At 42.6% G+C, this 202,079-nt stretch overlaps 7 protein-coding genes across 14 annotated transcripts; 3 read left to right on the plus strand and 4 right to left on the minus strand.

Annotated features, from left to right (window-relative positions):
- The first annotated feature begins 12,623 nt into the window (after positions 1-12,623).
- BACH1 (BTB domain and CNC homolog 1) lies at positions 12,624-42,173 on the plus strand. 2 transcript variants are annotated; one of them, XM_050332631.1, is made up of 5 exons: positions 12,624-12,754; positions 26,658-26,955; positions 29,780-31,171; positions 32,861-33,067; positions 38,864-42,173. In XM_050332631.1, exons 2-5 carry the CDS (start codon positions 26,716-26,718, stop codon positions 39,323-39,325), a joined length of 2,301 nt encoding a protein of 766 aa, XP_050188588.1. In that variant the 5' UTR covers positions 12,624-12,754; positions 26,658-26,715; the 3' UTR covers positions 39,326-42,173. The 2 variants fall into 2 exon arrangements, with proteins under 2 accessions (XP_050188588.1, XP_050188587.1); XM_050332630.1 differs by lacking the exon at positions 12,624-12,754 and adding an exon at positions 13,990-14,129.
- A 1,827-nt stretch (positions 42,174-44,000) lies between these two features.
- MIS18A (MIS18 kinetochore protein A) lies at positions 44,001-52,086 on the minus strand. Of its 2 annotated transcripts, XR_007630931.1 has the most exons (6): positions 51,813-52,086; positions 51,660-51,726; positions 50,426-50,548; positions 49,265-49,358; positions 48,267-48,546; positions 44,001-44,181 (listed from the first exon to the last, which is right to left on the minus strand). XR_007630931.1 is itself a non-coding variant. In XM_050332632.1 (5 exons), exons 1-5 carry the CDS (start codon positions 52,084-52,086, stop codon positions 48,466-48,468), a joined length of 639 nt encoding a protein of 212 aa, XP_050188589.1. In that variant the 3' UTR covers positions 44,654-48,465. The 2 variants fall into 2 exon arrangements, 1 of the variants encoding a protein (XP_050188589.1); XM_050332632.1 differs by lacking the exon at positions 44,001-44,181 and having other exon boundaries at positions 44,654-48,546.
- Positions 52,087-53,194: 1,108 nt separating this feature from the next.
- On the plus strand, positions 53,195-69,671 carry MRAP (melanocortin 2 receptor accessory protein). 5 transcript variants are annotated; one of them, XR_007630888.1, is made up of 5 exons: positions 53,195-53,361; positions 57,660-57,759; positions 62,189-62,406; positions 64,577-64,672; positions 64,775-64,862. XR_007630888.1 is itself a non-coding variant. In XM_050332133.1 (3 exons), exons 1-3 carry the CDS (start codon positions 53,256-53,258, stop codon positions 62,289-62,291), a joined length of 309 nt encoding a protein of 102 aa, XP_050188090.1. In that variant the 5' UTR covers positions 53,195-53,255; the 3' UTR covers positions 62,292-62,429. The 5 variants fall into 5 exon arrangements, 1 of the variants encoding a protein (XP_050188090.1); XR_007630886.1 differs by lacking the exons at positions 64,577-64,672; positions 64,775-64,862 and adding an exon at positions 69,065-69,671; XR_007630887.1 differs by having other exon boundaries at positions 63,901-64,848.
- URB1 (URB1 ribosome biogenesis homolog) lies at positions 64,924-103,833 on the minus strand. The gene is made up of 39 exons (XM_050332132.1): positions 103,703-103,833; positions 103,373-103,512; positions 102,019-102,170; positions 100,305-100,437; positions 99,042-99,138; positions 97,934-98,019; positions 96,359-96,484; positions 95,820-95,950; positions 95,317-95,512; positions 94,697-94,834; positions 94,157-94,330; positions 93,399-93,549; positions 91,623-91,745; positions 88,853-88,965; positions 87,905-88,024; positions 86,249-86,365; positions 85,450-85,588; positions 85,148-85,318; positions 84,013-84,209; positions 83,250-83,474; positions 82,526-82,705; positions 81,222-82,083; positions 80,193-80,394; positions 79,835-80,012; positions 78,963-79,021; positions 78,627-78,817; positions 77,355-77,465; positions 77,200-77,263; positions 76,211-76,382; positions 75,575-75,677; positions 72,620-72,780; positions 72,152-72,263; positions 71,150-71,256; positions 70,470-70,613; positions 69,667-69,776; positions 68,892-69,068; positions 68,313-68,554; positions 66,704-67,285; positions 64,924-66,101 (listed from the first exon to the last, which is right to left on the minus strand). The coding sequence occupies exons 1-39, from the start codon at positions 103,824-103,826 to the stop codon at positions 65,896-65,898; spliced, it is 6,816 nt and encodes a 2,271-aa protein (XP_050188089.1). The 5' UTR covers positions 103,827-103,833; the 3' UTR covers positions 64,924-65,895.
- A 5,761-nt stretch (positions 103,834-109,594) lies between these two features.
- Positions 109,595-140,314, plus strand: EVA1C (eva-1 homolog C). 2 transcript variants are annotated; one of them, XM_050331742.1, is made up of 8 exons: positions 109,595-109,722; positions 122,122-122,318; positions 125,617-125,740; positions 128,639-128,791; positions 135,626-135,769; positions 138,453-138,524; positions 139,216-139,308; positions 139,783-140,314. In XM_050331742.1, exons 2-8 carry the CDS (start codon positions 122,247-122,249, stop codon positions 140,163-140,165), a joined length of 1,041 nt encoding a protein of 346 aa, XP_050187699.1. In that variant the 5' UTR covers positions 109,595-109,722; positions 122,122-122,246; the 3' UTR covers positions 140,166-140,314. The 2 variants fall into 2 exon arrangements, with proteins under 2 accessions (XP_050187699.1, XP_050187698.1); XM_050331741.1 differs by lacking the exon at positions 109,595-109,722 and adding an exon at positions 110,107-110,496.
- A 4,704-nt stretch (positions 140,315-145,018) lies between these two features.
- CFAP298 (cilia and flagella associated protein 298) lies at positions 145,019-152,134 on the minus strand. Its single transcript, XM_050331743.1, has 7 exons — positions 151,890-152,134; positions 150,681-150,848; positions 149,455-149,522; positions 147,498-147,656; positions 146,933-147,064; positions 145,482-145,577; positions 145,019-145,401 (listed from the first exon to the last, which is right to left on the minus strand). Exons 1-7 carry the CDS (start codon positions 152,026-152,028, stop codon positions 145,291-145,293), a joined length of 873 nt encoding a protein of 290 aa, XP_050187700.1. The 5' UTR covers positions 152,029-152,134; the 3' UTR covers positions 145,019-145,290.
- A 590-nt stretch (positions 152,135-152,724) lies between these two features.
- SYNJ1 (synaptojanin 1) lies at positions 152,725-199,669 on the minus strand. The gene is given in 31 exon segments (XM_050331416.1): positions 152,725-154,841; positions 158,204-158,415; positions 159,364-159,402; positions 159,405-159,471; positions 160,853-160,893; positions 160,988-161,026; positions 162,545-162,592; positions 167,221-167,259; positions 167,809-167,937; positions 168,315-168,521; positions 169,133-169,295; positions 170,033-170,111; positions 170,776-170,991; positions 171,101-171,218; positions 171,551-171,707; positions 173,390-173,548; positions 174,760-174,952; positions 175,298-175,438; positions 176,650-176,734; positions 177,127-177,318; positions 181,633-181,798; positions 184,518-184,670; positions 185,722-185,803; positions 187,684-187,853; positions 188,820-188,916; positions 189,204-189,265; positions 189,832-189,915; positions 190,538-190,763; positions 192,175-192,442; positions 192,847-192,933; positions 199,524-199,669. Coding segments are annotated over 31 exon segments (4,692 nt in total). The 5' UTR covers positions 199,648-199,669; the 3' UTR covers positions 152,725-153,992.
- Between the last annotated feature and the right edge of the window lie 2,410 nt (positions 199,670-202,079).

Raw genomic sequence — 202,079 nt, forward strand, 5'->3', positions numbered from 1 at the left:
ATGCTGCCCTGGGAACAGGGTCAAGAGCAGGGAATAGGTGTCTATTCAAACTGTACATGCCTGCTAAAGAGGTCTTTTACTTCTCCAGTGACTGTTTAGGGACTTTGGGGTCTAGTCACCCACCAGCTGGGTCTCCAGTTCTGAGATTCTATGATTCACTTAAAACTTGGCTCTCTGCACTCAAATAAGGGAATGCTGTTAAGCCTGAGACTCTTGGTATTCTGAGTCATGTTATGCAGACATGAAAGTACCTAAAACTCAGATTCTGGGTAGCATATTGTTCTGCCTTCCCTTGAAAAACCCCTCCCAGAAACCAACTACTTATCAACAAACTATTCTGCCGACCACACATGCCCGTGGCATGGGCACAAGCTGAGCACACGTGACAGGGAACTTGAACTCCTTACCGTACATGTGTGAAGTCATTGCTCTCTTGAAGTTGGACACAGCTCAGCAGGTTTGTGTGACTTCTGCTTCTTATTGAGTGACCTCCAACTTCTGCAGGCTGAGGCAGAGCAAAAGGAACTGCTGCACAGCTTGCCTGGCTGATTCTGCCTGTTGCTCTTCATGTAACTGGTGAAAGGCAGCGAGGGCTTCAGAGAGCAGAAAACGTGGCCCTTTGTCACCAGGGCTCCAGAGGCACCATCAGGTGGCAAAGAAGCCAAAGAGACTTCAAACCTGCAGGGCAAATGCTCCTGCAGCTCCACAGAACTCCACAGAGCTCTAGAGCACTCAACATTAAAAGGAGATCAGATGGAAAATGAGAGGGAAAATGCAATGGAAACATTCCTGTTTAAAACACCCCTATTTTTAAAAAATATTATTGTGGTGCTTGCAATGAAGATGTATGAGACACAAACTGACAGTTGTTTGAACTATATGGACAACTATATTCAAGAAAAACTTGAGCTTTTTTAGAGTTCAACCTGAGGCTTCTTCCAATAAATGGAAATCCTGGAGAAAGACATCTGATCAGTGGTAGGACACCGCTTTTATATCATGCCCAAAGATGTTATTGCTTGGTGGTCTGACTAAGAAACTCAGGAAATCATACCCTAGGAACAAGTTTGCTCATCTACACTCTTTGACCTTCAGAGGGCTTTGATGATGTCTCAGCTTAAGAATAAACTTTTTATTCTATCTTAGCTTAGCTTGCTCTCTTGAAGTTAGGGGTCTGATGTGCCACACACAGCTCAGCAGAAAGATCTGGAAAGAAGATAGATGTGCACTGTAAACTTTGTGACAGTGTATGTGGGTCTTTTGGGACTTCCTGGGAAAACCGTTTGAGACCATTTTGTTCATATGCGGAGAACAGAAGAAAAGCATGCAGTGATTTTGTACCAACCCTCCTCCCTAGAGCTGGTCTGTAGGACCAAAAACCCCAGGACACATCTGCTGACTCCCCTGAGGGCTCCAAGGAGGAGAAGACCCTCAAAGGAGGGAGGAAGGGAGAGCAGCAGGCAGGCAGGCATAGACCCTGGGCTCCCTGGCATCCTTGGCTGTGCCCTCTTTGCCCACTGTAGCCCACTTTGTCCGTTCAGTCTGAACAGATAACAAGCTGATAGGAGTTGCAGTTCCAGGTGATTCCTTCCTGGACCTTGTTACTCATTTTCTTTAAAGCTGGGCTATGCACTCTGTGAAGTCAGCTCCAGCTTCATCCAGCTGCCTAATTATTTCTGGAAAATCTGTGTGCAGTGTAACCATGCATCACTGGTCTGAGCCAACAGTCCTTTTAATGAAGCAGAAAGAACCGTTTCATTTTAATGCTGTTTATTAACACTCTCAGAGCTGAACTTTTCTGTTACCTGTTCTTTCTGCTAGAACTTTTCTTCCTCGTGTCCTTTTGTGAATTGAACCATTTCACTGTGTTTCGCATTGGAACTGCTCCAACCTTCTGTCAGATGGCTCTTTCTATAGAAAAATTGATTTAATACCCACACCAAATTAATTTAATACCCACACCAAAGCTTTATTGAAAGGAAAAAAATGAATTTATTGGTAGCAACATAACTGTCTTAATTTATTAACACTCAGTTAACTTTCTTGATTGGCATCTTTTCCCTGATTGTAAGAGTCTGTTGCAACAAACTACTTGTTTTAAAAATACTCTGCTTCCCAATCTCCTACTGACCAGCTGATTTATTTTTTTCTCAATGCTGTTGTGAACTCCTTCCCTTTTTTTTTTTTTTTTTTTTTTAACCACCAGCGACAACTTCTCTCCCCAGCAGCAACAATGTTTTTCCCTAGTATAATCTTATTTCTCTGTCACTGCCTGTAGGGTAGGGAGAGGACTCTGTCTCTAGTGTGCTAGTCTGGAGGCACATTTCCTCTCTGGAACTCATTATCCTAAAAGTTTGTTTTCTGCTTTTATCTGATAATGCAAACATATTTTGTACTTCAACAGCTTCACTAAGCAGGATGACTTTAAATTCAACAAACAACATAAGCATTTCTCATTTGTTTTCCAGAGAAGTTTTTTGGTTAACTAATTCTTCTTCAGTCCATCAGTGGTTAAACTTTATGTTTTCACTGTAAAGATCTTCCAGGGCATTATCTACCTAAATACCATTTTTTTCCTTTGGATGAAGCTTCATTATTAACATATATATCCCATAATACTTGCTCTGCTATGATGGCCTTATGAATTAAGTAACCCTTGGACCTGGAAGTTAGCTAGCATTGTTGACAGTATGTTGTATTTTGCTGTTTGAAACTCTGGCAGTATCTGAACAAGCTCAGCTTAATCCAAGCTAATTGTCACATTTTTAATGGCCTGCTGCCTGTTCTTGTAACCCATCGATTTGAAGCTGAAAATAATGCACATGGATTAAAATAAAATCCAGGTGATGTGTTCAGAAAATCAGCTGTGTGATCAACTAGAGAATTAGTGATCAGATGGAGATAAGAAGAACTAAGGAAAACTGGGGATGGCAGTTGTTATTCATGACCTTTTAGTAATTTCTACCAAAATAATTCAAAGAGTGCTCAGAGGAAAGAAATGGAAAGCCTTGTCATCTTTGAAGACAGCGTCCCCACCACCAGAAAATAGGCTAAAGAGGTCAAAACACACGTGTAGATCCTCTCCCCATGTTGCAAATGTGGCATACTGTGATTTCACCAAATTCTGCAGCAACTTTTGCAAAAATCTCTGAGCTGTGGGAGAACAAACAAGAAACAGGGCCCTAATGTTTGGGTAGTGGGACTCCACACCCAAATTTTATACTTGTATTTCTTAATATATAGTTCACAGCCCTGAGGTGAACTGGGGGACTGGAAATGCTACCTGGGACTCTCTCACCCCAAAACTCAAGCCCATCAGCCAACAAGGGATGAGGCACCAACTTTCTCGGGCTTTGGCTAACCTGTGCATGTCGAGAAGCACAAGCAGACACACTGAGAAGATGCTCAGATCAAACAGAGAAGGACAGAGTAAATCGAGCCACGTTTGGGAGAAGAAACAAGGAACACACTGATCGGTTTTACATTTGGGATGTAAGTGGAGCTCAGTTTTACAAGACCAGGTATATTTGTATACCTAGATATACCTAGGCATATTTCCAAACTCCTCCCACAGTCCAGTATTTGCAGTTGTGCTGCTCTGTCACAAGCACACAACTGGTGTTTGAACTGCTGTATCAAAGGCAGTATGTTTCAAACACAACAGCCATTGGATTTGTGAAGTTGCCACCCTCCCCTTTCAGTGTGGTTAATATTTTACTTCTTCTAGCTCCCCAGTAGAACCACTGGAGAGCAATGCTTGAAAATAAAATGTCTGCTCTTTCATTTTTCAGCACAAGCTTTTGCTACTTATTTAGGCACAAGCTAAAGGCCCTACCTAACCTTAGTGTAGAAGTGACCCTTCCATGGACAGACACTGAGCACAGTCAGTTCCTCTTAGGCTGAGCTGTGCAAAGCACTGTAAAGTTCTTGGGGTGTGGGTGTGCTCTGCTCTGCCTGGGGGCACTTGCTTTCAGATTAAGATTAAGGGCCTGGAGGAACAGACTCACCAGGTAAGCACCAAGCCAGCCCCAGAGAAGATTCTACCGATTTTTGAGTGGTTATCTAAACTATTTCTCACCTTATGCAACAGCAAGTATTGATATCAATGACAGCCAACTTTATATTAATAGAAAGGTGAAGCTTAGTCGTCATGCCCTTACAAATACAACTGCCAGCAACATGAAAGCAGTTACAAGTTTCTTGTCGGTAGAAGAACAGCCACTAATCCAAATAAACATAGCTGTGATGACACATGACCTCTCTCAGTCAAAGGGACAAGATTTGCACAATGAGAGACAGAATGGATAGAACCTCAAACTGTGTTTTATTCATATATCCGTTTATGTTTAAGCTATTCTGAGTGAACTTTGACAGACAGGTTTAGAAGCCTTGTATAGGGAAGAACAGCTGTGAAAAACAGTGAAATTTGTTATTAATTATTATTACACAAGAGCATTTTCTCAAAACTGGTTTTACACATAGTATCTGCTATTCCTTGTTTTTTAAGGTCAGTCTTTGGAAGTTCCCTTCCCATTCTGCTATATCATTTCAGTTTTTGAAACCACATTGTGCCACCAGTGAAACTGCCAAGCGCTATTAAAATAGCACAGGTCAGAAGGATGGAGAAAAATATCTCTGGTATTTCTTGATATGCAACAGGACAGGGTATGTTTCAAATAGATTGTGGAGTTTCTGCTACTTTTCTCTGCTTGAAAGGTATGTGAGTATGATATATCTTCTGGTACGCAACAACCACTGTGCAACACAGTCCCTTGCTGTACATCATCTCTGCTTTCTGAGACTGTATGTGAGGTACTACAGTTGGGGGTATTTTTACCAGGTAGTGATTCATAAGCATAAAACTAGAACATTGGTATTTTGTTCTTTCTTGGAGGGACTTCATTGGAGATAATTACCACAATTTCAGATTTACAGCATTTGTCAAAAAGCACAAGGCGAAAGAAAATGCATGTTCTTGCTTTCACACAGTGGGAGGGCACGCAAGTGAGCACTCAGGGCTGAAGGCTTTTATCTTATCAGGTCCAAACCAACTGTGCTCTGCCAAGGCTGTGAGGAGAGATGTAAACACATTTACCATGACTTGCAAAACTCCTCCTGCACTCCAGAATCCCAAATTTTCCAAGTCAGTCTGAGGTGGAGTGACACGAGGAGAAGTCGGTAACATGCACAGGTACAACACACAGTGGGGAACGTTGCTCCTGTGAGCAACTCAGAACACCTAAACTGACCCTGGGCATTCTGAGAGGTTGGTCAGCAGCAGACTGCTCTGCCCTCTTGAAGCCCCACTAGTAGCAGTGTGCTTTGCATGAGCAGGTAGAGAAGATATTGCTCTGCAGAGCCTTTACATCCTCTCAGGAAGGCTGTAAGGGTTCTGACCTCTTGTGGAGTGCACCCACCCATGGACAACAGTCTCACACAAAGCCTTGCTACGATCAGCGACACACAAGAATAGCCCTTGAGTCAATACAGGCAGATGGACAAAAAGATGAGGATTTTGTACAGGAGAAAAGAATAGTGGCACATGAAATAATAGAAGAAAATCAATCTCCTAAGCAAAGCAACAGTTGGAAAACACCTTGCAGGAAATTTAAGCCTGCAGGTCTCTTTAACGGGAAATAGGTCTGTGTGCTAAGAAGGACCCACAAGAATCTGATTCCCTTCCAGCCTTCTGGTAGTGTGGCAGTCCTTCACTCCCTCTGCCTTCCCTCCTTTTCCTAAACCTTCCAAATACTTGTTGAGAGGTAAAGCAGCCAACATGTAACCCGACTCGCGTAACCTCTTCTGAAGACCCTATGTGAGCTCTGCAACCAAGAGATAGCAGCTAATTCCAGAAAGGTTACAAAATATGCAGAGAAACTATCACCATCATACTCACAGGCTGCTTTTCACAACTGCACTCGAGCCTAAGACAAGTTTGTCCAGTCAGGATATTGAACCAGGCACAAGGCAAAATGTAACAGTAGGCTGCTGCACAATCCAGGACGTATAAAAAAGTCTTCACTCACTTTTTCAGCTGTTTTTTTGCAGACTGTTTTGAAAAGGTCCCAGGCTACATAAACTCTGGCTAGAACAGCACCCAGGCTCCAAAAAACACCCAAGACCTGCACTGTCATTAAAGCACAACATTGACATGTTTCTCTGAAAAATGAAAGTCTCAAAAAGCGTTGTAATCATGTGACAGTAACAAGAACAGCACCAGAGGTTCTTGCTAAGTAGATCAGGCATCTTTGATCAGGCATCTTGGCCTATTTCTTTAGTAGTTCTTCAATAGCTTCTTTAGCCTCCCTTTAGTAGTTCATCCCTGTTAAGGGAAGGCTGAGGGGAATCTTAACAGGTGCAAATATCAGAAGGGAAGTATACAGATGATGGAGATAGGCTCTTTTCAGTTGCATTCAGTGACAGGCAATTGGCACAAACTGGAACACAGGAGGCTCCATCTGAACACTGGGGAATCCAGTTTCACTGTGAGGGTGACCGAGCACTGGCACAGGTTGCCCAGAGAGGCTGTGGAGTCTCCATCCCCGGAGATATTCAAAGAGTTGTCTGGGTATAGTCCTGGGCTCTGTGAGGCCCTGCTTGAGCAGGGGGAGTTGGACCAGATGTCCTCCAGAGGTGTCTCACAGCCATGCTGTGATTTTGTGAAGGGGAAGGGGAAGAGAAACCGTGTTCCTGATTAAGCTTGGGTAGTGGTTTCAAGAAGCTCACACCTTGCACTGTGAATAACCCAACACCAAAAGGTTTCTATAAAGGGTTGTGAGTCTCCTCCGGTGCTGGTAGAACCAGACAGGTGCAGATCATGAGCTGTACCAAGAAGGGAGAGGAAAAGCACTGTAAGAAACTCCCTGCTTTGTGGGCTAGGCTATACCTCACAAGACAAAAAATTAACAAAGAAACAAGTTATCAGGAACTGACACTGTATAATCAATTCTACCAATTCTATAACAAGTTTCAGATTTGCAAGTACACTTTTCAATCTGCTGTTTTCATCAACCTTCATCCTTTGACAAGCGCCAACCACTAGTTTGTGCATCATCTAATGCTCTGGTTTTGAGAAGCCACCAGAGCCAGTACAGAGAATTGCATGTTCATTTCTTTCCTTTTTCGCATGTTGATGGCAGTATCTCATTATGTGTCTTATTTGCACTGGGTTACATTTTGCTCTGTGTAGCAGTTCTGGTGACTTTCGCAGAACTAACCTGGAGTTAAAATCAGAAGTAGAGTTAAAATTGGCCTCATTTTCCCTTCAGTATGAGTTGTACACTTAAATCATGACTCATCATGGCTTGCAGCCACACCCAGGTGCTCGACGGGCTGACTGGCCAGTCACTTGAGAACAGAAGGCAATCCAGATGCAGGTGGGTGAAGATTGGCTCCCTCCTCTTACTGGATCACCGCAGTGACAAACAAACCAGCAATCACCCTGGTTTCTCAATTGAGGCTCCAACTTGCTAAGGAGTCCCAGAAACTGAACGGCTTCTGTTGTGGGGCATTTTAATGTGCAGCTCTAGACAGAAGCCAGCACTGAATCAATTTTTCCTCTGTTGTGACAAATAGGGAAATGCACAACCTCCGAAAAATAAATCCCCTTTTCCGAAAGCTGTAACTGGAGAATGACTATGTCAAAAAGTAAAACTATTTTCCTGGCAAGTCATTGTGTGATCACTACAGAAATAGCAGGTTACAATAAGAACCTTATGCTGTGAAATTAAAACTTAGACTGGAAAGCGCACCAAAATTAGGAAAGAATACCATGTATTCAAATAATTGGCTAAGTCAGGTCTTCAAATGCATCATTCAGTTTTGCAATCATCTTGTGTAACAAAAATAAGGTGGGTGATCATAAAGAATTCATTTAAGGGAAGGAGCATCTTAATAAGGTACTTAAATTATGTTATACCGTGCTGCAAAAACTCATATGTCACTTTATGCCACTGTCAGACACCTCCAAAAGCAAATGCAATTTCACTGTTCTCCATTCTGGTCCTGATATACTTACAATAGCCTTCAGACAGCCAAAGTGTGAGCCCTTCAGCAGCTTTCTACCACTAAATATTGAAACTGATCTTTCTTCAGGCATTAGACTCAAAAAGCACATATGTTTCATTTCCATATTTTCTTTCAGAGTGCTTGAACTGTTTCAGTCCAAATGCCGGAAAACCTAACCTTTTGAGTCATTTAACCAGTGTTTTTGTTGTTCATCTGTCTGTCTTGGTTGTGTCTGACCTCTGGGATGATTGCAATAGAAAAAACATTCAGTTTTTCTTTCTTTTCTTCACTATGACTCAACATCCTTCTCCTCTCAGGGGTGTGACTACAGTTCTTAGGGAATAGGTCCAAAGTTTCAACATTTCAAGTGTCTCTCCCACAAATACTCTTGTCATTTAAGAAATCTCAGGGTACCTGAGTTCAGATATACTAAGCAGTGCATCATCTTATAATCTGGGGTGGTTAGGTTTAGCACTTTACTAGAGGAGCAATAAACCATTTAGCCCTGATAATGAAGTGCTAAGTAGCAAACTTCTGGGTTAGAGCAGTTAGAGTGAAAGCAAGAGCCAGACATGTGGGAATATTGCATTACCAACTCTTAGTTCTCCTAAACTAAGGGTGTCCAGAGGGATCATCCCAATATGCTAATTCAGGAGACTGTCAACAGACTGTACCATAAATTAAAGAAAACAGATGGGGTCTTCTTTCCCTAGTAGATTTTTTTTTGTGAAGAGATGACAGCATGACCCCTTCATAAGGGAAGGGCACATGGAAACAGTGGGGTCTGTTATGCATTTAGTCTATGGTCCTGTAAATGGACATCCTCAGCTCCCCCAGCACGAGGCATTTCACCAGGTCTCCCTCCATCTTCCCAAAACCCTGGTGCTTCCATCAATCTACGTGCAGATCTGCATCTGGCTTAAAATTAAGAGCCTGCTGGTTTCAGGCTTAGGAGTTTTCTGCCACAGGGAGATTATTCATCCAAAGCCCTCACAGCTGCCATCCCACAGCATTACTCAAGATTGCAAACACTCATCGAACCTTGGATGACACACTCTGCCTTTCCCACATACACTTAGGTTTTCTCCCAAGTTTCAAGAGAGCCACTGTGTGAAAATGTCTGGTCTGGACAGTCTGGCTGCAGTAATTTTACTTCGCCTTCTGAAAATTTCTGGTCTTTTCCCAAACCAATCAAATCAGGCATTGTTGTCTGACAAAATTACAGCCATTACCAGTATTTACTCCAGGTATCCAGGAAAGCAAATCCATTTTTCAAGAATAGATCAGTTGTTTTCCTCTTTAAGTTAAGTACCCCTATGGGATTTTTTAGCTGTCCTGCTGCAATTCTCATTCTTTGGTCTTCTCACATACCTCCCCCAGCCTATCTACGCAGACCTCTTATTTGGCACAGCTAGATACTGTTTCCCACCTTTTTGCCATTGTTTACCCATGGTTTATTACCCTTCTCACAGAATCAAAGAAACTCTCATTCTATTCAAGAAAAAAAGTCCCTTTTTCCCCCCCATTGAAATATTACTGCTTAATTGAAGGCTGCTGTTTTTAAAAATGACATCAGAAAAAAACCCCAACCAACCAAATCAGATTTAACTGAGAAGCCAATTTTCATTTTAACAAGCTTTGATGAGAATTTGGACCAAATTAGCTGTAGATTTAAAATAATCACATTGCATTTTAAAAGACAGTCTACTCGAATAGGATTTACTGCCAGGTGGAAAGCATTTTTTTCTCGTTTTTTGTAAACAGGTAATGTAAAAATATTTTCCTGTGTTTAACACCTTGCTTTCCCAGAATGAACAAAAGACTTTTGTTAGCCAGAAGCTGTGGAAAATAAGCATGTGTGTTCCTAAGGATTAGAACAGTATCACACACATACAGCAAAAGATGGTATGGAAATAAATTCTAGAATAATGTATTTAAAGACTTCAAAAAACATTTTAAAATAAGAGACAGATTTTGAGCTTGCACATATTGACTTAGCCCTGAGCTTTCAGTCACTTAGATAGATACCACAGTAGCTCCTTGATAGATCAATTTACAGTTAGAAAATGTTATCTAAATGCAGACTAAAAAACAGCCTTTGTATTTGCAAATTCACAGAAGGGAGTGGTTTGGCTCTCATTTACTGGTGTGTAAATGGACTAATCTTCTATATGATGCCTACAGAAGTCATATTTGATGTGGACATGCATAGAGCGGGGTCTTCAGTCAGAAGATGGGCCTTCAGCACCGATTTTTCTCAACGACTTCCCAACACTTTTGTTCTAGAGGATTCTGATCCCAGCATCCTGCAGGAGTATGGGGGCATGGATTCAATCAATACACAGTCCTCAGGGAGTTATGTCTCTGCCCTAACCCAGTTATCCACACTCTCACTGCAAAGGCATGAGAGAAGCAGCTCCAAAAGGAGTTTTATCACATCTGTCTGAGAGACATACCACGGGAAGGAAACAATTACCCTCTGGAGATGCCTGTCTAGTTCCATCAGCTACATGGGAGCCAAGATTAGCAGCTTAGACTAGAGAGTTCAGTCTTAGATGGATAAAGATAGGTGAGATGAACCTCACTTTAGCACTGGGATATGTCACAATTCACCTCTGGAGAATTTATTAGCCAAGTTTCTATGGTATGAAACCAGCTTCAGCATACAAAGCATATGAAGAGGGGACAAGGGCAGAAAAGAACACATCCAATATTAAAGATGGCCTTTGGAGAAGAGGAGACTCAGGGGTGACCTCATCACTCTCTACAACTGCCTGAGAGGAGGTTGTAGCCAGGTGGGTGTTGGTCTCTTCTCCCAGGCAATCAGCAGTAGGACAAGAGGGCACAGGCTTAAGCTCTGTCAGGGGAGGTTTAGGTTGGATATTAGAAAGAAGTTTTTTACAGAGAGAGTGATCAGGCATTGGAATGGCCTGCCCAGAGAGGTGGTGGATTCACCGTCCCTGGAGGTTTTTAAGATGAGGCTGGATGTGGCATTAGTGCCATGATCTAGTAATCACAGTGGGGTTGGATCAAGGGTTGGACTTGATGATCTCGGAGGTCTCTTCCAACCCAGTTAATTCTATGATTCTATTCTATGGCTTCATGAGGAATTAACATCATTTAATAGAATGGGACTTATAGTCCCAATAATGTCATCAGTGTATCAGAAAAATAAACCTATTTCAGCAAATGAACATTTTCCTTTGATTTCTTCTAATTATATTGTTATTATTTGTTATCATGCCTGCTTCACACGTGGATTAGGAATTCCCAACATGTGTAAGAGCATAAGAACTACAAGTCATAGAAATTATAAAGAGCAGCTGTAGAAACTTAGATTCAGAATACCTTAAGTACTGGTAGTACCCAAATCTCAACCCAAAAGGTACTATTTGGATATCATCATCTAATAGCTGTGCTTAAATTCAATTTCCAATGAACTGCTTATGTCGTTTTGTAAAGCATCTCTGTTTGCACTGGTGAATATACTGCCCAACTAATAACTAAAAATAATTAAGTGCTGCCTTCTTAATGAGGTGAAAGGCAGTTATCAAACAGATACTGAAAGAAAATCTGTATTACAGAATACGCCAGGTTGGAAGGGACCCACAAGGATTATGGAGTCCAGCTGCTGGCCCTGCACAGGATCAGCCCCAAGAGTCACACCATGTGCATGAGAGTGATGTCCAGACACTCCTTGAGCTCCATCAGGCTTGGTGCTGTGACCGCTTCCCTGCGGAGCCTCTTCCAGTGCACAACCACTCTCTGGGTGAAGAACCTTTTTTTAATACCCAACCTAAACCTGCCCTGACACAACTTCAGGCCATTCTGTCGGGTTTTGTCAGTGGTCACCACAGAGCAGAGATCTGTTTTCATAGATCTGCTCTTCCCCTCCCAAGGACGCTGTAGCTGCAGTGAGGTCTCCGCTCAGTCCCCTCTTCCCCGGCTGAACAGACCGAGCGCCCTCAGCCGCTCCTCACACGCTGTCAGCCTCTGCCAGAACTGAAAGCCCAGCGTAGAAACAGCTGGGAAAAGTTACGTGACACTTCAACACGGTGTAAAACAGACTGTACGGTTCCTGCTGCTTTATTTTACGAGGCATGAAAGCAATCACTCAAACGCGAACAAAACCGTAAAACTGGGTTAAAATTTCGTAACAACGAAATTCCCATCAGCGCTCTTGGCACCTTTTGCCATCATTGAAGTTTTACTCGGGGGATTTCTGGAGAAGGTTGCCTTCGCCGGTGTCCTCGAATAAAAAGGTACACAGAATTTTAACAGCCCGCCCCAGCGCACAAGCCAACAGCAGGGAGGGAGGGAGGGAAGGGGGAGGGGAGAGAGGAAGAGGGAGGAGGGAGGGAAGGAGTGAGAAAGGGGGAAAGGGGAGGCAGCAGGAGAGGGAAGGAGGAGGGAAGGAGGAGCGGAGGAGGGAAGGAGTGAGGGAAGGACTGAGGGAGGGAGTGCGGGAGGCGGGTGCGGAGCGAGAGGCGGGCGGTAGGACCCGCCGCTGCCCCGGCTGGCTGCGCGCATGCGCAGCGCGGGGGTGGGGGCGGCGGGCGGTGCCGCGGGCGGCAGTCACCTGACGGCGCGCGCCGCAGTCGGGCCGTGCCCGAGCCGGGAGCGGCGGAGCCCGGGCAGGGGCAGCGGGGGCAGCAGCGGCGGGGAAGCGAAGCGAAGCGAGAGGAGAGGAGGAAGGGGGCGAGGCAGCCGCGGCGCTGTCCCCCGGCCCGCGGCGGCAGGCACCCAGGTAAAGCCGAGCCGGGCCGAAGCGGAGCGGCCGGTGCCCGCGGAGGGTGTTGGCGGTGGGGGGTCGAAGGCGGCGCCGCCCGGGCGCGGGGAGCGCTGAGGGAGGGTCGGGGCGCGGCCGCGGGGGCGGTGTTGGTGTCGGTGTCGGTCGTGTGGCCCCTTTCCCCTCCCCCGCCGCCAACACGCGCTCCGCGACCCGTCCCGGCGCGGCCGGGCCCGCGTGGGGCCGGGGGGTCTCGCCCGTGTCCGCGGGGCCGCCCTGTCAGCGCCGGCCGTGCCTCCCGCGGGGATCGCCTCCCCTCGCCCCGGGCCTGCGCTCGCTCGCTGCTCGTCCCCGGCTTCCGCGGGTGCCCTTGTGCCCCGCTGACACAGGCGTGACTCTCCCACGCCGCGCTCCCCGGCACTGTTCGAGAGGGGCAGCTCAGCCCCGCCGGGATCCCCCGCGGGAGCCGCGCTCTGCCCGGGTGAAACGCGCAGCCCGAGTGTTGGCTTTCCTCCCTTGGTTGGAGCCAGGGGAGGTTTATTTTAGACCGTAAACAACGGGATACAAATCCCGTCCGTCTTGTTCTCTGCGGTGAGATACTTGACATGTTTTGGGGCACGGTGAACGTGCAGTAATCACAAAAGAATCATCACCTGCTTTTCTGTAAAAGAACTGTCACTTGCTTTTCTGTCGAATTACCTTTATCCGTTTTAGTATACAGTATAACAGTAATCCCAAATTCATATACAACTCGGTTCTCCAAATGCTTGTTGAATTAAAAAAGGAGAGAGAAAAATGTTCTAGCAGTAAAGATAACTGTATGTACAGTATTTTTTGACTGACACATTAATTTGAGGCGCTTTAGGAAGGCAGTTTGTATGAAAAACATCTGGCTATAGTAATGGAATAACTGCAATCCAAAAACACTGTAAAATAAGGTTATGCAGCACTCTCAATGCTTTAGTATATAGAGTCAGTTCAATTTAAAGTATTATACTGCAGTGCAAAGAAAATGAAGGAGTATATTCCTGTCAGCGTGGTGAGTCTGAATTAAAGCCTCTAAGGTAAAGCATGAAATATGATTTGTAATATGAATTTAATTTTAAAGGTGACTTAAATGGCATAATTACTCTTGGATGCCCTAACATATGCGAGTAAGCCTGTGTGTACCCTAGCAAGCAGTGAGGCCCAAAAAAGGCAGATTTGCGGAGAGAAACAGTTGTTGCTGAATATCCACTTCGTTTATTTTTCAGAAGGGCTTCCTTCGAGGTGACTACTGAATACCTTGGGATTTGGAATTCTTTAGAACATCTAGAGTACCTTTCCCAATTTATTCTAAAAAAGAATCTACTCTTATTATCTGGGTGTGCCTTGTGAAGTGAACAAAAGCATAGTAAGTGGGATGTGTGGGAAGTTTTGCTTCATTAGCACACTGCTGATTCTAACCCAAGTGCAAATGTAGAGGTTTAACTTCCAGCAGCTGTATCTTTGAGTGGTTTATGTGCAATAATGTGCAAGATCTTAGTGTGTTAAATGTTTACTTGCTTTGAATAGGTTCTAAAATTCTTACGCAAAGGGTATTTTGAGCAGTAATAAAGTCATGTTTAGGTAAGAATGGTCTAGCATTAAAACCCATACCCTTTACCTGATGGTTTGGTGGCACTCTTGTTAGATGTAGAATAGAAGTGTCTTTGGACATGAGTTGCTTGAGTCCCAAATAACTCTGCCCTATGGTTTGGGGAAGCGTAGCTGAACAAGTCTCCTTGTTCCACTTTCCAAGTCTTGATAAACAAAGTGTTTATATGAATTCTTCTAAAATTTCCTTTTAATCATAGTCATCTTTCTCCCTGCACTGAGCATGCTGGTGTGGGGGAAAAAGGAGTGTTAGATCAGTCAGAGGGTTCATATTTGTGCCTGAGGGCTGGCATTTTAATTGTCCCGTCGAATTCCATTGCTGAAGGGTCCATGGGTGGTAGGAAAAACCTTTGTGGTATTTATAATGTAAGTCCTGTTTATATGCTATCCTCAGTTAAACCATAGGTAGAGTGCTAGTTGATGCAGATGTGGGGAGGAGCAAAACCTTGAGTGAGCCAAAATTAACTGCTGAAACAATCGTTGTTGTATTCACTGAGCCTAGTATGACCACAGTGGGGATAACGTGTTAGAACCCACCTGCAGCTTTCCCTGCCCCCACCTCCAGTTCAGAGAGAAGCAGTCTGGAGAGGGGAAAAAGAATCACTCTGTCTCCATATGCAGTGTGGCTTAGTTTAAGTGCTTTTCAGTTAATGCCCCGTAAAGGTGGAAGGCAGTTTTGGTCTTGTTAAGTAATACAAAAGGAAAATGTCGTGTTTTGCATAAATGTGAGTTAGCCGGTTAGAATAAGGCTCAACTGTGAACTGTCAGCTACTGAAGCTTTAAAAAGGGGCAAGCATGCTGTGAGGGGCAAATGACTTTAGAAGCACTGGTGAAGTAGATATAAATTGAGTTTCAGTCCAGACATACATTGGAGAGTGGAAGAGGTGTAGCCTAGGGTATCACTAACTCAAAATGTCTTTTAAATGTGAGCCTGTGTCTTAAAGAATACTCAATCAATCTTTAGAATCGTGTTGAGATATTTTGTTTGTGAGTGACTTCATTTGAACTGTCAACATAATGTTTGTAGGTGCTTGGATTCCAGTCTTGGCCCATTGTCAAATACTTAGATAAGTAAATATATGCCATTTGCACTCCCTGTTTACGTTTCAGTGATTCAGTGACCTTAAAAGAATCCTAGAGTGGTTTGGGTTGGAAGGGACCTTAGAGATCACCTAGTTCCAAATCCCCTGCCATTGGTAAGGACACCTTCCACTAGCCCAGGTTGCTCCAAGCCTTGTCCAACCTGGCCAGGAGCACTTCCAGGGATGGGGCAGCCCCAGCTTCTCTGGGCAGCCTGTTCTAGTGCCTCACCACCCTCACAGGGAAGAATTTCTTTCTAATAGCTGACCCTGCCCTCTGGCAGTGAGAAGCATTCCCCTTCGCCTTGTCACTCTATGCCCTTGTCTCAGGTTCTTCTCCAGCTCTCTTGGAGCCCCTTTAGGCACTGGAAGGGGCTCTAAGCTCACTCTGGGGTCTTCTCCTGGCTGAACAACTCCAGCTCTCTCAGCCTGTCTCCATAGCAGAGGGACTTCAGCCCTCAGAGCATCTTCCTGGCCTCCTCTGGACTCGCTCCAGAAGATCCACATCCTTTAGAATTTGGTCGCCCCAGATTTTGCAGATCAGTATTTTACTGTGGTACCATCCCAAAAGTGCTTATTTACAGCTCAGCTAGTATGACCATGTCTCTTGTCATTGTGTGTCAGATAGGAAATGGTCTACAGTTTCATGATGGGAAGACTGAAACACAGCTTTATGTGGTTTGGCAGAGCTTTACTAGCCTTACTATTTGAAAGCCTGGTTTTCTGCACATTTTTTGTTTTCTTTATTGTTATATAAATATTGTCAGTTCTGATGAACCTGTGCTGTTCTGTTTTCATAGAAATGTTTCTGAAGTTCTTTCTGATTTATGTCTAAAATATCTGCAGGTTTTTTTCAGTTTCACATACTGTGAAGGGCAGTTGTGGAAACAAATCAGAGTTAAACAGATAATACCAGAAACGAGATTCTAAATATAATTTCCAAACTGTATTTTCTTTTGATTTGTCAATATAACTGCTTCTCAATTTTCACAGGTTCTTTCTTGTGTCCTCCTAAGTTAGAGTAAAATACATTAGAACCACAGATGGTTAATTTAGTATTCATCATAAATATTTTGACATACTTACTTGTAAAGGCTTGTGACAGTTATTAAACCAAAATAATTTGTGTGGTTTAACTGTGGCAAAGAGTAGAATTTGTAGCTCTAAATGCAAAGGTGTTTGTCCTGTAAGTAGAGGCACGAGTTGACAGTAAATTTTAGTTGTGCATGCTTTTCTCATCCTAAGTGAATATTTTATTATCTAACCTAGTTTCTATTTAAGAAAAAATAAAACCAATTTTTACTTGTGTTTTTTGGATATTTTGTTTGTGGTTATTTTTGTTGTTGTTAGGTGTTTTGGGGGTTTTTTTAAAGGTCTTTAGAAAGTCGGTGCATTGTTGTTATCTTTTTTTTTTTACTTTGATATGGACTGCTTTGTGTCATCCTCTGAGGGAAACCTTTCAGACTTCTGTCCTGTGGAAAATCTGTGGTCACATAGTATCAATTTTTTTTTTTTTTTAAATTTTAAAATCACAGCTTCTGGAGTCTTGTGACTCCAGCCCCCCACATCTCTCCCATGTCCCAAGTTCTCATGTAGATTGCAAATATTTTTTTTTAAATTATATATTCAGGCTTAAAACCTGGAAAACAAATTAAGACTCTCAGAGAAGACTTTAAACTTGCCAGACTTCCTGTGATTCTTTTTTATACTAGCTTGTGACTTGACTAGAGTCCAAATGCTGTGGTAAGAGTTATGTTACAAAAATACAACCTGGTAGTTTTTTAAAGGCTCATTCGTGTAATTAAGCTGTGAACAATATCATCCAGGTGTTAGACTGGATGATAAATAAAGAATAAAATTTAGAATTTTAAGTGTGCTAATATCTGAAGATTAAATGTACTTTTTTCTAAAGGAGAAAGCATTGTTCTCTAGGCTGCAAAGCTTAGTTTTTGCTTTTTTTGTCACTATTTTTCTATTACAGTCTCTTTGAACTAAAGATGAAGAAGCAGTGAGCATGAACACTAAAACGCTTGTTCATTCTTTGTCAGCATAATGTGAATCAGCAGTCTTAACTGCTGTAGGCATTTATCTGTAATATAACCATTTCCTTAAAAGGAGAGATAGCTGGGGGCAAGGACAGAGAGATAAAACTTTAGAAAAAAAGCCTTTGCAGTGTATTTTGAATAAACTGTCTCTTATCTAAACTGTCTTGTGACAGACTATCTAAATGATAGTTGTCCCTTTGGACTTCACATCTGTGGATGACAGAAATTTTTTTGTAGGCTAAAGTAAATGTGTCAACCGTAAGAGCATTGACAGACATGAGTGATGTGCTACAACTTACTCAATAGATCAGTGTAAGAGTCAGGAATAGCAACGAGGGTGTTTTCTCCAAGCTATATTTTGGGGGGAGGGGGTCTGCAATTGTCTTTTTTCCAACTATTCAGGAATTTAAAGTGTTCCAAGAATACAGATGCAGTATAAGCTGATAAGTTGATAACTGAACAGACCTTTATTGTTTGCTGGGTGATAAATTAATGACTTTACATCCGGATATCCAAGTTCAACCAGCTCAGATAGCAGTGACAGCCAAGGTGTGTCCTGCCCGGGTTCTGCAGCTGCTAAGGGGAGCTTTGCTCTGTGCTCTCTCTTATTTCAGAGCTTTACCTGTGTACAAATGACAGTGACTGTGATTGCTACAGAGGATTGATATCCAGTGTGGCATTAGTGGATGTCTGTTCACTAAATAAAGACTAAGGAACAGGGTTTTGTTTACATTTTTAGTAATTTGGGTAACTTTTGGCTGGATCTCATACAGGAAGTTTATGGTAGGTGAAGATCAGAAAAAAACAAATGTGTGTAGACTGAGTTGATTTGCATAGTAGGGCTGCATAAGTAATAGTCTAGGAATAAAAGATTAGCTCTTCTTTATAGGAATATTGAAAACAAATTTATTTGTCGATGGAAAATAAGAGGCTGTTGCTCTTTAAGAGAAAGCACTGACCTCACAGGATGTAAGTCCTGTAGCTCATGAGTTTTTGCTTGGTTCTTGCTAGTACCATGGCTGTCTTAGTGGAGCTTAAGACAGAAGGATCTCAGGTCAATTTTTTTTTTTTTCTGGTTTATTGCTCCACTTGCTCTTAGGTGTTAACTGTTGATGGCAACAAGGTAGACTCCTGTGTTTTATTTGACAGTGAGTCTTTGAAAGACAATTGTTAGGGTTGGATGCTAGACTTGATCGAATCCAGGTGCTTTTGGATGAGTCATTTCTTCGAGGTTCAGCTGATGATGAGGAAATTACTGGTCCTGGTCACAGAAGCAGAGTGAGGTCCTGCTGGATGGCAGAACCAGCTCTCCTCAGCTTCCTGGAGTGGCTGGTTCTCAGCTGTTCAGGAGGAGAGGAAGAGTATCAAATGATTTCTGAATCAAAACCTTTTCCAGTCTATGCTGCTCTTCAGTCTACTGTCTCCAAAATTCGAAAAACCTGTAGTTTGCAAGGTAAACTTTGTGTGGGGAGCAAATGTGAGGGGTGGATGCTGCCTCTGGATTTGGGATTCCCATTGTATCTCGGTGACCATTAGATACTGGATTTTCTTTTCCAGGTCCTTGGATTTAGCACCAAGTGTTCAGACTGTAAGTTATAATCAGCTGTGTTTTTCCTGAAAGTATAAGCCTTCAAAGTAATAAGGGCATGACCCTTATTGATCTCCATGGATTTCTGTGTTCTGATTTAGTATTGTTAAGGACACTTGAACATTCAAACTCAGAACGTTCAAAAAGCATTTTGGTAAAACTGTACACAAACCACAGGTATCATAATGTAAATAGAAGCAGAAGGGACAGCAAATTGCACTCTCAAATCTGTATCTCGGTTTTAAGGGCCATTTTATTATTCCTTGGCTGTTTGCCTTAGAGTCTCAGAGCTCATGGAGCTCATTTCTGTGACTCATTCTTCTTAGTTGTGAATTTTCTTCTAATGCAGATCATTCCAGCATCAGCTGAACCCATGTTCAAAACATGCTCCTTAGATGTAAATCATACCCCTTTGTATGCTGAAGTCTCAACCTTTTGTTTTTGTGGTGTGTGAGGATGCTAAATTTACCTCTGTTCGCTGTCTTGCTGTATGTTATTCTGTGGTGAAGGTCCTGGCAGCTGTTATAGGCAGGTAGGAGCACCTCCAGCTGTTACTTTTACGGTCTTTATTCAGAAAGAATGATGCAAGTATACAATAAACCAGCTGTAAGCACACAGCATTGGTGTTACCTGACTGTTCTCTAAGTTAACAGAGTGCATAGTTGTAAACTATATGGCACTTAAGGAGCTTTCCTAATATTGGTACAAAATACAAGATATTCTGTCTAAGTCTTCATTCAAAGTTTAAAGAAGTTCTCACTGTTTTTCAATTAATAGTATGCTTTATGTATTTAGACTGATTTTTATGATCTTGTATATCTGGTGTTAATTATTAATCAAATATTTTGGACAGAGCATTCATGTCTTAGAAATTCTCAAAGCAAAGCTGGAATTCTTTAGTAGTTGTCCAGTGGACATCTGGATAAGTGACAATAATTTGGGCTAGTTGCTGCCCATTAATCTTTGGAGTTAATACTATTTTGACTAACAATATTACTGTTGCTTTATTGTTCTAAGGGTTTGAATTTTGTCTTAACAACTGCATCTCATTGCTGTTGCTTCTGGTTAGCTGTATAACTTGCCCCTTTGAATGGGATCTCTGTTTGTAATCAGCTGTTTTCAACCAAGAGTCATTCATAATGGCAGATTGTGAGGTTTGGGTTCAACAGCACAAAAAAAAAGAACGAATGCTCATATTGAACTCTCTGCCAGTATCCATACATTGTGTGTTTTGTTGTCCTTTGAGTCATGGAGATTATTCTTTAGCGTTAAATACTTGAGAAAGTGGTACTGTGACAAATTCAGACTTCCAGGAGTGGTTTACTAGCAAGATCGATTGTAAAAAGCATTTACTGGTTCTATTGTTGTGACTTTACTATATCATATAAAAATTTATGTATTATTTATATAATACATGATTTCTGTATTTATGGATATTATTAAAAAGTATATAGCCTCTTTTGTGAAATGCAGTACAAAACTTTCCAGGACAATGTAATTGTCTGAATTTTCAGAGACAACCTGTTGAACGGGTTTCTCCAGTTTTCAGCCAAAGATTTAGCCAAACTAAACAAAGACTGAATTAGCTTATCTTCTTTCTCTACAGCTTCTGCTCTCTGGCAGTTCAGTTGTGAAACCTTACAACCCTTACCAAGTTTTTTTTTTCAGCAATGTTGTGCCTCCATAAAAATTTTCTTAAGCTTTTTGTCTGCTTCTCAAAATTTGCCATCTTGCCACCGACACCAGTTTGTCGCGGGTGGGAGTGGAAGGCTTAGGCAAAATGTGTTTTAAAAAAGCCCTGCTGTCGAGTCACGAGGTGCAGAAAGGACTCCCTTGCTTTCTAAACTCCTCCTCAGAGAGGAGTCTAAGTGTGGCTGAATCTGATCAGCCTCAGTCAGCTGTTTAAATTTAAGGAATGACAGAGGTGTGATTGAACCACTTCTGTCCTACAGGTTTTAATGATTGGCAAAATGAGAATATCTATATAAAATGAATCGTGTATTATTACAAATGATCAGACAAAAGATCTTAATCGGAATTATTTACTTCACGATATAAATGTTAAAGCTACTAGTAGTGTGATACAAGATAGTGCACTACATTGAAGCAGTTATTGTAGCATTATATTAAAGCTAGCAAAAAGAAATAACTATTAAGTAGAGATTTTATGTAAGTTACCTGTACCAGCAGTTGAGGGGAGATCTCTTTTGCTCAGCCTCAAGGAGTATCTTTGGAGGGCATCCCCAGTTAAGGGAGGAATCTCCACAAATACACCACAGGAAAAGGGTTATGTCAGAAGAACCTGACTGTATGAAAGGGGCTTTATACTATAAAAGTGATTGACTGCTAGACACAAGTTTACAGGCCAGCTATCAGCTTATCTGTCACATCCAACTTCAAAAAGCAGGATGTGTGTTTGGAGGTTGGCGAACCAGGCTGGTTTTAGCGTGATTCAGCACTAAAAAACCGGCACCATGGCGGCACTGGTAGCTCACCACAGATAGCTTGCACTGTTTGCGTTCTCTGATTGGATTCTAGGTCTTAATTGGGGTAACACACAAATTTAAACATCAGGCAGTTCAGGTAAGCTGGTTTCTGTGTGTGCCTTTGTCAGCTTCGGTGACTACTTGATGCTTTACAGCTTCTTTCAGCACTCACAGAACACTTTTTGACCACAGGATGTTGGGTGCAGTGGTACTGCTGAGCATGAAAGTTTATCTGCCTTGTGCCAGATTTACATGTGTGTGGATGAGAAATACATCCCACTGTTAGGAGTACTGTCCTGGTACTGTGTTCCTGCTCTTACAGTCTACCTGCACCAGCCGGATTCCTCAACAGCGTTACCAGTTTTGTAACGTAGCAACAACAGGGCTTTATAGCTTTACCTGGTTATTGTCTTTGGAATATATACTTTTTTTTTTTTCCAAGTATCAATGGGGAGACTTTATGGTTTACCTGAAGACTTGCACCAAGTGATTCTTTAATGCAGAGATTGTGACAGGAGGAAGTAGAGGATTTTGTATCTACTTTTATTCTGAGGTCGGCTAGTAAGGAGCAGTAATTGCTACAAGTTGTAAGCAATCAGGTGAGCAAACCTGCAGCCTAATTTTAAAGTACCTACACTCTCTATTCTTCACAATTACCTTCCTGTAATAATATAATTAATAACTGTTTAAAGGCATGAGAAAAATGAACCTTGGATGAGATCTGTATTTGACAATGAGTCTTGATAGGCATCTTGCTCTGGTCTCTATACTGTGTACTTAAACAAATCTGTATTCTTTTTTTAAAAGTGTTTGCAGTGCTGATTTTCATTAAGTATTTTATATGTTCTTTAAAAATAACTATGTATATCTAGTCAATTGGATGTAGAGATGTCTACATTTACTGAAGATGCAGTAATTTTACAGGAACTGTTGGGCCTAGTTTTCACAATTGTATGCTAGTAGAGAGAAAAAAAATTGAGTTACTTCTCTTCAATAAAGCAGAATAAAGTTTTATAGCCAGTACTTAGAAGGTGTCCTGAATGAGTGTCCTTAGGCAAAACATTGTTTATCTCAAAATCGCTGTCTGATAAAGATTGGAAACTTCATATTAGCATGCTTGGTTGTGTAGACTGATTGAACTGCAAGTGTTTATGTGGTTTTTATACTAGCATGTGTGTTTATGTTCACTTTTTTTTTTTTTCCATTTCTTTGCCTCTTCTCAAGAGTATGAGGTTGTTAGGTGTGCAGAGGTTCAGGTGAGAGGAGCTGGAGGAACGCTCTTGTACTCACAGTACTAGTTTTCTTCCATTAACTGAGGATTATTTGTAGTTAGTGAGCTTTCACGTTGTTCCTTCTCTAATCCCTTCAACCTCTATTGTAAGGACTGTTTTAAGTTTTGGAAGATCTTTTTGGGCTTCCCATATTTTTTATGGTAAATGGCTATAACAAATGTCTTTAAAAATATTCTTGCATGTGTGGGGCTTTTTCAGAATTTTTTGCATTCAGTCACATGGTTGTTGACGCTCAGTGAGGAGTGATTTAAATATATAGTTATCTGCTGAATTTTGGAATACTTTTACAAGTTACCTGTGCCTACTTTAGTTTTCTTTACTTACTATTTTTATTTTAAAAAAATAACACTTATGACAGGAGTTTTAGGCTGGTTTACAAGGAAATAATTAATGTTGTTTGTAATGTCAGTTTTCTTTAGTAATTTGTTGCTGCTTACATATGAATTACGTGAGAATGGAAAAAAACCCTCAGATATTTTTAGAAAATTAAATTATGTAAAATGGACAAAAAAGCCCAGAAGGGCCTGTCCTTACAGGACAATTGCAACATGAGCTTGTAAGTTTTATAAAACTTCTTTAGAAAACATTATTGAATTGTTTTCTCTGCTTCATACCTTTCCCTGTCTTTTGTCCATCCATCTATAGATAAATCTAATTTTAAGAATTCTGGGTGTTCTAGAAGAGCAGTTAGGGTAGAAGAGAAATTAAACAGTTTACAGACGAGATGTACTTTTTGGTATAACAGTAAGTATTCTTTTGTGGGAATGTCTAGAAAAAAATCTAATCATAGGCAAGTTATTTTGTACTCACTGCTGTGGAAAATCCAGTTGGCAGTCATGACATCATAAATGTCATAATGTTATTTCTCTTAAGTGTTACAATGGTTAAATTTTCCCTTTCCTGTTTGATGCTTTTTGTTTTCTCCAGCACTTTCAGTTTTCTGGTGCTTTTCCTTTTGATTTCTTTTTATCTTGTATGACACTAGTTAGATTTTTACAAAGAAGACGGAGAGAAATTTTGTGTTTGATTGTAGTGTAGGGGTGGGGGGTTTTGGGGGTGTTCTCTAAATGTTTGGTTAAAATTTGAAATGCTTATTAAATGCTGCATTTTGTATTATGAATACCTGGAAAAACCTTTCATTCTCTTTAAATATAGCAGGAACGTAACTTGGCTGAGGAAGTCTTCACATTAGGAAGTACAACATTCTGTCAGAGTAACGTGTTAAATTGAGTTATGCTCAAACTAAATACTTTATTCATTTTTCAAGTAACAGAAGGTAGTGTTTCAGTGTCGAAAGCTGCTTTTTTTTGGTTGGGTTTTTTGTTTTGTTTTTTTGGTGGTTTTTTTTGGCAGCTGCAACATTGGAAGCTCTCTATCAGTGCTTCAAGTACTCCACAAGCTGTTTTGAAAACATGGTGCGTGCCTTGTGGAGATAAGTGAAAAGGAGGGTTGAGTGTTCTCTGCATATATTTATCTGTACATATATATAAACAAACTAGTATTCCTTTTAGCCTTCCGTGCTATGGAAGTGTAATGAACTGAACTGAATATTGGAACTGATTGTTTTATAAGGGAAAAACCAAAAGCAGCATATATGATACTTGTGTTGTCTGTTTCAGGGTTCTTTCTTAAAAGAAAAATAAGGCAAAAACATGTAAAGGCTTGCCTGTAACTGTAATCTCCCTCATGAGTTTTGCCTAGGTGTTCCCCAAAATATGTCCTCATCTATAATATTTCCCTGTGTTCCCCACCACCCTGGATTTAGTCTTCAGCTTTTTCATTTTGTCCTGTTCGGTTTTGATGTCTTTTTTTTTTTTTTTTTTTTTAACCTTCTTGTAACAAATACAGAGTTTGTTAAACTATGTGTGCTGTAATATCTGAGGAATATGGTAAGCTATGGCTATAGGGCAAACAAACTAGAAATATATAATTTATATGGCACTGTTTGCTTCTCATAAGCTTTTTTAAGAATAGAATTTCATGAATAGCATTTTCATGGGGAATTAAATACATTTAAACTGATTGGAAATTACATATTTCTCAAGTTATTGAATCTTGTTATTATGTATATGAAAACATTTAAACTGTTTCCTTCCAAAAACAAGCCCTTTATGGTTAACAGTGTATGGCATATAGGACTTTCCCTACCAGTTCTCACTGGGGAAAACTCGCAGTTGTGTAACTTTGGGGTTTTTTTCCTCGACTTTTATTTTCACAACACATTTGTACATTTTGTTGGTGAAGCTGAATGTACAGTGTTCTTTAAGGAAATGGGAAGGATAATGCTGATGCTATACACTTTACCGGCATCCAAACTGGTACAGTGCTACTATTTCCATTGGAAATGGGTCTTTTCCTTCCCTTTTCTGTTCAAAAGTTCACTGAAAATGCCTGTGTGCCATGAAAATAGCTTGAGTAGTGAGTAACCAGGAGCATAGCTGGCAGTGTGGTTGCTTTTTTTCCACAGTGCTTTTAAATATGCCCATGTCCTCCGCCCTCCCCGTGTTGTGAAAGTTTCCCACATTTGAAACCTGAGGATTTGCATTGGTTACAGTTTTACTGTTGTTGGGAGCTGGCAGATGGTTACAGCCTCTGTTGAGCAATAGAGTGATGGAGTAGTCCCGTGTCAGCTGAGTGAGGCTCCACAGCTGTGCTCGGTTACAAAAACTCTGGGGTGACTTGTGAAGTGTAATCTAAACGTTCAGTTTGTTGAGGTAAAACTTTTCATCAGTAATATATTTTCCTTTCAGGATAGTTCCAAATCTGACTGTGGTTTCTTGATCAAGCTCCAGATGTGAGGGCACTTCTTAGTAATCTTTTTTTCCTTCCTTTTAACTGGAAGAAGGACTCAAGTGAAAGAGAGATACAGTGTAAAAATCAAACTTGAAAGTGCTGGTTTGTACTCTGTAGCAGAGATGCCTTTCTCTCTAACTCTTCTTTTTTCTTTTTTCTTTTTGCAAATACTAGGAAGTTCAGGAATAGCTTTAAGACAGTTATGTATGAATTTATTTCAGTTATAAATATTGTATAACTGTGACTGTTGTTTATTATCCAATGAATATTTGAGAACTCTGGTCTGTCACAGAAGCGATGGGATTCCATTGTCCTGTGATTTGAATCATAGTGATTCATTAGGAAAGCGAAGGTGTAACAAACATGGCAGATAATAAAGAGCAGTAGAGGGGGAAAGAAGGCTGCATTAGGGAATTAAGGTAGGTGGAAAATTTAAATTTAAAAACAAAACACCAACCTACTGGAGAGAAAATCAATGTTTTACCAATACCTAGTTGATTTAACAGGCAAAATACTTTTGGAAGAAAACAGAACAGAGGTATTTTAGTCTGTACTAGGTCAATCAGTAAACAGAAGTAGCTCACATAGTATTTCAGTAAATTTTGGTTTAATGCATCTGTTTTATTTTTCTTTACATTTTCATGTTGTTGAAGTTAGAATATACTTATTACTAAAAATGAAAGCTTAGGTAATTTCTAGGCATTATGGTAAACTTATGGCTCTGAATCACATGCCTAGGAAAGAACTGCTCTATATTGCTGAAGTCCCTTTTTTGGTCTGTGAGACTACAAAAACAATGTTAAGATGTACATATTAAAGTTTGGGTACCTTAGGTGGTCACAAGCATGTCTTTATGTATTAACATGTACGAAGTACTGAGTACTAATCTGCAGAAGAATCAGACCAGGCAATGCACGTTTCACAGCTTGCTTGTGTTTTAATATCGATAGATTCCCGTTGGGTGCGACTTTGATGTGTACAGTTCGGCTTTTTGTTCCTCCAGGTTTGCAGCACAGAAGCATGCTTTCCCCTGAGCCCTACACTACCAGCTGTGATACAGAATGTCTCTAAGAGAGAACAACAGTGTGGTTTTTGCGTATGAATCTTCAGTACACAGCACCAACGTGCTCCTCAGTCTCGATGATCAAAGAAAGCAAGATATTCTTTGTGATGTTACAATTTTAGTGGAAGATCAGCGATTTCGGGCTCACAGAGCTGTGCTTGCAGCTTGCAGCAGTTACTTCCTTTCAAGAATTGTGGGCCAGGTGGACGCTGATCTTATCATCACTTTACCAGAAGAGGTAAGTGTCACTCCCTTCTGTGTTTTACCTGCCAGTGCTTCTAATCTGGTTTTTCTCTTTTACAGTAAGCTGGTGCTTAACTGACAAGTTGAGGTAAAGGGTTTAAGGACTGAAGGGAAGGAATTTCCAAGTTGTAAAGCTGCTGTTGGTTGAGGTAAAGGCTAGACAGATGAGTGTTTGTCACAGACCACAGATAAGTGAATGCTGTCACAGGAAATGCATAGGGAAGATCTTTTTAATTATGTATTACTTTTAAAATTATGCACCTCTTTCAAAGGATGTAAATTTGTCAAAAAACAGGGCTCAAAGGGTAAAGAGATATTGCAGAACTTGGAGGAAAGGTACTCATCAGTGAATATTTTTAGTGACATTACAGACTTTATGGGCAAGAGTGAGTTGAGTGTTTATGCAGAAATTATGTATCCAGAAAGCCTGTACTTCAGTAGCCACTTTAAAGGCTTTGTAACATACTGAATCTGAAAGCATAAGATTCTGTGCCAGATTCTCTGTTTGTACAGAAAATTAGAAGAGATCAAGTGTTTTCTCTAAAGAGTTTCAGTGGTCTTTATTATTCTCTTAGTGAATTTGTTACAAAATTGTTACAGCATAGTACCACTAGGCCACTTTTACTCACTCAGCCTTCTTGCTGTGTCTGTGTTTTTCTTCTTGATGCTTTTTTTTTTTTCTAGCAGCTTAATATGTTGATAGCCTGAATGTCTCTCAGGTTAAAAGAAAGGTAATGACGTGAGCTGATGTGAAAGGGAAGTAGGATGCTGGGGAATGCAAAGCCGTGACTTGGCATAAAAGAGGGAAATTAGTGGCATGAAAAACTTGTGATGTTGAAGAGGGGAATTTTGCTTTGGGATGATGGAAAAAACAGCATATTGGAAGATCAAGCAATGTACATTAAATCTGGGGAAAGAATAAGAAATATACATCAAAATTGGAGAGAGGAAAAATAATCTCTGGTGCAAAGCAACAGCATTCCAATGAACCCATGAAATAAACCTGAGTTAAAAGGGACCAGAGTTTGTACAGAAAATGGAGAAACATAATCCTGATATTTACTATAGTATAGACTCAAGAGGACTCCTAATGTATTATGTTTCTGATATAAGAACTGAATCTGCTGAAACAACTAGCAAATTTTTAACAGTGAATCTGATCTCTTACTAATTTGAACTGATCACTTCCTCAGTAAAAGCATTTTAAGACTCAGCAACTTGAACTTCTCTTCTGGGAACTGTTAAATATTTTGAAATAAGTCATTTTGTGAAGCTGCATATTTGAGACAAACACTGATCACATGGTTTGCTTTTTTTTTTTTAACCTTTTTAATCATCAAAAATATTTGAAGTTTGGGATTGGTGACTGGTGTCTTTCATTTTAGATACAAAAATATTTTTTGAATTCAAGTACTTCAAATATACTGTAAAGACTAACTACTGTAGGTTCTGTGTTGGTTTTTTCTGTCAGTGTCTTTACTCTGTGTTTAGACTTTTATCCCAAATACAAATTAAATAAATGGCTACTGCAAGAGTTGCTTTTCTAGATCAGTCAGACAGAGTCTCTTTTAGAGTTCTCTCTTGTTTGAGCACAACCAACTAGAAATGTGTAAAAGAAATTGAAAGGAGTAAAGTGTTTGTTCCCTCGATCTTTCCAGTTTTTAGTAGTATTTCTACCTAAACAGAAAGAATGTACAGTTTTAAAATACCTTCCGTTTCACTTATGAATGCTACTTGTTCATAATCCCACTTTAATGATTTATTAACAACAATGAACTTAATACTGTCTTTTATACTCCATTACATTATTGAGGATGAATTCATGTGGCGATGTCTCCAGACTACTCTCCAGAGCATATTTCAAATGCTATTTTAAGAGTTCTTTAGGTAGTTCAGAGAAGTTTACAGCCAGTTTTGATGATCTGTCTCTGTGCACATTTCTTCAACTTCCTTTCATGTGTTGTGTCCTTTAAAAAAACCACAACAAACAACCACTTAAAAAAGCAAAGTAAACAAACCCTAGACTGCTTCCTAAATCAAATTGCTTGTAAAGTTAATTATTTTGCTGGCAGAAGAATTCAGGATAGTTCATGCATTGATATAGCACTTTATTTAGCATAAAACGCTGTTCATTTTCAATAAAGGAGGGGAGCAGAATGCGGGCTTGAGTTTGAATATTAATAGTAACTCATATTGCTTTATCCTTCATTTTCAGAGAAAGGCTAAAAGAAGTGTCATGTCATTTGTAATATGGTGATCTGTTTGCAGCTTCCTACTTGATCCTTTAGTATTTTTTTCATGTGTAGATGATCTTGTTCAATTTGAATTAATACAGTTTTTTATCTCTGGCTTCCCTGCTAGGCAACTGTTGTGAAGATAAAAATGTTCAACCAAAATTACCTACCCCAAAGGGGCTTTAAACTGAGAATTTGGTTTGATGTAGTTTTTGGGTGCAATTCTTTTAACGTGTGGGAGGAAGAAAGGAGTTGGTGGCTCTACTAGGAAATAATCATATGTGGTCAAACTCCCTTTTTTCAAACTTTCTTATATTGGTGATTCATGAGTGATTAATGGTAATTGCTCTTCAAAAGGTACAGTTAAATACCAGCAGCATAATCTTATTCTAGTGTAATTAATATGCAACTTGGCTTTGAAAGACATCTTTGTGAAGTTGGAATCCAGTTACTGGTTCTCAGTGTACAGCAATATTTTTCACTTGTTAGTCTGTCCTGCTGGCAGCACAGGTAATTTGGGGGGTTGTGTATTTCTCTACTTAAACCCTTATTGACCATACTAATATTTTGCTTCTTTTTTAACAGGTAACACTTAAAGGATTTAGTCCTCTGCTTCAGTTTGCATATACAGCTAAACTTATTTTAAATAAAGACAATGTGTCTGAAGTTTGCAAATGCGCCGAGTTTTTGGGTGTACGCAACATTGAAGAGTCTTGCTTTCAGTTTCTCAAATTCAAATTTTTGGACTTCAAGTTGGATCAGCAGGAATGCCCTAGGAAGAAGTGTTGTACGCAGCGTTGTCAGAAAGCGAACCTGAAAACCGGCAATGCGGATGACGGAGACCCGGAAACAAATGATGAAGCAGAAGCACTTTCGGAAAAGGAATATAGTCAAACTCCTGACACAAAGCTCTGTAAAGATGAAGAAAATGCTAAATCATTGCCTGCTCTCCAAGACAGCGCCAATCAAAACTGTGATCCTGTACATTTAGAAAGGGGTAGAACTTCCAGCTTATCTTCCCAGTGCCCAAAGTATAGGAAATTCCAGAAGGCTTTTGGAAATGACAAAGTTCATTCTTCAGAGTCCAATTCCAGTATTAAAGACATTCAGGTGCCACCATTTGCCACTTTTCCCGATAAGGAAATACCTGATACTGATGGCGTACAAAAAGCTCAAGAGTGTGTACCTATGCAGCTGGTCTCAAACTGTGAAGAGACTTGGGTGAAAATGGAAGAAGAGGAAGAATGCATTCAGAAAAAGGAGGAGTCAAAGAGCGATTCTGTGACTCAGAATGTGTCATGTCCTGTGGAGAAAATGGATCTTGCTGCTTTTCCCCAAAACTCTGCTGCATCTCACGTACTCAATTCTGTGTCTATTTTACACACTTGCGAGCAATATGGTAACTTGAAGTTCAGTAGTGTGCAGAACAACACAGTCTTAGCTGAAAAAACTGCATCTGGTACTGGAGCTGGGACTGACAAAATTGAAAGTCAAGGTGATACCTCCTCAAAGGTCGATTTATGCGCTAGGGAAGCCACTAACATCCCATCAGCTGGTGATCGAAGCAGTGTGGAGAGAGAGGTGGCAGAGCATCTAGCAAAAGGGTTCTGGAGTGATGTTTACAGCACGGAAGCCTGTCAAATACATTTACCATCTGCAGTTCCCAAAGAGTGCTTGGAGCCAGTATACTCGGGGAAAAAATCAGAATGTCCGTGGCTGGGTATCAGGATCAGTGAGAGCCCTGAACCTTGCCCTCAGCGAACTTTTACAACACTGAGTTCTGTCAACTGCCCCTTTATAAGCAACCTTAGCACCGAAGGATGTGCCAACAGCTCTGAAATAAGCAGTGGAGATTATGTGCAGGGACAGCAACAAGAACAATGTCCCTATAATTATGTGATAAGTTTGGGAGAAGATTCGGAGACTGATACTGAGGGAGACAGTGAATCCTGTTCAGCAAGAGAACAAGAATGTGAGGTAAGAACATCCTGGTGTGTCCTTTGCTTTCCTGTCTTTCCCTATTAAAAAAATATTTTGAGTCTTTTGTGGGGTTTTATTTTTTTTCCTGTGGCTGCTTGTTTTAAAAGTCTGGGAATTAAAATATTAACCTTCCAAGGTTTATATGGAAGGTCACTATTAATTCAGGGAGACTTACCAAGTATTTTTGACAGGACATTGAAGTGTTAGATGCTTATATATTAGATCTTTTAAGATACTTTTCTCAAACAACTGTGTCAGAAAAGGTTCTGAATCTTAAATCAAGGCACGGAGGTTCTTTTTTGTAGTTTTTTTTCTTTTATCTGCTGCAGTTAGCTTAAGAAAACTAAACTTCTTGGAACCTTTGTTTTATAGAAACTAACAGTTTTCTTGGTCGTATTCTGAGTTGTAGGGAGAAGGTAGAACTGATACTTCAGATTAACTGTGAAATGAAAATAAAGTTTTCAAGCTGGCTTTAATAGCTGTGTGTTTAAGACTGTTTAATCATCTTCTCTGAAACTAAGGTTATATTTGTTTCTCCAACTGCAGTAATTATTTGGCACTTCCTTTCTTTGTTATTGTTTGTTAGTGGTTTAGGCAGATGCCATATAAGTTGTCTAATCCCAAAAGACTTTGCAATATACCTAGAACAATATCTGTCTCAGTTATTAGAACTGCAGAATTGCAGTGTAACTCTGTGTACAGTGGATCATTTAATGATATGAAAATTCAGTTGTTCTTAAAGCACTAGATTTCTTTTTCTTTTCAAGATGGAAGGCCTCACTGAGGCTGACCATAAGTGGAAGCTGCCATCAATATAAAAAATTGGCATGCCAAACAAAAGGCCAAAATTGATTAAACACATTTCTCATCTTTATGTGAGAGAGAAGGAGATGGCATCATTCCTAAAGACAATGCTCTGTCTCTTTTCCATTTCTCTGTTTGCTTTTTAAACTAAATTGAGATCTTTGACCACAGCAAGGTAGCATATTCTGCTACTTACTATACTCAATGGTAAGGATTAAAATAAAGCATCTTTAGTTGGATACTCATAAAACGTGATGATTATTTTATAAAGATAAATATGTTTTTCAGTATTAATCAACACTTTGTGATCTCAAATGCTTTTGTAGTTCAGAGATACAACAGTAGCAAGAACCTGGTTCTCTCTCTTCTCTAGCATTAAGAATTACAAGACAGATACTGTGACTTATGTATTTTGAGGAAATGCCCGTTTCAGATGAACTTTTCCTGCAGGAGAAAAAAAAAAGTATAGGTATAAAAATGCATGCAGGATGCAGTCTTAGTAGCAGCTTTGGGGAAACTTTAGACTGTATCACTGAGTCTTGACACCTGTTTTATGCCTGACTTAACCGTAACTTACCTTCTTAGAGTGTATCCCCTGCTGCACACAGGGATAGATTTCCTCCTACTATAAAAGTGCTTTTGAGGGTCTGGTATAAATGTGCAAAGTACTGTATTTCACCTGTGCTTGAACTCATGCAGTTGAAACCCCTGGGGTTTATCTGCATCATCCAACGGCTACATTAGTTTGCTCTTGTTTCTGAGGTGTAGGAAGAAAGATGGGTTGTGTGGTGAGGAATGCTTATAATGAAAACTTGACTTGGCTTGTTGGTGTTTGCGTATATCAGTTTCACCTTTGATTTACAGCTCTATCTTACCTTCTAGGTAAAGCTTCCATTTAATGCACAAAGGATTATCTCACTTTCCAGAAATGACTTCCAGTCGTTTCTGAAAATGCATAAATTAACTCCTGAACAATTGGACTGTATTCATGATATCCGAAGACGAAGTAAAAATAGAATTGCAGCCCAGCGATGTCGCAAGAGAAAACTTGACTGCATACAGAATCTTGAATCTGAAATTGAAAAACTGGTATGTATGAATATTCATTGCTGTTGTTGTGAGTCTTCATCAGAACATCTTGACTGGGTGTCTGGCAGTAGTTTGAGACTGAGGTGGCTTATTACTTCTTCCACTCAAGCTTAGAAAACTTTATCATTCTCAGATAGCTTCTTGATAGCAGTTCATGATTTTTCTGTGCTTTCCTCTGAAGTACACAGACTTTTCCTTCTGTGGACTTGTTTCCATTCAAATAAAAGTGCATCACAGTGTAATACTTGGTGAATGATGTTTCCAAAGCCTATAATCTGAGTTTAATTGTACAGAATAATTCCCAAACCATTATTACATTCTGTTTTCTGCCTCCTCCCCTTTCTTGCTGTGTGATTTTTGTTCTTCAGCTCATGGTGTTGCTCATGATCAAGTTTAGTTACGCAATTGTTAGTTGTGTAAGTACAGTTCTTGGAACATATTAACATGGGCTGGTGAACTGTTTCCTGAGCCTTGAGTCTTAAAAATGAGATTCTGCTTACAGAAAGGCGGAAGATACAGAAGAACTTGGGAAGTTGCTTGACTTTTTAGCAGTTGCATCAAAATTGTAGCTGAGGAATTAATGCTTCCAGATTTCTCTGCTGTTAATGCGATTTTTCCTTCTTAAGAAGGCAATAAAAAGATAAATATGTAATTTAAGAGAAATGTAGATAATCTGAGGTTAGGATTATCCACAAAACAGCAATGGCAAGAAAATAGAGTGGTTTTTCAGAGAAAAGTCTTCACTTCTGACCCTTCTCATCTCAGTTTCATGGTTGATCATACCATGTGCACCGTATAGTTCTGTTGTTTAGAATTACTGTACTCTTATTTCTTGTTCATGGAGCATTTGAGACTTACTGTGTGTGAATTTGATATCTGCATCAGCTAAGATGCAGTCATGTTGTACCTTTCTTGACTTCAGAGTGAAAAGGAAAATAAAATTAGAGCCAAGTGCCATGGGCTGGAAACTATTTTCCTGAAGTGATCCATCATCTTTCACTACATATATTCATATATTCCTCCTTCTGCAGTGAAGGAGATAGTGGGTTTTTTTGTTGTTGTTGTTGTTGTTTGGTTTTTTTGGTTTTTTTTTGAAGGAAGGTCGGCAGTGCCATTTAGCCCTGATGAGTTGACAGAGCAGGTCACTTGTGGTGCTGAATGGAGCTGATGCTCTGAGAGAGGGAAGGAAATCAGGTGATTGTGTTAACATTCTTCTGACTGAAGGGAGAAGTTGCATTTCTGACATTTCAAAACTTTCTGCCTGGCTTTGTCATCATGTTGTTATTTCTGTTATGTAACTCTGTCAATATTTTGCAACACTTGAGCAGGGCACTGAAGGTTGATCTGCAAGATTAGACATATAGTTGTTTAAGTGGCTAATAATTATAGGTAATATTCTTTCTTCTGGTTCCAGGCTGGAACAGACTGCGTGTCTGCTGTTTGACAGATAACACTGTGCAAGGTCTAGATAATGAGTGTTGAGTCTTGAGAATTGTGAGGTGGGGTCCCAGTTAGAGGAATCGTGTGCTAGGCACAAACATGTTCCAGTTGCCTTTTTTTTTTTTTTGTCTCTCAACTGTGCAGATAAGTTTCTTCAGAAATTCCTCAAAAGGTCTTGTTTGGAGCTATTGAGCATGTCTGACAGCAACAGATGTACATCATCAAAGTTATGTAAGGTTTACATGAATACAGAAACGTTAAGGTCTGTCTAGGCATAATTTCCAGGTGGGTGGAAGAAGAGAGACATCTGTGAAGAGCGATGTGTGGTACATCCAGGTTGCTTCATGCACGATGGCTCCTGCTTTGGTCCTGTTTCTCTGGATCAGTCAAATCTGTCAGACTTTTTAGTCTGTAATCTCATTGTATCCTCTGTAATGTGGCTTTGAGAGGGGATAGTATGGTGTATTACTATAGTTTATATATAGTTTTATATAGTGTATATATATAATTTTATGGAGTGTATATGTATAGTAGTACAGTTTATATATAGTTTATAGTATTACAGTTTGAAAACTTCTGATAAGTAGATAATACTCTGTCCTATAGCCTGTTAGGAAATACTATTTGGTGAAATTCCTCCTCCTGGCTTCCAGTATGTACAGTGTGTTGTCTTGTAAAACTCCTATTTGGTGTTGCTTATGGCTTTTTTTTTCTCAGATTAGGAGATAGTATTTGTAGTATGTTTGTTGGGAAAGTCCTATATGTGGAACAGAATAAGTCCCTGAGTGAGTAGAATCTGGAGACTGACAGCTGGGGAGTAACCTTGCTGAAAAGGACCTTGAGGTCTGAGCAGACAGCAGGCTGAGCATGGGTTAGCAGACACGTCCAGGCTGACAAAAAGACCATCAGTGTCCTGGGATATGTTAACAGGAGCACAGCTAGTTGTTTGAGGGCAGTTATTGTTTTCCTGTAGTTAGCACGTGTAAGACTGAGTCCTTTGCTGAGTTTTGGACCCGCCCAGTGCCAGGAGTACACTGATAAACAGGAGGAGGGTCACTGAGATGGAGAAGAGGTGGGTGTGGGGGGACCTAACAGCCACCTGCCCCTGTCCATGGGGAAGTTCTGAGGGTTATTGTAGCCACTGCTAGTGAAGGACCTTCAGATGCCAGAGGGTGGTACTTGACAGCAAGAGAACAAGGGGGGATTTCAACTTGATATGAGGAAACACTTTTTTCCATTGGGGAGAGGCAGGCAGCAGAGCAGTTTACACAGAGATGTTGTGCATGCCCAGTCCTCAAGGGTTTTGTGACATGAATGAGCAGAGACCTGAGCAGCCTGATCTTAATCAGAGCTGACTGTTTTGAGCAGGAGGTGAGACTACAGCCCTGCTGAGGTACCTCCCCACCTGAGTGATTCTGTAACATTGGAAGTCTTATGTCAAGCTCTACGTATATTGAAGAAGAATCCTGTCCAGTACTGAATCTGTTATCTGGGAGAATTATCTTTTATCATTTGTCTTGATCTTCTGTACTGATAATGTCATTTTTGACCCCCCATCTGTGTGTCCTTGTTGTTCACTAGTGTTCCATATTTGAGAACACACATGGGGCACTTCAGGAGATGTTGGCTTGTTAGAAACAACTCTTTCAGAGCAGTGTACAGTCAGATTCCTTGGACTATTTCCTGTGCCATGTGCTCTAGGATGACCCTGCTTGAGCAGGGAGGTTGGAGCAGATGACCTGCTGTGGTCATCTCCAGCGTTACCCACTCTGCAATTCTCACTTCAAAACTTTAAAATTAGGATACTTGGGAGGGGTAACAGAGTAGGGGATAACTGGCCTCAAGAAGCACTACTTCTGTGAAGATTCTGTAGCTGAGAAGGACATGTCAGTTAGTGATCCAAGAAATGTAATCTTGGATCTGAGATCTTATTATTTGTATTATAACAGGGTGAAGTGTGCGAACTAAAAATATTCTTCACCAGAAGAATTAAAAGAGCTCTCAGTTCATTATGACCCCAAAACTAACCTTGACATTACTTTGCAGTATTAGTATAATGCTGCTAAAATAAAAACAATAATATTTAGATTTATTAATTCGTCAGCAACTTCACATAGGAATGGGGGAACTTACACTGGAATAACTATTTCTGAATGTTGATGTTTGTTTTAAACAGCAGTCCAGATAATTTCGTCAGTCCATAATACACAGCTGAGTGCCTCTACATACCCAAAAGGTACATAAAGTGATTTTAGATAGGAGATTTGGCAACAGAATGGACGAGATTATTCTCAAAAGTATTGAGAAACAGCTGGAGGGCAGTGCAGTCATCAGTCACAGCCAGCACACAGCTTCAGGAGGGGAAAGTTCTGCTTGTCAAACCTGGTTTCCTTCTACAACAGCGTAAACCACTTGGTTGATCTAGGAAAGCCGGTAGGCGTAATGTTTTTGGATTTCAGCAAAGCTTTTGATGCTGCCTCTCAGTGTCCTTTTGGACAAAGTGCCCAGCATACATCTGAATAACCTTGTTATGTGATGGGTGAACAATGGCTCACAGGTTGGGCACAAGGAGTTCTACTGATTGGGGTAACATCAGGCTGGTGTCTGGTCACTAGTGACGTTCCTCAGGGCTTCATCCTTGCCCCGGTTCTCTTCAACATCTTCATTAACTTGGACACTGGACTCAAAGGAATACTAAGTTAGCCAATGAAACTAAATCAGGAGAAGCTGCTGACTCCCTTGAGGGCACAGAAGCCCTTGCAGAGAGGCCTCAAAAAAATGGAGAGATGGACAATCACCAACCATATGAAGTTTAACAAGGGCAAGTGCTGGATTCTGTACCTGTGACAGGGCAGTCCTGGTTGCATGTATAGACTGGGGAATGAGACTGGGGATGGTGAAGGGTCTGGAGGGGAGGCCTTATGAGGAGCAGCTGAGGTCACTTGGCTTGTTCAGCCTGGAGAAGGGGAGACTGAGGGGAGACCTCACTGTGGTCTTCAGAATTCTCACAAGTGGAAGCAGAGGGACAAGTATCGATCTCTTCACTCTTGTGACCAGTGACAGGACTCAAGAAAACAGCGTGAAGCTGAGTCAGGGGAGGTTTAGGTTGGATATCAGGAAAAGTTTTTTACCCAGAGGGTGGTTGGGCACTGGAAGAGGCTCCCCAGGGAAGTGGTCACAGCACCAAGCCTGACAGAGCTCAAGGAGCATTTGGACAACACTCTCGTGTACGTGGTGTGATTCTTGCTTGGGGTGTCCTGTGCAGGGACAGGGGGTGGACTCAATGATCCCAGTGGGTCCCTTCCAACTCAAGCATATTCTATGATTAACAGGTGCTCCCAGTATGCTGACAAGTAGAAATTTACTAGCAAAGCTCTCTTTCTAATAATTTTAGGCAAAAAGGACTGGTAACAACTGCTCTTCTTGCCAAATGCTGCCGAAACTTAACCAGTTCTTTAAAAAAAAAATTGTAGAGGTTGCAGTATGAGTTTCTCTTGCAAAAGGGGATGTGAGAAGGAGTGACAATAATTAAACTCTCCAGGAGTGAATTGACATAGCAGTAGCTGTAACACACAGTCCCTGTGACTAACATTTAGTACATAAAAACTATTTAAAACCTTGTATATCTTCAAAGCTGTCAATTATTTAATTAGAGAATTTAAAATGAATGTGTTGGGACATGTTTGATTTTGGGTTCTTTGTTGTCTTCTTTCAACTGCTTTATTATGGCCTTGCTTGTTTGCTGTCCTTTGCCATTTCCTCATTTTTCTTTATTCCAAAAGTTGCTTGTTTCCATCATTAGACTTTTCAGTTCTCAGTGTATTTTCATCTTTAGCCACTTGTATCAGGAGTCTCAGAAAAATTCATATTTGTGAATTTTTGACATTGAAGTAAAAGAAAAAAAAAAGCTAATTTTTAACAAAAGCTGGATTTTTCTACTTGATATTCATTAAGTAATTGCAATCCTGTTTGCTGCCATGTGTTTGGACAATCCTGCTACATCATGTAGCTAGGTCTTACTTCTTCAGCATGTCTTATTTCTTTACTTTTCTATATTTTCTGTTTACTTTAGCAGCTGTACTTAACTCCATTGTTTGTCCCACAGTGGACTTGACACTTCTTGAGAATGGTAGTTATTTTCACCTGGTGGAATAGTATCAATAAGGAAAATGCTTCATTAGAGGTTAGGATTGACTTTTTGATACACATTTGATTGTATTGCTCTTTACTTTAATGCCAAATTACTTCTGCTTCAGCAGACCAGATTATTTACAGTCTTGTTTCAGCTCTGGTAGGAACATAAACCATAGTTTTGGTGTTAAAATGTAGACTAAAGGGCTATTTTTATTTTTGCAGCAAAATGAGAAGGAGAACTTGCTGAAAGAAAGAAACCACATTTTGTCAACTCTGGGTGAGACAAAGCAGAATCTGACTGGACTTTGCCAGCAGGTGTGCAAGGAAGCAGCCTTGAGTCACGAGCAAATACAAATACTTGCAAAATATTCTTCCTCAGATTGTCCACTCTTACTGTTGTTCCCGAAGAAAGAACAAACAGCTCCGTCTGACAGTGAGCCTGCAGTACCAGCATCTGTAGAATCAGCAGATGGTCTCTCAGGTGTTACACCTACAGCTGAGCAGAGTTCTTGTTATCAGTGTGTCAAAAGTGTGTGTGATGCAACGTACGATCAAGTACAAGGACTGCATCCAGTTTCTGTAAGAACACTGGAGGAGACGTTACTTGTGGAACAGTGTGGACACAGCAGTGGTATCACAGACTTCTGCCAGCAGATGACTGACAAATGCACTACAGATGAGTGAATCTCTTCTTCCTATTGCCAGCCTCTCAACATTGCAACTAAAAGTGAGATTGAGCATTATTGGAAAGTAGCTTACTAAGTGACAGAAAGATGAAACTTCATCTTCTGAAACTACTTTGACAGATAAGTGGTCACGATATTACTTGGCAAGTTTTGGATTTGCTCTGTGTAATTCTAGAGCATAATCTGTATGTGTCAACCTTGAAGCTTTTTTTTTTTGTGGTGATGCCAAGGAAGGTTCAGGAAAGTTGTTGGAATGTATAAACTCCATGTGCAGGTGTTTATTTTTGAGAAAGCTTTCATTCACATATAGAACAGCCTTTACTCTGACTTATGCCACAGTAACTAATGCCACTCTGCATCTCAGTGAAAGCCTCCTAACAGGTGTTTATGCACAATGACTTCTATACCTGGAATTCTTTTAAGATTTCTTTTTTTCCTGGTAGGCAAACCTTAAGCAGCACATACAGCTTTTGTTAAATGCTTATTTCGTACATCAGTTAGGACGACATGACAGCATGAGGAGATTCTGGCAAGCATGCTCTGGAACAGCTCGTTGCTTCTTGCTGTTCCCATCCCTGTCCCAGAGTGGACTCCTATTGAATAAAAGCAGTAGGCTTGTGGTAGTAGTAAAATGGAATAGTAGTAGGCTTTTATTGACTATATGCCTTTGTCTCAGCTCTCCAGTATAGAGTTAAGAGAACTGGAACGGCAGAGGTGCTGCCGCATACTGCTCTCTTCTCTACAGTTAGGGGGAGGAATAACAACATACTGTGAAAGGCAGATGTGTGATGCAGTTCTTGGATGAGTGTGCATTGGATCCTCTGGCATCTGAATCCCATAGGCTTGTTAAAATTCACTGCTGTATTGTGACTTACTGTCCCAGCACCTTCAAGCTTTCTGCTTGTTTGTGGTAATTTGGAATCAAAGTATTGTGAAAGTCTAAGGACAGATTTTTATTTTTTTTTAAGGCATTCAGGCACTACATTTTTTTTACTTAAGTGCCTAACTGCATAAAGTTACAAATATATTTGTTCTCTGATCACTGGGACCAGTAAATTTCTATTTCAAAATCTTAGTCTTTGGCATACTTTATGGCTAAACCTGTAGTACATTTTCAATGGCTTGTGCTATTAGTGTAGATATATAAAAAGTTTATTAAGGAAATGAGCTGGAGATATTTCCTTTATTTACTTTGTGAAGGAGAAATTCAGCTACTGAAAACAATCCCCGTTTTTTAGATTTTTACATAGCGGTGGATGCACATTGTATACCAATGATGCTTTGTTATTTAGATGTTATTCTAACAACAGAACTAAGTATTGAACCTCACCACAGAAAACTTTGGTTTTGCTGGTTTACAAAACATGAAGAATCTTGAACAAGCCAGTGGAATTCTTCATTTCCTACCTCAGTATGTATATTAGCTTTTTGTGTCTTTGTGTGCATGTACAGTAGGCAGCAAAGGACCTTGTAAATACCGCTTTTCAAAAGTTTTATCTTGCAGTGAGACAAAACTTGCTCTTGGCAAGACTTTGTTTTTTTCCCCTCCTCTCCCCACCACCCATAGGTAACATAGCATTAATAAATACATTAAGCCGCTTATTTAAAGTAAAAATTAAAAATCTGACAGATTTAAACAGGACTTCTCATAACCAGCACGGAATGCAAATGACTACACTACCTCACCTATGGGACTGAAAGTTGATTTGAAATCTCTAGTGATAACCTTCATCATATATCATTACTTTAAGGGGAAAATCATGTTAATGGAGCATAGCTTGTATAAAACACAGTGCTTGCAGTAATTGAAATTCAGAAATAAATACTTTATGGGAGACGTCAGGAGAGTTCTGCTGATAAACTTTCAGATAATTGAATTGAAATTCTCTTAAAATACTATCATTGATTATATGTTGATCTATATGTATTACTTAAGAAGCTCTCTGGGCTTTTTCCTCAATGTCTGTAGATTCCTGGTTCATTTAATCCTTGCCTCCCTTGCATGCTGCCATCCTGGGTAGCGTTTCGCTCTCAAGTCTCCATTTTATTTAAAAAGCAAACCAAAAAGAAACAATAAAAAACAAAATGGAAAGCCCCAAACCTCTCTCTACTGTTCATAACTACTGTCACTGTTGTTAAAGCTGGTGATACTCTGAAATGACATGGACAATGGCATTGTCCCAATAGTACACATACTTCAAAATGGAATTCCTTGGGGTAAATGCTTGTTAATAAACGGGTGGAGCGCATATGTAGGCAGTGGCTGGCTGGGAGCTTATCCAGTGGCCCAAACCCCTGACACACTTGGCTGTAGATGCTGGAAAACAAGGTCAGCGATTACCAAGTTAAAGGCTGGAATATCCACTAGAGGCTTGTGCTCCAGTGCTGGTGATCAGCCACAGTCTGAATTCCACACAGCTAATGGTGGAGGGATTCCAGTGCAGAAATCATCACTGTCATTGACCTGTGATAAAATTAACATCGTGTTTTTAAACCTGTAATGACCTTGATTGTGAGGGTAAGGGTTTTGCCTGACCAGCTACATCTAAGTAGTTTTTAAAATATTTATTTAATACTGTAGACCTACAAGTTGCATGTTGACTTCTATAGCCTATATGTCATCAACTTGCAAAAGTTAAGAATGAATGACAATTTTATGATACAGAATTCTCAGGAAAATGTTTTTGGAGTTTGGTTTTATTTTTTTCTTCCAGTAAAGAAATATTTGATTTTGAAATTGTAAAGTACTTTGCTAAAGCATGTTTTAAAATACTTTGAACAGACTATCTTAAAACCATAAAGGTATGATGGCATACAGATTGTAAAATAAACAGATAATTACAACAGTTGATTTTGTATCTTTCATAATTCAGTATTTTCTAAGACTACAATAAAAACCACTATCCTTTCTACAAAGGCTTTTCTATTTTGTATGCATCTTCTGCTGTGAAAATCTCCACTGGTGCATTATTCATAAACGTTTCTGAAAATGGTAGCAAAGTAGTCTTTGTATAGTTTATAAGTTTTATAGGCCCAAAATACTAGCTTAGGATTCTTCAGATGAAGCTGACATTTCTTACTAATCCAGAAAGGTAAGTGTGTCAAAGTTTGGTATCTTTTAAACTACTGAGGATGTTTCCTCAGTAATACATTTTTTTTTTATTTTAATATTCCCAAATGCATGGAATATTTTTCTCATCCTACTGCTGAGCAAATTTGTCATGTGGAAAATCTGATGAATATGAATAGCAAAGTCAAGGTCAGAATCTAAAATATAAAAAAAAACACAACTAAAAATTGTTATCAAATAAGTAATGAGTGCGAATAATATTACAGTACAATTCAGTATATTTTGTGAACTTCAGATATAACATTTAAGGCTTTCTTGATACATGATAATACTCTAGTAAGAATTTGGTATGATATTTTAACAAGGTGTCATAGTTTTTACAATCTACTGTTTTGTATTTACTGTGAAAGAGAAGGGGAGATGGATGAGAAAGACTTGGGAAGAAACAAAACACTTACTAATCAAAATATATATTTGACTTCATTAACTTGAAGGCTGTAAGTCTCAAGCTCCTGGGTGAACTGGCATGATTTTGTTTAAATGCATTTGGTGATGATAGTCAACGTTCTAAACCATATTGCAATTTTCTTTCTCAGCCCAGTCAGAAGATCCATTTCGCGTAAGCCTGTCAGCATTCGGGACTTTCTCAGGTAATGATCTAGGAAGTAAGAAATATTTTCAGTGGACAGCCCTTACTGGCTCTGAGTTTGCATTCCTGTCACTCTGACTCTTGTTAAAGATGCACTTTATTATGCTTTAGTAAAGGATCCCTTGAAGTCATACAGGCATATTAGATACTTTTAGGTAGCAGTGATAAATGGTGTATTGAATCAGCGTGTGAGGCATCTGTTTAAATGCAGATGTTACAACACTATTGGTATAATTACATAATTGCTCATTGTAATTTTTACTACTCATATATACCTTATATATAACATTCACTTGAATACAGGATAATCAACTAGAAACTATGTGTAAATAACAAAGGCTTTTTCATAAAGAAGGCATTCATAACAAAAGTAGTGGGCAAAAAGCAGGGGACAGGTACAGGGATAAAAGGCAGCAGAAGTCGCAGACTCCCCAGATCTGGGTTAATAGTGGATCATGGAAGTTTGGGGAATATCACTGACAACTGTACGCTGTGAATGTAGGAGTGCTAAGAGTTACATAAAATTTTCAGACTCCTGTGGGCTCTGAAATAAATCGGTCCTGCTCACCCATAAAACCAGAAAACTTTGCTAACTCGTGTATGTTCAGGTGTCATCCCAAAAAGCTGATGAACGTGTAAGTCCAAGCCCAATTGATGGGGAAGGTGAATGTCTCAATGATGCTTACCCCAGCCACCTTTGTGGGCTTTTTTAACCAAAACCAAGAACAGGAATAATTAAAAGACCTTATTACCTCTACTGAACAAGAGGGTGGCACACCCATGCTTTTTAGTAGACAGCAGAGAAAGCACGCAGGGTGAGGGATTATGAAAGCCTCACCTAACAAAAACATTTGTGTTTTGGTCCTTGCCCAGGGCTTGCTCTCCTGTCAGGCATTCTTGGTACTTGATAATCACGAGCTGGGCTGGATTGCACTTCAAATGAGATACAATATGTTGGAAGCCGTATGCTTTTACTTCTAGAATTCATCATTATGGTTGTCTAAGGTATGGTGTCTCCTGTGGTTAGATAGAACCCTTCCCAGGTGATGGCTGCTGTTGGAGAAGTGTCTTTCCTTTTGTCTGGAAGCAGTCCTTGGATGTATTCAATTGGACTCCAAATTTCGGTGGTGGTCTCCTGAAAAGAAATAACAGTTCTTTCCCACAGGAAGTAAAGGGGGTAGGCCCAGTGTTTCAGGGGCAGATAATAGGCTGTCCATGGCAGGTGTTAACCATACTGTCCTGGCACATTTTTTTTCTGGGAGAAATCCCTAGAAGTAATCCATTTTGGACGTGGAACCACATTGTGTTGGTGATCTCCTGGTAGAAAATTACAGTTCTTTCCTCCTCCCACAGGTTGACTGCCACCTACTCTTCCACTCTCACGGATCTCACTTGCTAACCATAAAGAGTCCAGCAGCTGAGCCCACGCCAAATGTCCAAGAAGAAAAACTCACAGCTGATTTTACTCTTTCCCAGAAACCAGCTCATGGCTGCACTGCACTTCTCACCTATTCCTACCGTCCAAACTCTCAATCTCACAGCCTAGATTGAAGCTGAGCAGTTTTCTGCTACAGCTCAAAAAAAGAAGTGTGCCAAGAGAGAAAGCTTTTGCTGACCTACTCCTTCTAATTGTGAAATTCTAGGCACTCTGTTATAGGGAGGGTTTCGGGTTGTTTTTGTTTTTGGGGGGTTTTTTTTGGTTGAGTTGTTTTGTTGTTTTGTGGTTTGTTGGTTTTTTAGCTCATGGTGAATGTCCCACACCTAGAGCCTGTGTAGGATGGGGTAAGTTCAGGCTTCATTGTTCGCCTGGCTTGGATTGTCCCATTGAAACACTAATGACTTTTCTCTGCAAGAAGCAGGACTTTTGTTTTCCTTTACCCGAGGCAGGGAGAGAAGGTAGATTTTTGTACTCTATAACTTTAGCTGAAGCAGCAGCAGCCAGAAGGGAAACAAGGGCTGGCAGTTTCTGGCTGGGAGGTGCTTGGTTTTGGGGTTCATCTTTTTGGCCGGGCCATTTTTGGCTTCTTTGAGCCCCGAGGGAAGTCCCGGGTTTTTCACCTCTGCCCCGTGCCTGGACACCTCTTCGGAGCTGCTGAGGACCAAAAGAGTTCCCATTCGTCCTGCGGTCTCCCCGTTTTTCGCTGGACAGACGGGCCCTCCATCCCTTCCCAGTGCCGCCACCGCAGCCCCGGGCGCGGCGCGGACTGCGCGGGGCTGGCGCTGCCTGCGGGGGGGATTCAGCAAGATAGTCCTTGTGGGGGGCTCACCCTGGGTTCTCAGCCCAGCTGGCGCGGCTGAGACCCGCCCTTGGCCACGCGGGCTCCTCTGGAATTCGGGAACCGCTCCCTTGTTCCCAAAAACCGGCATTTCCTGGGGCCCAGCAGCGCCCCCTGCTCGGCGTGGCTGTAACTGCGCCCAAGGGCCAAAAGCGCCTCCTTGTTTTCGGTGGGAGTTTGGTTACGGGACTGCTGCTTGGTTTGGGGTGTTACCTATCTATCTATCTATCTATCTACACATATTCTTTACTAAAGAGTTGTTATTTTCTTTTCCACACCTTTTCGACTGGAGCCTCTTAATTTCGAAGTTACAGCTAACTCAGAAGGAAGAGCTTGGTTTTTCTCCTATCCCGCTCTCCTAAGGCAAACATTTCTGTCTCATTAAACTGAGACATTTATTGGGGCCCAACATGGGGCTCGACGAGGGGAAAGGTGAAAAAAGGGTAACAGCTCTTGTGTAATCCATCTGTGTATTGATTTGGGAGCCCCTAGGCACCATGCAGCCTGAGTTAGCTGCTTTTCTTTGGCACGTAACCATGGCACATAACCATGCCAAGTGGCCTGGCTGTTTTCTTCAGCTCAAATTATAAGACTCAAGTATTGATAACTGCTTTTGAGTTCATATGTTGGGTATATGACACTGCACATTGAATACCTGTGAGTCTCATCTGGAATGTGTCCTCAAGGCTGCACTCCTGCTCTAGCTTAAGCTGTTTCCTCTGGGGATTTAAGGATAATGGCACCTATCCTTGTGGAGAAATACAGGGGCGTATGTTTTCCCAACCCTTCATCCGTTTTCCCTTTTAGTCCATTAGAATTGCTGCTGGGAAGTTTAAATCCTCTTTAGATGCTGCAGATATCTTGCTCTTTGGGCTTTGCATGCAAGTTTGTGCAAGACGAGAGTAAAACGCCTGATACCAGGGTGACTCAGGATATGGCCAAACCAAAAGAACAGACCAAGCCAATGGAGATTGCCACATCTCAGAGTTGAACAATGACAAGAACCCACTAGACACCACCTCCAGCTTGATAAACGTTGGGTTATTCAGCCTCTAACATCAACCAACCTTCAATTAAAGGGCAATCCATGGCTCTCTTCAGACACCCAGGTATATTGCTGTTGACCAGCATTCAAAAACTTGTAAGAGCAGAAATTGCCTCAAAAATTACACTGGAGTAACATAAGCTCCTCTAGCAGGTAAGTCAGTAGCAAAATCTTTTAGTTACCTAAGCATAAAAGACTATGAGACCCATCACTACAGGCTAAACTTGAACACCACTTCAAAATAAAGCAAGTGAAGGTGGAGAGTAGAAGCTTTTTTAAGAGAAACAGCCAGTGGAGCAGAATGGGGAAATTAATTCTGAGTTTTTGAAGAAAACGTAAAACCTCACTAGTAAAATTAAGTAGTGTTTGGTAGTAAAAAATTCCCACTTTTTGAAGTTATTCTTGCTTTAGACTACAGCTGTTTGCTTTTATTGAAAAACATTAGGTGGAACACTCATACTGTACAAGAAACACTGACAATTAGTCAAATGCATAAAAGACCAAAGACAAATAACTGAAGTATCTGCAATAGAACAAAAAAAATTGTTGGCACATGTTCCTAATTAGCATTTTGAATTCATTGCTTAAATACATACCAAGTTTTGCCTAAAGGGGTGCTGCCACCAGCCTTCTTTTCCTCCTTTTGAAACTTAAAACATCTGACCTTCAATACTGCTCGTGTGAGACACCGAGTTTGAATCTCACTGAATTATACACCCATGGGGGTCAGAATAAACCCACTTAAGTGTGTGGCTGGCCCTGCAGGTACAGGGTAAGGCCTGCCCACAGAGAGCACGTGGCAGAGCCTCAAGGCACTTGACAAGGGTTGCAGCCAACACGGCTGAGCCCATGGAGCGCACGTGGCAGCCCCAAGAGCTGGGGTCAGTCAGGCAGACCTGCCTGGTAGGTCACCCACACCACACCCCTGGAGCCTGTGAGTGGCTGCACCACACCTGACTCCAGCCTGGAAGGCACTGAGTGGTCAATGCCTGGATATCCCACCTGGGAGGCAGGACCAAACTATATAAATGTGGGAGCACGAGACGCCAAGTGAGCTTTTGTCGTCTGGTTGCCACCACGTGAGCCATCAGATCATGGTGGTAACTATTTTTCCTCTCCTTCCTCTCTCCTATTTCTTACTTCTTTCTTTTCTTCCTTTATTCCTTTCTTTGGTGGGTAACTTAAAACCAACGAGCTGTGTTTTACTAAGATGGTGTACTGATTGTTTTGTGGTGGATGCTTTTGTGAACTGGATCTGTGTGCTGGGTATTTTGGTGAAATACTTCTACTTATGTTATCCCTGTAAAACCTTTTGCCAAAATGTCTTATTTTCTCGCTAAATTAAAATAAATTCTCTTAGAGAAAGCGTAGCAACGTTTTCTCCAGACGTGACTTCAAAGCAATAACACACTAAAAGTTTTTCGAAAATTTAGTAAGCAAACTTAAAATTCTTAAATATATATTTCCAGTTAAGCGTAAAGCTTTAAAACTGGAGCATTACAGTATAGAAAAGCCATTTTATCTAATGCTCTTAAAGCCTTTATTCATGTCACATTTTTGCCTTGAACTTGTAAAAAAACCCCATCAAACTAACAAACCACCAAACCACAGGTTTGGCCCATTCCTGTCCTCTGAGCATGAGTTGAGCAAAGGCTGTGGAGACAAGACAAAGGAAAGTGACTTAATGTTGTTCCTTCAGACATCACAGCATCACAGGGAGGTTTTGCATTGGTTTAGGAAAATGCACGCCCAGTTCACTAGATATTGAATATCAGGGAATCCAGGAGGTAAATTCTCTGCTTTCAGAGAGAAACATTTAAATAAATATTTACATTAAACCAGAAGTCTACAGACTGATTTATCAGAAGTCTTGTTAAAAAAAAAAAACAACCCAACAACCTATTTCTATCTGGAGTATCCTTTTAAGAGAAAGAAGAGGTTGGCTAGGAGGGCCAGGATGCAGACTCAGCACTGTTCTACTACAGCATGAGCCACTCTTTCAGCTCCCTGACAGCTTTTGCAATGTTTCCACAGATCCCAGAAGATTACAAGGAAAAGTTTCACAAAAGTTCTCCAATCTTCAGCAGTTAAATTTCTTTCAGACTTTCTTGGGCAGAGGAGTCACACACGACTCGATAGCTGTCAGTCTTGTCTCCAGAGCTTTTAATATAGTGTGTGCCTGCAAAACAACCAGGGAGAGGGACTTGGTTATAAGCGGAATTTCACAATACTAAGAGCAAGTGTAGATGTCAGAAAGGGCTCAAATCTGATCTCGTTACCAATCCTTTTTGATTTTATTCCTGTTACTTTCATAGTTCGAAAGCTCACTTGACTCTAACGTTCACTCTCCACACTCCATAACTTCTTCCAGCCTTGGTGTCAGAGCCACACGCTCACCTTTTGCTGGAACAGCCATCAGCTTCCACAGTCAGCTTCCTTATGCTATTTGCTCCCAACCTTCCCTAACTGCAGTCACAAGTCTTCAGCAGAGTAAAACATCAACTTGATTTATGATGTAACATTTCAGTACAAAGTTACAGCAAAAAGCATTCGGTCTGTTTGCACAAAAGGCAAAAGAGGCACGACTGTAAGTTTAGTGAAGATCTGGAGAAGTGAATCAGAACTAATCAGGAATGAAATATCAAATTCCTGAGACATAAACAGGAATCTAATGCTGTGCACGATCAACAGAAACTGCTAATTAACATGAAAATTAAAGGAAAAGTTACTGAAAATCTGGCATAACACAGGATACTCATGGCATGAGGCAGTACAACAGATGTCATAGCCCACAGAATTGCTCTGGATGAAATAAGCTGTTTTGTAGAAGCTATTGAAGGATATTAAGATTTCACAGAGGTGATTTAAACAAAGAATGATATAAGGTTAAATCTTACCCTTTGCAGCACCTCTTGCAAGACAGCTCGACTTTCAAGAGTCAGTGGCTCCTCATCAGTAAGAGCTTGCTTTTCTGAGGATCCCAGAATATAGCTGAAATGCCAGAGTTTAGAGCATGAGCTTCTCACTCTGAAGGCAAAAAGCCAAAGGTAGTGCTGCTCCAGAACCCCAAGAGAGAGTCATGAGTTCTGGGGCTTCAGGATACAGCAAAAAATCACACAGACACGGAGAATGGGGCAGCGCTGGCTGGAAGAAGCAGCCACCACCATCACTGCCCGAGAAAATGCCATTTTGTGGCCAGGTTAGTGCTTCAGAGAATTTTCCTGCCGTGGGAAAAACAAAGAATCATAGCTGCGGAATGAAGGCAAAAAACCTGAAACAACTGTCCAGAGTAAGAGGGTGAACAGCCACATCAATGCAGCAGAATAAATGGGAACTTAACAAAAAACCAGAAACATGGAAGCCAGCCCAGAGAGAAACAATCCCTGTTTACTAGAGCATATGCTTGCATAAAAGAACTCTGGCATGGAGCCTTAGTTCAGGATATAGTTACTGAAGAATATTTTAAGACCACTTTAAAGTGCTATAAACCAACTGAACCCAAGCACACCTTAGTTTTTTTTCTGGACAGTTTTTAAGTGGGAGTCTCAAGCACATACTTTGCCCACCTTAGCAAGGATGGAGCAGACTTGGCCAGTGCAGGTTAGACCCCACACCAAGCTGTGCCTAAAGCCCTCTGCCCACATTTCCTGCTGCCCATGCTAACCTCTAACAGCTAATAGGCAGGCCTACTTGGTGCTGCCCATGACTGCAGGCTTGTTTTGCATACTCTCTTCTGATCAAAGGGGAAGGAACTCTCTTGTGCTGTGTACCTAGTGTTATTTTTTTATATGGTGTGCAATGGCTGGTATGCAATTTCTTACACAAAAGGCAGCCCTGGTATTGCATTTTTTTTCTAGGATTTGTCTTACACAAGGTGATGTTTCTCACTCTTGAGCATTATGATGCCAACAGCAGTAATACAGAAAAACACTCTGGAACAGAGCAGCACAGACAGCTGTGTCTGGATATGCCACAGATATAACAGCAGCATCCCTCAGTGAGATGCTGGGTGGGTGAAATGGGTTTTTCAGGCTTCCCCATAAACATTCTGCATGTACCTTTCAATAGAATCAATGCTGAAACAGAACAAACCCCTCTTGTAGTCGAGATGCTTTGGGGTGCACCTGTAGATGCTTCCAAGTGTCCTCGAGCAGCCAGAACAGAACAAGGTTTCTACCACACTGTAAGCAAGACATGTAACATTTATTCAGGAGAAAATAAAAGGAAGCACCTCTCTCCATCACTGTTCTAAAAAAAAATTCATGCTTTACGATTTTTTAGAGCTTTACACGGTGTAATTATGGGCACATCTTTCAGCCTGCATTCCCAGTGGCTCCTTAGGCTGGACTCCTCAGCAAGACTAATAGAACCACTGAATGGCAGAAGGGTTTGGGATGGAAGGGACCTTAAAGCTCATCCACTCCCACCCCCTGCCACGGCAGGGACACCTTCCACTAGACCAGATTCCTGCAAACTCTCTCCAGCCTGGCCTTGAACACTTCCAGGGATAGGGCAGCCACAGTTTCTCTGGGCAACCTGTGCCAGGGCCTCGGCAACCTCACAGGGAAGAATTTCTTCCTAATATGAGGAATAAACAGAGTGTTCTTGCAAAACTTGTAACAGTCATAACTGGTTTAGTAAGAGAGTGGAAAGGTACTGGTTATGCAGCCTGTGTAGTTCGCCTGTGTAGTTTGCTTAGGAATAAGAGAATCAGTCAGCTACATGGAACCCCTCCTCCAGCTTTGAAGTGACAACTCCATATGGAAGGTACAGTTTGATACAATGTACCCCGGAGTGGCTCGGCAATGGAGAAACAGGGAGGGACCTGCCTTTTGGGTGAGATGATAGGATAAAAGGGGGGCTGTGTTCCCTGCCACGTTGAGAGACCTCACTGAGGTTTGTTCAGTGAACTCCCTCTTTTATTCGAATAAAAGTTGGGTTTTTTTTTAGTTAGCTTCTCTGTCTCCTGGCTATTTATGTGTTTCCCAACACCTGGATTTTCAGAATACTAATTGTCTAATCTAAATCTGCCTTCTTTCAGCTTGAGGCCATTCCCTTCTCCTATCACTACGTGCCCTTGAGGGAAGTCCCTCTCCCTAAGCACATTGCACAGACCTAATCCACGAGCACCTTGCACAGACCACCCGAAATAATTGTTCCAGAGGCTCCCCGGGGGCACACGGACACTCCTGTTTTACCGGGCTTGTCCTCAGCGCCCTCCCCGGCACCTCCCGGTTCTCCCAGGACAGGGAGGGCAGTGCCCAGGCGGGGACCCCCCCATCACTGTCTCACCATCCGCACTCGTCGGGCAGCTTGGAGAGCTTCCTCTTGTGGTCCACCGAGACGCCGGCGGCCGCGCCTGCACAGAGGAAGGGAGAAAGGGAGGGATGCGGCGAGGGGACCCGCGGGGAGGGGACCCGGCGGGGCGGCGGGGCCGGGACTCACTGCGGAGCAGGATGCAGCCGCCCTCCTCGTCGTTGGACACCCAGCTCAGCGTGTCACCCACCGGCCGCTTGCAGCCGGCGCACAGGAACACCATGGGCAGCAGCTCCGCGCTGTACGAGCCCTCCGCGCCCGCCCCCCACGGCTGCGGCGACTGCTGCTGCTGCTGCTGCTGCTGCTGCTGCTCCGCGCTGCCCCCGGCGCGCACCTCCAGCAGCGACATGGAGCACTCCAGCTCCGCCGCCAGCTCGGCCGGCGGGAACAGCGCGCCCGCCATGGCCCCCGACCCGACCCGGCCCGCCCCGAGCGGAGGAAGCGGCAGTGACGCCCTCACGGCCTTCAAATCGCCCGCGCAGGAACCGGCAGTGACGCCGCTCGGGAAGCACGGGCCGCCCGCACCGCCAGCATCATCCCCGGGACCGCCCCGCACCGCCCACATCATCCCCGGGACCGCCCCGCACCGCCCACATCATCCCCGGGACCGCCCCGCACCGCCCACATCATCCCCGGGACCGCCCCGCACCGCCCTCATCATCCCCGGGACCGCCCCGCACCGCCCACATCATCCCCGGGACCGCCCCGCACCGCCCACATCACCGGGTACCGCCCCCGCTCCCGTGCCCGGGCGGTTTTCGTGTCCTCTAGAAAGAGAGTGCGGTTTGAGGTCGTCGAAACCGAGCAAAAATATATGGTTACTCCAACACAACATTTGTTTATGAAGCGTTTTATCAAGTCGCACCTAGTTCATAGAATTATCCTGAGTTGAAAGGGACTCACGAGGATCATCCAGTCCAACTCCTGGCCCTGCACAGGACACCCCAACAATCCCACCATGTGCCTGAGAGCGTTGTCTCCTTGAGCTCTGGCAGCCTTGGGGCCGTGACCACTGCCCTGGGGAGCCTGGGGACCACTACCCACAGTCCAGTGCCCGACCACCCTCTGGGGGAAGAACCTTTTTCTAATATCCAGACTAATCGTCCCCGACACAGCTCGAGCCATTCCCTTGGATCCTGTCACTCTAGACTCCAGTTCTTTACCTACAGATAAATTCAGGAATGTCCTTCAGCCCAGCTGTGCTCAGGAGCTCTCAGGAGCAGTGCCCTGCTGCGACAGGCTGAGAGGGAAGGGTTTGTGACCTAGATGGCACTTATCCATCCCAATCTTGGGTTACTTGACATCCATCTCAGTTTAATATGTGATGAGGAATAACATAATTGTCCGCCAGGAAGGGAGGACTGCATTTTAAGGGCTGCTGTTACATCTCTGCCAGACATTAATGGTCATTGCCACTGGATGTTTTCAGTCCCAAAGCAGTCCTTGAGCTGTGAGACCCCTGAGTGATTGACACAGGCATCAGTTATGCAATTCGCTTTCTGAGGGCACTGAAGTACAATGAAGCAAAGTATTAGGTTGGAGCTCTGAGCTAGCTTAAAATGCACTGCTGGCATGGCTAACAGAACAAACTCCTCTGAGTATTTCTGGGCTTATGAATATTATTGGGATTACATAGATCCAATTCCAGTAGATGGAAGCAAGTTGGAGGTTAACAAATGTAAGTATTGTAGAGTAGTAGGTGCTAATCTAGTACAGGCGAAATGTTGCATAGCTTGTCTGACTGACCTGGTTTTGTTTCCTTGCAATAGAGCCCACGCCGGGGCATGGTGAGTATAGATGGGTGTCTGCCTTCAGACTGCTTGATTACTAACACTGAAACTCTGTGCTTTATCTTCCAGTCATTTGAAACTCCAAGACTGCTGATACTAACCCTTGTTTGGAAGGACAGATTTTTTTGAAGTTGTTTGCTCAAGGGAAATCCGATGACTTGCAGATCTGTAATTTGGGATGTTAGCTACCTGTACCCTACTGTCAGCAAAGTCGACTGAGTGAGCAGAGATTTTCATGAAACTTCTGTGTTTTTGTCTTGCGACCTCAGGTTTACATTGTGACTCACAAACGTTCAGAGCCTTAGTAAAAGAAACGTTATGTTTCCACTAGCCAGGAACAAAAGCTGTTCTTTTGCCTTTCCTCCTTTGATTTAGTGCTGCTGAATGAATAAAGTAACATTATACATTATTGTGAAAATGCTGTCCTGCTGTGGAAGCTGGTTCTGCTGTGTTTTGCAGTTTATTTTCAAAGGATATGATAAGAAATAGTATTCACCCCATTCGCTTTGCTGGAGCTCACACTTAGTTTTGCACAATGAAATCGCAACATCGTTTTATGGTCCTTACTTATCCACTTAAAGTGGCAAATAATTTTGTTTTTTCTTTTCTAATGTAACTCCATTGGTTCAGTTTTGCTGAGATGAAGTGACAGGCTTTGTTCTGAGGGATGAGCTGAGTGCAGTGGAGGGATTGAGAGATCAAGGGAGAGTGGGAGGCATGTTTGAGTCACTTCGGCTCCAGGCAGTGCTTTCCCTCAATTTCTGCCAAGGCTCTGCCTGTGGTTGTGTCCTCAGTTAAGTGACAAAGTTAAGGGGTTTATCTGTTGCTGTTTAATTTACTGAAGACAGCTGTAACTGTCCAGATGTGGTTCCAGAGACTAAAATTGCTTTCCCCTAGGTTTGATTACAGTGATCTGGTCTGTAAGGAAAATGTGATGGTCTTTCAGACTACTTTCATGTCTCTGTAATTAATAGCACAAGAAACTGCCTTTCTGACAGTGAAGACTGAACTGGCCCATGTTAGGAGCTGCTTCTACTTCGCTTGCTTGGAGAGCAAGAATAGGGAAAGGGAGCAGAAACTTACTCTGCACTGCCTCTAGGAAAGCTTTTCTGGCCGAGGGTTTATTGAGCACCACACCTTACAGAAGGTGTAAATATCCACATCCTTCCACACAGAAAATCTTGCTCTGTAATGCTGCAGAGCCACATTTGGTTCTGCTGGGACCAGGCAGGCTATGAGTAGTTTCTCTAATTCTCTTAATTTTAAAATTAGGGCAGATAATTACCCCCAAATTTCACCAGGGAAACCCCAAACTGCACCAAAGATCAGGAATCTGAGCTTTCCACTTTTTCCTTCTCCTTAATAACATTTTTCTACCGTTTGGGTTGCCTGGTATATAATGAAGGTGGCATTTGCGTTACAGCGCTTCCCTCCCTGGGTGTTCCTCTCTACTCAGCTGCCTGTTTTCTTGAAATTTATAGAAATTGTGCTTCTGAGACAAGATGTTCATCCTCTGTTTAATTTATATTTGTTGATAGTTTTGTGGAAGAAATTACCCCATGTGCTTATGAGTGATCTTATCATCCTTATTTGCATTAAAAGCAGGGTAAATCTCTTACTGTTTTTTTTTCCCCACTTATTTTCTCTCCCTAAAGAAGCTAAGAAGTCTGCCACTTTTCAGGAGTTTTTATAATCTAGGGAGATGAAAACCGACATTTTGCCATGTCAGCAGTGCAGGAGGAACGGAGTCTGAGTCCTCTCGGTACTATTCTTCCTTCTCCAAATACCCCTGTGAGAACAGTGGGTTACAAGTTAAAAAGAAAACAACAAGGGAAACAACCCCACAGCTGGTTAGTTTTTAACTGGAGTAAAAGCACTTTGTGGGTTTTCCTGTGTTTGCAGAATATTTACATCCAGAAGCCACAGGTGGGATTATTGTCTTCATGTTCTTGGGACGTGTAGGTGGATTAAGTTCCGCAAGTCCTTGCCTTTTGCTCTGAGGATGAAATGTGGTCATTTCTGCTCAGATGGCAACAAGCATTCCGAAACTGTAAAAATTTAGGATACCTCCAGGATTGCAGTAAAATCCTGATGTTCCAGAGGGTCTCAGCTGAATGGCTGCAGTGGGGCCTGAGTGTTTGTCCGGGGGCGTTGCTGGGGCAGCCCAAGTGAATCGTGCAGTTGCCAAAACCCCTGGGATGGGATTGGAGCTCCCTAATTCAATTTTGCCCATTGGTTGTTTTTATTTAATGTAAAACAGAGACCTGAATCTCTGCACTTCCTTTCCTCCATTACGTGGCTGGTCCCTGAAGCTTTGTGAGACTGTGTTTGTTCCATGAAAATGCATCTAAATCCAGCTGTAAAATCGTGGTCTTGTTTTCTTTTAATAACATTGTGCAGCTCTCTCCATTTTGTATAAAAAGAATTAAAAAGCTCAATTGGCCCATGAGCTAATAGGCTACTTAAAAACATGCACACACACACACAAAGGTGATGGTAAAATTTAGCAATAGGAAAGCTTTTTGTTGATTGTTAAAATAAAATACGTTATTCCATTTTTTAAAAAGAAATACCTAATTGCAGAACTTAAAACCAGGAAGTTTTGGTTCAAACTCCCCTTGAGACCTAGAATAAATTTATTTAACTTCAGTGAGTTCCATGTAACATATTAAATCTGCTTTTTAAAAAAAGGAACTGAAATAGTTCTGATACAGAATTCTATAAACCCAAACTCTTCAATTCTGTCTCAGTGGCTTTGAACACTTCAAATCTTTGGGCTTTTCAATACATCCCTGGGCCATGACCTTGCTTTTTAGATTTTTTTTTTTTTTTTTTACCAAAAGTCCCCTAATTCTCCCTTGAGGAGCTGTGGTTGGCCACTATCACCCCCTTGCTTTTTTCCATAGTAAATTGGTGAAGAGCATGGCAGAATATTGGCCTTCACCTGCTAATTTAACGTTCTCTGAATTAAAGGTCATTAAAACTTTGTTTAACAGAGGAAGAATAAAATAAGCTGCCCCTCCACATTGATATTTCTCAGTAGCCCAGCCAAAACTCAGCTTTCGGATAAGGATACAGCTGGGCCAGCCCTAGTTTGAGGTTTAAACGAGCTGGGCTAATTCCCTTAATCTCATTGTAGCTCTTGTGAACTTCTTCACAAAGAAACACCCAATCAAACATAACTGGACCTGTATCAAAGAACACAGTGTTTTCTGTCCTTTCAGAGGAAAGATTTATTTTGTCTGGTCAATATTTGTCTCTGGAGTCAGTGACCCTTCCTTTTCACCCCAGTCGAAGTGAGTCGCCCGCTGTGACTTCAGGGCAGAGCACCCAACCTTCCCGAGGCTTTAACCTGGGCACTGGCCACCACCCCCTGATCCCAGGAAGCAGCATTTTTGAAACAGTGACCAAATGTGCTCCTAGGGTAGGAGTAGATTCATCCCATCTCTCAGCCAGCCCGTGGCTCAGGCAGTACTTTACACAGCACTGCAGCCTTCATTAAAAAGCAGCTTCCTTTGCTCCTCCAGCCACCTCATCCTCCCATTTCCCAGTTCTGAACACATACTTTGGCATTGGGAATCCTTTAACTTGTTCCCTGAAGAAACCACTTGGTCCTAATAAAGCAAGCAGCCTTTTGCACTATTTTATGATGATTACAGAAGCACTGCAGCTGAACAGGGCAAGGGTCACATTCTCTTCCTCTGCACTGATGTGCTGTGAGGGTCACAGACACTTTTCAACAAGCTTTCATTAGTATTTCTCTTGGTATAAAATGCTTTCAAGGCTGGAATTCCCTCCCTGAGGGCATCACTCTAAAGATCCTGGGTTGTACTTTTCCCCCTAAAATCAGGATTTGGCAGTAGCAGCTCAGGCTTGAGCCCTACACTGCATCCTGCACTGTGACTATGTAAAAGGAACCATACCCAAATATCTGCACGGCTGTAGCCACCAGCATACTCACTGGATGTTTTTTCCCAAGGCATCTCTCAGCCCTGGCCTTGCCCTGTTACAGTGAACTGTTAGGAGGCTCTCAAGACCTTTAACAAATTGGCACTCAGGTGCCTCTCCCTGAAAGGAGAAACCGAATCAGTCAAGTGACACACCTTTATTAGAGACCATCAGTTATATTGCTGTGTTTTATATTTCCTGTGGTACTGCTGACAGGATTATTGTGTTGCGTCCACAGACTCCATCGTCATCGCCTTTTGGGTCGGACTTGCTGCCTTCGTGATGTTGCTTTTCCTTATTTTACTGTGTATGTCCCGCTCTGGATCGACTCCAGTAAAGTAAGTACAGCCAGACATAAAGTAAGTGCAGATCAGTGGGATAAAATAACCTGGGTGAGACATTCACTCCCTTGAGTGGCCCAGCAGTTCCATACAACATTTGTAACTGCACAGAGATGACACTCTTCATGTAGTTATTTGATTAGGGTGTCTTTCGACCTGCAGCCATTCACTGTTTGCATAAATCACCTGGATAAAAGGGACTAATGAGGTTTGCAGGTGACATAACACAGCTCAAATCCTCTGGTTTCTCAAGGAGCACCACTAATACAAAAGGCAGCTTACCCAACTAAACCACAAAGCAGGAGGCAGGCTTACAACACAAGAAACATGGAAATAAAATTGCAGGACAGTGGAGCTATGTTCCCAATAATTTACTATTCCTAAAAAACTGGCAGGAGATTCTGTACACATGAAAATCTCAGAGTGTTTGGGAGACTTAAAGTATTGATTTTTAAGATTTTTTCACTTTTTCATTGTCTTACTGAGTGACATACTTGGCTTAAAAATTTCCATGTTTATCCTTGGTATGTTCAATTTTGGCTTTCAAAAGAACTATTGTGAACAAGGCAGGTCTAGGAACGTTTTGTGGAGTGCCCAGGAATTATTAATGAAAAGCACTATAGGATGAAAAGCACTATAGGATGAGACTTAGACTTTTAATTTTTCTAAGTTTGAAACATACTGTAAGAAAACAATTTTAGGACTGAGGGAAGTATTCAACACTCACACACACACACACACACAGAGAACTTGCCCCTTTTGATTGAGTTTCATTTGATTTTTAAGCCCCACTTCAATTACTCTTTTCCCAATTCCAGCAACGAAACCAAACAGGGTGTCTGGAAGAAATCATTCTGTAAACTTCCACCAGCCTCCCATGTCATCCTCTTTGTTATGTCATCCACCCCTTACCCTTGGCATGACAATCATCCAATATCTGTATGGAAGCCTCCTGTCTCTTTTCCTGTGATAATTCTGATACATTCCCCCAACAAACACACACATACACACGTCACGGGTCGAGGCTGGAGAACTTTTACCTTCACCATTTCTGCTCTCATCCATCTCTCTGTCACTCCCAGGGACGTGCAGGGTACTGTGTGCTCTCCCAGCTTGCTCAGGGCCAGGTTAGAGGCTTTCAAGGCAGGTGGTTCCTGCGAGTGCACCTTGTGCTTGAAGGGAATGTTGAGCAAACCCCCACCACAGGTCAGCTGGATCCCTGGGGTGTCCCTGAAAGTTATGTTTTCATAGGATCACAGAAACACAGCATGGGTTTGGTGGGAAGGGACCTTCAAGATTATCTAGTCCCACCCCCCTGCCATGGGCAGGGATACCTCCCACTAGCCCAGGTTGCTCCAATCCCCATCCAACATGGCCTTGAACTTCCAGGGATGGGGCAGCTACAGCTCCTCTGGGCAACCTGTGCCTCCCCAGTCTCACACAGAGGAATTTCTTCCCAATATCCCATCTAACCCTGCCCTCTGGCAGTGGGAAGCCATTACCCCTTGTCCTATCCCTCCAGACTCTTGTCCAGAGTCCCTCTCCAGCTCTCTTGGAGCCCCTTTAGGCACTGGAAAGGGCTGTAAGGTCTCCCTGGAGCCTTCTCTTCTCCAGGCTGAAACCCCCAGCTCTCCCAGCCTGTCTCCAGAGCAGAGCTGCTCCAGTCTTTGGAACACCTCCCTGGCCTCCTCTGGGCTGTCTCCAGCAGCTCCATGCCTTTTTCGTGTTGTGGTCCCCACAGCTGGAGCTGAGGTCTCACCTGGGTGGAGCAGAAGGGGAGAATCCCCTCCCTCACCTGCTTTTGATGCAATTTTGGCATCTCTTGCACTGCTATGCAACACCAAGGTCTCCTCTTTTGGCAAGGGCACACCACCCTCCACAGCAGAGTCCGCTGGTTTTAACCTGCATATCCACACAGAAAACAAGTCAAAGTGTCTTCCAAAAGACCTGTATCTACTTATGCCACAGCTTAGTCCTTGGTTAGAGACACTGAGAGGTCCTGGACCTGAGTCTGTGATCTGATTGCACCACGCATTGCTCTGCAATACCAAAGAATTTGGTGCTAAAAGTCTGATGGGTGAGTTTGAGATGCAAGAGGGGAGGAGGTTGTGCAATCCATGTCCCAGTCCCCTCTGTCACCATTACATAATCTCACAGAAGTAAGACAAAAGCTCTGGGGCATGGGACCAGAGATTTCAAGCCCGTTAGTGTGCCGAGGCAACTGATGATGACACTGCTGGGATCCAGAGCCAGTATTAAGAGTTGCTTCAGTGGTGTTTCTCACCATCCAGAATGGTGCAGAAAAGTGAGGGTTAGTGGCTGGAGGCAGTTCCTGGCTAAGGCTGGACACAGTGGAAGGGGGACAGGGCAAGATCCTTCCTGGACCTCTCCAGAGGTACACTGGTCTCCCATGCATTTCACTGGAGGCTAGGCAGTCCTGGCAGCCATGCACGAGCCAAATTTTCTGGCTCTCCAGACAGCATAATGTTGGAAAAAAAAAAACCAAAACAAGTTGGGTTACCAGAGTTGGAAGACCTGTGTATCTCATCCCTCATCCCAGTTTCTTGCTCTCAGAGAGGTTCACTCCAGGGCCCCTGTGCTCACTGGCAGCACGAGCTCTGCTGGCTCCAGACAGACCTCCTGCAGTAAGGAATTCCATTCGGTGTTTAGATGTGGTGCCTCATCACCCCACAGGGATCACAGATATGAAGCTGCCTTTATCTTTCGAAGCATGTGTCCCTCAAAAAATGACATCAGACATTTTTCACTGTACTTGGCTTTCTCTAGACCTGCACTGCCTGGAATTACCTTTTCTGCCCTTTGAATCACTATTTCAGTTGTATCTTATCTCTGTGATTTTTGTCTTGGCTGAGGTCAATCACAGCCCTGCCTTAGGGTGACCTGGCTTGACCAGCTCACTCTGAGTACTGGGACTCTGGAACTCTTCCAGCCTCCTCCAACCTCCCTGCTGTTCCAGGGATGGCTAACGATTAACAGAGCCTGCCAGAGTTCTCCTCAGACAGTCCCTGGGTCTCTGAGATGCAAGTTTTCCGGCTGATTTTTAAAATACGGATAGCTAGCTGATGGTATTTAGCTACTTAACGGACTGGAAAGAAAATGTTCTGTTTTGGTAAGAGTTTTTTCGTTTTGCTTCTGTCAAACAGAGAGAAGAGAAATGAATAGAATACACTGGCAGCATAGAAAAGAAACCCCCAAACCTGTGCTGGGCTTATTGCTGAGACTTTGGGGTTTTGTTTCTGCTTTTTGAATTACCATTAAGCAAAATCTCTGTTGGGTTAGTCTTGTCAGGCACAGATATTTTAAGCTTTCATTTGCAAGTAATATAAATTTGAGGTTATAAAGTTTATATTTCACTTTCCTTTTCATACCATTTGCTTTATCTTGCTTTTTAGATTTTGATTATTAGGTTTGTGTAGCCAATAAAACACTGTTTTTTAGTCCAGGATGCCTTCTTTTTTCCTTCTGAAGCCAGGATGGCTCCAGAACATTAATAAGGCTTTTCAAAAATTTTCCATTGTCACTTTTGGGTTACATTTTTCTTCCTAGTGTAATTTTCCTCCCAACCTTTGAGGCCTAAGGATACAGTAGTAGTTGAGATCTTGTCTTCAGCCCTGTTAACTAGAACTTACTGCTTCTAGGCCAGGACTCCCCTGCTATTTACTTTTCAAGGGTGAAGTCTGGGAAACTGCTGGGAAGAGGGCTCAGGGAGGAGGAGGCAGGTGCATTCTGCTGTTCTCATATCACCCCTTCTACCCCACCACTAACTTCTTTTTCTGGCAGAACCACACATCTTTGAGTTGTTATTATTTGTACACTGGAAATTTCCTGCTACTTGAGTGCTATCTGTTCTTTTCCAGGTCTGTCCCATTTCCTTGGTCAGTTCCCCACCAGCCCTTAGAGCTGTGTCTTCTTTTTTCCCAACCCCAATATCAGGCAGTCCTTCCCAAATCTCTCACATCCCTCTTGTTCTTGCCCCCAGTGACACCCATTCACAATCTCAGGAAGCTCTTACCCCTCTTCTCTTTCCCAGAAGCAGCCCTGACAGTTCCCTTCACCCTTGGTACAGAGCAAGTCATAGCAAAGTTCCTACTTTCCTCTTTAAAAAGCCCACTAAAGGACCAAGATTAAGGGCTGGAGGGAGAGAGGGGAGTCACCTCATACCACCCTCAGCTCACCCCTTTCCTGTTGGTCATACTCCATTTCCAGACAAGGACATGGTTCTTATGATGGATGGAGAGGGCTGAAGTCCAAAAGCTTTTCTCATCCTGGATTCAGTGTCTTCTGTGTTAGAAGCAGCATCTTCTTTATTTCTTAAAACTTTGATGTACTTCCTGTTGAAACTGAGACTGCCTCTCTTCCAAACACATCCCTGATGGCTGTACTTTTTTCTGTCCACACATTCCAGACAAGTGACTGTAGGGAGCCAGATGGAAGAAAGCAGTTCCAATGGGGAACAGCCTCACTGTGATGACTTCAGGAGCCCATACTCAGATGTGGTTGCTTCTTAAACACCTCGCTCCCTTTCGGATGAAATGGGCATTCCTGGAAGGATCTGAGCCTGAGGTAAAACTGGAAGAGGTTAAACCAACCCAGCAGGGCAGTTCCCATGGTTGCAGAAATAAGGTCAGTGCTGTGACTGCCTGTTAAACACCTGGATTCAGGAGAAAAAAGAAAATGTCTTTCAAAAAATAAACAAACCTGAAAAACCCTGGATGCATAAGAGGAGGTCCTAATGGCCATATTTGAGTAAAATGGCTCAGCACTTCCCCCCCAGGGGTAGAATATGCCCTTTATTTACTTTTGCCAAAAAAAAAAACAAAACCCATAACTTTGGTTACTTAAAATTTATTAAAACACTGTTTATCTAAAAGAGCCTTTAAAAAGTGAATGGCAGCACTAATCTCAAGGGAATGTTTTCCTGAATAAAGCCATCAGCTTTACTTGCTACCCAGAAATACAGTTTTGCTACCAATAACCAATTGCTTTTTGCTTCCCTGTTGAAATGGTCAATGGTAAAGAAACCGTCAGCGTTGAACGGTCTTGAAATGGCATCTGCCAGTTACCAAGGTGTTAGAAAAAGGGAATATGTCTCATATCAAGAGAATGTATTTTATATCAAAGGCAAATGCTGGCAAAACCACAAAAGCAGGACGACGTTTCTGCAGGAGGCTGATGAATAGCTGGACAGAACTGCCGAGGGTCACGGCAGTGCTTCGGTGACATGGAGGGGATGGGTCCAGCTCAGCTGGAGCTGAGTCATGAGAGCCACTCACATTCCCTCTCCCTTCAGTGGCCTTGGCTCTTCCCAGCTCTCCTCCCCACCAAACCCAGGCAGAACTGGAGAGGTCGAGGAGCTCTCGGAGCTCCAGGAAGCACAAAACTGGTCTGCAGAGTCAGGCTGAGGAAGGGGGCGAGGGCTGGAAGAGAGGTTAAGGCTGCTCAGCAAGTTCCTGGGCTGAGGTCAACACAAAACTCATTTGAAACTTGAGGAGAAGCACAGAAATTCCACATCCCCAAGTAGGCAGCAAAAACTCCTCCAGGGAAGCACTGCCAGAGCAGCCTCATGTGGGAGTGTGGGCCAGGATGGTTGCCAGAGTGGGTGGGTTGGGCTGCATTGTCAAAGCCTTAAACACAAGAGACAGACCAAACCCGCCAGGCAGATGTTTGTATTGCTGGTTTGTTTTTTAAATCTTCAGATGTATTTTTTAGCCTCAGAGATAAGACACTGCTGCAGTTTGCTGAGCAAACTGGCTGTGAGCAGTGCTGGGCTCAGAGACCCACCCAGGTGTGAAGGCTGCTGGGTCACTCTGAGTGGAGAAAGAGCAAAGGCTGCAAAACTGATGGTGCAGCACGGACACAGAGGTGTCAGAGCCAAGTGTTTCTGTTTGCCAACTCAGATAGCCACAACAGCCTCCCCTGTTTCCTCGGGGCCCCCTCACCCTTTGCCAGAGCTGAGGGACTTCTCACATGAGACAAGAATCCACTCCCTTGCTGGAACCAGCTGTTCCACTGCAAATTGGGAATTACTTGCAATAGTAACTCCACTGCAGTCACCCAGCATCACCAAAGACACACTGGGAGCAAACCTGACCATCCAGACCCATTTTCCTCCTCAAGGATGCAGCAGCTTCAACCATTCCTGCCTCATGTGTATGCCCTCAGCTGGAACCTCTCTCCTGACCAGTTCTGCATGGCCTGCCTGCTCCAGCATCCTCCTCCCTGACTCAGGACAGACTTGTATCACCCCCTTTTTTAAGATCCTCCACTCCACAAGGGGATTTCAAGGGGATTTCTGGAAGATGTGAACACTCCCATTCATGACAACAGGTGTTCTTCCATGGGTTGCACTGGAACAGGGCTCAGAGCACGTAACCACTAAAAAGACCTTTTTGATTTTTAACTTTCAAATTACCTGGAAATACAGTATGAAGTATATAAACATTAATAAATAATATGCAAAACACAGCCCTGGCTTATAGCACCCAACCTGGGGGCAGGGGAGTGGGGGGAGCAAAACATTTCCTCCCATGACATTCCATATGTACCCATTTCAAAGCTTCCCAGTGCTTTGCTTTCCACAGGGAGCACTTTATTTCCCCTTCCCCCTGAGTCCTCCATTAGAGAATCATGGAATTGTTTAGGCTGGAAAAGCCCTTGAAGATCAAATCCAACTGTTCCCCAGCACTGCCAAGGCCACCACTAACCCATGTCCCCAGGTGCCACTTTCACACTGTGTGATCCCTCCTATCCTTGGGTTGGTGGAATGCTCTTATTTCTTTAATTCTCTCAACAGATCATACTATAAACCACTGTGGGGTGTGCTCAGGACCTCGAGGCAACTGAGAAATCCCTTCCCTTTGTGTCATGGGTATTTTCTTTTAACAGTTAGGTGAGATGGAAAGACATCTTTTGTTTTGGAACACCTTTGGTTTCATTGTGCCTGTTTGTTTTTTGTAATCAAGAAAAATAAGGGTTTTTTTGCTTCACACAGATTTCCTGATGTCAGCCCCCTGCAACAAAATGTAGCCTCTAAGGGGCTTTCAGCATTTTTAAGAAATATCGTTTTTAACTCAAGTCCTGATACAGAGCTGACAGCTTCTTTAGGAAAAGAATATTCAAATGTAAAAGTGATCTCATTACTTGTGTCTCATGTTTTTTATTTAAAAACCACAACAAATTCAATACCCATCACAAGGAATGCACAATTTTTTTCCCTCTACAGGATTTGTACAAAGGACTTGGGCACAGCATGTAGCTGTGAGACAATTTAATAAATCCTGGTTTACATTTCAAAGCTTCAGGTCCTGGGTGTTTGCAGATCTGGACTGTCGTGTTCACCTGCCCTCCAGGCCACATTCCAGAACTATCTATCAGATTTCACAAAGAATTCCCAATAAAACTCACATATGATCAATTAGCAACAAGTCCCTTGGGGTTTAGTTCCATCTCTCACCTGTTCCAAGTGGAGAGAAGATGGGCCTTTGCTGCAAGTTCCAGCAGCAGTGATGGTCAGGGCTTTTTCTAATTAAAAAAAAAAAAGGATAATAAAAATAGACCAGCTCTAATATAAATGCTTTCAAAAGCCATATAATTTAAAAGAAGAATCACAGACCACCATGATTCCAGTGTTCAGTCTGTTATCCACACTGGTTTTGGTATCATGAAATAATAATCATGGCTAAACCTCCAGCTCCTTGTTCTTTGCACTTACACCACATTGTGGGAAGTTCTGCAGCCTTTTTTCCCCCCATCTTATATTGGAGAGAGGATGGATTTTAACGACACAGGGACTGGAACTGTGTCTGGACACAGATCCAGAGTGCAGGAAACAGTCTTTTTGGTTCTTCGTAAAGTTAAAAATGCCTTAATAAAAATTATATAAATGTCATGTTCCCATACTGTTCAAGAAAAGGGAAATTGGAAATTTAATGTCCCACTGAGAGACAATGAATACAATTCTCCCCCTCTGAGTCTGCTCAGTAAACAGTAATAAAATACTGATTTTCATGACCAAACCAGTTAGGTCTGTATGGGGACAGCTCAGGAGGGTTTCAAGGCTCACAGTGACGATGGCAGAGCACAGAACATTAAAGATTAAGTCAGTTCCCTGAGTTAATGCCCTGATGTTGCCAGGTGAAGGGTTTTGCAAAGAGACACAATAGTTTCTTCTCCTTGCTCCTGAGTTTCCAAGTCATCACCGTTCATTTCACCATCTGCACTAGTGCAGATCAGTCTGACATGAGTTATTAACATATCTGGCTCCTGTGCTCCGAGCCACATGTCCTTGATGTAAACGGAGGTCAGGAATACACAAACAGCTGTGGAAGACAAATTAAGAGAAATCTGAACAGATACTCTTCTACTTCCCCATAGTAATATCAAACCATCTACCTCCAGACTTATATTTTAAAATAGTTTCCTCTTTTCCTAGATGGAAAATCAGGGGGGGGGGGGTGTTGCCCATGCAAAGCCAATGACTCCCCTCACACAAAGGAGACAAACCAGTTTCCTGTCAGCTTCCTTAAATAAAACAGCTTGAAATCTGGCCATCACTGACCAGCACATGGATCAGCACCCATGCCCACATGGACTTGTTTTTTGTTGCAGACTGTTTTTCCCCTTGGAATTGTATTTTTTTCATGCCTCACTGAACTCCAATTTTAGTGCTCGAAAGGGAAGCTCCTTTGCAGGACTGTGAGTGTTGCACTGTCAGAAAGGCCCACAGGTGTGACCCTTCTCTGTGCTGCCCACCCTGCGCCCATCCCACCACACACACACAGCTTCTATCTTGGAAGGCTATGAGCTCCAGCAGGCATGGGCAAACTTCAAAATGGTTTTTTGAATTAAAAAAACCCATGGAACTCCCCACTTCCTCCCATTACTGCCCTGTAACAAGAGAGATAAGGAAAAGACAAGTTACCTTTCCTGTTCTCATCCTCTTCTGTCGTGGCTGAGAGGCACAAGGATTTCACAAGCTCATGGAAGCTGCTGGCCAGGCCCTGAGCATCCAAGAGCCGAAGCATGATGGAGCTGAGCACAGGGAGCTCCTTGGAGAGCTGAGCCTCACAGACACGGGTGTAGAACTTGAAGAGGTTCTTCCTCAGTGTCCCATCCCTGAGCATCTCCCGCGTGGCCGCCGGCTGTGGCACGACACACCCCTGGAGCCAGCGCAGCATCAGTGCCACGTTCTGCTCGCTGAGGCTGTGCTCCACCATGGACTTCACCAGCCATTTCGTGACCAGGAGAGTGCACGCACAGGTGAGACTGACGGAGTCGTCCCCAAGGTCATTGGGCCTGAGGGGCTCCCCTCCCTGTTTGGAAGGGGGCCCTGGGAAAACAGGCTCCCAGTGGGCAAATATGGAATTGAGATGGTCTCTGCATTTCTCCAGCTCAGACACTTCCAGGTCTCCAGCAGCGTCATCTTCTTCTACCCCGTTCTTTTTCCGAATGTGACGATATGCACGAGATGAGGCTTGGGGCTTGTTCTTGTCTTTAATATTTCCTGTAAGAAGAAAACCACCACCAAAACAAACATCAGATACTCCACAGGTATCTATGTACTTTCCTGGTACAAAATTATGCAAGAGAAGTAGTCTGCTGTGTTGATTCAGTTGCTAAAAGGGTAAGCACCAGCCTCGTTTTGCTGCCTCATGGAGCCTGTGCCATTCAAATGGGCTCTGGGCAGCTCCCAGGGACTCAGGCTGGAACACTGCTCTGAACAGGATCACCCAGCCTGGAGGTGAGAGAAGCTCTGGAGGCTTGGAGCAACACACTGTGTTTTAAACCCACACATACAGTAGTTACAGATGTCATTACAACAACTCTCTTTGTGTCTTTCTGAGGAGCTTTTTAAAGGGTGTGAAAAACTTCAGAAAAACTAAAGCTTTTACAGTATCCCTTCAATATGTGATAGTTTCATAAATAAACTGATACAGAACATTTAAACAAATCTATAATGTGCACCAAGAGCAGTGGTAGCTGCAGGAAACCAGTGTTGTTTAACCACCTCTTGCTACCAAGTTCCTTGGACATTTTATTCACAGAGATCACAAGAGAAGTCACACAAGTCCAGACATATTTTCCCTTTCTTCACACACTGAAAAATTAACTGTTTAATTTTCCCTTGCTTTATTGTTTTTACTCATGTATCACTTCCAGATGCCCCATCCACACTCTGAACGATTCAAACCTTTGAGCACAAAGCCTCCAGGCATTGCTTTTTCTTTTAAGATTTAAGAATACAGTTTCTCAAAGCCTGATACCAGATTTGCAATTGAGTTTCATTTTAAAGCTCTTTCCCTTTCTAAAACTGTGTTTCTCCAAAGCTTCTAAATTGTGTTAAAATTAGAAACCGCTGCAAGGAAGACCTGAAAAATAGCTTTCCATTTCCCTTCCTCCTTCTCCAGCAAGTTGCATCAGATCATCCGACTGAAGTTATTAATACACTGTTTCCTGGGAAGTTTGCCTCACTTACACGGTTGGTGACAGCTCAACAAAGTCTTCCTTCTCTGAAACATTTTAGTACTTACTGAGCAATTCTTTGATTTGGTATTTCTGAGCAAGGGCCTGCAGGTCCTCCTGCAGCTGCAAGTCTCTGTCGATGAGGCTCCACTTGTGCAGCAGCAGCAGCACGTCCCTGTTGGAGAGGACTCCGTCATTCACCGTGAAACGCCTCATCTCCCGGAAGGCCTCAACAACCACAGCGCGATATTCCAGCACAGAACTGAGGGTGCTGAAGAACTGAGTCAGCTTGGCCAGATCCAGATTAGTCCTGTGGAAAGAAGACACAAGTGCCATGTATTTTTCTGTGTGGTAATTAATAAAATAAGTACAAGTTTTTTTCTCCTTACAGGCCATATGATTAGGAATGAAGGATGTAGAACTTAACAGCAACTGTGCATCCAATGTTACTTTATTCCCCATGTCATCAAACAGCTAAACCTTCCTGCCAAAGAAATCTCATCCAAAGTCACTACTCAACTTCTAAACAGAAGGTGAAAAAAAGCAGGGAACTACCAGACATCAAGAAATTCTTCTGCCCTTAATAAATTTCGAAAGGGAGAGAGGACGAGATGCAAACTGATTAAAAACAAAATCAGAGGACTTACCGAATGTGTTTGATTAACGTGATCAAAACATACAGAAATTCATTTACAAGCTGAATAGGAAGAAATTTCCTGTTCTCCTGGGACTGATTCTTGCTTTCTCTCTTGTCTCCTAGATTTGTTAGCCACAGAGTATGGAGTAAGGAAATAATTTTATTTATCACTTTGTTTTCCAGAAACCTGAAAAACAAAAGAAGGAAAACCCATTTGGAAGGCAGATCCTGTCCAGGAACTGGTCCATCACCTACAGGGGACCATATTCTTGTGCATTTTTGGTGTAAAGCCTTGGCTGAACCTGTCAGAGCACTCTGTGCAGAAGAGATTTTGTGTGTGTGTGCCCATGTATGTGAAGGAGAGGCAAGGGGAGGAGGAAGGAGCAGGAGGAGAAATGTTCTAGACAGCTCAAATCCATTACTGTGCCAGTCACTGTGCAGCAGCTCCTATGACAGGATGTGAATTGTGGGCATTTGAAATTTAAAAGCTACATACACTAAAACAAGGCACCGTTTTGCTAAGTTTTTCAAGGAAGTGTTCTCAAAAACACAAAGCGCCCTCCATCGTCCCTCCTTCCACAACCCAAAAGCATCTTGTTTCTGTTTTCAGAAACACAAGGGACATTTCAGAGTTCAGCAAGTTCTGCCAGTACAGCCCTTGGTGCTGAACATCACCAGCCCCGACTGTCTCTGTATCTGTCACCTTGGTTTTCATACTCAGTCACATAATTATGCTACTGGGGACAGCAGAATTGTTCCCATTTCTCCAGTATTTCCCTAGTTACCTTTTCTCTAAGCTGTGCAGGACCCAGGTTAGGAGGCTGTGATCCTGTATCAGCTCATAGGCAGCTCTGGTGACACGAGCAGCACTTTGCAGTATCTCCAGAATACGATTCTGAAACAGAAAATATAAAACTTGTTCTTGCACAAATTCAGAAATGGTCAGGATATAAATATCAGACTTTTAGAAGGGTATAATTAATAATCAGACTGGTATCTGATCAGCTTCAAGATAAAATGTATCACCAACACCACCTGCTCTCAGCAACTCCAGGGAAGAAAAGACATCTTATTTTCAAAGCTTCACACCATAGGTGCTACTCTTACAAGAAGTCTTAAGGTAGCAGGGCAATTTTACATTTTTGCTCCAAGATTTTCTATCTGAGATACTTTTAACAGGACTGGATTTCTCAGGGTGGATGCTCACAAACCTGAGAGCTTCTGGTATGTGAGTTTTCTTCCTACTGCAGCCCTGTACAGGTAACAAACATGCTGGTTATTAGGGAATACAGAGACCCAAAAAAGCAAAGACCCCGAATGTAGGAGCAAAGTTGTGGTACACAAGTGAGACTCCATGATGGCAAGGAGCTGTTCCAGTTTCAGTGGATAAGGATGTGACTCTGCTTTCTATATAAGCAATTATTTCCCCCTCCACACATACACAAAATCAACAAGGAACAAGTTTTCTAGAGAGCAAGGGAAGAGTCAGCTGCTCCTTTCTGCTTTGTACTTGTTTGAGATCTCCAAGCCATGCAAACTTTTGGGGTTTGGGGTTTTTTGGCAGGCATTTTTTAAAAAAATTTCTTACCTGGGAGCCCTCATCACACAAAGGGCTGTTGAAAAAGGAGAGAATGACCTGGAAAATCCTCTGGTAATCATAAAGCTCATAGCAATGCTTGTCACGCAGCCCTTCCCCAAGAAATCTGAGGATCCACTCACGCTCTGTTTTGTACTAGAAGCCATAAAGAAAAATAACCCCGTAAGACATTTCCAAACAATACCTGCTCCTAAGACACAAAAACCTGATTCCCTGGGAGTGCCAGCTCAAGGTTTACCACAGCTTGTTCTGGACTTCTCCATTGCCATCCCTACCAAATTTAATCACTAACATCCACCAGGAACAGTGAGTCTGCAGACCAAATATGCAGTGAAAATGGAACTGTAAAAGTTTCTGTGCCTAAAATACTTCATTTGAACTCAGTGTTAATAATCTAAACTCAAAGATGGATGTAAGCTAGCTAGGGCAGAATATTCTGTTTGGTGTGCTCACAGAGAAAACCCAGCACAATGAATTATTTCACTGTGTGTTACTATTAAGAAAACAACAAAGAAACAGGGAAATAATAACTTTAATTCCAATATGAAACAAAACAAAGGTGCCTCTAATTAACTACCTATGGGAGAATGAGATTTCATTGTATTTTAATGGCTTTTTTCCATTATTCTCTGAGGAATTATTGGATACCTAAGATGTGATCCTTACATTACCTCAAAATCAAAACTGTAGAAAAGCTGGAAAAATCCTGGCACTTTCTTCAGGTCCAAATACTGGTGTGACAGAAGGAATCTGTTTACCTTGATATACATGTGCTCCTCTGTGAAGAGAAATAACTGTTACTGTGGAGGAGGAACACATTCCCAATACACAACCACAGAGAACAATAAATGGCAGCTGTAGTGTGCAATGTTCCAGCTGTGAGAACAGCCCAGGAACTGCAGGAGGCCTCATTATATTGCTGGCCATCCCTTCTCTTCCCCAAAATAGAAAGCTTATTCAGAGTAAATGAGCACAAAGAAGGTGAGAAGATAAACATTCACCATGGCTCTGATTTCACCAAGTCCAACACTACTGCATTGACAGAACAGAAATCTGCAGCAAAGGCAGAGGCAAAACCCCTCCATACTTCAAGCCTAATTTTTTAAACTACAGACATGTCCCCCATGAGCACAGAAACAATTTGCCCTGGGGGACTTTGTAGTCATCAGCCCTGGAGGTTTTCTAGGATCAGCCTAGAGGTCTGAAGGTTTTCTGGGACAAAGCCCCAGCAAAGTGCTCCACTCTCACAGCTGGTCTGGGCAGAAGGTTGGGCTGGAGGCCTCACAAGGTCCCTTCCAGACTGCCCTGCTCCCTGAGGCTGTGACTCCTTTTCAACAGTGATTTCATGTGACTCAGCATCCAAGGACAAGAGGACACTCAGGTCAATCTACTCTGCTCTGCTGAGCAGGACCCTCAGACTCATCCTCTGCCCACCTCCACCCCAAGATGACGAGGAGGTGGTGGCTTCACCACCAGGTATCAGACTGGTTTTGTACACAAATCCAAATGGTACTTCCTACTGCCCCAGGAAGGCAGCCTACACAACACCGAAAGCTTTCCTGGGAAACACAGGAATGCAGGATCCCGGCTCCCAGCAGTGTCACAGCCCTCTCCTCTTCCAGACATGCACAGGGACTCGCTCCAAGTGTGACATGCACAGGAGGTTACAGTACCTGGCTTCAGGATCTGCTGTGCCACACGAGCAATGTAGAGGGTCAGGGAGAAGGTGAACCTGAGGTTGGGCTGCCTGATTCCATTCTGCACAGTATCCAAGAGATACAGCAACTGCAAGAGCCCAGAAGAGAACAGCCTGAACCATAACCCAAACAAATACAACAGGAGCACGAGCACATAAGTCAGCTTTCAGGATATTTCATAGGCTCTACCTCAAATATCAATTCCATCAGGATTTCCATTCCTACAAACAAAATTCCTAAGAATTTCTAAAACACATTTCCCCACTTCTTCTGTCTATTGATTACAACAGGAGGAAACATAAACCGATAAAGGAGAAACAATGGAAAAGAGGATAAAAAGCTGCTTTTAGCTCTTCCACCACGTGCATGTACGTGGATGAGCAAAGGAGTGTCCATGACCTACAAGGTCTCACCTGGCAGACTGTCAGTGGAGCTCAGCCTTACCTGGCTCTTCTCCCGAAAGCGAGCTCCTTCCAGGTGGGAGCGGAAGGAAGCCAGGACGAAATATGCAGCTGCTCTCATGTTGGAATCGTAGCTGCTCAGGGCAGCTACTGTGAGACCCAGGGCATTGACTTCCACAAACTTGTGACATGCCACCACACACTCTGTGGGGAGAGGGAAAAAAGACACAGAAAAGCCCCTGGTGAGTCCCATAGCACGTAATAGCCCTAAAATCCTTAACATTCCTGTTCATAAGCACCCATTTCTGGCTCTACCCTGACAAACTGTGACCTCACCACAACCTGAAGGCTCCTCCAGCTAACAAAGGTGTTCTGCAAATCACTCTGAGACAGGAATTCTTTACTTGAGCTGGAATTCATGAAGTCAGTCTCATTTGTGTGAGACAGAGGTGACCCTGCCCACTCGGGCGTGCCAAGTTAAGAGTAAACTCCGTAAAGACGTATCATATCTCACTGTTTAGGGAAAGCTGAGTACAAAGAAGAACAAGAGGGAAAATTCACCTCCCCAGAGCATTTTCTGGGTGCCTAAAAGAAAGATCAGCAAATGAAAAGCCTACCTGCACTAAAAAGCTTCTGCAACAGAAAGGGCAGGAGAGTAACACGTAAATAGTCCTTTGGCCTCAGCATTGTCCCTGTGCAGGCAGGAGTGACTCTGCTGGTAAGGCCTGTTCACAGCAAAGTACCAAACTATACCCCTGTGCCCTTCTGGGAGAAACAAAATCCAGCCCAACAGAAAACAGGAAACACTCCCTTCAATCTAACATTTACCTTGCACAGCATTTTGCCATCAGGATTCAGAGTTTCTCATTTAAGGGCTAAGTGTTTCGAAGAGTTTGTCCCATTTCTACCCACTGATGGCTAGAAAGGATTTGATGTAAAACCTCTACAATGTGTCCTGACTATTTCAATTCTGTTCACCAGGAAAGGAACACAATGGCACCTTTTGATGGTATTTTACCAGCTACAGTGCAAATGTACCATAGTGTCGAGTTTAGAAATAATATTAATGTATTTTCTTGTCATTCACACTGAAGGTCAAGAGGAAGCTTCCAGAAACAAATATTCCTATTTAAGAAGGGGCTGTAGTCTTACTGACAAGTACCCAGCTTTGATCCACTGATTTCCTCCCCTTCACTACCCACACAAACTAATATATATAAAATATCTTTATGTAAACAAATCACATGATAAACATATCACATGTAAACAAATGGATGTCCCTGCATCAGCAGCTGGGCTGTTTCTCTTATCTTCTTCTCAACTGCCAGAACTCCTAAAACTCGATTTCATGCCTGGCAGTTTCCTACCCAGCTCTGCTGGTTATGGGCCAGGTAACAGCAGGGTCTCCACCACCCACCAGTCCAGTGCCATCTGTCCCAGAGCCAGCACCCTGCTCTCCTTCAGGCTGCTGGAGAACTACTAACAGGCACCAAGCTGTTTTTTCATGGGGTGGTGCCACATAATGAAATCCAAGGTTCTCACTTCAGCAGTCCACAGGTTTATTTGGAAAACTTTCTTTCACTAAAAACATGCCGTGGTAATATTTTGCACTGAGAGTGCATTCAACAATTAACATAAAATAACGAGTTATTATTATAAAAACACCACGTTAATTCTATGTCTGACATACAGTTTGTTTAAAGGACCTTGAGAACCATGATGGAAAAGCTTTCCACAAGATGCTTAATGAAGCTAAAGATAGATCTTGCTATCTGTCCAACTCCAAAGAATGACTTTTTCCTCAGTGAGCATTAAACACTGTGCAACAAGTCTGTGTTTATAAATGCAGCAGTTAGATAACATCTGTGCACAGAGCACTCTGCAGCCAGCACAAAGAACAAATAAATAAAGAACTGGGAATTCCAAGAGCAGATGACATGGTTTATGAGCACTACGGGACTCAAACTCATAAATCACTTGGGCCCTTTAAAAATGCCCCTCTTACAACACCGACTCTCATTCAGTGTGGAGCAGTTAAAGAGGGTTGTTTTTCTCCTCTCCAGTTTCAGACTCAAGACAGCCACTGTCTCCACAGCTCCACAAGAACATGACGTTCTCAGCCTCGCTGCTTCCCACACAAGTGGCCACACAAGAGGTCACCAGCAGAGCTGCTGAGCCTGACTGAGAACCATCAGATCCTCCCTCCAGCTCAGGTGTTGGGTGGTGATGGCATTGTCCTTTTTTCAATTATTACACCAGGTTCCAAAGGCATTGGCTGTCTGTGCTCTTCATCCACATCCATCTCAAAGGTCCAGCACATTTACTGGATCATCTGAAATCCCTCCTCCTACAAAATGTCAAATAATTCTGGTATCTTTTCTCCTCAGAGGACTGAAGGGCAGTTCTTGTTCCCACTGTGCAGTTTAAACCACAGCCAAGGACAGGCCAAGAACACCCAAACAGGTGCTGTACTGCAAAGGTCTGGGTGAACAAAGCACTGTGAGTGTGGTTTCACTGACAGACACCAACAGCCTGCCAGGTGCTTCTGGTATTATTGGTGTGGAAAGCCAAATCTAGCTGTAACTACACAGTGGTAACCATAACCAACACAGGGAGGGAGCTGTTTAGGAAATTCCTTAGGATGCTTGTGTCCCTTTGATCCCTGAGGGTTCTCTCCAGAAACAGTGTGTCTGTGGAGCCCAACAGGGACGTTTCTTGTGCCAAGCAGGGTCATGTCACACTCAGAAACTTTCTGACAGTTCTGAGCGCCAGCCTATTCGTAACACACACTGGCCCCATGCACCTCTGTCTGCTGGAAAGTGAGTTGGCTGAAGTTTCTGTGTTCTATAACTCAGCCTGTCATAGGCCAGATCTCCAGCCAGCTCAGTCACAGCCCTCACTGCAGTACATTCCAAAGCCAGGCACAAATTCCTTGCACTACCTGCTCCTGCAGCAGAGTAACCTGACACTAAATACCCAAGATAAACATTCACTTTACCTGGTCTGGTCAGTTCACTGAAGAGCTGAAGTAGAAAACAAGGATCATAGAAGTCATCAAGACTCTTGACAGTGTCATCTTTATATAGTGACTCCTGTATCTCCTGAAACCAAATGCAAACCAGAATTTGTAAGGAAAAAATCCAGTTTCCAGCTTGCTTTCAAACTTCCCCAATTACCCAATCCCAGGATAAACCAGGTGATACTACACCTTGAAAAATATAATGCAACATAGGGTAAGACATGCACTCAAGTGGTTAAATCTGGCCTTCACTACCGGGGTATATCCACAACTATTTCTCCTCACCAGCACCAACAGCATGTCAGCAAACTGCAGGAAAGGCTGGAGAGCCTACTGTCAGTGGATTCTTGGACACTCCAATTTTGGTCTCACATACATGACAATCTTTGCAACGCACAATCACACCTGCCAACAAGATGTGGCCTGATATACTGCAATGCATTTGAAAAGCCCTCCTAAAGAATTAATTCCAGCCCTCCTACGTATTGAAATCACTTTCCTCATGGAAACAAACTGCAGTGTTTTACATGAATGCAAGGAAGGAATGGCTTGAGTGAAAGGCTCTTTTTGCACATCCAAAGAAGGATAACCAAAAGTAGACTGAAGCAAAAGCACCTGTGACGGCAGCAGTCGGCGATGCTGAGGGAACGACAGAATTGTCTTCATCATCTTTTCTCGGTCCAGCAGACACAGAATCTCCTCCATGCTTGGCTGCTGCCAGAGGGACTTCCCCAGACTCTTGCAAGTCCTGTGATGCTCCACAGCAGCCGGACCCCAGAGCAGGATCCTTAAAAGTTGTTAAAGGTAAAGGCATTAGGAAAGAGACTGCTGGCACTGAGCAGAAAGCAATTACAGGTTCAAAATTAGTATTTAAATTTTCTCTTCACTTGTACTTATTACCATGTGGCAACATGAAATTAGAACTCATTTCCTTGGCAACACCTTTTCCATCTATCCCAAAGCTTTTGAATTCAGTCTGAGGGTGTCTCATTAACTCTGTCCTACCCTGTTAGTACAAGTCAGAACGTACCTGCTCATAGAAGTGCCTGTTTATTTAAGCTGTAAGTGCAGGTAGGAATGAGCAGCTCATTAAGAGACAGGGATTCAGACCTGCCCCAGCTGCCTAAGCCAGTGCTCTTGCACTGCTGGAAATATTTCTGCCTCCAGGGCCGAAAAGGGCATGTGAGGAAGGCAGACCAAATCCCTCAGTGTATGGAAGAACTCTTGACATCAGGCTTTCCTGTGGACTGCTGAGGCACAGGAAGGGGAAGAAGTCCTACTCTAGTGACCAAAAGTCCTACAATTTGGCCTCCATCTGTGAGGACATTCCTATAGTGGGTCCTAAGTATGGAGAGTGGGGGACACCTGAAACGAGGCATTTCCTCACCCAGGCCACAGACACCCAAAATGTTTGGGCAACACACGAGAATTAAGGTTAAGAATAGAAAACTCATGGGAAAAATGTTTCTAAAAGCAAAATTCACCTCTAGGTTTGACCTTGCTCACTGTTTATTTCAGTTAAAAATAAGACCCTGGAAAAATGCCTGTTGTGAGACTGCTTATTGGTGTGCAGTTACCCTAACAAAGGAAGGTGCTCAACCTACCTGGAGTTTATAAGACTTTGATTATTCTTCTCATACAACTGAAGCAGCAGCAGTATCTTCTGATCTAAAAGCCACGATTGAACCTGAAGTTAGTCACCCAGGGAGATGAAAGCCAGACGTAGAAGGAAGTGCCTTTCCCAGGGTAACACACTCACCTACAGCACTCAGAGTGGCCCCGTAGGCCCCCAGCAGCACAGGGAGGTGGCTGCTCTCACACAGAGAGGGGCTGAGCTGCACAGCTGTCAGCAGAACATCCACCAGCGCCTCTGCAACGAGCACAGCTTCAGCCTGGCAGCTCCCAGTCACACAGTGCACACGTAAACACACCCCCAGACCCTCTGCAATGGATGCACACACAGGACTGCACATTTTACATCAAGATCTGTCTCTAGAAATACCAGAACGTTTCCCCAGCTACACTAAAGGACAATTGTGATGCATTTCATTGAAGTAGAATATCTCAAACCAGTATTCCCAAGCTGGACACACAAGGCATGTTGCCAGGTGAGGTCCCCAGTGTGGCCCATATGCAGAAACTTTTCCGCTCACTCTCTGGTCAAAAAGGAGTGCTGCCCCCTACCCTGCCATGCCTCCACTCCCTCCTCTCCCAGGAGGGCATCTGCAATTTGCTCACGAGTTACACAGAGAACAGGCAGACATCCCAGCAGCCTCCCCAGGGTACTTGAGGAGTTACAGCAAGAACTTGTAAGTTCACACCCCAGCTGCAGTAGCTACAAAAATGCTCCTACAGTGTGCATTCCAACAGGGATCAGCACTGCAGAGTCCAGGTAGTTACTGAGCTACAGGAACTCTGTCCTGTTGCATACAAAAATTAGCCATCTTTTGTTCTATACCTAACTGAGAAACAGAAAAATAGGTAGTATTTCAGCAGTGAAGAAACAAAGACAACCCTACACATGAACTAGCATCCAATTTATATTCCAATTTATGAGGAAGGATATTCCTCATGAAATTTGCAGTATCAAATACACCTCATGTGAATTAACATTTTTTGATGCAATTTGCAAAATCAACTTAAAATCTCCTGTATTGACCTATTTTAACGGTTTATCATCACAGGACCTTTATGCACTTCAGTGATCTTATACTAACTGCTTCACAGAAACCAGAAGAATCAATTCAAGACTTCAACTGGATTAAAAAAACAAAACCCCCCCCAAAAAATCAAACAAAACCCCCAAACCTACTTTCCAGTAGTTTTAGAAATGTTAGTGTTTAAAACCAGCATCAATAAAATACATGTAACATTTGGATCCAAGAACAGGTACAATTTAAAACTAAATGCTAATACTCTGGAACTGTTTAATAGCTCTGCAAGTATTCATGTAGGTGGATAGAGAAAACATGATGTAAGAAAGACAAGATTAACTATATTTAGTAAAGGCAAGAAGAAGATAAAAAATTACCTCTTGTCTGGATGTTCGTGCCATCTTCTCTTGACCTCAGGATGGCTGACAAAAACAGAGAGTGCTGCGTGATCATCATGTGAACTTTGGAGAGCTTGACTAAGCTCTGACTAAGTGAAGATTCTGTCTTGTACAATAACTGAAAGGCAACATTCAGGACTTTCAGAAATGCTTCATCCCTGTAGCGGTACCTTTGGGAGCAAGGACCACAGAAAAGTCAGACCCTAACCAAGCTAAAGGAAACCTGCTTGAAATAAAAAGCTGTTTAAGAAATGAGTACTCTGCAAAGAAAGCAAACTTAGTTAAACCAAACCAAAATAAAATGGAAACACTTACTTGAGTCCTGTCTTCACCAGGCTGTACCACTCATCTGGGTCCACCTCTCCAACCACGCGCTGTGTGTGCAGCAAATCAAAACAGGTGTTTACATTTGGCACACAGAGCTTCTACAGCTCATCAACACCAGCAACTTCAGTTCAAGGGACACACTAACAACATGCAAGCCAAACTCAGGGGGATGATCAAGGGATAGCAGCGAAAAAAAAAGCTCTTGGATACAACAATCCTACCTTCCTTGTTCAAATGAAAAGGCAAGAGTTGTTTTGTTGGTCTGGGTGCAGAGGAGCATATGGGCTGTATGTAATTAAAAAGCAAGCTGGTCTGTAGGTATTAAAAAAACCCAGAACCTTGAAACTCTTTACACTCCTGAAGTGTGAAAGGAATCAAAAGTTGGCAAGTCAAAGCAAGAGATTTGGTACTAGGGTTTAGTGTGCTTAAACTAAGCAAGCTGTGCACATGGAGGTGGCTGGGTGTGTGTGTTCCTTACAACAACTGGTCAAAAGGATCTCTGCCCCAGACTGTAGATGCCATGGTAGGTGGGTTTCAGCAGAAGTGTCTTTATCACTTTTTTTTTTTTAATAAAAAAGAAAAAATATCCACTGGCAACCTTTGATTTTTTTACTCTTGAATACCTCATACTCATGTCTTCAAAGGGGACTCTTAGCAGAAAGCAGTCATCAAGAACTCAAAACTGCTTTATAAAGGATTAGCAGGGCTAAGTTAACACTGCAAAAGCTATTAAAAGCCCACAGAAACCATAATCTATAAAACAGAAAATCCAATCCAGTCTGTATTTCCCCAAGACACAAGTGTCCAATCACACACATGCACCCAGTGCCACTCTTGGCAAAGCAGGTAAGAAGTCTCACCAGTAATTCCTCCAGCCTCAGCAGCATGGACCTCTCCACTTCTTGCTTGCTTTCATCTTTATTGCTGCTGTACATGGCAACTAACCCCTTCATGCAGGCTGATAACAGGCGTCTCCTCCAGGAACGCAGCTCCTCTGAGTTTTCAAGCACTCTGGATATGGCATCTGCCACTGCCCAACTGCAGAGAGATAGTGATTTATTTTTTTGTTCATGTTGAATTTGCTTTTTGTATATGTTAAAGGTGTCTTGCTGCCAAAGTGCAGAGCGACAGATTCTGTGAGGAGAGGATGCTGTTACTGCTCACAGGATTCGCATTCAGGACAAGCTGAGCCCCGAGAGGGCAACACACACTGCCCACCTCTCTTCGTTCCCTGCTCTCTCAAGAGCAGCAGGAAGCTGGTCCATCAGGTTGTGCAGCCCTTTGCTTTCTGAAGATGGCAACAGCCTTGAAAGGATCTGCAGTTTCTCAGCAGCCTCACACGACGCTTCCGTGTCCTGAATTCCAGCGCAGAGCTCCTTCCACAGAGCTTTCCTCAGGACAGGGGTAACAGCAGAGACAACTGCAGGGAGAGCAGAGGTCACGGTTTCCACCACCTACAGGTGTTAAACAACAACACACTAACTCCAAATCACTTTCTAACCCAGGCCCAGATTACTCAGTTTCCAGGACATGATGCTACAGCAGCTGCTAATCTGCTACAGAGAAGTGCTAGAGAAAGGCTCAGTTCTTTGCCCATCCTTTACTTTCCCAGGTGCTGACAAGGTCTTTTCACTGCTTGACCTTGTAGGTAGAGCTACAGCTACAGTCAGCCTGTTTCCTTTGCTATTTATATTTCTGGGCTATAGGAGAAATGAAATCAAAGTGATCCTGGTTTTTCAAGTTGAATCCTAACTCCTCGTTTTGCTGGTAGAGAATTTAACACCCTTGTCCATCAATGTAATGCTGCTGTGGGTTTGGAAAGGTCTGGACTGCCAGCTTAGGAGGGCACGTAGCAAGCTGTAGTTGGAGATTTGTTTTAGAAGAAAATTTTGGCCTCTGCAAAAGTGAAATCTCAGATTCTGCAAAACCATCTGGCTGGTGTGTTCCATCTGTGCCTAAGCAAAAGGTTTTACCTCCTGTACTAAACCAAGAGAAGCACACGAAGACAGATTTTCACAGGCACCAAGCATTAAATAAGGGCTTCAAAAGAAATCTGTGCAGCAGTAACTGTAAGAACATTTGGCTTCATTCTAACAGCCAACCCTCAGCACAGCCTTTTACCCTTAGTGCTGCAGAGGTACTTACAAGAGTCATCAGAAGACAGACACCTAAGTTTTATCACCTCTACTTATTGTGCAGAGGGTCCAAGACTCCCAAATCGTAAACAGGGATCAGTGGTTCCTTTACCTGTGGAAGGTCGGGTGAAATCATCCTGGTCTCTGCATTGCAAATACACGTTAATGAGTGGGAGAAAGCTTTCCATGTGCTTCCTGAGGTACTTCCCAGTGGCACTGCTCAGGCACCAGAGCTCAAACTGCAGCAGGTGAGTCCTGGAGTGCTTGATCAGCATGGCCACAATGGCAAGGGAGGTGTGGGAGCACTGGGTGAGGCAGTGAACCTGCACCTCAACACTGACTGCGTGGGCAAGGACTGGCTCGTTCTGGAGAGCCTGAAGGAAAACCTTCTCCAAATCCTTGCTGGCTGATGCTGACATCAATATCCCCAAAGCTTTAATGTGCTCTGTGGATAGCAGGAGCTCTCCTTGCTGAGGCTGCCTTTGGTAGCTGTCTGTGAGGAGCTGCACCAAAATCTGTCCATAGAAGCTCAACTGTTTCCCTTTTTTAGGGGATTTTTCAGATTTCTGAGCAGTCAAGCTTGTCTCGGGAAGTCTCAGCATGGTTAAAGTGATGTCCTTCAGCTGAGCTGCACTCATGTACATGTGCAACTCCTCCAGAGCCTGCAGCTGATGAGATTTCCTGGGAGAGATCTGGCTGCTGTTTTTCCCCACAGCCTGTAGCTCTTTCAAGACAGCTTTTGTGATAGCTTCGAAATACTTGGACAACACGTGTGTGTGATCCGCTGTGGTGCTCTGAAGGATGGAGGCACCCGTTTTCAGCAGCTGGAGCACACCAGAATTGAGGTGAGCTGACAGGAGCTTCACAGTGACAGGGTTCAAACCAGGCTGAGGAACGGAACGTAGTTCTAAAGCCAGGAACCAACTCTCCAGCACAGGATGTCCGAAAATTAACATGAGTGTTTCTTCCAGGGTCTGTAACAGATGGTTGTAACAATATCACTGAATGGAAAATTATAGAGTCTGAGGTAAAAAAATAAAAGCATTCATCTATATTCTAGTCTCCACAAATTCACAGAACAGATGAAAGAAGGGAAAAAAATCACTCCTCCAAGAACATAATTTTCATAACCAGGCTTTATACAGGGCTTAGGAAATACACTTTTTTTCTGCAAAGTTGATCTCTTTCAGGACCTCTCCTGACTGTGCTCCTGACAGCTCAGGAGTGAGACTGTAGATGATGCAGCTGGGTGAGATTTCCAGACAGTACTTTTTTAACTGCTGGTCCACATGCTCTATGTTCCTAACTTCTCCTCTGAGACCTTAACAGCATCTGTGGTAAGGAAAACTATTTCCCTAGAGAATAAATCAAATCAAAATTTACTAACAGGTGCCTGTGTATCAAGCATCTTGGTACCTTGTCATTTGAAGACTCCTCTGTGATCAGAGATTCCTCATCCACAAAGAGATCTGACTCAGTCTGATGCTCCTCCCGTTTCTGTTGATGATCCAACTCTATCTGATTGCCCCGGCACAACAAGTTGTTCAGCAGGTCCACATAGAGGTCCACAAGTTGAGGGCCAAAAGTTTTACCAAGCTGTGAAAATAAAAACACCTTGGAAATTGAGAAAAGAGAAGGATGGGAGCAGAAGGATAATTATCCAACAGGAATGGAAGTTAACTAAGAGCTACTTAGATTACAACATCTTCTGGGAGAAGGAATCACTCACCTCTATAGAGACCTGATTCTAGGAAAAGTCTCAGGATGCCAAATAAATATTTATAGATTTTTATCTATACTGTGACTTCTGGTGTAACATAGGCCAGTGAATTTTACCCTCTGGAAAGGCTTCTTAGTGACACCCAGGAGCTGGATTAAATTCTCAGGTTTATTTGCACTCACACAGATCAGTAAGGCTAACCCACACAAAGTAAATCCAAGACTCCTCAACAATCAGAAGAACAGACATTTCTTTACAAATTAGGTGCAGCTTTGTCTGGTGCTCTGTAGCCTCAGTGAGAGCCAAGCACAGGAAAAAGCTGCAGAACTGAATCCTAAGGTTTAACAGCCAGGTCATTTGTACTTTCTGAATTAAAATAAACCAAACAAAGCCACAATATTATTATAACATTGCTCTTACACTGCTGAAGCTCTCCACTGTGGATTTCAGGTATAGCAACACATGCTTTACTCCCAGCAAAAGCTGTTCAGGTGGGAGCTGGGAAGCCAGGTCTCTCAATTGTGTCTGGATACCATCTTCCAGTAAGGTCTTGCTTCCCCTCTCGTAGGCTCTCTTTAGCAAAGTGGTAAATACAGAATCCAGGGTCACAGCAGGTTCTTTGCTTACCTCTTTGTGGGTTTTGAACTGTTTAAAAATAGAAAAAAGCATGAGGAAAATAATGATGAGTACGAATCAAAAATTTCTTCAGCTATCTTTGCTTTCAAATGAGCTCTGAGCTGAGAGCTGGATGAAGCTCCAGGAGCACAAGGCCTGCTATCACAGGAGCTGTCCCGAGGGGAATCTACCCTTGCTCGCTGCTGGGCTAACAGGGAAACACCCACACCCAGCACAGGGTGTGTGGGTATATTCTCAACCCACTTCTGCCACTGTGAACTGGCTCCTGAGGCCACACCACACGTCAGGCTGTGCTGTGCCTGGTGAGGAGCTGTGTCTGTGTGACTGTGTACAACTCCTGAACCCTAGCACCACTTCCCAGCCACCCAGACCTCTTGTGTCCTTAGAGAGAAGCTCTCGAGCAAATTTGTGTCCCAACGTGATCAAGAAGCAATACAGAATTAGCTTAATGTGAACTGTACTTTCTGATGGGAATGTAACCTTTATAAACTGGGAGGTTTTACAGGAATACTGGCTCAAGCATTCAGTGACTCCAGGTATTCCATACCACAGGTTCCTGAGATTGCTGGGGTATCCACAGTTTATAGTACTGGTTAAACTGGCAGAGCTGAGGGTACTTGGAAACTTTCAGGGACTTCAGATCTTTATCATAGAGCTGAAACATCAAGCAGAGGGCCAAGGGTTCTCTCTGAGAGTGCAGGAGGTCAGTGAAAACAGCAACAAGGTACTCCACAATGTGTGCTCCTAGAAAAACAAATAAAAAAATGGAACTTCTATTGACAGAAGTAATCTGCATGAGCAAAGACACAGGGGCAGCAGTCTTTCCCTAGGGCCTGGGCAGCAGGCCCCAGAGCATCCTTTAGGGAAGTACTGAATAGGATTAAAAGGTGTTTGTGGTAAGCCAGACAAATGTTCCTGACCCACTGAGCTACCTGGAAAATCAGGTTTCCTTGCAGATAAGCACAAAACTAGTTCTGCCTTCACTGTGTTGTGCTAAACAGGCCTGTATTTTAACATGATAAAGACCCCAGCCAAGTATCACCTAAGAGGAGAACTGATTTGTACCAGGGGCACACAGCCAGGTTAACATGTGTGAGGTAAAGAGGGAATCTCTTTCAGAACTGGGACTTCTCAGTCCCACCCCAGCTGCTCCTCAACAGCACACAGAACTTAGCGAGGTGCTGTGGGGCTTGGCAAATCCTGCTCCAAGACCACCTGATGCCCCTGTGACTCCAACAGTTTCCTTAAGGATGTGGCAGAACCTGGCAACATTCATCACCAGAGCTTCATCTCTGAAGAAGTTTTCTTTGGAAAATGCATCCATTTCCTACTCAACAGTGCAGTCCCTTCTCCCACTGCCTTGTCTCTATGACAGAGCTGTCTACAGCCACTGACACCACCTTCCTCTCATGATCCACACACTCTGTGCTTAAAACATTCAGTCACTGAAGCCAACTGCTTCCAGACCAAGACTGTCCATGCAAGGACAGTGTCTCCTGTTTAGGGTCAGGAAAAAAGGACAGAAGCACCTCATAGTGCCTCTCTTGAGCAGGGAGCACCACTGATCAACCTCCTTCTGCTTGCAACGAAGATAATAACATATCTTGAGGAGTTCACTGGGTAAAAATGATCCCACTTCCACCCCGCTGGCAGAGCTGATACACAGAAACAAAAGTCTGTACCTGTTCCATTTTCAGACTGAAGCAACAGTACATTCCTGGCTTCTAACGCCGCAGGGACAACAGCACTGAATGGAAATGTCTGAACAATCATGTCTTCATTTAAAGTTAACTCAATTTCCTCATCTAAGCCATCACTGCCCTCAATCATGACATCCACCATATCCAGGACATCTATTAAGTGAAGAAAAAAATGTAAGCAGAGGATTCACACTAACTGGAAAACAACAGAGGTAGAATGCAGCACTCCAGGAACACAGGCACCAAGTCTTGGAATTCTCTGTCATTTAGGAGTTGCCACTTACCGTCAATGTGAGAGATGGGAATGCTGATGTTATCAGAGTCCTGTTTAAGCACATTGACCTGGAGCACGCTGGCTTCCTGAACCAGGTCTGCTGCCTTGTCTGTGTAGGGATAGGGGTTTGTCACCAGCTTCAGCAGGACCTGCCAACAAAGGTTGAGAGAGAAAAGTAAGTGCACAGGCTCTTAAGTGTGTGGGAACCACATCTTGTTAAGAAAGACCATGTGCTAAAAGTGGTTGTAAGCTGGGCAAGTTTTAGGAGGACAAATTCCATATCACTTTTGCAGGAATCTGCCTGTGGTTCCTGCCATACAGGGTACGCTGGGTCAGATGGAAAAAGAAACGTCCACTGCAATTTGGCACTAAAGTGCTACCATAGACTGAGTCCCTGGGGAAACTGCACTGAAAAAGAAGCACTGGGCATTTTAACATCCTGAAGAGTAAACAGGAAACGTCAACTTTTTTTGTAAAAGATTACAATTTACTGAGGTCTGGTAATTTTGGCAGGTAATGCCATTCTAGGAGGAGATAAATGTTACCCACACATACAACACTATACCCTTATACCAACAATGCTATAATAACAGCTTATCTTCTGGGATTTAATTTTCCTGCAAATCATTTTGCTGTCCTCCCATCAAGACAAGAAAGATGTCAGCCCTGTATAAAGAATGACAAGCACTGCTTTTCTCGGAATTCATTCACTGGTCTTTGACAGATTTCTCAAAAACAGCAACAAATTCCCTAGTTCCCACTAACAGTATTGTTGGTATTGTTTATCCAGCTAATTTGGACACCGTTACCCTTTCCAAAAACTGAATCACTGCTTCCTTTTGGTCTTCTTTTGTATTATCCAAGTGTTCCAGCCAAACTGAAAGTTCCTTCCAGGTGTACTCAAACACCCCACTGTCACGTAAAACCTGTCCAGAAAACAAAGGGAGGGGTGTGTAAAAAAAAAACCCAAAACACCTAAAATACAGTACACCCCAAAGCACAGATCTTTTTGTATAGCAATTTCATGTTTTCTCCTTGGAAAGAAAAAAAGAACAGGCTGATGAAAAGAAGTATCTGTCACTCTCTTCTCACCCTCTTTGTATACAAAGGAAGCTATCACAACTCATTTGTTCTACATTTAATCTGCGTACAACACCAACAGCTACAAAAATAACTGCTGCTTACACGAATCTGACAGGCTAATTCATTACAATAAAGAAAAAACGAAGGGAAAAAGATTCATTTTAACGTAATTGACTATTTTTGGCAGGGCCTCAAAATAGAAACACGCAGCTCTTGTGAAAACAGGCAGGAACAGAATGTGAAATCCAAAAACATGCCTGCGATTATGTGGCACTGTGTCGAAAAATAAGCAAAACACACCCGTTAGCTTCTATTCTTAGCAGCCTTTCTGCTGACGTAACTGCCCTGACTTTCCTGCTCCTGCATTACCTCCAGTGAAAATGCAGTGGGACTGAACCTGAAAGAGGACACCAGACTGAATCAGGCATCCCCCATCCCCATTCAGCAAAAAGAATCCAAATACACCACAAAAACAGTACTGGGAGACAGAGTTAACCTGAATTTAATCCCCTGCAGGGATCAAGAGCAACTAAAACCTAATTCAACCACTGTAACTTCAGTTCAGTGGACTGAATATTACAATTGCATCCTGTGACTGAAGCTAAATGCAGAGATTAAGTGCACAAAGCTGTACAAACTTGTGTGCCACTAATACAGGACACTGCAGGAAGAGCCCTGTCCAGGGCCCAGAACAGCTTCTTGGATTTTCTCTTTGCATTTATTCCTAATGCAGATCTCTACCCCTGCTTAGATAACTAAAAGATGTCCTGTTTTAAGATACTGAAAACAACAGCACCTGGTGCCTTCATGGGCTTGCAGTTGATCACACTCCTGAAAAGTCAGATGATAACTTATTTCAATGCACAGAAGGGGATTTTAATTCAAAAGTACTCCTTGCATCAAAGCTTGTATCGGACTGTAACAAAGACAACTATTTTGCAGGGCCAGAGCAGACTAGCTAAGGCTTTTTAGGAAGGCTGGAGTGACGAAGTACAGATTAAATAAATGAGGGTAAGAAATAAAAACAAAAAATCATCTCTTCTTGATCCATGTCAAGACCTTTGCAGGCACAAGCTACAATGATTTATCATGATGTCAGAATTAATTTAGCCTAGGGGGGTGAGCAAAGATTAAAGACATTTTCTTTAATATTTTACCAACTGTTGCAGCAAAGTCACTTGACAGCATTTACTTTCATAGAATATTTAGCTAACAGGCAGTTATCTGACAGTAAATTCCAAGAACAGTCACAGGAAAGGAGATTCTCTGGGCCACACAGCTATGCAGTAAAAGTATCTGCTTTAAGAAAATATTTTACAGTCCTGAAATTTCAGACCAGTAGGATATAGTGAATATCCTGATTTTTCAGTTCAGATGCTTACCTTGATGATCAGTTTTTTGGTGGAAATTTTCAGATGAGAATGGTTACTTGTAACGAACATCTTCATCAGTAAATAGAAGACTGATTTTTCACCAGACACCTTCGCTGCCTCAGAGATATCCTATAAAGGAAAAGTATATTAAAATTCCCCTGCTACAGCAACACTGTACAGGATTATGTTGCACTGAGGCAGATATGTAAGACATTATTTTATAGACCTGTTCAAAAATCCCAAGGCCGGAAACAAATGGGATCATTTACACTACTTTGCATTCAGTGAGCCAGGATCATTGTACTCATTTGTACAATGTTTGTTTGGAAAGCAGAAGAAGAGACCAGCAATAGAAACACCAACCAATAAAAGGGGTCCAAGATAAAACCATTCCCTCCCCAAACATCTCCTCCTCCTGTTATCACAATCCATGGGAGTCTCTGTTTCCCCCCAAAGCTTAGCCCACTCCTCTCTCCTCACATGACAAGCAGGCTCTTGACAGTGTCCTTATTTTACAAGCCTGCAGTAAAAAAAGAGAGCTAGGGACCTGAAAGTTTCCGGGAATTATAGAGAGCACTAAAAAATGTTGAAATCTTCCCTGGGAACAGGTAGGATGGCTCCCATCAGTGGCTCATTTCCTTGGTCTGAAAGCTCAGGCCTTCCAGACAAGTGGAAACCAGCACATTCTCACTCATGCCCCTCTCCAAAGATATACAGAGCTGAGGGAACCTTGTCCAGTGCTCATCAGGGAAGTGAAAACTGCTGACATTTTGTAAAGCCTTTCCAGCTCAGAGGAGATTTTTCACTGATGCTGAGACTGCAATTCCTACCGGGTTTACAAAAAGGTCACCTCCTAAAATGACTGGACCGGGACTAGTTTAAAACTAGGCAGTGCCAGGTGGAAAGATTTGAGGATAAAAGGCCAAGGAAACATAAATTTGCATCCAAGTCTCTTACCTGTACTCTGAACCAGGCAAATTTATTTGCAGGAAGTTCCAAAGCCACTCTCAGTATGTGGTGCTGCAGGAGAGGAGGGACCTCTTCCCGGAGGCCCTTTTCAGTGACGATACCTGAGGTGTCAAAGAAATACAACCAACTTCAGCCTGGTCCAACTTCCTGAGATCTCAGGAACACTCATATTTTAGGGTTTCAAACAGTCACTGTGAGACAAGCTGGCAATCCACCAATTTTCATAGCATGGGATCCCTAAACACACTGACAACTATGTTTGGCCCACCCACGGTGGGAATCCAGCCCTCAGAGGTAGAGTCCAACAACTGCCCCCAGCACAAGCCATCACTGCTTCATGGGAATACAAAATTTATCAGTCTCAGCAACCCTGCAAAGCTGTGACCTACAGGAAGTACAAAGGATGGATGAACTGGAAAGCAGGACACAGAATTTAAGTCAACAATAAATCTTAACGCTCATGCTATGACAATATTTGCTCCAGACAATGGAACTTTAAACTCATGTCTCTCCCTACGTCACTTCTATCACCCACTCCCAACATCTGCTATGGCATAACCTCAGTTATTCACCCCACAGATCACAGAGCTGTGAAGACCCTTATAGTGTGACCAAAACCTGCCCTGCCCACCCCTGAACTGCAGGCAAGTTCCACGGGGAGATCAGCTGCACAAAGCTCTGGTGTCCACGTGCTTTTCGTAGTCTGTGCAGGACACTGTGGCCCACATTAGAGAGAGCACAATACATCTTAAACAGTCACCACAAAGGCTATCCAGTGGTAAGACCAAACAATAAAACTCCACCAGATACTTAAAGAACATATTGCTACAAGGTAGAAAAACATGATGCACTTGGTGTGCATGTTTTCATCAAGGTGGGGGGGAGGAGCAACAGAACTCTCCCTCTGACATTCGAGAGAACAAAATCTCATGATTATTTTACACCATCATTTTCTACCACGTCACCTTTCTTCAAAATCAATATCCAGGCTCACTTCACTGCATTTGTTTGAGAATGACATTTCACTTTCCAGCCTATTCAACTTCATTATTTCATAATGTAACCAAACAGACCCGCAAAGACATTTCTGTCTCACAAAAAGGTGTCCTGCCTTTTGTCCAGTTTGAAGTAAACAGACCAGTAAGTAATAATGAGATAAACAGGGTATGTGATTTGGTGAGTCAGCAAGTAGACAAACCAATTAAATGTGCTTTGACAGAGGGAGGGAAAACCTCATGCATGAGACAGTTGATTTAGAGGGGGGTTTTGTTTAAAGCCCCTTTTTCCCCTGACAGAGTTTAATTAAGGCATTTACATAACTCCCATCCTTACACATCACAGGCCTGCCTAACACAGAGATAGCTGCTCTAGCTGGGTGGCCTACAAGCTCTGGTGGCCCACAGTCAGCAGTGGTGCCCAAGCAACCCTCTGTTCTCTCCCCCAGACTTGTGCATGGCTGTATTAATTGTACCACAAGCAGCACTGGAGGACCTTCCTAAATCTGTCAGGCATGATTTGCCCTTAGTGAAGCCACACGGGCTGTCACCAATTACCTCTGTGCTTTCCATGTGCCTTAGCTTAGTTTCCAGGAGAATGTGCTCTATGATCTTGCCTGGCACAGAAATGAGACTGATTGGTCTGTAGTTCCCTGGGTCTTCCACTTTCCCCTTATTAAAAACGGGGCTATATGTGCACTTTCCAAGTCAGTGGGAAGTTCACTGGACTGCTCCTACTTCTCAAAATATGATGGACAGTGGATTAGCCACTTCCTCTGTCAGTTCCCTCAGGACCTGCAGATGAATCTCATCAGATCCCACGGCCTTGTGCATATTCACGTTCCTTAGATGGTCAGGTCTCCCATTTCCTTCCAGAGAGGGCCTACATTATCCCTAATCTTTCATTAGCAACGTATCTATGGAAACCCTTCCTGTTGTCTTTGATATTCCTGGCCAGACTCAATTCTAACCGGACCTTGGCTTCCCTAACCTTGTCCCCAGCTTCCCTGTGTAATTTCCCTATATTCCTCCAAGGCCATCTGTCCTCACTTCCACCTTCTGAAAGCTTCTTTTTCCCCTCTGACTTTGCTCAGTAGTTCCTTATCTGTCCATGAAGGCCTCCTGGTATTTTTGCCAGATTTCCTCCTCGTCGTGATGCATCGCTCCTGAGCTTGGAGGAGGTGATCCCTGTATATCAGCCAGCAATCTGGGGCCCCTCTACCCTCCAAGCCTCTGTCCCACAGGAATTGACCAAACAGGTCCCTTAACAAGCCAAATCTCCATTACAAGAGTTTTCAGAGAACACTGGTGAATTAGGATGTGCTCTCCCATCCCAAATTTTCTGTGAACTATGCTGTTCAAAACATTCTTTATCATCACAGCTAATAAGAGTTTGGAAATAGCTTTCTGATGTTGGGATTGTTGACAGAGGTCTAGGAGAAATCTAACTAAGAATTGAAAGTAAGCCTTTCTCAGAAAGTTTAGCATTCAAACCCATAAAGAATATGACACAGGAAGAAGAAAACTGTAGTACAGCGTAACACAGCTGAGTGTAGCAGAGCAGCTATGGAATTTAAGAGGGCAGAGTGCCAGAGCACTGCAGAAACATCAACAATAAATGCCAACACAATGAAGAAAATAAAATTAGTTACTTTTAGGAAACGGCTCTTTATCTCCACAGAAGAGCAAACATTCCCTTCTGCTGTGGGCTTTGTGAACAGCCAGAGAAAACAGTGAAGGAAAAAGAGATACCCATCACATACCTTTTAGCAGCTTGCTAAAATCAAAGTTGCTCCGTGCTACCAAGTGGGGCACAACCTTCTGATAAAGGCATATGACCTGAAGCAGTGCAGCTTTCAGAAACAGCGTCTCTGCGTCATCTGAACCTGAACAAAGTGTTTCCAGAATTAGCTTCTCCTTCCTTCATAACAAGAGAGCACAGTGTAGCCCCTCCATTACCCAGCATGAGAATTACTCACTGTATTTCCAACAGACTTGCCTAGGAAATGATCTACTATCTTCTAAACAAGAAGAATCAGAAAAACACTCATGGAATTCCCCAGTTTTCTACCCCAGTGTTCCTATGTGAATACTTTCAAAACTAAATCAGCTTATTCAGCGCTTAAATTGACAGCTGATGTTTCTAATTTGACTCAAAAGTGCTCACACATATAAAACACAACCTCAACGCTGTAAGAATCCCATCAGTCCCACTGCTGTTCCATTTAAGGCTGGACAACAGAAAAAAAGTGAAGGCAAGGACATGGTGGTGCTGCCGGTTTCTGGGCACACTACTTTTACCTCAGGGCAGCTGGGTTCGGCTGGGGAAGCGCAGGAGACAGTACACTAAAGTTCGTTGCTAATTTGTTATTTCAGTTAAAGGTTTCTTTCTTTCTTTACTTCCCCCTTTTCAAAATAATACCTTCTCAGTGTGACCTCTTGGCAAGAGGCAGACAAGTAACTGTACGAGAAAAACACCAACACCACTTAAGGCAGCTGTTTACTTCTTAGGAAAAGCCCTTTCAGCAGCTAAATGTTTTTTCGGTTTGTAACATGAGGACGCATAAAAGCTACTTGTTATCCAGTCCCTAACGAAGTGAAGCAAAGTACATGAAGGGCAGCCAAAACGTTTAACACCTACTTTTTTCCTGTTAATTTGGTCTCCCTCAGGGAGCTATGAAGAACTGGATGGATGCCATGGATAAACTTTGTTTGCCTGAGTCTCAACTCCCATTACAAAAGAATTCTCTGGTGGTCACAGTGCAAATAAAGCTGCAATGGGTGAGCTGAGAGTAAGTGGCACAGCATTATCACCACAGTATAAATATAGCAGAGAAACTACAGCTACAGTCCTGAAGAAATCAGCTGCTCCACTGGTTTCCACAGGCACTCGGCCAACCAAGCCTTGGAGTGTCAGTGCTGACAATTACTCTGCTGCCCGAAGCCACGCACAGGACATCCACTGAAAAATCCTGCGCTCCAGGAAGTCTCTCTGTGGAATATGCCCTGGGAAGGACAAAACTGGCTGCAGATTTATCTCCAGCCTACAAGTAAAACATGGCAGGCCACAGGCAGTACTGAAACTCCCCATTCCCTGCAATGGGACTATGGAAACAGGCCCTCCAAGAGAGGGACACTGGGTTTGTGAAAGGAAAACTGAAGCCTTCACTCCAATCCTCTCTCAACTCTTTCAACACTTTGAATGTTTCTACTCCTGTGTTACAGCAACACAAGTATTTATGTAGCCACACTAACTGCTTCAGAAAAGTGACCTCATGGTAAAATAACTTGCCCAAACAAAAATCTGCTGTGATTCTGTGACAGCAGAAAGTCAAACTTTAAGTTCTAGTAGCAATGGCACCCCATTTATTAAACTGTGTTCTCAGGCTGCCCGAAGAACCAAACAAAGACAAGTTGAATAGTAAATGCACAGATGAGATCTGGACTCTGCTGAAGTTACCAGCCTGACATGGGATGAGGGTTTCACAACACCCATTCACACACTGATAAGAAGGGGTGACTCCACCTGCTTTGCCTACCATGCTGTTCAGCAGCTTCTGCTGTCTCGGTCGTTGCCTTCCCAGTGGAGGTGTCACCTTCCCTTTTCTCCTCTGGGCCATCATGGTGTTCTCTCCCTTGCTTCAGAAGAGACTGCCAGACAGCCACAATGTTGTTCATGTCTGGTAAAAGCTAAAAGCAAAAAAAGGATAAATTCCAACAGCTCTCCTGCGTAAGACAAAGCTCCTGTGATAATAATATCCACAGGATAAATCACTCCTGTGATAAATATATTCACAGTCAACCAACATGAGGATTTGCTGCTCTTAACAAAGCTTAGAACTGATCTTGTGTGCTACCAGGAAAAGATCTGAAATCAAACAGTGTTCTTTCACTTCTGAAGAACATCAGTACTGGAAAGAACATATTATTGAAAAAGTTTCCTGTTTGGTCCTTCTTCCTCATGGTATATTTTCAACTCAAGTGCTACTTTGTCTAGTAACTTCTGAGTACAGAAGTTGCTTCCTGCTCTTGGAATTCATCAACAGCTGTCACTGTTGCAAATCTGTCTCACAACTAAATTTTCTTTGCATTCCCATCAGCCAGCTGTGCTAGGAAATGTAGGATACCACCTCACCAGTTACCAACACCTTTTCATCCACAGCCTTCTCCTCCCCCAGGATACCATCTCCCGGCTCCCAGGCTGCAACCACGTGGGGAGAAAATGCCGAGGGGAGCAGTGTCCTGCTGCCTGCAAAAGGACTCACGCTAGGCCCCAGTTTTTCTCTGTCCTTTGTACCTTGCTGATGGCTTCTCTGTACAGCTGCACAAACTCCTGCATCACTGGCAGGGTGAAGATTTCTGACCTTTGCCAGGTTTCCTCAGTCAAACAGTACTCAATGTTCTTCAAGGCTCTCCTCAGCACCATGGACACCAGTGACAGGATGTTGTGCTTCACTGCTGAGCTGGGTAACTGAAAGAAGGAAGCTGAATTCATGACATTTCAGTGATTCCTCTTATGCTTCGCATATGATTTGTACTTTGATTACGTGTTGAAATTTGTCAATTAATTACTTATTTCCTAAATCTTGGCTTTCAGGAAAGAATCCACAGGTTTTCAAATTTCCAGCCTAAACTACTAGTGAGCAGTGAAAGGTACCTGAAAGTAATACCAATGGGTTTAATTCATTTTCCAGTGGTTCCCCAAGCCAGATTTATGCTGGGACAGACAATACAAACCACATGTAATAAACCAACTTAAACTTTTTGGATGATCACACACTTAAAACAGCATCGACTGAGACAGAAAAAAACATTGAAGTACTACAGATGCTCTTACATTTAACCCTTGGGTGAACATTATTTTATTGCACACTGCAGGGATTGTTGTTACCATCACCATGGAAAGCAACCTGGGAAGAGGGATAAATTCTGAAGTCTTAAAAGAATTGGAGATCTCTGGTTGAGCTTCATAGATCTGAAACAAACAAACAAACAAAAAACACTAAACAACACAAAACTATTTAAGCCCCATTGACATAGCCCTGGAGATGACAGCTTCTTCTGGGGAGCATATTACAGAAGGGTTTTGACTTGTCAAAAGTAACAGCAACAAAAAATATCAATTTTTATGCAGAAATGCTACAGAAGACTCCCCCTACACAACTAAATGAAACCTCTGAATGTAACTTGCATCCCTGCTAAAGGTCACCACTTTTCAACAAACAGATTCCAGGTCCTACTTGCCCATTTTAAGCTACTAAAAAAGGAGTCAGGGGAACACCCAGGCAGGACTGAAGGTTTTTCCAGCTGAGCTTTAATGATGCATGTCAAAAAATGTGTCATCGATGTGATGTTTTCCACTGTTTCTTATACCAATTCCTTCTTGCCCAGTTTAGTGAGAAGTTTATAGACCCTCCTGCTCTGAGCAGGGCTTTTTACCACCCTCCACACTCTTACCTTCTTGAGTAACTTCATATTGTCCATCCAAGCAGACTTCATCCTAGGAACAAAGGAATACTGGGTCTCCTTGAAGTATCTATTCAACAAATCTGGGCATACTTTGAGAATATTCACCACGAGATCAGCAACCATTTCATCTTCTGTTGCGGTTTTTAAACCAAGCAGAAAGTGCAGAAGTACCACATTTCCTCCCCTATTGAAGAAAAAAAAAAAAAAGAAGTTTAAATAAGAAACCCTTATTTTAACACTTCATATGGGATGTGAACTCTGCAGCTCCTCTAACTGTTAACTGAGGTGAAGACCTCTCACACTCCTGGCATAATTTCTAAATTTATACTCAGAGAAGTAAGAACTGAATTTACCTCCATGTTTTCTGCATGACAAATGGTAATTACTTTGAATTAATACCAGACATTTCAGAGCAGACATAGTAACTAGTGAGGTCTCTCTTGTTCCTAGGACAAAATCCATGTACAATTCCAGCTTGTCCAGTGACTTACTTGCCAGAAGTTCCAAGACTTGGATCATAGAACGTTATGCCATGTTTCAGAGAGCAGCAGAGGTCCATCAAGAAATTATGCACCAGTTCCCGTACCATCGTCTTCCCCACCTCTTCAGAACTCTGGGTCACCTATAAAAACCAAAAAGGAGTAAAAAAGGCATACAGGATTTGGTATCAGAGCAGAAAATCTTACATCAATTTCATTCTACATTTTATGAAGCTCCTTTTACAGAAATTCTAAAAGACAGTTAGGCTTTTGTTCAGATGAAGAAGAGAAACTTTGGGACCCATTTCTCCCAGGGTAACAGATCTGCACTACAGTCCTGGCAGTCAAGGAGGGGAAATAAACCCTCCTGCTCAAGCAGTGAGAAGCAAAAGAAATTTGGTGTTTCTTTTTAAGCAGCCTCAGTAGATCCCTCTTCTTGAGCTCATCAAGGTTCAGACCAACTGGGAGCTGTTTCAAAACCTGTGGGCTGCAGGAACGGGGAAAAAGAAAAGGCAGCACAAAGACTAAGAGTAATAAAGAAATGACCAGACCTCTAAATCCCCAGGGCTGACATCAGTAATCCCATTCCACCGGTAAAGCGAAGCAATGTGGATCAACACTTCTGCAGTAAAAAAGCGAACCTTCTGGGTTTTGGTGATACTTTTATTTTGAACCACCTGAAAATGATGAAGAAAAACTTAAAAAACTCTTCTATTTATCACAAGTTATCACGAAGTAACGGTAAACTAGCAACAGGCTTCACTCTTCTCATACACACACAGCTGGCTCTCCTCACTAGAGCTGACAAAAGGTTCTGGTTTTGCTTCTGCTTCTGTCAACACTTCTCTCACACTCCTGCTCCACCTTGACTCTACACCAGCCTCTGCAACCCCTGCACGTGCCACACAGGACAGACCTTCAAGATGAATTAAAGAGCACAGAACACCTTTAGAGTACTACACCCACAGACTGAGACCAGCCAAACCTGCTGGTAGAGATGGTAAAGCCTGCTAAGTTCTCAAAAGTTCTTCTGCTGTGTTTCATTGTTGGCAGTGTTTTAATTCTCATTTTCCTTGCTCAGCTGAAGAAGTCACATAGTGTGTTGGGGCTCACCAATAGTGTAACAGCACATGATGTATGATTCCCACATAGGAAAAGCTTCATTTAAAAAACAAAGCTCCAAGGAGGTTTATTTGTACATTTAAATGGTAACTTTTTTATTCTTTTTTTCCCCCCTGTTATTGCAACAGCAAAATGAAAGAACATTTTTCTCTTTAATTTGCCAGTTGTGAAAGGCTGAGTCTGAGGAAGGTTCTTGTGGTTACACTCTAAATTTGAAACTATTTTTCCTTCATTCTCTCAGCTGGCCATACAAGAGCTTGTGCAACATTGCTAGAGAAGTTCAAAACAGAGATTCAAAAATCATAGATACTAGAAATGAAAACATTCCTAAAAACATTTTTATAGAAATAAAATACATCTCAGGTGCAGCTGCCGCCCCTACAGCAGTGACAAGCTGGTGCCTCACAGAGAAGAGGCAGAGCCGTGCTCAGAAGGTATGTGACAGAGCACAGGAAAGGCAGCCATGACTAACCCAACCCTCACACCTTTCAGCAATTCCTGCTTTCCAGTTTTCTGTCTCAACCTCGTTATAGTACAAAGGAATTTCTGTCTGCCATGAAAGAATCAAAAAAAACACTGTCAAAGGGGAGCATTCACCTTTCCAGCAGTACTTTCTGACAGCAGGTGGAATGTACCCTCTCTTTTTCACAACAAATTATCTCACAACAATTCCAACCCACAAAACCATGAGAATCTGCTGGGCACCACACACTGAAGATGAGCTGAAATTACCATCCAAGCATAAGCTATTGCAATGACTTCCTTTCAAAGAAGGCATTGGAAAAGCAGAACAAGCTTCAGTCCCAAAACAGTAATACAGCCACACTACCAACCTCCAACAAATATTATCAGCAACAGATACACTTACAACTTGTAGCAGCAGAACAATGGCATCTTAATATCTTTAAGAGCTGAACATTTTGTAAGAAATCACTGCAAAAATGCTTCCAGCAGCAAAGAAAACAGAAAACATGAGACAACACAATTTTGAGGGTATATCGTACCTTAGTTCTCAGTGTGGAGAGTAGAAGATTTACAGTAGAAACTCTGTCTTCCTTTACTTCAGAGCGAAAAATACCTGGAATGAAATCTAAGAAGACATTTCAAAAGTTAGGTGAATATGTGAAAGCTCTTCTCATATAAAAATGCTTCAGGGAATTCATATCCATTTATCTTCCATGTCATATTATTTACCCTTGCAGTTATATTTCAGGATGAATCAAAAGCCTGCAAGCAGAGTTCAGAAAGATGATGAGTCTGTACCCATAGTTATAAGCAAAGGATGCTGCCAAACCTACTTTCATCCTAAGTAGCTAATTTGCCACTTCTTGCTACAGTATTTTTGGTCCCAATGTGCTATTAAGTAAACTCCTATTTACTTGACTTGCAATTGTTTTCCTGAGTGATTCTCAAATGTTTGGAGGTTCTTAGACACCCTCAGTTTCTAGGGAACTTGGGGCTCTTGCAGGGGAAGGAAAGCCAGCTGTGCTGACTGGGTCTAGGTGTGCACTGCCATTCCCTGGCCTGAAATAATGAACCAGTGTCAGGGTAGCAGGAACAAGAGAAATAAGTAACTATGGCCAGTTCTCAGTCCCTCAAGTACGAGAAATGAACTTATGCCAGTAATGACTTAATGACATTTTTTTGAACAGTATTTTTAGATGCCTTCTGAATTCTTTCATAACCTTACCTAGGGTCACAACTCCCATGAGAAAGGTCACAACTCCCATGAAGTACACACAGTCTATTTAAAAAAATTTTAATGCAGCATACCCACTGTTACTGCCTTATGAGCAAGGCTGAAGGTCACAAAGCTTTTTTTCTACTTATTGACTCCAAGACCTCTAAACATTTACTTTTTTTCATCTGTGTCACCACAGACTTCCTATTTTTGCAAAGTTTTAGTAGACAGCATATTGTTCTCAAGCAGAAGAGGCACTCACTAGAATACCAAAGATGTTTAAAGTTTTTCAGGTAATAGGATAAAAAAAAATATTTTGTACCTTATTAGGACTATTTAAGTGGTTCACATTTTTTATTTGATCATATTTATTATTCCCTATGAAAGACTGTGCCTTAAAACCATAAAAACAACAAGCAATTACAAAGTACCTTTTAATTCCAGCACCTGTGTCAAGACTCCATTGTCACCAGCAATTAAAAAGGAGAGAGCAAACTGAATATAGGCCATGCGGACATCAGTTCTCCCCTAGAAATACAAAATACTGTCAGCACAGAGATTGTACATGACTGCAAAACCAACACTGCAACTGTTGATTATCCTGAGAAGTACCATAAGCATGTAAATTCAGGGACACCTTCCACTAGATCACGTTGCTCCAAGCCCTGTCCAACCCAGCCTGGGACACTTCCAGGGATGGGGCAGCCACAGTTTCTCTGGGCAACCAGGGCTTTGCAGTTCTCATAGGAAAGGATTCCTCCCTAGTATCTAATTTAAATCTACTCTCTTTTAGTTAAAAACACTTGCCCATCATCCCATCACTACATTCCATGATAGAGTCCCTCCCTGATTCATCATTTTTTTTCAAACTTTCCGTGCAAAATTAGGCTGCATGTAAAATTGTCTGAAAGAAGATACTGAGCAGGCAAAACATAAGGTGGCAGGGACTCATGAAAGGGTTGAAAGAAGAAATGAGTGAATGACGGAAAGAGTGAAAGAAACAAGATTTTGCTGTAAGTCTTGGGCCGGGTATTTTTGCATTAAAAACTCATCTCTTATAGCCAGTTGTGACATAATTTCACTGAAAGCCACACACCTTTAATCTGGTTTTGGACACTTTTTTCCTCATACATTACTTGCATATCTAATAAGCTTGTGGTCAAAAGATCAAACTCAAGCATTTAAAAGTAAGGGGTGGAAGTACTCCTGCAGACAACTTCTGCAGTAAGGTCAAAAACCATGGAATCTCATAGTCCCAAAATTATAAAAGGTGGCTGCAAGAAAAAGAGATGTGTTTGGTTTTTTTCCCTTTCTATTTGATTGCTTATATAAAAACAGTCTGATTTGTCACCACAGATGGAACAAACCCAGCACAAACGTACACATTCACTCTGCAAGTCACCTTAATATCCAGAAAATAATACTGGATTTATTATACACTTATATCTGGAATGACACATAAATATTCTTGTTCTAAAATGCTAGTTTGGGTCAATCCTGACTACTTTTAGCAAACAGAGAGGAAACAAGAAATAGTTTCCTCTGCAAAAAGAGTAACTTTTTCTACTCACTTGCACATTCTCCTTAAGGATTTCCAGCAAGAGATTACTTCAAACTCTTGCTCATATTTTCAAAAGCAGTTCCTCTGTGCTAATACTGGGCATTATCACATGGCACACAGCATCTTAATTTACCTTATTACACCTTTTTTTCAACAGTCCAGGCAGATATTTGTTATTGAAATCAAAGTGGCTATACACATCCCTTGCTGAATCCGGACCCTGGGCCACCATTGCCGACAGCAGTGTGAGGCACCCTCGGCTCAGCCTAAAAAAAAATGTAGAAAAAAATCTGCAGGTTAATTCCAGGACTATGAAATCACGTGACTAAAACTTTAAAAAGAAAACAGAAGAGAAGTTAAACCAACCAAAATAATTTTTTTAGGCAGCGATAATGGCAACTGGGAAGGAGCGGAGAGGGAAGAAGGAAGAAGGGAATGCCTATTTACATTCTTTCCCAAAATTAAGCTACAATCTGAGGTGGATATTCCCTTTATAAACTAAGTTAAAAGGAAGAAAGTACCAAAATTAAAACCTTGAAGATGTCCATGCTCATTGCAGGGGGGTTGGACTAGATGACCCTTAAAAGTCCCTTCTAAACCAAACTATTCTATGAACTCCCAAACTCACAGGAGTTTGCCTCTCATTTCAATGGGAATGACTGGGCCACTGGGTGCACGTCTGCAGACCTCCAGCACTTGAATAGCCACTGCCCATAAAGGGGATTGGAGTCTGTCCATCATGTTTCTGTCATGGACAATCTGTAAGAGCCACACGACTAAAACAGAGATCCCAACTGGACATACCACCACAAAAAAATAAAATCAATCTGCCCATCAAAGAGGTAGCACAGAAAATGCAGAGCATGTACCCTCAGAAATCTGCACACTCCTCTGTGCAGGTTCTAGGATTGCTCCAGAAGCTGGAACTTTTAAATGCTTAATCAGAAGTGCAGTTCTTGCATAGCTTCACAATTTCATTTACAGTACACCTATCCACCCATATTTGAGATTCTATATACAGTCAAAATACTGCAATGAGATCAAATGAGTGGTGCAGGAAGCACAGCTGTGTCTGTGAACTGAAATCAGAGAACACTTTTCCAATTCTGGGCTTCCCAAAGACCAAAAGACAAGTCCTTGGCCTTGGACAAGCCATTTGCAGTCTCTGTTTTTTTCTCTCCCTTCCCCTTCCTCCCAGGTTTGTATTAAAATGTCTCTGACACTCAGAACTTCTTTTGCCCTGTCCACTGGGCATGAGAAATTGTTGTTTAGACTGGCATAGATAACACAGAATACTTCAAATGACCTAAAATAACTTTAGATTTAACACACAGGAAAAGTTACAGAGCAAAAGTCACTCTGAAAGAAAAAGAATTCTATTATAAACATGGAAATCTGGCTCCAAAAACATAGGGAAATAAACCACTCACTAGCAGCTCTTTTTGCCATCACAAGACAGGCTGTTCAGCCTCTGTGAACCACAAGAAAGCCTGTTCCCCCCAGGGTGTTTCACCCCACAGACCAAGTAGCATTAAAATAACAGAACTCAGGATGTCCATGTCTACCCTCTTCAGCTTTCACCAGGACAGGCCCAACCAATGAAAACTTCAGCCTAAGGAAAGTATCCTACAGCATCAGCCTGTGTGTTGTATCAGAGCTTCCACCTTGCAAAGAGTTCCATAGGGTAATTATTTTATGACACGTGGAACAGGATCATTAAATAAAGGTGGGTGATCAGCAGTAAGTCAAGCTGAATTTTGCAGCATCTCGTACATATGTGCAAGACCCAGACAGCCCCTCAGGGTCAACTAACAGAGATTCTCCACAACTGCACCGAGGAGGCTTACCTGTGATTCTCAGAATACAAAGCAGCATAGACCAGTTTCATGTACGAATGAATCAACTTTTTGACAATGTTCATTCCCACAACAGAAAAATGGGAGAGGTCACTGGCTGTCCTCAGTAAAATGGCTTCTAGAGCTTGAAAGATTAACAGCATCTGCAGGATAAAGAAGTACGTTAATATCTGCCAATATCAGGTGTGACTTGAAATTATTATCTGAGCGAACATTAATAACCACCATTAATAAAAAGAATAATCCCACCGCATGAGGAGAGCTTCCACAGATGAAGGTGACATTAATCTCTGAATTCTCTTCTGAATTTAGAATTTCTCTTTGAAAAGATTAGTTCTGGGAAGCTTCGAGGAACCAATGTTTTAAGAGACAACTGCCAGGAACAATGAAACATGCTGGAGAAAACCATCCGAGCTGCTCCAGGCTTGCAATTAACTCCTTCTGGAGGAATCCAGAGTCCACACAGCATTGGGACCGTGCTGACTACATACATTAGCCCCGATTAGTAAAAGGATCTTGAGGAAAGCGTGTCACTGAACATGACATAGGTTGTCATTACACAGGTAAAAATTATAATCTAAGGCAAAGATTGACAACTGATGGTTAAAAAGAACGCCAATTCTATGCTGTAAGCAGATTTAAGTTAGCAACGCTGCCTCAGCATTCACAGTGAAAAGAGTTATTTAATTCTTTGTTTATTTGCCATAGTCTGGTGAGGATAAATTGTGCTCAGCTGAGAGGACAAAAATGAGGTCAACTTTATCAGTGACTTCCTAGAAATACTGATGTATCAGGCATATGTCTAGATATCTGAAAACAACTGCTGTCACTGGACTACTTTTGTTATGCTTTCTTAACTGCTTCTATTGATCCCCTTATTTCACAAAAGGCCTTTTGATAAAATTTAAAGAACCTCAACAGCTCGATTTGGACAAGATTACTGGTTGTGCATATTATCAAATCCAGGAACATCCTGGAAGTAAAAACGGTATTTCCCAATTGATAAGTGTTTCTGCCACTGTGACTCTTCAAAAAAAAAAAAAAAAAGCCAAACCAAAAGCATACTAAACTATAAGAGTTTTATTTACACCACAAAGCATTTATTCACAGAACCACAAAATATCCTGAGCTTGAAGGGACCCACAAGGACCATCCAGTCCAGCCCCTGGCCCTGCACAGGACACTCCGACAATCCCACCGTGTCTCCTGAGAGCGCTGTCCAAACGCTCCTTGATGTCTGGGCAGGTCTGGGGCCGTGACCACAGCCCGGGGGACCTTCTGTAGGTTCCCCTCCAGGGTGGGACGCAGCTCCCAGCCACTAAGCTACAACCCCCGCCCAGCTTACTTCGCTTTCGGGCCTCCTTTCTCCGTCCAGGAGCTTGAATATCTCCGCGCATTCCATGGAGATTTTCACGTATCCCTCCACGACATCGTACACCTCGGGCGACGGCAGCGTCTTGGCCACGGACACGAAGGTCTCCAGCCCTGCAGAGCCGGAGCGTCACCCGGGGAGCCACCGCCACGCGTGGGACCCGCTCTGGGCCCGCACGTGTCCGCGGCACCCCCACCGCCACCACCAACACCACCGCCACCGTCACCGCCACCCCCGCCGGGTCCCCCTGGGATCGCAGCAGCCCCCGGGGAGCCGCTCCCCGCCCGGGCAGGCCCCGCTCACCGCTGGCGGCGGCCGCGGGGTCCCGCAGCAGCGCCTTGAAGCGGGTGCCATTGAACTCATCGTCCCGGGCGCGCTTGGCCGCAGGCGGGCCGGCCGCGGGCTGAGCGCTCCGCTTCGCCGCCATGCGGTCCCCGGGCACGGCCAGCACCGCCCCGGAACGCGGCCGGGCCGCAGGAAGGGGCGGGCAAGGCTGGGCTGTCCCGCCCTCAGGCGGCGGGGTCCGGCGACTGCCCCTGCCCGGCCCGGCCGAGCACTCCTAGGGAGGAGCTGTCAGAGCGGTCGGAGCGCAAGGTGGCAAAAAGAGTTAAAAATAGATATCGTGGAGTGGTCTGGGTTGGGAGGGACCTTAAAGCTCCTCCAGTTCCACGCCCCTGCCTTCCACTGGACCGGGTTGTTCCGAGTGAAATACCGTAAAAAAGCCACCGTGATCCAGAAGAGGGCAACGCAACATTCGCGGCCCCTCTCAGATTTAGGAGTAACAAATGCTTTCGTGTCGATGGAGGATGCTGCGGTGTTTTGAGAACAGGTGGTGGAATATAAAGAATCATGAAATCAGCTGGGTTGGAAAAGACCTCCGAGATCATCACGTCCAACCCTTGATCCAACCCCGCTGTGGTTCCCAGACCATAACACTGATGCTACATCCAGTCTCACCCTAAACACCTCCAGGGACAGAAAATCCACCACCTCCCTGGGCAGCCCATTGCAATACCTGATTACTCTCTGTAAAGATCTTTCTCCTAATATCCAACCTAAACCTCCCCTGGCACAGCTCGAGACCGAGCCCTCCCGTCCTACTGACAGCCGCCTGGGAGAAGAGACCAACCCCCACCCGGCTAAAGGTGAAGTTAGAGGGCACAAAAGGGTTAAATAAAAGGAGCACATGAGACTGGAGGGAAAAAAAGGAAATGTGAAAATATGAATTGCCAGATATTAGGTAAAAGGGCTTTTTAAAAGTTACTTAGTAGAACAAGGCTAAAAAGCTGCGAGGTACATCACGCTCTGCCAATAATTCCTATTGCCAGAAATATTTAGACTCAGTACATTCCAACTATTTTTCTGCTTGTTAAGATGGCAGTACCATCTTTGGAATTCACTCCAGTCTAGCAAATTCTATGCAAAGACACAGAATATTCGGTTCTTCCATATAACATTATTGGTGGGTTGTTCTGGCTGATGGGAATCCTTTGTTTCAATGTTACAGTTTTCTTGAAACTTAACTGAAGGTAAACCGATATACAAGTACATTTGCAATTCCTAAAATTGGGAGGCATAGAAGATGGCAAGTACATAACATTTTCAAGAGAGAGTTTCTTTGGTTTTGAGGAGGTGAAAAGGAAGGCTAGAGCTCATAGAACTGGGAAAAAAAAAACCACACCTTGATTTAGCATAGCTTTTCAAAGGCTTGAAGTACCTATATTGAGATTTTCAAGGTAAAAATCCTAGCTGTCAGGCTTACAAACCTGAGAGCTACCATCACACCATCTTTCATAGGAGATCTACTATAAAAAAATTACTGCAAAAGGCTAGTGAAAATGTCTTTTAATTTCAACTTGAAGTTCAGTTATTCTCTCCCCTCACTGCCTCAGCAGCTGTTAGAGGCTTTAATTAGGATGGGGAGGGCTGGTTTCACTGCTGATTTCACTTCAAGATAGGTTACTTACATGTTCTGCTGTTGTGCATTTGCAAACCCATGTCCTTTTCTTTCTCTATTATATCTATGACAATTTTACTCCCCCAGGTCTGTCTTTTGGCAAGCTGCATTCATGGAGACTGAGACTGAGACATCAGGCTCAGACAGAGTTCATCTGCTCTTTTGTGCCTACATGTTCAACAGATGTAAGCAGTGGATGAGTCAAGTAGTAACTCCTGAGCTGCCCAGTTTTCAGTAAATTGAAGTATACTTCTGTGATTCTTGCCAGATGAACATATAATCGTATTCCTTTCTGAAATACTACCAGTTTTCCATTCGTTTCCATACCTAACTTGAGAGACCTTGAGCCATGACTTTTTCAAGGCTCCTGCAAAAAGCCACCACTTTTTCAGTGCTTTGACATTGATTCTGTGGCTTTAAAAAGCTGCTGTATTAAATGTCAAGTACACAGTCGTTAGTCATTTTGGAAAATCTTAGCTTTAATACATATTCAAGGGGAAGCAGTGACAACAACCAGCCAAAGGCAGCCTCATAAATCCATAATAAGGCACTTAAAAAAACAAACTGATTCCCAAGACTGTGGTCCACCCAGCAGCCCTGTCCTAATGTCCTTCCTAAGCTGAGAAGCAAGACACAAAGCCTTTTTGGGTAAGAGTCACATCAGGAAGTGATGAGAGATGCCTTTAAGAGGGCAAGAGCAACAAAGCTTGGACCTTTCTCTTGGTACGTCTCTTCTTCCGCCACCTTAGGTCTTGTTTTCTCTTGTTTCCAGCGGTAAGCTCTGTGAGATGGGACATGCCTCTTACTTCGTGTCTATACAAGTGCCAGCTGCACTGCTAGAAAAATAATCTGTGTACAGGAGAAGTGCCAGCACGACTGGCAGCGCTCGGGAGGATGAGGAGCTGGGACCTCTCTGCTGCGTGTGGTGAGGAAGTTGGAGTGAGATTTCGTTCGGAATGAAACACAAGGAGATTGTCTTGAAAAGCTTCATGGGTTACATCTTACTTGCTTGTGAAGTGGTTGGGGTCTCTATGACATCATTATTAGTTCTGCCAAGAAGTGGCTCATGACCACAAAACTCAGTGCTTGTTAGCTAACTTCGCTCTCTCTGAAGCAAGGCAAAAAATGGCAGAAAACAGCAAATATTTCCCCTCCTTCTAAACTTGCTGGTTGAAGTACTGTACTCTGTATTCACTCAAACTTCTACTTGCATGCAGGAGAATGTTTCCTCCCTGTGGCTCACAGAATTGGTCCTCTCAAGTTCAAATTACTGCGCACTTGAACATCTTGTTAGAACTTAAAATCTGTAGCACCCCGTGAGAACTTACAACATCCAAAACACATTTAGAATTAGAAATCCCAAGAGAGGCTTCTTTACCACTATTTTCATTCTTGTGTCCATAGAAATAGGGGTTGAATTGTGAAAAATGTGCTATGTTATTTTAAATAATTGCCATTTAGTGATTACTGTAAAGCATGGGCTTTGTTTTAAGCGGTCTGACGCTGATTTCCATAGAAACAGGGAGAGGATAGCAGTTTCAACTGTCCTGTAGATTCCATCTGTGTCAGAATGCTGGAATATAAAATGTTTAAAAATGTGGGAAAATCCTGGGCTTCTGTGCTTCGATTTTATTTGTTTGTTTACCCCCAAAAGCCAATGAGAACATTAGTGAACTTCTTGCAAACTTTATTCTGGGAGAAGAGAATGAAAGTGACTTACATCATCTCCCCAAAAATATTGGGGAGAAAAGAGGAAGAAAAAGCAGTAGGAGGTATAATGGGGAGAAGTATATATATGTATATGTGTGTGTGTGTGTAAAAGTATTTCTATGATTATATATTTCTGACAACTTTTGTTACTGTGCTATAGATCTTGTGATTTTTTTTCACTAATAGAAAATTTCAGTCCATCTAGCTCAACTGTCTTTTATTATTTCACTTTGTTTACTTCCTAACTGACAGCACTCATTTTATTGGAATTTCCATACACTAAGCCATGATATGAGTTTCAAATTGGAAGTTTGGCTGAAGTTCAGGGAAAAATGAATAATATGGGGCGGGGGGAATTAAGTACTCAGATTTTGGCTTTGCTCTTGCAAAGCTTCCATGCAACAGGCACAATTCCTGCATTTTTGACACTGTGAAATGGTTTCTTTTCAGCCCAAGTTCAAAGGAGAGAAACTGTCTGAAGCAGATGTGATATCTAACCTGGATTCTAACTTAGGGACTTTCATATGATTTTCTTCTTTGGGGGAAAAAAAAAAAACGGAATCTAACTCCTGTTGCTAATGAGGAAATGCCAAGGCTGAGAGATTCTACATGCTGAACATGTCTGGATTAGTTATATTGTCTTCCAACTACTGAGCACTGCCAGCTTGTAGAAGCTGCTTTCAAGGCTATGGCACAGAGACACATTCTGCACATCAGGATAAATACCTTCTCCCATCCTGCTTTGTGTTTTACATGGCTGTCTCTGAGCTTACTGTTTAAGCACTACCCCATAGCAGGAATTACCAAAAATATTACAGATTTTAGGTTAATGTCAAATAGCAAAGTAGCCCCCATTCAGAGGAAATATATATATATATATACAAACATATACATATATATATATAAACATCAATACCATTTTACTGAAAGCTTCAATTCCTGTCAGCCACAGTGTCCATAAGTTGCTTTCCTCCACAGGAAGACTTCCCTAAAAGGCAGATTGTACCTGCACAGTGCCAAAAGCATACCAGGCTCATTCCTGCACCACGGGATGGTCCTTCCTTATAACACCACCAGCCTAGAAGAAATGTTCTCTCACTGGGAAGAGAAGATTCACAAATTTTCATTAGGCAACAGTCCTAATGGATCTAAAGTCTTTCAAGCAGGAGTACAGGATATTTCCCAGTGATTTTTGATGTTCTATATATTCTTCTGCATTGATTATGTACTTTTCACAGATCCATTGTGTACTCAGAGTCACTCACAGAGGACTGAGTTGCCGTCATTGACATCTACATTCCAGAGATTACCAAGCAATTCCAAGAACCTGAAATTATGGTAGATATGTAGTTATGGCAGGTGGGAAGTTGGGGTAGACGGATAAGTTCACCCTAATCATCTAAACACCTTTCTAGAAGATCCAAATATGCCCCCCAGTGCTTTATTTCATGGTGGGGTAAAAATCTGTGCAAAACAAGAGGAGTAGCTGGAGACTTCTGCAAGTCTCCTTCCAGTACCACAGTTGGAAGGCAGAGGGTAACAGGTTCAGTTCAGAGGCAAACATTGTCCTTATCTGAAGCAGCCAGAAGGAAAAGCCTCACCTGGCAGAGCTGCTGTTCCCTCTTCCCATCTGTGTTTGCAGTTGCAGATGCTTCAGAGCCGTTTTATACTGTTATTTTGGCACCTTTGATCCCATTTATCTGAGTTCAGTAAAGCTTGATGGAATGTCCCTGACCTCAGACAGGTTCATGTGAAACCTGGTTTGCTCTTATCTGCCCAAGACTAAGGAAGCATAACTGTGTTGCCCAGGTGTTTTTCTGTGTGTGAAGAGGTAGAGGGTGAGGAACAAAAGTGGATTCAGATTCAAACGTGAAGGTCAAGTTGGTCCAAGTTCAGTGTAACCTCCAGAAACAGGTGCCAAAGTTTGGAAATTCACACCTGGATGTGATCCAACTTCAGTTGGAACAGGAGGAGAGGAACGGATTTAACAGAATTAGTTTGGTTCCATCATCTCTCACCCACCCACTCTTTTTTTTTTTCTTTCTTTTTTTTTTTTTTTTTTTTTTTTTTTCAGGAGAAAGGTGTGTGAACATGCATGGCAGGATGTAAACAGTGTCTGCTAGTTTTATACCCCACCACAGCCCCAGGGCAGAAGATGCTTTCATGCCCCGTTTCCAATGTTGGTTCTAGGCTCCCTTTTCTGAGGGCAGCTCTTACAGGAACTGGGAAATGAGTGTTCTGATTTATTCTCTTTAGTCTCTCATACCTTAAAAGGAGCTCCAAATTATATTTGAAGGTGGCTTAGCAGGTTGTCATGACGTTTTGTTTGAACTTCCCACTGGTTTACTTTTCATTCTCACAAAAGATCTCAGGGAACAACTTGAACTCTCTCAAAGTAATTTCAAGACGTGTTCTCACTTTGCAGTGAAAGCTTTAAGCCAAGCCTACACACTTAGAACTCAGCTACGCTGAATAACTCGAGCTGTATAGCTACTGGTTGTGATAAGGTGGTGTCGGGCAAAAACGGGAGGAGAGGAAACTGAGAAAGGGGAAGTTCTTTTGCAGCATGGAAGAGGTAGTGGCTGTTTGCTCACTGAAATCCCTCGTCCGGAGATCCTGCAAGGCTTAGCTATCAGCTGGATTCCCCCGGAGACAGGTGAGCCAAGGTGTAAGGGCAGGAGTTGGGCTGGAGCAGCAAACCTGGCAGGGTCTGGCATGAGGAGAGACGGGGTCTGAAGCAGGGAAAGCAGGGCAGTTGCGCTGCGGAGCACAGGGAGTGATGGGGAGCACCTTGCACCTGTCTTGGGAAAAACACAAGCAGGGAAATGTCACGAGTCGGGCTGTGCGTGTAATTCTGTGACAGTCCTCCAGCCACTGCCGACCACGAATGAGAGGGGAGAAGGTGAAATCGAGCCGCTGGGCCAGGAGGGAGGTGCCGGGACCGCGAACTGCCCGGAGAGGGGTGGGGAGAGCCGGGAGAGGGCGGGCGAGGTGCCCCGGGTCTGAGTCAGCCCGGCCGCACGATGCGCGCCCGGGGCAGTGCCAGGCGCGGCACCGCCGGGATCCCGCGTACCTTCCCCGCCGCCCCCGCGTCCCGGCCGGACCCGCTCCCGCGGGCAGGGCCGCTCCGCCCTCGCCATCCTCCTCCTCCTCCTTCTCCTCCTCCTCCTCCTCCTCCCGCGGGTCGGGGCAGCCCCGAGGGCGCCCGGCGGGCCGGGGGGGCTGCGCCGCCAGCCAGGACCGGCCCCCGCCATGTGAGTCTGCGGGGCTGCCCCCCCGCCCCGCGCCGCCCGCTCCCGCACCATGAGGTACGGGGGTGCGGGGCAGCTCCCACGCCGCGCTCAGGTAGAGCCCGGGCGGCTCCTCCGCCTCCTCTCCTGCCTGGTCCTCGTGTGCGGCGCGGAGGTCGCGGCGCTCGCCGACTTCTCAGGTACGGGGCGGGCACCGAGCGGGGCTGCGGGGGCTGCGGGGAGCCCAGGGCTGGGCGGGGGTCGGGCACCCCGCGGGCAGGGGCTGGCGGGGGCTGCCAGCCCCCCTCACTGCGTCCCGCAGTGCCCCCACCATCCCGGACAGGGGCCGCCGGATCCCGGGCTCCCCGCCCGGAGTGGCGCCAGGAGCTGCGTATTCCCGGCGGGCTCCGTGCTCCGTATTCCCTCTGTCGGGCCGTGTCCCGGGCCTGCACCCCGGGGAGAGCGTGGGTCGGATGTGCTGGGAAGGAGGGCAGGGAGCAGGAGAGGGTTAAGGGCTTCCAGGGGGTCCAGGTGGGGAGGGACGCGAGGAGCTAAGCTGTCACTGCGCCGTGGGAACGCTGCGCGTGGATCGGCCAGGGCCTGACCAAAAGTGCGTGGAAGTCCCTGGAAAGGTTCCCACTTTCTCCTGGAGATTTGAAGTCGGGCCCTGAGGGAGCCGTCCTGAGCTCCGATAGCGAGCAAGTGCTGCGCTTCTCTCTGCCGGGGGAGAAGCCTCGTAGCGCCGCGATGAGAGGAGTCCCTTGCCAGGGAGCAGAGGCACCAGTTGTCACCCGGAGATCCCAGCCGTGACCCCTGCGAGGCTGCTGCATCTCTGCAAATTGAAATGACTGCAGAAACTGGGAAGATTTGTTCCCACTGGGACAAAGAAGCAATCTCTATTTTTTGTTTGAGAAGACTGCACTCTTGTACCTTTCCTAGTGCTCCAGGGCATCCCACTGCTGCTATAAAGTTATTGAGAAGAGCTGTTTCTCCCCTTTCTATATGTCACAGTGAACATAGCACATTCCTGGAAGTTGGAAGCTTAAGGAACTGCCTCTTGGGCAGAAAGCAAACCTTACCCTTAGTGAACAGAGCAGAACTTCCAAAAGCCAGTGGAGAGCACAGCCACAAAGTTAGTATATAATTAATAGCCCAAATTTGTTGTTATGTATATTAATACAGTTCATGTTATTACAGTTCAAAATGGTGGTGAGAGTTCTGTAGAAATTATTTTGTCAGCAATAGGAAAATACAGTTTGTCATTTTATTATTGTGTCCAGCTCCATAAGCCTGAACATTTCTGAGCAGGCAGCAACCAAATATAAAGACCAGAATGACATCCTTGATAAGTTACAGTTTGTGTATTAGATTCCTTTCACATGTAAAAGGCTTTAAAATTCTTGCTGTCTCATTCTTTGATGGTTTTTTTTTTTTGCTGATTTGTAGATGTTAGTTTTGGAATCACATGGTGGTTCTCTGCAAGAACATAAAATAAATGTTCAAATTCTCCCTTTCACATAGCTGCTGAGTTAAAAAATATCCCTTTATCTAGGACAGTTCCTCTCACAAAAGTCCATTCACTTTTCAAATGAAGTTATTTAGATAAGGTTATCCAAGACACATTTCAGAAGTACAGCTGTATTCAGTATTCATTGTGCACTGAACTTTCCAAATAGGTAGAATGACCAGAGAAAAAAGCTCTGGCTCACCCCAGAGAGATGTCATGCAGACATTTCAGTAAATAAGATGTAGTAAAGGAAAACAGATTCGAAAATTCTTTCCATACTGGGAAGTTCCCAGGCTTGAACACATTCTTCTCACATTTTACTTTTAACATGGAGATCTAATCCAGAATGACAGAAAAGATCAAAGTATTACTGGAACCTTTAAAAAAAAAAAAAAAAAGGTATCCAGAGCATATGGAGAATATTTTAGCTGCTTCAAAAGGAGGTGCTGTGGACCAAGAACTGCCAGAGGTGAGATGACACCCTGCAGTGCCATCCCCAGGCTGTTTAATGCCTTTTAAAGAGCTCTGTAACAGCAGGTTCAAGATGAGCTTCTAGAGTTGATTTTCTTTATTTGCTCCCTCCCGTGGCAGGAACAGCAACATGATTTCCCTAAAGTGTACACGGACACAAATCTGCCCTGTTTGAAGGACAGTGCCTTGCAGCTGGGCAGTATCCCGAGGCGTGAGGAGTGGGAAGCTTCTCTTACTTTACCCAACCACCTGCACTTCCCCTCTCCTGCAAAGGGCCAGGTCTAACCCTGCCCTTCCAAGGCCAAAGCTTCCAGGAGGCAGAGGTTACAGGTTTCCACCGGCAGTCCATGTCAGAGCAAAAGGAACAGTGACCTGCCCCTTCAGTGTGTTCTGTGGGATTGGATCTGATACCGGGAATTTAGGAGTGCACAGAGAATTGGAAGGCAAATTACTTCAGCTTTTCCTCCTTTTCTCACACTTCAGGCTTTCATACTCAGATTACCAGCTACACACTTCTTTTGGGTCATTGCCTTTATTGCTCTGTGTGTTTCCAGCATCAGGTCTCTTCCCCAGCAGCCCAAACTCCGTTCCTCTCTGTTCCCCCTCTCTCCACCTCAGCTTTCCAGAATCTCTTCTCAGACTGCTGCCAGGTTCCAACACCTGTATGTGTCGTCTCTGTTGTTCTCCTTATGCAAGGGTTAAATTGTGCCAGCAGTTCTAACCTGCCCAGAGCCTGTTTGTTCATCATCAGACCCAGCTGCTTGCTTGGAACAACCCAAAGATGCTCCCTCTTGGGATCCCTTCAGTGTTCTGAAAAGGGGAGCAGGGAACAGTTTGTGTCAATACCGAAAGGTTATTATTATGGGATTTTTTATGTTTGACTTGTATCTGTGGTCTGTATCCCTTCCAGGATATAGAGCAGTGGGTTCTTGTTCTCATCTGTCCAGCTTTTAACTATGAAAAAAAAAATTTCTTGGTGGATTTTTTTTTTTTTTTAAAGAGACATTTCTTCATGGTGCAATAGTGTTTCGTGATTGATATGTGAATTGGTATTTTCTAGTGAAGATAAATGTTCTAAAACAAAACACCAGCAGCAGTTCAAAATCCAGCCCTGTGAGGAATGACTCAGTAGTTTCTCTTTCTAATGGTAGGAAGTATTGGAAGTACTGTTGATGCATGGCATACTTAAAGATCTGCATAATCTATGATTCTCCAGTAGTTTGGTGGCAGCAATTAACAGATTTAAAAGTCAGACTTGATGATCTCGCAGGTTTTATCTGGCCTTAATGATTCTATCATTCTATATTTATTAATTCAATGGGTTACTGAAAGTGGAGATGTGCTCTGAGGTCTGCAGTCCTCTATGTGATTAATTTTTAAATGTGGAATCCAAGCATTTGTGCCAATTTTGAAACTGAAAGCTGAAGGTTTGGAAGAAGAGATATTTAATCTGCAGTTCTTTCCTTAGATCTTCATGCATATTGGTGTGATCCTACAGCTACAGAATTCTCTTCCCCTCATGCCTGCTCTTCAAAACATGTCTTTTCACCAAAATATTTATTTATTCTTTTCTACTTGACAAAGCTTTGTCCTGCCGTTGCTTTTCTCAGTGATCACTTGCAGCTTTCACATCTCAGATCAGGTCCCAGTCCAGGAGGCTGAAGACTGCTGTGAATTTTGCTAGTTCTCCAATCTCTGGGAACTAAAATCCTGAATACTCTGGGCTCCCAGGAGACTGTCAGAAGAGTCATTTTTCAAGAAATCAAGGCATCGTGACAGCCACTTCCTCACAACTCTTTTATGTTCAAGGACTGGTTCCCAAAATAGGCAAAAATAAGGAGCTGGGAAAACCAGGAAACTTACATATTGTAGTTCTGCTTCACTTACACCTGTGTCCTGGTGCTCTAGAAAGTCCAGCTGCTGAGGTAGAGGTGGCTTGGCTGGGCTTGGTGGCATTTTGAATGTCTTCCCAATAGCAGGAATCGGTGCTCGCTCTCTCATCCTCTGCCCTCCATGCTGACAGGGGGAAAAGGCCTTGGCTCTCTGTCCTACCACTGCTCCTTCTCCCACCTTTTCCCCATCTGCTGCCAAAGTGAACTGACCTCTTACCTATCTGGAAACACACTCCTTCTCCCTGGCAACACCGAGGAACCCCCATTCCCCTTTGTTGATGCCCCTTCCTTCTCTTTCTTTTCTCCATGCTCCTTTAAGCTCAGGCTCAGGCTTCACCTGGCCTCCTTCACTCACTCACCACTCAATCTCCCTTTCCTTACCTGAGTCCCAGCCAGGTTTTCTGGGCAGCTTTCAAGAAATGTGGCTGTAACTGAAGATCAAAAATGAAGTAACTGCGTGATTGCATAACTGGGCTGAAGAGTGACTTTCTGGATGTGAACAGAAAAAGCACCACTGCTTAGGCAGAACCTTTTCATCTCCCTCTGCTGGTGTCAACTTTTCTGTCTTTTCTTCCAGAGCAGTTCATCACTTTAACTCCATAGACTTGATCTTCTGACCCAACCGTAGAAAACAAATGGATCTAATGAAAAAGCAAACCAGTTCACCCAAGAAATACAATCTGATTCTGTGACCTTTCTGCATTAAAAGTTTCCATTAAGTTCTGTGGCTTTCACCCATACCAGATTTGCCCCCAGGCAAAAGGAAAGCAAACAAATGCCTCGAACAAATGCTTTGTTTGTAGTAAGGTGGCAGGATCAATCAGGACCAACCACAATGATGCAGAGGTTTTCTTGCTGGTTTTGTGTTGGTCAGATAAAATCCTATATAAATTTCCTTGAGTCAGTTCTGTTGACTCACCGTGGCAATTGGAGCATGTCCTTCAACCAACCAGGATATTTAAAGAAGTGCTAAAAGGAGTGATGCAATGATGCATCTTCTTAATACTGCCTTGTGAAAGTCAGGCAAAAGTGTTGGTTGCTTTTTTTAAGGAAAACATTTCATTTTAGAATCATGTTTCGTTTCAGTAATATGGGAGTTAAACCTCAAAGTCTGGTTTAAAGCTTTGCTAAGTGGAGTGGGCTTGGATCTGGGATTTGTTCTGTGGAACAAAGGTGTGTGTCAGAAGTGAGATTTTAGTTGAGGTCATGGTGCTGAGAGATGCAAGGTCTTACCTCTGTCCCTGCAGTTCTCACTGCTTTCCTGAGGAAGTGTAGTTTATGAAATCATATTTTAAATGTGCTAATATTTTTTTGTTAAATCCACTGGTGAGATTTAATTATCCTTGTTAGACAAGTAAAAGCTTTGGTCCTGTTGAGTTCCTACACATTTTGTGAGCATAAGCAGCTGGGCCTTACTTCCATCCCTAAGGAAGGAGGTTGCTCCACAAGCTCTCCCAAAATGAGTTACAGTGTGATGCTCCTGCCCTTACAGCAGATGTCAGGGAAATTCAGATGTGAGACACAAACCTATGGGAAACTTGAGCTCCTGAGCTTCACTGCTCAGGGACCAGCATGTTTGGGTCTGTCGTTCAGATTCCCACACCTTTGGGGCAGGAGCTCTCTTTGTTCTCCCTGTGCAGATTGCTGGCACCTGACACATCATATGCCATTTTTTTTCCCAAAATGAGTAGCAGGGGTTAGTTCCTCCCTGCCTTCCTACTCCATCTGCTGCCGATAGCCTTCCCAGTGAGGCAGAGCTTCCAAACAGTCTCAGCTTTATTAGAGAAAGGGGTTACAGACTTGTTCCAAATAAATACTCAGCTTTTGTTGGAAGTGTCCCCAGACAGAGAAGGCACTGTCTGACCAGTCAACACTTATCAGAATTCTGTCATCTGCCAGCCATAATCTACAATTAAAATTGAAATATTTTGATATATTACCAAACACAGAGAAAATAGTGTCCTAAGGGAGCTGAAGAGCAGGAGGAGGCGTGGTTGTGCCTTATGTGTTCAGCACTGGTGAGTCATTTCATCTGAATTACTAGGCATTTTAGGAGTTTTGCTTCAAAGGCCTATTGTGTGGCTTCTGGCAACAAATTAAATACCAGTGAGGTTTGACTCTTAATTTAGAATTAATTTTTTAAAAATCACTCATGATATAATGTCTAGTTGAAAGCCTATGGCCACTGGAAGCATTCCCACACATTTCACTGAGCTTTTGATGAGGGTCTCAACCCACAAATATCTTGTTTATTTTTCTTCATAATGTTTAATCTTGGATGGGAAGACAAACATTATTTTTTCAGAATAATTTTGCAGTTTTTAACTCTTCATTTCTTCAGGCTAAAACTGAGTTGGGGGTCTAAGAAATGTTGTTATAAAGAAAATCATGCAGGTGATGAGGGTGCACTGGAGTGTATTTTTGCTTTTCTAGCTTGGACTTTACTGCAAAGCCATCATAGCACTGCAGATCAGTGAGCTGGCAGATTTCTGATTTTTTAAGTGTCAAATATAAATGGGAATACAAGAAATGCGGAGTTTGAGTCTGATTTCTGCTTGCAACAAAGCTGTATTTTGTTTTCTGAGCTGGCAATGAACAGTTCTCCCTGGCCTTCTTGGGGAACATGAACATGAAGGTTCACGTTCATAAATCCGAGTTTTCAGAGAAGTATTTTCCTCTAGTCCCTAAGGTTCTCCTACTTGCAGTCTTTGGCAATATTTTGACTTCTCTGTCTCTTAGGCATAGTGATTCTCTCATTCTGCCTCCAGAAGCAGTTGCCCACTGAGCCTTTCACTTGTTACTTCCCATTAATGGCACTAGAGGAGGCTACCCTCTCTCCAGCCAAAAGGAGGGATTTTTGGCAAGGGTGGGAAAGAGCCTCACAGTCTCCTTTAACAGCATTATCCCCCTTGGTCAGCATCTTTAGATAGGAGGCAGAAAATCTTCCTTTTCTACTGTAGTTCCTTATTAGGTCCCAGGACAAGTATTTGCCCCTCTGGTTTCATGGAAAAACTGACCACAGTGTGGAGTTTGCTACAGACCCAAATCTTTGGGGATCCTGACAGAGGAAAGGGAAAAGGAAATAAAAAGTGAGTGAGAAAACAGAAGTGCATAGGGATCTCTCCAATTTCCTCAGAAAGCCACTGGGATACAATGACAATAAGCATAGCTCCTAGGAGACAGCTCAAGGGAATATGAAAGTGTAGATCTGAAGGAAAGAGAAGGCCTGTGGAAGGATCTGAGAGACAGAGAATGGGCACATGGACTGTGAGTGCAGGATTGATGGGTTTTCCCACTCCACAAAAGTTTCATTCACATAACTGCAAGTCTGAGCTGAGTGGCACAGAGGGGAAGAGGTTGTGTGGTTCCTGGAGAAACAAGTGACCAAAAAGTTACAGAAGTCTCTGTAGGATGTCTTCATTTTGCTTTTCCAGAAAAAGCTCATGGCTTGGTTCTTTGTGTGTGCTGCTGCTCACTGGCTAAACCTTGTTCAGACTAGACCTTGAATGTGTTCTTGTGCTGAATTATCTGCTGGTTACCTGATCCTTTCTCTGGCCTAAGTGGAACCAAGCTCTTGCTTAATTTGACCCTCAGATTTAACCCACAACGAGAGTTAGGTTCAGTAAGATGGTTATGATCCATGAGCTATGACTATGAGGGGAAATAAAAAATAGGAAATCTTAGGAAAGCTTTCATATTGATAAAGCATGGAAATCCTGTCAGACACCTTCATCACTGATGCCTGCTTTGATTGCCAGACTATTCCAAAAGCGTTCTCACTACTAACTTATGCATTTTCTTAATCCTTCATCTGTCACTAAGGTCAGCAGAAACAAGTTGCTCCATTGGCAGCAGGCCTGTGGCTCTCCAGCCGCCAGTTGACTTTCAGCATAAGTCATTTAGACTGAGTTGAAAGTGGAAGTTCTTACTCTGACCTGGCAGCTCAGGCTTCAATTGTCACGAAACTTGTAGGAACTTTGTTTCTTTGAGCCCTGCACTCCTCAGGCTTGGAACTGGCCATTGAGCTTAAGAGTAGTTGAGCTGAATAAGGGAGTGGCAGATGGACAGAAGTCATGATCTCATAAGCTTCATCTCCTTTAGAATTGGACAACTGAAAAGTCAAGGGCTGATTCTAAGAAAAGCAACAGATTTGGATGCTCTGAAACCACAAGTAGGCATCTGGAAATGGAAGGGGTTTCGTGGTCAGTAGCTTATCAGTGAAACTAGATTATCACTAGTTTTTTCAAATAAAAATCTATCCTCACATCAAAAAAGGTTTAGATCATAGAAAAAAATATGGTGATTATACAAAAAATACTTTCCTTGCATGGCAAATGAACTTTTCATGCCATCTCCTGCAGTACAACTGAAAGGATGAAGTTAGTAGGATGGTGGTCACTAGCAAAGGCCATGAGGTTGAGAAGAACAGTGGAAAAAGGTACACTGAAGAAAAACGAGCCATGGAGGGAAATCAAAATGAGTGACTATGCAGGAAAAGCATTTATTAAGCAGGTATGTGGATCTGCTGAGTAAAGCTGTTGTGCTACTTTGAGTAGAATAAGCAGTGCTTCTGCCCAAGGGTTTTTCTTGCTGATAAAAGACTGTGAGATCAAGTGTGGCTATAATGACTCAAACAGGATGTTTACAGTGCACTTAGATACAAAAGAATAAAATGATGAGGCAAGAAACACAGTGTTGTGAATTTTATAAACACTGTTTTTCCTGGGTAACATTTTGCCCTCCATCACAATTGCTAAATAAGAGCTGCCACAGACAGAACTGTGACTAATTTGGCTAATTCTGGAAGAAAGGATTACGCTTGGATTCTGCACTGGTGTTTTGAGCCTCAGTACAAAGTTACAAAGAGTGAGTAGTTTGGGTTAGGCAGACAGTTGCGTGGGATGACACCTTCTGGCCTTCAAATCAATGGGCTTCTTTTTGTTGCCCGCTTCTTTGGGCTTAACTTCTGAGCCAGCCTGTAACGTCTTGAACATGATTTTGTATGCAGAGCACCCCATACGTCACTTATGAATGTGTGTCTTGGATAAATGGGAAAGTTCCTACTGGAGCTTTCACACAGATGTTATTGGGACACTGCAGTATTACCAAGGTTTTTTTTTAATTTAGACAATTCTCACAGTAGTGGATTTTTTTTTTTGTATAAAGTTTGATATTGTTTTAAGGAGTGAAATTTATTATTTTTGAAAAATAGAAAGAGGAGCTCTATTGTCCTACTCGTTGCAGATAACACGTGAGAAAGTGACTGCTGCAGCTGAACACCGCCTCCCTCTCCATCACCCAACAACCCAGAAAACAATGAGGAAAGTAAACAACATTAAGTCATCTCAGCTTTTTTTTGTATGGTCTGCTTAAGATTCTGTTTGCTCAGGGTAAGGAACCCTATAACTCACAAGTGTTCTGATTTCCCAGTCCCAGATATTGATAACATAAACACCAAATGAGACGACAGGATGCTTCCTCAGGAGCAGCCACGGCGCTCTCAATGCCCTCACTTCTGATCATCATGGCTGGTGTTAATTATAGGGATAAGACCATATTTTCCCCCTAACCTGACATTGTCATTTGGCTGAACTTGCTTCCTCAGGGAAAACGTGTTTCTGTGCAAAATTCAGTAAGCAATATAGGGATACTCACGGTCTCAAGGAGATGAAGCTCCTACCAGGGTGACTACAAGGCCTTGCTGCCCAGGGAAGGAGGGAAAGCAGCCTGGGAATGGCTCCCTCCTGCTCAAGCACCGCTCTGGGACAAGGCAAGAGGCAGCAGTTGCTGAGAAAATGTCATTCCCTCACTGAGGGCAGGGCAGGCAGTGCCCTGTTTTGTGCAGAGAGCTAGCATGAGGAGAGCAAAGAACCTGGAGTTTTCCAGGGAAGAGCAAGAGGAAATCGTGATTTTTAGAGTGGGAATTCTTCCTCAGCATGGGCTGTGAGCTGCAAAGGGCTACTCCACCCACGTCTGCGTGGTCTGTGTGTGGTAATAAAAAATGCAGGTTTGTGTGGTCTGCCATGTGAGACGAGCGATTTAGATACTCATACGTCACCCACCACTCCTCTTATCAGAGAACATTAGGTTTCAGCAATTTCCATTACTATTTTTATCCTTTATTGTGTGCAAATACATGAGTATTTTAGTAACAGCAGAGTCATGTCTGCTTGGAAGGCCAGAGAGCTTGATGCCTTATTCTCACCAGTCCATCTAATGCTGATTTTACAAGTGGACCATACTGCTCCAACAGAATCAGGGCAAGATTTTTATAAAGGCATTTGTTTTTAAAAGATTGAATAGTTGCAATTGTTGGCGAAAGGTACTTAGATACTGGATTAGGAATTTGCAGGATCAAAGTAGCAGTTAAGATGCCAGGGAACTCATCCAAATCACAGCATAGCTGATATTCTTTAGGGAATACTGCACTGTTTCGTATATGGCACTCTTGCTTCCAAGTAACTTAAAACCTGCAGAACTGAAATGATTACGAATATCGGGCTGTATCTTTGCAGGTGTTGAGTGCCCACAGCTCACGTGGGGCTGAATGCTCTGACACTGAGGCTCTTTATGCCATGATGGTGATGCCAAAGGTGTTCAGCAGCCCCAAAGGCCACTGGAGGCCCCTTTGCAGCATCAGGCCGTGGCAAAGTCGCTTGGGTGCCGTCGGGCACTTGGCCCATTTTCCTGGCAACACTCAGCACCTCCCAGGAGCGGGCTGGCAGAGGAGTGGCTCTGGCAGGGAACTTCAATTATTTGCGATCTCAATTACACCGAAAATGTAGGGGATGGATTTGGTTGTGGGTTTGGGTTTTTTTGTTTAACCCCTGAGAAGCCATGAGGATTGTGGCTTGGCCATGGTCTCCTTGAGATCTGGACTGCACATACAGGGCATGACATTTTTTTGTGCGCTGATTCCAGTGCCAGTGCTCAGACTGAGGCTGGGGAGGTGGGGAATTCACCTACAGCTTTGCTGCACCAGAAGGTGCATCTACGTGATTCCTGTGTAGATGGGGAACAGCAAGGTAGTAGTGGAGCAGGCTTCTCCTTGCTCCAGACTTAGTAACTGATAGGGGAGCTGGTTGTCCTTATCCAGTTACACAGTAGGAGCTGGAACAAATGTCAGAGAACTGAAATGTTTATTCTATCCCTAGAAGTGTTCAAGGACAGGTGGATGGGTCTTGAAGAAACCTAGTGGAAGTTGTCCCTTCCCATGGCAGGGCGTTGGAACTGGGTGATCTTTAAGGTCCCTTCTGAACCAAATCATTTCACAATTCTATAATTTTCATATCTTCTGCTTAGAGTACTTAGGTTTCTATTTAAAAAACTTTTTTAAATTGCTTGTCTTTGGGGATAGGTTTATAAAGGGCAGAAGTGTGGAAATTAAATGGCACGAGCAAACTCCTTTTCAATATTTTCTTTGAGAAAATTAATTTTTGTTTTAATTATACACCCCTCCCTATTGAGCCACGAAAACAAGAAAATGTTGGGGGTGGGGTTTCTCCATTATTCTTAAGAGTGAAACACAACTGCCTAGAAGTCCAGAAGTGCAGAGCATCCTTTTAAGACGAGGTGTAAGGAGTACCTTTAGCCAGCTGGAATGCAAGAGCCTGGCCCACAGAACCAAGTAATACCCCTTCTGACCTCTGCAGACACACCTAGGATTGAGCACAGCCAGGACTGGCAAGGGCCCGAGGCCGGGGATTGTCCATGACAACACATCCTGCTGCCGCTGGAGTGCTGGGAGGGCTGTGACTCACGGCCACACGACCCCACGTGTCCCAGCCCCGAGCTTTCCGAGCACGAAAGGTTGACCCATTCACAGAACGGCGTGGCTGTGAGCCAGGTGTATAACCTTGACTACAGTGCCCTTTCCTGAGACTGATTGTGGTTTTCTTATTGTCTGACGAGCTTGTCGTTTCCTGTGCTGGTTGTAAGAGCTGAATATTTTCTAGGTTACCTAACCAAGCTCCTGCAGAACCACACAGCCCACGCCTGCGACGGGGAGCACCTGAGCCTGCACTGCCCTCGGCACTCAACCATCAGCGTTCAGTCGGCGTCTTACGGGCAAGACCCCCACATGTGCAGCACTCAGGAGCCTAAAACAAGGATGGCAGAACCCAGGAACTGTGTGGCACCCACCTCTTTGCAGGTACCCCATGCTGTAAAGGTTCTCGATGTACAAAATGTTTCCACGCAAGCGTTCGCAGCGTTGAATGAAATGTCACCGTACCTCTGTGAGTTTGCCATCAAAAGTGTCACAGCTGAAAGGATTTGTCTGCACAGCAGGATATTACCATAGGATTGGGAGAGCTTTGTAGATTGAGAATGGAAACCCCATTCTCAAAGTTCCCTAAAATAGTTCCTTTCCAATCAAGGGCTAGTCGTGACTGAGTTGACCAATCTTAATCTATCACACAGGCCCTCCTTGTCCCCAGGAGAGCATACAAGCATTGGACATAAAGTGATATTCTGGTTGGCATCTGGCTTGTTCCATGCCTGTCTTTCCTCACTGAAAAGGCACAGTGACAGCTAAACACCAAATCCTAAGTGTTTCCACAGATATCTGCATTTCTGTGAATACCTTATCTGTATCAGCAATATCCTATGGTTTGTTTGCTGGGCCTGCTTAAGAACAGTTTAAAAATCATGTATATTTCATCAATTATTACTTTCCTCGTGGAGACTTTTGTAACAAGACTTAGAAGATCTGACCTATCACTGCTTCATCATAGTGAAAAATGCCTAGTGTTGGGCCAAAGTCAGTAAATCCTTGCAAAAATGAGTAATCAGTGGATTTTGAACATGTTCTTTTGGTGAAACTGTTGCAGATGCTCTACAGAAGCTCTGCTGAACACCTGAAGCTTTGATGAGTATTTGCAACATTTGTGCCTGTAGCAGACACATTTCCCTCTTGACAACAGGGAGTGGCTGTTCCTGCCCCTTGTTAGTTGAAGAGTTCTACAGAATGGTCTGACAGTAATATCCTTTCTCCAGAATCAGTACTGGGGAAGTTTTATAACTGCCCATAATGTATTGCAGTTTCTAAAGACATTCCAAACATTACCTATGGGCCATGCGAAAGTTCATCTCCCCACCAAAACCAGTAGGCCAGATGCATCCTTGGTGTCATTTTACTGTCCACAGCAAAGTGACACCAGTGATTATTTTGGGCTTGTGAGGTCCCCATGGGCAGTGTTTTTCCTTGAATATCAAAAACACAGCATGGGATAACTGTTGTATAAACTATCATCATAATTCAGGCACTGTCACTGATCAAAGGCATGAAAGCATTTTGGTGAGGCCGTGAACTCGAGAGACGCTCTGCATCTCAGGGAGTTCCTGTTCTGTCAAGGAGAAGGGACACATCTTGTAAACTGATTTCTTAGAGTACCAGTGATCTCACCCCTCCTCCTCTTCCCTTTGGAAGCCAATCTGCAGTCCCACAGTGGGGTGTGATGCTGCCCTGCAGCCCGGGGGGAAGCACAACAGGCACGTTTTACATCGGCCTCCCATTAGAGGGATCCCTGCAGAGCTGGATCTGTCTCCAGATATTAACAGCCTGGTGCTATTTTGAGTGTCATTGTTTGTTTTTGTCTCTGCGTGCTTGTGCACAGCAACATGACAGAAAATGCTGCTGCTGTTTGCATTAGGCAGGAGAAAATACAAACAGATGCACAGGAGATGATTCAGATCAGGTGTAAACAGAAGGTGCCTCAGTAGGGGACAGCTCTCCACTTGCTAAAAATGTAACTCTATTTCACTGGTCCCTTCCAGAATCATCCCAAATAAGGAGGAGTTATTTGTTTGACTTGCAACTCTGTAAAAAAAGAACTGACTTACAAAATTAAGCCTGCTGTGCTTTCCCTTCCCTTTTAAACTCTAATTTAGAGTGCATTTAATGCTCAAAAAGTTTTGGAAGCAAATCCTTTGCTTCTACCAATGTGAGCATTACAGGATGTAACTGCTAATTTGTCATTGCTGCTGGGAGGGATGGCTTCCAGGGATGACAGCAGAGATCCAGCCACTGCCAACTCTCTCAGACTGGAAATAGGAATGCAGGTTCTGCTATCACAGTGGTAAATTTGTGATTTGGCCCCTTGGTATGACTGAGACCACTTCTGGTGAGAAACAAGGCAAAAATTCCCATAGATTTTATGAGACTACCTAAAATTATCACAGAATGGTATCTTACAGTTAGTCCTGTTAAGAGTGGGGTGACCTGGGGATAACACCTTCCTTGTCACCTTCCTTGCCTGCTGTGATTTTAAACATCAAAAATCCTGGGCACAACAACACAGACTATCAAAAAATGGTGTCAGGAAAGCCCTCTCTAAACTGAGCTTTGAAGGTGAGTAAGAATTTCCTGAGTACATTGTTGCATTTAAACTGGGTTTTTTTAGGTGCTTTGGTTTGTGACTGTGTTAAAAGCTGGGCACAGACTCACCTTGGGCAATGTCTTCCTATTTTCCGCAGCTGCAGTTCCAAACCCACTGATGAAGTGGGAGCATCAGTGTGAGCAGTAGGAGTACTCAGGCCTTCTGCAGGACTTGGAGAGGGCCCACATGGCCCTTTGTGTGTAGCACTGCTGACCTGTTTATTGTCCTTCTCTGTTGCCACTCCCGGGGGAAGCAGCACAGCGAGAACCAGGATATATTGCTGGGCCAATAAATTTGGAGTAAATACGGCCTTAGAACAACAGCATTAAAAACCCCACGAAACAAGACAAGGAGGCTGAGGATAGACAGGCACATCCGTGCTTTCCCATCAAACCAATTCTGAAATTTGCTCAAGTGGCAAGTCAAGCAAATATCTGATCATGTGTCTTAACTGCAAGCAAGAAGGAAACGTCCCTTCAGCAGGAGGTCAAACACATGGCTTAGACATAGGGTTGTGCTTCAGTGTCCCTCAGCACACCAAGCCATTAGTTAGAACTCCCTCAAGTGAAGTTTATTACAGAGCATGAGCAGGTACATGTGTCGATCAATACGAAATGGTTAAAAGGATCTCTTTTTGAGTTGCCAGGCTCCACCTGGACATTGCACTCCCACAAATGTGTTCAGGAATGTGTGTCTTAGGCACACTCAGGGGAAAAGCTGGAGGGTCAGTGTGTTCCCTCTTTCTCTGCATCACCAAGGCTGTAGTGGCACTCAGGGAAATTTGCCTGACTCCCCTGGGGGCAGAGGGAAAAGAGACAAACAATAGTAAATTGGTGACATCCTAATTTGCTGTGAGCATTGCCGTGATGAATGTGATCCCATAAACTTGGCCATGACTGCAAGTCCAGTGGAGATATGGCCTAGGTCCAATGATACAGATGTTTCTTGCATGTTTATAGCCAAAAAGTTGTGATTTCTCTCCTGTATAGAACAAAGCGCAACTAAGTGTTCTCATTGCTGTATAGCTTCATACCTTGTTTTCAAGCCTATCCTTTTTGCCCATTGTTCTAGAAAGTACTGGATGAATGCCAAAACCTGAGATCCTGCCAACTCCTTGTCAATAGTCGGGTTTTTGGGCCTGATCTGTGTCCAGGAACCACTAAATCCCTCCTTGTCTCCTTTAAATGCAAACCTAGTAAGTAATCGACATCAGGCAAATGTGTTTTTCTGTGTGTTTTGTTGCTTGTTTTGGTTAAAATGCCACTGCACGAGGCTTTGCATAAATCTATGTGGAGCTTTGGGGCTCTTGGATTGATAGCAAATTGTTCTTTTCTACTTTACCTTAGCTCTCACTGTATTTGCAGTTTCAGGGTGCTTGCAGCCACTGTCATGACCAGTGTAGTTTGGCAGGGCCATCTGTCAGACATCGGACTAGAAGGGGAAAATGTTTTGGAAATGATTTTTAGAGAAATAGCAATGATAACATCATATTAGAAAGACAGAGATGAATAGCAAAACCAGGTGCTTGGGTTAAGGATCCAAATGATGCAGAGGATATCACAGTGAGGAATATGTAAAAAATACTTAAAGGAACTGGGCTCAAAGCTTTCAAAGATTCAAAAATGCCTCCCACTTACGGAATAATGGCCAGAGGATAGACATGCTGACTTTGTTACAGGGTCTGTTGTAGAATCACCTGTGATCTGTGCAGCTGTTTGATGTTGATGCGTCAAGGAACAAATCCTGCCTCAGAAAGAGTCCTGTTTGTAAACACAAGAAAGTGCAAGAACAATTAAGAGGTTCCATTTATTGGTGTTTTTTATTGTTTTCCTTGTTGCTATTGTATATGAGAACAAGCCCCAGCAGCCTGGGGGCTCACCTTTTTTTGGCAGCTAATCCCCAGCGTGGCTGAAATGGGTCCCAAAGAACACAGCTGAACGATGATTTACGGGTAGATTCACCAGCCAACCCAGGAACACTGTCCCACAACCACAGGAGAGAGCACTAAAGGCACTTTCTTTAACCAGAGCATCGAGAGAGACACCACTGGTGGAACAGGCAAACTGAAGGGCCAATACGGGCAGGGTGTGGAAGTCACAGCAGAGAGAGACAAGAGGCAGATGGTACATTTGGCAAAGCACTGACACAAGAACTCCCGGGGGGATACACTGGGCCAATCGTTAGCGGGAAAGAAGTGCCTGAAATTTAAAATTTTCATTATCTGTTTTAATATATCAAGAGTTTAATTTTTTTTAAAATATTGCAATTAGTGCATTATTAATAGTAGATGGATTTGAATGCCATAGCTGTGTCTGTGACATTAGAAATCTCTTTTTACTAATCAGAAGTGAATTGGGAACCTATTTGTTACTTTCAGTAGCTGCTTAATATTTTTCCCCATTGGAAATGAGCTTCTTTGAGTACACAGTATTTTCTGTGGTCTGAATTTTACAAAAGCTGGTCAAAAATGTATTTAAGAGCAAGTGCTGCCCTCAAGATTGAGAAATAATCCAATTCCAGTGCAAACTACATGATTTCTCGTGACAGGAAATTTATATTTGTAGGTAAGATACCAATATTGTTAGGCTTGGCAGTGGAAAACATCCTTACTCAGGAAATCACTTGAGTATAACTTGTATATTTTGCAGTCTCCTGCAGTGGGCACTTAAGCAATTGCCTAAATACCTCATTTTTTTTCCTCGATTTAGAATTATTTTTGCTCTATCTCTGCAGAGATCTCTGCTGAAATCGTCCCCTGCCTGATACCACTTGGGAGTTTGTCTCTGTTGTCTGTGCTTCCACAGCCCCTCCAGCACAGCCATAGCCACAGAGCACAGCTTTAGCCTGTCAGCCCTTGGTTTTTGGCATGAGTTTTATGGGTTCATGGTATGGCAGGTGCTTCTGCAGAAGTGACAATCTGCAGCAGGTCAGGTATTTTTTTAAAGTAACTCTTTTTTAGACCTAAACTTGTGTCTGTTGATGAGCTTGAATGGAAGAAACTGAACTGTTACCAAGAATATTAATCCATTGTTTTATCTGTTCTATTCTGGATGAAACAATAATTTTTTTTAATGAATAGATAGGAGGTTTTGCTCTCTACAGTTCCAACACTCACACTCCACTCACAGGGACACCATTCTCTAAAAATAAGGTTTCCCTTTTCTCTTGCTCAGTCAGGGTCCTCCTTTTCCTGTTTTCACATTTTTGAGGACAAAAAAATGGGAGGAGAAAAAAAACTCTTCTCCTTGGCCTCATCTGCTGTAAAAAGGTTAAAAAGGAAGATCTGAGCAGGTAAAATAGCACAGGGAGAGTGGCTGCTTAGGCCAGCAAGAGCTTCCTTGGCCAGATACAGATTCTAGCTGGTTCTCCAGGAGGGATCAGCCGTTCTGACTGGGAGATGAGCTCGCTGACTTCCCCACCTCTGTGCTGAGAGTGCTGCCTATGTGGCTGTGCCAGCTGAGCAGGGGAGAGGGGGTGTTTTTCTCAGGCTCCTGATCCACATTGCTGTGTCGGCAAAACTTTCCAATGAGCCCGTGCTGGATAGTGAAGCTCAGGGAAACCCCTGACCTTGGTGAAGCCCTGCAAATACAGCTGGGAGCGGTGTTTGGCTGGGGATGGGGAGCCCTTTCCCATGCTTTTATCCTCCCATTCTTTGCTCCTCACCCAGGGCTGTCACCGAGCGGTGCCAGCCGTGCCCGTGATTGATGAGCGCTCAGGGCAGCCGAGGTGGGCGTAGAGCAGCAGTGTCCTGGGGACACACAAAAGGGAAGGATGAGGTTTCTCCTACGGAGCAGGGGAGGAAAGCAAGCCAGGAAATCAGGCAGGAAGGGGGGAGGCTGTTCTACTGGGAGAGGAGATTGGCAAAATTAATTTTTTTATTCAATTCAAAAAGGAGCCAGAGGCTCTGGATGATCACACGGGAGCATTCAGTTGGAGGAAGTGCTCTGCTATTGACTCTGTTGTACTGGTGCCTCATGTCACTGGCAACAGCAGTTGCAGAAAAGCTGGTTTCTGTCACGCTGCTATTTACTATTAACAGCCCAGCTGAACAAATTGCCTCATGTTACCTTATTGCTGTTTGCTTCTACTTTAGCTGAATACAAAACCAAATCAGCATGTGAGAACCAGGAACTGAAACTCCACTGCCAGGAATCCAAGTTCCTTATCATCTACTCGGCCACCTATGGCAGATGGGCACAGGAGGAGAGCGTCTGCTCGGCAGAGGCGGAGCACATCCCCCCCTTTGGTAGGTTTGTACACTGCTCACAGACCTTCTCCAGGCAGGTGCTCAGAGAAGAGGGAAAACAGGTGGGGAGAAAGCTTCAGGTGCAAGAGCAACGGTGTTTTGAAAGGGTCAGCGACTGAGATGTAAGAGAGATTATTTCTGAAACTCAAATCAATCGCCCAGTGAGGAACATAGAGGAAGAAATGCAGCAGAGTAGTAAATTTTCACGTGGTTAATCAGTCCTTAGTATGATTAACATCAAAAACTAGTTCTATTGCCTGTCTTCAACTTAGGTGGCATGTACTAAAGATCAGCTCTTTGCCTCTTCTTCCTCCAGCTTCTGACAACAATCAGGCAACCCTGACACTGCGTTTCACTGCTTCCCTCTTCTCTGATCCCTTTTTCTGCCAGATCTTCCTTGCCTTAGCTGCAGACTGCAAGGAGAGGAGCCATAGGACAGGGTTCATTGCTCAGATGCTGTTGTATGACCAGAGTCCAAGACTCTGTGGTGGTATACCAGGAAATTAAATGTGCCTGGGACCTCTCTGGCACCAAGTCCAGCAGGCAGGAATGTCCAAATGGTGCTAAACTGATTAATGTGTTCAGTGGTCGAAGCTGAAGGTATGAAGATAAATTTTCATGCCATGGAGAAGGCCAGCACAAGGTGTGTGTGCTGTTCAAATCCCTTAGTAGCACACAGGAAAGGGCTTGTATGACTGGTGCCAGCCCTGTGCAAAGGCTGAGAATTGCTCCTAAGGAGCATACTACAAGTGTAATCTGTGAGAAGCATCTCTGAACATCAAGAAGAGATCAATAATTAATCTTAAGAGCCATTTGTCTGCAAGCCAATGTTTCTATTTAGTTACACAGGTACTATTAAAAATGCATCGGCTGAAAATTGTCATCTGTTCTTGGACAAGGATCTATTTAATATTGCCAGGTCTGTGTTTCACACCTTGTGTGGGCCTTCTGTTCTGGGGAGGGAAGATTTTAGCAGGTGTCTGACAGACCCACACATCCTTCACCAGGGCAGTGTGTGACACAAGGCAGGGCAGAGATGGCTCAGCTCATCGAGAAAGGCTGCCATCGTACTTATGTCTTGCACTTCAGTCACCTCTTAAAACCACTCGCCTCTAATGTCAGCACTTACAGTTCACAGGCCAGAATTCTGCCAACCCTTCTTACTGGATAAAGTTTCCCAGGATAAATAGAGAAAGAATTTGCAACAGCAACAAGCTTTGCTGTGGCCCCCGTGTACAAGCACTCCTGGAGCAATGCCCTGGCTGGTGCTGGTTTTGTGTTCTATAAAGCAGCCCATGACACGGGTAATAGGAGAGAGCATAAAACCTGAGACAAACACAAAGTAGATCTACAGAAGGTAGATCCTTGTATAGATTTTCCAGGTGCTTGGCCTCTTCCTGCACAGTACCAGTGACCCTGTGCAGGCAGTAGAATTTCCAAGAGCACCTGGGCAGCATGGGAGTTCACATTCAGTCATCACAAAAGACTTGGCACTTAGGACCCAGATCCAGTTGACTCCAGGTCTGTCTGTCTAGAGCTTAAATCTTCTGTGGTTATTTAAGCACCTACTGATGTGAGTGGGTGCATGATTAGACTTCTGAAATGCCTGTGTACCTTTCTCTCAGGGAAAGCAGTAGTAATTTAAATGTCAGCATGATTGTAATGACTTGAGACAATTTGAAAACTTACTTCAGCTGCTCTTCCTTCCTGAATCAGAGCCCACTTACTTGTTTGTGTTTGCACCAAAAGCTAAATTGTTTCCACCACGCATCCATTGTTGTTTCTGCCCACATTTGTGTTTCCCAGCCTAAAGGCAGTGCTTGAGCCTTTCCAGTTCTTCACTGCATCACAGAGAAACTGTGAGGCAGTTTTTTTTACACTGTGGAGAAGAGTTTTGTTTCAGGACGTTGTAGGTCCTAATGCCAGGCATAGGAAATCTCTGTTGAGCTCAGGTTTTGCATCTCTCCACACCTGATATGATCCTGCCAGGGGCTCTGGGCATTGAATTAATCAGATACTCCTGTAGATCTTGGTTACCTGGTGGTACATGTGATAAGCAGTGATGAACAGCAGCTTTGGGCTGGCACAGATGTGTTCTGAACCATCACTTTTCCGTGAGCCACCTGTCAAATCAGCTGACAGATTTTCAGAGGGACAGATTGCTTCAAAGGGAACACAAGAAAACATAAAATTTCTTTAGCCTAAAGGCTTTTCTCCATGTAGGAAACAGAGTGTATAAATCCATTTCTGCTATGGCCTTGCAGCACTTCTAGGATCCTGACCCTCAGCTCTACATATAACGAACCTCTTGTGCACGGCACCAAAGCAGGAAAACGTAGCAGTTTGTTCCTGTCTGAGCTGCTGCCTTTTCTGACCCATTATCTCTTTTATATTTGTACTAACATGTGCATGAGGAAAGAGAAAATGCATTGGTCAGAAGTTAAAGGATTGCACCAGAACAGGTTACCATAGAGAGCACAAGGAAGATTCAGGTCAACAAACACCTCTCAAATAATAAATTACTCCTGTTAATACATGAAAATACTGGACAGGAGGCTCCAGTGGGTCATCTCCAGCTGCCCCTTGCAAGTAGAACACTGCAATATCCTTCCCAGAAATTGATGTGCATTGGCTGGTCAGATGTGTATCCCCTCCAGCACAAGTGACCAGGACAGCCCTCTCTTCTATCTGGTCCCCACTTTGGGGAGTTTGGGAGGGGAGGTGGAGAATTCACACACTCTCATCACAGCTTGCATCATGGCACGTCATAGCCTGGGCCTGGGTTTTGTCCTAACCCTCTCTTTCCAGCGGAATTCAGCTAAGAGGAAGGGGTGTTAGAAAGGCAAGAAAGGGAGATTTTCAAAATCCTGCAGGTTCTTTCTGGTCCCTAGGTGTCATCATTTTTTTACATAACAGGTTTCTGTGATGCTGTGATTTTTTGTAATTTTTTTTTAATTTTTTTATTTTTATTTTTTATCAGTATTGTGGACAATTTAAAGGGCCTTTCTTATTCACTGATCGTGAATGAAAAGCTTTTGATTTCTGTCTCTTACTAAAAGATGTTCTCTCTTGCTAGTGTGAGGCAGTCCCTTGGGAAAGTCTCCTGAGAGCAGAAATAAGTGCAGTGGAGGCACAAGTGCCTGTAGGCAGACTGGGAATGTTTACACACTGCCTAGGAACTCCTGCCTGTGCACATGCAGGAGCAGGGAGTCTGGTTCCTGCTGTTCCCAGCAAGTGGGGAGCTCCACTTGTCCCTTGCCCTTGATTTTGGTGAGATGGATCCCCCATGCTCATGCATATGCAAGGAGAGAAAAATTAGGTTTTTTGTACAAAATACAGAGTTCTGAACTTGGAGCTGCTTGTAAATCAAACCAGGCAATGGGATAATCTCCTGCAGGCTTCCAAGGCCTCAGGACAGACACTGCGGGGAGAGGGAGAAAGGGGGCAGCTGTTCAGAAAGTCTCGGTGCTGGATTCACTTCCAGGGAATGGTCTGTACTGTCAGTAAGTAGAACTTTTGGCATATCATCCTGCCTTGTTTACTGACAATACTTGGACCTGGAATGTAAAGGTATCAGTAACACTTTTCCTAAGTGGTGCTAATGACATTGTGTGTTTCTGCCGGGATCAGCAGCGGTTCAAACGGCCCTTTTCTGATGCACAGGGACCCTGTGTGCCATGCTCCTGCATAAATTACCATAGTATTATGGGAACTTTCTTTAGGAGTCTGCAGCCGTAGCTTGCTTCGAACTCCACAGCTTCCCCTTGTCAGTTCTCATCCTGAGAGCTGATATTCGGGCTCCACAAAGCACAAGCCATCCTGATTTGGAGGTGTGAAATCTTTGCTTTCAGTTGATTTTAAAAGCGAGCTCCTTATTCTTCCGTGTTTGGGCACAGCCCAGGGCACATAAATCAGCATGAGGAGCAGTTGGAGATGAAAGCAAGGAGCAGCTGGGCTTCAGTGTCAGGGTGACAAACTGTGGAGGTTTTTTTTTTTGTGTGTGCCCTGGTCCTTGTGCCTGCCTGTTACTGTTACTTATTGTGTCATGGGGATCCACATTTGAGACACATCCCCTGCCCCTCGAGTCCCAGTGCTCGCCCTGTGCATTGTGATGTGGGAGAACAGGGCAGCTGGAAATGTTTGGAGAGGGTGGGACAGGATGCTGTCGCCAAGCTTGGCACAAGATGCTCCATCACCTATCTGCAGGTCTTGTGTGGCAGGGTGGAAAGAAAGGGAGGGAAAGCAACTGTCTGAATTGAGAAAAGCTTTAAGAAACCAGAAGACAAATTGCTTCTCATTAAAACCTGCATGATTTATAGCGTGTCATTTGCATGCCAAAACTTTCCCAAACAAAGCTAATTAGGGAGCTGAAAGAGCCTTTCCTCCAGAAACAAGGCTTTCTACGCCAACTGTTAAATAGCTGCAGTCAGACTGGATGGTTTATTACTGCACTAAGAACCTCATCCTGACACCCGTGTCCCCGTGCCATCCATAGGGGTGTCTGCTACAAAAGATCCACCGACAGGCTCGGCAACTGTGGGAGAGAGATGTGAGGAATGGAGTGTTTTCCCAGCCACACGTCGCTGCCCTGTCCACCAGTGGATGCCACCAGCCTTTTTAGCATGCTGGGAATGTGCCTTTTGAGAGGCAGTTTATTGTAAATGGATGGTACCAGTTTAACAAGCCCCACAGACACGTGTAGCTCAAGCAGCATTTGGACAGCCAGAAAGAAGCCACTCTGAGTATTTATGTTCATCTCCCCGTTTCTGCTTTCTTTGGGGCTGTTCTGTGGGACTCCTTTACTCAAGATGCAGCACTGAACGGAGTTTGACTAGGAGGATAAGTTATTCAAGTCATTCCCATCATAACAGCTGGGAGAACTAGTGGGAAGGCAGCAAGGATGCACATAAACCAGACAGAAAAAAAAAAAAGAATATTTTTTGACTGAATCACTAAAAACCAAAATGTTTTTAGAATGCAGGAAGTTGTTAAATAGGTTTTTTTAATTTTATAGGGCTTTCCAGGTAACTCCTGTGGTGTCCTGCAAAAGCAAACCAGCCATGCAACCAGTTTGCATTTACTCACCTGTGACACCAGGCAATCCCTGGGAGGTTCTCCAAAACCTGGCCTGCCAAGAGCCTGCAGGCATATGACAACTGGCTCCTCAGGTAGAGGAGCCAAATCCAAGATGGATAGAGAAGATAAGAAGCTATTAACTCCCACAGAAACAAGAGCAAGCATCTACCAAAGGCAAAATGAAACATGTACTTGCCGTATCACTGACTTTGTAGAAAACCATCAGCACAGCAGCCTCCTGTTTTTATAAGGCTCCAAGAGTAGCTCCCAGGGCAGGAAATTCTGTAGAAAACATAATTCAGTTTGCTGTTGTGCTCCCAATCCATTAATTTATGAATCACCCGATAATTCCTCCTGATACTCTCCTGTTGTTTTTGCACTTGGCAAAGTAAGTTTGGCTGCCTAAAATGTCCATGCAAATATATCCTTCCTCGGCTGAAATCACCAGGGAGGGCAGCTAAAATGCTGAGTTATTTAATCAGAACTGCCCAATTCTTTAGGTCAGCCTTCCCTGCCTTCCCACAACCTCTTGGGACATACAGACATTGGGATTTTAGGTCTCTGAGAAGCCAAAGGAAGAGCTGGTCCCTGAAAAATCCATGTCCAAAGTATCCTGCAAGGCCTTTGTCAGACAGATCAGCCCAATATCTCCTGATGGCTCAGCTCAGGTGTATGACTTATTTAGTGCTGGTGTCGGGGGATTAACTCTAAAAATCACAAATCTGCACCATTTTCACACATTAAATGTCAATTTTCTTTGCCAAGAACTCGATCTCAAACCTCCACTTCTTTTCAGATTTGGGGAACCTCTGGAGGGCCTTTGCAAACACTGTCTGCCCTTCCTCTAAAGAAGCTCAAATGAGCTTCAGCATTTGGAAGGTGACCAGATGCCATCCTCTATTAGAGAAAGAGGGACTGTTTTAATGCCCAGAGAACTTTATTTTCAGACCTCCAGAGTGCCCTTGCCTCAGAAGCCTGGAGTGAGACATACCTGTCATGCACAGAAAGCCACAAAATGCCTGTGGGGATGCTGACTGGAAGCAGCAGCTTCAGAAAAATTACTTGCTCCAGATCTAATCACATTTGGAGACTTTTTTTTTTTTTTTTTTTAAACAGAGTGTAACTCACACACCTTCCCACTCTAATGATTTCGGTTTCAGTGCAAAATCCATTTTTGGCTGCCACATGTTTCCCTGGCTAAATATTGAGCCCATTCTGATCTCTTCATAATAAATCAAAATCCACTTTCAATACCTCAAACTTCCCTGTAGCCCAAGCTATTGTGACACAAAAATTGATCTCACCTGACTTGAACTGAAACAAGGCATCCAGTTGACTCATCTCAATAACCCAGAGGCCAAGAGAAAGACTTGCATAGAGCATTTTCACCTCCCTTGATTTGCACACCTGCCTTGAGATGGAATAGATGGACTGCTGTTTGGATGTCCTTATTTCTTCCAAGATATCATGAAGGGAACACAGAGACCTTATACTGGGCACCCCTTTGGAGCTTGACATGACTCTTAGTACACCTGGAAGTCAACACGGGACAGTTACCTTGCTGCAGGTTCACCTTTTCATTGCAGCTGACTTCCCTGCATTGACAGATCTTAACATTTAACTCTGAAATCCTGCTTAGACAAACTTATGCCCGAGATCAGTTTTGTGTCTCTAGTTGTGCATCCAGCAGCTCTTGTTTCAGACAACACTAGTGTTCTGTATTTATTGTATAGTATATTGTATATCTTTTTCTTTCAGACTGTTTGTCTTACACAGCGCTGGAGGTTTTATCAAAGAGGTGTTCTGGGAAGCAGAGATGCAAAATCATTGTGAGTAGCCAGGATTTTGGAAGCCCGTGCCTTCCTGGAGTGACAAAATCCCTCACTGTCAGCTATGCATGTGGTAAGAGCAAAGGCACCATCCATTTTCAAAGCCTCGTTCTGCTTGCAAAGCAAAACTATGACAGACACACATCTGGACACTGAGCCTTCCTAAATCTCCCCTTCCCTTTCACTGAGGAAGTTTATGACACAGCCACACAAGAACCAACAAAATATGTGAACAACCCCACAGGCAGAGCTGCATCTAATGAAAACTCAGGCATTAAGGGTTTTTTTTCCATACGGTTTGCTATAGACTAATATGTTTTCATAAGGGAAGAGAAGAATTCCCTACAATTCCTCAATAGGAGCAGTTCCATGGGGACATACCAGTGTCCTTTGGCTGCATGTCTAGTGAGTAGTGGTCAAAGGGCACAGGTTTTTTGGGAATAGCAGTGTAGGACTGATGGCCAGATCGCCACGTACCTGAAGATCAGAGGAAAGTGAGCCTGGGAGATTTTCAGTCTGCCTGTGAGCTGGTTGTGAGAGGCAGTGCAGTAATTCAGCTTCCTGTTGCTGGAGAGGGCACTAACATGTTATATTATTGTGCAGTTCCCTTCATGAACAGAATTATCTCTAATTAGTCTGAGGATACTTACAACCAGTCATTCCTTCTTGCACATCTGTGCACCACCAGAAAAGCAGAGTGAGTTTGTTTGCACTGGAATTATGCATTCTGTTATTTAGGGAAGTGGTTTTGCAAAACACATGCGTAATAAATAGTGTTCTTGTGTGTTGCTGGCACATTTGGGAGAGTTTTTCTTCTGCCAAATCCTCCTGAGCTGTGCAATCTGAAGCATTAGCCAGTGATTTGCAGATCTGATTATTTCACAGATCATCTAATGAACATGGGAAGAGTTTGGGCATATTCCAGAAAGACATTTCACATTCTTTCTCCTCACTAGAAGATTCCTGCTAACCTGAGGCTTCCCAAGATAATGCCAACAGGCCTCTCCCTGAAGCAACAGGAGCACAGCAGAGCAGACCACAGGCTGTGCCACACCTGAAAGTATTTCCATCATGGTCAGGAACATGAAAAAAAATCATTAACTCCCCACCTCAGTGGTCAGCAGCTGTTTTAGGCCTGGTGTGTCTGGCTGCAGTTTTATTTTCGCAGTTAATTCCTGACAGCAAAAGCATCACAGGAGCTGGGAGGTGCTGGTTTCTCGCAGTCTCAGTGTCCCCCCATGACCTGCTCAGCAGCATCTCCTGTCTGCACGAGGTGGCATTCCTGGCTCTTGCTGAGACCGGGCTTCAGGGTCACGGAATGCTCTCTCAGGGCTCCTGACGCCCCACGGGGTATCCACACTCCCTGGATGCCAGAGTCCTTCTGTGGGCTTTGGTGACTGGCTACTACTTTACCTGACAAAGTAGTGCTGCTGTAGTAAATTATCCTGATTAAAATTCTAGTTCTAGTACCAGCTATTCCATTCAGCAACCTGGTGCAGCCCACCCGAGCTAAAAGTCCTCCTAATGAAAAAAAAGCAATGCAAGCAAACGCAAACCAGGAGCTTTTTCTGTTCACACTGTTTTGAATTAAACATTTCCCTACAACAAATGTTTGAATAGCACAGGGGGAAAGGAGCAAGCAAAGCCCTGGGAAGTTCCCCCTGCGAGGGGAGCAGGAGAAACATCAGCATAGGTGAAGGAGTCCCAGCCCATGTGACGGGAGCTTCGGGTCCTGCATTGGCAGTGGAATGGTGCACCCTCTCAGGATGTTGTTCCCAATACAGGCAGTTATTCAGAACATACAGACTGCAGGCTGAAAACAATCCATCCTGCTCCCTGTCTGCCCCAGGCACCAAGGAAAGTGTTCTGCTGCTGGAAAACAGCAAAGAATTATGACCAGGGACGAGCCAAAATAGAAATGAGCTCATTCTCCCCTATCTCTGTTGGCCTTCCACGGCGAACAGGAGCTAAGAGTACCAAAAATATTCCTTCATCAGGAAAGGAAGCAGCTCTGACTTTGAGCCCATACAGAAAGAAAAGTTCTGCTTGGAAAAAAAAAAAATCCTATTCTTAGTTGTTTTCCAAACGAAAACCACGCTAACTTGCAAATCTCAGTCTCCTCGGTGTCATTTAACTCTCTCAACACTATTTATTGGCAAATGTTTCTATGTGGGATAGAGGTGAGGTTCATACCTGAAATTTCTTCCTTCCCCTGCCTCTTCACATCAGTCTGAAAATCAATCAGTCTATCTTCACACAGTACAGGAACAGCTGCCAAGATCTGGGTGTCTGAAGGGCCCATTCACCCATCACAGAATATATGAGCCCTCAATGTCTGCACAATGCACCTGCCTTTAGCTCTTTTAATTACTTTAAGAAGACTGTGAACACTTACCAAGGGAATAAACTAATGAAATGAGAAGGATGCAGCCCACTCCCACCCAGCTCATCTATTCCCATCCTCCCCACCTTCCGTCGCAGAGCCTTTGCAGAGGACATCACGCAAGACTTTAAACATTTATCTGAGAATTACAGTGAATTATCCTCATCTAAACCCAGGACCTAGATGCAACTTAGCATCTGACTGTAGCACAGTTTATCCTGAATTTATAGGCCAATTTTGTCTCCTATTCAGGGCTGGCACACCCCTTGAGGGGTTGAAAACAAGGGGGGTGGTGCCCGGGCTGTACACAGTAATTAACTGGGGAGAGGGTTCCTAAAACTAACAGTACACAATTTGTCTTTTGTCTTTGCAGTTCCTAAATTTATCCTCACGGCTGTCAACCCCCTGGCCCCTGATAACAAGTCTTCCACGAAACAGAATGATGGTACGTACCATCACAGACACAGGGTTTGCTGCTTCCCTTTGCTCGAAACAGGCTGTTTTCCCACTGCAGAGCTTCATCTGAGGCACGAGGTAGTGGAAACCCTGCTGAAACAGCTGCTCTTCCCTTTGGAGAGCAGCGGGACAGGCTGGGAGCGGGATGTGGGCACAGCCCTGCAGTCACAGTAACGCTGTGAGAGGAGTGACCTGCCCAGCCTACCCACAACCACCGTTGCTGGGAAGAGCAAAAGTGAGACTGCAGTTGTTTCACAGGGTGAAGAATCTTTTAAGAGTTATGCCAACACCTGCTCTTCTTGAAGGCCACAGAGCTAAGGAGGCGGCTCACGCGAGTGCACTGTCCTTGGTAACACAGCACACAGCAGTGCTTGGGGTGGGAAGTCCACTGGGAAGCTGTGGAGCTTCAGGAACTAAAATTATTTTAGAAACCCCAATAGGAATGGGGCACAAGAGGGTTTCAGTTGGTAACATTGTTTTTCTAGATGTTCAGTATTTTCAATGCTTTGTTTCTATATTGATTTAATTTATCAACCATTGTTTGGTCTAATATTCTGTGAGGCTCCTGCAGCACAGCCTGGGCCTGCCTGTGTTCTGGGTGGACTTTTTGGCTGAAAAGTTATTGGGTGAATATGAGTTTAGTAGCTTCACTGAATTTGCTTTACCTTCTCATGTCACAGGTGTTGACCTTGATCCAAAGGAATCGAGATTTCCAAAGAAAGATGGAATTATTGTTAGCTCTAACTACCTGGCTACATTTGCATACATCAGAGGTAGGAAAATGAGGCTGAGATTGTTTGGCACACGTTTTGAGGAAAGGTCATAACTAGTAATCCCATGTTTATGTTAACGATATTATTAGAATATAATCAATCTTGTGGATGGGAAAATTGCAGCATAATTGATATTTATGGAATATTTCCCATCTTGAAGGATCCAAACTCTTTTAGAGACTGCAGCCAAGATATATTTTAATGAATATTTTCAATGGGGACTGTCGGTTGTTCAGTAGTTTTAAAAACCTGGCCCTGGCCTGTGAGCAGCACTGGAGACATCCATGTTTGGGGATGCTGGGTTGTAAACATACAGCGATCATCAAGGAGCAGTGATGGTAAGGCCTGTTTTGGCAGGGTGGCTGGAAAAAACCAAAAAGGGCATGCAGAATTCTGGTAGCTGTTTGAGAACACTGGTGAGCTGCTCATAAAGAGATGGGATTTGTTGTTTAAACCCTGGCTTTCTGCCTGCAGATCACCTCGAAAGAGCCGCTCTCCTGTTTGTGTCCAGCGTGTGCGTGGGGTTAATCCTCACGCTGTGTGCCCTGGTGATCCGCGGCTGGTGCGCAAGGGACATCCGGAAACTACACAGGAAGGAGGAGCAGTTGGTGCCAGAGAGTGCCAGAGTGTACGAGAACAGTGAACAGGAGGAGGAGGAGGATTCCCTTTTGGACACCCAGGAGGAGATAGATGGACTTTACAGACCTTCTTACTCAGGATATAATTTGACAGAGGCGGCAGAACTGGCAGAAAGGATTGAGCGCAGGGAGCAGATCATACAAGAAATCTGGATGAACAGTGGTGCGGATATGACACCTCCTAGAAATATGAATACATTTTATATTAATGAGCAATAAATGGCTTATTTTGGATGATGCCCTAGCCCTTTTTTTTTTTTTTTTTTTAAAAAAAGAAATGTACCTTCTGTGAAGGAACATTTGTATCCATGTAATTATTTGTAAAATACAATGAAATACATGCAATAAAAGGAGAGTTTCATACCCTTGGCTGTCTACAAATACTTCTATGAAAAACACTTTCATAATTTTAATTCCTGTTATGGATTACTTTTCACTGTAATTTGGGATCAACTGCCAGGTGCAGGTTAAGGAATATTAAAAAAGGTGGAAAAAACCATCACATGAAGAAATACTTTCTGCGTTAGATGGCACTTGTAACCAGTTAGGGTGCTGCAGCTCATAAGTTACATCAAAACTTGCTCTACTGATGAGAAATATGAGTATTATTACTGGCATGTGAAGGACAAAGCAAAACTAAGCACAAGTTCCTGAAGCTTTTCTGCTGTTTCCTTAACTCAACCTTTCCCTAATAAATCATGTTCCTCTGGTAACAGTGATCCTGATTACAAGGGGGGTTAAGTTCTGCTTCCTGTCTTTAAAATGTCTCCAATATTTTAGCTGCAGCCCATAGGGAATTTACTGAACAAAAGGAGGAAAAATGTCACTTCCTGTTGGGAATACTTCATGGCTTCATTCTGCTTCCCCGCTCAGATGCTGCGTGTCCAGGTAGAGCCGAGCAGTATGAAACACTTGGAAAGAAAAGAGTGACATGACTTGTCATTTCCTACTGATACAAAGTCAAATTAAGCTGAGAAAACTTTAAAGGAGGAAGGGGACTTGCTCGGATGACTAAGGCACAATCCCGTGCTCAGCTGGAAAAACCTCAGCAGCAATTAGCATCCTATCAGAGGAAGGAAGAGAGGCTGAGGAGAGGGCTGAGGTCACTCAGAGCACTGGGAAACTGCAGGAGAGGCAGGCACAGCCCAGGATTCTGGCTGCACTCCCGCTGGGACTGCTCTCCCCTTCCCCACAAAAAGTCATTGTAGCCTGTGCTACGGTACGATATTGGTGAACTGAGTTTTGTCTGGAGAACCCCATGCCTTGGTTCTAGGGTGAAGAAGGTGGGTTTGCCTTTGGCTGGCCCTGTGGAGAGATGTGGGACAGCCCTGGGCAGGAGCTGGCTCCTTCCTCCTGACTCATGGGGCAGGGGCCACCCATTTCCCAGGCAGACAGAAGGGACTGATCAACAATTCCCACTGCTGACAGACTGTACTAGTGAAAAAAACCTCTATCCTCTTCCTTTTACTGATCCAACTGGATTGTGGAGAGCGGGCTGGGCTCCACCACAGGAGGCGCACAGTAAAAGATTCCTGCGGGTGCCTCCTTCCCAATATGGAGCATTCCACAGTCTCTGGGAATGTGTTTTGAACTAGAAAAAAAAAAAAAAGTGCTTAGTAATGCATACCTGTTTGAATGGATCCTCAAACATGGTGACAAACCCTGTCAGAACCCCAGCACCAGGAGCAACTCAGCAGGGTAGGGAAAGCAGCTTTTGCTCCAGGCTGGGAGGTCAAGCTTCACTCAGGATTTGTTCCCTTGACTAAACTATTTATAGTCTGAATTTGGGTTGCTATTTTATTCTTTCTGCATAAACTTTCCAACTCTAACTGGGGAAAGCTATCAATTAGTGGTTCACCTCATTCCCAAATGTTCACTGTTCACAGCAGTCTGAAAGTCAGAGTGAATACAAACATGGAAAAGCCTGAGAAACAGACGTTGAATTATTTCAATCTTTCTGAAACAACACCCTCTGCAAAAAAAGCATCCAGTAGAGAGACCAGAGAATTAATGAGGAATGTCCTTACCTGCCCCAAGCCGTGAAAAAACCAGCAGAAGTGCCATAGCTGGAATCTGTTTCCTTACAGGTATCTTTTGGGAGGGTGCCATGGGGCAGCAGCAGCAGCAGCGCTATGGGAAGGGTGCTCAGGGCTGGATGGAGTTGCAGCAGTAAAATCCCAGCAACTTCCCAGAAAAGCAGCCTAAGGAGAAAATACTGCAAAGGAGAGCTGGCACTTTTAGGGACTATTTGGTTCGTGCCACACGCGTGGCTGTGGGAATAACACGCCTTTGGAAATGACATGAAATGACATCAACACCTAAACTTGCTGCAAGGCAACATGCAGTGTTGGCATGGCTGTTGGAACTCCCCACTCCTGCCTTGAAAATACCCTGAGTTTGTCACCAGGAATCCCTGGGTGAGGTTGCAGGAAGCAGTAAATAAATCCTTCTGAATCCTGGGTGACAGCAGAGCCTGGAACAACCTGGGAAAGCAAAACTGAAAAGGAGTGAAACCACGTCTGGAAACCACTTCCATTCATTAGGATGGTGATATGGCCACAAAATAACACATTTAGCAACAATCTGTTGTGCAAGTCCTTTGACAGAGAATGGGTTTTCCCTCTGGAAGGGCACAGCTGCTCTCAAACTTCCGGAAATAAATGGTTTAAACTAAAATATGCAAACCTATGTGTGGTGTTCCTATCTCCATCATCTCAAAATCCCTAACTAGTTAAAATACCTACAGGCTTTCCTGGGTTCCTGTAGTCTTTAATCTTTTTCCAATGAGTTCATTTAATTTCAGCTATCATAAATTAATCCAGCAGATCCACAAATACTGTGGTAAAAACTCAGAAGATCTTATGGAAAGTTTTCTCAGCTAAAGAAGAAAACAGCACCAATTACAGCAGGGAACAGCAGTTAAAGGTGTGCAGAATAAAATGAATTTTCGTCTGTGTTAAATATTTACTATGTCTGCTTTGCCCTCACTTTTAGAAAGGAGATGAGAATATTATAAGCTCCATAATCCAGGGTCCTGTTCAAACATCCCTCCTCTCAGCATCCTCTGTCCAATGGTAATTTTAAAGTCTCTTTTTCCCTGACAGTCTTTTTAACTGAAAGAGTAACTCTCAAGAAGTCTTGGATAGATAACCAGACTTCTTGACTCCTTCTACTATTTCACTCTGCCTTCTCTGCAATGGAATACTTTCCTGGTATCAAGGACAATAAATGCAATGGCCAAAAGCCAGCAATGACATCACTTATTTACAGGGCTGGGAGCCCCCCAGAACAAACTCCTCAAATGATGCTAATTGAAGATGAAAGCTCTACTGGTGAGAGGGATTCAGTAGGATATTTTCAAGCATCCACTATAACTGATTCAAAACACCTGGGAAGCTCCTGGCTGAGACCACAAAGCTCAAGGCAGTTATGAACAAGTAACTTAAAAAAAAGATACTTTCAAATGAGGAAGAGTAGACAAGGAAGTAATCCTGCTAAGGAATTGTTCTGGGGTGCAAACATCCCAAAAAACAAGTACCACTGGGTAAGGTCATGTTGCAAGCCCCGGCATTGGTGCAAATCTCCACCTTGGGGAGCGTATGGGCAGTCCACCTTCTGGGAATCTCCCTCCCAGGTTGGCAGGACAAAAACCACATGTCCTCAGCCAGCCCCTTAAACAGAGACGAGATTTTGGGGAGGGGAATTGTTGTCACAAGCGGAATTGTAACTCCCTTTAACTCCCCCTCGACACAAAATGTGCCAGGCTGCCTCACAACCTGCTTTTAAAGCTCATAAACAGCGTTACATTTTTTTTCTGGCTGCCAAAAGGATGTAAATATTTTAGGAAGATGCTGGGAAAGAGAAAAACAAATGTGTAACAACTCTTAAGTCATCAATCTACAAAGTCATTTGGGTTACTTTTTGAAGCACTTCTATATAGTTGTCCAAACAAGAGAATTACTCAAGGCAGAACCTGTTTTGAACAGACAGCATTCATACAAATCCCTATGGAACCACCATGGAGAGAGTCTGAATCTGTACAAGTCTTAAAAGCCACAGCAACACTTCCAGCAACCTGGGCCTCACCCTTGGCAGGACTGACCAGCAGCTGGACCAGATGACCAACAACCTTTATAACAAATCAAGAACTGTGGTTTTCTGGTGATTTCACCGAGTGCTCCCCATCCCAGTTATGGACCACGAACATCCACCGTACCACTGGGGGTTGCACTGCCAGTGACACTAAGAATTAAGTATTTCCAGATTTTCTTCACTCCACCCTTTGACGAGGACAAAGGAGCACATCAGGGAAAAAAGCTTTCAGCTATGGGAATGGTTAAAAATCCCCAGAGCTGTACAGGGCAGGTTTTGCAACTTAGAAAAATCCCACATGCAGATTCTTTTTTTTTTGGTAAAATACCATGTTACTGGAAAGTTGAGGTTCAGTAAAAACTACCGGACACCAAACTTTCCTAAGAGTTAAAAATAAAATAAAATAAAAAAATCAGTGATTGAAGTAAACCCACCATTAATAGTTCACTATTAATTATTGTGGCATTAATTATCTCTTCTGCATCCAATCTTCCAGCTGCGAGTTTAGCCAACACTTCAGAGTTTTAACTTGATCTGTGTCTCTTTGACCACAGTAATACAGAAAATTATGATTTTTTACTTTCAGACATCTTGTCATATTAAACTTGGTTTTATTTATCTAATCTACTTGCAAATGCTGCTTGCTTTTGTATACAGATTTTTGTCAACCTTTATATACCAGCAATGAAAACTAAACCAAATGGATGAAAATTATGCATTCCACAAGGATTTCTGTGTTATTTGTGGTTATACAAAAATACTTCCTTTAAATAACTGTGAAGAGGTTAACTCAATTAAAAAATTATAGTTTGGAATTAGCTATGTTGAAATTTGAACGAGCACATAAAAATCATTAACTTTCCCTGCATTAGCCTGGGAGAACAAATTTATTGTAAAATAAATTACCTATTACAGGGCACACCATCTAATAGTAATGCAAGAATAAGAAGGAAGTATAAAGACCACTCCAAACAACACCAAACATTCCAGTGCATATTTACTAGATCTGTTATCTAGGAAATGGATTAGCATTTCAATATTCAAATTACAAGTTTCTAATAAAATATGAAACTTCAAGAGAATTGGTTCAATTCTTTGCAGAGACAAATGCTGCTGGAGTTGCAGGGAAATGTCAACTTTTATTGAACACCCGAGGCTACAGAAGTGACAATTTCAGCTTCTGAAAGAAGAACCTACCGCATACAATCCTCACTGCAAACAACGAACAGCTTAAGAAGGGGTTTGCAGGGCTTCATCTTGGACCCCATTTGATGTCTTTTACACCATGAAATTGCCTTTTCAAAGCTTGGTTGTCTGCCCACTCAGCATTTAGAAATGAGTCGTTGTCATCCTCCTCCAGTTTCTGTGAATGGAGAGGAGAGGAAGGCAGTGAGGGACACAGTCCAGGCTCTGACAGCTCTGAAGCACCAAAGAGACACTCACCTTCAGCTCCTCCTGCTTTCTGTAGTAATACAGCATCATCTCTTTTTGCTCTTCATGACTAATCACAGGCTCACGCCCTGGAGCTCCTTGTCCTTTCTGGAAGGGAAATGGTAAATGTTACCACTGGTGGCATTTGTGATACAAAGTAGAAGCTACCGAGGTAGCACAACCTTCAAAAGATAGCAAAAAGCTACACAAAGACAGCAAAAACCTTCCTTCAGACAACTGGATTTCTCAAATTTCATAAGGTCCCTCAGGACAGAAGAACAAATGCTCCTGCATTCATAGAATCACAGAACGGTCTGGGGTGGAAGGGACCTTGAAGATCATTTAATTCCAACCCCTGCCATGGGCAGGGTCACCTCCAACTAGACCAGGTTGCTCCAAGCCCCGTCCAACGTGGCCTTGGACACTTCCAGGGATGGGGCAGCCACAGCTTCTCTGGGCAACCTGTGCCAGGGCCTCCCCACCCTCACAGGGAAGTGAGGGTTGTTTTTTCAAGTGATTTCAAGTGGTTCATTTTTCACCTCAGCATCTGAATCATGCTGTCAACTCTGTGGACATCAGTGGAAGATGCAAACAGGATTGAGTCTATTTTACTTAAACTGCCACTCTAAAAGACATAATAAATCTGTTTTAAGGTCATTCTAGATATCTCAGGATAGGCCCATCTATCTTTAGCTCCCCTGCTAATACAGACTCAGAATGGCACAATACTTAGTAAAGCAGGGAAGGCAGGAGTTATAAAATACTACAAATTAAAGAAAATTTATTTTCCAGGTAACTGTCCTCTTGGAAGAAATGATGCACAGAGAAGAAAACAGCTGGTGACAGCTACTGTCAGCAACAGCAAGCAGAGCAGCTTCCATGGAGAAGGTTGATGACCTCTGGAAGAGAAAGGGTCTGAGGTAGTTTAAGAACAGAGAAACCCTTGCACTACTCTGCATCCTCTGAAGAGGTCCATCAACTAACTAAACAGGCAACTTCCCTGGGAGCCTGCACTTCAGTGGCTGTTAAGCTGCCACACCATTTTTCAGTCACCCTGAGAGGAAAGAGAAAGAAATTCTGGTCTTCTAAGTGACAGACACATAAATCACCTGACTTATCTCCAAGGGATGCACTGCAGACACCTGCAGCTGACAAGATTTGCTATGAAACTTTTCAATTTGTATTCCATCTATTTTTAAATACCTCTTTGTTGTACTTCACAAAAGTGCTACGGGGCAAGTCATAACAGCAGTTACAGTTTGCCTGTAACTGACAGGCAAAGGAATTACTGAAGAAAAATTTAGAATATAATAAATTCAAACCTTAAAATAGATGTGCCATTTTGAGACATTCAAGCCAGGACTAATATAATCCATTTTAGACACCTATGGACAATTCTCTTCCACAGAGAACAGACGGCCAAAGGTGAAGAACTTATACAGACATCTCCTAGCAATACTCACTTTTTGGATCTTGACAATGATGGTTGTTTTCTCATTTTTTCCTACATAGTCAGACAGCAACTTTGTTTCTTGCAGCTCCTTTCCTGCCCACCATAACTGTGCTTCTGATTCTTTTATAACTTCTAGTCCAGCCTGTGACATACAAACAAGGTGAAGTGTTAGGGGTGTTGTTTCTTGCTCTATTTGTTTCTTGCTTTTTTCCCAAATCTACCTCTGCTACATCTTTCTCCTCATGCTCATCTGTGGCATTCATTCATTCATTCATATTCCATTCAGTCTTGATCTCACGTGAACACTTTGGGCAATGAGCTCTTCATACTGCAGGTAACCAGCTATTTAAAATGAGACCCAGACTTACCCGAGTGTTGTATGCAACATTTCAAATAAACTCCAATAATTTTATTTCTAGTTAAGCTACTGGTGTGTTTTTACATAAACTATGAGACTAAAATCTTAAACAAAATCCATCATGCAAGTGAAAACAACCTTCAATGATAAGATGGAGAACAGCATAGCACATGTTTAGCCCAGGGACTACACAGAATGGGAATAGGTTACTGCGTACGTGAGTTCCTGACAAGTCTTCTTTATCTTCAAACTCCATCCTAATTGGATCGTGTGGAGGCAATCCCATTGGATACACAATCATCACAGCCCCTCGGAGCTGCTCCAATGCATCTTTCACCATCTCCATGTTCATACACACGTTGGCCTGAACTTGTTTCTGAAATACAGACAGGGATCATTGGCAATTTAAGCAAACCTGCAGAAGACTTTGCTTTTGTAGTCAGTTCAAAGTTTCAGAGGTGGGATAATCTGAGTAGAGCTAATGGGCTGCATAAAGATACCAGAAGTGCAAATTTCCTCGTTGGAATACTGACTCTGGAGCACATCACTCCCCTTTGGCCCCTCTGTTCAGCCTGCTTACATGGGGTGGGGGAGGAAACAAAAATAGGAGATCTCCACTAAACTCTGCAGGAGGCATTTAACACCAACTGCCTGTGGGACACAGGACTCAACCCAGGACATGTATGACCACAGAAGTCAGATAGAGAGGCTTTGGTTTCCAAGCGCATGTGATTCATGACTGTGATTCAAACCAGTAGAATTCAAGTGTGGGATAGAGAAGGGGCCTAAAACTTGAAAGAAAAAATAGAGCACCCGTGAGCAGAAGCCTAAAGCGTAGCATATTCATAGAATCAATCATAGAATCAACCGGGTTGGAAAACGACCTCTGAGATCATCAGAGTCCAACCCTTGATCCAACCCCACTGTGGTTACCAGACCTTGGCAGTGAGTGCCACATCCATCCAGTCTCATCTTAAAAACCTCCAGGGATGGAGAATCCACCACCTCCCTAGGCAGCCCATTCCAATGTCTGATCACTCTCTCTGTAAAAAATTTCTTCCTAATATCCAACCTAAACCTCCCCTGGCACAGTTTAAGACCGTGCTCTCTTGTCCTATTGCACAGCTCCTGGAGAGACCTGTGTGATCAAACACTTGAGGTCATTCCAAACCCTACCACCAGGGATAAAGGAGATAACATAACACATCTGGAAGAGAAGAAATAAAGCTTTTCCCTATGGATTTAACCATTTCAGTATTTTAAATAATAAGGTACGAGAATGTTGCCTCCTTGTGGACACTTTTGATCTTGTTAACTAGCCCATAAAACTTAAAATGCACATTTCTTCATTTTCATCATTATAAAGTGATGCACTTCACAAACCACTTCACAAACTATTTTTAATTCATTCAACAAAGACATTTTATAATAAATATTACTTAATTTGTGTTTCAAAGTCCTACAAGTGCTGACACACAACACAGAACATCTACAGACTTGGCAAAGTGAAGGTGAATACCTGAAAGCACCATCCCACGAGGGCCTCACACTTGTCTTTGAACACACTTGTTGTGACCGAGCATGAGTCCAAGTGCTTGTCAAACCAAGGCCAAATCCCTGTCCCATCCCTGGGCCAGGCTGGATGGGGCTTGGAGCAACCTGGTCTAGTGGAAAGTGTCCCTGCCCATGGCAGAGGGGTTGGAACTGCATAAGCTTTAATGTCCCTTCCAACCCAACCCATTCTGTGATAATCTAAGAGATTAGAACACATTTTTCAATTAAGTATACATAAAACACAAAAGGCTGTGTTGACTCCAGGAAGAGCACAGAACCCAGTTAATTTTTCACCAGAAAGCACGACAAGTATTCACCCAAAGAACACATCAATAGCAAATTGTTGGGTAGCACTGAGTGCCATTTAATCATTCCACGTGGGCTCGGCCGCCAGCATTCACTTGGAATTTAGGATCTGATTCCTTAACCTGTTGAACCAGCTTGCCAAAAGCCACAAAGGAAATAATTAACAGAGATGTCAGTTTTTATTAGACTATTCACATCATGGTATTTCTCAAGAACTGGCAGCCCTTGCACTGAAAGAAGTCTGGTTTTATTTAAGTTGCCCAACTCCAAAGCACTTATTAGGAAAGCCCCACACACCACTTGAGGAAATTTACCTTAGAGATTAATGCCTTGGCTTCCTCTATTGTCTTCTTTATAACCTGCTGCATTTTTTCATTTGGAGCTAAAAACAAGAGACACATATTTCATGGTCTACACTTACTGTAAAGAAACCAAATGCACAACCTGTCCAGAATCCACTGTGAGCAAATGAAACCGTGTTGAATCACAAAGCAGGAGAGACACTCCTAAGCTGCAGCCTATTTACAAATTGGATTGTTCATTCCCGTATTTCTTACTAACTTACAAGACAAAACAGTACTTCTCATGGGACAGCCAAACTTACTTTTGCCCAAAGACATGTGACTGGTATTTGCCCAATTCCCAAGTGTTCCATGCCAGGTTTAGACAGGGCTTCGAGCAACCTGGTCTAGTGGAAGGTGTCCCTGCCCACGGCAGAGGGTGAAACTGGATGAGCTTTAAGGTCCCAAACCGTTCTGTGATTTCATAATTCTGTGACTTGGAACTTCACCTGGGACAAAGGAACTGAGTAGAAAGCAACAACCATAATCCCATACCCTCCACAACATAAAACAAGGCTCTTTCCCTGCTGGACTACTGGGGACTGTACTGGCAGATGTGCTTTTACTGGGCACAACAGCTCACAGTGGTCTGACTTCTTTTCTAATTAAAATCTCAATCTAACAGCAAAGGTAGTTTTGCAAATACACTGTTCATTTCATATCACATCACACTTATCTACTTACTATAAAAACCTGTCCTCAAATACAAAAATCCAATTAAAGCATACTCATTCCCAGTTTACTTCCCACTTAAGTGCTTGATGGTATTTGGTTTGGCCCACATATACACACTGTTCAATATTCTAACTTTTTCAACATTATAAAGCTGTCTTCTCACTAACAAAGTGAGAGTTCAGTGAGTCTGAGTCCCAGTCAATGAGAAAAAAGGAGAAATATTAGAGAAACAACTAGCTGATGTACCTTGGAGTCTCTGGAGAAAACCAGTTCTCAAGTGTACATTTACAAGTGGGGAGAGTAAATTACAATGGACAGTCCAACTTGCCCCTGGTGATTGTTTGTGTGCTGAAGAGATATGCTGCTCTTTAGGCTTTTCAAATCAGTATTACCCCAGGCCCTAACCCAAGACAGAACTCCTGTGTATGTAACTGATACTTTGGCTATTCAGGTCCAGAATTAGGAGTCTGTTATAGGTGGTCTGTGTCTGCAGGGAAGGAAATAACTCTTTACATCTGACTTACCGTGCCCGTTTCTCCGTCCCAGTTCATCCTTCCTGAAGACGCTCCCACCGCTCGGGACACACTTCTCTGCCCACTCATCCTTCAACTTCAGCTCTCCAATCTGCTCATCTGTCAGTCCTTGCATATTGTAAGGCAAGGAAATTCCATGCTCTGCCAGCTCCTCCATCTCTTTAGAGCGTTCAGAGAACAAGATTAGAAGTCTTTTGTTATTAAAGACCATTTGCAAAAGCCTTTCACATGATGTGTGTGCAGGCAAACCTTAACCCCAGCCTTCAGTTCAAACAGCTAAGTCCAAGGAATAAATATTAAGGGATATAAAGACACACAGACAGATACAGACGCTGTAGTTATGTCAAAATTCATACATTTCCCATACATATAAAACAACATAACAAATGCCTGTGCAGGGATTCAAGCCTTGATGGTACCTGCTGGCCATAACCCTTTTCTTTTGGGCATTTCCCTATGCACTTTAGCTGTTGGTTTTGTTTTTTTTTTAATTTCAGAGCAGGCTCAGTAAGGCCTCAGACAGTCCACAAACGCAGTGTGGCTGGAGCACAGCAGGTGAGGGTGGGCTGCACCCCCAGGTCAGGCTCACCTGAGGGGGAATCTCAGCTCTGGCAGCCCCACAGCAGGGCAGGAAGTTTTTTAAAACTGCCTCAAAACTGAACTCAGCACCAACTCAGACGCATCAGCCACTCCATCACAGGGCAGGGGATGCCTTGCACCAAGCACCTGGTAGGGAACGATCACATTCACGTGTAAAGGGACACAAAGGAGTCCTTTCCAGTGCCAAAATGGGGAGTTTGGACACGGAGTGAAGTGACAAGGAGGAATAGCTTTAAACTGAAGGGGAGTAGATTTAGATGAGATATTAGGAAGAAATTCTTCCCTGTGAGGGTGGTGAGGATCTGGCACAGGTTGCCCAGAGAAGCTGTGGCTGCCCCATCCCTGGAAGCGTTCATGGCCAGGTTGGACGGGGTTTGGAGCAACCTGGTCTAGTTGGAGGTGTCCCTACCCGTGGCAGGGGGTGGAACTGGACGTTTAAGTCCCTTCCAGGCCCTGATTTAAGCAGCCACTACAGGTTCACGCAGCGGGTGCGTCCCCAGCCCTGTGCAGTGCCCGCTCTAAAATCCCCAAGCCCGGAATTCCCACGCGGTTGCGGCGGGCGACCCCCGCCCTGCTGAGGGCGGCGCTCCCGGGCGGTACCTGAGCACAGGCGCTGCACCTTCAGCCGCCCGTTGTGGATGCGGGCGGCGAGGGCCGCCAGCTCGGCCAGGCGGGAGCTGCCCGGCGCCTCCAGCAGGAACTGGCTCTCGCCGCCGCGCTTCACGTGCAGCCGCACCATGGCCGGGCCTCAGCGACGGGGCCGCGTCCCTGGATACGGGCAAAGAGGAGCCAGCGCGGGGCGACGGCCGCGCCCAGCGCCGCGGGGCGCGCTGAGGGCACGGCGGGGCCGCTCCCGGGGCCGCCCCCGCTGTCAGCGGCACCTTCGGGATCCACCGGCACCCTCGGGATCCACCGGGACTCTCGGGATCCACTGGGATTCCCGGGATCCACCGGCTGCCTCCGGAGCTGCCTCAGCGGCCGCTCCTCTGATTCCGGTTCCGCTTCCCGGAAGACACCGGGGCGCCCCTTAAAGGGCCCGCGCCCCGGCCGGGTGCTCCGGGGCCGCCCCGGGCACGGAGAGAGAAGGAGCACACCCGGGTGAGGGGCGGGAACGTCCGTGTCACGGACACGCGGGTGTCCCCGGGGAGCGGGACACAGCCACGGACAGGTGTGCGGGAGCGCCCGTGGGGAGCGGGTCACGTCACACTGCAGTTCTCCGCGTTTTCAGAGCTTCTGCTGGCGGTCATCGCTCCCATCCATTCACACACGTCACGGCGCTACCAGAGCTTAGACACAGAAATATATATATATATATATACGTGTATGTATGTATACACACACACACACACTGGAATTCCGAAGCATTCCCCGTGGTCCCTGCAGGCGCCGCTCCAGCCCCACAGCCCTGTGAAGTGCAGAGGTGCCTAACACCAGGTACAGTTCAGACAGTAGTTTTTAATCACTGCAGTTAGATATTCGACAACATATTCATCATCACGTGACTCCAGCTAGCAAAAAGTTTCCCCCCGAAATTGGCTTGCTAATGTAGGAATATACCAAAACACCGATCACACAGATGTTTATAGCAACAGCATAAAACAAGGGAACTCACACACCGAAGCACAAACGGTACCAACTGCTGCTCCAAATGTACAAGTTGAGGGACCTGAACAGAAAAAAGCGCCATATAAAACTCACTATCACTGCTCTACACAGCTGCAGCTCGCGGTTAACCAGGGACTGCCCAAAGGAACAACGCGTTATTTTATAGACCATGTTCGACAGCACTGGAGAATTTAAAAAGCGCACTGCCCTTGGAGTATTTTGCTACTGTAAATACAATGTTACTGTGTTGTTTCATTCCCTGGCTGGCAGACTGTATTGTCTGCAACTGGTAAAGACTGCTTTGTATCTCAAAACCCGAGGGGAATCTTTTCCCAGAGGTTGAGGGAAAACTTTTTCTATACGCTGTTTCTAATTTTTGGGAAAAAAAATGTAGTTAAAATAGTAATGAATAAATAGATGATATGGAACAATTATTCTGAATTAGTGCTAGTGAGTGTATGTCACAATAGGATTTAATAGCTGAAATGTACTGACACAGAAAATTAGTTGAATATATTAATATGCAAAGTTTTGTTTGTATTTTGAAAGTAAAACTACTTTTGTTGTGCCTCAAATTCAAATATAAGCCTTACAAATATCCATAGCCTCTGTTATAAATTAAAACAACTTCTAAACAATACTTTTCAACATTCAAATCTCAATAAACTTTGGCAGCTCTTTGGTAAATACTTATAAATACAATTAACAAAACAGTCAAAAGGGAGGGGGGAGGCTACCAGCAGGGAGCCTCTTTTTGTGGAATTCCACAAGGGGGACCAGAAATGAGAGAGCTCCCTAAGCAAAATCTATGTCTAGGATTGGTAGATTTTAATGAGATCAGTAGCTCATCCTTCTTCTCTTTTTCTGTCTATTCAAATACTATTACATCAGGTTTTTAATAAATTTCAGACAATTTTTTTGTGCTCTACCATATATACACATTCAAAATTTATACACAAGCAATAGTGGCTGTTTATGAGTAGAGTTAAGTTTCAGTGCATTTAACACTTAATTATTGCACACAGAATAATCTCAAATACCCAATTATTCTACTGGATAAATGTAGCAACAAATACAACCTGTTGTATCTTTGAACAACTATCTTTCTGTAAAATCATGAGTTGGTGACACCTGGGGTGCCGAGGAGGCGAAGGGATCTGCAGGGGACCTGTTGCTGGTTGCTCTGGATGGGACAGGGGGTGCAGGGGGTCTCCTTGCTGGCATTGTACAGAAGCAATCGGTAGAGCTTTTATTCCAGTCATCACCAAAGTTAAAGTCTGAACCAAGGAAAGTCTTTTGTTCAGTGCCCAGCAACCCTGGAGATCCAGCTGACTTCCTGGAGCCGAGTCTCTGAAAATCCGGGACACTTGTAGATGGCTTTAGCTTCAGATTGAAGTTCTCGTCCTCATCAAATGTCACCCACCCCTTGGGCTGCACATTTTCTGCCTTGAGAGATTTACTTGGCGAGCAAAACGTGTTTTCAGCTGCATCCACAGAAAACAGAGGCTTGGTTGTGTTACAGCTGGGGCGGGGCAGGGAAGGGAAAGGACGGGAAACTGCAGGTCCTTCCCGTACCTGCGAGGTTATTCCGGACCCTTGCGTTTCCATCCTAAATGGGTTCCCAGCGTTAGGAGTCCTTTCGGTGAACGGATTTGCGCAGTTCAGCCCAGTAACAAACGGATTTGGAGAGGTGCGCTTATGTTCCTGGGATGAGTGGAAGGATGGAGTAGGAGGCATTGCTGGCATGCAGTTTATAGTATTCAAAGTATCGGTGTTTCTTTGTGCTGCTGAAGGCAAAGGTGTCAGCTCCTGGTTTAAGGGTGGAGCGGGTGATGTTCGGACACATGTCTGCATCTGGGACACGAGCAGCTGGAATGACAGGTCTTCAAAAGGGTCACTGCTGAGCTGGGGGTCGGGGTTGGAGCTGTAGGTCCAGTTGGGTTTCAGCTGCAAAGGAAACAACGTGCTCAGTAATCCCCAGGTTATTCCTGACACCTCCCCCCTTTCTCACTGTTCCAGCTGAAACTTCAGCACAATTCAGCTGTAACTAGAATGGAAACAACCACCCTGAACCCCTTCTCTGAAAAAAAGCCTAAGAGTTGTTGAACACCGTGTTCCCCTCTTGGTGATCAACGCAGCTGGAATCTACTTCCTACGGGTCAGAATCCCAAGTCCATGTGAACGTTGGATGAGAAAACCTTTGGGAAATGCTACTGTATTCTAAACAAGTGATAACCCAGCACAGCTAGAGAATAAGGAGCTCTAGGTTACATTGTTTGTCACACTGATGTTACAAGCAGTATTTAAGCATCACGATGGAAGGAATCATTAGTGTCATTAGTACGTGCATGTCAGACATTTCTATGCAGACACAGGCACCCGTAGGCATTCCGGTGCTTCCTGGTATGAGAAGGGACATATTTTAAAATGGCAAGTTATCCTTGTTTAGAATAATATTGAATGGAGAAGACAGAGTTTTCTCCACAGAACTTCTCAGCTTCTAAAAACAAACATATTCCTGTTTTTATACATTTCTTCAAACAACAGTGCAACTTTTTTACCTTGTAAGAACTGTCCCAAAAGGTGGAGTATCTACTTTTTCAGTCAGCATACTGACAGAACAGGGTTTAGAGCTTCCCCTTTTTTAATGAATTGAGTTTAAGTTAACACAGCTCCTGAGAATTAAAATTTCACAAAAAAGTTTGTCATTTTAACACATCACCTTAATATACCCGAAGAGTTTGGGTATTTAGCTTGAAAATTCTGTTAACTAAGGTTGTGTTGAACTAGAGTGTGAGCTAAAACACAGTATTTACTACAGCCTAACCTCCATCTTTATCCATCTTGGGTTCACTGCATTTATTGTGCATAGTTTGAAGCGTGTCTCCACACATCCACTACCTAAGCAGCTCCACAAAATTAGTCTACAGGCTTTAGAGACACAAGGGAATAATAATAATAATAATATTGCAAAGTTTTCCCCAGTGTATGCAGCATAACAATTTATTTTAAAAATTTTCAGTTGTAGCTTGAATGGGGTGTATATACAGTCAGTGTTCTGCAGAATAATATTAAACTGAAGGCACTGAGTAACTGAGGGGAAAATGTGAAAACCTGAACTGCAGAAAGAATAGAAATCAAATGCAGCTTGGTACCAGCTGGTTAAGTCCTCTAGTCATTAGAAGCACAAAGACCCCAAGGAAACTATGAATCCCAATTGCTCTTCACCATAAGTAAAAATTTGCTCTGAACAATTCTGGAACCAAATGCTTTTAAAATTGTAGCAAACCATTTGTTTTACTTTGGGTAGTAGTAAGTTCTCTGTTCTTTGAAAAATGTAAAATATGGGGTTTATTTTGGAAAAAAATTTGCACTTAAGAAAACATTTAATGCCAACACTGATCTTTTTTCCCCCCAAATAGAGTGAAACCAGGAGATTCAGCAGTGACTAAGCAACATAGGTGAAGGTCCAACTGTTTCATAAAAGATGATGAAGCAAAATATTTGCTCTGGCACTAATAAATGCAGTCTCACTTTTAAATGCATTATGAAAGGGAAAAGCAAACTATGGTATGACAGTCAATCCATGAATGTAGACAGGTGGTTTTTAACATGGATGGGACTCCAGATGTATGAAAACAAGATTCATACATCTTTTCTGCTTGAGTAGATGGAGACCACATACAAGATTGGTAAATAGTCAGATACCTGTTACCCTGACGGTTGCTCCTGCTTGTGAAAGAGAAACAGACATCAAAGGAAAGAAAGTTAGGAAGAAAATCCAAGTAACAAAGCAACCTCATGTTAAAAATACTTTCACAGATTTTCACAAAGCCATTTTTTGAGCTATAAATACAAACTACAAGTATTTATTATACACTAGACTAAATTCTGAATTTCTGTTGTATTCTACCCTAAGCTTGACCATTAAGAATCAAAAAACTAACTCAATCCCATTCTAAGTTATTTCCACACAGACACTCACTTTGCAGTTGACTGAGCTACCTTTTGGAGTTGGATTATAAGAACCTGAGCATTGATGGTCTAATTCTAATCATCTATTAACATGAAAAGCCCCATAACTCTCCTTCTGGGAACTGTGTTGGTACAACCACTCACCTCCAGTAACAGTTTTTCAAGCTGAAAAACCATAAGGCTTCTCATTCTGTTGAAAACTAAAATCTTACTTTACAATAAATAACATCTATTTAAATTAACTAACTCTCCCTTTTAATATACTGCTTGGTAATCTATAGAATCCTGAATATTCACACTGTATATTATTATTATTTTTATAAGGAGAGATTTAGGTTCTTCAATGGCACAATCAAGATTTGCACAGAAGGATGGGTTTGGAATCCACTACCTCTCAAAAGACTTTGTATTTATTTAAAAAACTTTCCTCAGAAAATTCTGTATTTTTTTTGCCTAAGTTTCCAAAATGAAAAACAGTTAACAGAGAGCAGAGAGAGAGGTTCAGCAGAAAGAAAGGAAAACCATTTAAAGATTTTTAATTTGAATGCAAAATCAACTCACCAAGGACTGAATTTAGCTGCTTCACTTTGGTACAAAATAGGCATTAACTAACCTGTGTAGCAAAAGAGGTCTTCAGGTGTGGGCCTAAGCAAAAATCTGAGCAGCACTGAAAACCTGATTCTGCATTTTTAAGCAGTAGGAAGAAACTATGGCTTTCCCTAGAAAAGGTTGGTGTTTTTTTAAAATAACATTCTAAATGGTCCCACAGAACAGAATGTTAATGTTACTGGATGAAATTTTCACATTACTTTGATATGTTTCTATATTTTAACTGACACTGGGGAATGGGAAGAATCTGTTTCTTTTAAGTATTAATCAGTATTGTCTTTCTCCAATGAATTATCATCAACATAAAGCACCACATCATGCAATGACTTTATTCAAAATCTGTTAGCTACTTTCTAATCTTACTTGCTAGTTACGTGTCATGCAAGTATCATTATAAAATTAAATTTCTTAGATTGAGTATTTTTCCACACAAAGGTGCCAAATGGCAACATAATTTTAAGAACGAGCTCTCCTTAAGTTGTCAGACTGTCATAAGAAATCCCAAGTTGAATGTTTAGTATTTAAGATGTTAGTTATTCACAGACAATATGTAAGCAATTATTACCCTAGTAGAACCTGACGACCTCTGAATCCACTCTTTTGAACTTTTATTTTGGTTTGTGTGCTTGCTTTAGGAGTGCCTCACAGGTCTGCAGCATTCATAACAAGACCGCGTTAATTTACACAACGAAAAAAAATTGTATTTCCAAAATGTTTTTACTTACTTGCTGCTGGGATGGAGCAGGTTCAGAAGGCAAACTGTGAGAGGATCGGCTACGAGGAGGCGGCTGTGGGGGTTCCAGGCTTTGTGGGGCACTTGCCTGAGATGGATGTGATGCCACAGGAATCAGGGGCTCCTGCATCCTTAGCATGGGAGCACTGGGCTGAGCAGGACCAGCAGCCTGAGGCTTTAGTGGTTCAGGAAGCAACGGTGAGCCTAAAAGTACATTTGGAGTGATTTTCATCCTAAAGATTTGTAACAGAATTCCTAAGGACAGTATGATGAGGACACATGGCTGTGGAAGCAACAGAGAGAACTGCAGAGGAAGGGGCTCTAAGAAGAGCAGGTGTTCAGGGTAACAAGACTGGAAATCAGCAAAAGCTCAGCAGATCTCCATTACAAATTATTATAGTTTAAACTGGAATAACAAGTTTAGATTGGATATTGAGAAGAAATTCTTCTCTGTGAGGGTGGTGAGGCTCTGGCACAGGTTGCCTGGAGAAGCTGTGGCTGCCCCATCCCTGGAAGTGTCCAAGGCCAGGCTGGATAGGGCTTGGAGGAACCTGTTCTAATGGAAGGTGTCTCTGCCCATGGCAAGGGGGTGGAACTGGATCTTTAAGGTTCCTTCCCACCTCAACCATTCTGTGATTCTATACAAAACAGAGAACCAGAAGCCATGTCATTCCTAAATGTACTTCAGTAGTATTGAAAAAGTATTTTGGAAGTCACTGTTATAAAATGTATATTTTAATATTAATAAAGGGGTTTTGTAAACTGTGAATTTAGGAAGTGGTTTTAAGAGTCAAACATAAATTCTATTCCAGATCTTACAATTACAGAACTACCAATGTAGAGAATGTCCAGTGAGCAACATGAAGGGACACATCAGCGTGCTCAGACCAAAACGCTGCCATCTGATCATAGCTTCTCCTGATACCAGGAAATCTATGGGTCAAGATCTCAGGTGATCCTGAGATTATTATCTGGTGAGGGTTTACAGCACTTGTGGACAATCAACAGAAACTGCCAAGTGTTACTACATTCAAGAATCTAAATTTCTAGTGACAAGTGGAGACATCTATTGGAAAACAAAGCACTCAAACCAGAGACTGTATCTCTTGACTGAATTGTGACACTTATATTTCACTTATAAAGGCAACTCACCCCGTGGTGGTTCAGCTGGTTTGGCTCTGAGTTTCGGGTACTGGTCTTCCCCGAGGAACGGACATGGCTTTGTGGGACACTGATAACTCCAGCTCGAGGAGGAACAGTCTGACATGATAAGGGGGTAAAAAGAAAGTATTTTAGCTCTGCTTTGGATCTGTAGTCATCTACTGTTAAATGATTTGGGATAATCAGGGCTCTGTGAAAAATAAATGATTTGATAACAGCTGCTGAACTCATGTTTCATGCCCATGTAAAAGCAAAGAATATATTCAAACCATGATGAGGGTTCAGTTCAAAGCAAAGAATTTTTACAACCGTTTTCAGTGTTATATAAATACTTACCTATGCACCAATACTAGAAGCAGTTATTATTTTGCTAGTATCAATAAGATAATTTACATAAGTCTGTGAATTGTTTTAACAACACAACCAACAACAGCAGCTACTTTGTTCCTCAACAAACAGTATTGATAAAATACACACTCTGCCTCATCTGAAGGCTGGAGAGAAATAGGAACTTATTCCAGATTACAGCTGAAATGAGTGAATTACAAACACCACATTGAAAGTTGGATACAAGGCACTGGAATAAGAGGCAAGCATCATGTTTTTTTCAGATCTTCTATTACATTTGTTTGTTTTGTTGGAGTTTAGAGGTTTTGTTTATTTGTTTGTTTTGTTTGGGGATTTTTTTTCTCTCTGGATAATATGAACAAAAATTCTTGCACTTATGTCAGTTCCCAGGCACTGGCAAAGTCTCTTTTCTACACCAGATTTTCTTATTTTCTGTGTATTTTTCTTTATCCAAATTTTAGAAGAATGTGTTTTACATTTCTGGGAAAACAACAAAAAAGAGCCAAGATCACAAATCAATGTCTTTGAGAAAAATGAATCAGCAAAATGTTAATTCCATGAAGAGTTTCAACAGTAGTTTGCAGTAGCTGCAATACTGGAATATGCTGCAAAGTTTACAGAATTATCAGCAAACAATCCCATTTCTTAGTAATTCTCTAATGATAAGCCAAACACAAAGGCTCCTGTATGCTGCTGTTAATAAAAATAAGGCAGATGTTCTTCATCTCTTGAGTTCTTGCTAGAAGTGAAGCATTTGAACACCCATAAATCCTTATTTCCCTACCTTCAGTTCAGTTCCATAAATAAAGGAATGAAACTAATATTTGTTGTACTAGTTGAATATTTCCTTTCTACATAAAGACTTTTATAAAAACTGGTTATTAAAACAAGGTACAAAATCCCATAACACATCAAATAATCATGATATATCAACTGCCTGGATAATTGATTAATGCCTGCAAGGAATTAACTGCTGTCAGGATTTACATTTCAGCATAGAAGATAATACATTTTATCATACCAAATCAGCAAGGACATATAACACAAAGAGTAACTCTGAAGTTATTTGAAATGTTGACCTAACAAACAGCATAAACTTAGAAGGAGAATTATTGTAAGACAGAATACCTACCGGTCTGGTCATGCCCGCTGAAGGTGGAGGGTGACTACGAACTGCAACAGATAGCAGAGATTGCTGACTTAGAACATATTTCAAAATCAACTTCTCTCTGTATTATAATTAGTACAAAGCATGTAAATGTATTACCTAAATTATCTTTTCTTTGTGTTCCAGGACTTTTTTGTGCTTTGAAGCATGGAAAAGAAATTAGATTATCTATGTTAGATAAGACACAAATGGGTATTAGATGGCAGTGTTACATTACCACTAATGAGAATGGGAGCAAAGAGACACCAGTGATTTTTTAGAAAATTGTTACATAGCACTGTCTATCCATCAGCTGTCACTATAACACACTCCTGTCCAATAGCACACATGGAGTAATCTGACCCTTTTAATTACACATTAAGTCAAATTACCTCCTGTTTGTTGCAAGCTAAAGATGCCCACTTGTACAGGTGCCCCATTTTCTCAATCACGCTAGAAGCTGTTTTGTTTTGTGGTATATTCTGCTGCAGTCTTTAAAACAAAAAGAGCTGATATAACACAGTTCCTGGCCCTACTCTCTGTGTTTATGGGATAAATCTCTTAAGAGCACCAGCCTCGTTGTGGCCATGCTGATGCTAATGACAACCTTGTCATCATAATGCAACATCCAAGTTGGGAAGTGCAAGCTCAGGCAAGTGAACAGTTTTTAACAGGCCAAGAGGTTTGGGATTCTGGCTTGTGTTTCTGTGGCTTACTTCCCAGGAAGGCAAAACCACCATGTCAGTGGAAGGAACACTCTGGTGCACAAGACAGTTTGTCAAATCAGCCTCTGGTTGTCAGATGACCTCAGTAGCACTGGAATGTGTTTCTGGGCACAGCTCTCAGTGATGCAACTCCCACCCTGAGCAACCTGGTGCCAGTTTACCCTCCTTGGGGCAGGAGGATGGAGTGGACAGTCACCAAAAGGTCCCTTCCAACCTTGACTATTCTATGCATAGGGTGATTTTGCCAATTTATAAAAATAAATCAGCAATATGGCCAAAGTTAATTGTAGAATACAAGAGGACATCCTGACTGAGACTCTATTAGGACTGGTATTGCCATACCTATATTTGTTGCAAAGGACACATTCCTGTGGGGACAGGAAGAAACCCAAACCCCTGACTGTGCTGGCATGGCTACAGGACCCATCCAGCACTACTCATACACACTCCCAATTAGAATGTGAAAGAGAAATGCTTCTCCTAACTGTATGTCACACAGAGCTAGCGATCACTGTGCTCTTTAGAAAGAGACAAAATATTAAATTACAGACTAAATTGTTTAAATGGAAGTTTCTCTCCCCAAAATGTATGAACATGCTTAGTTCTTTATGAAAAGTCAGGTTCCCAAAATTCTAGATTTAGTTTCAGGTATAGCAGTCACCCTAGTGACCAGTCAGCACCAGCCTCCTCTGAGAGTCAGCCTGGAAAGCATTCTTGATTACGACACTCAAAGTTTTCACTTCCTTTTTAAAAAATGCCTTCTATAACAATTCCCTCCACCACTGAAAACTAGGAAGCAACTTGGCTGTCTGAAAACTATGTTAAATAAAAGAAGAAAGATTCCATGTGAAAAATACTTTCATGAAACTACCTTTACTATCACAAGGGCAATAGTATTACTCAGGTACTATACAAGAATTCTGTTTCTAGAATACAAAAATTGTTATGTTACCTTCTACTTCTCTCCTAGCTACCCCAGGACTGGGAGGAGCTCCAAGACCTTTTCAGAGAAAGAAGAGAAGCTGTACATTGCATAAGAAAAGCAGCAGATTGAGAAAGCAAAACCAGAAAGAACACAGCCACGAGAGAGCTGCACACAATTTAACACTGGCCTAAGCTGGATTACAGTCAATTGTAGGACATAACTGTTTGTAGCAGCATGGGGAACCAGACTGGTGTGAATTATAATTCAACAAGTATGCTCATGTTTAGTAACATCCATTGTTTTAATTCTATATTACAGTTGAAAGAGAATTTCATTGCTTCAAAATATTCACTCTCACAAGGTTTTGTATATTCAGTATGATCTTACATGTCGGTGTTGACCCTCTCCTAAAACAGAGCATGTGCCTGCACTCAAACACTGGGGAGTGAACAGGTACATCAAACACACTCTGCAACATTAAGGCTGCTCCCTGTCACTTAAAATACTGAGTAGTCTGCTTCTGTCACACTCCATCTGAGCGAGCAACTGGATGGAAGAAATGTTTCCCACTTTGTATAACGTATCCATAGAACTGTATCATTATCTCCAAGCAATGCTGTGTACTGGGGAGAGCTGTCTCACCTGGTGTTACAGTTCAGATTGAGAGAAAGCAGGATTTCAATCGTGCATAACCATGCTGAGCTGTTTTATTGCTGCAACGTGATCGAGCATATACTGAGTCCCTAAAATTGTAAGGTAGAAATACGGCATGGCATAGACAGTATGCAAGGAGAAATCCTGAAGGAAAGAGTAACTGGTATCTGGCAACTCTGGAGTGGCTCAGGTCCAGAGGAAGGAAAGGAGCCAGTGCTCAGGAAGTCTACCTGAAAACCAAATTCTGCCTTAGTGCTGACACAGCCTCCTGCTTTCTCATCATGTGCCAGTGTGTGGGATCTGCTCAGAGCTCTCTGTGATCTGTGAATTCTGTCAGATATGGGTGGAGGTGTCACTCCGAGTGGGCAGAGTGAAGGCTGCAGTTGAGGCCGGAATGTGATTGTCCCCAGAGATGTAAGATTTATGGTTTGGCTGAACATCTGGTTCAAAGACATGACATCCCAGCACATGTTATCTGTTGTGGGTGAGCTCCAGGCTCTGCCAATTGCCATTAGATTTCCACCCAAAATTTCCTGACCACGAACTTCTCTGTGAGAGAAGCAGCAGTGAAGGGGCGGGGGGGGAAACTGCCCAAGAACATTCCACTGCTTGCAGGTTGTAGTTCTGCCCTTTTCCCACGCAGCCCAGAGAAACCCCTGGGGAGAACAGAAAGCGGGAAAGGCAATGGGAAGTCCCCCTGCCACTGGAGGAATATCAAGGTAGGTGGAGAGCAGCCCAGCAGAGCACAGGACACTCCTCTGAACCCTTGGTAGTCACAGAGACGTAAAGCTGAATGTTCATCTCAGATGGCCACGGACACCAGGAAACCTCTCTCTTCAAGAGCAGGGAACGAGTTGGTTCATTCCACAGATCTCCTGCACTTTCCCTTCCCACAGCTCAGCTCACACTTTGAATAGGCATTTTCAGCATGGTTTTGTTAAGCATATCGTGGTTTATGCAGGATGATGACTAAAGCCAGTGCACCGTGCAGAGGAAGGTTGCTGGGCACCAGGATTTTAGAAGGTTTTTTAAATTTAAAAATACTCAATACATGGAAGTGAAAGGGCATAAGAAATATCTGAAATTTCACTTACTAATAATACTCTTCGACAATGATAAAGCAAAATAATGGAGTTGGGATCACAACAGGCAGTATAGGAATATTTTAATCTTATGCCCAGTGAAAAATATGCATCTGAACCTGAAACACATTTATGGGTCTCATTTTAAACAGAGTGTTGCCTGTCTGGAGCTTGAAATCTCTACTGCAGTTTGACATAGGACTTTGCAAGAAAAGATATCACATAGTTGTTTAAAATAGTATTTTAAGGAAAGGGGTTGGATTTACACAGAAGCAGCCCGTAATTTATGCCCTGACATCCTTCAGACAAACACTGCATGTTTTGCAAAGATGACATTTAACGGAAAATAATGTAACCCTGACTTCTCATAAAGTAAAACGTGCATATACATATATGTGTGTTTATACATACATATGAAATCCAGGCCCCTTGCCTGCATTTGGACAGTGCATTTACTGTTGTAGCATTAAGGCTTCTCGTTTTCTCCATCACTCAACATTCCTTCTTCAGCAAGAAGAAAGGTGCTTTCCCCATCTTTAAATAAAAAAAGCTTTTTCAAACTGACTGCCATGTCCTGATGCACCCCAACAACCTGGAATTCTGCTCTGCAAAACGAACCCCAAAGCTACAGGTGAAAAATAAAGATGTGGAATGGTTCTTGCAGGGCTAAGTTTAGTGAGGGACTATAAATAGCAGAGTAAACTAATCAGTACTTGCTGCTTGAGTGCAAGTGTTTTCACAGCTTAACACACTTGCATTTCTTTTAACGTCAACTGTATTACTGTATTCTCTAGGATAATTTTATTTATTTGGAGGATAATCACAGTGAAAATGTTATGCACTTTACCTAAATTATTGCATTTACTGAAAATACTGTGTACTCTCTTAATCTTAAGCCCATTTAAACCAATGATAACTGCAACAATCAGGAAAAATCTGACTGGTACTATTAAAGAAAAAAACAACCACAAATGTTATTTTTTAACTTCAATTGACAATTAGCAGCCTTTATAATTTTTAATGTTCTGTAAGAATTTAATCTGTAACGTATTAAAAAAGTGTTGGGTAAACAGTGTGACATTTTAATTTTTAACTATGAACAACTGAGAGCTTACAGTTCAGTGAAAATTTTTTGTATTACTGTATGAAAAGTCTGCCCTTTGTTAAGCCTTGCAATGAGTGCAGAACCTCATTTCCTTAAATGTCAGATATGACCAAATTCTAAAACATTTCGATGTCCAAATCCTCCTCTCATCTTCAAAGCACACTGAGCTATTAGAAAAAACGTTGTGGGCATTGAAGGGAGTGAAGCACTTGGCAAAAAAAGGTCAAAACACAAAGCGGGGGGGGAGTAACATTTAAAATGCACAACATATTAAAGACATAATCAATGTCCCTTTGCATGTGCTACAGAAGTCTATAACCAAAGTTTTATCCACCTATATTTATTTTTACAGGGCTTTAGGAGCCTTTCTTCTAGGGAAGAGAAATAGGTGCCCTTTCCCCAAGCAGAGTAACCCCCTAGGACACTTATTCTGGTTCTAGCCCTGTGCTGAGCTCAGGTACCGTTGAAAAGCAGAGTATTATGCCTTGCACATGTACACCATGAGTGGAAAATGAAGAGGATAGAAAAGGTGAAAAACTTTAAGTCAGAATAATATATGAAACACAAACATACTACAGTCTCAAATGACTGCATAAAAAGCAAGTTTTATGCAAGTTACAGCTCTTTATGGAAAGCTATGTTGGGAAAGAGGATAAAAAAAGAAGACTAGTCTTGGCACAATTGAGACAAACCAGGCAAACAGGATTGTGTCAGTGCACATAAAGCTGTACAGGACTGAAGTACAATGAATTACATCTCACCTACGTTGAGTGTGATGTATAAACTATTTCCTAAAACTTCTGCATTTTAACTCATTTGAAATATTATACCTTTGGCATTAAAACCTACTCCCCTCCACAGTATTTAAGAGCCATATACATTTTTGCCTGACATCAGAGTAAGTTGGTTGATATTTACAGACTATGTAAAACAGTTTATTTATTTTCTGAGATTGCTCAAAACTTTTTGAATCATTTTCTCAAAAAATGTCTTTCCTACCAACTGAGTGTTATTTCAGAGAAATATTTTGGAGTCATGAGCGATTTCCCCCCTATCCCACGTATTGATGAGCTGATTTAAGTCCAAGCAGGACAGCTCAACCTGTGACAAGGAATTAGGGGAGAATTATGTCAGGATTTTGTTATTTTGTGTAAAGATCTGTAGTTCTCCTTCAAAGCAACAAGATAAACTCCTTTCCTAAGTTTGTGTTTCTGAAGTATACACTAACCACTAACTGCAGGGACTATGGAGGACATTCCATGTCTCTAAGGAAGGGCTTAGGAACACATTCCAGACTTGGAAGCAGAAAGTAAACTATCCATATATCAGTGGAGAGAATATATCAGCATGGAGACGAATACAGCTCTATGATATAGAGTTCTCTGTTAATTGGGGAAACTAAGCCAGACCAGCAGTGGCTTCAATTTGAACAAATTAATTAATGGATAATTACTGCAAGTAGCTACAATCACAAGCCATTTAACAACGCTCCTTGACATAGCCTGTGAGGAAGAAAGCTCTCCTTTCTACAACTACAGACAAGTTCCAGCTTCCACAGAAAAGTTAGCTGGGTGTATTCTGACCAGGGCAAAGTAATAAAAGCCTGGGACAACTTTAATCTCTGACTATAAAGTACCAGTTTCTGGACAAATATTATTTCACTAAAAAGTCCAATGTAATTCAGAGAGGGGGACAAACCCCGAGACAGAAATTATATTGACATTCCAGAGTTATCCCTTTCTATGACTTTAGGAATGACCCACTTTTATACCTTTGGAAATCATCACGTTAAGTACTGTCACAACAGATCACCACAGCAGTTTTGCTATGCAGTCATATTGGAAAACAATTAAAATCATTACCTCCAAATTCCTTTCTAGCAGGTGCAGGACTCCTACCGCCTGACAGTATTTTAGAAATGAATGCAGCAATAATGACAAATATCAGTACAGTAGGAGGGAAGAGAAAGAATGAGAAAGTTAAAAATTACAAGGGTCAGCTGTCATTAACTATGTTGCCCATATGCTTCTGAACATCCAGTTTCTTGTAGTGCTCAATTGTTCACCTTTTCAGATGATCCAAATGAAGTCTACATTAAAAACGTGGACATGGTAAAATGCATACATACAGATGCCAAAATTAAAGAAATATAAATCAATGAATGCATAAGATTATTTATATTTTATTTTAAAAATGAAGATGCTATAAAAAATGAAAATATTGACTGAACATTGCTGTAGGAAGCCCATATTTTTAAAACTGTGAAAGTAAGTTTATAAAAAACTTAATTGACTAATAATATTTAAACGGTATTGAAGAATGCTGTCATTTCCCACGCTGCCACTGCTATTAAATGTACCAACTAAACATTTCAGTCCTAAACTTTAAAGTTCATCTCACAGACTTGAATCAAAATATTCCTGAGCACCTGGCACAGGTCCCCACACTACCTGAGGGTGGAGGTGGCCTCTGGGGTGGAGCAGGACGGGGAGGAGGAGCAACAGGACGAGGGGGTGGAGGACGCTTCGGCTCCAGGCTCTGAGGAGGTTCTTTCTGCTGGGCACCAGGCTGGAATTCAGCTGAAAGATGTGACAGAAAACAGTGCAAAAATTAATCCCTGTCACTCTCCAGCCCTGAAACAATGATCCAGAAGTTTTTGCAAGAGGGTAAAAAAAAAAAAAAAAAAAAAAAGAGGAAAAAACCAATGATGAAAAGATTTGCTAAGCCAAGATTTTTGTCTCGTGTTTTAATAATTTTATGCTTTTCATTAAATCCTCAACATTCCTACAAATTGAAACATTCCAAATTTCAATTTTGACCCTTACCCATGAGCGAAGTGCTGCGGAGAAAAAATGCTACAAAAAGAATGCCGAGGGCATTTGAGCAATCTTTGTTAAAAGTTACTCTAAATTCCATCGAAACAAAGTCCTTTAGAAGAGACGTGATTAATACACACCGTGTGTGGAAACAGGAGGTCCAGGAGTTTTTGCTGGGGCTCGGCTGGGCCTCACTGGGAGCGTGGGTCCATCTGACAGTGTGGGGGACTGGCAGGGACTGGAACGTGGGGAAGAGCTGGGGGAGGTTCCAAGCCCTGAGCTCGAAGTTGGCTGCAGATGCTGAGGAAGGATTTCTTCTACTTCAGCACTGTAGTCATCGATGTCTCCTAAATAACAAATCCCCAAAAAAAGAAATGGGGATCAACAGTTAACTTATTTTAAAAAAAGTTGAGGAATTATAAACTGATTCTGGGCACGGGACTTTATGCAAAAAAGTCCTAAATTTCAAAGGAATTAGCTCAACAACCAAAGTATGATTCTTACATCATAACATTACACGTGAAGAATGCACGTGCATTCAAACAAGTTGAAAATGCTTCAATTGCACAATACATGTTATGGGTACATGTTAGAGCTTTATACAACTGCATGGCAACTGTAATGTTGTTTAAACTAAGAAACAATCAGCTTTACAAAGAGGACCTTGGCAAAAATTATTTCAGAAGGCTGGGCAGGGGATTCCAAGATATCTGCTGTTTGAAACAACTTCTGCTGGAAAAAGGTACCATGGTGTTTAAAAAAAAGGTTAATGTGGATGTGCCTTTGAAGAGTAAACTCTCAGTTCAGAATGTTTTATGTTGCTCTCCAAAATGCCTAATCCAGACAATTATCCCATCAATAACTCCAGTAAGACCATAACAATCCTTTCTTCCCTAACTTCTAGGTTTCTCTATCATCAGGAACATTTCAAAATGAGCAATGCTTTATCTCAACAAACCTTCCATATCATAATCTGCAGTAACCTCAGCATCTTCACAAAGCAAAGTGGAGCTTGTTGATGAAGGTAGCCCAATATTAATCTTTTCTAGATTCATTTCATCTTCCAAACTTCTGATCCAATCCGGATTTTTCAAGTTTATGTTTATAATCCGTCCTTGGAGCTGAATTGCCAGAAAAGTAGGCACAAAATAGAAATTGTTAAGAGTAGAGACATTAAAACTCAGCATCCTAGATTTAAAAATTAAAAAAATAATTACTGAAAATATCACAAATAAGGTCATCACAATATTTGGGACTAAACAATGGCACTGACATATCACAAAAATAATCACGCTTTTCACTTCATTTTGGTAATTAATTACATTTATGTAGTTTAAACTGTTAATTAGAACTATTTAACATTTTTCTATAGAAAAACTAACAACTTGTCTCTAGATTTCACTTTTCAGTTGATCAGAAAGTTTCTGGGGTTTTTTAACATTTTTCAGTGATTGCAGTACAGAAGTGCTGAATTTTTAATAAACTGCAGGCTATAAATATGTTATACTGGTTCCTTCTAAAAATCCAAAGTAAAAACTCTGGTTTTTAAATCATAAAAAGAACCCCAAAACCCTCCTTTGACGTAGATGCCTCTCAGTACAGGAACTTCATTTCTCTAACAGTCTTCTCTCCTAAAAATAAAGAATAATACTTCTTTCATCTGGCTTTTGAAACTCAACATAATGCTATGTGGTTACCAAAAGAAAAAAAAATGAACAGGCCATGCAACAGTCTAGTATGGAATGGAAAATCTTCTCAGAATTAAAGACAAACAAACAAAACCCCCAACCCACTCGAGTAGTCCCTAAAATGGTGGAACTTTTCTTGATATATGAAAATTCAGTAATTTTTACATTACCTCAATACCATTCAAATTCATAACATTCAAAGCAGAGCTTCCTTCCAAAAACGTTACCCACATCTTGTCTTCCACAAACCTGCAAAGTTCATTGGAAACAATAACCAAACAAAATACCACAACACTTAATACTTCAATTGAGAGCTTAGTGAAAAGGCAACATGCACAGGGATCCTTTCATTTTCAGTTCATTTAGAACTTCTAACCTAATTTTAGAGTACAAAATCTGTATAAAAATACATGATGCTCTACCTCAGAAATAAAAGAGTATCTGGAAAAAATATGTCTGAAAACTGAGATACGTACAGGTATGTAAAACTAATTGTAAAGACACTGAAGTTGAAATCTAAATGTTAAAAATGAAGCAGATCATAATTGAAATGCCCGCTAAGAAAGCAATTTTATTCAGGAAATAGGTGGGAACAATTTTTGACTTGCTCCAGATAGGAAAAGGGGGAATGACTTCCCACTGCCAGAGGGCAGGATTAGATGGGATATTGGGAAGAAATTCTTCTCTGTGAGGGTTGGGAAGCCCTGGCACAGGTTGCCCAGAGAAACTGTAGCTGCCTCGTCTCTGGAAGTGTCCAAGGCCACACTGGATGGGGTTTGGAGCAATCTGGTCTACTAGGAGGTGTCCCTGTCCATGGCAGGGAATGGAACAAGATGAGCTCTAAGGTCCCTCCCAAATCAAATCAGTCTGTGATTCCATGAATAGAGATTAAAAGTAAAAAGGTTTTTTTAACCTTATAAGTATAACTTCGCCATAGCTTGCAAATTTTTGAAGAAGATCATCAATCAAGTTATCATCAAAATAGTTTTCTTCTGCTGAAGAACTTTTGATGGAGACCATCACAGTCCCATCAGGTGGTCCTTGCATTGCAATCACCTCCTTATACACTTTTTGTCTCTCTTCTGCTTCGATTTCAAATATGTCGATGTCAATGAGTGCAACAACAGGCCTTGGAAAAAAAACACACAAGAAAAACCTGTTAGCGGAGTATCTGAGCAACAAAACACACAGCACAAGTATTAAATCTTAGGAGATAATGTACAGAATAAAACTGAAACCTGTGATCAGATGTTTTCAGCTCTGCTCTTCCATAGTGCAACAAAGTGCCAGGATTCCACGTATAGGGGACGTTACTGTCAGTGTGAAAACTTGCATTCAGGAGATCCAGGTCTTCAGCTACATTCAGCAATAAAAGCAAAAGGGGAAAAACACGGTGATTGCAAGAATGGGCTTTAAAAATTAGCTGTTTGTAAAAAAAAATAAAAAAAAATCACAGAAAGTAAACCCAAACCGAGTGTTTTATAGAAAAAAAACTCCAGAACTTCCTTTTGCACTACTGAAATGTCAGTAACTGGGATCTGAGTCCTGACCCTCTGTTCAGCATTACTGCCTTCACTGAAGATGCTGTTTCAAGTGTTCTGTCTCTAACCAAGCCCAGAACCACTGGCACTAATGGATGTCACTAATTGGATTCTCTAAGCCAGTTAAAAGAAGGAAAACACTCAAACCTGATCGATCAAAGGGCCATTTTCTCCTCCTCCACAGGATCCGATCTGTCCACGCTGGAGTGCGACACTTCTCACTGGTGTCGTAGTCATCAGAGAACAGATCATACTTGTACGTAGGAGCAAAATTTATTTTCCCTTCCAAAAATCCCCTAAAAATCTGTAAGAGACAAAGCCGTTGTATGCCACGCCAGAAGACAGAAACAGATGGGAAACAGCTTGAAACCAATCAGGATTCTCTATTCTAACAGTGAAAACCTGTGTAGACGTCTCAAAATAAAAATAAAAAAAGTCATTTGGCAATATGAGTCCTTCTCCACATTTCATCTGCTGAAAACATTCCACATTTGCCTCTGTGACTAAATAGTGACCCAGACAATCATCAATAAACAAAGTATGTCAACATTTATATCTTTAAACCCAGGGTTATGACCAACCTACTGTGCCTCCCATGTCATTGGAGGTCACCCAGAACACACACCACTTTAATTAGGTGCTTAGTTGTTCCTCTGTCACCACAAGTTGGGAATTACAGGTTTATATTTTATGTACCAAGCATTCCTGCAAATTCACAGAATCACAGACTGGTTTGGGTTGGAAGGGACCTTAAAGACCATTCAGTTCCAACCCCTTGCCATGGGCAGGGATGCCATTCACTATATCAGGCTGCTCAGGGTCCCATCCAACCTGGCCTTGAACACTTCCAGGGAAAAGCTGACACAAGGTGTCCCACCAAAAAATAGGAGTTAAAAAAAAAAAAAAAAACACAAAGAAACAGTAAAGAGTCATTAATATATGGAATGGGCTGCCCAGGGAGGTGGTGGATTCTCTGTCCCTGGAGATATTTAAGAAGAGACTGGATGTGGCACTTAGTGCCATAGTCTAGTAACTGTGGTGGTAGTGGATCAAGGGTTGGACTTGATGATCTCAGAGGTCCTTTCCAACCCATCTGATTCTATGATTCTGTGATTCAATATGAACTGAAAGATTAGAGATAATATCACCATTTCCTCTCAAGCAAATAGGAAAACAGAACAAAAAGAAGTATTATGTGACATTATCTGACACATATTTAGAGATACAGTGTCAACTGAAAGGAATCAAAAACTCCCTAAGGCAGGCTTTTGCAAGACAGAAACACACAACCAGCTGACACAAGACATGAGGGGTGCCCTTCAGTGTTTAAGCTGGGCACCAGCTAAAACCTTAGTTAACTTAACAAGCTCCATTCTTGGGTTCAATCTCATATGGGTTAGTTTTACTTCACTTCAGAAACCTGTAAAATATAACTCTGACTTGGATCTTACAATCAAATCTCCATCAAGTGACAGGCTGGCTGCTTTTCTTGTTGGAAATACAATCTGAAATCCAGTCAGTTTAAAAGTCTGTGTCAGAAGATCAATGTCAGACCGTCAGAAGTTCCACAATTTCTGAGACAATTTGTTTGCCTTCAGTAACTTTTTCTTAACCTACTCATACTTTTCCTTTCACTGCTACATGCTGCCTCCTAAGAAACACTACAGACCTAAAGGCAGCAGCTTTCTTCAGACTTTGTTATTCTGTGTTTTCTTCATAAATAAAAAGGCATTATTTGGACTGCTGCTTTTTCTAGCAGTAACAGCATCAGACCTATTACTGCAGCAACTTCAGTAAAGAGTAACATTACCAAAAGAACTTCTACAAATATATTTTTTTAAGTAGTAGTGAACCTGATAAAACGAAAAATATTATAATTAGTAGACCCAGTGCTGACGATACAGATTTACAGAAGCACCACACAGAACTGTTAAAGCCAAAGAGGAAAATAAAGTATTCTGAAGTCTTGGTAACAATTCAAGATACCTGTCCAGAATTTTTCTGATTGATAAGTTGGTCTCCTGCTATGAGGGGATCCCAGTTCTGTTGTCGTATCAGGTCCTTCACCTCCTCATTGGGCATATCTATTCGATAATTGAAGTCACCACACCAGAAAATATAGTCATGGGAAAAGAGCATCCTTCCCTGCAAAGCAGAAGCACACACAAGGAAGATAAAAACACCCAGGTGACAAATTTACTACCTCCAGGTGCAGAAGTTCAGTTTTCATCTGTAAAATACATATAAATTCCAACTGAAGAGGACAACTGAAATACATCTACGCAAACAATGGTATGGTGTTCACATATACAGAGCGTGAGAGAAGGAACAGTTCTTATGTAGCTCATGTTTCTAAAGAAACATGAATCATCTGTATTGGATTCTAAAATTTTTCATCTTCCTACTCCTGTTTCTGAAGTCAGCTCCAAGGCAATGACTGCTGCCTCTGTCACAAAACCAACACAACACTCCCCTGGGATTTTGTGGCACAATCTCCTGACAAAATGCAAATCAAGGGCTTTAGTATTCAGATTTAATTGAAGACTTCTCAGTTACATCCAATTTTCATAGCTAGGGAGAGACACAAGGGCTCTCTTACTTTAAACAAAGCCTAAGGTCTAAAGTGAGAACTTTTACTTCCCCCTTTGTTTTGATTTTTCCGCTGCTCATAAGTAAATCCAAGCAGATGCACTGGTAGATTAAATGAGCACATTTAGGAAACTGATGGATGTGGTACTTTCAAGGAAAAGTACCACTGAAACATGATCATGGGAATAAATTTAGAAATTAAAAAAAAAACTGTAAAACTGCACAGTCCCATAAACACTAACAAAGGACAGTCTGACTACAAATTTAACACAGCTTTAAGTCTCAACGAAGCACTTTGTTGCACTGATAAAAAAATTAAGTATTTACTTGGTGTTTGATAATCCTTTATGAGAATATGGCATAGAATTGTTAGCAAAAATCATTCCTATGTACTGAAAACAGTGCTGTTTCCCAGGGATTTTTTTCTCACAGCTGATTAACTCTGGTGCCTTCAAAAGTTCTACCACATGTCAGGGATCTAAAAGGTCCCTTTCCTAAGCTAAATGCTTGATTCTTAATGCAAGTGAACTTATGCTTTATCACCTCTCTCAGGCATTGCATTGGAAAGGTCTATTCTTTCTGCAGTCTCCTGTTTTAATAAAAGTTATGCAAACTTCATTATCTCAGAGACCTCTGACTCAAGGAAATCTGATTTTCACAGGAATCTGGGGAGGGGGAAAAACAGAAGTGGAGCTTTTGGACGACACTGCTGGAGCCCCAAGCATTTTAGTTCTCATTCGTTGTGGAATTTGAACACTGCTGCTTACCATTGGAAAACCAAGTTTGCGAGAAATTTCTACGAAGTCCTCGTTTCTCTCTTTAACCTGGGACTGCCCTGCAGCAAAGTGGCTGCAGACAAAGCAGAGGCTGGAGGTGTGGAACAGCATCCGAATGGCCACAGCACCTTTGTTCCCAGTGGCTCCTCCCATGCCTGTCTTCACAGTGTCCACGGCAACATCCCTGAAAGAGTGAAACAACTTCCAGAAACACGGTACCCACGTGTCTGAGCGTGACCCTGGGCTGCCAAAAGAACATTTTCACATCGTTCTTTCAGCCACAAGACTGGTTTTAAAAAATGCCAACAGCTGTTGAGCAGGTAACAGGACAAGAGTTCAGCTTTTCAAGCTTTGTTGGTGACTCAGGAGGCATTTAAAAGCTGAGATAAAAGAATTTAAGCAACTACTTCCCCAGAAGATGGAACAACTCCTTCGGAGCCCCACATGCTCCTGGGTACTTTTGAGTGTTATCTCGCAACAGAAGGCGAGGTGGAGGTGACCCAGCCTGGGGACAGCTGTGCCCACTGACCTGATAAAAGGGGCGTGCTGGGGCCTGATGAACACGAAGAGGCAGACACCCACCAGCTGCTCAGAGGCCAGGAGCACATACTTGTAATCTCTTGAGATAGTCTTCTGCAGCTCAGCAGCCCAGAGCTTCTGGTTGGTTGTGCTAAGCAGTGAGACAGAAAATGCCGGTTTTAAAAGAAATCAAATTAAGCAGGTTTCTAACTGTTGATTGAGTTGAATGAATTTCATCCAATGATCTCATCTAACTCTTGGGGCAGTAAGCCAAAGCCATGTTGGGAATGGTGCTCAAATGCCTCCCAGCAGAGACATGGGCTCTAGACTGCCATGACATCATGATTCAAATTCAACCTCTACAAATGCTGCTTCACTTTTCCCAACACCACAAACAACATTATCTTTCCTATATTTCTGAGGCTAGATTAGAGGAGCAAAACCTAAGAATTTTCCTAGGGAGTTACTTCCCAGCCTACAGCTCAGTCAGTATTGGAAAACAGTTGTCCATGATCTGAGATCCAGAAGAAACTTCCTTGGAGACATAACAGACCCCGGTTTTTAGAGCTAGCATTGCATATAAATGAAAAATATCAGGCCTGGAATCAGCATTAAATAGACAGTGTGAAATCAGGGGATGACACGCTGCTACTTGGCACTCAAGACAAAAGCCCATGCAAAAGTTACAGAATTATGGGCTTTAGGTGCTCCTTCCAAGGAGTTAAAGCTTGCCTAACAGCAGTAAACAAGCAATGCAGAGAAAACAATGGGCAAAGGGAATATGGCCCTAGGACTACACACACATTTACCAGTGGTATCACCCACCACTGGGAAAAATTTATTTCCATAACCCACTCTGCTAGGGGTGAAAAATCCCAACCCCACAATAATACATCCATGGAATGGCAGTGAAAACTGACAGGATGAAAGGAAGCCTTGCTTTATCCAGCTCACAACCTGGTGCAAGACACTATATAATGACACACCAAGAACACATGCTTTTGGGAAGATTTTCACAGGATTTGCTGTTCCCCAGCAGTACAAGAACACCAGAGCTGAATTAAACATAGGAAAAAGCTGAGGAGCTGCTGGAGGTGCAATCCAAAATACAGTCAAGTGCTGACTGTTTGGATCCCTGAGATTACATTATACATGATCTAAGTAATCACAGCTTTGCTAGGGAAAGCTGAGATGAAGTCTGCAATCCTGGCACAGAAACTGGGAGAACCAGAACACAGCAAAAAACTAATCCAGACTAATCCAAATCAGCATAAAACAGAAGAAAACAAAATTTTAAATAACATTTTACTCAAAAAACATGCTTATCAACCAAACCAGTCCTGTATGGATTGTAACACCCACCTGGCATTCACGATGTTTCCTGCATTTAACTCCACCATTTCTTCAAACCCAATGGCAAATATGTCCACAGGTTTGTTTTTGCGATCTGCAGGGAAACATGAAAATAGTTATTTGTCCTTTCTAATTAACTGAAGAAGCAAGACCTCATATATATATTAATTTTAGTTAGAAATTCTTTACTTAGGAAGAAACTTCTTCCCAGCAAGGGTGGTGAGACTCTGGCAAAAGTTGCCCAGAGAAGCTGTGGCTGCCCCATCCCTGGAAGTGTCCAAGGCCAGGCTGGATGGGGACTTGGAGCAATGTGGTCTACTGGAAGGTATCCCTGCCCATGGCAGGGGGTGAGACTGGATGGTGTTTCATTGTCCCTTCTAACCCAAGACATTCTATGCTTCTGTGATATCTATTTTAATGTTCATGATCTAATTAGGAAAATCAGAGTTTTCAAGGAAAAAAAAAAAGACAGAATAAAAGTGCTACCTTGGAATTCGTGGATGCCAGCTAACTTTGGTGCATCCAGCAGCCAGTCAGTGAGGGTCTGATTTCTGAAGGCAATGCTCCGGAACTGCTTCCCACCGTTGACGTTCCACGTCCCAACGCACACACGGATCTTTTTCGGTTTTGCATACTTATAAAAGTTCTCACACATACTCTTCAGCACTTTTACAGATGCTGCAAAAACATTTGAAGAGATGTTATTTTTATAGGGAATGTTTCTTTGGAAAACTTGGCAATGAGAGCTTGCCCATATATACATGCACGGACATAGAGAAAGTTAAACTGTTGAAGGAGGAGGAAAATGTCCCTTACAGACATTCCTTCTCTGGTAGGGCACTGACTGACTGAAAATCAGCAGCAATTTGTTCAAAGCAATATAAATAGAAATAATACATGAAGGAAACATAATGTTCATGTTTTATAAATATCTGTCGTTCTTTCACCTTATCTGTGATTCTCTAGGGAAACCATCATTTTTCATACATACCAACACCATTTTCATAGATCACATTTATGAAATCCAATTTCTAGTACAGAACCAACTTGCAGATATATTCATTTCTGGAAGTGCAGAGTATGTCTATGTAAGCCACAAATCTGAATTGTTTTTTAGGTCAGTTGGATTCCTAAAGTTCTACTTTAGTGAGGAAAGTAGGCTGGGATTCAAAACAATTAAACTCATTTCTCTGTCCCACCAGCCTCTCCCTGTGCCTTGTTTTTATCTGCCAGATGGGAGAGAGAGGAACGACACATGTGTAAAGGACATTGTGAGAAATGAAACAGCTGATTCAGTGGTGAGGTAAATCAATATCACTTAGGTAAAGTACCTATTTTGAATGCTCTCATGGTTATGAGACTCCAAAAGAATCATAGAAACAATATTAGATGGAATTCTTCACTTGTTGCTCTCTTGCATAATAATCAGTTACTGGGCATGGTATTTTCATTGTAATCCCCCAAATAAGATGCTTAGTGAGCTGCTGCTGTCTTTTCAGTTATTATTTTTAAGTTTGCTACCTTTGAATTTGCTACAGAATCTTGGCTACCTGGTTAAAACAAAAGTCACAGATTCTCTAGGCCCTCACGGGTTTGAAACAAACTGGAAACAAGAGAAGAAAATATTATATTGTATTTGTTGGCTGTGAGCTCTTTCCCTGCTGAACAAACCATATATGCACAGATGGTAATCACAGAGAAAAGACAGTGAACTGGTTGGTGTCTCCTGGAGGCACTACAAGCAGACCATGCCTGGGATCATGCTTTCCTTATCATAATCCAGGGAAATGAAGCCTCGAAAACAGCAAGAAGCCAACGGAACACTCGACATCTTCAGGTGAGAGCCAAATACTGAGTCTACTTCTGACTGGACCTACACACCAGGTAACTCAAGCCAACAAGTCCAGCACGTGCCTGAAGAGCCACCAAGGCTCAAGGACAGGAGCAACCCAGGGACTTGACCACTGAGGGGAAACCAAACTCAGCAATGTTGTAGCCACAACACATCCAAATACCCAAAGAACCCAAACAGCACCGCAGGCAGCTCTGAAGGTTTGCACAGAGTAGCCTTTGTAGTACTCTGAGCAAGTTTTAGTATCAGAGTTTGGACTTTTATTATCTTCGGTTTCTTCTTTTTCTGTTGAAAATTTAGCACTTTTCAGCTTTATTTTAAATATTTACCCCAAATCATTCAGCGTTGCTACCCAGCAGCTTCTAAGAAAAGCTGCAAAACTGAATTTAACTCCTGACATTGTCATGAAGCCCTAATATGCAGAGCCTTATCACGTTAGAGTTTAACTTTAGGAGGGAACTGACAACACGCTTATTACAAACAGGCAATTCTTATCTTTAAACTAGCAAGCTTTCCAAATTGTAGAATGGTACTTTTTATAAATTAGCATAAACAATTTTTTTTTAAAAAAGCATCTGTTTTCCCAAATACCGAGTGAACCAGTTGCTTTTCAGAACTCCTGAGCCTCCTGCAAGTATGATTTGACTACATATTTCTGGCTATTTATCTTTTCAGAAAAACTGTGCCTCACTCTGTCAAAAATCCAATCAATTAAATTTTCTGTTATTTTGCAGGAAAAATACCTGCTGCTCTTAGGCAAATAGACATTTGGACATCAGTTCTACAAAGGGAGTGCCAATTTAATAGTCCATGAGGGATATTCTGTGCAACTGAACTTGATGGAACTACAACATCCAAATTCCTGTAGTAATGTTTCAATACATGCAATTTGTATCCAGGTGAAACTTGCAAATGCTAACAAAATAGCTGACTTGTATCACTCTTCCTGAGTTCTAAGCTAGAAGGCAACACCAGCAATGACAATGTGACTGTTTATTCCAATAAACACTTTTTAACACTGACCAAATGCCAGCGAATCAGATAATTTCAGTTCTATATTACCCAGGACTCAGATTTCATTCTTTAGGTACTCACTAAGAGTTAAGTAGGTAGAGTAAAACACATACAGAAAAAGCAAAGTTGACAAACGTAGAGGTCATTTTAATTTCCTCAAAATTATGCAGCAAAATCTGCATACAGGAGCATTAGGAATATTTTATTTTAAAGAATAGTTTCTGGGAACAAGGAGAAGATGAAGTGCCACACAGCTGACAAGTACTTGCAGCTCTCCCCTCAAAATATGGAATATGTACATATCCTACCTCCCCTAACATAGCAGCTTCAGGTAAACAGCTTAAGGAACATCAAAAAGGAGAATTTCCACTAAGAATCAGAAAATTCAGAATTTCTGAATTCTCCAAAGCAGGTCTCTCATATTTTAAGCTCAACATAAGGGACATTGGTCAGGATATTACTGGGATGTCTACAAGCAGGAGATGAAGAGTTACCTAAAAACTTCCCTCCTCAAGCTTCGCCTTCACTGAGAGTTCAACCTAAAGAGATGCTTGAATATTTTCCCTTCCTGTCACCTAGAGAGGTGACCAAATCTCAGGGAGTTTGACTGGAATTCTGTTCCACAAAACACAAGTGCCAGCAAGTTATTTCAAATCCTTCCAGCACAGCATTAACCTTTGCTGGGAGATAGTAAAACATCAGCCTGCCTCCTGCAAGAACACAAGCAGGTGGAGCATTCTGACAGCAAATAAGATGAAATTAGAAATCATATTGAAGAATATTACACAGACATGAGAAAGAAGCCAGAGAAGAACAACAGGTGGTCAGGTATTTACAGTTTAATTTACTATACTCTACCTGATTGTAATGATTGCTCTGAAACTACGGGTGCAGCAAGAAGAAAACAAGAAAAGATTAGTCAAACAAGTTAATTGCTTTTTAGAATTTTTCAGCAATATGTGAGAGAACATGCTGTAACACACAATTTATTACACATAACCATTTGCATCAGTTAAAGCACATCTTTTATGCCGCAAAATCTACAGAGTTTCACAACAGGATTAACAAATTCTCTTTCCTTGCTTTATTAATAATGGATTTACACATGATGAAGTACCCTGCTAGTTAATTTGCCACTTAGCAGCGAATGCAGAGACACGTTCTGTTCAGTGAAGAGGGATTAATGTTCCTCAGCTGCCAGGAGCTGCAAATATGGAAAGGACAGCTTGCACTCCCAGAGAAAGCGAGAAGAAATGAAAACAACTTTCAACTAATTTTGAGGCGAGGCTGATTTAGCAGGTTTCAGACACAAGGAAAGTTACAATAACATGAAACCTCGTGCGAAAGAAACGGGAGAAACACACCCTTCCAGGTTCCACATCGGATGAAGATGTGGGCCCACAAGATGAAGACTACAATTGGGCAAGGATTTTTGTCTTGTGCCAGAGATTTGCACCAAAGCTTTGACACGCTTTTCCTCATTTTAGGTTGAGAAATGTTCAGGAGAGGGAAAAAAAAAATTACAAGGAAAATTTTAGAATGTTATGAATCCCCAAAACTTTACAATAACCCACCATTTAGAACACATGGGTTCTTGGAAAGAAGACTCAAATTTCAGTTCCTTCTTTGCCCAAGTATGAGCTCCTCTATATTTTGTATCCCATGGGAGTGCTCTGATCACAGCCCTACACCTGACTCACTGTTTCCTTGCCCATCAGACCTACAGAAGGACAGGACTGACTGCAGTTCTGGGTACCATGGAGGCTACACTCCTTCTTGGGGATGCAGGATTCTGGTTCAGCTCCCTGTTCTGGGGCGGGGAACCACCTTGCTGGAGCCAGAACCCTAAGTCCCACATGGCTGCTCTGCACAAGCAGAATTTCTTATGGAAAACTCTCTGATTTTGACATAGAACTTCACCCACGAATAACAAACAGGTCAAGAAATCACTGCAGCACGTTAGTTTGGCACTATTAGTAAAGCAGACGTAACTTTCATCTTTTAATAAGCCAAGAGAACATTAAAAACAGCATTTATACTTCCAATAGTGCTTTGAGAACAAACTCCATACAGCTTTCTTACACCAAATAGTTACGAGACAGATTAAAATCCTGAAAGACACATACCGCGTAAACTGCTGGTGGTTAAGAGAGCCCGTGCTTTATCTGCTAAATCACTATTTAGGGTATTTCCCAATAACAAAACATCAATGGCCTCCTGCTTGGAGCTATCAAAAAAGTTATTTTGGATCGTTCTGGTCACAGAACGAGCACCATCCTTCAGCTTTCCAGCCTGTTAGGGAGGAACATGTATAAAATATTTTATGTTGGACACTGCTCACAATAACATTGGCAATATTCAGTAGCACATATGTAAACTGTGTTAATGATTTTAAAGTCTAAGGCAATTTCCTTCTTTAAGTGTTAAATATAAGTTTCCTGAGCCTACTCTACTACGTGTGCTGTCCCCCCACCCCCAAATGCTAAACAACACAGTAATACCTTCAAGGCACATCTAGCAAACAGATTTAAAAGAAATTAAATAAAATACTGCAGGGAGGGGAATAATTTTTTTTCCTAAGCCTTAGGTCTTCAAAAATTGATTTCATGTAGTGTCACGTTTAGACCATAACAGGGATTTTGGGCTTTCCCCCAAATAGTGAGAGATGAGCAAGAACTTGAGTCCAAATGCCATGATACACGAATATATATGTATATGCACATATGAGTTCAGAATCCACATTCTGAAATATCCATGTTAAAAACAGAGATAGCTTGGACTTATTAAGACCCTGTAACTTTTGAAAAGAGCATGCAATTCTCATGCAGTATCCCAGAAGGAACACAGGCACTAATCAATTGCTATGAACATTGCTCATGAAGGCCTTTTAAATGCATAAGGAAAACGACACAAGCTTAAAAAAACTACCCCAGGATTTAGTTGTACAAATTGTACTACACAACAAGGAAGAAACTGCTCTTTTGCAAGGCTAAGGAGAAGTAAATTGGCACCGGGACTTGTGGCAGACAATGTGGATGAGGCGTGGGGCGAACACTACTGCAGTAGGATTTGGATGGGATGTGCTCCCTTCCTGGCACACAATGCACAACTTATGATCCAAAAATACACTCACCGTTCCCAAATCAGGCAATTAATTGAAAGGAACCCAGAGAAAGCAAAAGAAAGAGCAGGTAAGGAGTTAGATGTAAAGAGCATTGTAATACTTTAAAAGGGACTGGTTTTCAGAATAGAAATGTATATTAACACATTTAAGGTTAAAATAATTTTTCTCCTATCTTAAATTTTCATATTTTTACTTCTAAGTACTCTTGGACTCTGAAGAATCAAACTGATGAGTAAGTAATGGAAGAATTTCAAGCATCAAACTTTTAATTTGAAAAATGAGAACACAACTTAAAATCTACATTTTAAAATGGATTATCAGAGTACTCAAGAACATATTGAGTAGTGACCTGGCCAGGTTTTACTGAAACTAGAGCAAGTTTGGTAAAAAAGATCCTCTTTATATAGGTGGGACTTGTGTCAGGGATGCTGTGTTTGACTTAGGAGATGTGACACTAATTACAGTTGTCCCAGGGTAAGGATCCAGTGTTATTCCAAAGACAGCTGAGTATATGCACTGTCATGGTTTAACCCCAAGCTGAAACCAGGACATCTTCTCTATTCTGCATTTTAAACACTAAAAACGGAAATGAAAATACAGTAAGTGCATTTTTCAAAGTAGAAAATTTAAGTAGCCAAGTGAATGGCAGAAAACCATTAATTTAGGAAAAGAACTAAGGAGGGTTGAATGGGTAAGTCAAGAAAAGGGGAGAAACTCCATAAAATACTTTCTACAGTTTTCCTGACAAAAATGAGTGACATTTTTGTAAGAAAATAAAACTAAACGTCTTTAACCAGATTCCACTCTACAGTAAAATAAAAGCAACTCCCAAAATGAAGAGGTCTCGTATGTACCAGTCAAGGGTAGAATAAGCAACAAGTTCTATTCCACTTATTTTGCTTTTATGTATCTTGCTGTGGGACCTCCCACATGTGCAGAAAAGGGCCCTGGAATGGTCTGAACAAACAAGTGATGGAAAAACACACAAAACAGGTGACTAAGAGTACATGGGATGTAACACAGAACAAGGAGCAGCACATTCTTTGACAATAAGAATGGTGTGAAAAGACATTTTTGAAGGAACTAAAGGCAAAAACTGCTAAGGTTCAACATTTGTTTGTCTTGATAGGTATCACCTGGTAAGAGAGAGAGAATCATGGACACAAAAAAGTGCAACATTTTGAGAAGAAAAATAAAAGACAGCGTTAGAAAATGCGAACAACTCAGGCATCAACCAAGACAAAACAAGCTGAAGGGAAACTGAGCATTACACTGTCATGGAGTAGGGAACTGTTAACACAACATTAGAAAACAGGGTAGAAACAGCATTTGGAGGTGTTTTTTTTTTCAGTAATTGCAAAACTAAAAAGAAACAGCTGGAGGAAGGTGCAAACAAAAACCACCCAGCTGCAACTTGTTTAATACTAACACTGTTAAACACTAAAGGCATGAACAACAACGTCCAGTCAAACACATCAGAAAAGAAAGGAGAAATGGTAAATGGAACTGAAACAACAGCAGGAGAGGCAGAGAGAGAAGTGAAAATATTCAAAACCACTAAAGCTGATTTGAATATACACTTTTCTGAACTATGATCTGAAGAAATGGAAGATTTGAGCCTTATCCTATCACACAGAACAGTGTTGTTTGGGAGGCAGAAGCATGGCTGGGAAGGGATCTACTGGACTAAAATCCGGTTATCTACACAACCTAACAGTTTTGTGCTAATTGTTTTGTTGGTTAGGTTTGGGATTTTTTTTTTTTTAAGGGTTACCAAAAGAAAGGGCACATTTTTAAAAAGAAAATCTCATTGTTGCTGTATTAATGACAGACTTCATTAAAACCCATGCTGAACACTGTTAAAACATTCAAGAAAATGTACTTTACCTTCGCTTTTCCTTCAAGGGCTCCAGTTCCAGCATAAATTTTACTGACAGAATCCCCATTCACAGACCACATGGATCGGAAAACTTCCTGAAAGCGAGTAACTAACTGAGGCTTCTCAGCTAATCCTAATACCTCCAGCTGCTTTGTTAGCATCTGCAACATTTGTAAAAGAAAAATCTTGAGATGTATTTACTGAAAGGCACACTGTATTTTTCAGCACATACGAATAAAACCCCTCACTAAACTAAACTAAATAAAAAAAATCGATTTTCGAGAGCTTTTAAAAAATTCTTTAAAACCTCGAGGTGTCCAACAGCACGAAAAAAGGAGCCTAAAACAGTGAACACAGAATGACAAAGGTAAAATTCTGAAGGTTGGTCAGGAATTAACAAAAGATACAAAAGGAAACTGGCACACAAAATTAAGAAGACATAAACAAGAAAAGAAGCTTCTGAAATTGGGTGCTTGCTCTTAGAATTTTAGGTGGTCATCCAGAGCTCAGCACTTGTTAACTTGAAGTATATACCATGCTAAATAAAGTAAGAATTCATGTATCTCATTTAAACAGAATTTTTAAATTAGGTAAGCAGCTCTTCAAGATTTACCATTTCCCTTCTTATTAATCAGCTTTATATTTTTAGCTCTCATATTTTAGCTGAAATCATAATTAAATCATAATTTAGTTCTCGTCGCTAAAAAATTTGGCACACCTAGTCTAAAAAAAAAACACCAAACAAACAGTTGTATTAATCCAGTTCTTAAAAGGTAAGAAAGGAAAAAACAGAGCTGCAAAGCTAAGTTTGACATATAAGTGCTGCACACATTAAGAGTGGATAAAGATTTGTTCTTATGCCATAGAAGACTCCTGTGTTAACGCAGCAGCAAAGCACTACATATTCCAGAATTGGATATGTTTGTTCTACAAACAGCTACTCACAGAAGTTCCTCTTACAGATGCTAAAACAATAGCATTTTAATTCTATAAAATTCAGAAAACAAATTTTCCTTATTTTGACCTTGCAGCACCCATGATTTTTCGTTTTTAAACATGCTGAGGATCTTCAGAAGTCAGAACAAGGAACATATCACACCATAAACCCAACTGCCATCTCTGAAACATGTTAATTCCCTTTTCCTAGGGAAGTGAATGCTGCTTTTACAGCCTAAGTGCCACAGAAGCATCAGCTGGACATGGTTTTCCTACCTCTAAGCCAAGGAAAGCCTGGACGCTGTTTGTTCTATCCAGACAGTCCAGGCAGTTGGTTCTGACAGTACCACTCTGGGATCTGTGCCAAGGACAACGGGAGACAGAGAGAGAAAACAACTGAAATAACTCATTTAACACATTATCTCCTCAACAAAGACAGGGACATGAAGATCTGAACCAGGACAATAAATCAGGGTATTGTTGGTTCCTGCCAGGAACAGAAGGTGAGCTCCCAAGAGCAGCACCGCTCACTGTACACAACATTTTCTGCAAATAACATCAGTATTTCTGCTTCAGTTTTTTGCAATCCTCCTTGCTCGCTTGGTTAAAGTGTTATTCAGGATTAGGTTTTCCTTTCAAATAGTTCAGCTAACATACTTCCCAAGAACCTCAGAGGGAAATAACAACTTTTGTTAAAACAAAAACAAAACAAAACAAAAAGTAGAGACACTTCTTGGTTCTGTTTAAATAAACTAGAAGTAAGAAGAATTTGTGATAAAACTGAAGCCAATTTCAACCACTCCTTACTTTCTCTTTCCTGCCCAAATAAAAATGAAAAATAAGCCTTTCCCGCCAAACCTCGAGGGAGGTTTGAGGCTCTCAGGCCTGCTCTGCTTTCTTTGGGAAAAGCCCAGAAATTCCTGCTGGAAAGCTCTTGAAAGGATTATGTCACACAACATCCATGCACTGCTTGCTTGGCCAGGAGTACAAAATTCCTATGACTCTCCCAATGAGAGTCACTAATTCCTTCCTGCTGTGATTCTCACTACACGCTTTGCCCAGTGAAGTCAGTATGGTTTCAGCACGTGGACTGGGACATCTAACCAGAAACCACAGAAAGTTTTGAAGAACTTTCTCCAGGATTATTTTTTTTTTTTTTTGCATTACTATCTCCACATTTGACTTGAAATACAAAAAAAAGCCTGACATTACCCAAAGGAGATGGTCCACGAACTCACAAACATTATCATCGTGTCTTTCATTAATGCTGTTTTTGAAGTCATTACAAGCCACGGCCTATTTGGCTTTCAGCCTGTTGCCAGTCTTTCTGATGTGTGATTATTTGAATCTACATCAGGATGCAAACGCTGCTCTCCCAATCCAAAGTGTCACACCCCTCTGAAAGCTTTTTGGAGTACGGTCAGTGACATTTTGAGCAGCAGATGGGGAGCTGAGCACCCTCCAACTAAATCTAATCCTATTAAGGGCTACTAAACCCTGTCCCTGGGGGATTTAATCTCACAGCCAGGCCAGAGCACAGGGTGGCACTGGAACTCTCTTCTTCTCTCCCACTGCATGAGGCACAGCATTCAACAGCTCTCTCAGGGAGAACCTCACATGGAAGGGAGAAGAGCAGGAATGCTGCCTCTTTCCAGCCCTTCTGCTGAGACAAGCACAGCCTTCGCTCCAGGAATAAGGACAGAAGTACAGAGCAGGACAGAAATCAGAAATCAGGCATCTCATTCCCTCTTTGAGAGAAAGGAACCACTCACATGGGGAACTCAGGTGCAAACAGATTCAGAAAAGGATTGCACTGAACATGAACTTTTACAGCACACAGAAAATGGTGTGTTCCATCACTAAAGGAGATACAGAGAACGTTATACTGGAAAATGGAAAAAGACTCATTCTGTAATCTGTCAAGAAATAGGACAATTGACCATCTTCACTAAATCATCAGGTCAAAGGCCTGAAATTAATTCTTGTCCCTTCAATGTCTCATAGAGACCTTCTACGAAGATTTTTAGAATGAGAAAAAAATTGTAATGGAGTAGAATAGGTGACTCATAATTCAGCTGTTAAGCATCATCTTGGATACAATGAAAACACCACAACAGAAGCTACTTTTTTTCCCTTAATTTTTCTCTCTTTTCTCTTATCTTCGTGCTAAGGGGCGAAATCCACCCCAGCAACCCAATTTAATTTGAGGAAATATACAGAAGTTATATACACACAAACCTTTTCACTTCCTTTCCATCAAAATAAAAAAAGCCACACTCCAAGAACTTCTGGACTTGAGGTTTAAGCACACTGTGCAGTTTTTCTGCCTTTCCACCTTTAACCATCTGATGATAGTCGAAGTTCACCATTTTGATATCAGCTGAATGTTCAGATGCTTTCAAATGGCTCTGGTATAGTAAAAAGAGAATAACAACATATGAATATATCAGTATCTGAACACACAGAGCTAAACAAGAGGCTGCAAGTGTTTTAAAGGCTGTTTTATCAGCCATCTTGTATATTACAATGCTTTCTCTTAGGTAAAACTTTCCCTCATATTCACTGAAAAACCCTGAAGTGCTCACACAATGCTTGTTGGCAAAGCATTGGGCACCTGGGAACTCTGCTGTCTCCTACCAGGAGAGCTGGATGCAGCAAATACCCCACTGAATGCCCCAAGATATTCTCCTTCTGCAATACAAAGGGAATAGGAAAAAAGGAGAGGGAAATAACAGATGGCTATTGACATGTTCTCTGGCTTCAGACAGAACTCCTCGAACTGTCAGGATTTATGGACTGCACTATGACAGTTATTTTTAACCTAACCAGTGGGAATTAATGAAAGTGGCCACTCATAGTTAACATCTTCCGAACAAACATTTCCTTTTAATCACGAAGCAGCTTTCATGTTTAAATTGATAAATTAATTTGTGATTTTTAAAAAAATGTTAAGGAACAGATCCATTAATTCCAAGAGAAATGTCTTTGAAAGGAACATCACAGTACTAAATATCACAAAGTATCATTTATTTATTCATGAATTTTATAGTGTAAAAAATATTTATGCTTTTTAATAGCATGAAATACGAAAATAACTGAAAATCCCTCAACATTGCCTATGTTGCTGTTATAATTTTTCAGCACAGTAACCAACCTGAACAGAATCAAGCACAAATCGTACAGAGAGCTCTCAACAATTTATTTCACATTATGTATCTTAAGCAGCACTGTTACGATAAATCAAATTTGAACTCCCAGCGGCAGTTGCTCCAGAGCACAGCATTCCTGGTTTGGTTTTCAAAGGCTGTATAAAAGCTTCATTGCCAACTAGCAAACTCCAAGGACAGGCACAGTGAGAGAACTGTCACACTCACCTGAAAAGCTTTGCTGAGCATGTGCTCCCCTTCTTTTGACCCAAGTAAATTTACAATAATTTGCTTGCCATATAAATTTTTAAGAGTTTGGAAATGCCTGTTAACAGAAGAGAAATTCCAGAGTCATCTCCTGGCATGCAGAAAATGAACAGGAACACTTGCAACACCGACCAAGATGCTGCCAAATATTTCACTATAAATTTAATTCACATTTTCCAACAAAGCACTAGAAGGTATAAGCAATCCCGGAGAGCTCCCTGCTTTGCTGAATCCCACATTTCTCTAGACAAAGCCTCCTGTTTGGAATGATACATCCCATCTCTGTGATGCAGCATTTATCAGAGATCTGTGGTGCATTACCAAAAATCTAAGATGTTCTTTCACCTGTCAAAAGCTGGTGCATTCGCCTCGAAACCCCTTGACATTCTGACACGATGGGATCCCACCTATGACATGAAAATTACATTAAATTATTTGTCTTGCTTTGAGTGAAAGCCATGTAAATGTTTCATCAGCTCTAATAAAATGCTGGTAAGTCTGAAGAACTTGGAGTCCCTGTGAGGCATGAACTATTTTTAACCTTTCCTGTAAAAATTGTGTCACAGCAGTAGTTGCTGAACTAGTCCCTCTTTCTAGGAAACTTGGATGAAATTATATTACAGTAATTCTTGATCCTTATTGACTTCTTGAAAAGACTTCTCCTCAAGAACAGTTCAGAAGAAGACAGTCTCTCTGGATGCCCTCAGACAACCTACTTAAAACAGGAAAAACTCAGAACTTCAAAGAGAAAACACCTAAAGAGCACTGGACGTTCAAAACGTGTGCAGAGCAGCGTTCAGAGACTTGAGAGAAGCAGGCCTAGCGAGTCACATCATAGCACCAACTCACTCCCAAAGAATCACCTCATCCTGAAAGGGAACTGTGCAGAAGAACCCGAGGGCTACTGTATTCATGTATTTTTAAACATGTTAGGAAACACTTTTATAATTAAATCTATCTCCTGTTTGTTTACCTGCAGGCCTGGCTGTTCCCAAAATAAGGGAACAGATCCTCGAATCTGTATGAAAGATGACACAGAGTCATCTAAATATATCACCTGTAAAGAAAAGAAAAGAAGCATAGTGTTAATAGTGATCACAGTGTAATGTTTTAGATTTCTTAGCTTTAACTAAACATGGAGTCAATAAAATATATTTACATATTCCATATTCCACTAAAAAAAGTTAAAACGTTTATTGTGTTCCCTGGACTTTTCTCTTTAACCCCTCTGAATACCTAAGAGAAATTGTGGCACTCTCATGCTCCCTCACAGGATCATGATTCACACAATATGTTGGGAAATACAGCAGGCTTTTACTATTTGGGCCTGAGTAACTCCTGTGCCACCAGTAAGAGGTTTTAAACAACTTGGTAAGACTTTCAGCTCAGGAGGCTCAAGGTAAGCACAGCCACCCACAGCAGTTCAGCTCATGGATAACAGCTTCTTAAGCTACTGCAACCCAGGCTCCTGTGTGCCCTTACCCTAAGCTACACTGAAAACCAAGATCACTGAATTATGTAACCTACTTAGACTCCTTATTTAGCACCAAAGGAACTGTTCCAATATCTGTTGGCTACAGGCTTGACTTGTGATCTGTCGATTGAGAGCAAAAATCACAGCACACACGTGCTAACACTGGCTTTGTCAGCCAAGCAATGTGCCCTGCAGCTTAACATACCTGTTCTGTTTCAACAAAATTAGCAACATGACCGTCATCGTTTGTTCCCCGGACGTTAAACCTGGTGCCAGCCCGTTCACAGCTCAGTCGTGAAATGAGACAAGCCTTTGCCTGCTTGTGAGCTGCATAAATTGTCCTTATCTCCACTCCCCCACACATGAGGCGTAGCAGCCAGTCATCACAGTTCACACCGTAGTGCTTCAGATGTAAATGCAGCGACTGGTTCCTATCAGGGACAAAATAATCATGAAATAACTGGGAGGAAATTAAATCCAGCTCAAACTGTTAAGCCCACTACTAACTCCTTACATTTTACAACTACTACCACGAATAAGAACAGAAAAACAAGCATGCTATAGTTCTGTGATATAACTCTTCTTTAAATGTACCTGAAATAGCAAAGTTTACATGAGAACAGCTTAAACATTTGCACAATAAGAATATGGGCTGAAGCTCTGAATTTTAATGACCTTAAAATATTAACCCTTATAGCCCTGCTCATCACCCAGTAAAAACCAACACTCAAAGCTTGTTTACATTTCTCTGCTCAGCCTTGCTTTGAGAAGCCAAACATTACAGACTCTGGAAAAAGCAAGCTGGAATCCCAATGACAGGGTTGTTTTTGTGGTGGATAAAGCACCATGCAGTTTCACACCACCACAAAATAAAGCTAGAGAAAAGTTCTTGTCAATATACATTGATTATTTCCATTATATGTCATCATATCCCAACACTTCCCAGACAAGCTTCCAGGAATACATTCACAGCCAATTGAGTCTCAAATTTCTGTAAATATAAATTTCAGGGTAAAGTGCTGGTACATTATACACTACAGGGACAAAAAGCAAGTTTCCTACAAGTCCTATAAACCTGCATCAAGAGAAAAGTGTTTCTGAAGACTTGAGCTTATGTTCTGTCTTAATACACATATTTTGTCCTATACTTCACTCTGATCAGATTCCTCTACCTGACCAAAACAGTGGCAGAGAGTAGAGAAGCCAGAGCTCGTTCATATGCCAGAACTGGTTTGGTGTCTTGTATTTTGGACAGAAGAGGGGGGAGGACGTAGCTTTTCAGGTGTTCTAACAAGATACTGCCAAGTCTTCAGTGCCCTTCAGTGCCTTCCAAGTTTCATGGACACACAGACCGTTTTTAACAAAGGCTGAAGAGAAGGGAGCAGAATTTCTGACATGACACTTGTGTGTATTTCCAGCATTATTTAAGCTGCTTATTGGCAGGAAAAGCAGCATTCCTTTTTCCCAAAGTTCTCTGTGTGAAAATCTATACTTTATTCAAAAACAAGCACCAAAAGGAGCTGCAAGTTCAGCAGCCAAGCAAAGTGCACTTTGTAGCAGAGCCTACCTGCTGTGTCAACAAAACCAGCAATATCAATTTGCTGTGAAATAAAACTTTTAAAGTGAAAATCTGTGTCTTCTGATTAAGAAACTCTTAAGTGGCCATGGAAACATCCTGTCACTAGTAACATACTTATGCCCTTAGAGTTAAAGTCATGGTATTCCATCTCACCAAGATTTGTGGGAGAAAGGTGTACGTGTGAGAGCTGGGAAAGACAAGGATAAAAACTTCTGTAGAGGGATTCATTACTCTAATGCCTGCTGAAACAACTGTGAACTCACCAAAAAAACCTGTTGTCAGTGGTGTGCTCCTGCATGCTGCGGTGAGCATTGAGACTCAGGTCTAGACTGACACCAGTTGCAGACCAGGCAAAGTAGAAGTTTCCTGAGTTCAAGACTTTGCGCACTTCTGAAATGCGATCCTCGTCTGTCGGGTCAACTCGCAGTGACACAAACTCCGTGGAAGTGACTCGGAACACTTCAGAGTCCTGAATCTTTCCCACAGACATGCACCCTGTCACTAGAACCAGGTAATGTAACAGTGTGTCTCCTGTAAAACAAGAAAGGCATAGGTAAGAGAATGGGTCTCAGTGGAGTGGGGAGTGGTTGCATTTACAAGCTCAAAGGCACACGGGCAACCCGTTTGCCTGAAAAAAGTACAAAAAGAACCAACACCAAGAACACGTTCCCAAGCTCTACAGACAAAAAGGAAACACAAACAGCAGAAACTGGGCTGCAAAGAGCAAGGATTGCGAAAACGGAAGTTATTTTTGTCCCCTCCCTCATTTCTGGGAGCACTCCAAACTTGTAAGTTACTCTACCAAGGGAAAAACCAAAACAAACAAATAGAAAAAAACCCACCAGCCCAGTTCCTGTTACAAGGATTCAGTTTTACAGGAGCAGCATAGATTTCTTTCCCAAATGAAAAATGGAAGTTTTACATATTTGACTCACCGAGGTTTAATCTTAGCACACCCAAGAGCCCATATGCATCCATGACTTTGGAATAGGTATTCTTGATTGTGTCTTTTTCTGCAGAAGCTGTGGAGAGAAAACATAAGATATGATGATGTAAAAGCCCCTACACTGTGGCAGGGAGAAGGAGCCGCTCCAAACCGAAAAATCCAAGGGATTACAAAAGCAGAGCTTACGTGACACTTCTGGAAAGAAATCAAGATGTATGACCATATGGCACTTTATAATGGAAAAGGAAGATCTCATGACAAAGTACCATCATGTTATGTTTTTAAGCAACTTGCAAACACTCGAAATGATGTTAAAGGAGAACGTAGGCATTTTTAACAGCATCATCTCTTAATATAAAAAACATCTACAACACAGGCAATTAATATCCATGAGAATGCCCTCCTCTCAGGTGCATGGTGGGACTCTCGGGGATGGTCCTGTGCAGCGCTGAGGGCTGCAGTCGATGAGCCTTCTGGGTCCCTTCCAACTCAGCATATTCTGTGATTCTGTCATTTTATAAATGCTGCTTTTATAATCAAAAATCATTTTTTTCTCCGACTATAAAACCCTGATGTGGCAGCATTATCTCCAAAGAAGTAAACAAGATTATCACAAGTGCATTTTAACTACTTTTAGATATATTCCGAGAAAAGCAAAACTCTGGCAGGTCCACAAAAAAGAGTATTTAAAAGAAATGTCTTAGATTAAGAAAACACAGTTTTCACAGACAGTTTAAAAAAAACACCCTGTAATATGTTAGAAGAAACTAAAGTATGCCTGCCATTACTCACCCTGGAGTTAATGTAACACTTTAGCCCTTTAATCAGCACTCAAAAAGCCAGGCCCACAATCTTGGCAGTAGAGCCAGGTGAGAGATGCTGCAAAGCAGCAGGATCCAGCTTTGGCAGTGGATCTACAGGGATCAAGATTTCTGGGTCACCAATGGTCAGCACTGTCTGCTTCCTCAGAAATTATCTGCTTTTCACTTTGACCTAAAGAGCAAATGAAAATGCCTACTGCCCTGGCATTCTGCTATGATCTCTTTCACATTAGCTATATCTTATTTAGAATAAAAAAGCTATATTTTATCTAGAATTGCTCTTCCTAATGACTATTCCCTAAACCTATCCCTTCTATTCAAATATCTGCCAGCTCTCTTAATCAAAGTGAATCAGAAAATCCAATATAGATGAAACCATTATTTAACCACAGCTTGAAATCTAACCCTACTCAATGTTTTATTACGTGGATTTTTAAGAAGTTTCTCTATATATTTGTACTGACACCCTGTATGCCTGTAATAGAGATGCTAAAGATAAGAGAGCTACAGCCAGCATGAGGATTTATTTCCAAAGTCCTCTCCCAGAACAAGTGTTAAGAACCTGCAGCCAATCTAAACACATTTTGTCAGCATCATCAAACCATGTTTTTCTTAACCAGAAGACCACCAGAGGCTGGAAAGAACCTCTAAACTTCAAAACCTGGTTCTTTCAATCTGCTTTTCAGCAAGGGTTTAACGATATCAACATAGTCTTCTAAACTCAACTTTGGTAACCAGAGAGCTGCCACGTTCCTCCTCCACATTTCAAATTATTAATGAAAGACGAGGTTTAGTCTCAAACTTCTTGCAGGATTTATCTTAAAGGTGCCTGCCAGTATTTAATGACATTTCAGAACAATGGTTTTCCTGTCTACGATGGATTTACTCTCTTTTTCCATTGCAGAGAATGCCAGTTATCCTTGCTAAGCCTTAATAAGTAAATTAAGTAACACGCACTTTGCAAACTCAGAACAACTAAAAAGGGCCACCCCTAACAAAGCACCAAAGAATTGCAAAAACAAACAAATGGAAATACAAAAACTTATTGTGGTCAGTCAATTACTATTTTCTTAACAAAGCAGCCAAGCACCAACCAAAAGCATTTCACATGAGGTCTTCCAGTGACGTTAGACTTAATTCAGTGTGAACTCAGCAAAACTTTTCCACAGCAACTATATAAGTATTTCTATCTGGCACTGTCTGCACTTTTTCCACTTCTTTTTAAATGGGTTCCCTTCTTCCATCTTGCCCTGGCCCCTGCTCACCCACTCCAGGCTTCTGCTTTTGGGGCAATGCACAACAAGGGACTTCCCACCATCAGGAGTGTTACAACATCAACAAAAAGCATCTGAGGTTTCTGAAAACCAAGATGAAATCAGGAAGAAGACACGGCCCCACCACATTCCTCCCCATCCTCTTCCATTTGAACCGGGACAGTCTCCCAAGGGACCCTGCACAGCCTCCTCAACAGGCCAAAGTCTGCCCTCCAGAAGCCCAAGGCAGTTCTACTGACCCCCTCCTTACTCATCCAAAATTAAAAACTTTTTATCCTTTCACAATTGTTGTTAGCAATACCAAAACAAAAACAACCAAAACAAACCAACAAAGATCTCCACAAAATCACAACACTTTTGATGTGGTTCAAGACAAATTGCAATGCATTCTTGCAGAATTTCAGCAAGCCCCATTTGCAGTGTCACAGAAAAAGAACAAAATAATTTCAAGCCAATATTTAATAAAAATTAACAAGTCACAGTATTTTAAAATGTGCATTGTAATAATCACACCCTATAAATCACAGACTCATTTAAGGTAACTGATTCAATTCTTTTAAAGGCAATATGTCAGCTCTCCCAGTGTTACACAAATGGAACCCCACCAACAATCCTGCCTTTAGGATAACTTGGTTCAACATGTATTCTGCTTAATTCCAGATTATTAATTAGTTTTGCAACTTTAACAGTTATACAGTTCAGACCATATTAAAAGTTACCATGTGGGCTTTCTATATTTTTGTTCTTGGTGAGTTCACAGACTGCCATGACCACACATTTTAAGTTAGTGGCTACAACCTCCATCTAGAATATAGGACTCTGAGCCAGGAACAGTGACACAATATGCAGTTCCTTCAGGCACAAGACTCCTCATTTACGTCAGCCAAGAAAACGTTCATGCTACTGTCACTTCAAAAAGTTTAAAATTTGAAAAAATTATGAACTATTCTTACACAGCTTGGTTTTGTGCTTTTAAGACTGAGGTTTTCAAGCTTTTTCAAATTAGGACGGTTAAACTTTCAGGAGATAAATTAAAGCTAGCACTTGAATATTACCACCTAGGTGACATTAAAATCAGAGTGGAGTCACCACTTTCAATTATAAATTAACCAACTGAAGAACCATTTCGTTACTTTTGCTACTTTTAACACCTCTTTTATCGACACATTGCTGGTACGGGGTCAGCTCGAGATGCTGCAGTCTGAGGGGATCCTGCCAACTTGCTTCTCGAGGCCTGGTGAAAGCACTGGGATTTAAATGTGTGGGAGAATTTTTGTTTCAAGAAGTGTTACGAGTGGCAGTGCTAACCATGAACACCAGAGGCCCGCTGCACACAGGTCACTCCAGCCCTACTCCAGCCCCACAGAAAGCTCGGGGTGGGCACAGGGCCTCCTCCTGCTCACACCTGTTCTGCCCTCAGCTCTACCACGGGACTGGAGCCCCAGGATGTGCATGATGCTCCTGCTCTCTCCACTCAGTGTTTTTTTCCCAGACGACAGAACATTCTCCTTTACTCCTGGCAGGCGACAGGAGTAAAGGCAGCTTCCCACTCCTTTTGGGATGACTCACCAGCAGGAACAGGGAGAGAGAACACACTCCTACCCAGTCAATGAAATCTTTACAGGTAACATATCTTATTAGAGTCCTACTTCAAGGAATAAATATACTGTCTATTTCATATGGCAAATTAGAAAAACGTATCTATGACATCCTCCCACTAAACTCCAAACAAATCAGCAGTGAAGGTGCTGACTTTTAAGCCCAAGTGGTCTCACCAGGCTTTGAGAAGCAAACTGGGCAGGATCCCCCTCAGACTGCAGTATCTCAGGCTAAGGACACAGTACCAGGAGTGTGTCAATAAAAGAGGGGTTGGATATATCAAGGCAAGCAAAGTATTGCTCAGCTGTTTTGGCCACAGCTGATCCACACAGGGTACTTCGAGCAGAAGCGTGGCCTGGGCTGCTCCCACATTCAGGCAATAATTATGCAATCACCTCTGAACTATCCACTTCAACCCCCTTCCTGGCTTCCCTCTGACTTTGTTGACTGAAACAACAGCACACAGAGCACTCACTGAAAATCACCCACCATCTGAGCTGTGCAGCATCTCATAGCCAGGCCTAACTAAATCCTCTGAATCATCATCTTGCAGTGCCTCACTGAGTGCACAGCGGATGAAGGTTAACGCAGTTATCCTTCCCTCAGCAAAATGACAGATGTGCTTCCTTTGAGATGACATTTAAAGGATCAGTAAGCTTTCAGTCCTTTCTCTTAGCCCATTTCAAAGCCAAATTTCTATGCAGGATATTGGATATTCCAGGAGGTGCAGTTCACTAAGGCCTTCTGAACCGAGACACAGAATCAGTTTTAATGGTGAAGTGCATTTCACTGGGTTCTGCACATATTATACATTCTACATACTGGTAAGAACTATGATCAGGTATAAGGCTGACCACCTTATTTAATTTCCAGTATTTATCAAATGATTTGGAAAAGTGCCTTACAGTTTGAGATCGGTATTGTTGATTTTTATAGTTTAAAAAGGGTTGGTACCATCAGCAAAACCCACAAGTTTTCAGCAGTTAAAAGTGATGCTGTTATGGATTTAAATTGATATGTGCTTGATTGGACTGTTTTGCTATCTATTGACACAGATTGTACAAACATATGGGAAATCTTCCCCAAGGAACAGTTTTTCATTACTTTGTCTTTTATTTGTACCAATACCCAGAAGTTTGTAAGGCTACAGACTGGAATCTTCTGGCTGGGTTCTGTGGCATGGCAAGAGAGGTGGAGAAGTAGCAATTTACAAATCTTTCCTGAGCACTAATAATTGTACTCATTTAAATAAGTATCAAAAAGAAATTATACCAGACAGGAACAGAAAAAGAGGGGAAAAAAAATCCTGAGCTAAGGAACTCCTTGGCTTTTTTTCTGCTGTCAAGTTTAGGATTGAGATCTCCCAACCACTAGCAAAAGTTTCAGTACCTAAAGAATTTAGTGAATTAAACACAAATTAAATAGAGAGAATGAAAACAAAATGCCACTGCTAAATATTCACTGGGAGACTGTGCCCATGTGCCAGGCAGAAAAAGAGTAAGCAGCTTCCTGATTAAGGTTACTGAAAACAATATTCAGAGGAACTACTTCCAGCTGAGTAGGAACGTTTGCTGTGCTGTAACCTACCAATTAGAATTTCAAGGACAACATATTACAGATTAATAACATCCTATCACTAAGTACAGAACAAAAGGGGAGAGAGGATTTCAAGCTTCCTTCAGGTCCTGCTTTCTCGGTTTGGTAACAAACTGAGGCACAGAAGAGGGCAGGAACTTGGAAATAATTTTTAATTTTTAGGGAAGAAAGTTTATCCAGGTGCCTGCAAGTGTATCCCAGCATAAAAAGCGACTGATTTGCTGCCCTTTTCGAGCATAACTTTCAGGAATAAATAATTTTTCATCCACTGGCCCTTAAGCAGCTTAAGCCTGTTCCCCAGTTACTAAATACATGCTAAAATAACATTTAACACAAATCTTCAAAGCACTTCAGGGCTTGCACTGACCCTGCTCAGTAGCTTTAGGGCTGGACACTTGCTCCCAGTCCACACCACAGAGTTCCTTGCCTTGCCAATACTGCTACTAAATAAAAGGAGATTCCTGAATACACAGTAAGAAGAAACTGCATCAGAAAAAAAAGATAATTACAAAAACAGGAGAAAAACACCCTTTTTTCTTCACCTAGACCATCACACAGTCACAGCTACCAAGTCAATCACTGCCAGGCCTGTTACAGGTACTGGCTAAAGAAAAAATTACTTTCTACAAAAGAGTCAAAACCAAGCTCAGAAACCCTGTTCAACCAGGTTCTTTGATTTCCTGAAGAATATTAACCAAATGATATTTTAAAACCCTACGTATAGGTTTCATGGTTCTCACTTGCACTTCTCAATGTCTGCCAAAAAAAAAAAAAGGGGGGGGGGAGGAATTTAAGGGAAATATTTCATACATTTATCACTTAAAACATGTAAAAATAATTTTGCAATGCAAGACACCTTGCTCCAAATATTACTCATTTTATTACAAGACAAATCAATACAGAGTCTCAAGATGGATTAAAAATACAGGGACAAAATAAAGCTAAAAATCAAAAAGCCATCAAAAACGATACAAAATGAGATAAAAACAGATTATGATGATGTAACATTTAAGAATATAGAATTTTTTATTATGAAATACATCACAGAGAATTAGCTTGTCAATGATTCATCACATATTCAAAAGAAAGTTGTTCAGAAGCAAAGAAATAAGCAAATGTTGTTGGAAGCAATTAGAAGAAAATTTAGTGGACATGAAAATATACATGCATGATGAAATGCAATTAACTGTGTAAAACTCTCAAGAGATGAAGGTAAGAAAACGTCTCTCTTTCTTTTCCCATTTAAATCAGAAGCCTCTCCATTAGCAAACAGGAAAACAGAACAGTTGCTTCTTTACATTCCACAAATAAACAGCTTACACCATGTCAAGTCTGCCACCTTTCTACACTGTAGTTATCAAAACAGATGGACTTACAGAGCACAGCCACAGCTCCGGATTCAAACATGAGACATTCCTCTCTGTTCCTGGTTTCCACGATCACACTGAAGGGAAGCGGATCCAGCTTCTGATAGACACGGTATCCTTTACTGAAAGCCATTTTGCTCCGATCACAGGCAGCCCTGTCCAACACAAGATGATGTTTGTTAGCGAAACCTCCCTGTGCTTCCAGATACCTCCTGCAAAGCAGGTCTGACCCGTGTCCTTCCTGGGGATTTTATGTCTTTATCAACAACAACAACAACAACAAGACCTGCTCCCTCTTTCTACCTCACAAGACTTATTTTACCTCATGTTCCAAAACAAACGTAAGGATTATCTAGAGACGACATAACAAGGTTTCAAACCCAGACTTACTCAGAGAAACACCTTAAAAATTTTTAAAAGCTTCTTGGAGACAACAAGAATTTCATAGAATCCCAGATTGGTTTGGGTTGGAAGGGACGTTAAAGCCCATTCAGTTCCACCCTCTGCCATGGGCAGGGACACCTTCCACTAAGCCAGGTTGCTCCAAGCCCTGTTCATCTGGCTCTAAACTCTTCCAGGGATGGGGCAGCCACAGCTTCTCTGGGCAATCTGTGCCAGGGCCTCACCACCCTCACAGGGAAGAATCTCTTCCCAATATGTAATCTAAACCTAGTCTCGCTCAATTGATAGCAAATTTTTTTCACTCTGAGTATAAAGCAATTTCTTTCACAACACTTAGTAAATAGGATTTCTTCTTAGGAAAAACCAAGAAAAATAAGCTTTTCCAGCCACCACCAATATGGAAGGAAGACTGGCAAGTACATCAATCATAAACTAATGTCTAAAGCAGAGGGGCAGAAGCCTGGGCAGGCCTCAATTTTTCTATCCATTTTACTAATTCTGACCTTGTACATAGAGATGATATATTTAAAACACTGAAGCCGCCAAGACATTTTAAAAGATTTTACAAAAGCATTAACCTATTTTCGTTGGTTTTTTTTCTTTCTTTCTTTCTTCCCCCCCCCCCTTTTAACTGAAAGCAGGGTTTGGTTCGGATTTAAACCCTGCCCTGCAGTGGCTGAAACATCGCAGTGCCACAGCAGTGACGCTGCCCGTCAGCCGCAGGGGTGAGACCTCAAAAACAATAAACGATTTAAAAAAGCAGACACCCCACGCCGTAAGAAACTAAACAAACGCCAGAGCAGCGAGATTCCTAAGGGCTGAAGGTCAGGAAACACGCAGCGAAGGAGGATCGCTCCCGAACGGCACACGCGGGGGTTTGCGCCCTCCCGTCCCCGCCGCTCCGTGACCTCCAGGGTGGGCACGCACTTGGCGGCTCGGGGCCACCAGCCTGGGGGCCACCAGCGTGGGGCCGAGCCGGGCCGCCACATCCCCGGGCACATCCCCGGCGCGGCGCGGGCAGCGCCTGCTCCATCTTGCCCGGCGCCCCCGCCCGAGCCCCGAGCCCCCGGCCCTCGGCCCCCCGGTCCCCGGTGCCGGCCGCAGCCCGCGGCCCCGGAGGTGCCCCCCGCTCACCGTCGGCCGCCGCCCGCCCGCCCCGCCCGGTGCCGCCGAGCCGGCGGGAGCCGCTTCCTCCCGGCCCCGCGTCCCTTCCGCACTGCGCCGCCCGCCCCGGAAGGCGGGGGGCGGGCACGGAGCGGAGGGGCGGGCGGTGGAGCGCGGCCAGGTGATGGATGCGACTCGCCCCGAGCCCTGCCGAGTGATTATGGCAAGGAGCAAAACCTCAGGGCCGGGCTCGGGGGCGGCCCTGTGGGCTGGGACGTGGCGCTGTGTAAAGGGCGCCGGGCACAGGGCTGTGAGGGCGGGCGCTCCGAGTGCTCCGGGTCGGTCCTGAGCTGGAAGGGACCCACTGGGATCGTCGAAGTCCGGCTGCTGGCCCTGTACAGGACGCCCCAGCCAGCAATCCCACTGTCACTGAAAACACAAGTGAAACCCTCCAACACTACCTTTTAAGTGTTGGTGAGCCAGGCATTTACTTTATTCATTCCAGCTACCTATGTCCATTTCAAGACTTTTCATGTATTTATACATTTTGGCAAATAAATTAATGTTCGTTGGTTCTAAGTTACATGATTCTCTTAATTTAATTAGTATTCTATCCTTCACTGGCTAATTTTGGTCCTCCTCCTTTGGTCCTCCCATCATTTTCCTTAGACAGATAGTCTCCAACTTTCAGGCTGTTACGTCTTTGTTATTGCCCTCTGTATCTTCTGGATACTCCAACATGTCTTTGAAGGACCATAAATTTAAGATCCCAGGTGTTAAATCCTCAGCTCCCTCAAGCTTTATTTATTGAAGCTTATTACAGTTTCAATAGCTTCAATCTCAGAAAAACTGAAAGCTTTGGTGATTTAAAGATCAAATCGACAAGAGTCTGTAAGAGGAAAAGAACTTAGCTACCTGCTACCATTAATTAAAATTTTGGGAAAGTTGTATAATTTCCAACAATTCACCCCTTTGGAAGTGATCTTAAGTATTTCTTTTAAGATTATTTCCACTTGACTTCGCTGAGTATTTAGCAAGACTTAAAACACTAAAATACAA

Source organism: Myiozetetes cayanensis, unplaced genomic scaffold (genome assembly GCF_022539395.1).
Source record: "Myiozetetes cayanensis isolate MyiCay16 unplaced genomic scaffold, myiCay2020 scf5-8, whole genome shotgun sequence".
NCBI classification, from domain to species: domain Eukaryota; kingdom Metazoa; phylum Chordata; class Aves; order Passeriformes; family Tyrannidae; genus Myiozetetes; species Myiozetetes cayanensis.

Excerpts from the sequence above, each read along its gene's own strand:
- MRAP (XM_050332133.1), top strand. The coding sequence starts at position 53,256 with ATGGCTAACAGAACAAACTCCTCTGAGTATTTCTGGGCTTATGAATAT. Across the intron at positions 53,362-57,659 it reads CAAGTTGGAGGTTAACAAAT|ACTCCATCGTCATCGCCTTT; the intron begins GTAAGTATTGTA and ends TTGCGTCCACAG. Across the intron at positions 57,760-62,188 it reads TCTGGATCGACTCCAGTAAA|ACAAGTGACTGTAGGGAGCC; the intron begins GTAAGTACAGCC and ends CACACATTCCAG.
- BACH1 (XM_050332631.1), top strand. The coding sequence starts at position 26,716 with ATGTCTCTAAGAGAGAACAACAGTGTGGTTTTTGCGTATGAATCTTCA. Across the intron at positions 26,956-29,779 it reads TCATCACTTTACCAGAAGAG|GTAACACTTAAAGGATTTAG; the intron begins GTAAGTGTCACT and ends CTTTTTTAACAG. Across the intron at positions 31,172-32,860 it reads CAAGAGAACAAGAATGTGAG|GTAAAGCTTCCATTTAATGC; the intron begins GTAAGAACATCC and ends CTTACCTTCTAG.
- CFAP298 (XM_050331743.1), bottom strand. The coding sequence starts at position 152,028 with ATGGTGCGGCTGCACGTGAAGCGCGGCGGCGAGAGCCAGTTCCTGCTG. Across the intron at positions 150,849-151,889 it reads GGTGCAGCGCCTGTGCTCAG|AGATGGAGGAGCTGGCAGAG; the intron begins GTACCGCCCGGG and ends AACGCTCTAAAG. Across the intron at positions 147,657-149,454 it reads CCAAGGCATTAATCTCTAAG|AAACAAGTTCAGGCCAACGT; the intron begins GTAAATTTCCTC and ends TCTGTATTTCAG.
- URB1 (XM_050332132.1), bottom strand. The coding sequence starts at position 103,826 with ATGGCGGCGAAGCGGAGCGCTCAGCCCGCGGCCGGCCCGCCTGCGGCC. Across the intron at positions 96,485-97,933 it reads TCTCCACACTGAGAACTAAG|GTGGTTCAAAATAAAAGTAT; the intron begins GTACGATATACC and ends CATCATTTTCAG. Across the intron at positions 88,025-88,852 it reads TTGCCTGGTTCAGAGTACAG|GATATCTCTGAGGCAGCGAA; the intron begins GTAAGAGACTTG and ends TTTCCTTTATAG.
- MIS18A (XM_050332632.1), bottom strand. The coding sequence starts at position 52,086 with ATGGCGGGCGCGCTGTTCCCGCCGGCCGAGCTGGCGGCGGAGCTGGAG. Across the intron at positions 51,727-51,812 it reads CGGCTGCATCCTGCTCCGCA|GCGCGGCCGCCGGCGTCTCG; the intron begins GTGAGTCCCGGC and ends TCCTCTGTGCAG. Across the intron at positions 50,549-51,659 it reads CTGCCCGACGAGTGCGGATG|TGTGGTAGAAACCTTGTTCT; the intron begins GTGAGACAGTGA and ends TCTTGCTTACAG.
- EVA1C (XM_050331741.1), top strand. The coding sequence starts at position 110,370 with ATGAGGTACGGGGGTGCGGGGCAGCTCCCACGCCGCGCTCAGGTAGAG. Across the intron at positions 122,319-125,616 it reads TGGCACCCACCTCTTTGCAG|AAAGTACTGGATGAATGCCA; the intron begins GTACCCCATGCT and ends CCATTGTTCTAG. Across the intron at positions 139,309-139,782 it reads TACATTTGCATACATCAGAG|ATCACCTCGAAAGAGCCGCT; the intron begins GTAGGAAAATGA and ends TTCTGCCTGCAG.